Source organism: Mytilus californianus, unplaced genomic scaffold (genome assembly GCF_021869535.1).
Source record: "Mytilus californianus isolate M0D057914Y unplaced genomic scaffold, xbMytCali1.0.p SCAF_3, whole genome shotgun sequence".
Taxonomy (NCBI): domain Eukaryota; kingdom Metazoa; phylum Mollusca; class Bivalvia; order Mytilida; family Mytilidae; genus Mytilus; species Mytilus californianus.
In genome coordinates, this window is record NW_026262679.1 from 18,247,856 (window position 1) to 18,536,213 (window position 288,358).

The 288,358-nt window shown below is 32.3% G+C and overlaps 5 protein-coding genes and 1 long non-coding RNA gene across 56 annotated transcripts; 4 read left to right on the forward strand and 2 right to left on the reverse strand.

Moving 5' to 3' along the window:
* The first annotated feature begins 49,031 nt into the window (after positions 1-49,031).
* On the forward strand, positions 49,032-59,523 carry LOC127734050 (lachesin-like). Its single transcript, XM_052243599.1, has 7 exons — positions 49,032-49,182; positions 50,661-50,740; positions 53,031-53,101; positions 53,611-53,821; positions 54,503-54,634; positions 55,916-56,044; positions 57,107-59,523. Exons 2-7 carry the CDS (start codon positions 50,662-50,664, stop codon positions 57,502-57,504), a joined length of 1,020 nt encoding a protein of 339 aa, XP_052099559.1. The 5' UTR covers positions 49,032-49,182; position 50,661; the 3' UTR covers positions 57,505-59,523.
* A 4,173-nt stretch (positions 59,524-63,696) lies between these two features.
* Positions 63,697-175,384, reverse strand: LOC127734051 (sodium channel protein 1 brain-like). Of its 11 annotated transcripts, none has more exons than XM_052243603.1 (34): positions 175,320-175,384; positions 149,455-149,971; positions 148,047-148,070; positions 138,708-138,925; positions 137,195-137,323; positions 136,591-136,700; positions 133,271-133,486; positions 132,322-132,388; positions 128,856-129,000; positions 126,762-126,896; positions 118,183-118,197; positions 116,761-116,784; positions 114,637-115,074; positions 112,476-112,490; positions 110,112-110,138; positions 108,458-108,542; positions 101,783-102,030; positions 100,249-100,419; positions 99,516-99,706; positions 97,565-97,715; positions 94,327-94,543; positions 90,475-90,590; positions 87,443-87,783; positions 86,881-86,892; positions 85,558-85,705; positions 84,870-85,043; positions 83,860-83,982; positions 83,457-83,720; positions 82,612-82,665; positions 82,207-82,344; positions 81,791-81,901; positions 79,274-79,544; positions 78,043-78,063; positions 63,697-65,121 (listed from the first exon to the last, which is right to left on the reverse strand). In XM_052243603.1, the coding sequence occupies exons 2-34, from the start codon at positions 149,848-149,850 to the stop codon at positions 63,869-63,871; spliced, it is 6,048 nt and encodes a 2,015-aa protein (XP_052099563.1). In that variant the 5' UTR covers positions 149,851-149,971; positions 175,320-175,384; the 3' UTR covers positions 63,697-63,868. The 11 variants fall into 11 exon arrangements, with proteins under 11 accessions (XP_052099563.1, XP_052099562.1, XP_052099570.1 ...); XM_052243602.1 differs by lacking the exon at positions 175,320-175,384 and adding an exon at positions 161,375-161,461; XM_052243610.1 differs by lacking the exon at positions 175,320-175,384 and adding an exon at positions 150,986-151,578 and having other exon boundaries at positions 94,369-94,543.
* Positions 175,385-176,930: 1,546 nt separating this feature from the next.
* On the forward strand, positions 176,931-179,082 carry LOC127734054 (uncharacterized). Its single transcript, XM_052243623.1, has 2 exons — positions 176,931-177,688; positions 178,613-179,082. The coding sequence occupies exons 1-2, from the start codon at positions 177,499-177,501 to the stop codon at positions 178,834-178,836; spliced, it is 414 nt and encodes a 137-aa protein (XP_052099583.1). The 5' UTR covers positions 176,931-177,498; the 3' UTR covers positions 178,837-179,082.
* An 11,826-nt stretch (positions 179,083-190,908) lies between these two features.
* LOC127734053 (molybdopterin synthase catalytic subunit-like) lies at positions 190,909-210,124 on the forward strand. 10 transcript variants are annotated; one of them, XM_052243612.1, is made up of 5 exons: positions 190,909-191,042; positions 198,083-198,179; positions 200,687-200,837; positions 202,629-202,752; positions 206,427-210,124. In XM_052243612.1, exons 1-5 carry the CDS (start codon positions 191,040-191,042, stop codon positions 206,490-206,492), a joined length of 441 nt encoding a protein of 146 aa, XP_052099572.1. In that variant the 5' UTR covers positions 190,909-191,039; the 3' UTR covers positions 206,493-210,124. The 10 variants fall into 10 exon arrangements, with proteins under 10 accessions (XP_052099572.1, XP_052099579.1, XP_052099573.1 ...); XM_052243619.1 differs by lacking the exon at positions 190,909-191,042 and adding an exon at positions 192,475-192,496; XM_052243613.1 differs by lacking the exon at positions 190,909-191,042 and adding an exon at positions 193,066-193,094.
* Positions 191,213-194,155, reverse strand: LOC127734055 (uncharacterized). 7 transcript variants are annotated; one of them, XR_007997390.1, is made up of 7 exons: positions 194,095-194,155; positions 193,925-194,008; positions 193,667-193,838; positions 193,326-193,497; positions 192,814-193,069; positions 192,214-192,299; positions 191,213-192,127 (listed from the first exon to the last, which is right to left on the reverse strand). It is a non-coding gene; the product is annotated as an uncharacterized LOC127734055 (long non-coding RNA). The 7 variants fall into 7 exon arrangements; XR_007997389.1 differs by lacking the exons at positions 191,213-192,127; positions 192,814-193,069 and adding exons at positions 192,472-192,643; positions 193,155-193,240 and having other exon boundaries at positions 192,135-192,299; positions 193,412-193,497; XR_007997391.1 differs by lacking the exons at positions 191,213-192,127; positions 192,814-193,069 and adding exons at positions 192,472-192,643; positions 193,155-193,240 and having other exon boundaries at positions 192,135-192,385; positions 193,412-193,497.
* Positions 210,125-227,339: 17,215 nt separating the features above from the next.
* LOC127734056 (long-chain-fatty-acid--CoA ligase ACSBG2-like) lies at positions 227,340-275,755 on the forward strand. 26 transcript variants are annotated; one of them, XM_052243649.1, is made up of 18 exons: positions 227,340-227,449; positions 231,248-231,311; positions 232,799-233,433; positions 239,649-239,810; positions 240,425-240,510; positions 241,908-241,996; positions 243,179-243,350; positions 243,454-243,483; positions 248,780-248,881; positions 250,794-250,841; positions 254,051-254,218; positions 260,597-260,778; positions 263,641-263,828; positions 264,292-264,401; positions 265,374-265,524; positions 266,570-266,709; positions 268,031-268,277; positions 269,653-275,755. In XM_052243649.1, the coding sequence occupies exons 2-18, from the start codon at positions 231,256-231,258 to the stop codon at positions 269,739-269,741; spliced, it is 2,655 nt and encodes an 884-aa protein (XP_052099609.1). In that variant the 5' UTR covers positions 227,340-227,449; positions 231,248-231,255; the 3' UTR covers positions 269,742-275,755. The 26 variants fall into 26 exon arrangements, with proteins under 26 accessions (XP_052099609.1, XP_052099595.1, XP_052099607.1 ...); XM_052243635.1 differs by lacking the exon at positions 243,454-243,483 and adding an exon at positions 243,557-243,586; XM_052243647.1 differs by lacking the exon at positions 243,454-243,483 and adding an exon at positions 243,660-243,689.
* Positions 275,756-288,358: the final 12,603 nt, after the last annotated feature.

Here is a 288,358-nt window from a genome sequence, read left to right on the forward strand (position 1 = left end):
ATATTAAAAATGTTATCTAAGATAATAACAAAAAACTTCAAAATTTTTGTAAAAAATTACTAACTCAGGGGCAGCAACCCAACAACGAGTTGTCGGATTGGTCTGAAAATTTCAGGGCAAATAAATCTAAATCTGACGAACTTTTTTGCCCAAGTCAGATTTGCTCTAAATGCTTTAGTTTCAGAGATATAAACCAAAAACTGCATTTTACCCCTATGTTCTATTTTTAACCAAGTAGGCCATGATGGTTGGAAGGCGGGGTCATCGGACAAATTTTTTAAACTAGATACCCTAATAATGATTATGGCCAAGTATGGTTAAATTTGTCTCAGTAGTTTCAGAGTAGAAGATTTTTGTAAAGTAAAAAGATAACAAAAATTTACAAAAAAATGTTAAAAATTGACTATTAAGGGCAATAACTCCTAAAGGGGTCGACTGACAATTTTGGTCATGACAACTTATTTGTAAGATCTTACTTTGCTGAACATTATTGCTGTTTACAGTTTATCTCTATCTATAATAATATTCAAGATAATAACCAAAAACTGCAAAATTTCCTTAAAATTACCAATTCAGGGGTAGCAACCCAACAACAGGTTGTCAGATTTGTCTGAAAATTTCAGGGCAGATAGATCTTGACCTGATAATCAGTTTTACCCTTGTCAGATTTACTCTAAATGCTTTGGTTTCAGAGATATAAGCCAAAATCTACATTTTACCCCTATGTTCTATTTTTAGCCATGGCAGCCATCTTGGTTGGTTGGCGAGGTCATCGGACACATTTTTTAAACTAGATACCCTAGTGATGATTGTGGCCAAGTTTGGTTAAATTTGGCCCAGTGGTTTCAGAGGAGATTTTTGTAAAAAGCTAACGACGACGGACTACGACGACGGAAGACGGACGCCAAGTGATGAGAAAAGCTCACTTGGCGCGTCGGGCCAGGTGAGCTAATAATAAAACAGACGAGAACACAAAAACTTAACTTTGACCACTGAACCATGAAAATGAGGTCAAGGTCAGATAACACCTGCCAGTTGGACATGTACACCTAATAATCATTCCATACACCAAATATATTAGACCTATTGCTTATAGTATCTCTGATATGGACTTGACCATGAAAACTTAACCTTGTTCACTGATCCATGAAACGAGATTGCTGTCAAGTGAAAACTGTATGATGGGCATGACGACCTTGCAAGGTACGCACATACCAAATATAGTTATCCTATTACTCATAAGAGAGAAATTAAGAATAAAATCATAACATTTTTTTCAAGTAGTCACTGAACAATGAAAATGAGGTCAAGGACAATGGACATAGGACAGAAGGAAACTTCTGAACATAAGGCATCTATGCACTAAGTATGAAGGATCCAGGTCTTCTTCCTTCTGAAATATTACTGTTTTAAGAAGTTAGCTAACGCGCTGCCGCCAGATCACTATCCCTATGTCGAGCTTTCTGTGACAGAAGTCACAGGCTTGACAAAAAGTAACAGATGATGACCAAAAGACAAATTGAGGTTTTGTTTTATTGGTGCATGAAATTGTGTCCTCCATTTGGATATAAAAAAACTGGCAAAAAACATGGTTTTTAAAGCTCAAATACATTTATTTATATACAGTACATATCTATGTCGTGCAAATTTCTCTGAAACTCATTCAGCCCAAGTTTGTCTGAAATTGATTCAGCAATTTCAAATGAGACGATTTTTTTTAAAGTAAGCAAACTAGATGAACAAATTGTGAAAAATTGTTTTTGAAGGGCAATAACATCTCAAGAGGACAATTGACAATTTTGGTCATTAAACTTATTTGTAGATCTTACTTCACTGAACATTTTTGCTGTTTACAGTTAACTATCTTTATCATTAATAATATTCAAGATAATAACTGAAAACTGCAAAATTTCCTTAAAATCATCAATTCAGAGGCATGCAATAACCTAAAAATCAGATACCCGATTTGGCTGATTATTTCAGGACAGGTAGCTATATATATAGACCTTGATCTAATGAATACTTTAACTTCTTGTCTGATTTGCTCTAAATGCTTTAGTTTTTGAGATATCAGTCAATAAACTGTTAACACAGAGATATGTCTCGCCTTTTTGTTATTTTGATAATGGAAATGTTGAAATTAAAATAGCAGTACTTTAAAATGTAAGTTGTGCAAATATTCAAAGTCAATGAACCATGACTGAAGGTACAGGGCTAGAACAATCTCCATGGAAATGAGATGTGCCAATGCTAATACAACTGCAAACCAAATACCATTGACTTTTCGTAAGTCGTTCCCTTTAAACAAACCTAAACACAAACATTGACTTGTAAACTATGTAAAAGTTTCAAAGTCAATGAACCGTAATAAGGGGGTGGCCTGGGGTTATATAATCTCAATTGAAATGAAACTTGCAAATGCCAATACATTTGCATAAAGAATATCATTGACTTAACATTTGTGGTTCATCTTAAACTGAACTAATCACAAACTAATACATGTAAACTAAGCAAAAGTTTCAAAGTCAATAGACCATGACTGAGGGGTAGGGACCAAATATTCTCCATAGAAATGAGATGTGCTAATCTTTATACAACTGCATACCAATTATCATTGACATACCATTAACGGTTCCCCTTAAACTGACCTAATCACAAACTAATACATGAAAACTAAGCAAAAGTTTCAAAATCAATAGACCATGAATGAGGGGGTGGGGCCAAATAATCTCCATGAAAATGAGATATGTCAACGCTTATACAACTGCATACCAAATATCATTGACCTAACACTAGTGGTTCCCCATAAACTGACCTAATCACAAACTAATATATGTAAACTAAGCAAAGTTTCAAAGTCAATAGACCTTGACTGAAGGGGCAGGGCCAAATAATCTCCATGGTAATGAGATGTGCTAATGCTAATACAACTGCATACCAAATATCATTGACCTACCACTAGTGGATCACCATGAACTAGACCTAATCACAAACTAATACATTGTTGACGCTGCAGCCTCCATCGCCGGAAACAGCATATCTATGTCTTGCTTTTTGACTCAGTCAAGGCGAGACAAAAACTGCATTTTACCCTATGTTCTATTTTTAGCCATGGCGACCATGTTTTCTGAGGAAACTGAAAATAAATTTTTAGCCATGTCAGCCCTGTTTTCTGAGGAAACTGAAAATAAAACACAAACTTTAAGGAGTCAATTGACAATTTTGGTCATAATAAAACTTATTTGTAGATCTTACTTTGCTGAACATTTTTGCTGTTTATCTTCATCTATAATAGTATTCAAGATAATAATCAAAAACTGCAAAATTTCCTTAAAGCAAGAAATGATTGTAACAGGATGCTGTTATGAAGTCTCCCAAAAGAAGCTCCCATAATTCGTAATTCCCAGGGTCGCCTGACATTGGACAAAGTTCAGTAAAAATTGGTTTGGTCCAGTAAAGTTATATGCATTAGTGATGCCTGGGGACTAACCCTGTATATCATTCAAATCATCTTGGCATGACAAACAAGAATATATATGGTTTAGGGGTAGGGATCTCGACCATTTACAAGATACTAGAACATTGGGGGTGGGGGGAACCCCTGGGGACTGACCCTATACGTCATTCAAATGTTCGAGACATGACAAACAGGAATATATATGGTTTAGGGGTGGGGATTTCGACCATTTGCACAATATTAGAACATTGGGGGTTGGGGGGAACCCCTGGGGACTGACCGTTTACGTCATTCAAATGTTCGAGACATGATGAACAGGAATATATATGGCTTATGGGTGGGGATCTCGACCATTTACAAGAAATTAGAAATTTCTCAAATGGCAGGGGGTCGGGATGACCCCTGGGGACTAACCCTGTATATCATTCAAACCATCTTGGTATGACAAACCAGAATATATATGGTTTAGGGGTGGGGATCTTGACCACTTACAAGATATTAGAACTTTCTTAAATGGCAGGGGGTGGGTTTGACCCCTGGGGACTAACCCTGTATTTCATTTGATGTGCTTTATCATGACAAACCAGAATATATATGGTTTAGGGGTGGGGATCTCAACCGTTTACAAGATATTAGAACTTTCTTAAATGGCAGGGGGTCAGGATGACCCCTGGGGACTACCCTGTATATCATTCAAACCATCTTAGCATGACAAACCAAAATATATATGGTTTAGGGGTGAGGATCTAGACCATTTACAAGATATTAGAACTTTCTTAAATGGCAGGGGGTGGGGGTGACCCCTGGGGACTAACCCTGTATTTCATTTGATGTGCTTTATCATGACAAACCAGAATATATATGGTTTAGGGGTGGGGATCTCAACCGTTTACAAGATATTAGAACTTTCTTAAATGGCAGGGGGTCGGGATGACCCCTGGGGACTAACCCTGTATATCATTCAAACCATCTTAGCATGACAAACCAGAATATATATGGTTTAGGGGTTGGGATCTCGACCATTTACAAGATATTAGAACTTTCTTAAATGGCAGAGGGTGGGGGTGACCCCTGGGGACTAACCCTGTATTTCATTTAATGGGCTTTATCATTTAGAACATTTTCAATTAAAAAGATTGTGCCTATCACAAACGGTTTTCAATTTATAATAATTTGAAAATTAAAAAAAATAAAATCCCATAGGGTTCTATAGTAAAACCCTCCTTTCTTTTTGCCCCTCAAAGTACCCCTTAATAAACCCCATTGCACAAACAAAACCCTGATTGCACCACTAGACATGTTAGTCTAACATATTGTGAAACCCTAAGTTAATCTGACAAGCGGTTTTGGAGAACAGGTGCGGACAAGTTCAAATTTAAAAGCGGCGGAAGAAGAAGAAGAAGAATAATAATAATAATAATAACTGAGCAAAACCAATAAGTCTTCCCAAACTTCGTTTGGCAAACTTCGTTTGGGAGACTTAATTACCAATTTAGTGGCAGCAACCAAATAATGGGTTGTTAGATTCATCTAAAAATTTCAAGGCTGATAGAACTTGACCTAATCATTAATGAACATGTTTACCCCATGTCAGATTTGCTCTAAATACTTTATTTTTGAGATATAAGCCAAAAACTGCATTTTACCCCTATGTTCTGTTTTTAGCCATGGTCGCATTGACGAAACAGAAAATAAACCACAAACTTTATTCTAGATACCCTAAGGATCATTCAGCTTCAGTAGTTTCAGGAGATGTTCAAAAAAGTCCATACCGTATCGAGGACGACAATGGATGACATTGATGACGACGAACGCCAAGTGATGGCAAAAGCCTTGGAAAGGTGAGCTAAATATTGTGTATAATGGTTTGTTGGGGAATGATGGAATGACGGACAAGGGTAAAACTATATGACCAACAACTTTGTTGCAGGGCCATAAAAATGTTTTTAAATACTAGACATGTCTGAACAACATGAATAGCCCGGCTCACATAAAAATTTTCAATGTCCAAAGCCTGTTATTTCAGCACAAATCAGTGGAGCAGAACCAAAATATGTCTGCATAACTATTATTTAAAAAAATATTACTAGTCCAAAGCTTGTTGTTTCTGCAAATATCAGCGGAGCAGAACTAAACATAAATTTGATCTGTAACTCATCATAAGCAGACTCACATACTGAAAATCAGCTCAATATGTGATATCAATATGTGATAGTTAAGAAAAAAGTCTCTATACATGTTACCTTCACATAGTCCACTAAGCCCATAATTTCAGCAAAAATCAATGAAACTATATCAAACCTAACCTTGATCTGTTACTCTTTAAAGTAGACTCACATACTATAAATAAGCTCAAAATGAGAGAGTATTTAGAAACTAAACCTAGAATGACCTTCAAAAAAATTGGGCAGGGAAGCATTCACCCAATATAAGGATGCCGAAAGAGACAATATGATGATGGTTTCTAGAAAAGTTAATTAAAAATTCTGAAAATGGAAAATATCAAGCAGAAGTTATAACCCCCCAACCCCCCAAAATTGTACCGTCCCATGAAAAAAAAATCAGGTCATCCCATTGTAGACTAAGGCTCCATGTTGAGTCTTGGGCCGTACTTTGACCTATAATGGTTTACAAATTGTGACTTAGATGTGGTATGAGTATATATATAAGAAGATGTGGTATGAGTGCCAGTGAGACAACTCTCACTGGCACTCATACCACATCTTCTTATATATATACTCATACCACATCTTATATCTGTTTACAATAGTTAACTGAAGACCCCTTATTATTAAAATTAATTATATATAATTAGTTTTCAAATCGTGAAATTTTTATTTTTACAATTATCCTGTAGCCTTCTATCAGTCAGGGGTGCTACTTAAACAAGTGATTCCATCATCACTTATTTCAGTGATTTGATAAATTCAGTTATCACCTATTTAAGTGATTTTAGTGTTTTCTTTGACCTTCAAATGCTAATTTCATTGATTTTCCATATTTTCACAATCTTTTCTATAATTTTCCTAAATAAATCAATTATCCCTTTTTCTTTGTATATTAATTTCATCAGTGCCTTGGGCAGTAAGTTAGTGCATTAAAGCTTTTAAAAGTACCCTTGGGAATTTTTCTGTAATCAAAAATTCATTAACTACTCTTACTATTAGACAAAGATCAACAATATTAGGTAACCTGATTGTTTTTCTTTAGAGTTAGAATGATCTACTTCAAGGTTATGACCTGATCTACAAACTATTCCAGTTTTTGCATATTTTAAAAAAACTGTAAAAGTGTCAGGCTTATCAAGCAAAAGACAATTTCTGCATGTACATAGTTGTTTCTTCAATGGAATTGTTGTCTTTTTATCAATAAAAAAATCAAGCTTGTTGGAAAAATATCAAGAAAATGTTATAAACACTTATTAAAGTGATTACATTTTAACTTCTAAAATTACTTGTTTCAGTGATTTTAAAAAGTCTGTGAAAATTTTTAATATTTCACAGCCAAAATCACTCGAGGAAGTGATTCTGAAATCACTTGTTTAAGTAGTACCCCGACTGTCTATAAACAACTATGTTCTATTTTTAGCCATGTTGGCCATGTTGGTTGGATGGCAGGGTCATCGGATACATTTTTCAATCAAGAAGTTAAAATTCTGTTTGCACCAGTAGATTAAATGAAGAGGATTCTAGTAAAAGATTACAAAAATTTACAAAAAAATTGTTAAAAATTTACTATAAAAGGCAATAACTCCTTAAGGGGTCAATTGACAATTTTGGTAGTATGTTTGACTTATTTGTAGATCTTACTTTGCTGAACATTATTGCTGTTAACAGTTTATCTTTTTAATAATAATATTAAGGATAATAACCAAAAATTCCTCAAATTATCAATTCAACATGTTCAAGGGCAATGGTCAGATAGATCTTAACCTGATGAACATTTTTATTCCATCAGATTTGCTCGAAATGCTTTATTTTAGAGATAATAGTCAGAATCTGCATTTTTCCCCATTGTTCTATTTTTAGCCATGTTGGCCATGTTGGTTGGCAAGTGGGCAAGGTGAGCTAAAAAAAGTCTGTATAACTATTATTTTTGTCACAAAATGTTGTGCAAAGCCCATTGTAATGGCAAATTATCAGCAAAGTGAAAAAAAAACATCATTATATTTACCATGATCTGTAACTAATCCTATATAGTAGACTCACATGTATACTAAAAATCAGCAGAGTGGAAACAAATATTAACATGATCTGTAACTCATCATAATAAACTCACATACTATTATGATGAGTTACAGATCATGTTAGCACATACTTACAACTTCTTGTCCAATCAAATTGCTTGAATTTGCCTTCTAATTTTCTTAGTACATACTTTTTCTGTGTACCAAGTAACTACGCATGAATGACCACAAGGGTAAGATTTCATTGTATCATAATTAAGATATAAAAACAAAAATTGCCACCCTCTATTTTGAAATAAAATGCTGTGTTCCAAATTAAATTAAATAGTTTGTAATTAGTTTTCACATTGATTTTTAAATATCCTGCTATTAAAAAATGTTTTCGACAATTGTAAGTTTATTTCATTTAAATAAAGAGTAACAAATATGTTTTTTTATACCTTGATTAGATTTGATTTTTGATTTTTGGTGTTTTAACGCCACTTCAAGCACCGCTTTTGGGCTATTTCGTGGCGGCCAGTTTTTATTGGTGGAGGAAGCCGGATTGCCCGGAGAAAACCACTGACCTTCGATAGGAAAACTGACAATCCTAGTCAATTAAGATTGGAGTGCACCCGCACGAGCGGGGTTTGAACTCACAACCTCAGTGTTGACTGGCTAGTGATTACAGTAGTAACTACTTAGACGAGTGCACCCGCACGAGCGGGGTTCGAACTCACAACCTCAGTGTTGACTGGCTAGTGATTACAGTAGTAACTACTTAGACCACTCGGCCACCGAGGCCCCCTACCTTGATTAGAGTACAATACCATCTTAAAATTGTGATAATTTATCATCCATGCAATTACTTTGTACACAAAAAAGTGTGTACTATGAAACCTTGCGAAGGGAAATTAAGGCAACTTGATCTATTTCGTCATGAATTGATTGATTGATTATTGGTTGCTTAATGTCCAGTGGCAAATATGTCATGCATGTTCAGGACGATGTCATGAATTGAATCAAAGAGCTGATAGCTCTGAGGTGGAAGAAGATGCATAAAAGGTTACTTGAATTACCATGAAAGCAGCCCACACCAACCCAGCCTGCTCTGTCCCATTATTGCTTTAACTAGAGTATGCTTGCTCGGTTTGGAACCTTCATACTGCTGAACAATGCAATAAACTTGAGATGGTTCAGCGTCAGGCTGCTAGGTATGCCTGTAATCGTTATCATAACACCTGTAGTGTTACAGACATGCTCAATACTATAAACTGGCCTACCTCACAACAACACAGACTTAAAACTAGACTCATAATGTTCTATAAAATTGTTCACTATATTGTCGCAGTACCATCAGAATTACTTGTACCAACAGACAATAGAACCCGACAAATTCATCCACAAACTTACAGACACCTAGTTACATCTAAAGACTGTTACAAATATTCATATTTTCCTTTTACAATCAGACAATGGAATTTACTACCTCCAAATGTAATACTTTCCCCATCACTAAATATTTTTAGAGAACAGTTGACACCTACTGTTCTCTACAATATAGAACAGTAGACCTTAGAAGCTATGTAAGGCCAAAAAAAAATGTATGTCTGTTTACGGTTACCCGACTGACCCTATTTTTGAGCGCCTACCCTAAGTTATTTTATTTCTGTCGTAAAGTGAAAAATAAACTAAACTCGTGTCAAAAGCGAAGTTAGTGTTGCAAATAATATAAATCAATTGCCTGATACATCCCAATATTCACAATCGTGAGCTGTTTTAAGGAAATTCGCGACTCGTGTGAAGAAATAAACACTTTGCCGCCATTTTTTTCAAACCAATTACCAAGGGAAATAATCCAATCATTAAAAATACAGGTAAACTCGGCCCATGATCAACTCGGACCACAACAAGACGAAACCACATGACTCAAAATCATGTCACAAAAAATAAAATGAAAAAATGGAAAAAAATGGAAATACCGACCTACCTACCCTATTTTTTAAAAGTGTGTAACCTTAAACAGACATATATTTTTTTTGGCCTAAATAGTTATAACCACATGTCATGTTAGTATTCATTTCTGGCACTATTCTTTTGTAAATATTTATTTATAATTATCCTACGCATGCACAGCAGTTAGTAATCATAAAATATCTGATGGATAACTGGATACCATAAGAAGATGTATTTTTTTCTTCCAAAAATAATATTCTTAAATAATACTCATGTCTCAACCAAAACTGACTATACTAAACATAAAAATCTACAAATACTGTTGATTCAAATTAAATTTTTCTATAATTCCATACATTCGTCTCAGCATGGTAAACTTGATGCACACAATTATAGCAGTAATTGATTACGTTTCACTTGAAAGTTTTTCTGTCAAAGGTAGATATAAAAAAAGATGTGGTATGATTGCCAATGAGACGACCCTTCACAAGAGACCAAATGACACAGAAATTAACAACTATAGGTCACCGTACAGTCTTCAACAATGAGCAAAGCCCATACCGCATAGTCAGCTATAAAAGGCATATCCTTCCTATAAAAACAAGAGTGCACACGCTGAAATGTCTCGCCTTCTTTACTAATCATTGATATTATGTTGATAGTCCTAAATATAAAGCTTTATTACAACTGTCACATAAACTTAACATTAACCAAGTAAACTAAACATTGACCAATGAACCATGAAAATGATGTCAAGGTCAGATGAACCATGCTAGGCAGGCATGTACAGCTAACAATTCTTCCATACAACAAATATAGTTGACCTATTGCTTATAGTTTAAGAAAAACAGACGAAAACACAAAAACTTAACACTGAGCAATCAACCTTGAAAATGAGGTCAAGGTCAAATAAAACCTGCGTGACTGACATATAGATCATAAAATATTTCCATACACCAAATATAGTTGAACTATTGCATATAGTATTAGAAAAAAAGACCAAAACTCAAAAACTTAACTTTGACCACTGAACCATGAAAATGAGGTCAAGGTAAGATGACACCTGCCAGCTAGACATGTACACCTTACAATCATTCCATACACCAAATATAGTAGACCTATTGCATACAGTATAAGAAAAACAGACCAAAACACAAAAACTTAACTATAACCACTGAACCATGAAAATGAGGTCAAGGTCAGATGACACCTGCCAGTTGGACATGTACACCTTACAGTCCTTCCATACACCGAATATACTAGACCTATTGCTTATAGTATCTGAGATATGGACTTGACCACCAAAACTTAACCTTGTTCACTGATCCATGAAATGAGGTCGAGGTCAAGTGAAAACTGTCTGACGGGCATGAGGACCTTGCAAGGTACGCACATACCAAATATAGTTATCCTATTACTTATAATAAGAGAGAATTTAACATTACAAAAAATCTGAACTTTTTTTTCAAGTAGTCACTGAACCATGAAAATGAGGTCAAGGACATTGGACATGTGACTGACTGAAACTTCGTAACATGAGGCATCCATATACAAAGTATGAAGCATCCAGGTCTTCCATCTTCTAAAATATAAAGCTTTTAAGAAGTTAGCTAACGACGCCGCCGCCGCCGCCGCCGCCGCCGGATCGCTATCCCTATGTCGAGCTTTCTGCGACAAAAGTCGCAGGCTCGACAAAAACTGGCCACCATGTATGATGACTTTAGTCAAGTGTGCTTAAAGTAGGGTTTAACACCAACATCAATCAGTTAATCATGAATTGTTATAGTTGTTCACAGTTACTTGTTTTCTTCACTATAAACATATATTGAAAAATGCTAAATATATCCAATGTAGATTTGTCTCAGGTCTTTTGAGCACTTTTTAAATTTTAACCCGTTCATTTTCTGTATGTGCTTGACCCAAATCAAGAACCACTAATTTGCTGCTGTTAATCATATTTGTTTTTCATCTAAAAAATTTACACAAAAGTACGAGGGTAAGAATGCCCTTTTTCGTCAGGTGTCAAACAGTCATTTTCTGAGATGTTTCATGAAAAATACGATTGATAGCAACGAATTACTGGTTCCGTACTCTGGGTCGTAATGTGGTTACCTTCATGAAGAATAACAGTAAAAAGCTGGACTATTTATTTGTTAAAACCAGATTTTGATCACTTAAAACTTTGAAACTTAAGGCAATAAAGGTTATCATTGGGGAGATTCCTACAATGACTGCCCATGAAAACTACGTACTTTCGATATGGATTCTGTCAACTGACATTAGTTCGTACATTGATATTTCTGTGAACTGACGGTGCATCGTTTGAAGTGTAAAGCACCAGCAGATTTATGTGTGTGCTTGACTCTTCAATATCGAAATAACATGCTGAAATAATATAACTTTTGTTTTAAAAAACCCATGTTTTCTCAAACCAGAATATGACTTGATTGCCTTAAAGATCTAAACACAGACGGAACAACTAAATCCGTGTATTTTTGTCAAGCATCGTTGAGTTGAAGTAGTAATCTCATCGAAGATACTCGAAATTAACATAAAATGCTTTGTTAAATTAAGGAAAAATCTGTTTATCATTATTTTGAAACTTTCGGATTCACAGTTGAAGTGCACATGCGAAGATACGTAACCAACGTGGTTTGGATTAACCCGAATAATCCAGTTGTTTTATTACGATTACTCCAACGAGAAATGGCAGTGGATGGAGGGCGCTGAATCTTTTTATACTTTTAAAACTTTAGCACCCCATCACAATATGTAATTATCTGCTAAGTGTTAAACCTATATTCCAAGTGGGAGTGCTCCGGTATATAACGAAGAAAAATACCTAACAGACCATTATAGTTAGTTTTGGATTATAATTAAATTAACACATGCGTACTACCAAATCTACTTTAAAAACATCTGGTTACAAGTAAATAAATAACGTATATGTAAGATGAGATGAAATCTAATATCAATAAATCAACATAAATAAAAAACATTTAAGGTCAAGGATCAGTAAATGACCAGTCCATAGATTTTTTTAAAATTTAGAATTCAATTAGATATTGAAAATATACATCAGAAAATTAAAAAAAAAGTATATGTCACCGACTTCGTTTTCGAGAAAATGCCATTTTTAAAATGGTCCGAGAGGGTACTAAATTACATTGAATATATAGGGAAAATCCTTATTTTTCTTCTACTCTTTTCGGTTTCCTGTATAAATCACAAGATTCACTCCATAGAATTTTCTTTTAAAATGATGATTTCTTCATCTATGTCTAACAAATAAGATGATGTGAAAAAAATATATGGTCACCGACTTAGTTTTCCCTCTAGAAATGACGCAACCTCAACATTTTGAAAAAAAAAACATCAAAAATCGTGACGTCTTCATTTTTATTACATAACGTCAAGTTATCATGGTATGAATTTTCAAAGTTCTTGGTGTTGATTACGCATGATGATTATGTGTTTTGTATTGATAGGTTCTTTTTATCATAAGGGTCTGGATAGAGGGTCCTTCATTTATTATTTTTTTATTTTGTACTACCAGTATTGTATTCTTTATTCTTCATATTTAAGCACCTTATCATTCTCTATTCTTTTATTTTTTTTTGCCTGTTATTCTGCAGTTTTTGCCTTTTATTCTGTATTCCGTAAACCCCAGTCAGACCCTCTTTTATGGACACGTATTTCAAATTAAATTATAACTGTTACAGTTGTAAAAAATGTGATATGTTCATTATCAATAATAATTTTTAAAACAATTACTAATTCAGAAGAAAATACTTTGTAAGTACATGAACGCAAAAATAATAATGTAAAAATAGAAATCATCCCAATGTCTTGACCCAAAAAAAGATGTAATATAATTATTTTATCTTTTGTGACTCTGGCTTTTTCAAAACAAGAAGTTCCGATAGGAGATTGGCAACACCATCAGACCCCTCACGTTCGTAAGATTGTGAAACATATTCCACTGAGAATGAGTGTGGTGCCTGTGCCACTTTCTCAGTGGGAAGCGACACATGTTCTACTAGTTGTTGTAATGCTTGAACATCTCCAACGGCATTATGTGCTTCGTATTTGACACAAAGAATGTCAAATACTAGGCTCTCCTGGTTATAAACTTTACCCGTTTGTTTCCTCTCTGGTAGCACAGTTTTCAGCAAAGATAGCGAGTCAACAGAACCCTTACATTTTTGTTCAAAACTATCAAAGAAAGAATTATTCTCCATGGAATAAACTAAAACTCTCGAATAAAAAGCTTTGCATTGTGTCAGGCAACCAATTAATAAAATCTCTTAGACTATCTTGCAGGTCATCTGTTTGCATTATTTCTCCGTTCCGATATAAGATTTGGCCACTTTTTGAAAAACCGGTAACTTTACAAGCGGAACATTTGATAGCTTCTTTTGGTACTATATAACGACAGAAAGTGTTCTGCTCATATGCTGCTGCAATTTGTATTATGTCTGTACAGTCGTCTGTTTTACAAAGATTATACAATTGTTTAATAGAATTTTACATCGCATATATCGACAAATATTATCATCAATGAATTTTCTACAAATTATTGAAAGAGTGTCATGTGGTTATTAATACATCTGCAAGTTAACAAGTAAAACACGCATACAAACTGACATCTTTGATAATTTCTTTTCGTTCTGTATAAAATTTATTGTATAAATAAAAACGTTAAAGATTACTCCAAAAGTGAGCACGTATATGCTCGAAGTATATATAGAATCAGTACACGATACACAAAATGCAACAAAATATTGGCGGTATAGTATTAACATGAAACTATACTAAACTAAGGCTTTGATCAATGTGAACTTCAATAAAAATGGAAGATACATTAGGAACGGGAAGATAAGAACATAGTGCATCAAATACAACACCCTCTGCATAATTTGACTAGTGATTTTTTTGTTTATTACCAACAACACCGAGATAATACAAAGATTAACTTAAGGGTCTATATGAAGTGTGTCTCCTTAACTTCTGTATTCTTTAATTAATTTTAATGGCAAATTTCTTTAATTTTGAATATAACGCTTATTCTGTTTAATCCTCAATAAATGATTTTATTGTAAAATTCTTCTAATATTGCATGATTGCTTTATTCTGTACATGGTTCATGTCTTTAACCACTACACTTGTACATTAACTTATTATTTTATTTTCCATTGTTATTCTTTATACTTTTGCGAACCATTCTTCTCTATCCTTTATTTTATTTTTTGGCTCTTTTCTCTATTCAATTTTCAATTCGCCATTATCTTTTTTTCTGCAAACCCCCTTTTAAATCTTATTATATGTGACAATAAATTAATGTGCATCAGAGAGCAACTGTATTTGACACCAATAAATATAAAAACAAGGTGATGTTAAATTCCATCTGCACAAATGCACAACATGTACATCATCAGATGTCTTTTCCTTTTCTATTTTTTGTGGCCTGGTGTTATTGTCTGGTTGCTGTATTACTGAAGTACTTTTTTCATTTTACTTTGGGTACTGAAGGTGTGTGTGCATATTTTTTTAGTAGATACACACACATGTATATATTAGTAGTTTGATATCGACATGATCGATAGAATCTCGTTCTTAACCTTCAAGTTGTATGAGTGAAATAGAATTGAGAATAGATGCGAAACCGTAGCTCTTAGGTCCTTATGTTATTTTTTAGATAGATGGTCCCCAAAAAGTCAAAAAAATAACACAAGGACCTAAGAGCTACGGTTCCGCAGCTAAATTTAGAACAGTTCTATTCTATATTTGAGATGCAACTTTCAGGCTACAAATTTTTATTTGTTTCCAGTTATTTTTTTAACCATTGATATATCAATTACCTTGAGGAAATAACAATACTAATCAGTACTAAGAAAATTCTTTTAGGATCCACTGGATGTTCTTTTATTAGGAAAAATATACCATGTATAACTCATCAAACCATATACTATTTATACATGTATCTATTTAAGGATTTGTGTTCTATTTTTAGCTTCGAAAACTTTCCACAAAATTGTGGACATGAAAGAAAACACCATTACAAAAAATCGTTAGAAAACAAACTGTAGCGATGAATCTCTATAACGTTTTGTTTATCATCATGTGTTATATTAGTCTTAACAATTGTGATGTATAAATATTAAATGATTGTTGCAATCGTAAAGAGGTTAATGTTAATTTAAAATCGTTTTGTGTCATTTGTTTCAAGACTGACTGAAAAAGCTGAGAATTGTATGTGGTTCATTCCCTTTTCTGGAATTAGAAAATATTTTTACTTGTTCCGACTGGTGTGGTAATTTTCAAAATAGGGGATATCTTACCAAGACTAAAAGTTTAGTATTAATGTCCCAAACTTGCATCCCCTTCTTATTTTCTGCTGGACGATATCTTTTCCCAGTGAATATAGGGTTTCTGTAGGGACGTTTTCTAACATACTACATATAGAATACTTCCGAGATCACACTGTTTTTCCTCATCACAATTATGTAGAAATAGTGGTGAGCTACAGTTTTTACACTGTTTTAACTGGTCGGCGAGATATCCAAGCTCAAACGTTACCACCCTACCTCCCTGACACAAGTCAAGTTCCCTATTTTCATTTTGAAGATTGTCTTCTTGACTATATTCATATTAATTTTCAAAATTCTGTAGCATTTCTTCATCTTCAATTTTAGCAAACAATTTCATTCTCCTAGAAGTAACATACTTTCCATCAAATTTAACGTTGTCTCGTCAAAAAGTCGCCAGTTGCAACATTGCTAAATCTGGTCAATGGGACGTAACTCGTACAAAACGTCGCAACATTTCGCGGAATCCGCTAGATGGCGTTCATTTACTGTAACTTGACCTTAAACATGAGAAATTATAACACTAACGATAGTGATTATTTTTTCAGGCCTAGCTGTACATTTGTTTTATAAAATGATGCAGATCGATGCTCTTTTACAAACTTGAAACCAATCATGTGTAAACATCTGTGTCAAGATATAGCACGGAAGTTATGAAATTATAAAGCACAGAAAGGGATACAGCAACACTCCTGGTGACGGTTCAATGATTTTACAGCCGGCAGTATAGGATTTCAGAAGACTTCAAAGTCTTCTTCCACCAAAAACCGTGATAATGTCTGAAGAGAATGTGCCACATATATATATATGTATAAATACATGTTCTGATAAATCTTTTAGTTTTTACTTTGAAATAAAAAAAAAAAAACGTAAACCCTAGTATCTTCAGAGGCGGATTTAGGGGGGGGCCTGGGCCCCCCCTTTTTTGGGAAAAATTTAGTTGATTATATAGGGAATCACTGAAGCATGACTGGAGCGGGCCCCCTCTTAGGCAGTCAGTGGGCCCCCACTTATGAAAATTTCTGGATCCGCCACTGATCTTTGATCTATTGGTAGTTGCTTTTTAATGACTATCTGCTAGACTATCCATGGGGACATACCAGGGGCAGATCCAGTTATTTTTAAAAGGGGTTCCAACCCAGGATAAAGGGGGGGGGGGGGGGGGGGTGTTCTATCCAAATGTCCCATTTAAAAGCATTGATTGTCCAAAAAAGGGGTTTTCCAACCCCCAACCCCTGGATCCACCACTGCATACTATCTATATGCTTCAAATTTATTATAGCTTTAGTTTTGCTGTGAAATTGAAAAATGTTTTGTTTTCAAGACATGTAAATAAAAGCTTCCACTGCAATTTAATTATTGCCTGCTTTTGGTCAATTTGTTTTGTCATCTTACCATATAAAGTACATGATGTTAAAACACCGCTTTATATCAATAAACATACTTACATATGTACACCAGCAGCTACCATCTTTTCATTCTGGAGTCAAGGGCCTTTTAAAATCACATAATTTACAATGATACTAGTGAGTAGATTTACAAAACTTTGTCAATGAGCTCCGTTTTACAACACCTGTGATACAAGTAGTCAGCCAAAATAAAGTATCAATAGAGCAATTAAAAGATTACTCCAGTTGTAAATATGTGCTAAATTGGATAGAATATACCTTTTCATAGACTAATTATAACATAGACAAAGAGTGGAAACAAACATTAACATGATCTGTAACTCATAATAAACTCACATACTAAAAATCAACAGAGTGGAAACAAACATTTACATGATCTGTAACTCATAATAAACTCACATACTAAAAATCAGCAGAGTGGAAACAAACATTTACACGATCTGTAACTCACCATAGTAGAACTGAAAATCAGCTCATTATGTGAAGGCATTTAAAAAACAAAAAAAAAGTCTGCTTAACAGCTATTTTCATGAAATATTCGAAGTCCAAAGCACATAATTTCTGCACAAATCAGTGGTGCAGAATTTAATGTATATTCTGTAACTCTTCACTGTAGACTCACATACTAAACTTCAGCTAAATATGTGAAAGCGTTTAGAAACTAGAGGTTCTAAAGAGCCTGTGTCGCTCATCTAGGTCTAAATGCATATAATCAACAATGGACTCTATAAAACATTGTAGACAAGAATAAAATTCATGACAAAAAAATTGATCTTGTATAGCTGATCATTTTGTCTGTTTAGTTTCCCTCTGTCTTCTTCAGTTTTTGCTCAAAACACACAAGAGGGTTAAAAAAATCCTCATTTCAGAGCAATCATTCCCATGAAAAGTGACAGTCTACTCACTATATCGACAAAATTTGACTTGTTTGTGGATCTTGCCTGGCTGATCATTTTTGTTATTCAAAATTTCAAAGTCTCTATTTATCTATTATAATTTAATTAATCATATAAGGCAAATACAAAAAAACTGAGAAAAAAAATTGTCATTAAAAGGCAATAACTCCAATAAGAAAATGTGAGAAAAATTCCTCATATTGTATTAAATGAAGATCTTGTCTTTCCGATCATCTTTGCTTATTTAAGTTTCTATCTGTCTATAATAATTTTAAAGATATACAGCAAAATTGCAAAAAAAATGGTCAAAATTGTCATCAAAGGAAATGATAAAAAAAAATTAATTAAAGGGCAATAACTTCTATAAGAATTCACCTGACTGTTTTGACATGGAACAATTGGTAGAGCTCAATATTCTGAACATTTTTGCCCCCCCCCCCCTCCCCTACGTCAAAATTCCTCTATTAAGAACAGTTTTTGGCCAGGTAAGCTAAAAAGACTGTATAACCATCATCATTGTAGACTCACATACTTAACATCAGCTAAATATGTGAAGGCATTTAGAAAAAAAAAAGACTATCACCATTGTTTTCATGAATTTTTTAACTTAAGTTTCAATTTTTCTAAAACAGAAAATGTATTCGAATTTCAATTATCTAGTCCATGCTTTGTCAAAACTTTTCCAGATACACAGCTTTGACAGTTGTCAAAAGTAAATGTTTAGGTCAAAACACTAGCCATTTATTATACTTAAAATTCTAAACCAAAGGGTACATTTTTTGCATTACGTCCAGTGGCAAATATTTCATGCATATTCAGGACAAGAACAAATTAACAACAAATACAAAAAGTAAGTCCTGTAAGTGGCTGTTCTGAAAGGAGGTAAGGCCAAATAAAATAGTATGTGTGGTTCCATTTACATCTAAAAATAAGTAAGGGTAGGTAGGTAGGGATTTTTTTTTATTTTATGTTGGTTTTTTTTTTTACCTCAGGCCTATGGGAGCAACATTCTGACTTTCACATTGCTTAATGAAAAACAAGAGTGCACAGGCTGAAATGTCTCGCGTTCTTTACTAATCATTGATTTGATAGTCCTAATTATAAAGCTTTACTACAAGTATCATGATCCAAGTAAATGAGGTCAAGGTCAGATAAACCAAACGAGAAATACATGTACACCTAATAATCATTCAATACACTAAATATAGTTGACCTATTGCTTATAGTATCTCTAAGAAAAAACTTAACCATGAAAACTTAACATTGACCAATGAACCACCAAAATGAGGTCAAGGTCAGATGATACCTGCCAGACAGACATATACAGCTTACAATTCTTCTATACAACAAATATAGTTGACCAAATTGGCAATTGCTAATAGTTTAAGAACTAGAGGCTCTCAAGAGCCTGTGTCGCTCACCTGTATTTACTGATGCTTTGGAAATCATGTAAAATAAGGTTAAAATCATAATTAATAGTATGAGTTATTAGATAGTATAATGATATCTAAGATAATAACAAAAAACTGCTAAATTTTTGTAAAATTACTAACTCAGGGGCAGCAACCCAACCATTGGTTGTAGGATTCGTCTGAAAATTTCAGGGCAGATAAATCTAAATCTGATAAACATTTTTGCCACCAGTCAGATTTGCTCTAAATGCTTTAGTTTCAGAGATATAAACCAAAACTGCATTTTACCCCTATGTTCTATTTTTAACCAAGTCGGCCAGGATGGTTGGAAGGCGGGTTCATCAGACAAATTTTTTAAACTAGATACCCTAATAATGATTATGGCGAAGTATGGTTAAATTTGTCTCAGTAGTTTCAGAGAAGAAGATTTTTGTAAAAGATTACAAAAATTTACAAAAAATTGACTATTAAGGGCAATAACTCCTAAAGGGGACGACTGAAAATTTTGGTCATGACAACTTATTTGTAGATCTTACTTTGCTGAACATTATTGCTGTTTACAGTTTATCTCTATCTATAATAATATTCAAGATAATATCCAAAAACTGCAAAATTTCTTTAAATTTACCAATTCAGGGGCAGCAACCCAACAACAGGTTGTCAGATTTGTCTGAAAATTTCAGGGCAAATAGATCTTGACCTGATAATCAGTTTTACCCTATGTCAGATTTACTCTAAATGCTTTGGTTTCAGAGATATAAGCCAAAATCTACATTTTACCCCTATGTTCTATTTTTAGCCATGGCGGCCATCTTGGTTGGTTAGCGGGGTCATCGAACACATTTTTTAAACTAGATACCCTAATGATGATTGTGGCCAAGTTTGGTTTTTGGCCCAGTGGTTTCAGAGGAGAAGATTTTTGTAAAAAGCTGACGACGACGGGCGACGACGACGGACGACGGATGCCAAGTGATGAGAAAAGCTCACTTGGCCCTTCGGGCCAGGTGAGCTAAAAACAGACCAAAACACAAAAAATTAACACTTTAATAGCAATGAACCATGAAAATGAGGTTAAGGTCAAATAAATCCTGCAAGACTGATATCTACATCATAAAATATTTCCATACACCAAATATAGTTGACCTATTGCATAAAATCTTAGAAAAAAAGACCAAAACTCAAAAACTTAACTTTGACCACTGAACCATGAAAATGAGGTCAAGGTCAGATGACACCTGCCAGTTGGACATGTACACCTTACAATCATTCCATACACCAAATATAGTAGACCTATTGATTATAGTATATAATACATAGACTTGACCATGAAAACTTAACCTTGTCAACTGATCCATGAAATCAGGTCGAGGTCAAATCAAAACTGTCCGACAGACATGAGGACCTTGCAAGGTACGCACATACTAAATATAGTTATCTTATTACTCATAATAAGAAAGAAATTAACATTACAAAAACTCTGAACTTTTTTAAGTAGTCACTGAACCATGAAAATGAGGTCAAGGACAATGGACATATGACAGACGGAAACTTTGTAACATAAGGCATCTATATACAAAGTATGAAGCATACACCTTATCGCTATTTGTACGTCATTACTGGACATCACAAAAGTTCCCGTAAAATTTTGATGTCATAATAGAAAATATCTGACGCCACAATGGAAAAGTGATTGTTGTATGACGTCAAAAGTTCAAGCGGGACAGATTCTCAGGTCAAGCGGGAATAACGATAAGGTGTATTCAGCCTTCAGGTCTTCCATCTTCTAAAATAAAGCTTTTATGAAGTTAGCTAACACCGCCGCCAGATCATTATCCCTATGTCGAGCTTTCTGTGACAGAAGTCGCAGACTAGACAACAAAAAATATTTAGGGTAGGCTATTATTGAGACAAAAAGATAGGGTAACTGGAACCACACATATTTTTATTTGGCCTAAGGGAAATTTAGATTCCCACTGGAAAATGAGAGTATTTTGGCTAGTTATAGTTATAGATGCATGTTGAATGATGAAATCTTCTCTTCTTACCTTTATTCACAAATGTATTTTTCATAAAGTGATTACAAGAAGTTTTCGATAGTCACCAAACTAAACTTGACATTCCGATACTGTGCAACATTTAAAACTTGATATTCACACTGCGAACATAACTAAACCATATGTTATTTATAAAGAAAGAATAAAACCTACCTTATAGATGAAATTTTCAAAAAAAATGTAAAATGTGTGAACAGTCGTTCAGTGTAACGTGTTAGCTAGAACATCAAAATGGATTCACCAGCAAGAGTTGAAAAATTAGAACAATCGAAAATCCCGCCAATAGTAGCCAATAAAAAACAGAATGCATGTGGTGCAATGAACCGTAAAGGAAGGGGGTTAACCTTAATTTTATTAATTTATTTAATGGCAAAAAAAAATAACAAATAGAGAAAAATGGGCAAACATAATAAAGAATAGAGAATAGTGGAGTGCTAAAATATAAACTGAATAATTAGAAAAATTGGGAAAATTAAAGAAATGGATAAAAAATGTACCGATTACAGAAAAGAACATGAATACTGCAGTAACTGCAAAAATGAAAGAATTGGGTAAAAATATACTGATTACAGAAAAGAACAAAGTCCAGAATACAGTTATCAATTAATTATAGTTTTAAAAGATAAAGAATAATGAGCGAATGATTAAAAAAAATGACTACGAAGAATACAGAATGAAGAACCTGGCTTATTCAGTTGCGGATCAGGAAATTTTCATAAGGGGAGTCCACCGACTGCCTACGAGGGGGCCCGGTCCAGTCATGCTTCCGTGATTCCCTATACAGTCAACCAAATTTTTCCCACAAAAACGGGGTGGGGGGCGGACCCCCGCTCGGAGTCCTCCTCTAAAAGTCCGTCTCTGTCCTTGTAAAGGCTACTTTTTACAGTAAAACAAAAATTATCAAAAACACGAGATTAATATTGGAGAAGACTCCAGTGCTTCGAAATATCATAAATTTAAACCAGCTTTTGTTTACTAGAAAAGACTGAGTTTTTTTTTTCTTTCATTACCACTTTTTATTAGTTTTCGGTTAATTTTATTTGGGCTTCTGTCGGATTTACCGAGTAAATTGTGACCGTAAGTTATAATGAATCGAATTAAGCATGTATTTAGTTGCTCCATCCTGGGAATACTTCAAATAACCTATTATGAGCCAAGTGCAACTTCTGATAAAAAAAAATAGTTGAACTTTTTATAAGGCAAGGAGAAAGAATATATTTTGTCCGCAGCAACACCAAAAATATCACCAGAAAGAAGTTTCATAAAGATAAAACAGTTAGAGCCTGGGTGGCGCATATTCGCCTTGGACACATTTTCGCCGTTTTGCTATTTTTTCTGTAAAATTTGTGTGCCTTTACCCAATACTTGCCTAAATAGATGATAAAGGCTGTTTGTAATGTTACAACTGTTGATATTCTTCTTTACCCCATTTCCAAGGTTATTCGCACATATTGAGAAATACGCAGGTGTTTTCAAAATTATTTTGGCAATTATGTAAGATTTATATGGCAATCATGCGCAGTCTTAAAGTAAATATTTGTGAGAAAAATCGCATAGGAATGATCTCTCAAGCTAATTCATGTAATTGCAAACATTCGTTTTTATAATATACTAGGATAATGAGGATGGTCATATCATACATTTCGGCGAAAATGTGTCCCCCATGGTACACGAACTTGTAACCGTTAGATTTCCTCTTGAGTTTGCGTTCGTTTTTAGAACAATTAACCAATGTTTTCAAGATAATTTCTTTATCAAACATTTTTTTTCATCTAGTTAAATTTCGGAAACCTTCATAAAAAGTTCCAAATATTCGAATGTAGGTCGGATGTAAGTGGAAATGAACGAATTATGCGGCGAATATGGGTCTCTCACTCTATAGCGTTTGTTGAACTTTTATATTTCATCACAGGGTTGTCACAAAAGAAACAAATACTTAGTGTTCAAGTGTAAGAGATAAATTAGTCCTAATAAATGTGTCTGGGCAGACAAATATTACCATTATAAAATGTTCATAGGGTGATAGAGCAGATTGGTACTCCGAGAAAACATTGTCAACCGCGGTGAAGCCAAGGTTGACAATGCTTTTTCGAGGGGTACCAATCTGCTCTATCACCCTCTCAGCTATGTGTTATTTAATTTATTATACTGAATGTCCTATCATTATTGTCTTTACAGATGAATTTTATTCAAAAGTATTTTCTATGACGTCACGTACATAACAACGTTACGGGTATTGGAAAAATCAACAGAAGTGAAGCAAGATGTTTTATTTTTTTATTCTGACAGTCAAATTATAGAATCTGAGCGAAAGCGTAGAACTTAAGCATCGTCTGTAATAACTTGATGTAAATTCAATTCATTGTCCTTTAAATTATCGATTGTTGATTGGTCTGGACGAGAGGGTGACATTCAAAAAAATTGTCACCCGCTCAGCCATGTGATAGAGTAAATTAACACCCTCGTATTAGCCAATCAAAATATGGCATTTTAACGTGAAGTATAATAATAAATTTAGTCGTGAGTCCGATGTCAGTAATTTATGTCCCAGACAAATTTTCATAAGAATTCATGTTCAGGTCATCAATATTTCAAGGTAAAAACGTCCATGTCCTTTATTTTACTCAGAAAATGTGAAATTAAAGAAATCATTTACATGTTAACAATGGATTTTTTAATTCTTATATTTTTATGTTCTGTAACAGTTGTGCATTAATCTTTTAATCAGTCAGGATTCGACTTCGTCAAAAATATCTCCCAATTACGCCAGCCAATTTGTACAATCGTAAAAATGGAAGCCATTATAGGGATGACGCGCTGCCAATTTAGTTCTTGAAAACCGACAAATTTATCCACATGGCGCCATAACGACCCTTACATGCAAGTTGTATTTTAAAAGACATGTGTATCTCTATTAGCTTTTGAGCATCATTTAATGTACTGCATTTCGTCAAAAATTATTGTCTAATCGGTTGTCAGGTGTAATTTTCGAAAGTTCGAAAACATTTTAAAAAATTCTAATTAAATATTTCGAGGAAGGGCAGACTAAAAATTTTCAAAGTTTGAAGACAAATAACCCAAGATAACTCGCACATAAAATAAAGTTTTTTTGAAGTCATACATTTCAAAGACCCACTTGAAAAGTCTGTTGTCAAGTACTTTTAGTAAAAATTTGTTATTCGAACACACCTACTCTGCTTTTATGACTCATCGGAAAGGTATTTCACTTGACCCACATATTTCATTTTTTAGTACTGTGATTTTTTAATGATATTAAATCAACCTGTATCCTAAAATATAAAACTAATAGAAAATGATGCGAGATCATGTATCAAATATATTTGCTTTATACGTTTTCAAGACAGAACGGTAAACTCAAACACGCTTGAACATAGAAAGGTGCACTCGACTTTCTCTTTTTTGATGAAATTTTTGCTCCTTTTTAGGATTTTTTTCAAAAAAAAACTGTCGCCGGGAGCAGAGATGCAAATAAAGGATGTACTCTTCTGATGTATCAGTCACGTTGAAATCTCTTTCGGGATTTCTTTTCCAAAACATGTGATACAAGTGGAAAATATCAATGAATTTAAAAAAAATATTACAATCAAACTGAACTATGTGAAAAAATTGTGTACTAACAATAAGTAGTTTTTTAGATATATATATTTTTAATTTTAATAAGCAATCCGGTCAGTGTAATCATCCAAAATGTTGAGAAAATTGATGAATTGTACAACGAAGTGATTTTACCAAAAATATGTACATCCCATGTCACTTTTTTCTTTTCAATTTCTTAGATATGTATTTTTCAATCATTCATTGCAAAGAAGTTAATATAATATGCTTTTTTGGAAAAAAAAAATCCTAAATTTTAAAAATTTACAGCATGTTCAATTTGACACGAAAAAGCAACAACATTTTATAAACTTTCTTATATTAACACGATCTATAATTCGTTTTTTAAAGCTAGATTATTCAGATTGGTCCACTTAGTCTCTTATAGTCAAAGAATGAACAAGAGTTTAATTTTATAACTTTGATTTTTTTCACGATAATAGCCCAAAAATGGGTAAAAATTGATGACAAATGTCGAAATCATAAAAATGGGGTAATTCAAATGGCCGAAGCAAAATAAGAAGTGCACCACCATATGATCTTTTCCTTCATCAATTACTTTTTTACAGTAACATAAATAAAAAAATCAGGTAAAGAAAAAAGTTTAATTCTAGAAATGTTTGGCTCCTCAGACTGAGGTGTCCATCCTTATTACTTTAAAAAGATCAATTTATTCTCTTTCTGTGGATTTTTTTTCGGCGGAATTTCTGCTTATGCACAATCGACTGTTTTATGAAAATGTGTCTATAATTTAAAAGTTTACAAATATCTCGAAGCTTCAAACTATAATTGAAGTAAAAACACATCTATAAGATGCATAAAATTCATGTCCTTTAATTTTATAGGAAAATTTGTAATGAAAGAAATAATTTGTTTTTTAATTGTTATATGTTTTAAAATTGGTTAACAGACAAAAATATTTCACTATATATAAAAAAAAATATGGGTGTTCGTTTTTTTATATAGTTAAACGGACTTGTTTTCATAGGAAAATAAATATCACAGATTTTTATGATGTACATAATTATAATTGTTCCTTTCTAAATTTTAATATTAATTAATTTAAAGAATGTCTTAAAAATAAAATTTAACAGGGACTTTTTCATTGAAAAAAAAATGAGAATACGGATATATAAAAATTTTCATAGGAAAATAAGTGCCAGACATATTTTACTAGAAGTGGGCTTATTTCCAAAAAAGGGGGGTTCCTACATACTAGTATGCAATCTGTATTTTTGAAGGTTAAGCGCGTCCGGTCGTCGGGTTTCTAATCCAAACACACCTATCCCTCAGTATGTTCGAATATGAATGTTTATAATTAATGTTGAGAAAAGGGGGGGGATTTTTTTTTTATAAAACTGTAACATGTAAAATACATTTATGATTACCTTCGTTTAACTGATACATGTAAGTACTTTGGGTTATTAATATTGCGTTATCTTCAGTCTCTTCTGCCAAATCCAACGCCTGACTCATAATGTCGTCCGTCTTATACCCGTCCATATTGACAACTGATACAAGAATGCACGATACGGCCAAATTGACCTGCTGATGATACTAGTATTCAATGTAAACAAATATAGGGTTTAGCATCGGGTGTAAGTTAGTTATACACTTCGGGATACGGCGTGTCTGGATAAGAAACACCTATCCCTCAGTGTGTAACTATCACTGAAATGAAGATCGTTTTGTGACTGCTCTGTGTTATCTAAGATGCATCCATTAGAGCTATTTTCCTAATGCTTGTAGTTTAAGGGTTTGGTCGGCTTGCTTGCTTTTTTTTTAGTATAAATGTATGCTTAATCTTAATTACAATGCTTAAGCAACCATTTATACAAACAAAGCAAGCAAGCCAACCACACTTTTAAACTACAAGCATTAGGAAAATAGCTCTAATGACGTTTTTCGGTGACGTGGATTCGATTAGCTGTCCAAGATATATCTATTCAATGATGGCGTGTCATAGGAAAGGATAAATTTAATCCTACATATAGATCTGGATCTGGACAAATTATTAAAGAAAATAGAATTGACTATATAAGCAATAAATGCCTTTTTACGGAATTTATTGATATATTACCTCAGACTTTCACTCACTAAATATGCATATATAATCAATCCTTCTGACTTCATAAATTTTGTTAGAGAGTTGGCTGAATTAAGACTTTAAATAATAAAAATTAATTAATGTCCTTCTGTGAAAATGCATCGCATGTACAATAGAAATGAATCGCCCTAGAGTGAAAATGAAAGTCTAATATCATTATTCGACAGTAAACATGAATCGCACCACAAAAACAGCATAGTGGAATTTGATTCCGTATTAACAAGCTTAATAACAAAACCTGTTTTAAGTTATACAACATTAATAATTATGTTAAAAGGTATACATTTTTTGCAAATGAAGGGGCCTCGGTGGGCGAGTGGTCTAAGTAGTGACTACTGTAATCACTAGCCAGTCAACACTGAGGTTGTGAGTTCGAACCCCGCTCGTGCGGGTGCACTCGACTCCAATCTTAATTGACTAGGATTGTCAGTTTTCCTATCGAAGGTCGGTGGTTTTCACCGGGCACTCCGGCTTCCTCCACCAATAAAAACTGGCCGCCATGAAATAGCTCAAAAGCGGTGCTTAAAAGTGGCGGTAAAACACAAAAAAAAAACCAAAATTCTGCAAATGAAACTTAACTGCTACTTATAAATCTCGTGTGCGCTCTGTTCGTGAACTATTCTTAATATTTATCTATTTGTGTATCAATTTTACACCTGGATGGCTGTAGGCGCGATGAAAACCCGTCCGCATCTCATACCTATATCATGAATTTATAAAAACAATACATAATATATATAATTTCTTATTTTTTTCAAAAATCATGAATTTGTCGTCTGTTTATTTATCATTCGTCATCAGAAATTCATCACGGATACAGTAAAAATGGCATTTCAGGATTCGCACATTACAGACACTGGTGTTAATTGTTTACAGAAAGCCATAAACAACCTTTACAATCCAAAACTAAAGTCGAGTACACCCTATACTAGAAGGTGTAATTCAATAAGTCCATTTTTATATGCCCGTTTACGGGAAGTATTATGGTTTACCGTTGTCTGTCAGTCCGTCCGTCGTCAACATGTCGGACATTAATTCGAAAATGCTTTAACCAATTTGCATGAAACTTTGGTGAATTGTTTATATCTATTGACGTGAGCTCACTTTAGTTTTTTTTATTAATTTTAGATTTTACGTTTCCGAGTTATGGGTTTTTATTCATTAAAAAAAGAGGAATTTTCCAGTTTTCGGACAATAACTCAAAAACACTTTCACCAATTTGCAAGAAACTTTAGTGAATTGTTTACATCTATTGACGTAAGCTCCCTTTCGATTTTTATAAATTTCAGATTTTACGTTAACTAGTTATGGGGTTTTATTCATTAAAAAAAGGGGGATTTTCAAGTTTTCGGACAATAACTCAAAAATGCTTTCAGTAGTTTTCATGAAACTTTGGTAAATTGTTTATATATATTGTCATAAGCTCCCATTCGATTTTTATAAATTTTAGATTTTACTTTTCCGAGTTATGGGATTTTATTCATAAAAAAGGGGTGACTAGTTTTCAAGTTTTCGGACAATATCCTTAAAGTGCTTTGAGCAGTTTTCATCAACTTTGGTGACTGATTTATATCTATTAAGATAACCTCCCTTTAGTTTTTCATAAGTTTCTAATATGATATGGAAAAGTTATTCAACTTTATTCTTTGAAAAGGGGACGGGCGTATCATGCGCTCATGGCGCAGCTGTTTATTTATACTTGTTTTACCCAGGAACATATATATTGACAGATATACTATTCCCAGTTTTACCCAATATCTTTAAATATATATATTTGTTATAGGGGAATCATTGCTAGCGCTGCATGCAATAATACTCTATCTATTAAGCACCTAATTGTCAAATATAGGAGTACTAGGGGAAAGGCAGCGGATTTTTTAAAATAAAATCCCCATATGTTCAACATAGAAACACCAAAAGGACACATTATCCTTAATTGATGATTGCTTTTTAATAGACAGACAAACCTAGCTGGATTTCATCTGAAAATTAACTATTGATGGTACATCTTTGAAAATCTGTGTTAAATTTATTGACGTTTTTAGAATCTGTTTGAAGACCATATCGTAAAATGCCTTTCGTTTTTATTTGCTGTTTTATTGTTGTTTCATTGGCCAAACCCCAAAAATGTCCCTTTATTCCGATTTTATCTACTACAATTACTCAAATATAAGTCTTCCATTGTAGACGTGTGTCTCTTACATGGTACACTTTAATGCCACACAATATCACATTGAAATTTACCTTTTTGTCCACAAGAAACCTAAGGAATATATCAAGTTAAAATTCAAAAACATGTGTACAATGACTTCACGTTAAAGAGTCTGTTGTGAGTTTGATTCAGTCTTTTGTAGACAAATTTACAAATGTACTAAAAATTAAGATCATGTTGATTTAATCTTACCAGAGACATTATATGAGGATATGGATGGGGTTTATAGAATTGCGAATAATGGGAAAAAATATAAAGAATAGAGAAAATTTTAGCCCCCCTTTTTATAGCTTGCTGTTCGGTGTGAGCCAAGGCTCCGTGTTGAAGGCCGTACTTTGACCTATAATTGTTTACTGTCTACAAATTGTGACTTGGATGGGGAGTGGAGAGTTGTCTCATTGGCACTCATACCACATCTTCCGTTTATATCTACTCAATGTATCAAGAAAATTCACCTGAATCAATGATTGATCAAATGATTGTTTCTTACTTAATGTCCAGTGGCAAACATTTCGAGATATTCAATGCTAAGAAATTGGTCTAAGAACTAAACCATAGATTTATAATTGAATTATTAAAATGAAGTCAAGGGTGAGATGTCTCCTGTTGACCGGTAAAAGATATCCTAATCCAAGTACGAAATCATGAAGTATTTGAAGAAGTCAAGGTCAACTGAGACCTGCCAGACAACCAATGTACACCTTACAAACATATTATGTACCGATTATCCGGTTGTCTGCATATTGATATCGTTAAATATCAGCTGCGAGTCACAATATGAAGCTTTTTGTCGAGTGAGCGCAGCGAACGAGATAAAAAAGGCTTCATATTGTGTCGAGAAGCTGATATTTTACAATATCAATATGCAGACATCCAGATAAACGATTTATCGGGTTGTATTTACGTATTTTGCATGATAGAAACAAGTGTTTTTCTTTGTTTCACCAGCAAACCGGAAGATGACGTGATAAGTTCAGGTCAAACTTATCAACGTCGGTGATATGTCCCTTTATTCCGATAAATTTTAAACTAGATCTGTGTTTTGTGGTAATAAGCATTGTGTATAAGTTTCATAACATTTGGTTGAGGCAAACTTAAGTTAGAGAACGGAAACTAAAAATTTTGCAATTTTTCCATTTATAAAGGGCATAACTCTAGAACGGTTATAGTGACGCCACCAAAATTAAAACTTGATCTGTGTTTTGTGGTAATTAGCATTGTGTATAAGTTTCATAACATTTGGTTGAGGCAAACACAAGTTAGAGAACGGAAACCAATTTTGGGACGTACGGACGTACGTAAGTAACGATTTATGATTATTGCTTAAAATTTTACACACTTCTTAGTTATATTAATCTAAAGATCTGTATACTTTTTGGTTATGATTCAAAATTTTATTTTAGAGATATTGATTTTTTTTTAAAGGGGGTTTTCACATGTCGCGCCGTATCTCAAAAACGATTTATGATTATTGCTTAAAATTTTACACAATTCTTATTTATATTAATCTAAAGATCTGCATACTTTTTGGTTTTGATTCAAAATTTTATTTTAGAGATATTGAGTTTTTTTTTAAAAAAAGGGGGGTTTTCGCATGTCGACCCGTATGTCAGAAACTATTTATGCTTATTGCATAAAAATTCACAAACAAGACGACGGGCGTATCATGCGCTCATGGCGCAGCTGTTTATTATGATGTTTATTATGTTAGGGTGTGGCACTTTTTCAACCCCCACCTTTGCTTATTAAAGTCATTGTCATTTATGCAGTACTATTATAATTGTTAAGATGTAAGTTGCATTTTAAATTATTTTCTGAATAAATGACATTTTGCTCAACTTGTGTTTTATTAACAGCAAACATAGCTCAGACACTTTGATCTAGGTCATTTATACAAGGTTTTCTCGTTGTTTTCTTTGTCTAGGAACATTAGCTGACAAAAAAATCATTTTCTCGACAATATGCCTATAATGAATCTTTTTCACTAATTCCAGCGATATGTCTGCGAAAGCCCGAGCATGTTTTCTTGATTGTCATCATGTTGTAAGTATCAAATAGGACCAAAAGAAATAATTGCGGAACACCTCCAGGATTCAAAATTTCTAACGACATGAGAAAAACTTAAAAACGTTCGAAAAAGTCTAAATGATAATGGAGATATTGTATGACTTCTGATTCCATCACGGTCATCATCTTAAAAATCAGTACATGAAAGTTCTTTAGTTTATAAAAACGTTATGATAAATAAGAAAAAAATTAAAAATAAAACTACAATAAACTATATCGTTCCAAAGAATGTTTTTACCTACTGAAAGTAAGCTATACGCCCATGACTTATCATGCTTTGAAAAATGCCGTCTTATACTCTACTTTGAAAGCTGTACTTCAGAGAGGATGCCCAATGTCATAAACAATGCAGGAAAATGTTCTTGCACAATGCCAAGAACAACAACAAAGTGATGTCAATTGGTTGAAAATTGAGTAACATTGAATAATAACAATAACAGTACCAATTTTACTGCACAAGATGTCCATTTCGACAATTAATGTCTCTTCGGTGATGCTCAAAGCCAAAATATAAGAAAATCCCAAACCAAATACAAACGATCAAAACCAAAAAGGAAAAAAAAAGCCAAAACCGGATTGGAGAATTATCATCAGAAAAAAAATAATGTTTAACTAAGGTTGCAACTTGTAATATAAAAGAGAGGATAAAGATCGGCGCGAGACGTTTGCGCTTTTTGGTAGGACATAGGCTATACATATTAAGTTTAAAAATCATTTAATACAAAAAAAACCAGCACATTCATTTATTTATGTAACAGCTTAAAGTTATTCTTTTCTTTCGTTAGTTGTTTGGTTACTTTTCCACTGACCAATATCCCACATGATTCTCCTGTTTTTTGGGGGAAATTATTTTCAATAAGTCAATGAGAAATTTGAAAATTACACATTATTCAGTAAGTGAAAAGAAAAAAAAAGTAATATCACTTTTATCTGAAAAAAAATTAGGTAACTGTAATTATTTTAGAGATAAAGGCTTATGAAATTTCATATCCGACATCTAGAAAGCCCGAATTACTAAATATGTCTCCGTATAATAGCCATGAATCTTTCTTCAAAGTCATCCTGAACAGCATGTGGTAAAAATTTTCGGTCTTCACAAATTGAAACAATCTGAGAGAAACTATGATGGAAGAGTTCCTCGCACTTTCCAAACTATAGAATGAACATACGAGCGCAAATATCCAAATTGTTTAATCGCAAGTGTCCTCTTGTGTTACAGGTAAAAAAGCGAAAACGTCCTGCGCCCCTAAAGATAACAAAGGGATATTCAAACTCATAAGTTGGAAATAAACTGACAATGTCATGGCATAAAACGAATCACGACAAATAGACAAACACAAAACACAACATAGAAAACTATAGACTGAGCAACACAAACCCCACCAAAAACACGGGGTAATCTAAGGTGCTCCTGAATGGTAAGAATATCCTGCTCAACTCGTGGCACCGTCGTGTTGCTCATTTAACTACACACCTGGTTATAAGTCTAAGAACAGTCTTAGGTTCAATAAAACCACACGCACACCGTGAGAACTTTTTTGGGCGAAAACGTCGTTACACATTGTTGTTTTAACGACCAACTGGAAGACGTCTTCATTGTGACGTCGGCCCTTCCCATCAGTCTTTTATTTCCTTCACTACAACGGGAAAAGAAATTAACTCAGAGATTCAGCTACTTTCAGAAGAAAATTAATAAGATTATGGAACAGACAGATATCATCATGACCATATATATTCCAAGGATGTACGGAATAGATTATGTTTTAAAAGGAATGTAAGTATTTGAATAATTTAGAAACGAATATTTGTGGTATACCTTTACGATATTGTGGGGAGGGGCGGACATTTTGTATAACATGAATGTTTCAACCATAAAATATGCTGCTTTTTTAAACTTTTTAGTTAATTAAATTATAATAAGGACTGTTATCGACAGAATGGTTTATTTTTCTTTATACTGGTTTTGATATTTACATTGTTTTTTTCTTATCTTTTTCTTAGGGACTTTATCAAAAAGACCCCTAAATGGCTAAAGCAACATAAAGTAACTAGGTAAATTTGTTTCAAAGAAGCCAACTTAAAATTAAAAAGAAAATAATAAATGGTAAATCACCAATTGCAAATGCATTATATTTTTTTCCAGATGAGCATACATGTCATGTAATGTTGCTTCCTCTGACTTGCTTAGTAATTTTACACAATCTACGTAATGGTAAACCTTTTAATAGATAAAAAGAAAAAAGAAAGAAGAAAACAGTGATTTTTTAAATATAATGCAAAAATAGATATATTGTAGATTTGACAATAAGATTATCAAACAATGTGAGAAAAAGATCAGCGAAATGGAAAAAGAATTAAATTTGCACAGACAAATTTACATGCAATTGCAAAAGCAGCAAAAGGTAGGTGACTGAACTTTAAATTTGATTGGGGAAATGCGTCGGGGGAGGGGGCATCACTTATACCAGAAAAAGGTCCCAAAAAAATGACTGCAAAAAGTAGAAAGGCACATCAAATAAAAACGTAAGGAAAAATAGTTACCATCAAAATCAAGAAAAAACGGAAAAATTCATATTGCAAGAATGCACACGTAATTGTTCGAATATAAGAAAAATAGGTTATATTCCCAAAAAATTGTCCTTTAAAACTTGCAATTGATAGAACTTGGCAAAAATACTTTTCAAATAGTGTACAAATCGCATTCAGCTACCGATACTTGAATAATGGAACCAGTTTTATATAAACATTCAGTAGTTGTAATACATGTAGTATAATGAATAAATTCAGGTTTTCAACGGTTAGAGGATATTATTAAGATTCGTCCCAGGAAATTAATTAAAATTGTTAAAATATAAGAAAAAATGCATTTTTCTTACAGGGGCACCAACAAAATTTGACAACTTTATTAAATTTAAAACTTCCTCCTTTTACAAAAACTTTGCAACAATACAAATCAAAGATGGTTTAATTTGATTTCTGAATGCATTCAGTTGTTGACTTTATACAGTAGTTCTATAATTTTATCAATAAATTCACGTTTCAGGTGTGTTGGCTTGCCAACAGCAAAGTTGCCAAGTACCAAAATTGCTTAAATACCTCAAAGAAGATCTATGATCACATGGCGGGAAATTTAAGTAAACGTGGGGAAAGCGTAAAGCAAAGAGCCATGAATAAGATTCAGAACCATCTTCAAGGAAAATTAAAGCAAGCGAAAAAGGCAGAAAAGAAGTACAAAACTCTTCTCGAACTTGAATCCAAGACAAGGTTATTCATCAAAAAGGTAACTATAAAACATCATAAGCCAAGCAGACATATACATAAATTTAATCAACTAAACAGCTAACTACAGAATTATAATAAGATTAGCCACTTCACTGTAGAAACAATATTGCATGAAACACAGGCGACCGTTTCCAACACACGCAAGTCTGAAAAAATGACACACAAAAGGTTATACAACATAAAATATAAATTTTACATATCTGCTACTGAATTATAAATGACAAATTTTGGGTGAGAGGCGTACTTCGAGTCAACCAGCTACTTTTGATCATAATATCATGATTTCATATGTCATTATGTTAACCTTCTCATTGCAGGTTGCATGACAAGATGAATAGGTTTGCCATAAGGAGACATTATACAATTTCAAACACATTTTTTAAAATTTTTCAGCTTGAACAGGACACATTCAAACTGATTGAGTTCCTAGTGAACGACAGGACATCGACACCAACAGCGGTGTAAGTAAAATGTGGATGTACCTATATCAGTCCAATAATATAACTACTTATCATTGAAAACAGTATTATTGACATTTCAGTGTCTTTCTTGTTGGGTTCTTGTTCCCCATATATCTTTATCAATCAATTAATAAATCAATCGTAACAGCAGAAAAGGGACGACAAATAGAAGAGGAATAAAAATAACTTCATACATTAAATATGGATAAATGAAAACTGAACACACTTTTTGATCAATAATATGCTACAATTTTTTTTCTTCTTTTTATTTTAGTAACAGAAGGATACACACAACCATATCAGTACAAACTCTCGTGCAAAAAATGAGCAGCAGATACCATGTTACTCTACCTCAGGTTGGTTCATTAATTATCTTCATAAGCATCTATGTCATGTGACTGAAAATTACAGCAAAACTCATTCATGTATTAAGCAATATTGTCAACGATCAATAAAAAAGTGGAATTGTCACAAAACTTGTAAAACATGTTACTAGAATCAACTTGAGCTGTTTCAATTTTTTAAATGGGCAAATTTCCAAAAAAAAATCCTCTGTAATATAAAAAAAAGAGGATCAGGAGAGGATAGGGACTTCACTTCTGTAATACAAATTAATGTATTTAATTTTTAGGCTTATTCTTTGAACTATTATTCTCTTTTTTATTTTCTCTACTCTTTTTTGTTTTTGTGTCCATTATTAGATTGGCAAGCTGAAAACAAATTGGTCATCACTTTTACATGTTTTATCCTTGATTGTAAAAAAAAATCTAAAGACAATATAACTTAAATTCTGAGTAAATACCGTAACAAAGTTAAGTTTTTTTATACAATATAAGCGAAAACTCATTATACAGAAGATATTACTAGTAGTAAATCATTAAACTACACAATCCTTTTTTTTTATTGAAAGTTAGATATTTGAAATATTAAAGATATCTACTCAGTTTAAAACAGTATTTTGGGCCATTAATAATTACAAAATATAATATCTCTTAATTCAAATGAGAATAGGACTAGCGGTACACATTTCCAGGAAATAGATGAATCAAAAAATGAAAAAAAATATCTTTTTATTTGTTTAAATCTCTTTTTTCAGGAGTTCACTGAGAAGAATGGATTCCATACAAAGTTACCAGATGTTGAATTTGTCAAACGTGAATTCCTAAGATAAAGACTGTTGTGATAATGAGACACACATCATTTTTTGTAAATAACTTTTGTGTTTTTGTTTTATTTTTATGTTTTACTTAATAAATTGAATGGTTATGTGGTATTTATTTTACACATTTAGCTAAATAACAAGAAACGAAATTTAAAAAAAAAAGAACATCACTACAGATTTAGTTTTTAATTTCGTAAACTCTCGATCTGATTGATTGATTGTTGCTTTACGTTCAGTGGCTAATATTTCGCGCACGTTCAGGACGATATGTCATTGGCATATGTATATTTATGCGTCTTATTTTCTAAACTTTTTGGCCTTGATTACATACTGTAACAGAAATGTGTATTGTATTCAACGAAATTGGTACGTATTGAGAAGTCTCCTTATTTTCAAGTGCCATAGACAGGCAATGAAAAATAATATACTGGCCCTAAAAGAGTAAAGACCAATAAGACGGCAAGCAAAAATATGTTTAATCTAGAAGACAATGTCTAGTTCTTAAAAACACAGTCAACGATAGTTATATGATGATGAATTTTGTGGTTTTTATCTACAGTAAAGTCAACACAAAGTCTTTAAAAATGGTGTTCATTTCTTCTGTAAGTTTAAATCCTCACATTTAAGAAAAAAGATAAATTAAACTGTAGTCAAAATAATTTTTATCGATATTTTAAGATCTCAATCCTCTGCCTTTTTCATCTTGTCAATCAAAGGACTTACAACTCTCAAGGGGTACATAAAAATATACTTTTTTAGTATGTGTACTATACTAGATTACGTAAATAATGTCGCACTGTTTACTCAGATGATCCAAAGATCCGAATGTTGAGAAATTGATGACACGAGATTTCTATCTCAATATCGCCTTAGAACTGCTAGAACTAAATTACTGTAATAAATTAAGTGTTTGTCTGCATTCCGATCGGACCTGCCGAACAGACACCCCCTTACCGAAAAATAAGCTCTGCGGCAAACATTTGCCGCAAGTTTGCAGCAAACATTGCCGCAAGCTTGCAGCAAACATTTGCTGCAAACTTGCCGCAACCATTTTACCATGCAAATGAAGGTTGCGGCAAGCTTGCTGCAAACATAATTATGCAAATTAGATTTGCCGCAAGCTTGCGGCAATTGTTTGCTGCAAGCTTGCGGCAATCGTTTGTTGCAAACTTGCGGCAAACTTGCAGGAAATACACATTATACCAATGTCATGTGTGTAGACATATTCAATTTATCTCATTCAAATTACACAGCAACATTTTTAAAAAATCAATTCATGCCTGTATACAAACAGTCATTGAAAGAGTTCTTGCAAACTTACAAGATTTAAGGAAATACATACATGCATTTGAGTTTTGAAAAAGGGGGCAGGGGTCATTCTCAAATGACATCATATACCTGTATTAAGAAATGAAAAAGGATAAATCTCAAATGTGTATTGAGTATAAAGCTAGGTAACAATTGCATAACAGAATTGAACTTAGTTTTAATAAACATGGTACAGTACATGTACATCAGTTACAAAATTCAAACGTATAATAGCTAAAGTTTTTCATTACACACATACATGTATATATAGTTGCTTACTTTATTATGTATGATGATAACATGAATTATTTTATTAAAACATGCAGTTCTATGAATTATTTGTACTTACAAAATTACATACTGAATATCCTTATCTATTGAACCAAAATGCCTCCTTGATCTCTTATTTGTGAAATGCATTTTCCAAACACAACCAACATGACCTAGCCACAATTTCAAATTGATAACTTCCAGGAAGTGCCAACTAGGCATGCCCAGTCAATATTGTGTAATTCTTGCAATGTTCTGGCAAACATATAGAATGGTCAAAGTTTTCTGCAATCTTGCGGCAAACATATAGAATGGTCAAAGTTTTCTGCAATCTTGCGGCAAACATTCTTTATAATTTTAAACTTTCTGGCAATCTAACGGCAAACATTGATGTTTCTGCAAACTTGCCGCAAGCTTGCAGCAAAAAGCTGCAATGTTTGCCGGAAGTTTGCAGCTAGCGGCAAACATCTGCAAACACTATTTTCTGTGTTCCTGCAAACTTTTTGTTTGCCGCAAGCTTGCAGCAAGTCTGCTGCAAGTTTGCGGCAAACAATTCAGTTCCATAAGGGCCCCTTTCAACAACGATTTGCGATATCTTCCATTATAAACCAAACACTCACATGTGTCACCTGAAATAATTTCTTCTGTCAAATTTGATTTACATTGTATTCTGAAGCGTACTTAAAGATTAACAAGTTGCTTTAAAAAAAAAAAGACAATACGTGAACCTTAGATCTTTTTTATTCTAATTATTAATTCAACTGAATAAGAAATTATATATCAGTGTTTGCATGGTCATGTGTGTGGAAGATTAAATTTTCTTTTTATTGTAAATCATTACAATTTTGGCATGTTGAGAGAAGTCTTAAATATAAAGCAATGAGGGAAAAAAATAGATTCCCAGACGTATAATTTCTTAAAGAATAATAATGATTCAAAACATGGGGGACCTTCTTCTAAAAATTCATAAAATTAATCTAGAAATAAGTAATGAGGCATTGCGAACTGGTCAGCTAGCAGGACACATTAATGTTCGTTACCGACCAATCATCAATAAATGCAACTCTCCCGCGAGAGATACTTACTTGATCTAATTATAAAACCATTATTGAAGAGGCATAACTTTTACATTCAAGACAAAAAGATTCCGTTAATAAAATAGAGTCACACGAGGTCAAAAAATGCATTCTTATTGCCTATGATGTACGTCAAGGTACACAAATATAATCATTGATAATTAAGAAGAAACTGTTATCAATGCATTAGAATTAATTGACACACAGGAGAATATACTTTAAAGATTCTCAACAAAATAGATTTAACTGCATTTGTTAAATTAATTCTTAGAAACAAGGAATTTGAGTTTAATGGACTGTTATACAAACACCTTATAGGAGCGCCCATGGGTGGTATATTTTCACCAACATGCACATATCTGCATCTGTCTGTCCTATTCATTAAAATCTTAGATAAGTTCCAATGGAGAGAAAACATCAAGTTACACTGTCAATAGGGATCACGGTTTTATGGTCTTCACAGGCAAATTAGAGCAAGTTGAGGATTTCTTTGACCTAGCAAACGAAATTGACCATCTACTTTAATTCTAATATGAGGTGTCGACATCTAGTATGACCTATTTAGAGGGTGGTAAAAGGTTATTTTCATGCAACGTTTTCGGCCTTTTATTTCACGTGATTTCGTGTTTCGACGTTTTATTTCTCGTTTTCTCGTGTTTGGTTCGACGTGCGTGCTTTGTGTTTTCTCTTAATTATTTTCCGTGTTTCGTGTCGGTACTAAGCTTATTTTCTCGTGCTTGTCCCGCATTTGATTAAAAAGTATATTAAAAACACAGAAACGTATCAATATTTACCAATTACTAGTGCACATCCAAAACACACATAAATTTTAGAGTATTAATTTACAGTGTGTGAATAATATAAGAAATAAAAGTTACACCAATGAATCAAATAAACATTTAATTAGCTTACAAGATAACTTAATTAATTGATAGAGAATACTGTAAAAAGGAAACAGTAAAAGTTGTAACAATGTATATTAACGAATAGTCTTTTAATATTTTACTAGTTTTATTTTCATTTGAAACAGATTTTTTTTTATCTGATTTGTCAAAATGACAAGTATGCATAATGATTTTATTGTTACAAATCAAATCCCAAAGCCCACTATAACTCATTATGTAGAAGCCACAGCACTATTTTAAAATATCTCTCTGTGAATATCTAGACACAGATATTTGATACCATAGGCATAGATCGTTATAATTAAATCTTGACCAGATATCAAAGGGAACAACTGTCAACTTTGATCAAGTCAGTAAACCATTGCAATGCATAAAATGTAGCTTTACAATAAATATACATGTTTGAAAAGGATCTATAGTTTATTATCATATATCAGATAAGTGACTTAGCGATCTGTGAAAATTCTTTACTGTCATGATTTAAATATCTTAGATACCCCGTATGGAGGTACTCTTAATTGCAGGAACCTACCATACAGATAAGATGAATAGGTGTTCCGAATGAACAATAATTTAGCTTCCGAATAGTCCTCCATAGACTATATTTCTTACTAATTTATATGCGTGAACCCTCACCCTCAGGGGTTCACGCAAAAACATCTGATTTTAATGTTTGACACCGGAAGTGGTCTTGTGGCATCATGCTGTTTAGGTTCAAAAGACATTTTTCATGGAATCTATTTTTTTACCCAAAAAGAACTTTTACCGTAAGAGAAATAGATGTAACAACACGTCATTATTGAATTGATTGATATCAATCAATACCATATTATCTAATTTGAAAATTAATGACAAACTCGAAAACGACTCGTTTATTATTGTATTGAAATTAAATTAAGTTGTAATGATATCAATTGATATCTAATTCGACGAACTCTTTAAAAACCCGTCTTTAAAAAGCCTATAATTCTAACACAGATTTCATTCATCTTATTAATTAATTTTAATTATAAGTATTGTCTATTAAGACTAAGTGGTCTTTGAACTAGCTGTCAGTAACTGTGAGTACTCTCAGATCTGTACTTAGTGTCTTTTTGTTGTGGGGATGTATAAGTACCCTACCACGTCCACTCTGTGTTTTTGTTAGATGTATTTCTGCTTTGTATCTATCTGATGAGTTAAGCCCTTTTCAACTGATTTTTATAGTTTGTTCTTATGTTGTACTGTTACACCACTGTCCCAGGTTAGGGGGAGGGTTGGCGCGCCTTCAAACTAGTTTAACCCTTCAAATTATGTATGTGCATGTCCCAAGTCAGGAGCTTGCAATTCAGTGGTTGTCGTTTGTTGCTGTATATCATATTTGTTTTTCGTTCATTATTTTGTACATAAATCAGGCCGTTAGTTTTCTCGTTTGAATTGTTTTACATTTGTCATTTCGGGGCCTTTTATAGCTGACTATGCGGTATGGGTTTTACTCATTGTTGAAGGCCGTACGGTGACCTATAGTTGTTAATTTCTGTGTCATTTCGTCTCTTGTGGAGAGTTGTCTCATAGGCAATCATACCACATCTTCTCATTTTCATATCTATGAATTGTTTGGACTGAAGATGTAGCGGATCTGTTGAAAAGGGAAAAGGCGGTAGAATGTTGAAAAAAGGAATTTAAGCCTTCATTTTACCCAAGTGTACGGAATTAAAAATTACTATGAAGACTGGAGAGATCGAACCTTAAAGTTTGCATTTTTCTGTACTTAATCAGTGAAAAATCATATCCTTACAATGGGTTAGTCAACCCCTAAAATTGTCCGCATAAATGAACATTGATTTTTAAATATAACTTGCACCTTTGTCATTTTCTGTTTATGATGTCTGTATAGTGCTAGTCACAATTTGGTAGATATAAGGATATGTGGGGTTCAGTAATAATTTATTGGTAAGCAACCAAACTAACAGAAGTTAAAAAAATAAACGACATAGGTCACTTGCGACACTCAAAATTAAGAGATCATGTCAGAAATCCAAGTTCGTTTTATGGACTTATATGAGGGTCTGGATAGGGTTTACAGAATAGAGAATAATGGGCAAACAGAACAGAATAAATGGCAAAAAAAAAGAGAGAAATAGGTAAAAAAAATACAGAATAGAAAATAATGGGGTACTAAAATATAGAGAATAGAGAATACTTGGAAAAAAATAGAAAGAATAGAGAAAAATGACCTATAAAATTAAAGAATAAAGAAATGGAGGAACCCCCATCCAGACCCTCTTATATCATATTTGTTTTTCGTTTATTGTATCGTTTAAGGCTGTTAGTTTTCTAGTTTTAATTGTTAGTTTGCAATGCGGTGTGAGTTTTGTTCATTGTTGAAGGCCGTACGGTGACATATAAATGCAAAGTTCAACGTTATTTGGTATCTGATGGAAAATTGTCTCATTGGCAACCATACCATAATATTTTTTTTCAATTTAAAGTAGCAGTGTACCTATGAATAAAAGAAGATGTAAAATGTGACAGCAACCGAACGACACGAAAGACACCAATAAAAGACATCTAGAGTCTAATGGTAAATATACAATCGTTAACCATAGACAGGTGTATACTTAAATTGGTCAAGCACTTAATAGCCCCGCGTTAGCAAAAGTATTGAGAAAATTTGTTTGACCTATACTTTACTTAAAATAATCTTATGTATACATGTATTTATATACCACCGGAAAATTCTAAATATGGAAATACTGATGCATTTGAAGAAATTGAAAATTTGCTGATAAATTTAATTCGTTTGTCTCTCTTATTGGAGATTTTAATGCAAAAACGGGAACACTACATGATTTTATTGTTCCCGACGAGTCATTGATTGATATTTTTGAGTTGGAAAGTGATAATGAAATTTTGTCATATATGTTAGACTATGAACAATTGAAGCTTCAAAATATACCGTTATCTCGAACATCAGATTGTCATTGTAATATTAATAATTATGGTCATAAATTGTTAGATATGTGTAAAAAACTCAATATTTATATAGCTAACTCCAGACTTGGTTCTGATATAGGTATTGGACGTACTACATGTAAAAATGTTAGTGTTATTGATTATTTGCTTTTATCAGCAAAACTGTTCTCTTTAGTAGATGAATTTGAAATACTTGATTTTGTACCACGTTTTTCTGATGTTCACAATGCAATATACATTGTTTTGAAATCAGTATTGACACATAATGAAATTACACATGATACGTCACAAAACTCTACTTCAATCAAGTGGAACGACAATAAAAGAAACGAGTTTGTAAATACTTTTCACAATAGTCAAGAGAAACTGACCAATATTATGAATGACCTTGAAAACATATACACACGTGATACATGTACCCAACAAGACATAGACAACGTCACCGCAGAAATAAATGAGCTTTTCCACAATGATACTGCAAAGACAACACTTTCAAAACCGCACTACAAATCACGAAAGAAACCAAGCTCAAAACCCTGGTACACTAATAAATGTCTTTCGTCGAGAAAAAAAATTCATAAAGCCAGAAAACGTTATAACGTTTTTTAAAAATGAAGCAACACGCAAACAACTACTCGAGACAAGTAAATCATACAAGATGGTTACAAACCAAGCATACAAAAACTATCAATTTGACTTCGAACAAAAATTGAGAAATTATTTATTAAGAGTTTTTTTTACAAGGTACATACACAAATATTCGCTGACAATGTGTTTATCGTCGCTTTTGCTTTGTCATTGCTTGCCATGAAACTTTTGATATGCAATCAGATGAAACATGCGTAGCAGAAAATACACAAGAGTCCATTCAAAAATGTATATAATGATGCCTTAATCTTGATCAGTTATCATATTTAAACACGAGTATCACAAAATAGGTCATGCCTTGTGGATCAGGACCATTGACCATAGTTTTTGATGAGATTTGTGTAACTAAATCTGATGATAAATGTGAAAATTGTGTTTAACCATGTATAACCCTTGGATGTCCGATGGAGAATGTCTGTCGTAAAGTTTTCATATATTTAAACGTATGTTACAAAATCCTATTGATTTGACTGCATGGTTTATGTAATATCATCCATTATGATAAACAACAACAGCCGATCTGCAAGGTATCCAATCTACATGCCACTCTACATCATGTGATGTTTTACACACCTAGATTAAACCGACGAGGTAATTACTCGACCAATGAAAGTTCTATTTTATAAAGCCGATTTGGCCGAGTGACAAGTACAAGTGGTGCTACCATGACGTCACAGAAACATGGTTTAAGTCTGGCTGGAAAAATAATAAAATTTGCTACTGAAATTTGAAGGTGTCACATTGTCGGGCTCATCCTATGTCGAAATCCTGAAAATTATACTAACCAAACATCGTATGGATTGGGTAATAATATATCACATTAGCACGAAGCTTTATTCACTACTCCTTTCAAAACTTCATTCTCTGTACACAACTTATATTTGGAAAACACTGTCACTAACCCCATTCAAACAAATACAATGTTATATACAGCTATATCATCTCGGGTATTGCCAGTCACAGACTTTTTAGACAGGTTCTCATGGGAAAAGATGAAAAGTAGAAAAGATCCTTTCATCATAAATCAGTTCACTCGAAAATACCTCCCTACTCTAACGATCAGTTTGCGCCAGTTCCCTATTCATATACCGGTATAAAATTCGGCTGGCCACGTTATTTATGATGATCGGAACACGATTGTCAATAACACTTCTCTGCGAAATTTGTTATGCAAAGGCCCGAAATATCGTGAGCCTGAATCATTAAATTGGAAACACAACTTCAAAATATGGAAGAATTCAGTCGGGGATTATGTCAGGCAATGGATTTAACGCAAAAAAGAAGACTTAGATACTTTTTCCGAATGGATTACGGCTTTGAGGTCGTTGATACAAATTAAAAAAAAACAAAAACTTAATAGGTCTATGAATACACATGCTACATCGATCTTTAAAGACCCAAATGTTGCTAAGCACCTGTCCTACCTCCACGACAAAGATGTTATCGTCCCCGTAGATAAAGCCTCAAACAACATCGTTTTTGTGTGTAAATCACTTTAAACTGCCTTATAAACGAATTAGGTATTGGCAATTCACTTGGAAACTCAACATATAACATCACGACACTTACCAAGGAGGAAATCCTGAATAATCATAGGTCTCGTCTATGTTCTTTTGAAATTCCAACCAAAGTTGAAGAACTGGATCTTCTTCATTGTATTGGGGTCCTAAATTGCATGCAAACACCGTTATATAGGTGGGTCGTGCAAGTGCTCCACGAAACTTCTTTTATTAATTTATTAACATCATTTTTATCAGCAATCAAAACTAGGCTTCAAACTTATTGTGAAACTACCTACTCTAGGGGTGGCTTGAATCAGACGTGGATAAAAAAATCCAAAGATCTGTTTAAGTGCATACAATCTTAGCCTCTTTTCTCTTGCAATAGTATTACAACATTTTACTTTTCTAACCTTTACACAAGTATTCCCCTTCCAATCTATCAGAAAGGTAGATTTTTCTGAAAATAAAACTATACAGCTGCTATTAAATTTCCTGTACACTCTGTTCGTGAAATATTCTTAATATTTACATATTAAGTATCGATTTCAAACCCGAATGGCTGTAGGCGCGATAAAAACCCGTCAGCATCCCTTACCTGTATCATGAATCTATAAAAAAAAAAAAAAACAATTTGATATATTTCTGATCTCGAACTTTGTACACTGCTGACTCGCATGAATAAATACAATTTACTGATATATACAATATTCGTAAAGTGTAGGAAAATATAAAATTTACTTGAAGAGCTTTAGAAATAGAAAGAAAAGCGATACCCGCCGAGCTTTTTCTCCAGTTTTATAGCAAGAACAAATAAATTTTATATTTATTTTTAAACCATACGAATATTGTTCATATCCTGCAATTTAGCATTGAGCTTAAACGTATAGTTATTTTCCAATCCAAATTGTTGTGAATAAAATCGACATCACTTAAACGCGGACCGCAATGAGGACCCCAAATTGAACTGTTAAATCAAAAGTTCCGGTTTGCTGATGAAACAAAGAAAAACACTAGTTTCTATCATGCAAATAAACAAATACAATCCGACAAATCGATTATCAGGTTGTCTGCATATTGTAAAATATCAGCTGCTCGACACAATATGAAGCCTGTTTGAACTCGTTCGCTGCACTCACTCGACAAAAAAAAACTTCATACTTTTTTTTTTGCAATATCAATATGCAGACTACCTGATAATCGGTACGTGTTTTTCTTTGTTTCACCAGCAAACCGGAAGATGACTTGATAAGTTCGAGTCAGACTTATCAACGTCGGTTCATTCATTATGACGTCGTTGATAAGGCCTGTGTCCTATAGCCATTTTTCCCCCATGCCAATTTTTCCGGGGGGAAAACTGGATCGATCCAGTTCTTCCCCCCGGAAAAATTGGCATGATCCCTCTTTTTCCCCTCTGTCTAATTGGGGATTAAGCCGATTTTACCCCGAGAAGCAAGAGAAGCTAATTTTTCCTCCTTGTAGTATAACGTCGGCGACGTCAGTTAGAAAATTTATTCATTAAAGAATAGATACCATTTTTAATTAGTTAAGCGTTACCACACCAACATCGTATTATTATACATTTAATATCAGATGATTTATATATATGTATATATGAAGCACATTCTGATGTGGTGATCACATCCATTATCCTTGGTGAACCCTTGGTATGTGTTACGTGACTTTCTGTAGTAGCCCGTAAACCTATGTCCTAGTTGAAGCCCACATAAAGAAGGAATTTGGTCGGATGGTAACAATTGTTGTAGGATTGTTTGAAACAAATGATAGATCATAGCCTCTCTCTTTTTTATCACACTTTAATGTAAAATTCTTTCTCCTGTAGATATATATTAGTCCATTATTCTGTTTCAATCAAGTACTGTTGAACATGGAGACAGACAAGTGGACACATAGAGAGTAGACAGACTGGTGAACATGTAGAATGACTGATGGACACGCAAACAGACAAGTAGACACATAGACAGAAGACATACTGGTGAACGTATGGAATGACTGGTGGATACGTAGACAGATAAGTAGACACATAGACAGAAGACAGACTGGTGAACATGTGAAATGACTGATGGACACGTAGACAAATAAGTGGACACATAGATTGTAGACAGACTGGTGAACATGTGGAATGACTGATGGACACGTAGACAGACAAGTAGACACATAGACAGAAGACATACTGGTGAACATGTGACATGACTGATGGACACGTAGACAGACAAGTGGACACATAGACAGTAGACAGACTGGTGAACATGTGAAATGACTGATGGACACATAGACAGACAAGTGAACACATTGACAGTAGACATACCGGTGAACATGTGACATGACTGATGGACACGTTAACAGACTGGTGGACATGTAGAGAGACATGTGGACATGTTTACGGATGAAACATTTTAGCCTATCATATGTCAATGAGTTGCAATTTTATTCATATTTTTAACAATATATCAATGGGTTGAAATATCTTTATGAATATCAAATAAATTCATTCCTGCGGTGAAAGTGTTAATCTCCAACTTTTACAGTAGCATTTTATCATCCACAGTAATTATGAATAGGAACACATTTTCATGTCAGCCATACGAAGAGATTGGATTTTTGACAGACTCATTTTATGAATGGGGTATTTTTAAGAATTCAAACGGCATCCCTGTAACAAAATACAGGTGCTCCACCCCAACTCCCTGACCCTATGCCTATTTAAGTGACATGCGTGTCAACAAAATGAACACAATGTGTAACTAACATTTCTTGAAAAGCAGCCCAAGCCGAAAAACATATTATTTTAGCATTTCAGAGATCAATTATTTCTTCAAAAAAAGCGGAATATATATTACATAAATCGTGCAATTTTGATGTATATATTATATATAGTGAAATCTATACTGAGGGGGGAAATATTGGCATGGGGGAAAAGTTGCTATATATATACGTATTGTCAAATTTCCGCGGGGGAAGAATGGCAATGATCCAAAATTTCCCCGGGGGGAAAATAAGCTCATGCCAGTTTTTCCTCCGGGAGAAAAACTGGGATGGGGAAAGAATGGCTATATAACTCTGGTTCATGACGTCACAAAGCCGTGATATGCAATGTTATGAAGAGCTGAGCAGGGTGTTAAAGGCAAAGGAAAGGACGATGAAAGAATATATATATATATAACATGTACAAGCATGTGCCGTTACCCCTATATAACATTGTACAAGCATGTGCCGTTACCCCTATATAACATGTACAAGCATGTGCCGTTACCCCTATATAACATGTACAAGCATGTGCCGTTACCCCTATATAACATGTACAAGCATGTGCCGTTACCCCTATATAACATGTACAAGCATGTGCCGTTACCCCTATATAACATGTACAAGCATGTGCCGTTACCCCTATATAACATGTACAAGCATGTGCCGTTACCCCTATATAACATGTACAAGCATGTGCCGATACCCCTATATAACATGTACAAGCATGTGCCGTTACCCCTTATTTTTAATGTCGAGAAAACAATAATAATTAGTGCTGACATTACATTAGAAAAATAAACCGAATCTAATCTAGTACATTCAATATGAAAAAAAATAAAGTTTGGTTTTTGTTGATGTGGTTAATTGTAAATAACTAGATAAACAAAATAACAATCCGGAAGTATCATGTGCGAAGGTACATGTATAAATTGTATAACAATTAACTTGAATTGAACTCTGACATAAACTGAAATGTTTCCCCGAAGCCGGTGTAATGGTGTGTTAAGTAGAGTGAAGTGATCATTTCCAGGTGATTTCATTAATATCCGGCTTCGACAACCTTCCTTCTAAAAAAGTCAGTGTCACAGCGTGGATTCTGATGATTTAAACATTTTATAAAATTGAGAAGGTAAGAAACCCTTATTTTTTAGTATCAACATTACATGAATAGACAGATTCGATTTTTTAAATTACCATTCATATGCAAACATTTATTATTTCCGTCGAAAAATCTGGGAATGTTAAAACAAATAACTTCCTCGCATTCGGTTGTATCAACCGTAAGCGATACATTTCTTACTTTGTCAAGAAAAACTACTTCCATTCTAACAAAAAGTTCTTTGACACCAATACCATCAAGATGCTTGATTTTTTATCATTGACAACATATATTTGTTACGTTTGATGGTCCTTTTCAACAGACAATCGGCATTCCTTCGGGAACCAACTGCATCATCTTGCTGATTTTTTTCCTTTATTCCTATGAGACAGACTTCTTTAAGAAGTTTCTGAAGAAAAATGAAAAAAAATTAGCGTTAACCTATAACTTCATGTTGCGCTTTAAAGATGATGTCCAAATACTGAATGATTTAAAGCTATGGTGTTCGCATCTACATGAATCCCAATGAATTTGAGATAATGGATATCATATATATAGTTATGTCTGCTTTATATCTGGACTTGCACATAACAATATACAATAATGGTCGATTGAGAACTTTACTTTACGACGAAAAGGATGAATTCGGTGAAGCAACATTTCAGTAGATATAGATAATACAGAGTTTATATATCACAGTTGATACGATATGCTTGACCCAGTGTTTCCTATCATGACGTCTTTGATAGACAATTGATGTTACAAGAAATCTATTGAACCAAGTATGTCAGAGGGTAAAGTTCAAATCATCACTTTAAAGACTTTACGGTGGCCATCATAATTTGCATGGTCGACCGGTACATAATATCTGTGTCACAGATGACCATTGATGTAATTCGCTAATCTTAGCCAAAATTTCATGTTTTTTAATCGACTGGGACCTCCCCGAATGCGACTATCCTTCTAATCTTTTACAGTTGCTATGGTGGTATGGAGTTCACCCCCACGGTATATATATATATATATATATATAGCATCTAAAAGTAAACAGCCATTTTCTCTGAAGGGACTAGTTTAGTATAGCGAGCCTTTACATTCAAATTATATACATGTCTTGTTTCGTCAATAAAGGCAAACAAATACAACAAAACCAAACATATTGTTTAACTATTATAGTAAGTCATAATTGGGTTAATACGGAGTATTGCAAAGATTTCCGTACTTGGTACAGCTTCTAAGTATATAAGTTGTTCACTTTGTAATACTTCAAAAGTAAAGATGGTTATTTAATTAGTTATCTTTAAAATTATCTAAACATTTCGTTTTATTTTATCTCATGGTTTTAAACTATTCGCTGGAAAAAAATGGAGAAGGCAACTGCAACTGCCTCTAAATAATTATAAAAATATAACAACCATGAATATTTCACTTACGGTAGACGTGCTCTACTTTTGTAATGATAAATCATGTTAAAACACACTTGACAAATTAGATCATTTTCTTTTCAGGATGTTACTCTTCAAGAAATTGTTTAAGTATTACAATCTCGTGGTTACTCTTCATTGCATAAGATATATACTTTCTGCCGGTAAGTTTAAGTATTACAATTTCGTTGTTACTCTTCATTGCATAAGATATATACTTTCTGCCGGTAAGTTTAAGTAGTTATCTGTAAGCAAAACTACACTTGATAGTTGGTAAACGTTTTAAACAAGACAGCAACTAAACAACACATATTGAAACAAATTATAATAGAATTCATATCATGTGAAAATTGCCAAGCTTTTAAATGGTTCTATAATGATGACAAGTTATCAATAAGTTAGATTCTTGGCTTCGGCGATTTTAAACAAGTCTGTGTTTTTGTCTGTGAGGCATGATTTCAGCAAGTTGCAGTTGGCTCTAGGTTGGCTTTCAGTAACTTAGGGTGCTCTTGGATTAGTATTTTGTGTCTTCAACTGATGTGTTGATTTTTTTGTTGTTGTTGCTGTGTGTAGATGAGTGTTACTGGTATAAACAACATACTTTTGTTTTTGTTACGTGGACAACAAAATATAAAATAAATGGAGTTGTAGGGAATATATTAACGAGACAGCAAGTCTAACTGTCAAAAATAACCAAAAGACGTTTAAAGGACAAACCCCAGTAATTGGCAGATGTTTTTATAATATATAAATCTTTAAATCGTCTCGAGTATAAAAAGATGTGCATGAAGTAAACCAAAACAGTCCAAAGTAAGTCTAAAAAAACACCCACCAAACTGAATGTCTCCAAATAACCCACAAAAAAAAAACCATGAAGATATGACATATCCCAAGCAGTGACGAGATTGCTGAGTAACATTTTTTGATGAAGAAACTTAAGTGGTTCTTGTGGCCTGTATTAAAACGTTCATAAGTAATTTGAAGTGGCTAGAAATATATAACTACATAAATATGTCAAAGTTTACACATTGTTTTAATACGTTAGTAGGTTTTGGTTTCAAATCCGTAAATCCTTAATCGTGATATTTAGTATCGATTGAAATAGTACTACACTCGTGGGAACATATTTATACGATACAATACAAGTCTACTTAAAATAATTTTGAATCACACCTTATTGAACTTTAACAAACATGGAAATATATTACGTGGTAATTGGTTTAAAGTTAGTGCACCTTCTAATGTCGACGAAAGTGCATTAAACATTAAAACTAGAAGCATGCATAAACCTCTGGTGTATTAGACAAATTTACTGTCATATGGCAGTACTGTAAAATGTGGTAGTATCAGAGATATGAAGTAGTAATCCTTATTAGGATCATGCAAAATCCATATTTTGTGATTCACTTCTTGAAAGGCTGGAGAGGAAGTAGTAATATGTTCCACTTTTTATTGCCTTACCAGACATATAATTGGCATATACTTTACAATAGATTATATAGGATATTATTGGAGTTATCTCCCTCAACATGAGTTTTATAATGCATTCTCTAGAATGTGCATCTCACCTGATTAGGGTTCATATAAAAAAAAATGTACATGAATTTCAACATAATTTTATGTCTTTAATAAGATAATATAGATATAGGAAGATGTGGCATGAGTGCCAATGAGACAACTCTCCATCCAAGTAACAATTTATAAAAGTAAACCATTATAGGTCAAGGTACGGCCTTCAACACGGAGCATTGACTCACACCGAACAGCAAGCTACAAAGGGCCCCAAAAATTACTAGTGTAAAACCATTCAAACGTGAAAACCAACGGTCTAATCTATATAAAAACGAGAAACGAGAACCACGTATGAACTACATAAACAGACGACAACTACTGTACATCAGATTCCGGACTCAGAACAGGTGCAAACATTTGCAGCGAGATTAAACGTTGTTCTTTTTTATTTGTAAGCTTTCCACTCATGACTCATATTTGCATGATTCTTATATGGACAGGTAGTTAAAAGAATCATTAGGAACGCAAGAAGCAACATATTAATATTGCCGGCACTTAGAAGTGCTGGCTAAGACGGAGTGGACATTTTCCCACTTCAGCATATATGTCCTTTCCCAGGTTTGCATGTTTTTATTGAAATATAGAACACATGAAAATAATATTTCTTTTCTGGATCAAAACTGAAATTGTCAGATTTTGCAGATGACATATATACATGTAGGTATTTACATAAATAGGAGAAGATGTGGTATGAGTGCCAATGAGACAAGCCCCCCCCCCCCCTGACCCCCCTTTTGGGTCAGCCACTTCAAATTAGTAAACAGCCTGTTCATTGATAAGTTATTGAAAGCCCTGATTGCTAAAACAACTTTTTTATGTACAATGTATTGCAAAGCATCCATAATACTGCTGCCAATTAGATATATACTATTTCTCTTTTAGATGAACAACAAACAGTGTATGTTCTTATGAACATGACAGAAGTGTTCCTGAACTGTTCATCGAATAAAGAGGTATACTATCCATTCATTCTCGATTTGATATTGGGTTTTTACTACTTTTGTTGTATGTTCTTCAACAGACTAACTGCTTTAAACGTTTCATGTAAACCACAGTAATGTAAACGTTGGTTCAGCTGTGTTGTCGTAGAAATGTCAGTTTATAACTTAATGATAACAATATTTATCTTACCTCGTGAATACTTCTAGGAATATCATTGGTTAAAAGCGAACACATATTTACATTGTTCTGTTGTGTTTTATTTACAAAACTTACAACACTGAAACATGTGAAAACCACCAGCTTAAGTCAATTTCATTTTGTAGTGTGTTTCTTTTCATAATCATTTGAATGCGTGTTATTAGAATACAAACCAAGTATTTCGGTTTTGCTATATGAGGGGATATATTGTATAGACGAGTCAAATCATGGCAGTACTAATGTATCTTTAAACGAGGTCTTTCTCTGGTAAGCAATAAAGCATACATTTTTAATTGAGAAATCGTCCATGAATTTCTTTCAGGTAGCATGGGAACGAGGTGAAGAGATTTTAGTACAGGGAGGAATGAAAGTAACATCTGATCCAAGAATTCAGATGATCATAGATACACATGTAAAAAAGTTGCATATCAAAGATATAACAAGTAATTATACTGATATATATCGATGTGTAGATTATGTCTCGGGACAGATCACGAATGTTTCCATTGCAACGTACAATGTTATTGTAGTTGGTAAGTGTTGTCATTATTGTAGTTCATTTTAGTTTTATTATTGCCTTGTTTATGTCCATTGTTTTCAATTGGCTGTAGTTTTATTGTTGCCATAGAAACATTGTTGTAAGCATGCAGTAGCTTCGTCTTTCCAATAGCAACATACACATTTATTAATTTATTTGTATAACCCATATTGGCGTACTTTACTATTTCACATCAACGCTAACTATTCTTGTAGTGGTGCTGTTGCATTACAGTGTACTGCAATGTTGCAGCTTAACATTTGAAAAGGACGAGGTCTGAAGGTTAACATTCGCGGAAAGTAGGATTTCACGCCATTGTTCCTAAATGTTACATGAATATTCAAAAAATACAATTTCAACCTTTTAGAGAATACACTTTCAATGTAAATTTAACTGTGGAAGTGTATTGAGGTCATATCGTGTATCAATGTTGTTATAGTTGTAGCTATTAAACTAGTGAGTATAACCATGAAATATTTAGACTATATAGGTCTACATTGTCCAGTTATCTGATTAATTGTCAACGGGACTATATTGGTCGACATGGTCCAGCTTTCTTAGTAACTGCCAGTGTGGGTATAAGTGTTAGGTTCTTGTGGCATTATTATTTAAATACAGGAGATGTGAGAAAAACAATATAATCTTCTTATAAGAGATTTTATTTTAACCGTTGTAGAGGACATTTATATAATGGACAATACAACAAGCTTCACAGCAGTAGAAGGGACGACCGTTAATTTGACTTGTCCTGTTTACGGCAGACCCGAACCTAACATTAAATGGTACATCAGTAGTAATCCTTTACAAGGTAATCACATACATAAAGACACGCACACACACTCACATAGGGAAATTAAGGATGTTCGTCCTGTGTACGTCCTGCCAAAACTATTAAGTTAGATAACATTAGTAGGAATTTTCTACATTGTAATCACATATATACCGGAAGTGTACAGTATAGCGATAAATAGAGCGACAAAGAGAGCGAAAGGGAAATATTGTCTCGGCAAACACAAACCTGTGATTACATGGTACATCAGTAGCAATCCTCTCTTAATTAATCGAGGAAGTAAAAATACACACACTCAAACACGAACACACAAGGAGAAAAATAGAAAAGGAAGGTCGTCCTATGCGAGGGATAAATAAATGATACATTAGTAGAAATCGTGTAATAAATATATTGCAGTTCATACATACAGACAACACACCATAGCAGTCCATACATACAGACGACACACAGACAACACACAGACGAACAGACAACACATCAAATAACCTGTTGACATTAGACATTAGATATATTATAATTATGTACTTACAAATTGTTATAATATCATTCCGAAAAAAAATGATTGTAATACTATGCAAATGTATGATATAGTTCTTATTCATTTTACTTACTGTACAAACCAGATGACTGAATCACTGATATGAAGCAGTCCATACATACAGCGACACACCATAGCAGTCCATACATACATACAACACCATAGCAGTCCATACATACAGACAACACCATAGCAGCCCATACATACAGATAACACCATAGCAGTCCATACATACAGACAACACACCATAGCATTCCATACATACAGACAACACACCATAGCAGTCCATATATACAGACAGCACCATAGCAGTCCATACATACATGCAACACCATAGCAGTCTATACATACAGACAACACCATAGCAGTCCATACATACAGACAACACCATAGCAGTCCATACATACAGACAACACCATAGCAGTCTATACATACAGACAACACCATAGCAGTCTATACATACAGACAACACCATAGCAGTCCATACATACAGACAACAAATTGTTATAATATGATGTTGAAAAAAATTGATTGTAATACTATGCAAATGTATGATATAGTTCTTAATACATTTTAAACTTACTGTACGAACCATATGGCGGAATCACTGATATGAATACATGTATAGTCAAACGGAATCACTGATATGAATACATGTATAGTCAAACGGAATCACTGATATGAATACATGTATAGTCAAACTTATTTATGATTAATTTGAATTTTTAATTTGTATTAATTGATTTGTTTTGTTGTAGATATTGGTATATCTGGAAATGTGTTAGAAATACGAAATTTTACTAGGGATTGTGAGGTACCTTATATGTGCATAGCGAAGCATAATTTTACTAAATCTTTAAATCATACTTGGAAGCCTATAACAAAATGTAAGTTTATCTCATGTTACACCATTCTTTAAGTTTCCTGTGGTTTGTATCATTTTATTTTTGTTCGTTGTTTTTGTAAGAAAGGATAGAAAACTCATTGTTCATCATAGATTATAAATCAAAAGAGAGAGAAAAGTGACAATACTCGAACTTTGAAAAACGACAAAGGACAAGACCATGGCCATGTATGCACTCAGAAACAAATTAATAATTTGTTTACTAGTAACACTACCTTTATGTCAGTTCCGCTACTGCTGCACCGTCACTCCCTCATGGATGCAGTAAGCACATATGACATTTTTATTAAAGAAGCACCTGTCGTGTGTGTGTATCAACCGTTTTATTGCATAATGTAAATCGTGTTTCTACTCAGATACCAATATGTTTTTTTTTATATTATATGTATTTTCAATCTGTCATATCTTAAAAGCGAAAAATATTTACTTCAAATGTTTGGTAGGAATTCGTTGTCACCACCCAGTTAATTATTTTGGAGTTACGAAACCTCTTTACAACTCTCAACCAGGAACGAAATAGCGTATAAGTTAGCAACTATATGTTACCATACGGTCTTCAACAATGAGCATCACCCATAACGCATGGCAAACTATAAAAAGCCCCGACAGAAAAAATGTAAAACAATTCGGCTATTGGCCTGATTTATGTACAAAACAATAAACGAAAACAAATGCTTTACAGCAACAAACAAAATCCACTGAATTTCAGGCTGTTTACTGGAGACAGGCATATGAACAAAATCTATACCGCATTAGTAAGATATAAAAGGCCCCGAAATGACAAATGTAAAACAATTCAAACAAGAAAACTAACGGCCTGATATATGTACAAAACAATAAACAAAAAAAAAACAAATATGATATACAGCAACAAACAACAACTACTGAATTACAGGCTCCTGACTTGGGACAGGCACATACATAATGTGGAGGGGTTAAACATGTTTGCTGGCGCCATAGCCTCTATATACATACCTAGAATTTTAACTGTAGCAAACACATGTATTAAGTGAATATATTATGATGTTTTTTCTGTCTTTGTTAGTTCCACCAGATGTCACTGCGAATGTTGATCTCCATAAATTCAACAGAACGAGTGAAGGAATATACTTCTCAGCTAAATTTAGTGATAAATTCAAAATTTCATGTAAGATCACAGCAAACCCGTTTTATAATGTAACATGGACTAAAGGTGATACGTGGCTAGCAAATATTACTTATAAGGGTAAAAACATGGCAAGCATCAATACAAATACAAATTTAAGTATAAGTTATGATTGTACTTTTGATTTAAAACCTATCAATCTTAGTGAACACATTCATAACACTTCTATCTCGAGCCGTCTTATACACCCAGATGGGTTTGGTGAATATAGATGTATAGCCTCAAATGAATATGGTAATGATGAACAAATTATCAATATAATTCAGAAATTTGGATAAAATACTTCCTCGTGTTTACTAATTTTGTTTAATTGTTTTCTTTGCCAACTACTGCTTCATCTGAGCTTTGCCAAAAATGGTTATACGGTTGTGTTCAGTAGGGTGAGAACAATAACCAAATGTGTGTGTTTAATTTTGATGAGAATACCCAAATGTGTGTGTTCAGTAGGATGAGAACACCAATAAGATTGATGTGCTCCGTCGGATGAGATGGTAGATGGGAATTATAAATAAATGTGTGTGCTCAGTCTGATGAGAACAATAATTAAATATGCGTGCTCAAACGGATAAGAACAAAAATCAACGTTGTTGTGCCGCTCAGTCGAATGAGACCAATAACTAAATGTACTTGCTCCGTCGGATGAGAACAGTAACCAAAATGTGTGTGCTCAATAGAGGAGAATTATAGATAAATGCGTGTGCTCAGTAGGATGACCACAATAATAAAATGTGTAAGCTCAGTCAGATGAGAACAAAAACCGAATATGTGTGCTCAGTAGGATGAAAACAATAACCAATAACCAAAGGTGTGTACTCAGTTGGATGAACACATTGATCTAATGTGTGTACTCAGGAGGATGAGAACATAAATATTCAATGTATGGTTTATGGAACATTTGGAAATATTATAGTTTATGAGGAGATCAGTTATTTGAAAGAAAATATCAAATGTTCTCTGCTTCAAATGTAAAAACATGCTGAGAGCATACGAATGCACAATTGAGGTTGTAGTAGTAACAAATTGAAGCAGACCGAAAACTTAGCGTGTATATGTTGTAGTGAAAAAAATGCACTGTGTAATGGTTTTATAAAATCGCTGAAATTGTTATTTGTTCGCATTCATCATATAAGTGTGTGTGTGTGTGTGTGTGTGTGTGTGTGTGTGTGTGTGTGTGTGTGTGTGTGTGTGTGTGTGTGTGTGTGTGTGTGTGTGTGTGTGTGTGTGTGTGTGTGTGTGTGTGTGTGTGTGTGTGTGTGTGTGTGCCAAACACGTACTGCTATTGTTCTAAAATGTAAAACATAATAGAAAAGTAAGGGTAGGGTTTATCAATTAATAACACAAAATTACTACACGTACATAAAAAAAAAAAACAAATACAAAGAACACTGGTTGTTTTATTTTAACAAAACTGGTTATTATAGAGTGATAATGAATAAAAAAAAAAACACGTGTACAGACTCAAAGTACTTATTTTGTATAATAAAGTTTGGATGACGACTATATGATTACATAATTGTCTAATGATTTTGTTCAAAATTATTATTGTAGATCATTCATATTTCTTAAAAGGCCTTGACAAATCTGAATGGAAAGTACTAGTATTTGACATAAATATATCATGTGTTTGTTTGCTCTTTGCTAAACGTCCATTGGCAGATGGCAGACAATATTTAGGACGAGAACAAATCGACACTAAATTAAATCGGCAGGTTCTGCAAACTGGGTCATCTGAGGTAAAGGGTAGACAATTTAGACTGCCACTAGGAAAATAGGGGCAGACATTTTACATTACAACAGACCACCTACATCCCCATAAAATAGTTGTGTGCCAAGCCTTTATCATCCCCATTCTGACTGGTTGTGGCTCCGTATTTATACAACCCACACAAGAAAACGAAAACATCGCTTTTGATCAGCACCTAGTATAAATAATATAAAATCCAACATGCTCTCGGAAAACTATTGGCTGATTTTGGCTTAACGCCAATGCTTTTACAAACATTTTGACTTTTTGTGGAGTTCTAATGATTCTGATGACACATACTTATTGATTTCCGTCCTTGATCATTTTTAACTTCAGTATTACCTATTGAAGTTTTGTGATTTTCTATACTATGTTGTACGGTTTTCTATTACATTTCTATGAACTATATATATATATGTGATATCCTCCATGTAAATATAGATAATTTTAAAATATAACCGTTTCGAAGATATGGTTTTAACCAAGGTTTGTTTATACATGGAAAGATTGTCAAATAAAAAAAAGCAGACTAATAATAAATTATGTTGATGTTGATGAGTAGAATATATTTATTGTTTGTAAATCAATGAATTAAACCAGAGATCTCAAAAGTCGATGACAAACTAAAAACGCCATGGTAAAAAAAAACGAAAAACGGACAAAGGACAAACAACCGTATACAAAACACAACATAGAAACCTATAACGCCTTAGCAACACGAACCCCACCAAAATCCGGGGATGGTATCAGGTGGCCCGGAAGGGTAGGCAGATCCTGCTCTACATATGGTAACCGTCCTGTTGCTCATGTAAGTACAAACTCGGTGATAAGTCTGATCAAGATTTTACTCTTGGCGCGTAACTTGGCAAGATTGAAATACTCGGTTAGCCTCGCACATTCTGTCTGCTTTTTAGTCTTATTCAAATATGTTTAAATATTGAGACAATCTATTGTTATTCTATATGTACAGTTAAGTCTATGACTTAAGGATTCAAAGTTGGTTTAAACTAGAATGTGTTTATCCTGAATGGAGGGGGCCTCGGTGGCCGAGTGGTCTAAGTAGTCGAACTACTGTATCACTAGCCAATCAATCAATCAATCAATCAATCAATCAGTCCTGAATGGAGGCTGTTTTACTTGTGTAAAATTTTGTTTGTGTTCAAGATCCAAATTCATGTGTATAAGAGATAGCGACCGTTGAACACGTTGTGTTACGTTTTGCTGTGCCTTTATCTAGTCTTTCTCACAGTCGAATAAAGAAAGTGAAAGAATTTAAATGATTTGCATTTTTCTGTTTTGACCTTCTCGAACTGCTGTAAACTTCGTTTGGTTAGATGACATTATCTATATATGTATAATTCATGTAGATGACGTTTTGTTATCCGAACCATACCCAAGAGTGATTGTATTGTATAGTTAGGCCAAGAATAAAAATAGCGACAGTCTTCCCTTGTTATCTACGTATTTGGAGAAAAGTATAATGTTTCAAACATGATTGGGAAATTAAAGACTAGTTTCGTACATGTAGCAATGGGGGTCAGCTATTGCAGCACCTTCCGGAGCAGGCGAATGTACTCTAAAGTGATTTTTTTTTTAAATGGCAGATTAAAAAACTTTGAGATTCATACACAGTTTTGATAATCTGAAATGTGCATTCATCATGCTTTTAAAAATGGATATACACATCAACAGATTTGAAGTTTCTCACATTGGGACAGAGCAACGTTTTTGTTCCTTTCATAAAAAAAATATATATATACATGTATGCCTTTACTTAACACGTGTTAGATAAATGTTTATAGGTATATTTTTGTATACTGTAAATTCAGAAATTATTGAGAGGTTTTTATAAATGCGACTCCTTAAGTACCGCAATGCTAAAAAATATCTGGTACAAATATCTGTTTGTAGCTTTCCCTAAAATTGTAATAATTAAACTCGCAATTTTGTTCATTCTTACAAAATCTCAATAATAAATGCCCGCAATAATTTCTGTATTTACAGTATATAGAAAAAATGCATGTGATACAGTATATAATAAGGAGATTTGATATGATTGCCAGTGAGAGTTTTTGAGACACTATCCAACAGAGTCCAAATGAAGCGGATCTTTAAGCAACTATATGTCACCGTACGGCCTTCAACAATGAGCAACTGTTTCAACTGTTTGATTATTTCAATATAAGAATCTACTTCATTCTTTAAGTTATTTTATAAAGAAGAGAAAATTCTTTCTAGACAAAACCACCACTTAGCTGTCTCGTATGCACAGCCCCTCAAAATATGATGTCAATAAGAACTAGAGGATCAATCCTGCCTGAATCTTTCATCTGGGAAAAAAATATATCGTATTGATACTACCGTAAAAATCAGGATAACAAATATTGATAAAATCTTCCTAGCATCTCCTCCCCCACACAAACACTTGTAACAATTCGTAGTTGCTGTCTATTTATAATATATAATTATTTATCAATTATGGACTTTTGACGAGGTCAATACGTTATATATGGAATCTGAACAGGTCCATATATATAAAGTATTGACTGAGTGCTGAAAGTCCTTAATTTATATATTACATATGTAAATAGTGTAAGTTTGAAAATAATATTGACTCGATGTAACTAATTTTAGTAACATGGAGTCAATATCATTTTAAAAAAAGAGTAGCGTCGAGTCAATATGTCAAAATAGTAAAAAAATACAAAATATATAATGGAAAACACTTGACTGAATAAACCAATGAGAAACAAGAAAAATCAAACCATTATGTAATATGATAAATTATGAGATAATAGGCAGAATCTCAAACAATGTTTTAAACGCATGTCTATATCTATTTTGGCACTTTTTTTAAATGCATTTAATTTCACATATCCACTCATGCACTGCAGTTATAAAATCATCAATGTTGGTGGATAACTAGAAACCAAAAAAAAACAGGACCAATACCGGGTCTAAACCAGCGACGCTGCATGAAACTGAAGTTGGTTGCATGAAGAAGCCATTGAAGCCACGAAAAGTTTGACGAAAATTTTCCTTCTACAATGAGTGTTGTTAAATTTCAATTGCAAAGTATTGACAAACATGAACTGGCTGCACGGAGATGTAAAAATTTCTTACATGCTACAACTCATCACTATCAAGGTAAGGTGCAGACCAAAATATTAAGACAAATTCCTGCATTTTTCTCTTATGTTCAATTTTTAAGCCATGGCAGACATAATGGTCGACGAATTAAAGGTACTAACTTTAATCTAAATACCCTGAGAATCAGTCATATGAAGTCTTATTAAAGTATGTTCGAACCGCCTCGGTGGCGTCGTGCTAGCGTGTTCGCCTCTGGTGCGGGAGGTCGTGGGCTCGAACCCCGGCCGGGTGAAACCAAACACTCTAAAATTGATATTCTCCGCTAAGCACGCGGCAATAAGGAGTAAGAGCAAAGACTGGTTGGCTCGGAGTCAGAATAATGTGCCGGGTACAGTGACATGTCTTCCTGCGGACTGTTACCTTGTGAACTAGCACGTTAAAATCCGGCCCAGCGTGTCGTTCTAGTACAAAACAGAGTAAATATTTATTTTACATTAACATGTTCTCGTCCTGACTATGCATATTAATTTGCCGCTGGACGTTAAGCAGCCATTCACCCATCATCATCAAATATGTTCAGAGGAGAAAATCTTTGAATGAATTAAAAAGTTAACGAGAAAGTGAGCTAAATACTGTTGCATTAATAACTTTTTATGATATTCTAATATAAGCAAGTGATAGGTTCAAAGAAACGGACTGTTTACATACACACACATTGGAGTTGATGAGTCAAAATCAACGTTAACGTGTTTTGAACATGACTCAAACAGCGGACAGATAACTCAATTGGTAGCGCCGTTTTATACTGCTTTTACATGTTCTATACATACTCGGAAGTTTCTCCTGTCATCTATCTTGCAACTAAGGTTGAACTGTTTGATATAAGATATAGAGGACTTGTCTTGTTTGACTTATAACGTGTGCTTGTTACTATCATATTACTATTGATGGAGGACTTGTCTTGTTTGACTTATAACGTGTGATTGTTACTATCATATTACTATTGATGGAGGACTTGTCTTGTTTGACTTATAACGTGTGCTTGTTACTATCATATTACTATTGATGGAGGACTTGTCTTGTTTGACTTATAACGTGTGCTTGTTACTATCATATTACTATTGATGGAGGACTTGTCTTGTTTGACTTATAACGTGTGATTGTTACTATCATATTACTATTGATGGAGGACTTGTCTTGTTTGACTTACAACGTGTGATTGTTACTATCATATTACTATTGATGGAGGACTTATCTTGTTTGACTTATAACGTGTGATTGTTACTATCATATTACTATTGATGGAGGACTTGTCTTGTTTGACTTATAACGTGTGATTGTTACTATCATATTACTATTGATGGAGGACTTGTCTTGTTTGACTTATAACGTGTGATTGTTACTATCATATTTCTTTGTCTTAAACATGTACATGTTGTATGAGGGTAGGAATGTCCTTTAACGTTAAGCGTCAAACGTCTGTGTTTCGTTACCGTTACCGGTCAAATGAACGTTATTTTAACAAATATTTTACCGTCATTCGTCATGTAGAGTACCCCATTCCTACCCTCTTGTATGTTTAGATCGTTTAGAATATAATGCCGATCAATCTAGAATAATTAATCAGTGACTGATCTTAAAAGTTAATATTTAATATTTTCAAAAATTCAAAATTAGCAAGTATTATTTACAGACGTGTATGTACTACAAATAATGTTTTGGCTTACTTATCTATTCTGGAAAATATGTGTATCATTGCAAATTATTCAATATTACAAAAATGATACCACAGGATCCTATCATATGTTTCATAAATGTGTTTGAGATACAGCTCTAACATTTGGGTACAGAACCCGTACGTTCGGTACCTGTAACGTTTTAACTTTTGTCTTATCAGTAAATAAAGACAAATTTTTAATACTGCTTCGGCTTATAGCACTGGTCGGTCGTGAAGATCCGAAAAAGTGCCTGAGTGAATTTGTCAACCTACGTCCAAGACCCAGAACACCAGTGTTCTTTTGAGAGGACGATTGAGCCTCGTCTTGATTTTTCATCATTTTAGCAAGCTGTGTTATATTTCTAAGATTTTTCTGTGTTTTAAAACTTTTCCATGCACGTTGTAGAGTTTTGGCAGCAACATCTTCTTTTTTCTTTGTCATAGTACTTGATGTTTTTGTAGTTTTAACCCTTGTGGGAAAAGTTTCGGCGAATTTTATTTGAAGTTCCTCTCTAAGCTGTTTAAATTCTTCAGTTTCTTCCACATTCCCTAACACATGAATCACTAAATGCATAAGAATATCTAAGCAATGCATCTTGTCTCCTTGTACGATAGGAATATCAAATGCTACCAAAGCTATTTCATTAGGTGCCGGTATTCCTAAAGGTTCATCGAGCTCTCCCACAAACGGTGATAGTTTGTCAAACTTGATAAACTGTGTCGCTAGTGGATCATACTTCTCCCACACTATGTAGAAGGCATCAAAATCATCCTCAGTAATTCCGATTTCTTCCTGCTGATGGGCTTGATTAAAATTCTCTAGAATAACAGCGATATAAGTATTTATGATAACTAAGTATGTGATTAAAATATAGGAACACATGAACAAAATTGCCAACCATGGTTGTCCGCAATCACCAATGTCTTGTTTATACAGCGTGCCATCAGGGCGGGTTATGTAATCCGGATTACAATCTGGGGGTTGTATCAACAACGGTTCTAGGATGTCATTCCAACCAGCTGATGTTGAAATTCTTAACATCAACACAAAACTATTACCAAAAGTTTTAAAATTAATAACATCATCGTCCATAATTCCGCCTGCTATCTTTAAATTACCAAAACTCGACATTCCAATAATGGAATATATAAACATTATGAGAGCTAAAAGTGCTCCGATGTTAACTAAAGCTGGAAGAGAAATTACTAAAGCAAAGATTAATTTTCGGATTCCCTTGGCACCTTTGATCATTCGTAGTAACCGACCGATTCTGAAAACTCTTGCCACTCGGAATAATGTTGGTGATATGGATATGTTCTTTAAAGCTTCGTCAAATCCAGAAACTGAAAAAAAAAAAGTCGTGATTAATCTTTGTTACTTATATATCAGCAGCGGCTTCTGCTCGTGATGTTTAATTGTTATTTGTTCTTGTCACCGAGAAGATCAGAAAAATAGTTCACGTAAATAAGAAACGTAAAATTGTTAAGGAGATTTTTGAATTTTGAAAGATTGTTGCAGGTTGTCGGTTAGATAACGCCAAAAAAAAAAATCAAAACACGTGTTCTTTTTATTACCAAAAAGGAAGGTGGGTCATTAAAAGCTTCATGTGGTCCCAAAATGTTTTGAGAAAAAAAAAATCAAAGCCTTTCAGATTAATTTTTAGCTCAGCTGGTCCAATAGGTCATGCGAGCAATCATTTGTCCGTCTTTGCCGTTGTATGCGTCGTCACGTTGTTAAAAACCTTCTTTTGAAAGGACTGGATCTTTTTCAATCAAACTTGCCTTGAATGATTCTTAGGGTATGTGTGTATGTGTTTTGGAGTGTGTGTAATGGAAAGATGCATTGATCGAAATAAAAACCGTCACTAATCATTATGATTTCAAGCTTTAACTTCGTCGAGTCTAAACAAGTTGCGAATACGTTAAACAGACTACCAATGGTCTACCACCAACAACAATTAATCTAAGGACAAAAACACTGAGATGTAACTAACCACCGATAAGGTTCTTGTCTTGGAACAGACACATGCAAATGAGGCGGAGTTGCCTAGGGTATTTGTCTTGGAACAGACACATGCAAATGAGGCGGAGTTGCCTAGGGTTTTCAACAGTTTTTTTCTCCTTTTTAATTCAATGTGAGGAACTCGTGAAACCATTTCGGAGTTAATTAAATGTATATAGAGATATATTAATGACATATAATAGCATGCCATATAATATCATACAAAGATAAATAAGAGTTTGTCAAAAAGCTTTACACCACCATTATCAATTAAAAATCACTGAATTAGCGAATGAAGCTCTGATTCAAAATTGGTGTCATTGTCCTTACAAAATGCTTCTACGAGAACATTGAATACATGTAATAGGTCGAAAAACAGAAATTGTCCATTTTTTTTACTCATTAAACGAATGATTTCCTTAAGAAGCTAAACTGTAAGAATGTGTTCAAAATTCATCGTTGTGACATACTAAACATGATGTTATATTTCTTAGTTTTGGTAATTTGCGTTAGGTATTCCTTGTTTCAACATGATAGTATATCATCCGCTGATTAGCGATAAGGTTTTAGAATTTTGATGATAGGTTCAAAATTTATTTTAAAAAAGTGGACAAATTTGATAAACAGGCAAAGAAAAATTAACCTTTAATTTTTCTTAATAATACATCTGGCTTTATAATGAAATGGATGCCCAGCGGAGTTTTTTTATTTTCAAATATAAAATTTTTCAAGTAAATTCAAGGCCATTCATATTTTTCAGTACCAGGATCTTTTAAAAGAATTAGTTGCAAAATCTGTCTAGCCCTTTCCCCTCCTCTAAATCGAATGGTCCTCCTCTAAGCATACATTGATAATGAAATGATTTGTAGATCTCAATTTGCTTGTTTTTCCTGTTTGTACCTTCTTTCTGTCGTATTTCTAATTTCAAGATGATATGCAGAAAATATTAAAGTTTATAACAATAGTTCACATGTTGAAATATATCGCCTATTTTATTGGTCATGATCAAATTTATGTTCAATTCTTTAATATAAAATAAAGGTTAAGTACACGTAACACATAAACTCAACGTTATCAATGATGCATGTAAATGAGGTCAAGGTCGGATGAACCAGATGGACATGTACACATAGCAGTTCACACACCAAATATAGCTGACCTATGTCTTATATTATCTGAGAAAAGCACCTTACCACGAAAACTTAAAAGTCAACTTGACCAACGAACCATACAAATGAGATTTACTAATAGGTAAGATGAACCATCAGACGGACGTGTATGTTTCAATAATTCAAAACACCAAATCACATAGAGTGTATATATCTCTGGTTAAATATAGTTTACCATTGCCTGCAGTATCTGAGATAATGACTTTACCTTGATCACTTATCCATGAAAATGAGGTCAAAGTCAGGTGGACACTAAAGCTTGATACAAATAGTTTGCCCCGTCGAAACCACCACCACCGGATCATCATCCCGTATGTCTCGCCATCTGAAATTTTCGTTGCAGGCGAGACAAACATTTATTTTGAAAAGCAAAATTCGTCTTTGAAAATAAGGTAATACCTCCTATAAAATTCAATTGGTGGCTTAATTAATATTGGTATTTTCGTTAAGGCAAACACGTTAAAATTAATCATTTAAGTGCAGTTAACTCCATACTGAATTAATGGTTTCAATAATGTTGGCATTTTGTAGAACTTATATTGAGGATCATTTTTGTTTACAGTTTTCACTATGATAGACAATAATAATAAAATTCGGTCAAACATCCGGTCACTCGTGTAAAGAATCATTGGATGGTTTCAAGCCTATAGACATTTTATCTCATATCCTATAACAGCATGGTAAGATCTATAATTGAATATGCGTGTCCAGTTTGGCAGATAACATCAATGGAAAATATGAAAGAACTGGCAGCTATACAAAGAAAAGGATTATCAATTTGCCTTGGATTACCAGGAACAGCAGGTAGAGAAGCAATGGAAGTAGAGGCCAATATGCAACCAATCGACCTCCGAATGGAAGAAATCTCAGTCCGAGAAATAGCAAAAATCCAATCAAAAAAACATAGCCGAACCAATCAAACAACAGATGGAGGAGTATCTTACCAACAATGATACATATGTATGACAAGAATCTCCATTTGGTAAGGCTATAAATCAAGCCATCGACATGCAAAAAACAACAAAAGTAGATATCAAAATCATAGAGCCAGAGTTTACCTACAAGGCAGGAGCATATTTTATGCTAATGAGAGCACCAAGCTACTGGAGCCGATTAGGAAGCTCGAAAAACAGAACCGCAGAACAAACTGTCCAAAGCAACAAATTGTACAAGAACTGATAGGAGAAAGCTCAGATTCAACAGTTATTGCATTCATAGATAGCTCTTGTCAGGGAAATCCAGGACCATATGGAGCAGGAGCAGTAATATATACTGAGAACCACCAAGGAACCAGCTTAACAAGACCAGTAGCTAGCAGAGGCTCAATACTCTTAGCTGAACTAGTAGCTATCCTTATGGTTTTGGAACACTGCATTTACACACTTAGAGAACAGATCACTGAAGTAAAGATTCTATCAGATAGCCAGACAGCTGTTGGCATCTTGACTCTCAACTGGAAGTCAACTAACTACATTGACACTATCACAGACATTAAAGACAGCATTGGGACACTCCTGAGAGGCGGCATACAAACTATCCTATCTAGGATCCCAAGCCATGCTAATATAGCCCGGAACGAGATAGCGGACCAGTTAGCAAAAGATGCAGCACAGGTGGCCTCAAGTCTAAATGACCAGTACAACGTCATAACAATGTCAGATGTGAGAAGTGGAGTTAGGATGTCAACAAAACTTAAATGGCAAAATAGATGGACTAGAAGTGAAACTGGAAGGCAACTACACGAATTGGTTCCTATTGTTGGTAAGGCCCATCTACCTTGATTATCCAAATCCAGTTATAGGAAGAATCATGTCGGAATTTAGAACAGGCTACAATAGACTAAATAAATAATACCGCCATCAGATAGCCCAATCCCTCACGCCATACTGCGAAAGAAGAAAGCACTGGACCCTTCCTACTTAATTGTATGAGATACCATCAGGAAAGAGAAGAAATGAAGACAGTTGGAGATACAAAACATCATAATAGATCTTCATATCCTACTAGCACCAGCAAAGAAAGAGACATACGAGAGAACAGCGGATATTATAGGAGACTGAAGAATCCCGATCCTGCGCATAAAAAATTTACCTAAGTACAGTGTGACATTACTCGGATAAACTATAGTACTAAGATGAAACAAGCAAACACAAAGAGACTAGTTGTGTCAACATATATATTGACCCTAGGATCAGGATCAGGATGCCATGTTGGTTGGATGGTGGGGATAAACACAGGGATTTTATACTAGATACTCTAATAATCATTCAACGGAAGCAGGGGCGGATCCAGGATTTTGGAAAGGGGGGGGGGCGTAGCATGTAAAAATCGCCGAGCGGAGCGAGGTGAAAATTTTTTTGGACCTTTTTTGGGCTACAAAACAAAAAATATGTGTAAAATGCACATTTTTAGTGACGGTTCCTAACGTGGGGTATGTATATTTTATAGTTAAAGTGTAAGCTTGGGTTGGACATTTTTGATGCCGCATTCTCCCCATTAGTTGTCTATTATAAAATGATTGAATGGATCTAAAGCTATGTACTAATATATTTGATGTGGGATTTGTCAGTAAAAAATGGACATGGAAAATTCTCGTTTGTTGTATGGTTAGTTAGCATAACCTCACAGATTACTTGTTGTAAACATGATATACGGCTATTCAATGAAGTTTATAATACGACCGACACGAACAAAGACAAACAAGCAATTTTTATCCAAATGTTTGGTTGAAATGTTTCACTCAACAAGGGAAGTGAGGGGTTCCGAATCAACCAACGGCTACGAATGAGTCTGAAAATCAAATTACAACGAAGTTGTGAATGACGGTCGACAAATGGAGACATAAAGGCCACACCCAGCAGGCAGGTTGCAGTTGGGCCTTGAAAAAAGTAATCAGTATATCAGTTCGGCGAAACAGACATTCCGGTCAGATATGGGATTTACATGCAAACCCCTCAAAAAAAATTACGCATGTTTTTTATTCACAATGTTCATTTAATGCTGAATAATTCTGTTGGATTTTTTTTCTTATAGCAAAAAGGGGACACGATAATTGTTTTCATTACAGATACGGCCAGAATTTTTGTTTAAGGCAAAAATCAGGGTCAGAATTTTTTCTCTAAAATATCTCAGACTGCCCTATCAAATCAAATGGTCCGTACCTAAGACTTTAAACATATCTAGAGCTTACTGACTGGGGATCATTATTCAGCAATGTTATTAATTGGCTGGGGCGTGTGGGGTTAAACATATTTTCGTAGGTAAATAATATTGCCGTGGAACTTTTTTTTTTCATGAGAGTGTAATAGAGTATTACTTTCTGTTGAGTGGAAATATGAAATAGAAGTCAATACGTTCTTGCTCAATCCTTTGTCGCTTTGAAGGTGTCATACTTGTCATCCTCCGCCTAAGCAATGTGTTGCTGTTATTTGAATTTCAAAATGACTGAGTGACGTTTCAAACGTACTGATCAACTCCACCGTAGCGAAACATATGACTGACATAATCAATAATATATTACAGTAAATACGAGCGAAAAATATCTTTATAAGTAAAGAATTGTCGCTTAAAAATTAAATACACGACCGGGAAATGGCAAAGTTCACGAAGTCAAGTCTGATTCATCATTTTACAAAAAAAAAAAAAAAAAAAGTTCAAGCAAAGGGGGGGGGGGCGTACGCCCTCTACGCCCCCCTCTGGATCCGCCACTGGGAAGTTTGATTGAAAAATAGTCCTTTCTAAAGAAGATTTTTAACAACGTGAAGACGCATACAACGGCAACGACGGACAAGTGATGAGTCATGTCTTACATGACCCATTGGGCCAGGTGAGCCTAAAATTAATCTGAAGGGCTTTACAGTTTTACATTTTCAATCGGAATCAAAGTGTCGCACATATGATAGAAAAATATACAAATTTGGTTTATATTTGTGACAATAACGTCGTTTCCTTGTATTTTATTAATGATAGCATTATCATGTCATTTATAGACGTATAACAAAATTGTTTTCTAATCGAAATGAGACATTAATTTCTACGCTTAAAGTTTTTTTTCGAGATAAACCACCAAGTGTGATTCAGAAGTAAAAGTATAGAAAGCAAAACTTTATAAATACGTATGGCCATGATATTTGTACATAAATCAGGCCGTTAGTTTTCTCGTTTAAATTTTTTCACATTCGTCATTTCGGGGCCTTTTATAGCTGACTATGCGGTATGGGTTTTACTCATTGTTGAAGGTCGTACGGTGACCTATAGTTGTTAATGTCTGTGTCATTTGGTCTCTTGTGGAGAGTTGTCTCATTGGCAATCATACTACATCTTCTTATTTTATATGGTAAGTAAAATGAACTTTAAAATAGTCAAATCAGTCTAGGAGTCAATTTTGACTAATAATTTTTTCCTTACATGATAACCATAATGAATATAAAATAGTATCTTAGTATGAAATAATATCCATAAATTAAAATCTGGTATGAAGTTTAACAACAATGCATTGTTTTGGTTAATAGTAATACTATACTATATACATAAGCTATATATACTACTGAAGTTCTACAAAATAAGAATACATAAACATTGGAAAGACTTACCTGGTCTGGAACATTAAAATCTTTGTTACCGACAAGGAATTGTATAAATCATTTCATCAACCAAAAGTTTCAACCGTTTGTTATAAAAAGTAAATCACAACTTTAAAAAATTGACATTTGATGTATGTTGACAATTATTCTACTTAAAGGATACCAGACCAGCAACATACAATATTCTGCTAAAACCATGCTCACCTGTGGGAATACTTGATTTGTTAATTGTTAAACCAGGCTATCCTGTATGCATGTTTCAAATACTACTTAGGAATATAAAATTCAGCCAGCCCTTGAACCATTATAATGCATGCTACATGTAAAGTTCTGCTCATCCTTTAATCATGTTTAGTCTATATGAATACCTAAATTACGTAAGCCCTTGAACATAGTTCTTTTACTCTCTAACCAATAATCATGTATGGGAATTTTTGAAATTCTGCTAGTCCCAAGAACTTTTGAAATTCAGCTAACTCTGAACAGTCCTCATCTGTAGAAACACTATATTTCTTACTCTTAGCCATTGAACCATGCCTACCTGTACTAATAACCATGAAAATTTTGCTAATACTTAAGCCATGCTTAACTACATGTAAACTAGAAATAATGTCAGATTCCCCAACCTCAATCTTCATAAATACAGATTCCACTTAACTCTACAATGACATAATTCCATCTTTACTAAAATACCAAACTTACATCAAACCATATGATTGAGTGAAACCTACATATGGGATCTTAACTAAACAACTTTTTAAGCATAATCTTGCTTAATTCAAACAATTGATGATGCTTAGCATCCACTGGCAAATATCATAGCATGTCAGGACAAGAACATGTTCATGAGATATGATTTTGAACCCTGCTTTGTACTAGACAGGACTAACTACACAAATATTGCAGAAATGTTTAGTAAATCCAACTGATGAACAAAAATGGCAGAGCAATTCAACTGCAGTTGTCTCAAAGTATTCTTGGTTTTCACCACAATATTTTTTCTATTAAAATGATAACTAAAAAGGCAGTGGAATGAAAATATTGACTTACCCATTCATAAAAGAAAACCTATAAACTGACTGCAAACTATCAACAAAAATAGTTTCAATATCTTAGACAAGTTATAACTTTAATTTTTGGATCACTTTTAAAATAATTTCCAAAAAATTATGTTAGTTGCCATTCAAGAATATTTGCAGAATAAATACCCAAATTCTTTTTCAAAACAGTTTATTTGGAAAAAGTATGTATGAAATGAATTGAGAGTTAATATGACGAAAAATACACATGTAAACAAAATACATTTCTGGTTGTAATAGCTCAATCATCATTATAGTGATAATGAAATCAAAACTTCAACAAAGAATTTCAAGCAGTAAATTACAGGTATTGTTACTTTTACATACTTCTGTATAGATATATATCTTTAAAAAATCAACAGAATTAATAATAAAACAATTAATCTTATTTACAATTACTTAGAATATACAACATATGAGAAGGAATTGCAATATTAGAATATTTCACTCGAAACCCTTATTAGTTACAATTAAATATAAACTGTTTTACATCATGATGCATACACTAAAACATGAACAACTTGAATGTCAAGATTTTGTAAATTTGATAAAGTATCAAAGCATGTTTTATTGATTCAAACTTGGGTAATTAAGGGGCATAAATGTTTGTGTATAAATTTAATTTCCATTTAATAATATAAAATGTTAACAGAAAGATTTGTCTCCCCTGCATGCAATGCAACTGAACAAATATCCTACTGACTTCTTATAAGAAATTACCATTAAACAGATCTAAAGCTCAAAGTCTTGTATTATCCACAATTTTTTACTCCAAAATTCAACTTGCCAGGCAGGGATGTGTGCTAATACAATGCCACAAGCAATAAGTAAGAGAAATGTCAATTCCACAATGTCCTTTTTTTTTTACATCTGCTGCCATGGTTTTTCTTGACCAGGTAGAAGGCAACCCGATTTCTTTAATTATTTTAGTTATTTGCATAATTTATATTATTATGCAATTTTAAAAGAAAATCAAGAATTTCCTGATAAGTATCAAATTGTAATGCTTCAGTACATATTTCTTTCTTCATAGCATTCAAATCATGATTGAAACTGCCTAATGATATATAAAGTCAGGAAAGTAATCGGTTATTTGTTTAGATTTGGTGTTTAAGACAGCATGCAGTTTGTCTTTTCTTTTAACTGTAAGTATTTCAAATGTTAATAAATAAATTGAATAAATTAAACAATGTTTTTACATAATGATAGCACTATTGTACATTTAAAGTAGTATGTATAGACCAAACTTGTTTGCTTTTCAATTTCCAGTTAATGATAAACACAAATTCTGTATTTGTTTTGGATGCTTTTGGTTCTCGTAAAGTGTTCAAAAATCGTTTATTAACATATTCCATCATATTTTTGATAAAGGAAAGCAGAGGACCATATATGACTTCAAACTTATCAGATTTTCACCAAGTAATGAAAAAGTTTTTGTCCTGAATTCCAATGGCCAAATAGGGTGTGCAGATTAAACATAAATGCAGATTAACCACAACTTTTTACGGTAATTTTGAACCTATATGACAGAGGAAAGGCAACACTCATGTTAAGCCTTGAGTGAGTCACAGCAAAAATTGCAGCTACCATTGGTTCTATTTTTATTATTAGATTTCATTTAGGTAAATTTTTATTCCCACCCTTCCTTCATTATGTCAAAAAATGAATTATTCATATTACTAAACCTTTCAAAATAAGCACTTTTGACTGCATATTAAAATGACAACATTCAAACTTTGAAATTGAAAGAAAAAACAAAACACTAAAAACATAAAAAAAAAATCATATTCGCAGGTTTGCTTTTTCAACATTCAAATTATTCCAATGCAAAATGGCTTACTGATGAATTTTTCATTCTTTCAAACACAAATGCATAAATTTAACAGAAAATTACATCACATAAAACTTATTATTAAAAAATAAATCTTAGTTGAAATTAAAAAAAAACAATATAAAAACAAGAAGATGTGGTATGATTTCCAATGAGACAACTATCAAAAAAGTTCATTCAGTATTCAGTGAAAGAAAAATATTTGTAAAAATTAATCCTAATATTTCAGACAATACTTTCATATCAGGTATTGGGTTTCTTTAATATCTCATTGGTTACCTTTAAAATATCATATCACAAAACTTTTCTGAGTAAGAACTAAGTAAAATCAAATAAACATATCAATTCTGATAAAAATAAAAATCTGTTAAAAAGGAATACCCTCTTTAGTTGTATCATAATATGATAATATCACATGGAAATTAAATACGACAGGACTACATGTTTAAAACAACTGAGTATATAAACAGAACCATAAACAAAATCAAAATTAAATGTAAATGTAAATTGGTTAAATGCTTCATGGTACAAATTAAAACTGGAATGTGCATATATAAATATAATTTGAGCAAAGGGTGAAGGACGTTGAATATAATGAAGCGAATATTTTGATTTTTGTTAAAAAAAAAAACACAATATTTTTTTAGTCTAATTCAACTTTTTTTAATACTGTAATAGAATTATTTATAATGTGTATTTATCTTACACAAATGTCATTGAATTTCTTCATGGTGACCTGGCATAAGTAATCAAGTCATTTTATTTTATTTTAACAAATTTATCATTATTTCCTTGGTTTTGCTTTTGCAAACACCAGAATAAGAAGGCAAATTTACCATTGATTACCAATCTCTTTCTCAAGTACCCAAAACAGTTCCATCAAATTTAGACAAAATTTGAAGGACAATACTTATTGATACAAAACTTGGAAAACATTTAATAAATGAACTGACTTTAAAAATCCTATCTAAATAAAGTTTGATATTTATAGGATCTTGTATGAGTTTTCAAAGGACTGGAACCCTGTTAATGTGTGACACATCAAGGAACAGTCAAATAAACAGTGACTAGGAATTGTGGGTAGGAATATAAATGCACATCCAAACTTATGAGTGATATCAATGTGCAATACAAATTTTGGCATATATTTTGACAAATCAACAACAATGAATTTTTGCATCAGTTGTATAAAATATCACAGAATACATATTCAAAATGCTAGAGTGTCTTCTAATTTATAACAACAGTTATTCGTTCAGATTTTTGGTTACAAAATACTGCTGGCCTTATGTTAGAACATCTGACCAAGGAAGAACTTTGTGTCGTACATAAATACTATGTAGGCTTCATGCATAATAATATTAATTCTGCAAATGTTGTAAGATATACCTCAATGAAAGAATTTCTAATTTTCAAATGCTGATATATGTCAACTAGGAGGCATTAATTTGTTTTGAGAATCATTTGTGAATGGTTTTACAATAGATGATAATAAGGGTTAGATATGGAAAGGAAATGCCATTTTATTTCATTGTAGGTATACCACAACATCTTCAACATACAAATAAAACTCATTATGTCATTTTAGGCCATTCAACAATCTTTAATTTGAAACATTTGCAGAATCTTTTCTACTTTCCTTATTTTATGAAGTCATCATTATCATAAATCAATGTCTGACTTGTGTTGATTTGGTGAGTAGAGCGAGCCTACACTTGGAACTTGTAATGTGTTTTTCTTTGTAGGTTTTCTAGTTAATGCAGTACTACTTTTAACACTAGCGCGACTTGTTGCACTTGTAGGTCTTGACGAGCTGAAAAACTGACTCAAAGCACTACTGAGTCTACGACCCAAGCTTATAATACTGTTGCCTTTTTGTGAGGTTAAAGCAGCTTCTTCTTCTTGAGATTTTTGTAATTTTGCTAGCTGTGTGATGTTACGTAAACTCTTTTGAGTTTTCCAACTTTTCCAAGCACGCTGTAATGTCTTTGCAGCCACATCTTCTTTTTTCTTCATCATAGTACTTGATGTCTTAGTTGTTTTTACTCTAGTTGGGAACGTTTCAGAGAATTTAAGTTCAAGTTCTTTTTTCAATTGCCTAAATTCTTCTGTTTCTTCAACACGCCCTAGCACATGTTTTACAAGGTTCATTAAAATATCTAAACAATGTATTTTATCACCTTCCACAATTGGAAGATCAAAGGCAACTAAAGCTATTTCATTTGGTTTTGGTATCCCTAAAGGTTCTTCAAGATCGGCAACAAAACTAGTTAAATGCTCATATTTTAAAAACTGTGATGCAAGTGGGTCATATTTTTCCCATACAACGTAGAACATATCAAAATCATCTTCAGTAATTCCCACCTCTTCCTGTTGGTGAGCTTGATTGAAATTCTCCAAAATAACAGCAATGTATGTGTTGATTATAATTAAGAAAATAATTAATATATATGAACACATGAAAAAATAAGCTAGCCATGGCGTACCACAATCACCGTTATCTTGTTTGTACAAGGTTCCATCCGGACGAGTAATGTATTGATCATTACAATCTGGAGGTTGTATTAAAAGAGGTTCTAAAATATCATTCCAACCAGCAGAAGTAGACAGTCTCAATAGTAACACAAAGCTACTGGCAAACGTCTTAAAATTCACCACATCCTCATCCAAAATTCCACCAACAATTTTCAAGTTACCAAAACTTGACATGCCAATAATAGCATATATAAACATAATTAAACACAGGAGAGCTCCGATATTTATTAAAGCTGGTAATGAAATTATCAAAGCAAACAAAAGTTTTCTTATTCCCTTAGCTGCTTTAATTAGTCTAAGCACACGTCCAATCCTAAAAACTCTCACGACACGAAGAAGTGTTGGTGAAACGGACAGACTCTCTAATATATCTTCTAGAATGATTGCTGAAATACAAAGGTTTGGATAGATTGTAAGTTAATGGTACAGCTGCATAGAGGAAATAATGCATTACTAGCAGGACTCTGTTCTGCCTGCTGCATTCAAACTAAGAGTTTCTAGGCCAGACAACCTGTGAGATTTAAGTCATTAAACAAATTCCCCTCATGTAGTACCAACAACCTTAAATACAATTCTCATCATCAGTTCATGAGATGGGAAATTTTACTACGGTATTTAGAGGAACTGGAGGACCTATTTATTAAATCAGCAATTGGCTGGGATGGGATTTAAAAGTAGTTTAGAGGATAATAACAATATTCACACTACTTCTCTCTTATTTATCTCTGAATTAACTACATCTAAATTCACATTTCACTTCATACTTCTAACACAAAACTAATAGAGAATCAATTACTTTTCAATCATAAATTTCAAGGACAGGAATTAACATGTACTAGACTTTGTTTATATTCTATGATATTTGTAAGTATATTATCAAACACAAAGGATATACTAATATCAAAAACAGCATTTGTGAAGCTAGCAAACATTACACTTCTAGAAAGTGAAAACAATATATTATTATCTACTTAAAACATCCTACTGTGACAAAAGTGCATGTCTCATCAAAATTAACTGACTTTAAAGTCAAATTGTGACTTAGTCAGAATCTACAATATATTACCTGACTCCTGTAGTATTAAAACTGAGAGAAAACTTACAGTATTAGAATATTATTTCCCTTGGTTCAAAAATTAATTCTTTGTCAAAACACTTACTGATGTTAATATCTAACATTTTCGTAAATTTTCTTAATAAGTAAGACAATATCTTTTAATGAATTTCAGTAATTTCCCAAAAGATTTCAATGTTAAAATATCAAACTAGATCAACACATTTTATTTAAGAAATTAATTTCATCAAATAATATGCAAATGAGGAGAATGTATTTCTTGGCTTTCATCCCAGTTGTCTGCCCTTATATCATGAATATATGTCTGATAAAATATTCACAAAATTACAATTGTAAATATCTAACTTTAAAGACAATTTCTATACATATCACAGTGAAACCTGTATAAACTATTGAATATTGTTCTCTTAAATTGTTTTCATCCAAACACCTGTTTTATTTGACAAATGTCTTCACATTCCCAAAAGGATTCAGTTTAGAGAGATTTCACTGTAATGTGTAATTTGAATTTTTCATTTCAATGTGTAACAACTGATATTTAAAATGTGTGTCAAGTAATATTTCCTTTTTCATGGTATATTCAATGAAATTATATCAAATGCAGTTACCTACAAAACCTACACCAAATATTGACCATATCAATAGTATCATACAATTATTTTAATTTTTTAAGTCCACTTTTCATGAATTCACAGAGCCAAAATTGTACCTTCTCCTTTGCATTATAAAGAGTACTTTTTTTCCATTATAATTATGAAATATTACTATAATAAATATTTTTGCATGAAATCAATAAATCTGAGAATGAAGAACATCAATCAAAGGACTTTTCCTTTGTCATTAATATCAGATGGAATGTCTCAGGACTTTTCCTTTGTCATTAGTATCAGATGGAATGTCTCAGGACTTTTCCTTTGTCATTAGCATTAGATGGAATGTCTCAGGATTTTCCTTTGTCATTAGCATCAGATGGAATGTCTCAGGACTTTTCCTTTGTCATTAGCATCAGATGGAATGTCTCAGGACTTTTCCTTTGTCAATAGCATCAGATGGAATGTCTCAGGACTTTTCCTTTGTCAATAGCATCAGATGGAATGTCTCAGGACTTTTCCTTTGTCATTAGCATCAGATGGAATGTCTCAGTCACATCTACCCCACATTTCATATTTCTAATTTTATAAGAAATCCTATATCAATTCTAATCTATAATCTAAATTTATACCTAGTATAGACAGCACAACAACAATAAAATCAAACACATTCCAGGGCTGTCTAAAATAATGAAGCCGCAATCCTATTATCTTGATGGCTGCTTCCAGAGTAAATACTGTTGTGAATATAATATTCATAATTTGTAAGATATCTACTACCATTTCTGACTGTTTGTAATGCTCTATGCCCATCACTATCATGTTCATGAATATTACAACCACTATACATAGATCAAACTTGGTGCTCACTGCTACATCATAAAATACACCTTGTATTGTGTTCTGAAAATAAAACAAAATGCATCTTATAAAATATGAATACAAAACAATAATTCTAAACTTGTTCACAATTCACCTACCATTTAATGTCTTTAAGTTTTTTTAGTTTTCAAGTTTTTCCTGAAAAAAAGGTTCAATTGACATAAAAAAAATACTGTGAATTAATTTATTTTCTTGGGTATCAATTTTCGTGGATTGAGGAAAACTTTAGACTTCGTTGATATTTGATTTCTTGGATTTGCATTATCTGCATACAATGCCTATATAAAATTTGTAATTTGTTGAACATTTGAATTCGTGGTTCACCTGTACCAACGAAACACACGAAAATTGGTATACAAAGAATAATAATGAATCCACAGTAGGTATACAACTTGAGTAGAAATCTTTGAATTTTCTAAATAACTTTATTGATAACAATAGGGAGATGTGGTATGATTGCCAATATGTAGGTAGTTATAAATTGAGTCAAATCCACGCTGTTAGAATTTACTGTAAGGGCTACAAAGACTTACCGGTATTAAAGATATATTACTTTTTCAATAGTTTTGTATACATAATTGTTTTAGACAAACAATAAATTCAATTCAACACACATAACCTGTTCCTTTTGTAACAGCAAATAATAAAACCATGATATACATAATTGTAATAATCAGTCAAAAATAAGGTGTAAAATATATTATTAAATTGGTTGCAATGAAATCATGTGATTTCCCAGTAAAACAAAAACCAACATATGTGAAATAAATACAATAATTTCACTCTGACATTACACAACAATGGATGTTGTCAAAACCTTGTTGATGATGATGCATCAAAACAAATTGAAAATGTGTAGAAAAAGATTTAGTTCCTTGCATTTTCTACTTTATTTCCATTAAAAAAAGTTTATGGTCAATGTAATAAAAAAATAACTAATACAATAATTCAAATATTGAAAAATATCCAACAAAAATGTGAACATAAATGTATAAAACTATATAAATATGTAAACATGCAAAATTTAGAAAAAAAAATTCTCTAGAATAACTATAAAAATGTAGAAAAGAACTTTCCAGCTTTCATCTTAAACATTTCTCCTCGGGCTGTTATAAAATAGCAAGCACTTTCTTCTGTAAGATTTGATTTTTTGGTGAAGGACAGATTTCAGCATTTCATATTCTACTGCTACTAAAGTATTGATCTCTCATGACATCTATATTACTAATATTACCGGTAATAAAACATGCTCAGCACGTCTAATTTGAACAGAAGACAAAAATCCAAAATCTTAGAATAATATTTCATTTATACATTAATCATATTACAGATGACAAGCTAAAACAACACATTTGACATCAGACATGATGACTATCTAAGTGTGGTCTAATACTCTATCTGGACTCCATACTTACCAGTAGACCAGGACCCTGTAAAGTGTATTTGGATCCAGATTTACACACACATTTCATTTTCTAAACATTTTACATGCCCTTTCAAATACTAAGTCTAATAACAAAAGCCCAATTATCAAACTGCAGCTGAACTAAAAATTTACATCGTGAAAAAATTAACATCTAGAAATAAACTTTACTGACATAAATGTCAAACTAATTACAATAAAAAATAACGTCTTTATACATTATCTGACTGACAAACTTAAAACCACTCAAACAGCAGCTGAAAATCTGACCTTCAACATAGGCTTTTAAAAAAATTGATGTTGCAAAAAACATTTTCCTCTTGATTTTTTAAAACTTTTGTCACTTAAGGACTTTAATGCAAATATTGGGAGACATAGAATAAATAGTTTTATCACAAAATGAAAAACTCGTTGTGGATAGTGTTTCTGTTAAATGACAACGAGATTCACACCTATGCTTTTACAGTACTAATGTGTCTTCAACCCATTTTTAGACCAGAAAAGTGTTTCTGTGTTCAGGAAAATTTTCTAATCAAAAGACTAAATTAATCAAGAATTTTTTTTTGGGTTGAAATAAAGCAAATTCATATTATATGTCCACATCAGTCTTGTTGCGATATAGCCTTTTATGCAGATATGGCATAAAACAAACACCAATCAATCACTCCAAATCAGTCTAGCTGCGATAAAGCCTTTTTGCACTGATACTGCGTAAAGCAAACACCAATCAATCAATCCAAATCTGTCAAATTTTGAGCAGACTTTTACACACAAAAAGTTTGGATAACATCAGAAATATCTTTAAATTAAGGTCAATTAAATAACTTGTTTTAATTTTCCCTACCTTTGGTCTTTTAATGGTTTTCTGTGGTTTTTTGTTTCCCAGTTTCTTTAATGTGTTCATATAATTACGCTGTGTTGTTGTCAGAAACATATCCAACACATGTCCTTCATACTGAAATGTTCAATATTTGAAATACCATTAGGGTTCACACATGTTTATTTTTAAAAATTCTTCTAGTAAAACAACATACTAATTCTTCATGTTGTTAATAGTTTAGTATTAGTATTTTCTAAATATTGAATATCTATTAGGTATGATAAATTGAATTAACAATATTCTTAAAATTATACTAATGGACTTTTGTTTTTCCCCGCATGAAATAATAAGGCGTATGATGCCTGGAAATCTGGTGTTGCTGCCTCTTGTATGGTAATGTTTGTACTAATGGAATAAATAACGGTTAGAATAAAGTTTACCTGTTTCTTGAGTTCATTAAAGTTGTCAATGATAACACTTATAATCAGGTTTAATGTGAAGAAAGATCCAAACACAATAAATGCCACAAAGAAAAGATAGTACCATATGTTGGACTCAAACGAAGGCTGTATATCAACCTGAAATAAAAAGTCATACAATCAACAACCAGTAAAATATTCTCCAACCAAACCAAGAGTTGGTAAGTAAGTGTTAGTTGTAACCCTGTTTTTTATTAGAAATAACCTTAACTGTGAGTTGTATGCCAAGATCAAATTAACAGTCAAAATAAACTTGTATATTAAAGCTACTTAACTTTACACTTAAACTAATATTCTGACAGACAGTTACTTAATCTTTCCTGATTTTCTTTTCTTTTAATTTACAAAAAAAACCGGTATAATTACCTGAGTAGCATCTACTGCATCTTCCATCAACTCCATCCAACCTTCAAATGTGGCCTAGAAATAAAATTGTAATTGTTCAATAAATTATTTTTTTTATATATTATGCTATTGTCTCTGTTAAAAGCTACTTAAAACATGACTTCAACACTAGAAATCAACATCAAGCTCTCAAATTATAATTTTTTTATTTTAGGGTTCATCAACAGAGTTTTAACATAACAAATTTGTGTAACAAGAGTCTTTCAAAATGACAGCAAACCAAGGTTTCATTACACTTAATAGTGTCATTGATAAATCAGTTCTTAAGGTAATTCACACAGAATCCTCATAAAGTGCCATTTTCAACTTCTGAACGGCAGTTTTGAAAATCGGCTATATGGAACTTGTCATCAGTGACAACAAATTTAAATTTGAAAGACAATAAGATGAAAAAATCAAGGCCCTATCCTGGTGACAAGAATTAATAGGGATATATTTACTGCCCCTCACCTGAAAAGGTGCTCCCCCATTTCAGATTTTATAGACTATAGAACTCATCTGAGGTTTTGATATGAGTGGAAACCTTCATACGAATTTGAAAAGGAGGATCAGGAGAAAAATGAAATAATAGTGCATTTGTAGTCCCTTCCCCCCAAAAACTAATAGTTCCCCCATTTAAGGTGTTTATGATTATAAAACTCATCCATGGTTCTGAAAAGTGAACAAGTTTTGGAGAGGATACAACAAAAAATGAAGGCCCCCATAATGGCTACAAGATTGAGCATAATTTAAAAATTCCCTTTTATTATATTTTCATTACACAATTGATATTGTATAAAACTATATATGTATAATATGATACTTACCACTTGGAATAAGGATAAGAATCCCTGTCCTACATGGTCAAAGTTTATTTTTGAATTAGTCCAATTATAGCCACTAGAAATACAGTGGGATTTATTAGCTATTACAGATGGATCAAATTTCTCTCCATCATTATCCACACATTTGAAAAACTTTCCAGCAAAGAACTGCACTCCCATAATACTGAAAATGAGCCAGAATACCAGACAGACAATTATCACGTTTATAATGGAGGGGATTGACAGCATCAGAGCATTGACAACAATCTGAAAAATAAAAAACAAGTCTTTTAAACATTTTATAAAAAAAAGATAAAAAAAACTCAAACAAAGTAAAGTTTCAGTTTTAAACAATCAATAAGTATTTAACATAAATGTGCATGGTTAAAAACAAAATTAAACATACCTTCATTCCTTGCCATCTTGAAATGGCTCTGAGTGGACGTAAAGCACGAAGTGTTCTCAGAGATCGGAAAGCAGAAATGTCAGCAGCACCTGCTGCAGCTGCAGCAAAACTGGCCCAAGATATCTGTAAAAACATTAAATGTCATTCACAATACAAAATATCAAAAGTTATATAAATAAAAACTTTTCAAAAGTCAGAATATTTTTTTTCAACAGTTTTATTATGACTGATAATTGTTTTATTCATGTACAGTAATTTGACATGAAACTTATTTTGCTTTTACAATTCAGCATCTAATCTTTCACTTGCACACATCATAACATGGGTATTGCTTAGTAAATAAATGCACATACACAACTTTTTTCTATGGATCATCATACAATACCCAATGGCAAGTTTATTACAAGAAAAGCTTGGAAATCAGGTTATGGAAAAAAGATTACCAACTAGATGTGTCAACACGACATGAATGGCCCCACTCGCAAAAAAAAGATTTAAACCATTTTTTGGAGTGGAAATTTAAGAATGAAAGTGTATATAACTGTTATTTTCATGAAATTTTCGAGGTCCAAAGCCTGAATTTAGGCAGTGGAGCATAACCAAACATAATCTTGATTTGTAACTCATCATAGTAGACTCACATACTAAAAATCAGCTCAATATGTAAAAGCATTTAGAAAATAACTCTGTATAACTGTTTGTTGTGGAATGACAGAATGAAGGAATGATGGAATGATGGATAAGGGCAAAACTATATGGCCCTGACCACTTTGTGACTGGGCCATAACAGTTGCAATTTCTGACACAAGAGCTTAATTGAAAATATTTGATTTTGACAGTCAAGACTGGCAAATATAACAGTTTCAGGACCCTTGCTGTTAAAGTTTTCACTTTTTTTCTTGCATTTTTTACCATTCGTCTGTGTGAATGTAGGCTCAAGGGAGAATGTTAAGTGTACAATTAAATCTTCTCTAAGGTGTTTCAACTGAGTGAAAATAAATCATACTTACAACAACAATGATAAAATCAAGAATTGTCCAAAAACTGCTGAAATATGTCTTCATCCCAAGAGCAAGCCATTTCATCAACATTTCAATGGTGAACAGGACAACAAATATAATATTGATGATATACAGAGCTTGCTCCAGTTCAGGTTTCTGGTACAAATAAATATCTTCAAAAGCCTGCAAAAAATGAAATATAATCTTAATTTTCTGTATATATACACACCCACTACAGTTGACCTATTACTAACAACTGAAAGACTGATCAAATCACTATAATGTAGCATTGACTACAAAACTCTCTAACTGACATGTATACTTTGCAATGATTTTATGAACCAAATACAGTAAGCATATAACTTAAAATAACTGATTACACACTTTTTCATGCCGTCATTGAACCATGACAACAATCTCAATGACAATACACTAAAGTCAAGAAGGAGGCTTTAGACCACAATGCATCTGAATACAACATTTGGATTACCCAGCATTACAACCTTCTGAATTATAAAGCATTATACAAATAGTTTATGCTAGACCCCAGTGTCTGAATAATATCCAAATGTCTCACCACATTCATTGCAAGAACTTAGACAAAAATGTACTTTATCTATATTTCTTTCCCCTTTTTTGTAAATAGACTCTTTCGTTTTACAATTTTACACAAAAAATACTGAAGTAAAGTACCTACCAATGACATACTACTCAAGCCAATACAAATCAAAACAATAGCTTCAAATACTTTGCTTTCTACAATCATGGTCATCACACGACGAAATTTGTACCATCTTATCCCACATGTAGTTTGGTCAAAATGTTCCCAGCCATTACTACAAAACCTATAATATAGGAGTTCAAATAATTAGCATACTAAAATATCAGAAAGTGTAATAATATGTTCATTTTTACTCGTTAATGAAAATTAAGGCCATCACTGTTTCCTTTTTCTTCTCTATTGTCCCATGTACAGATACCGAAGTACAAATTCAAATTCAAATACAGACCTCACAATGGTTAAGGCCTTGCTATATTGTTCCAACACATTGCCATTATCTCAATAATGTTTATCCCACATCTTTAATTCACAATTTGTTGATTCAAGAGTCCTAAATAGTAAACACCTCCTTGAAATTGCATAAAAGCAAATCAAAACACCAATTAATTACACTTGGAAATGTATGAAAATTGGTAAAAAAAGGATAGAAGCTTTTAAACTTGTTGGAAACAATGGCTAGTGTTTGGGGAGGCGGATAAAAATGAGAGGATGATTAGAGAAATAAGATGATTTCTGTAGCAAAAATGTGAGAATGAATAATACATAAGAACATTGTAGAATATATATCCCTAAATCAGTCAGTTATTCATGTTCAGTTAGATATAAGTAGAATCCATAGCACCCAGAAGGTAAACCTTTCCTGATAAAGTTCAAGTCATAAAGGACTTTTGTTACAAATGATATTATGTGTATGTTTTTTTACTTAAACGTGAAAACTATTCAAACAATCTTACAAAAATCAAACAAATACTGAAATCAAAATTGTTTCACACAAAATAAAAGGTGATATAAAAAATCTATTTTGTAAGTGTTGAAGCATGCATGCTGTTATATTGACAAAAATAATTTGATAAAATAGTGTTTTATATATTGAACAGTGATACATTTAAAACATAAAAAATATGATTATTTTCTTGTCAAAATTCCCTAACTTTTCATCCACTATATATTATAAATTTTTCCCCTTCAACCATCTGATGAGAGACTATTATAAAAAGATTTGTATAAAGTTTATAATAGTATCCTGCATATACAAAGAAATGTTAAGGTATTCTTAATAATTGTTAATATTTCTATAAATTAATTTACTATTGAAAATAGTTTTCCTTATCAAATAAAATTTATCTACAAATAAAAAATAATGTGTTGCTTTTTCATAGATTAAGTTGTGGTTAATAAAGAAATGAAAAGGTTTTCAGTTTCCATTTTAATAAAAGACTAAAAAGATGCAGATCTTACCTTAGTTCAATACTATATAAGTGAAAATACAGAGAAATTGTCACATGATAGAAAACAAGGTACACAATGTCATAAAAAATCATTTAGTTTTTATATGTACTAAACAAACTATTTTGTGTAAAGGCTATGCAAAATGCAGAAGTCTGTCATAAGGAAACAATCTGATAATTGAGGTACACAGTTATCTCACTAAACCAAGGAATACATAAAAGAAAACGATATCTCCCATATAACATGTACAAAGCAAGTAAACTTAATTATCTCCCCTTAAAAAAGTCTCTATGAAGAGCACATTTAGTCTTTTGCTGTTAAACTATTTGACATATCTGGTGGAAATAAAATGAGATGGGTTTTTTTTCTGATTTCAAATTAATTTGATTCTAAGAATTTTCTATCTGTCTTGACATTTCTAAATGTTTAATTTATGACTTGGAGTCCATCACGAAAAAAATCATTTTATGTTTTTGACATTTTTATTAAGACTGCCAATTTAAAAAAAATAAGGAAGGTTGTCAGAAGGAAAATAAAACTAATAGAGTTATTTCACCAACAACTTTCTTACCTTTTTGAACACATGAGAGGAAAACAATCATTAACAACAACTTCTTTCTTCTCTTCCTCTTTATCTTTCTTTGAATGAGTTGAAGCTTCTTCTCCAAGAGACAAATCGTCTTCATTTTCTGATTTTGAATCTTTATTTTTGTTATCTTTGTCATCTTTGCTCTTTTCCTTGTCTTCCTTTTTAGCAGAGGCATTTTTTGCGTCATTAAAGCTGGAATAAGTGTCCCTCTTTGTTTTAAAGGCATCATCTATGTCTTTTCCTTTGGCAGCATCTTTGTCTTTTCCAGTAGCTGCATCTTTGTCTTTTCCAGTTGCTGCATCTTTGTCTTTTCCTTTAGCATCCTTAAAGTACATTTATTTTTTGGCAAAATTGAAAATTGGCCGAGATAAAATGGTAAGAACAATTAAAGCTCCATGCGTATGAAACATATAAAAAATAAAAGACGCTCAATACCTTCTAAAACCAGAAAAAAATCTCTCTAATGTCTTAAAAAATTTTCAATATGAAAGTTCTCAGTCTGATCTCACACACCAGTCACATGACAACATCAGAAAGTTAGGCATATCTCGGATGAACAACACTTCGTCAGCATGAAATATCAACTTATGGGTAATGTCACCTGACCATAGGTTTCTAGCATTGTGAGGGGTCAAAACAAAAAATGTGGTAAAAACTTATCATTTCATTTGCTAAATTCCTAAATGAGAAAGACTAGACAGATGCATAAATATTTTCAACCTTTATACTCTTTAAACAGCTATCCCTGAACTCTCCTATATCTGGTTAAAAAAAAAACGTTTCATGTTGATTTAAAAAGAAATGTACATGTATATCAAATGTGAGTCTTTTCAAATGAAATGTGATCAAAATGTTAATATGACTGTTGTATCTTGACGATTGCTGTACATCAATATAAACATCTGTGTGTAAGAGGGTTCATGATTGGCATACATCAATATATACATGTGTGTCAGTGTGTTCATGATTGTCGTACATTAGTACATACATGTGTCAGAGAGTTCACGATTACTGTACATCAATATATACATGTGTGTCAGAGAGTTCACGATTACTGTACATCAATATATACATGTGTGTCAGAGAGTTCACGATTACTGTACATCAATATATACATATGTGTCAGAGAGTTCACGATTACTGTACATCAATATATACATGTGTGTCAGAGAGTTCATGATTGTCGTACATCAATATATACATGTGTGTCAGTGTGTTCTTGATTGTCGTACATCAGTACATACATGTGTGTCAGAGAGTTCACGATTACTGTACATCAATATATACATGTGTGTCAGAGAGTTCACCATTACTGTACATCAATATATACATGTGTGTCAGAGAGTTCATGATTACTGTACATCAATATATACATGTGTGTCAGAGAGTTCATGATTGTCGTACATCAATATATACATGTGTGTCAGTGTGTTCTTGATTGTCGTACATCAGTACATACATGTGTGTCAGAGAGTTCACGATTACTGTACATCAATATATACATGTGTGTCAGAGAGTTCACCATTACTGTACATCAATATATACATGTGTGTCAGAGAGTTCATGATTGGCATACATCAATATATACATGTGTGTCAGTGTGTTCATGATTGTCGTTCATCAGTACATACATGTGTGTCAGAGAGTTCACGATTACTGTACATCAATATATACATGTGTGTTAGAGAGTTCACGATTACTGTACATCAATATATACATGTGTGTCAGAGAGTTCATGATTGTTGTACATCAATATATATACATGTGTGTCAGTGTGTTCATGATTGTATATCAGTACATACATGTGTCAGAGAGTTCATGATTGTCATACATCAATATATACATGTGTGTCAGAGAGTTCACAATTACTGTACATCAATATATACATGTGTGTCAGAGAGTTCATGATTGTCGTACATCAATATATACATGTGTGTCAGAGAGTTCACGATTACTGTACATCAATATATACATGTGTGTCAGAGAGTTCATGATTGGTGTACATCAATATATACATGTGTGTCAGAGAGTTCATGATTGTCATACATAAATATATACATGTGTGTCAGAGAGTTCACGACTTCTGTACATCAATATATAAATATGTGTGTGTGTGTCAGAGAGTTCCTGATTGCCATACATCAATATATACATATATGTGTGTGTCAGGGAGTTCCTGATTGCCATACATCAATATATACATGTGTGTCAAAGAGTTCATGATTGCCGTTCATCAATATATACATATGTGTGTGTGTCAGAGAGTTCATGATTGCTGTACATCAATACATGTATGTACGTATGAATGTATGTGTGTCCGAGACATACCTTGTTATTATTGTCTTTATTCTGTACAGCTCCATTAGACTGTGATATTGGGTGTGTGTGTGTATGTGTGTGTGTCAGTGACATACCTTGTTATTATTGTCTTTATTCTGTACAGCTCCATTAGACTGTGATATTGGGTGTGTGTATGTGTGTGTGTCAGTGACATACCTTGTTATTATTGTCTTTATTCTGTACAGCTCCATTAGACTGTGATATTGGGTGTGTGTGTATGTGTGTGTGTCAGTGACATACCTTGTTATTATTGTCTTTATTCTGTACAGCTCCATTAGACTGTGATATTGGGTGTGTGTGTGTGTGTGTGTGTGTGTGTCAGACATACCTTGTTATTATTGTCTTTATTCTGTACAGCTCCATTAGACTGTGATATTGGGTGTGTGTGTATGTGTGTGTGTGTGTCAGGCATACCTTGTTATTATTGTCTTTATTCTGTACAGCTCCATTAGACTGTGATATTGGGTGTGTGTATGTATGTGTGTGTGTCAGACATACCTTGTTATTATTGTCTTTATTCTGTACAGCTCCATTAGACTGTGATATTGGGTGTGTGTGTGTGTGTGTGTGTGTGTGTCAGACATACCTTGTTATTATTGTCTTTATTCTGTACAGCTCCATTAGACTGTGATATTGGGTAAGTGTATGTGTGTGTGTGTGTGTGTCAGACATACCTTGTTATTGTTGTCTTTATTCTGTACAGCTCCATTAGACTGTGATATTGGGGGTAGTTTTAATTTCTCAGAACCTTTCTTATCCTTTCCATCTACTTTTGGATTACCATTTTTGTCTATATATAAAACAAATCCTAAATTTAAATTATTTTTCTTTTTAATGTCAATATTCTTTTCTGTATCTATCAAACTGTACAATTGATATGATACAGAAGATCAAACTTGTTTTTACTTATCTAATCCGAACATCCAGTCTGCAACTGGAAAATAAATCATATTCATTATATTATTCTGTATAGCTGTCAACTTTTTAAACCACCCTTCATAGATCTCCATTGGATGAAATTGTTTAGTTCCGTGCTGCTTTAGAACCTATTTCACATTGTTTTTTTTTTTATTGTATCAGATTTATTTTTGTAGTTAAACAATTAATATTAAGAAAATTCTAAATCAACATTCAAATGAGCCAATAACTTTAGCTGAACAACATGTTAAGAATCTTGGACACTCTGTATTGTGTAAACAATTTTTTGACAATAATTTATCTATCTTAAAGAATAAACAAAAACTTATAGCGAAATAAAAATCAAAGAGGGAAAAAACAGGGATTTTTTTCTAAAAGCAGGAAACTTGACCATCTGTCAAGAGAGACTGGTTTCAATAGGAACATCCACATTTTGGTAAAAAAAATATGAGGGGTTGAGTTTTTTATGCATGTCCCTGAAATATGCAGAAAGTAAATAAAAACAAGTAGTGTGAAAATGATTCTCCATCAAAGACACTGTCTAAAAGCTGAAGCTCTATAAGCACTATGTAAGAAAGAACAAAGAAAATATAATTTGTATTGATAATAACCATGTATATATTGAGTATTTTCACACCATACTTATCATTTTTCAAATCTTAAATCAAAACGTAAACTCATTTTCAACTGAAATCTACACAGATGAAATTATCATGCATAACATTTAAATTTACCTCCTTACCATTTTTTTTCTATGCACACAAATGTTTAAATATGTGAATTTGTGAATTAGTTATTAAGGAGAACACATCTAAAACAAAGAGTGGAGACACACAGACTACATAGTAGTCACAGTCATGAATATGTTTTTTTCAGTCAAAGAAGAAGGTATGATATAAAGGATACTTTTTGGTCCCTCAAATTTAAAAATCAAAAATATAATAAATTTATGGTCCCTTGAATTCAAAAAGCAAAATTATAATATATGTATGATTCCTAAGACAAATTGAATTAAATAATCAAAAGTATATAATATCTATTAAATAACATCCTTTAAATGTTCACAAAATATCAGTATTCATATTTTACAATGGGTCTAATATATTTGATTTAGGGCTTCAATTTAGGTATGTTATTTCATATACAAGAGGCTGTCAAAATGACAGCTAACTGGGTTGTTTTTAAATTCATTAATGTCATTATTACAGCAATATCAAACTTAACCTCCATTTTTTCATCAGTAACACCATATTTAAATTTGAAAGTATTGTAAGTTATGGCACTGAAACAACATAAAATGTCATTTCCAATCATTCAATGAACATAACTCATGAACAGAAAAAGTGGAAATCATCAATATCAAACTAGGCCTCCATTTTATCATCAGTAACATCATATTAACATTTGAAAAGCATTGGTTGAACAGTTCATAAGCTATTGCATGGAAACTACATAAAGTGTAATTTTCCAATTAATCAAGGATCATAGCTACTGAATGACAAAAGTGAAAAAAATAAATATTGAACTTGACCTCAATTTTGTCATTAGCAACATCATTTCAAAATTTGATAAGCATTGGTATAACAGTTCATAAGTTATCTCAGGTAAACAATTGGAGCCGCCAACCCGCCCTAAAAACCCAAATCAATAACCAGATTTCTGCTGGAAAACCAGATTAAAAACTGCTCAAAATCCCAAAATAACCTAATTTTGAGATCTTGTCATTAATATTTAAATAGGAGCCAAGGCCTTACCCTAAAAGACTTTTGGTACAAGTTCTCTTAAACATAGACGCTTATGTGTGCCATTCAAGGTCAAATATGTCATTTTAAGGATGTTTATGATATCAAAGTGACATTTTAAATGACGTTTCTGTTCTAAAATGTCCAAATTTTATCATCTTAATCGTTTATCAATAGAACTAACATTATTTTGAAAGCATTGAATAATTTTACAATATTTGTAATTTCAGGGACTTGTAAATTGCTCTTATCTCCAACTTTAAAAACAAAACTTGTCTGGAACCCCTTTAACATCATATTACTTTCTCATTTTTGCCACAAAAAGGAAAATAAATATACTGATTGATAAATAAAAATAATAATTACCATGTGTGCCAAAGGAACACAAGTGAAAATAATAATGAATCGATCAGACTCTCTTCACAGGTCATAACAAAACATTTTACCTTCTAAATTTTCAGAATTAAAAATTAAATTTATTTGACTTATGCGAATAACATGATAAAATACTCAAAGATGAAAAACACCGAAATTAATATCACTACAAGAACACAACACACTAAGTTACAGTATTATAAGAAGAAGTGTTAAAGCTTTCAATACATTTATAAACTGGTGGTCCTACAAACTACTATAGCAAGTATTAGTGTTTATATAGATTTAATGGTCAGACTGAGTAAATTCACAAATTTCATCATTTTTACGGGGGAAAAAAACTGATTTTATTCTATGTAATGTCACATTACATTAAAAAACAACACATTATAATTTTTTTCATTATGGTCAAGTGAAAGTAATTAAATGTCACCTGGAGATATTTTGTTCTTCAGACGTCTTTACTTCTGTTCTGTGACATTCCATAGAAATTTGTATAAAAATAAGTACAGATAACTCCTATTATCTTTATATTTCTTGTATACTGTGTACAAGTTTTCTAGAAAACTGTGGGACATATAAATACTTTTGAAAACATTTTCTACACTGTATACTCTAATGCATTTAAAAAAAATCATCAATTAAAGCTGCAATTCAGTCTCTTCCAGAATGTTAACAAATATGGGTTAATTACCAAAGGAATTTGCTTTATCTTTTAAATCTATCAGCATATCCAAATGAGATATTTGTATGACACTTTAAACTACTTTAACTCAACAAATAAATTACCATTTTTTAATGGGTAAAACAATGAAATTAACTGGATTTATATATTAAACTATATACATATTATTTTATCTTAACAGTTCTGCATTCATCATATGACTTTAACTTCATCCCAAAGCTAAAAAAATTTCACACATTTCAAATGGGCAAAAGTCATACTTTTCTGCTTAATGCAAAAATTACAGATTGTCAAAAGCTTCTGATGCATAAAACATAATACAGAAGTTATTATTCAATTATCTCCATTAGTAGAAATATCTATTCTTTCCATGGGATTTAATGATTTGTTAATTGAGAAAATTTTAAGATTAAATTTCTTCCAGGGGAATTAAAATCAAATAATAATGGAAATGTTGAGGAGACTGATTTTTCAAGTTTATCAAGAGAAATGTAATTCAATATTAATCAAAACAAAACTAAAATTATTATATTAAATAAAATAGAGAAAATACTAAAAATGTTTGACCTATCTATTGTTACATATCTAAGTTTACCTATTTCAAAATGCTATGTTTGTCTCTCTATATGGTAAATTTACTATTTTGCATCAATTATATATAACAAAAAGTATTTATTCTAATTTTTTAAAATAGCCAGTCTGTTTTTAATTTGATATATTTATAAAACCAATGAGAGAAACAATCATGGCTGTCCACCAGTTTATAAATGCATAGGTTAGTAGAGCTAGTACTGCAGTGTGCTTACCATTGCTATTAATACTCTCAATATCAGAAGAGAGTTCCATACCTTCCTCAATCTCTGCCTCATTAGGTGCTACTTTCTTACTTAAACAACAACAACAAATCTCTTTGATTCTTCTAACAGCCGCCAACATTTTGTTGTCTTCTTCTTTATCTCCATTGGCTTTCAAATTATCACTAGCGAAAGCATTAATTAACAAGGCGAGGAAGAGATTCAGTACCTGAAATATTATTAGCAACAGGTTATCATTAAGATTGTTATTAAAAAAAAAAAGTCAAACACAATTATAGAAAATCAAAGAGGTTTAAACCTGCATTAGAATTAGATCTAAAAACATTTGATCCACATTTTTTTGGAAAATTCAAAAATATAACAATCTTTCTTTGTATACTCAAACAGAAATAAACATTTATAAAAGTACCTTTCATATTCGCCAGTAGTAAATATTAATTAGCCTTAATGTCATAATATGTCACAATAATTATCAAACACTATTTTTTTGTTTATTTCATGCCAATCTTTATGTTTTCTTTGGGGAAAATATGTCGTCAGCAAAAACACTGATTATATTGTCAACACTTGTGGAAGGTTTTAAAGTTTTGTTCTTCATTTTGAGTTAACAATTTGAACTGTCAGCTATTGGTGACATCTGCTCACTAATGATACCATTGCTATAAGTATACAGTTAATTGATAAGTGATAGATGTGAAAATGCATCAGACAGTAAAGCATGTTCTCATTCAGTTTGATTCCAAATTTCAGAAAGTCTTGATGTGTCCTTCCTGATAAAAAAGCGACAGAAATTTCATACATAGCTATTACGTGTATGAAAATATAAGTATTTGGTTAACAGGAAGTTGATGAACAATGAATCTTATAATGCACCACACAGTATAGTATGCTCACATGAAGCTTGATACCATATTTCAGGAAGATCTGATTTGTAGTTCATGAGAAAAATGTGACCGAAATTGTATTGGACAGACAGACATAATCCAGTACCCCCCTCCTTCTGAGCAGTGGGTATAAATATAAAATTAACTTAAATGCAGCCACAAAGTTAAAATTTACTCTACATTAAAAATCAAGTTTATATCTTGAACAATACTATGGATTCATTTATTTTTGTGGATATCAATTTTTGTGGATTGAGGAAAAAATGTATGTTCTGGGATATTTGATTTTGTTGTTTTGCTAAAATCTGCATACAAGCCTTTACAAAATGTGTTCTTCATTGAACATTAAAATTTGTGTTTTACATAGACCCATAAAATACACGAAAGTTAATATCCATCAAAAATAAAGGAATCTACAGTAAGTTATTGTTTCCATCTAAACCTTTTTAGTTTGTTGAGTCTTTCAAGTTTGACAATGATCACTACTTGAAACCCAAGAAACCAGGAAGAAAAACTAAGCTAAGGAATTATATATTCCTTCAAACAACCACATGATATATATATATTTACAGTTGTCGCTACACATATGCAGACATATCTCATTATAAATTCATAGTGTTTGTATGCTTCTAAAAATAGAATAGCATCCTGTAATTATACTGGAGAGATGAGTAGATAATCATTCCTAGACACTTAAAAATACTTCATGTATTGTGATAAGATGTCATTGTTTAACACCTACGAGAAGGTAACACCTCCCGAAACGAAAGCTGATTATTATCAGCTATAGTTAGAGGAGGGATATAAGGCGTCTGCACAGTGCTAGGCGGTGTTGTCGTAGAAGTGAGAAGTGAAAAGTACAGGTTCCAGCTCCGCTTGGGGAGGAAGTAAAGAATCAGATCTTCTCTAACATTGTTAGGTTGATTTTCTAGGTACATGTACTTTATAATATATATATATATAGATATATATATATATTTTTATATTTATAAAAGGATAGTGAATGTTATAGTTAAAATTGTGAAAATTTAGGATAATGGACGTTACCGTTAAAATTTGTGAAAATTTATTATGTAATTCAAAATATTAAATATCTGCATTTTTCAAATTTGAATTTTATCTATATATATATCTATGTATAACATTATTAGAAGTTGAAGCTTGAGAACCTTCAGAGTGTTATAAAGGATGAACTGAACCCATTCATCAATTTCTAATTTTAATTGCAAGGTAATCTAATCAAGTATCTACAAAACAAATTTCAACATTTTCTTTGTAAGTATAGTTAAACATTATTTATATGGTTGTCATATAGAAAAAAATCATGTTCTCAACATGAGATCTGAATAGATTTAAATGGAACATGTACATAATTAATTATCAAGAAATATTTAATGTTTTGGACTAGCTCCAACAGGAATGACATCCTTTATGTACCCGACAATAAAGTTCATAGGTACCCTGAATATTGAAGTCTAGGTAAAACTTCAGTTTGATTGTATGTAAAAATGGTTAAAAAACTTCTTTCTACTATGAGAAATGTGTAAACTGTAAATATTTATCTAAAGTCTCTATGTTACCTCAACATTCATACCCTGAAGTGACAAATGAATATTAGAATTCCCACAAATACTTCCTCTTATTAATACCAGTAATATGGTAGACATTACAAGGTAACAGACATGTTTCCTATCGTCGCTCTGTTAACACCAGTAATATGGTAGACATTACAAGGTAACAGACATGTTTCCTATCGTCGCTCTGTTAACACCAGTAATATGGTAGACATTACAAGGTAACAGACATGTTTCCTATCGTCGCTCTGTTAACACCAGTAATATGGTAGACATTACAAGGTAACAGACATGTTTCCTATCGTCGCTCTGTTAACACCAGTAATATGGTAGACATTACAAGGTAACAGACATGTTTCCTATCGTCGCTCTGTTAACACCAGTAATATGGTAGACATTACAAGGTAACAGACATGTTTCCTATCGGTGCTCTGTTAACACCAGTAATATGGTAGACATTACAAGGTAACAGACATGTTTCCTATAGTCGCTCTGTTAACACCAGTAATATGGTAGACATTACAAGGTAACAGACATGTTTCCTATCGGTGCTCTGTTAACACCAGTAATATGGTAGACATTACAAGGTAACAGACATGCTTCCTATCTTTGCTGTAAGAAATAGTCCAATGCCTATAGTAGTAACAAATTTATTTACACCTTAGACCATCCTATAATTCAAGGGACACATACAGATAAATTTATCTGAAGGTTTTTGGTTGATGTGTGTATTTCATACACTTGTTCTCAAAAGGTCCCATATGTACTTACAATAAAGTTTCCCAATACCAGTGTGGGTAGGAAAACCACCATACAGAGTTCTCCTTCTGCTCTCATACAGTCCCACAATGGTTCTATCCACTCCCCACATAGAACTCGAAACACCATCATCATAGCGTGGAAAAAGTCTTTGAAATGCCACCTAAAATCAATCAACACAATCTTCATTTTATATCAAATTTTTAAAATTTCATTTTATTAAAATCTTTACGTAACCATTAGTTTTTACAACTATGAAACTGTGCAATATCACAGAAATCAAAACTTTTACAGATGTATACAAAGGTGCAAAGAATGTAAACTGAGCCAGCAATTAAAAAGACAGAAGTTTAAAAAAATACTTCCATGGGTCAACTTATGACTTTCAATGTTCAACAAGCACCCAAACCATAAGGCAAGCCTAAGCATTACACTGTACCAGTTTTTTTATAAACTAGATGTGACAATGATGTTTCTTCATTGTCTCATGTGCATGTATCTCATAACCTAATAATTACATTACATGTATGTTTCATGAGAATCCCTTAGTTTGATTGGCTAACAACAATAGTATATCATTAAAAAATTAACCTTTATATCAAAATGAAATGTTACATTCGTGATGACATGTGCTTCCACAAAAATTCGTAAGGGTTCCGTGGAACCCAGTGTCTCGCCTACTTTTGCTGTTAATTGCAGGCTCAACAAAAATGAGGAAAAAAATCAATAAAAATATTCCTTTAGATACTATCTTTTGATTGTAAGAAGCTTCTGTCAAAGTTTGTTATAAATCCTGGATAGTTTATGAATCTAATAAATGTTTTAAAAACTTTAACTGCAGACTGTATTTTATGTTAACTGGAAGAAAAACTAAGTCCATTTATAAGTAAAATACGGATAAACAGGTACAAATTTTAACAAAATTTCCTTCTAGATACTAGCTTTTGATCATAAACATGCTTCTGTCCTAATTTGGTACAAATCCAGGATAGTTTAAGAAAGTTTTTAAAATTTTAAAAACTTTAACCACAGAGTGAATGTATTGTTTCCTGGCAGAAAAACTAAGTCCATTTATAAGTAAAATACGGAAAAACTGAAATTTTTTTTTTACAAATTTACTTCTGGATACTATCTTATGATCATCTGTCCAAGTTTGGTACAAATCCAGGATAGTTTAAGAAAGTTATTAAAATCTTAAAAACTTTAACCACAGAGTGAATGTAATGTTTCCTGGTAGAAAAACTAAGTCCATTTACAAGTAAAATACGGAAAAACAGGAATTTTATTTTTACAAAATTTACTTCTGGATACTATCTTATGATCATAAACAAGCTTCTGTCCAAGTTTGGTAGAAATCCAGGATAGTTTAAGAAAGTTATTAAAATTTCAAAAACTTTAACCACAGAGTAAATATTTGTGGCCGCCGCCGCCGACGGAATGTAGGATCGCTATGTCTCGCTTTTTCGACTTAAGTCGAAGGCTCGACAAAAATAGCACAGGTAAATTAAAGAAAAACTTGATAAAACGTTTTTTTCAAGGTCTTATTAGTGTAAAAATGTAATTATAAGAAATGAATGCTTCTTTTTGTAATTTTATTGGGGTGTAAAAGTGTTGATCGTGCACACATTTTAAGAACAAAGCGCTTCCACAATTCATACAAAATGTGCACGATCAACACTTTTACACCCAAATAAAATTACAAAAAGAAGCATTCATTTCTTAAATGTTATTTTTCATTTCCATTTTTTTTTTTTTTTTTTTTTCATTTTCCACTAAATGTATTACACTCATAAATACAGATCAACACAAAGTAATGAGATAACAATGTGTTTTATGTTTTCCCGCCATTAGATATTGTCTCATATACATTAATTTTTTATCCATTCTTACATTTAATACCTATTAGTAAAGGATCAGTAAAAAAGTTTTCATATCCATAAACCAAAAGAAGCCATAAACACACCTTGGAATGTCATCTCCAAATACAGAAGATGTGTAACTTTTACTGAATAATTGTAGTCCTATAACAGCAAAGATGTAGATTACAATTATCAGAATAAGGGTTAAAGGTCCAAGAGATCCTAATGTACTCAAAATAATCTGTAGTAGTAGTCTCATTGTTTTCCAGGACTGGGCCAACTTCAGAACTCTCAACTGAAATAGACAAATGTATAAACATGACTTTTAATGACTGGTCTAGTTCAGAACTAAATATCAAAATAGATAGAATATTTACTCTAGTGTTCTGCAATGATTTAACAAGCTTCAGAACTCTCAAATGAAACAGGTAAAAATATAAAGTCTTTCTTTTTCGGAATTTTTATGAGATTTATGAAGAAGCACATCTGCCGTAATAAATTATAAACCTGGTATATTTGATGAGTTTCCAGGATCTTCATTGGCTGGTCTAGCTACAGGGCAGATCAAATACATGTATATACTGCTTATTAACTGTAGTCTGTTGTACAAGTGTCTAGTTTTTATTGTTATAAAATCAGAGAAAAGAATTATATTTGCAAAAGTATGGAAAATAGTGTTTGCATGTATGAAGTCAGCATGATTTGTATACATGTAAAAAGTATTAACCAATCTATACATTTTAGGTATGCTGGAGATGTGTTGACCATATACTATAGTTAAAAGAAAAAAAATATAGTCAGTCACAACATTGAGGTTTAACCTGCATCAGTACTTACCAATCTGAAGGATCTAAAGACAGAAAAACTTGGAATATCTGATAGACTGATATCTATAATACTGGCTATAACAATAACAAAGTCAAAAAGATTCCATCCAGACTTAAAGTAAAACTTGCTCCATGACATTATCTTCAGGACAGCTTCAAGTATGAAAACTGAGGTAAAAATCTGGAAAAAAAACATATACAAATTCATTATATCATAAACTTTTATTAACTCCAGTTCTGCAGGTTTATGATATTTCATTGCCCTGTTGGTAACTTCTTATTTTTTCATTATATATTTAAATGCTCTCTCAATGATCTTCCACAGCTTCTATGAAATATTTATCTATTCAAGCATTGTTTCTTTGTGTGTACACTGTAATAAATTTTTTAAGGTATAATAATTTAATTTTATAAACCAAGTTTCACATACCTGTCAACCTATGACAATGAAATGCAGGTGATGACCTGCATAGAAGAATGAAATCTCAGGTCATAACGCGTACGAACTTTTTCGAGCTGAATTTCAGTATTTAGAGGACATTTTTCTTATAATTTATATCAAAGTTTCCAAAACATGTCCACATGGTTAAGTAATTTAAAATTGTACCTGGAGGCCATTGATAGATTTGTGTTACATTGCCTTAATTCCTATTCATATTCATTCTATGACATACAATGTGCCAATTTGTGTTCTCTTTACATACATTTGTGCAGCTGTTAATCATTAGAACATAGCAGATGTTGACTAGAGTATAATAATAATAAAATAAAGGAGGTATAGATGAAAAAAGTAATTTTCAAAATTTTTATTTTTTAATTGTTCTAAGGTAATAAGTAAAAGTATTATTCTGATATGTTTGTGCATTCAATTCATTTTAGATTTAATCTTTTTACAAAAAAAAACATAAGTTTAAGGAGTATATTATGAATTGACAAAAAAGGGGAAGTAACTCAAATTGTTTTTAAAACAACTTTGAAATACACAAATTATTTACGACCTAAAGCTAAGGTAATAATTGGTGTTAATTAACAGCGTGTTTGACACCAAAGCTGTCAAGTGAAGCCATGCACTGAAATGGGTCAATTGAGCTGAGTTTACACAGCTAGTTGAACTTCTTGTCCAGGAAGAATTACGAATTTGCCAGTATTTCATTGAAATCACTTTATATCTAATCAGTCTGAAGGCTAAGGAATCCGGGTGAAAAAGGGTTATTTTCCGAATTCCCGGGTTACCCCTCAGAATTGTGAAAATCTCGGGTCACACCCGCAGGATCCGGGTCAGTTGACAGGTATGGTTTCATCACTGGAATTTTTTATCTTTGCATTCATAAGTGTCAATGTGTTTATATTGATTGCTCTATTTATTTGCATTATGATATAGATATGTCAACTCCTTGATATGGTTTGCCTAAATTGTTCGCACTCAGGCACTGAATTTACAAGTGTAAGCTCTTTGATATCAATTGCTTTAAATGTCTATTTTTAGATAGGTGTCATACATTTGATATTGATATTTTCTCAGAAATAAAACTGTCTAAACTTACATAGTTTGAAACCTCCAAAGTTGTTGTAAGTTCTTGTGGTTGGCCATGATGTTCCAACATCATAAACAGTGTATTCAAAACAATACATATTGTGACAAACAGGTCAAAAAGTGGGTCACTGACAAAGATGTTAAGACCATTCTGGAACTTGAGCCAACAAACAAACATTTTTGTGTTGGAACAACATGCACAATTTCTGTCCACCAGTTCATCTTTTCCTCTAACAGAAACATTGCCATCTTCATCAGCTGTAAAATAGTAATAAGTATGATTAAATTACAAAAAATCCATATCATACATCGGTACATTGTACTGCTTTGATTGGCAAGAAAAGAATTGCCTAGTCTAATTAATGAAATGGAAAAATTATGTACCAAAACTTTTACTCGATTTATTTGCATTATTGCCCCTTTTTGTCACATTATGACTTCATTTTTGGTACATTTATTCTCTCCATTACAGTACCTTATTCTCCACACTAAGCCAAAATTTTAAACTTGCTGACTCACATGGTAAATGTCCATCTACCCATACATATCATTCTGACTCGGAGCTGAAGTTTATTTGCTTTCACTTCTTCAAGGTGTGTGCTTAGTATAAAAGCAAAATATACCTATTCTAAAGTTTTGGGGTTAGGAAATAGAACAAATGACATTTTGCAATCATTAGCAACCACAGTACCTCAACACCTAAACATCAAAAGACTAATAAAATTACACTTTCACTAAAATGAATGAGAAGCACAAACTGATTAGCATTAAAATTTCCAACCAAAAGGAGTATAAAGCATTTAAAACTGGTTAAAAGGGATAATTTCACTTCAAAGAGTGATAAGTGTCCACTTATTTACATTAAGGCAATCTGTTTCAACTGTATTTGAATGAATGATTGGATGCAAGTGTACCCCTATAACTATAGATAAAAGAGGGGGTATACACAAAATGCACAGGGAATAGATTGATTAACGTTTAACACCACTTTCAGCACCATTGCTTTTTTCATGGCGGTCAGTTTCCATTGGTGGAGAAAGCGGTAGTGACCGGAGAGAACCACGAACTTCAGCATATTTTGGAAGAAGAAAATCTTAAATGTTTTAGTGTAACATAAAATAAAAGTCTGTTCATTTCAAACAATTAGCATTGATTTCATCAACATATCAAAACATTTTATATTAAAATCTACTTCCAAATCAATAGCGCTAAAATCTAAAACGACATCTACCCAATATAAAGTTGATTTCCTGTGAAGTAATTCCGGTAATTATGCTGCAGTTATTATTAGACTTGAACACTAACTTTGTATTCAATTGTTACTTATCGTTAGTTAATGGAAAACAAAATAATAAAACAATTCTTTATGGCCAAATGTCCTTAATTACATTGGTATATTCAAGTTTTACAAAGCATGTCACTTTTCTCTTAGGAGGTATAAATGTTTAGCTTTCAGGCATTCAATGTCATTATCAGTTTTATACATATATACATGTATATATATTTGCAATATACATGGAAGCAAGATATATGATTAGCCTAAACTTAGATCAATGCATAATTAATAATACATGTACTTCCCACATGGTTCTATGTATGCATGTCCACAGTGGGACAGCCATCTTGGTCTTCAAAGTTACAAGTTTTGTGAAAGACCATGACTGGTCAGTGGTCAAATATTATTTAATGGGCAATATCAACAGATTCAAAGATTCTGGCCAATGTTTTCATTTAAGCAGCCTAAAAAAATATCTTCTTTCACAGTAAGAGTAGTTCATGATATTTCTTTGTTATTCAACCCCTCACAAAAAGCTACTACTGTAAAGCTTAATCATACGTTTCCAAAAGTGGCCTTGAAAGAATTGAACTCCTGCACATTTGTTTAAAATGTAATACCCATTTCATATCAAAATAATGTATGAGACAAGACACAAATTTCAAGTAAGAATGCAAATTAGGTGGTAAAATAAATTTAAAAAAACACTTTCTTTCAGATAACTTAAAAGATAAAGTTGATTCTACATTGTTTGCACTTTTATTTAAATGTCAATTCTTTAAACTACATGTATTATTAATTAAAATCTTATTTTCTGCCTGGTTAAACTCTATTAAATAAAGTATTTTAATGAAATAATACACTTAAAATTTGAGCCGAGCTTAATGTTATAGTTCTAAAACTTCACCTGTATTAAATAATAAAAGTAAATGCAGTGGTTTTGTTTCCATTTTAGATGTACTATTATAAAACTTTAATAATGCAACAGTTTGGCGTCCACTCAATAAAATTTTCAGCTAACCTTGAAGAAATGACAAGGTTTCAATACATATAGATTTAACTCTCATATTACACTTTAAGTAAAATGAATTTAAGCGTTAAGATGAATCAATAAATTAGAGATTTCTATAGACGGTCATTGTCAGCACTACAAAGATTTTACAAGCCAGGTTTATTGTGTCCCAGCTAGTAGGTGTGCATCAGCTTAGACGCTCTATTCATAAACTCCTCATCCAGGTGAAAATATTTACTTACATGAAATGTACATTTTTCATGTAGAGAAATAGCCTTTTATAGAAACGTCAATTTCAAACATAACTCTTTTTACTTTGTTGTATGTCATTATGCATACTTAGTTTATAACAGTACATATTCAATAGAAATATTGGTCTGATTTATTCCAAGGAATTTATAACAATGATAATATTATAAATCAATTTATGTAAGGCTAATCCAGTACATATAACAACTTAATGTGGTATGGACTAATTTCATTGACTTGCAACTCTTTTCATATTTCGAACAAAGTTTATTCTTGTGACGCATTTACAGTATTCGTTTTTACAATTTTAGAAGACGATATTAAGTATTTAAGTAATTATCATTATAAACTGAATCAGAAAAATGCATTAATTTGTGGTAGATTTCGTGCAGTTCTTAACTTGCAAAATTAATATTTCTTTACTAATGGTTTGTGTATTGCTCAATGAGGGGTAAACATCAATAAAACATAAAATCAAAGAATCAAGTTGTTTGTTTTCCCCACATTTTTCATGGAATTGTCTGCCCTTCTTTAACTTATCATTTTTTAATTAGTATTTTGATAAAAAAAATTATGACAGACACATTGATAGCACCATGAAACATTATGACAGACACATTGATAGTTCCATGAAACATTATGACAGACACATTGATAGTACCATGAAACATTATGACAGACACATTGATAGTACCATGAAACATTATGACAGACACATTGATAGTACCATGAAACATTATGACAGACACATTGATAGCACCATGAAACATTATGACAGACACATTTATAGCACAATGAAACAAACGTCAATATCCCATGTATTGCTTAAACTCACATTGTCAAAATCTTAAATCTAAAATTACAGGGTCTTATAATATCACATACATGAAATAGGTTTTAACAATTTTACATAATTTTGATACACGCGCGTATAATCAAAATGCTATTCAGTACTACATGTTGCTGTTGAAGACATTTTGAAAACAAAAATTGAAAATTTTGCATTGAAGGACATTGCTTACCAAGATGAATTAATTTGTACCTGAAAGACATACAAAGCTTTACATTCAAGGTTAACACTGCTCTTCTTTTACATTGTTGGGATAAATACTCAGAATTTGCCAAAAAAATTAATTTTGCAGATTTCGGCTATCTTTTAGCATTTATAATTCGGAAATCTGTTCAGTAATAAGTCATAATATTGTGATACTTTGATTTTAAGTAATGATTACCAGACTTTTAGATAATAGTGTGAAATACCTTAAGGGGAAATAATCCCTACCTCCAATAAATCCTACACGTCAGATCAGTCTAAGATCTTCCTACACGTCAGATCAGTCTAAGATCTTCCTACACGTCATCATTTATTTATGCTGATATTCAATTCTAATAGCAGTAAAAGGAAAACAAGAGATTCTTCGACAAAAATATCAAATTTTAATTAATTTGATACAAAGGGTCACAATAAACTATTGATAGTGTTTGAAAATACACATTTCTGATATTTTAGTCTTGTTCAAGGATTTATAACTAACATACATCCTTGGTCTCGTTGAAGGAGTGTTGAGATAAAGAATAGTTCAGTTAATTATCTTTGGGATAGGGGATATTTCTATTTTCAGGAATGGGGATATTTCTATTTTAGGATTGGGAATATTTCTATTTTTAGGATAGGGGATATTTCTATTTTCAGGAATGGGGATGGGAATATTTCTATTTTTAGGATAGGGGATATTTCTATTTTTAGGATAGGGGACATTTCTAATTGTGAAAGTTTCTATTCATTTAATTGTCTTTATGATAGGGGATATTTCCATTTTAAGGATATTGTGTTTTTCAGGGATATTAAATATTTTTAAAGACTTTTATGGATATTCAATGTTGAATTTTAGAGAGATATAAGATATAAAGTATCTGTTACACATGACCTTTTACACCATCATTTCAACCAGGAAAATTGTCCATTCCTCACTCAAGCATAAGGCTGTCTTCACAGATATCTAATTGACAATCATTAAAATTGACCCCCCCCCCCCCCCCCCACCCCTCCCATCTCCTTTCTCCCCAATAAAAACATATTTATCTACTACAAATTGTGAATTACCAATGTAAAATATAACCAATCTATTCTTTCTACAAATCTGAGGTTTTATTGATACCTATTACTAGATACGGAACAGAAGAATCAATTATTCATATGTGAAACACTAATAAGTAGTACTGATAACTTGATTTTTATAATTACTATTTGTCATAACTAGCACTGAGGGAATAATTAGTTCTTATCAAGGTATTAACTGAATAATCTATTACCAAATAACTACTGACATAAAAATAAGGAGATGTGGTATAATTGCCAATGAGACAACTATCCACCAGAGTTGAAATGAATTAGATGTAAGCAATTATTGGCTTATATGGGTATATTTTGGAATCAATACTAGGAAGCTAGGTAAATTTTACATCTAATTATAATCTTCATCTGAATTATTTTGAAAAGTCAATTCTAATATCAACTATTTCAGATATATGTTCCATATTCAAATTATTAACTACTTAGGATATATGTGCCATATTCAAATCATCAACTACTTAAGATATATGTTCCATATTCAAATTATCAACTACTTAGGATATATGTTCCATATTCAAATTATCAACTACTTAGGATATATGTTCCATATTCAAATTATCAACTACTTAAGATATATGTTCCTTATTCAAATTAACAATTACGTAGGATATAATTGTTCCATAATCAAATTAGCAACTGTTCCTTATTCAAATTATCAACTACTTCGGATATATGTTCCATAATCAAATTATCAACTACTTAAGATATATGTTCCTTATTCAAATTATCAACTACTCAGGATATATGTTCCATATTCAAATTATCAACTACTTAAGATATATGTTCCTTATTCAAATTATCAACTAAACTTTTAAAACTTGCAGTACATGGCAAAACATTATCATACTTATAGATGACTTTCAAATTCATGCATTTTCCTGTACATTTCCTATGTCACAATGATTATGTTATGACATTACAGAAATAACTCATTGTTCAATTACGTTATTTATGCTGATTGACCTTGGGTCAATGGGTGTAACTCATTCATAAAAAAACAAATCGAGGTTGGTCTATACAAGTAGGCCTCACTTTTTTTGTCTTTTTATTGCTTACATTTATACTATATGGATATATACATTTCAATTTAAACAAAGTCCAGAGATTTGATGACACCTAAAAATAGATCTCTTTGAGTATAATTAAAAAAGGGTTTGTTTTTATGACCTTAACAACCTTTTAATAAGTAACAAATACTGCATAAAAACTTATAAAATAATCCTAAAAACATTATTTAAATGAGATCAATTTTCATTGTTATAAATCCAAAATACAATCAGTTTAAAACTGTTGATATATATCAGCAATACAGAATTAATTTCAGGATCTGAAATTGAAACGAGGATATCTATTAATCGAGGACTGACGTCACATGTACGTCAGTGCTCTATTTTGAACAAGAATTGCTATTGAATTGAGTTTCATTAGACAAACATTATTTATCAAACTTGTTGAAATCCTTGATAATTAAGTTATTTGTGACAATTAGAATTTAAAATTCAAAATGCATTATAACAATCAATATTTGTTTAAAAATATCCTTGGAAGAATAAATGTTTTGACTGGTAGGGCCTTAAGATCACAGGATTGAGTATCAAAATGACTAAATATAGAAAATCTGAAGCAAAGCTGGGAAGAGATTTGTTAAGACATTATACTACTGTTTCATTTAAAAAGATTTTATTGCATGTCATAAGGCAAAAGGTATATGTCTCATTAAACCAAACTACCGGTTAACCAGATCATGATATACATATACTAGTATACATTTTATGCAAAACGATTCTTAATCCATATAACACTACACAGAGTTTCGTATGAAAATTAATAACAGCTAATGGTACATTGCAAGTCTGCATAGTCCCATTCCACATACTATTGTAATTTAATTTGGCTTGTAAAGAATTATTTTATTAAATAGTGGAATCAGCCTAAAATATATGTTATTTTAACGTATTCTATTGTCTTATGGAAAAAGTGAAAACCTGTGGTGTTATATAGATTTATTACTTACGTTTGATAATGACTACAGTTTCCTCCCTTGACAAACTACTGAATCTTCCTGCACTTTTCATAATTTGGACATCTGACGAAGATATCTGTAAAAAATAACATCCCAAACTGCACTGGTTTTAAGAATTATAGCTCATTTTTAAAAACCTCTTTACATATAATACGTATTCTGCAGAAGATATGAGAGCTCCAGTTAGCTGAGAAGTTTGTACTTTTCTTACAGATGGGACAGAAAGAACAAGAAATATTCAAATCATTCAATGTAAGTCTACAGAATGGGGGCAAATAAGAGCATGAATGGTCCTTTATAAGTGAGTTTATTGAAACAGAAAACACAACAGAAGGGATAAGATTGTTTGGCCATTGAAGATCCAAAAGTACAACAAATCTATCAAATAACATCCTTTCTGATGTTTACAAGGCACCATATAGTCTGTCTGAGATCAGTATTTATATTTTTGAATTTTGTCTGACAGATTTGTGATATGGCGTCCAACTTCTTACATTTAATGCAAAACTGCAAAATCAGCCAAAAACAGCCATATTTCTAAGATCTTCCACTAATATTTAAATATATGTTGCTAGGCTTTATCCAAAAAGATATGTCTTTCTTATCCTTAGATGTTTATGTGGGTAAAATATCTTTTTGGGTAAGGCCTCTCCTCATTACTTATTTTTAAACCAAACTGTGTGCAAAATGGCCATGTTAGGAGGGAAAAAATCAACTTTACCATGTTTATGATTTCATAGTGACATCGCATCATAACTGACCTGTCCAGAGTATACCATCTTTTATTATTTATGAGCTGAAACATATTTTGAAAGTGTTGAAGAATCTTATACTTTTTAAAAATTTAGGGACTGAGTAATGACTCTTATCATTTCTTCCTTTTCTCCTTAAAAAATATTAGTATAAATGAGGCTATAGGGGTCTTTTAACACTAAATCAGAAAACAAAATAACTTAAAGAAAACAGATCCTGTTACTGCAGCTATTGCACTTTGAAGTTAATTCTAGATTCAAATTCTTAGGACTCAAACACATAAATTTCCTTTGTTATTAGAACAATGTGCACATTCTTTTCTGGTAAACGACTGTGCATAGTTATTAATACAAATCACTTGATTTAATCCTCCACAAAACAGATAGGATAAAAATGTTAATTCTGGTGACAATGCAGGTCTACCATAAAAATACTCACAACAGTGATTCGTCGCTATAAACAGGTATAAAATATATGTAGAACAAATAACTTATGCCGTATATAATCTCAAGTGTTGGATTCTCCAAACTTGAAAATTCAGTAGGAGCATGTATTGCAGTGTAATTAAACTTCTACATATTATTAAGTTGTACAAATAAATTATGCAAGGACAAATAATCAGAGTAACAACTTTTTCAATATGTCCAATACAGCACGTTATTGAGTCATCACAGTAAAAAATGCATTTATGCTCACTATCAGTAGTTATGCTCACTAATCTAGGACAAAATTATGGACAAGGGGAAATTTCAATGTGAAATAAACATAGACTAAGAACACCAATAGGTACCTGAAGTGCAACTGTTGTCCCCACATGATAAATTTAGTGAAACAATACATAAACAACTTATTTTCAAAGACTTTGTTCAAACAATTAGCACATCAAGCTTACTATACTTTGATCCAGAAATGAACGTGGCTGAAATAGATAATAATCAATGAGATAAAACAGTTGTTGAATGCTGTAATTTAGTATACGCTTTCCAAAAAAGCATGGCTGACCTCAGAATTTGTCCTTTTTCTTTACCAAATTATATCTAATATCTTGAAAACTTCAAATATTTACTGATCAAGTTTTAGTATAGTTAAGGAAAGAAATTCAATGAACTATTACACAAAAATAAATTTCTATGGTTTGGCAAAGCTTTTTTTTCATTTTTATTATGTTAGTTTAAGTTTGAAGGAAGCTGGTAATTGGATCCTGGAATAAATCAATTATTTTCATGGAAATGTGTAAGATCAAAGAAGTGTTTGTAAATAAAAGAATTTAAGTTATTATCCAAGACTTGCTAAATCTATACTAGTCCTATCCAAAGAGGCAACAAAGGTGTGAACTGTGAAGTGCAGTTTTCAATTCTGTCTGCACTTTGAATATCTAAAGCTACTCATAGTCTAAGACACATTATTAGTGCAATATTAATTTGTTCTGATGTCCAAAATTTGAAAGATTACAAAGCACCCTAGCAGAGGGAAATTATGGTATTATAAATTATTTCAACCATAAAAGAAACCCCAGCATTTAAAATGTTATCCTTCTTACGGTATTTTTTATCTGAAATAGTAATATTCATAAATCATCTTTAAATTTCAAAGTTTTAAGTGTTGACATAAAATAATTAAAAAATTGTGACTGTCTGTATATAAGTAAATTTGTCAAACAGCAAGCATGTAAATATCTTCAAAACAAGTAACGGTTTATTTAACGTTGTCTACTTAATCTGATGGTAAATATTTATCTACAACAGGCTGGAAGATCACTTGGCACTTGTGATTCACATTAACATATAAAGGTGGTTACAACACACTACAGTAACAGAGAGGTGAAGACTCATTTATTCAATGTTGACAAAACTAAATACTGTGGACTTATTATTATTCGTTGGATACCAATTTTCGTGGATTTCATGGGTACAGGGAAACCACGAATTTGAATGTTCAACGAATTACAAATGTTCCATAGAAATATATGTTGCCTAAAGCAAAACCCTGAATTCAAATATGCACGAAAATGGAAGTTTTCCTCAATCCACAAAAATTGGTACCCACGAAACTAAATGACCCGCAGTAGAATCATCTTGAATAAAACAAGGATTATAATAGTAAAAAAACTATATAAAGTCTTATAAGCTCTGTAGAACATTCTTATGTTACCATCATTAACAGGTAGAATACAACAAACCAACTATTTCTATGTCATTTGGTCTCTTGTGGAGAGTTGTCTCATTGGCAATCTTACCACATCTTCTTATTTTTATATATCCAAAAGGGAAACCCAATAATGAAATCCACAATGTGACAATACAGAGACAAGACATGATAAAAGGCAGGTATACAAGACAATACAGAAACAAGACATACTAAGTATATAAGACAAGGTTTATATGAACAGGAAACACTTTAAATTTTAACAAAATTAATCCAAATCCAAGCCAGGAATAATGAATAAAAGGAGAAGTTGGCAAATGTCAATGAGAGAGGAAACCCAACAAGAAATTAACCAAAAAAACATCTAGAGGTCAATAACAGGGATTACTCATTAACCTGTAGCACTTATTACATTTGTTTAGAAATAAACTGTTTACACAGAGATGTATGTCTCGCCTGTGTGTTGTTTCTATTGTATAATGCAAACATTGAAATTTAAATGGCAACACTTTAATATATACATATAACAAAAGTTTCAAATTAAATTGATCCTGACTAAGTGGGTGTGGTCAAATGGACTCAATGGAAATGAGATGTGCCAATGATAATACAACTGCATACTAAATATCATCAAATATCACTAAACCCCTAAATTGACATAAATTGTTGATGCAGCAGACTTTTCCAGAAACACTGCAACTAAGTCTTGCCGTAACCCAACTTCTTTTAGGTGAGACAACAATACCATATCTAAGGATTTATATATGATTTTGATTCCCTTTTTATTCTCATTTCTTAACCTATGGAGCTATAATTAGTCAAATGATTACTGGTAACTGGAAGTCATCAAGGAGCAGCAAACCAAATATTCCTATATATAATAAGCTTGTACCAAAAGTTACAGCTTCACAGCAATATTTGTCTTTATCTTTGTGAAGAGGACAATCATACAACTGAGTTTTAGTAGGAAGACAGCATGGATGTTAAAACATAGATAAAGGATGTGCTATAATATGTACATTTACAGGGTGCTCAGCTAAGATGTAACATACATGACATTACAGCATTTCAGCAAGAAATGTAACATTTACACACTATTTCAGTAACTTACATGTGTCAATCCACCCTGTGTATTGTAAAGTTAAAATGTATAATGCATTTCATGATATTACATACAAGAAACATTACTTGTGTCTTAATCTTTAATGGTGGCTCTATAGCCAGGCTTGAGAGAGTATGGACACCTGTTTTTAAACGACTACCGGTATATGTTGTCCTCTACTTTTATAAACTTTAGATGTTGTTTGGTTCTTTTTGTCATTGGGTTGCTGTCTCATTGACATTTAATCAATATCAAAAGTGATTTATTTTTGAACTCTTATTTTATCATATGTATTTGTTAGGTAATATTTTTCTTCATTATATGTTGGGTGTGCATGTGTATGGCTTTTCTATGTTATTGTCAAGAGCTTTAATAAATCTAGTTATGTACAGGAAGAACATTTGCAAGCATTTTTTTTGTGAAAATACATAGTTTTAGTTGATTGTTTAACGACTTTCCTATTATGGACTAAAATTACAAGAATCAACTACATAATTTTACCACAGTCTCTGTCTACATGAACTATTCTCTCTTGAAATATTTGTAAGGTTCTTGCATGCACTAGATCATTTGTGTTAAAAATTTTTTTATCTCAAAACTGAGAAGAAATGTTTGTTTTTTAGATAAAAAATAAATTGATGCTTTTATTTAGCGTACTATCATGTATTCATATTAATTGAAAGACATCCAAGTTAAGATTCAACATACAACTATTTTCAAATATTTCATAAAGCCCTTAACAGACATCCAGACTGGAAGTTCTTGTTCCTTATATAATCAAATGATTTTGTGGGTCTACTTCGCAGCAGGATGATTATTTCCTAACAACGAATAAAAATTTAGTAAAATGTAGATTTAAGTTACATAAATGGCCTTATATACAATTTAATTATACTGTTTTTATTGCATTAAATGCATGACAAAATGTTCGTCTATCATCCAAATTTATCAAAATGTGACAACTACAGATTTTATCGAAAACAAATTAGCTCTTTTTCAATCCAAACTTAATCTGTTTTGGATCAGTAACTATGTTGGAATTATTTAATACAAGGATCATATTATTAAATAAATCCTTCGTGTTTTATTGTGTAGTAATAAAAATCCCTAATTAGACTTTAATTTGCTGGTAACAATAGCAAGTCACACATAAAAATCAATGGATAACCCAAGGTATCTTGTTAAACATTTCCACATTATTGCCATATTTCCGCCATTTGACATTTATGTATTGCCAATTGGTAGAATCATGAGATTAAATAAATTGGGACAATTTCACCCAGTAAATTTTAATGAATTATTCAGTTATAAGGAGACTCGCAGCAATTAAGATAAAAATGGGCTTAAAAATGCAAAATATTTAATTTTATAATGATATTTTTGTAAAATTCAGGATGCCATGTTTAAATGACCTAAATTCTTACATAGTTGTATAATAAGGAACATACAGTACCAGGTGTGGTTCACCTCTGACCCTATTACAGGACACCTGGGACAACAGCCTTTTGTGTCCATTAAATACTTATCAATTATGATTATGAATTATCTTGATCAAAGAGTGGCCAATTCTGAGTAGTAACAGACATATTTACCAGTGTACCAATGAAATATATTTTCTATTTGAATGTAAACATAAGTATGTACAAATGTATATATATATTATGTGCACTTGTCAATTATCAAACACTATTTTTAATGGTTATGCTGTTGGGTTACTGTCTCACTGAGGCTTACCCACTATCTTTTTTCATTCACATTTTTTCAATAAAGCACAATAATTTAATTGATGAAGCATTTTTTCTCTTTAAAAAATGCGACAAAAAAACAAGATTGTAATATCTTTTTCTCCTAAAAATCTATGACTTTTCAATCCAAACGAATTAAATCAAGATAAATAAAAATTTGAGACAGCTGGAAAAAAAAGAAAGAAAAAAAAATAGTTTGATTGAAAAAATGAAAAGCAAGTTCACATGTCAAACGAAAATGAAAAGCAAGTTCACATGTCAAACGAAAATGAAAAGCAAGTTCCCATGTCAAACGAAATTAAATCTTAATCCATTTATTAATCTAGGAGTAAAGAAGTCTGGTTAAAAGTAAGGAAACACAGCAAACACTTTAGAACTCCCAGACTTTGTTATGAATAAAACATTTGAACCTTAGTATCACTTACATTTAATTCTTTGGATTTAGATGTCTTCTTTTCATAGACTGGTTCCTGGCTGAGAGATCCTGTTCCTGAGTCTGCTTTGCGTGGATTAGAGTCACTATCCCAACTGACGTTGTCCCCTTCATCTCTAGGTGTATCTTTTCCATTTGATTGGGAGCTACCTTTGCTTTCCACAGAATAACCACTGTCCTTACTGGGCATTTTAACCATAGGATTCCTACCTTTTCCATATTTGATAAGCGGTTCACCATTTGTTGTATCAGATTTTTTGTCATTTTTATCATTTTTTGTACCAGAATCTTTTTGGTCTTTATTAAGGATCCCTGTTTTATTTTTTCGATGTCCTGGATTCCATTTTTGAGCAGCTTTTGTGGCACTTGTTAGTTCCTTTAGCTTTTGTTTTTCTCTTTCTTTCTGTTTCTTTTCATTGTCTGCTTTTTCCTATAAGAAATAACAAATGATATTTAAGAAATTCCCTTCATCTCTCCTATGACTGCTGTTGTTAATGTAAAGGTGTCATGACTGCCAAAAGAAGCCTATGCTTGTTAATCAGTTAAATTCAGAAAATAAATAATAAAAAATATAAATTTTGCTCAGTGTTACCACTTGATCATGAAAAAACTTCTGTGAAGGTTGGGTAGTGAAATTTTGAAAATTAAAATAAAAAAAAGCTTATCATAATGATCTGAAGAATAGCTTCTGTAAAAGTTCCTTAAATTCCAGGATTGTATGAAAAAGGTTAATGACGTTTTAAAAACTATAACCTTAGACTGTATCTGAATGGGTTAACTAAAACAAGTCCAGTTAAACAGTAAAATATAGGGGGAAAATTAGAAATAAAAGTTTTCTTCTGATTCTTTATCTCAAACATTATAAGAAGTTTCTGTTCAAACTTTTCTCTTTCTTTCCTTTTCTTCTTAAATTAAAGTTTAAAGGACAAACGGTTTCTAAGTTGAGAAGCAAATTAAATAAAAGTTGTAATGATTGATGTTATTTAATAAAGTTTAGCCAGAAAGAATCAAACAAAAACATTTACTCAATAATCGTTTAGCACAAATATTATTTCAAGGGATTACACCTAAAAAGAAAACTTTGTTAATCTGACACATCAAAAAGACCTGAAAGTCCAATGGATATTCTATTCTTATAATTTAGTTTGTAATCTATATATTCAATACAAAGAATTATATTATGCAAAAGATTCGTTCAATGACATAGTATTTCAGACAGTATACATAACAATATCTGGTTAATGATCCTGTCTCATGTGAACTTTATTCATGAGATTCTGTAAAATTTATTACATCAAACTGATAATCAATATGAAAAAAAGCAACATTAATTATCTTTCTCATTAATGTTTCAAATCTATATGAAGTTTAATTTTGATATTTAAACGGTTGGAGACAATTCGTTCAACATTGATTTACAATTATGTTCTACACAACACCGGGAACACAGATACGTAATTATTTAATTTCCTTCTTGGTAATGCAATGCCATTCACAAATTGCATTTTTTTACTTCTGTAATTATTCCAGACATCAATCAATATACAAAACAATAATTACTAAATTGTCCTAAAAATATTATGTTTATTTCTGTCCAAATGAATCTCAGACGAGAGGTTTTAATTTCACATACAAACAATTGACCTTATTTCCAACCATCACACTCCAATATAGCACAAAATAATTGTAATCACACAATATTCCATATTCCAGTATTATTAAATCATAAAAGCTGCAGAAACATAAAACACTAGGTCTAAAGAAAATACATGCAAAATATCTGAATAAGGAAATGTAGAGAAGGCATTTTTGAAATATATATATACCTTGGCAAATTTTTTGTTAAATTCAAAGGGAGACAATTTTCATGCAAAGTTACTTCCATTCAAAACATGTTAGGTAAATCTCAAGCTGGTGATGGAAAGTTTCCCAAAATAGGAAAATAAATTCTGAAACAGTCATATTATCATACAAAAATATGCTGTCAAAGAATAGCTAGTTATTTTTTTCACGAAAGGGTATCCCAGAAAACATGCTACAATTTGGACCATCACCAAAGAGACAAAAAAAATAATTATTTTGTAATTTCATTCATATAGCTATTAATTCATAATACCTTTTTCTCGTCCTCATGCTTTTGCTGCATTGACAAAAATAAAATTTACAAATATATTTATTCATCATGAAGATTTTTTTCTTTATATAATATTTCGTTATTTTATTTTACCACCAATGAATTAAGGAACAACCTTCCATGTTTAAGAAAGAAGCAATGTTTTCTATTCTTTATTTTTTATTTCATTCTATCCAAAATAAAACTAATATGAAATAAATTACAATACTTGAAAAGTTACAAACATGTAGAAATTATTCCATTTTTTTCAGAAACAAATTGATTCAAACTTTTAAAAAAATTCCTGTTATTGTATAAAAATATCAAAAAGTTTTATTTGATTTATAAATTCTGGTTAAAACATTTTTTATTGCCTCAACATTAAGTAGTTGCTTCCTTAATTAAAATATAGTTACATATCCGTATAAGCATCAGTAATGTCCTAAAAACTTCATTTTTGTGATTTTTTAAATATATTGTAGAGCAAGACAAAATTTTAGCCAATTTCATTATTGTTTATAAGATGTCGCAATTTGATTTTTTTATTACTTGAAAAATAAAAGGTTTTTTTTGTTATTCAATATACATTTGTATATATATGAAAATTATGAATTTCAAAAATTTCATTTTATGCATAACCTCAATAGTTATGCACAGGTTAACATTCAATTTACATTATGCCTTGTTTAGTTGCATATCTGCACAGCTATGTGTAAATAAAATTCTATAATCATTTCAACAAATACTAGTTATTTTTTAAAACTGTTCACATAAATGTTACTGACTCAACAGAACTAAAATATTTCAAATAACACCAAACTAGCTTCTAGAACTGAATCAACATTGTGGGGGAAACATTCTATAGTTCAGCCATTTTCAAATTGTTTTATCTACAGAATAGGTTTGTAATATTGGATACAGTGAATAGAATTATTGTGTACAACATGTTTCATTATCAGTTACATCTTCTCTAATGTTTGAAAAAGAAAGAATTATGTCTGAAATTTTGATATTAAAAATAAACAGCAAGGAAATATCGATACTATAATGTTCTTGTCACAATGGGAAAATTTGGGCATGAAATTGCAAAAAAAATTGTTTTGAATGTGCAACCAAATGGTGAATCTAAAAAAATAGATGTGAAACAGTTCCAGCTTTATTAAACAATAACAAAACTTTGTTGCAACCAACAAATTTGTATTTTTAATAAACATAAACCAATATCCAGACTGCATAATGATTAAAAAGCTAAAAACAATGTTTTATTGTGGATGACGATTTCTTGTAAATAAAAGGCACTGCAATATTGTAAATGAATTAACCATGCCAAATGATCTGATGATGAGACTGAACACAATCATGACAATTAACCCACAACAAAGACATTGTTTGTTCCAACATATAATCAGTCTGCATTAGACTTACCAACTCCTGTTCTTCCTATAGGTTACAAAAGGAAATGTTTTATCATTGTAAACCTTTTATGAATACTCAAACTTTTAGAAATTGAGACCGCATATGTGGCATGCAACCGTTCACTCTGTGTGCACAATGTCAATTCTGTAAAGTACTAAAGTTGCCAATATCGGCTACAAGTTATATCATATAGAGGGACAAATTAATGTTCCCTTTCATTGTTATGGCAAAGATGATGAAGGATAATGCATTTCAAACATACATTGTTCTTAATTTTGGAGATACATATTGGCTCCTTATATTATTAACAGTTAACCTTTTTACCTTTTTGTTACTGAAACATGACTGACAGACTTTATCATTTTATTAGTAAAGCATGAAAATGTTGTGGTGTTAAATGAGTTTTCAGTCTTCTTACATGTATATCTTTATGGAAAATATCCTTTAAGATATTAGGCTGCACGTCAATTATATTCTAATCTATCAGGACAACAGGAGGCAATTTTGGTCTATTTTTTTGGCAGTTTAACCATTAAGTGTTTTATGTTTGAGTGTATATTAGGCTAACACATATATATAAAACATTGACATTAAGATACTAATGACAGTCTACCTTTCTATTCATTTGATAGATATAGAATACTTTCTGATTGTAAAATTCAGGGGTAAAAAAAATTCTTATCATATCTTTTCTTTTACCATTTTTGATATAAAGTTAACAACAAAAAAACAACCCAAAAACAATGAAGACATTGATTTTTCTGTTCCTTGTGTTTTATTTGCATTTAGTTAAACACCCCCACCCCATCCCCCTCCCACAGCATTTCTATCATAACTGTGGGAAAGGTAATTTCAAAGATCATAACTAATAATAAAATTATCTACATAATGAAGGATATAAAGGAATGCAACTGAGAATTTGATTTTTTCAAAGAATATCTTTTATTGATTTAATTTTTTAAGGGCTTTGAATCTCCAGTAATGAAGCAAATATTCATTATTTATTCATTTCAAAATGTTTGCTAATCAATATAAGTTACTAATCTCTTTGTATATATCATCTGGATCTACGTCAGCGTTTCTATTTATCATTTATTAGTTAAAATTTTGTATTCTTTCACATAACAATACAATGTATATGCTAATTCAGTGTAATGGGTGAAATGAGGTGCTCTCATAAACTGAAAAAATACAATGCAAAAAAGAAAGGCCATGTTTATAAGGGTAATTTTCTTTTTTGCACCAGAGATATCACACTTACAGTATATATTTTGAAGTTTAAACAACATTATCATAACACGTTCAATAAGCATATAAAGAAACAAAAAGTAACAAAAAGTAACAAACTTTTGTGATTTTGTATCTATCTACTCAAGAGTTGACACACTGAAATGTCTCACTTGCTAAAATATAGGATTCTATTAAGGGCAATGAACTCTCAAACTGAGTTGTAACTCACAGGTCAAATGAAATCTGTTAGGGTCACAGGTTACAGGTTCATGTAATTGTAATTAATTCACATACAAAATATTTCTAACCCTTACACTTTATTGAAAAACTGGGTCAAGTAGGATGAATGGTACTGTAGTTCCATCGGAAGAACAGAGAAGTATATGATAACTAACAAAAGAAGTCAAAGCCATATGCCATGTCAGACATTTATTCCAACCAATCCATGAATGAATATAAATGACCCATCAGGTATAGTTACAGACAACATAGCTCACTGTGAAAACCTAATAATCGCTGAAGCATGAAATGAGGTCAAGGTCAGGTGACAATGTTTGACTGAAATGGTGTTATGAACCACCTTCAATCAAACTTAATCCTATATGAAGATGGGAATAAGATATTTAAGTTATTTGCAAATGATTTAAGACATTGTCCATATTACCTACCGCTGCTGACAACAGAAAAGTAGTACCAAAGTTTAATTTGACTTTCATCTCAGGCAAAACAAAAATGATTATAAAGGGCACTAATAAGCATAGTTTGGAAATTTAACACCAGTATATGGCACATCTCTTTGTTACAAGGAAAGTATCAAAATCTTGAAAAAATCTAAAATTTTAACAAGTTCATATCTTTCAAAAATTAACATTTTTTTATTTGATAATACATGTGTTACTAGTGTGTATCTCATATATTGACATGTACATACATGTATTAAAATTCCAATTACAACAGTAAGAATTTGAAAGACTATCTGTTTTATAATACATTTTTCATATTGATAAAATGTGAGAACCAATTGTCATTCCTTTATGGGGTTTAAAGCATTCAACATTGTCTTGTCTTAACCAGACATAACATACATGACATACTGGTTGGTATATTCAATTCATCAGTCAAATGAACATTATAAGAAACAGAAAAAAATATCTCCCAATTTGATATTTTTGTTTACTAAATGAGATTAAAATCAATCTCTCCCATAAAGTTTGGTGACTGATATTATTACTGAATTTTATCACTTAAATGATATAACAAAATAAAATCCTTCACATTTTAATATACTTTGGAACTTCATATCAGATTTAATTTCACCTGAATAGCACATATCGTAATTCTATTATAAATTTAAACTAAATTAATTTACTAGAATTTTTAAACACATTTTCACACCATAAATTCTTAAAAAGGTAGAAAAAAAAAATTGTGTCAATCTTAATACATGTAGCTATATAAATTTATGGGGTTTGCAACTTATTAACGTTTTACTGCATATAACAAAAGACTTTGATATATCGATAATTTACTTTCAATGTACCTAGTCACTGATCGTATCATGGCACATGTGTTTTCCAATATACTTCATCAAAGAAAACACACCTTAAAAATAAAGTTTGATATGATTTTAAGGAAATTTTTAATAATAGCTACATTTTCTATGGGCACAGCTAATTAATTTTTAAGAAACTACAAATTGATAAGTTGTACACTGTACAGTACTGAATAACTCTATCCAGGAATGTTTCAAATTAACTTTGTAGTCTAAGATGAAGAGCAAATGTAAAAGTTAATCGTTGACATCAACAGGTGATGGCAATAACTCAAACTGGCTCTATATGCCAGGTGAGCTAAAAACAAAAACAAAAGAATAAATTATTAAAAAAAATAAATAAAACTTGACATTTTCTGTAAGCAATGACTGATTGAACAAACAATAACAGTACAACATGCTACACTGATCTACGTTACATAACAACTTGTCAGAACTAACCTTTTTCTTCTGATTGCCATAAGCAGCAGAAATTGGAAGAGAGTAATGTTATTGTGGATGGTATTTAAGAAGAAATACTAAATGTTCCCTACATTTATATGAAATAACAGTTGATTGACAAGTCATATCATTTCAGTAATTCCATATACAGAAGTCTGTCCATTACATTACCTTATATTATGTCTCTAAGAGAAGTAAAAGTACTATAGTATTGATTGATTGGTGATTGCTTTACCCCACATCAGCACAAAAAAGCTATATTGCGGCTAAAGTACTATAGTACTATTAATATCTCAATAACATGTTCGTTATAGTCAGTATGTGTTGCCCAAATAGGGATAAAAAAGATTTTAATAAAGAGAATTTTATAGATATTTAAATCAAACTCAGGTTCCATGCCCTATTTTAAACTTAATATACACTGATAAATTTAATAGATAAACACAATTTATATTGGATAAGACAAACAATATGAGATAATTTTACTAAGTTGACCGACATTGAAAAATTGCATAGAGATATTGATGATCCTAATAAAAGCATGATAGCAGTGTGATCCTTTTTCATGTTGTCAACTAAAAAGCAAACTCAGCAGAAACTCACAAAACAATGAAATGAGCATAGATCAATCAAACTTAAATTTATCCTCATTTTCCTTTCATTCAATATGCAATCACCACAATAAAAGGCAAGGAACATAAAATTCCAATCAATTTTTAGCATATTGTTTAGCTTGTGAAGGTATAGAGATCAATCAGAGACAAATCACATTTAATAATTGATGAAATCAAAGCATAAAGCAAATCAATTAAATTGTATAGAACTCACTTAACATAAGCATTAGTATTCAGTCTACAGTAAAGATAACAATTAGCATTTAGTCTGAAATTTATGTAAAACATTAGCCAGTACCATTTCACTTGCGTAATAAAATGTTGGCCATGTAGTGTAAAAACTACTTTTAACTTTGTTGATGAGAAATATATACTGAAAGGACATTTGTACAATATCTTCGTTGATGCAATTTAATATTAATATAGTCTCAGTAAGTATAATCAAATTCAGGATATTTTTTAATCTGACTCTAAGACTCTCCTATTAAAGGATCATCAATTATCTTACAAAGAATTGCAAAAACTTAAATATATCCTTCAAAACTTAATGTAACCAAAGATATGAAAAAAGACATGATAATTTAATGAAATTACCATCATTTTTTCATTAGATGTAGATTTTTACTAATAAGTCTGATTAGCTGAAGAAATGGTGTCGACAGATATAAAACAAGAAAATTGTCCATATGACACCATGCCAGCTCACATTATTAGATGTTAATGTTCAGTGACGAGACAAAACCCTAATTTGGCATATATCTTAAAAAGTTCAATCATGATGAACATGTGTAATAAAAAATTGAAAACAAGACGTTTAATAATTTCATGCGTCAGAAGCACTTTTCTGGATTTACCTTCATCAGGAACGCTCAAAGCCAAACATTTGAAATCTGAGGGATGTATAAGTACCGAAACAGTTGAAGAGCTATATGACAAAAATACCTAAAACAAATAGCCAAATTCATCTAAGGTCAACTTTGCCTGAGGGAGTTGAAACCTTAGTTTCTTTATAATTTCAAAATTTATAAACAGACAATTTTAGAAAGGTTTGTTATAAATCATGTCAGTACCGAAGTAATAAGTTTCAAGTTGATGTGACCACATCTTCATGGTAACTCTACTTAAAACTTAAACCTGATAAGGGACAGACCAATGACAGACAGTTAGAACAGAAAATATAATGCCTCCTACTGTTAGACAAGGCCAAAAAAGTATTCCTAAAATTGTCTTGAAATATGAATATTTTCATAAGTATTCATAAAGTTGCTTGAAATATGAGTATTTTCATAATTCTGCTTTCTTGGACCCCTGTTCCTTGCTCTCTATAAAACTCTAAACTTTAAAGAGCTTCTACACTTGGTTGTTAGAAGCCAATACAGAACTCTTTTTCGTTTATTGCTTTATATTGATTTGGTTCCTGGTCCAGAAACATTCAAATTGATTTTCATAACCAATTAAAAGGTAATGTGTTGAATTTTCTTTATTACACTTATAACTAAGTAACTATAAGAATTAAATTAATATAAGCATTCACTTTTAATGTATTTTGCAAGTCATAGCATTAGCTCATGCAGTAACTGTAAAAGGCCACCTGTCTTTTTCTCTTCTGCCCCTTCTAGAATAAGTCAGAATTAAAAAGTTAGCTGGTTAGGGATATGTACTGCCACTATTTCAAGAATATCAATAAATTGGAATGCTTTGCATTTTAAAATTTCCTAGACAAAACAAGAAAGACTTATATTTCTCAGTAAAGAATAAATAAAAAATAAATACTGGGACACAAAACCTCCCCCTTTTTTTACCTCATTATTTCAAAGCTATCACAACGCATATATGTATGTATGAAGAAAGATGTTATAGTCTATATGAATTTTTGAGGGTCACATGACAGTCCCGATACAAATGAACAGACTATATACTATCAAAGCGACTGACTTGTATGAAAGTTTAATTATTATGAGAGAATCAACCATAGCACACAAGATGGCAAAATAACATTCACAAAAGCAATATCTAACAGCCAAATCTAACAGCCAAATCTAACATATAGCTTTTTTATAGTCCTATAAAAACAAGGGGAAAATTTAAGAATCCTGAACTTAAACAGATGTTAAGACTGTTTTGTTTATGAAGGTTCTTCCGGGTGGGGAAAATAATCTTCTATGAGTAAGCTGTTTATATTGCCATCAAACACTAAGAAGATGGCAGGTCTTTCAAATGTTAACCCTTATTTCTACAAAACATGATAATTGTATGAAATCAATAGTACAGTGTATTGCCAAAAGCATAAGTAGTTAAGTGTGGAAATTTTCAAGCCAGGGTTAAAGTATCAGTATTGGTGTGAATGGCTAACTTAATGTAGCGCAAATATAACTAATGTGCAAAAAAGTTTATTCATTGAAATTGCGAAAAATGAACAACCAAAGAAATATGCAGTACAGTGTTTACAGTACAAACATGTAATACATTGTATTCCAAATTTCACCAAATCTTACTTCCATTTTCAAGAAAATTTCTCCCGATTTAGAATTACTTGTAGTTTTATATGATTTTATCATCAATCTATACAATTTTTATATGAGAAATTATTTGAGTAAAGCACAAAACTAATATTTTGTTTTCATGGTAACCTTGACCTCAGATTTAAAGTTATGGCAGTTTTTCTGTTAATATATGTTAGGATACTGCTTATATACCAAATTTAAGTGAAACATTCATGAAAAAAACCCAAAAGGTTTTGGATGCAGATTTTTTTATCTATCTGAAAAAAAAAATGAATTGAAATGAAGTATAGTGAACAAATGTATTAGGTTTGCCAAATGGCAACAAACTGTGAAAGTTAGAATTTTAAGGAAGGATTTTATTTGTGCTGGTATTTCATGGTGCATGGTGAACAACAGTTTTAATGGTGACTACCTGCTCTTCCTTAAGTATTGATTAGCATGAAAAACATATCAGATTTATAATAATCAGGCTAACTTTATAAAGTTAAGACATCTTCTTGATTAAAACTCTATGATTATCAAATATGATGCTACAAAGGCAAAGTCCATATGTCTAGATTATTAATTCTTGAGTACATACTGTAAGGTTCCATATATAAAAACTGCTCTACCAAAGAGTATGTCTTATAAAATGATGCCTAGGCTGTCTACAGAATTTTTTCATTCATAAAATATGCATAGCTTTCTAAAGAAATTATGCCACATTACTATGTAAGCAGATTTAAGTCACTATAAAATAACATTTCTCGCTAAAAAGCACAATCTCAGAAAAATGAAGCTGAAGTAACTTATTTTTGCCACAGTCACAAAATGACTGATGTCATATGATGTACTAAATAAATATACTTCTTTATCATTGATCTCCATGCTTTTTTCTAATAAATTATGTTTTCAATTAAATTTTTTATCATTCTTCTGATCAACTTTACATTTTAGTTATACATTAAAAAACAAGTTGCACAGAGAATCAAAAGAAATGATCTTGTTCCACTATAAATATCTTTTTTTTTTATCAAAAGAAAAACATATGAGATTTGTAAATGCAATTTAAGAACATTTTGAAAATAAAAAAAAAAAACGCTTTCATAATTTGAAATATTATTTCCCATTAATGCAATATTTATCTGATTACAACATTCTTAATCATACAAAGCATGTTAAAATTTCTGAAATTACAGTATGGAGACATTTAAAAAATATTTAAAGCTTATAAAGTTAACAGTCAACTCCACTCATTTTGATGAGGTAAAGTCAATCAATAATAGAAAAGTTGCATTCTCATTTTTAGAGATTGTGAAATAAACATGCATAATACCTCATGCTTCCCTGGAAGTGATACTTAAGTAATCTAACAGTGCATTATTTAACACTGAAGCAAAATATATCTAAAGTCAACTTGAAATAAAATGTTAATGTGAGAATTCCTAAAATTTTTAACCTCTAGTGATTTCTATTTGAAACAGACTCAATACATAAATAGAATAATAAAACATGTAAATAGTCCATGTAACAACAGGAATTTTCTCAAAGAATTACATTATTTTAAGTTAGATTATACATGTATAATCCAAAGTATCTAAATTAAATAACAGATTAAAAAAAATATTTATTTTATAACAAAAACCTGCTAAAACAACCAAATAAGGCATCTAAATTGTTTCTTTCAGCAGATTTTCTAATAAATGAGTCTGTTACTGAAATCATGTAAAATTAAACAAATAAAGTTTATTTTCTTCCACAATCTAATAATGCACTGTTTCTGCAGAGAGTCAATTTAGATACTATAGTTAAACATTGACATAATAAAAAGTATGGAAGAGGAAATACCAGGGGCAAGGATCTTTTTCCAAAACGCCACATCTGAAAATTTACATGAATATCTAATAAAATAAACGTGAGTAAATGAAAATAGTGAAATAATTCAACATAAAATATAATGCACAAACTGTTATTGATGAAGTGAATAATATAACAATATGAACAAAACTCAAGTGCAAGGAAATGATGACTGTTTAAACTTTACAGGAGAACTTGATTAATCTAATATATATATATATAAAGCCGACATTATTATTAATATACAAATCTGAAATTAATGTTAGTTCAGTATAAATATATATATATATCTTAAAATGGAAAATAAGCAACAACAAAAAATAATGTGGAAATCTACAGTAAAAGTAAATTCAAAGCAAATAAATTCTACATTAAAACATTAAGTTTATATTATGATTATTTTATTCTTACCTTCCCTGCACTGACAGCCTCTTCTTGATAGGACATAGCCACAACAGCTAACATCAAGTTTATCAGGTAAAAAGATCCAAAGAATACAACAATAACGAAGAACAACACGTTCCATGGACCAGAGGCACGGATGATCTGAAAAATAGGAAAATTAGATATATAGATCAGTTCACAGACCAAGCACTTGGAATCTGAAAAATCGTAACATTAGATAGATCAGTCCATACTGGCTAGAGACTCAGGTCAATTAAACTTAATACATTAAATAGGTCAGTTCTTGGACCCAAGGTTTCCAGTGATCTTCAAACTTTAATATCATTAAATAAGTACAGTTGCATATTCCTACAACAAGATACATTCACCTTAAATTTGTTGTCTAGTTGATGTACCCCATACTTCCTGTTATTTGAATTGAAGAAAACAAATTATAACTGAGATAACTTATAGTACTGCAGAAATGTATTTAACTAGTTAAGGTAAACAAAAACAAGTGAAACAGTCAATTCCTTCTATATAACCATTTATATAAACAAGAAAACAACTGACATGTCAGCAAGGTCCCCGCTCGTAAATTTGTGAGAGGCACAGACACAAATAACTATACTGATGCAAACAAAGCAAGTCACCACTCTCTTTCAACCTTTTGCTGCTATGTGATAAGAATGGAAAATATGCTACATAGCATATGTCTTCCAGCAAAAGATTGGCATAGCCAAGTTATAGTGCATAGTTAAAATCACAAACACCATTTATAATGGTCCAGATACCTTTAACCAACTATGCAGGCAAGAGTCACCACACATTTTCAACCTTGTCCTATTTACAAGAATGGATGGAAAGCAAAAGATTTGCAAAGCTTAGTTACAGTGCATAGTAAAAAAATTGATTAAAAAAATAATTAGCTTGAAATATCAAAACCTAGAATTTATATACTTTTGCACCAATTTGAAAAAGATGCCCGACAGATAAGAATTTCAATTTTGACCCAAAACAAGTTTTGAATGCAAAGTTTACACATGGAATCAATTTGGAATAGTATATCATACCTATATATAAATTTATATTGTAATCCTAACAAAGAAAGAAGTATCACAAAATTAATGATAAAATTTGTTATTTTTAAACAAAATCTAAGTTTATTTTTCAAAACCAATGAGCCGAATTTCACCAAAATATAACATGCACTTCTACATATCATACACAACAGTGCAAAATTTCTTACATACAATTTTGGAGCTTTTGTGTTAACAAAAATTGTTGACGAACAGATGGACAGACAGACAAAGTGAAAACTAATAGGACTCCTGCATCCTTGATGAGGGGCCCTAACTTGATCCAGGAGCCCTAATTATAAAGCCTAGGTCCAAATATGAATTATTCTTAAATAGCTCTCAATATTCACTTGCACTTCTAAAAAGTAGTTCTCATTTGCTTTGTAACTAGCTGCTCTATTGTAAAATAAGCCTTTATAAGCTGCTAACACTGGCATGAACATATACATTTACCTACTGTTACATATTCAGGTATGAAAATAAAATATATAAATAATATTGCAAGGAAAAATGCATAAATATCAACTGCTCCCCAACATGATTTTTTTGATTTGTTGAATTTTCTTTTAATTTAAATTCCTATTGTAAGATAATTATAGACGTATTTCTATTAGGGGGATACAGTAACTAGCTGGCAGATTCTGTTAAAACATGTATAACATGAAGGAAATATGGATTAGTAAATTATGTCGAAAAACAATTGTCAATGAAACAAGACTAACAGCTTTCTTTTCATGGCTGTTGCTGAAAAGCCATTGGAATGTTTCTAATTTCAAATAACAACATGATTTTTCACCATATAAAGTATTTTTGTTGATGGCAAAACTTTAATAATCTCAAAATTTATTCACATCTTATTTTAACTTGAAATGGTCGACTTATGGTGCAAACACTTGTCTTTTATTGAAGACCATATTGAATCTTTTTCTTTTTAAATTTTTAGTTTCTTGGATTGCTTTCCTTTTGAAATCTTTTTACTTAACACATGCAATAGTGATTTTATAAACAGGTACATTTGTATTAATATCAAACAGTCTCTTACCTTGTTATATGAGTCTTCCCAGAAGTCCAGAGTAATGAGCTGAAATGATGTTAACATGGCCCAACCAAAATGGTCAAAACTAGTGTAACCAAAATTGGGATTCTCTCCGATGTCTGGTAAACATGTATAGCCACTATTACATTGCCTGAAGAAAAGCAAAATTTACCACACTAGAGTAAAGTCCTCTTCGGTAAAAAACTAAATTTACAAGCTTCAAAGGAATTGTGTATTTACTGTATAGGGCTACATAGGTTACTTATTTAACATCTGGTTACAACAAACTTGAATCATTGAAGTCAGATCCAGATGGAGAGGGTCAAAATAGCAAAATGTCGAAAATCCATGGGAAAATGTAAAACCTAGACACTCTAAAGACAACATAGTGTAGAACACAATCAAACAGGTTATATCATAAAACTTATTAAGGTATTGAATATCTTATAAAAATAGGAGTGATCAGATTGTCAGAATAGTTCAAAATGTGTGGACTGTACACAGTTCAAAATGCTGTACTGCCCAGACTCTGTCATGTATTCATTAAGGCAAGCCTTTACAGTCAGTATAAAAAATCTAGTGTAAGAGTGATGCTCATTAGAGAAATATGTGTCCAAATACTGAGTAATGGTCAAACACCTTTAAAAGACAGTCTAAAGCTTCATCAATGGTGAATATTAACCTAATCTAAATAGAAGAGTTAATGGGGTATAAGAAAGCAGTATTACTACCACCTTGGTATCTTGTTTCTTCTTTGCTCAATGAAGGGAAGCAACTCTACTTTGTGTAAGTGTGACATGTGAAAACCATTAAAGAAGACCTCAGTTTATTACTTAAAAAGAAATTCACTTTTGGAAAACTGAAAACGTTTTTCATATACTAATAGGTATATATATAGGTATATGTCAAGGTATAAAGAAAACTTGTGTCAATTACTTTTTTCTTTCTTTTATTTTTACTTAAGAGTATTTTAAAACCTTAGAACCACTAAAAACTTAACATATACAAGGAATAGATGTGAACAAAGTTCATAGGTACTATATTGCATATGCACTTTTTATATTCTACAGACAACTATATGGTACAAGGTTAAGTGTTTTGTTAAATAATAAATGAGCAACAAGGTCATGGAGAGTTAACATAGTCTTGGTCGACAATGGTAAAATGAATGTTATCATAAAAATTATACCCACTGGAATTCACCATATCATGTCTTCCTGGTTGAATATAGTTTATACTAAACTCACTTATATGAAGATGCAAGATCGTACAAAAACAATGACTTTTCCACTATAAACAAATGATGTGGTACATTTAACACTTCAAACTAAAAAAATATATACTGCTGTCCAAATATTTATACAAATATTGAGAAGAGAAATACACCTAATCCCTCTGTATGTATGGGCAGAATAGGACTTTTAAATCATATTATCAAATCTGCCCATCATTTTAGTGTTATCCTATACAATCAGACCAATCAGACTTGTGTAACTTGTCCAAAAAAATCAGATTTAGTTTCAAAACTTGTCCAAAACTATCAGACTTGGGTAACTTGTCCAAACCAATCAGACTTGGGGACTTGTCCAAACCAATCAGACTTGATTAACTTGTCCAAACCAATCAGACTTGGGTAACTTGTCCAAACCAATCAGACTTGGGGACTTGTCCAAACCAATCACAATTGGGTAACTTGTCCAAACCAATCAGACTTGGGTAACTTGTCCAAAACAATCAGACTTGGGGACTTGTCCAAACCAATCAGACTTGGGTAACTTGTCCAAACCAATCAGACTTGGGGACTTGTCCAAACCAATCACAATTGGGTAACTTGTCCAAACCAATCAGACTTGATTAACTTGTCCAAACCAATCAGACTTGAGGACTTGTCCAAACCAATCAGACTTTGGGACTTGTCCAAACCAATCAGACTTTGGGACTTGTCCAAACCAATCAGACTTGGGGACTTGTCCAAACCAATCAGACTTGGGTAACTTGTCCAAACCAATCAGACTTGGGGACTTGTCCAAACCAATCAGACTTGGGTAACTTGTCCAAAACAATCAGATTTGGGGACTTATCCAAACCAATCAGACTTGGGGACTTGTCCAAACCAATCAGACTTGATTAACTTGTCCAAACCAATCAGACTTGGGTAACTTGTCCAAACCAATCAGACTTGGGGACTTTTCCAAACCAATCAGACTTGGGTAACTTGTCCAAACCAATCAGACTTGGGGACTTGTCCAAACCAATCAGACTTGGGTAACTTGTCCAAACCAATCAGACTTGGGGACTTGTCCAAACCAATCACAATTGGGTAACTTTCCAAACCAATCAGACTTGGTTAACTTGTCCAAACCAATCAGACTTGAGGACTTGTCCAAACCAATCAGACTTTGGGACTTGTCCAAACCAATCAGACTTTGGGACTTGTCCAAACCAATCAGACTTGGGGACTTGTCCAAACCAATCAGACTTGGGTAACTTGTCCAAACCAATCAGACTTGGGGACTTGTCCAAACCAATCAGACTTGATTAACTTGTCCAAACCAATCAGACTTGGGTAACTTGTCCAAACCAATCAGACTTGGGGACTTTTCCAAACCAATCAGACTTGGGTAACTTGTCCAAACCAATCAGACTTGGGGACTTGTCCAAACCAATCAGACTTGGGTAACTTGTCCAAACCAATCAGACTTGGGGACTTGTCCAAACCAATCACAATTGGGTAACTTTCCAAACCAATCAGACTTGGTTAACTTGTCCAAACCAATCAGATTTGGGTAACTTGTCAAAACCAATCAGACTTGGGGACTTGTCCAAACCAATCAGACTTGGATAACTTGTCCAAAACAATCAGATTTGGGTGTATTGTCCAAAACAATCAGATTTGGGTGTATTGTCCAAAACAATCAGACTTGGGGACTTGTCCAAACCAATCAGACTTGGGTAACTTTGAAGTTATTTCAAATATAATTTGACATGTATATGTATTTACTTTTATAAATTTTGACTTGGATGGAGAGTTGTCTCATTGGCACTCATACCACATCTTCTTATATCTATGTAAGAGAAATTCATTTTTATTGATCAGGGAATTTGTTTCATATGAAGGAACAAAGTAATTTTACATAAATAAATTAATCAAGGTTTGCTAGTTTGGGATGGTATGGAATTTTAACCCTGTTGGTAAAGTAATGGACACAGAGTAAAGAAATCCTATCTAGTCCAATGCAACCTGATTTAGTTAACTCCTCCAGCACAATCATACTTGGTTAACTTGCTCAACACAATCAGACTTGTTCTAACTATCTAATAAACCTTCCATTTTGAACATAAATAAAATTAAAAGTTTGCTTGTATTACTTGAGTATCCTCAACTTTATACACATGATCTCTTAGTGATCAAACAAAGCACTAATATCATGAGAGCACATTTACTTTGCTAGCTACCATTATATACACTCACCCTGAACCACTGGCATTACCACAAATAACATAAGTACCAGAATTATCTGGATCTTCATACCAGTTAGCTGCAACAGAGAGTAAAGTCATTACTGCTTGCATGACAACAGCAGTAGGCAGATATCAACACTAATTCTGATTTCTAAACTATACGTAATATGATAAAATGAATAAACTTTCATACTGTTGTATATTAGTATATGTATGTAATACACAAGTGGAAATATGTTTTATACAGGTCACAAAATGATATTCAAATGATCTGACTTTTACAGAACATTTGGTATATCATTTAATCATACTGTCAGATTACTGCTATACAAAACCTTCATGTTTGTTGATTATGGGCATATCATTAAATTAGAAGGATTCACTGTTTACTGAAAACTTCTATACCACATCTTTTTGCATGCACGAAAGCAGATTTACAAATTAAAATTTGATAACTCAAATATATTCAAACCACAACTGTTTGATCTGCAGTAAGTCACTAATTGTATTTTAAATGATTTTCTAAAATAACAGTCCTTCTTTATTCTATAAAGTGTTTTTTTTTTAAACAAAGGTTGCTATTTCTGGCAATGTCAAATATGAATAATTTGAACTGTAGCAAAAAAAAAATAGCATTGATGACCATCCTCTGAGTATTGGTACCATGTAACAATTTCATAGGCTGTACAGTTTCTAACAAGAGAGCTTTTCCAAAATTCAGGCAATAAGAACACATTATTGACCCTCAGGAGCCATGTTGAATTTCAAATCCCAAATCTCTACACCATCTCTGTTGCAGATTATTGAGGGATCATTCTTTGGTACTTTTGTTTCTTTTCAACCAGTAAATTTTAAGAAAAAGCCGTTACAAAATGTCAAAAAAATTATGACAATTAAAAGATAAAGTGATGAAAAAGATTACCAGGACCATAGAAGCTGATATAAAATTGTAAACTTACATGTATTTTTGATCCAATCGTTGTAATAAGCTAAATAATTCAATGAACTAGTCGCATTATAACTTGGAACATCTACAACACACTTTTGTCTTAATACTCCCATATAAACTTGTAATCCAAATAAAGCAAACACAGCTAAACAGAACGTTATCAGGATAATCACTTCAAATAATAACTTGAAAGCCCTAAGTAATGCACCAACTAACGTCTTTAGACCTGAAAACAAACAGACAATGTTAATATATCATACAAAAATATCTCATTGGGAAGATAGATAGCTTGAAGTATTGTTCTAAACACTACTAAAATTTTCAAACTGATTACAACTAAAAATATTCAATATATTTCAAATCCTAGACACAATTTATGTATCTAATATCCTCCAATAAAAAGTGTTCCATTACCATATGGCAGTTGTTTTTCACTTGTTCCGCTGATTGACTGATGATGTTTGATTTTGTCAGTTTTTGTGGACTTCCCCTTTGGGAATTTGTCTTTGAGTTTCTGTATTTTTGTGATACTTTTTTTACTGTAACAATAATTCTACGTTTATCTAGAGACACATTTACCAGAAAGCTCTCCCTTCTAAAGGTTCAGAATTGAATATTTTCTTGTGCTCCGTCTTTTTTAATGTTTTCTTGTGCCCTGTCTTTTTTTATGTTTTCTTGTGCCCTGTCTTTTTTTGTGTTTTCCTGTGCCCTGTCTTTTTTATGTTTTCTTGTGCCCTGTCTTTTTTTGTGTTTTCTTGTGCCCTGTCTTTTTTTATGTTTTCTTGTGCCCTGTCTTTTTTTATGTTTTCTTGTGCCCTGTCTTTTTTATGTTTTCTTGTGCCCTGTCTTTTTTTGTGTTTTCTTGTGCCCTGTCTTTTTTTATGTTTTCTTGTGCCCTGTCTTTTTTTATGTTTTCTTGTGCCCTGTCTTTTTTTGTGTTTTCTTGTGCCCTGTCTTTTTTTATGTTTTCTTGTGCCCTGTCTTTTTTTTATGTTTTCTTGTGATCTGTCTTTTTTATGTTTTCTTGTGATCTGTCTTTTTTTATGTTTTCTTGTGCCCTGTCTTTTTTTATGTTTTCTTGTACCCTGTCTTTTTTTATGTTTTCTTGTGCCCTGTCTTTTTTATGGTTTCTTGTGCTCTGTCTTTTTTTTATGTTTTCCTGTGCCCTGTCTTTTTTTATGTTTTCTTGTGCCCTGTCTTTTTTATGTTTTCTTGTGCCCTGTCTTTTTTTGTGTTTTCTTGTGCCCTGTCTTTTTTTATGTTTTCTTGTGCTCTGTCTTTTTTTGTGTTTTCCTGTGCCCTGTCTTTTTTTATGTTTTCTTGTGCCCTGTCTTTTTTTATGTTTTCTTGTGCCCTGTCTTTTTTATGTTTTCTTGTGCCCTGTTTTTTTTTGTGTTTTCTTGTGCCCTGTCTTTTTTTATGTTTTCTTGTGCTCTGTCTTTTTTTGTGTTTTCTTGTGCCCTGTCTTTTTTTGTGTTTTCTTGTGCTCTGTCTTTTTTTGTGTTTTCCTGTGCCCTGTCTTTTTTTATGTTTTCTTGTGCCCTGTCTTTTTTTATGTTTTCTTGTGCCCTGTCTTTTTTATGTTTTCTTGTGCCCTGTCTTTTTTTGTGTTTTCTTGTGCCCTGTCTTTTTTATGTTTTCTTGTGCCCTGTCTTTTTTTATGTTTTCTTGTGCTCTGTCTTTTTTTATGTTTTCTTGTGCCCTGTCTTTTTTTATGTTTTCTTGTGCCCTGTCTTTTTTTTATGTTTTCTTGTGCCCTGTCTTTTTTTTTATGTTTTCTTGTGCCCTGTCTTTTTTTATGTTTTCTTGTGCCCTGTCTTTTTTTAATGTTTTCTTGTGCTCTGTCTTTTTTATGTTTTCTTGTGCCCTGTCTTTTTTTATGTTTTCTTGTGCCCTGTCTTTTTTTTTATGTATTCTTGTGCCCTGTCTTTTTTTTATGTTTTCTTGTGCTCTGTCTTTTTTATGTTTTCTTGTGCCCTGTCTTTTTTTATGTTTTCTTGTGCCCTGTCTTTTTTTTATGTTTTCTTGTGCTCTGTCTTTTTTATGTTTTCTTGTGCCCTGTCTTTTTTTATGTTTTCTTGTGCCCTGTCTTTTTTTATGTTTTCCTGTGCCCTGTCTTTTTTTAATGTTTTCTTGTGCCCTGTCTTTCATTGTCATGCTTGGGCAGTTAAGCTGCCCTATGCTAGCACACGATATTTGCTTTTTTCTCAGGAATACTGAAATAGGTGCTATTGTCATTATCTATTTTATGTTTTCTTGCACCCTGTCTGTCAATTTTTATGTACTCTTGCCCTGTCTGGCAATTTTTAATAGTATCCCTTTGAAAAAGCCATAAGTTTATTTTACCTCTTTCATAAAATGATTTATAATTTGATTATATTTAATATTTCACAGCTTTAAATATATCAAATTGTTCTATCACTATGCTGTCAAAGCTCTGTCACAGTGTTAATGATTTTCTTTATCTATTTGACCTGTTGTCCACCAGTGCATTGTTCCGATTCATATCCTACACTTTTCTACTTATTTCCCTATTGATTAATGACAAGAAATCTACCTTTTATTCATCTGAATCTCTACCTAATGCTATACCAAAACAACTTGTTTGCTAACTTAAATCAAATTTTCCAATCTGTTGAGTTTTATTGTAGATCTACATTGATTCACTGATTTCATTAAAGCAGTATAAAATGATTTAAGAAATTTGTAATTACGAATTAGACCATGAATTGCTAAGCATTACTTCTATGGACCAATTACAGATGATTATAAAGAACTATCTGATAAAACTACACAGAAATTATCATAGCACTTAAAAAATTTGAATTTTGAAGTGGTCTTGTTTTCATCGGTTACACACTTAGGTCAAAGGTCTAAACTGGAGAAATTAAGTACTGCAAGTATAAATTCTTTATGAAACTAGAGCAAAGAATGAAACAAAATATCAAGACGTTCAAATGATTTAATGTATTTGTCTGTGAAACTAGGGGATTTTTTTCCAAAATAAAGCTTAAGCTAACAGACTAATTAGTACTAAAAAATTTCCATTAAACTGTAATAAACTTCAGCCTAATGTTGTCGTCTGTTGTAGGAATAGAGATCAAGGTTGCACATTGTTGCTTTGTAACTTTGGCTTTGTGTTGAACTCAGTAGTTTTAAGTGAATTTTGATTGTATGGACCAATATCATCCAGTAGTTCTTTGCACACTATATCTTTTTCAAATTGTTTTGATTAAGAAAAATCTTAAACCTGATGAAATTATATGTATAAGTTGGTGCATATTTTATCTTCTTTAGATGAGAATGGTAAAATCTTAAATCAATATTTACCTGGAACGATAGAAATTGTTTTCAATGCTCTGAAAACCCTGAATGTCCTAAGAGCCTGTAGATTTGTCCCAGAGCTACCACTGACTTCAGAAATTATTGTTGTAATATACCTGAAATATCAATAAAACATCTTTTTATCATCTCTTTTTATTGACATTAGAATACTTTTTATCCTTATTAAAATTATTTCTTTGTTTGCGTGAAGATATATCATTTTCTTTACTGAAACATTGACGACAATCAACAAAATAAAGTTGTTTTATACAGCTGTACTTAGCAAATGATTTCTATTGATAGAAATAGGTGTATGGTACTTCTTTTGTTTGATTCTAATACCCCCCTAAACCTGCACCAAAATAAAATAGAAAATATAAATAGGCCAAAAAAAAATCTCTAATTTTTCAAAGATAATTTTTTAAATACCTCATTAGCAATAACAGAGGACATATGTGTGTTCGTTTATTCATCTGTCAATCCAAACTTATTATTCCACAATTTCCTCCGTAACTAACTTACAGATTACAGTAAAACTTGTATGTAAATAAGGAGATGTGGAATGATCGCCATCCAACTTTTAACAATACTACATCTATAACAAACTTACGCTGAAACTATGACAGCAAAATCTAACCAATTCCACGGATCTCTCAGATATGTAAATTTGTGGAGAATAAAACCTCTTGCTAATATTTTGATAATTGATTCTAATGTATATATGGCGAGAAAGGCATATCTGAAATTATAAATACATACAAATAATTGGACTTTTTCAAACATGGCAGTGCATCAAAATGTAAACAGGTAGATTTCAATAATCAAAATAAATGTTCTCTAATTTTGTCAAGAAAGAGAAAAAAAATTAATAATATTATCATATTTTAGAAAGATGATTACCTGTAGTTATATTAACTTTCCCACATGGAGAATGTGTCCATGGGACACAGATGAAACCCACGCTTGCATATAACGTTATAAAGGGGCTTAACTCGAGAACAGTAAAAGTGATGCCACCCAAATTCCATTTTGATCTGTGTTTTGTGGTAATAAGCATTGTGTATAAGTTTCATAACATTTGGTTGAGGCAAACTAAAGTTAGAGAACAGAAACCAATTTTGGGATGTTTGTGGTACAAGGTTAAGTGTTTTGTTAAATAATAAATGATCAACAAGGTCATGGAGAGTTAACATAGTCTTGGTCGACACTGAATGTTATCATAAAAATTATAACCACTGGAATTCCCCATATCATGTCTTCCTGGTTGAATATAGTTTATACTACACTCACTTATATGAAGATGCAAGATGGTACAAAAACAATGACTTTTCCTCTATAAACCTTGTACAAAGATTGATAACATCAGCCCTGTCTGCTCTGTACAATATAATTATGCACATCTAATATCACTACTATTTCACAAATTAATAATATAATAAAAATGATCCAGTTTGTGCTTAATAACCTAACAGTCATTAATGCAAAAGAAAAATAATTTCATCACCACATATCCTTGGGCAGATGTATCAATATAATTATGCACATCTAGTACTACTCCTGTTTCATAAATTGATAATTAAGTAATCAATATATTGAATTACACTTATAGTAAAACTTTCAGATTTTTGACTTGAAAGTTCCTGGGAACTAAAATATACTGTCCATGATCAGTTTACAATAGACCTTCTAACACTAATTAATACATGACAACTTACTCTGCAGTTCGGTATAATCAATACATGACAACTTACTCTGCAGATCGACATAATCAATACATGACAACTTACTTTGTAGTTTGGTATAATCAATACATGACAACTTACTCTGCAGGCAGTTCGGTATAATCAATACATGACAACTTACTCTGCAGGCAGTTCGGTATAATCAATACATGACAACTTACTCTGCAGGCAGTTCTGTTTTATCAATACATGACAACTTACTCCGCAGTTCGATATAATTAATACATGACAACTTACTCTGTAGTTTGGTATAATCAATACATGACAACTTACTCTGCAGTTTGGTATAATCAATACATGACAACTTACTCTGTAGTTTGGTATAATCAATACATGACAACTTACTCTGCAGTTTGGTATAATCAATACATGACAACTTACTCTGCAGTTTCTGCAGCTTTTGAATCTGGTCCCAGGGACATAAAAACACAGTTCGTTAAAATCGTCAATATCACAACATAATCAAAGAACTGATTCGTTGCAATGTAAACTGCCAATTTTCTAACAGGATTCCATGGAGTTAGTAAAAACAAAGCTTTTTCGGAAGTAAATCTGTAGATGAATTTTCTTTTAAATCTAGGTGCTACTGCAATAAATGTCTGAAAAAGAGAAAGAAACATATTTAAATAACTTCAGCTTTTCCATCTAATTAGAAATTTAATATCATTGAGTATTTATTATACATAATACTGCTATAAAACACAGTTTGCCATGAATAATACAAAATCATAATCTTTTAGCTTCATAACCAGAAACACATCATATCTTTGTCTTGGCCTAATGTGTATGCTTCTTGGCCTTAAGTGTATGATTTAATATTGATTTTGCTACATTCTTTTCAAAGTTAAAACCAAGTAAATAAAGGATTCAATCATCTAATTAGCCATGAAAACTCAACTTTGACCAATGAAACCAATTATAGTTGACCTAGTACTCATATGCAGGCTTCTGCTAATAATATCTGAGAAACGTACCTAAGTTCACTTAACTACGAAAACTTAACCTTGATCACTGATTCATGAAGATCAAGGTCAGGTCAACCCTGCCTGACAGACATGTAGACCTTGCAATATTTCTGTAATTCAAATAAAGCATATCTCTAATGATATGCGAGAAAAACATTAAAAATTTCTTTTTTTAAGTAGTTGTGAAACCATGAAATAGAGGTCAAGGACAATGGACATATACCAGATAAAGTTGATTTTAGATGGATATTTATCTTTTAGGTCCTTTTTTATCCCACAGCTCTTCATGTGTTTAGGTAGTTACATATCCTTGGCTTTCCGTTTGCCATTAACTAGAAACATGTCAGCAATCAATAATAATCAATTCATAATATCATAATAATATTCTATCTATGTGGATGCATTCATCAAGGCATATGAATTTTGTGTGAACTTTGGCCAGCATTTGTGAATGGCGGCCGACAGATAATTTTGAACTCCGGGATTCAATAACATATTAAACCTTTATATAAATTTCATTGGTATCCTTAATTGTTCACAAAAAGTAGTTCTTAAAATTTGTGATTTTTTTTTAAAAGAAAACTAACTTTTTGACAAAATGAATTTCAGGAAAAATAATATGCATATCTATCTACATAATTTCATAAGTATTCCAACTATACTTTTGAAGATTTTGTGTTCACAAAATTTGTTGCCAGACAGAAGGACAAAGAGAAAACTGTGGGGCTCCCACCTAAGAATGTCAGGATACTATTCCACATTGACCTACATTTGTAAGAATATATATATATATGTGTGAAGTTTTATTTATCCTTTCACATATTTAATTCAGAACAACCATATTGTGGTGTGAAATATAAGCTTTTTATTATCTGTGCACAATTTGTATATATCCGTAGACAGAAATATAATACACATTTCAAATAGTGGTTACTGGACATTTAAAGAAAACAACAAATTATTATTAATAATAAATTAGAATATTTCTTCATGTATTACAGGTCATTAAAACTATGCTATATAATTATATATGATAGGTATACAATTACTTTCAAGTATCAATTTCATAACTGACATTCAATAGTGTCATGCATTGACATCCATAGTTGAAATCAAAATTGTTGAAGTGGAAATCGTGTAAATCTAAGGTAGAGCTGGGCAATATTGATTCATATACGTTATGATCTCTCTCCTCAGCTCTTAGCAAATTTAAACTTTGACCTATTGTGCATGCAGTTGTAATAAAATTGGTTAACACATGTACAGCTTCTGCGGTATCAAAAAATGAATTGAAACATTTAAAAAACAATGGATTCTAAAAGCAATGATAAATGTCTTATTAAACTTGTAACAATGGCAATCATGATGAACTGTTTAAATGTTCAATCATTCAATCTATAAATTAGGATTATAGGATCCGCTTGAGTGCCAAGTCGATACAGGACTATTTAAATATGTTTTGCTTGACTGAATCGTCAAAGTTTTTGTAACATTATCCATTGGAGAAGATATTGATCAGTCATTATCCGTGAAACAATAAATTGTCAGTGTTAATCGGGTATCAGATCACACATCAATAAGACATATTATACACTTATTACACTAATAGGTCACTGTGCAAACCCTGTCAAACATTGCTGAAAAAAAGCTTTTAAAATTACAATATTTATGTTAACTGTTGTGGTGATAAGAAATTATTAAAGTTCTTTTATCCAACAGGACAAAAATTATTTGCTTTCAACTCTGATCATTATGAAGATCTACAAAAAGACCTTGGTTTAAATTTGAGGGGGTTTATAAAGTTTGAACTTTAAATGGATTTATTTGATTTTCATCTTTAATATTAAATTAAACATTGATAATTGAGATTTATTCTAGCTTTGTAAATATTCCAAACATTGAAACAGAAACAACTGGAAATATAAATAACTTCTTAAAAATCATTTTAAGAAAATTATGTGAAATGAAAAAATACGTCAATGAAAACCACTATATTTATATATGAAAACTTTCAATATAGGATATAATACAGTACAGACCTAGTGCGCTTCAATTGTAAAAACTTGATTAGGGTGTTTCATCTGTACACATTTGATTTTATCTTGTTAAAGTTAGACTTAATCTTCATCCAACTGAACAAAACTTTCAAAAAGTTCATATTAATCAATTTTTGTAGTGTTTTGCGGTCTGTATGTTTGTATTTATTTGGCCATCAGGTGATATCTGTATTTATTTGGCCATGGTGATATCTGTATTTATTTGGCCATCAGGTGATATCTGTATTTATTTGGCCATGGTGATATCTGTATTTATTTGGCCATCAGGTGATATCTGTATTTATTTGGCCATCAGGTGATATCTGTATTTATTTGGCCATGGTGATATCTGTATTTATTTGGCCATGGTGATATCTGTATTTCTTTGGCCATGGTGATATCTGTATTTCTTTGGCCATGGTGATATCTGTATTTATTTGGCCATGGTGATATCTGTATTTCTTTCACCTAAGTATTGGTTTTTGACAGTCCCCTTTGTGCATGATGTCTTACTTTTTCCCCACATTTTATGTTTGATTATTAAAGTGAACAAAAATAAAAGTCAAAGAACCAGTGAAGATATTTGATCTGCACACAAAACCTATCACCTAACTAGAAGTAAATATTTTATTATGAGTTGTAGTTGTGCAGGGTGTAATCTGTTCACCACAAAGAATGCTATGTATCATCATTCAACATTTTATTATCATTTACAAAGGATACATATAAGTAATACATTGTCAAACTTACTTCTTATAGGTCTATGTTTAGAGAGATATATGGCATAAAGGTTCTAATCGTGTCAATGTCAGAACTGTCACTTAATGCCAATTTGTGTACAAAAAACTTCATACACCTCTTTTTTGGTACAGACAATTACTTCTTGATATTTGATTTGGTGAGTTCAGAAAATTGGGGCTCTTTTCACAAATAATCTTAGACTAAAATTGATTGTAAGCTATACTGAAATGTTCATGACTTACAAGTATTTTTTCTCATAGATTTTTTGTGAAATGTTGTCACAGGACTCAAACCCCATTAAGTGTATGTTGTGGTAGTATAAGTCCTAGCTGCAGGGTTGACTTAGATGAGGGGATGGACACAAAAATGTTAAGCTGTTGTTGTGTCTATTCAATTTAACAGTAGTTGGAAAAGTTTATTGATTTATACATAAAAAAATATTACTCAGTAAGACAGTCGACTTAATTTTATGAGGTTTCTAAAAACGTACACAAATTTCTAGGTAGAAATTATATATATAAAAAAATAAACTGCTTCCTATAAGAAGAAAGTAATATTGATTTTTTTATTAAGACATTGTTTTTATCACATTTTGATCAAAAGTAAACAAAACTAGAGGCTCTAAAGAGCCTGTGTCGCTCACCTTGGTCTATGTGCATATTAAACAAAGGACACAGATGGATTCATGACAAAATTGTGTTTTGGTGATGGTGATGTGTTTGTAGATCTTACTTTACTGAACATTCTTGCTCCTTACTACTATCTCTATCTATAATGAACTTGGCCCAGTAATTACAGTGGAAAATACTTTGTAAAAATTTACAAAAAATTACAAAATTTATGAAAATTGTAAAAAATTGACTATAAAGGGCAATAACTCCTTAAGGGGTCAATTGACAATTTTGGTCATTTTGCCTTATTTGTAGATCTAACTTTGCTGTACATTATTGCTGTTTACAGTTTATCTCTATCTATAATAATATTCAAGATAATAACCAAAAGCTGCAAAATTTTCTTAAAATTACCAATTCAGGGGCAGCAACCCAACAACGTGTTGCCTGATTGGTCTGAAAATTTCAGGGCAGATAGATCTTGACCTAATGAACAATTTTATTCTTATCAGATTTGCCCTTAATGCTTTGGTTTCAGAGATATGAGCCAAAAAATGCATTTTACCCTATGTACTATTTTTTAGCCATGTCAGCCATCTTGGTTCGCGAGCAGGGTCATCGGACACATTTTTTAAACTAGATACCCTAATGATGATTGTGGACAAGTTTGGTTAAATTTGTCTTAGTAGTTTCAGAGGAGAAGATTTTTGTAAAAAATTACAAAAATTTACGAAAAATGGTTAAAAATTGACTATAAAGGGCAATAACTCCTTAAGGGGTCAACTGACCATTTTGGTCATGTTGACTTATTTGTAGATCTTACTTTGCTGAACATTATTGCTGTTTACAGTTTATCTCTATCTATAATAATATTCAAGATAATAACCAAAAACGGCAAAATTTCCTTAAAATTACCAATTCAGGGGCAGCAACCCAACAACAGGTTGCCTGATTGGTCTGAAAATTTCAGGGCAGATAGATCTTGACCTAATGATCAATTTAATCCTCATCAGATTTGCTCTAAATGCTTTGGTTTCAGAGATATGAGCCAAAAACTGCATTTTACCCTATGTACTATTTTTTAGCCATGTCGGCCATCTTGGTTTGCGGGCAGGGTCATCGGACACATTTTTTAAACTAGATACTCTAATGATGATTGTGGACAAGTTTGGTTAAATTTGTCTTAGTAGTTTCAGAGGAGAAGATTTTTGTAAAAGATTACAAAAATTTACGAAAAATGGTTAAAAATTGACTATAAAGGGCAATAACTCCTTAAGGGGTCAACTGACCATTTTGGTCATGTTGACTTATTTGTAGATCTTACTTTGCTGAACATTATTGCTGTTTACAGTTTATCTCTATCTATAATAATATTCAAGATAATAACCAAAAAGGCAAAATTTCCTTAAAATTACCAATTCAGGGGCAGCAACCCAACAACGGGTTGTCCGATTCATCTGAAAATTTCAGGGCAGATAGATCTTGACCTGATAAACAATTTTACCCCATGTCAGATTTGCTCTAAATGCTTTGGTTTCAGAGATATATGCCAAAATCTACATTTGACCCCTATGTTCTATTTTTAGCCATGGCGGCCATCTTGGTTGGTTGGCCGGGTCACCGGACACATTTTTTAAACTAGATACCCCAATGATGATTGTGGCCAAGTTTGGTCAAATTTGGCCCAGTAGTTTCAGAGGAGAAGATTTTTGTAAAAGTTTACGGACGACGGACGACGGACGCAAAGTGATGAGAAAAGCTCACTTGACCTTTCAGGTCAGGTGTGCTAAAAAAGCAATAAGAGTTGAGAAAATGGCTTGCTTTAGGGGAAAATTTCCCTAAAATGTCATTGTGATAAATAGATTGGTTTAAACTTTACCTATTAAATTCTTTAACTGCTATGATTAAACTAAAAGCTATTGGATAATTACTATTAATCCAGTTTTATATTCAATATCTATTGTTTAATTTTTAAGCCAAGAAATATTAAAGCCCTGAAAAATGTCATGTACCACCTTGTGCATATTTTGAAAGCAATATAAAATAAGGAGATGTCTACATTTCACAAATTCCACTTTTCCCATATGTTGCTGGTGATACCATGACAAATCAGAAATGTCCAAACTCCAAACCCATGATATTCATATATAACCCGACACCATTCCAAAATTGTAAATCAGTAAATTTATTTTTGTATATTATAATGGAAAGATTTACAGAAATCTTTTTGCATTTAATAAGCAAATTAACTTCCATTACGATTTGTTTTGTGAGAGTCCCTGAATTGTCTGTGGTACGAAAATTGGCCAAACCGATGCAACTTACACAGGAAAGTATACATGGTATAGAACAAAACACAATTACAGATGTGTTCTCTGTTGTCAAATTCTTTAAAGGATACAATGAAGAACCGAAGCCTTGAATGAACAATAGTGTGGGATTGTGGTTCCATTGACAGTTTTGGAAGGTTAGCATTCAATGAAGTACAATACTGTATTGGCTAATAACTTTGCAATCAAATTTTGATTTGGTATTAAAAAATGCCTGGCAACTTTGATTAAAAATCTACTGAATGATGTAAAAAAAAAAACCTGAACCAAGGTTTTTGTACACATGTGATCAGTCACGCAATGCCTTAACTCAAAACAAATTTTATACTTTAAAATTTCAAGTACATTAAACTAATTGAAATTTTTTTTTTATTAAATTATGTTTATTCTAATTTAAATGAAAGTTGAATTTAAATGCAGAAATGTCTTATTTTTATCTATTTAATGTGTAACTCGATCATTAGATATTTTCAAATTGTCAAGGACCATTGTGCCTCACCATTATAAAATAATTTTTTTGAATATTTAAATGTATTTATGTGTAAAACATTAACAAAGAATATGAAAAATGACTTTTCAAAAGCTACTGAAACTTCAAACTTCATAATATTGCATGGTAAAAGAAATTACATAAAAGTTTTTGAATATGACTAATTATTGTTATAATGTCCTTAAATGGTCGTGTGTTACAGGGTTAATCCAATTACTATCTCCAAGAAAAATCAAAACAGAAGTTGAAGCTCTCTTGTTTTTTATTGCACACATATTTTGTGCAGCAAGATCCCCCCCTCCCTCAGAATTCCATACCACCAATGAGGAGAAAAAAAAGGTCATTTGGGCAGTAAATATTACCTATTGATGCATGCTCTTGACCGTTTGATTGTATTAACAGCAATTCAATTTAAAGAAAACTTGCAATTGCTGCCTTAAATTGGTCATTTTTAAACATCTTATTTCTACCACAAATGTGTTTAGAAGATTTGTTTATTTATTTACAGAATGATAAATTCATCACAGCTAGATTTACAATAATGCTGAGTGTAAAACTAATTAATATGACTTAATAATTTTAAAAACAAATCAGCTATAATAAATAAATTTTACTTTAGAAAGTCATTTAATCAACTTGTTCTCAAACAAATGTAAAAAAAAAAAACACTGCACTTTTATTCTATGGTCTGAAATGTCTAAATATGTATATTTCATAGAAGCATTAATAGTTAATAAGTTTCTACAGAAACTTGACTAGAAACTTGACTCTAAATCATTTTACTCTTTTATTAATCAAATGGCAAAGTTCCAGAACATTGACACTGTTGTGTGGAGCAAATGTATGCATAAATTTAATGGATTATAAATTATTAAAAAAGCCCATGGAAAAAATCATTAGACAAAACATTAAATTGTTATAGATCTGCTTCTAGTCTAAGGTACTGATGGAATAATCTATACTATATCTCAATCATACTCCAATCAGTTCATACTCATGAAGAATAAAAAAGGTAAATGTAAATTTTTCCCTTGAAATAAGATGAGTTATAGCTTTTGTAACCTTCACATATGTATATATACAGTCTATACAACACAGCAATCAGTAAAATCTTCTGATTGGTTTCATGCATGGGTCAATTAAAATTGTACCTAGTATAAAGAATTATGGATGATACAATGGTCCCTTAGTATCCTCTAGAATATGTCCTTTGTTTTGTCATGTCACAGATCTCTTCATTAATGTACATGTATGGTCACAAAAACATATTTTGAACTGGGTTTAGCTGGCCCCCAATACTCAAAACAATTGCCTATCTATAACTAGATATAGGAAGATGTGGTATGAGTGCCAATGAGACAACTCTCCATCCAAGTAGCAATTTATAAAAGTAAACCATTATAGGTCAAGGTACGGCCTTCAACACAGAGCAATACTTTCGCAACCAACTACTTAAAAATTGAACATTTGTTTAATAGAGAAATGATGAGTTCCCCAGATATAGGATTTTAAAGGTTGCAAAATTTCTGTTGACTGAACGCGTCTTACAGAAAATTTTGGTTTTGTCATACAGGCTTTTTTTTTCAAGGTGTTTTATCAAAACAAGATAAAAGACCGGCAGAAATAATTCCTAAAACTGCCAATATTATTTAGTCAGGTATTTGGGCAGATTGTCTATTAGACCTGCAGTTATTCTTAAAGGCAGTCTGAACCAATGCCTGTCAGATTATCTGGGAATTTCAAAATGTCTGGGATTGCCAATAGATGTTGGTTACCTTAACAACTGAGAGGAATATTCACAGACAGAAAATATCCTTTAGCCTGGGATCCTGGCTCACTGTACAGTTGACAGTACGTTTCATTTAGAATTTAGTACTCTACATAAAAATGGAAATATTAAACATAACATCCCATGGGACAAATGTCCTTTCATAAGCAAAGGTTCAAGGTTGGAAAATAAAATCTAGCTTATCCTGATTACTTTCATAAAAAGCATTAGCCATGGGTTGCATCTACATAGGTAAATGTACTTCAGGATTAAAAACAAGCATTATAGAATTTGCAGAAAAGATTTGAGATAAAGATAAATTATATCTTATCTAAAAAGAATTTTTCAACATCTAACAAATTGAAGGGAGAAAGGAATTGAAGGAGAAATCACATGCATAATTCATAAAATCCTCATCATTTTATATTTGAAAAAAGAAGTTCACCTCTCAAAATGCAAAATTTTATATACAAATTTAAATTATATTGAAATTCTGTAAAACTGCTTACTTGTGGCATAACTATAAGTTTATGGACTAATATATAAGGACGTGATTACAAATTTTTTTTAATTATTAACATATTTTTCAACTAACTTGAAAATCTTAAAACTCCAAATATTGGTATATATAATGCCACAAGCATTAGTTTTACATTAAATGATATTTCAGAACAATGGATATCTTGGTTATATCTACTAAGCATGCAGTACTGCCTTGGCTCCCAGAAGCAGGACTATTCACTACTAACATGTATATATATATATATATTATATCATACCATACTATATGGAGAAACTAAACTCTGTATAACAAAACAAACTATGATTATATAACATGTAATAGGGTGGCAATTAGTGATACAGTTTTTACAATAGTTTTGCAAACATACCGTGATGTTAAAATGCATGAATGCCTATAGATATCAAAACATGCAGTGGTTTTATTTTAATTCAACTTATATATGACAATTTCTGTCATTGGTAGAGCTTTCTCCAGTGCCAGCATCTAAGATGATTCCCACTTTGAGAATAAGAGTTATAATACTGTGGATTCGATGCCAACGTCATAGATTTTGTGAGTAAAGCAGAACCCAGAATTTAAATGATCAACGAAGTACACATTGTAAGGCGACTTTGGTAAAACTATGAAATGAAATATCAAAGAAAACACAATTTTTCCACAACCCACTAAAATTGGTACCCACAAAAATAAATGAATCTTCAGTATAGCAAGGGCTTTAATTTAACAGACAATGAAAAATATATCTACAAAATGTATATTTATATGTTGACATACTTTTATAATTTTTTAGTTTTCTTTTCATTTACTTTTATCATATTTTTTATTTAGTTATACTTTTTTAATAACTGCATCTTGATTTTATTGTAAGGAGAAGGGTAGTAGGACATATTTTTCAATTTTATTAATACTGCACTTTATTACTTTTTTAATCAAAATTAACTGTAATGATATTTCCTTTTGATTTTCATCTTTTTTCATAAAGCAAAAAGCAGTGCTCACAGTGATGTTGGCATTAACAATGATTGGATTTTTTGGGCTGTTTTTTGTTGTTGTATTTGTCCATCTCTTTAGATCTCTTTACTTTTTCCTATTTAATCTCTGGATAAATGGTCAGAACTGTGATAAAATCTACAGATAACTGAACAGTACACACCAAAATGTGACAATATGAATTATGTATCTATCCCAATCGAAAACCTGTAAATAGTGGACACTTTCAAAAGAACTTGAAAAATTGATGAATAAAGATGAAATTATGTCAGCGTGTTCAGTACATTAACTCTGCATACATGCACATGGCAAATAGATATACTTAAAATTTATACATCAGATCACATTAAAATAAACATAAGCAAAATGTGACTTGGTCTTAAAATATAAACATATATGCAAAAAGTGACTTAGTTTTAAAAAATAAACATAAGCAAAAAGTGGTTTGGTCTTAAAATAAACTGTTTGTGTAAAGTTGCTATGTGTGTGTTTTCTGAGGATTATTTTAATCATATCATACGTACTAATAATCCTGAAAAGATTTAATTTATGTTTAATTCCGAGCAATCTCAATCTACTTACCTGTTTATAATTAAACCTTGATTAAAGATCTTTGTCACGATAATCTACACTTTTATATAATCCATAAAATAATTTCTTTACTTTATTCATACCTTGTCTTTCATATATTTGTCTATTTCTTCTATAGGTTTTCCTAGTAATTTATCATCGAAAACATCTGAATATTCCACGGGGAGCAGATTTCCTTCCACCAAATTCGGATCTCGGTCCTTTTTAGCTTCCTCTTCGTCATCGTCAAATTTTAATTCCCCGTCTACGAGATGAGCTTCAGCAACACCTCCTGTTTTCTCGAACTTTTTCTGAGCTGCTGCCGCCTGTTCCACTTGGTTTTTCCATGATTCTTCTGTATACAATTTAATTCGCGATTCAGGGCGTTCATCTGGTTCTTTAGGGGGCTCAGGCTTACCAGCTAAAGCAAAAGCTGCAGTTGCAAGATTAGCACCAAAAGGGTCTTTTTTCTTGACTCCATCATTTCCACTGGCAGCCATATCAAGAAATCCACAGTATTATTGACTTCACTTCACGATTTTACGTTGTTAAAATCCCAAACATTTTATTTTAGATGGAAACTTATAAGGCTGCATTGCTGCATTTCGTATTTACTGGAGCCTGAAGAAAAAAACAAATAAGAAAATAATATCGAAAGTAATCTGTGAACGGTTTCAGTGTTGTCATAATGTTAACAGCTTTTAGATTCCGACATGTCGACGACACTGCCAAGGCTAGGTCACGTTGTTTGTCCGAAATCTTGAAGATGTTCACGATGAAGAATTACAATAAAAAAAACTCTGTAAAATGTATCTTTATATAAATAGCGATTCGAAATAAATTTGTACATTTTCATTACTCAACAACCTACCACCACATGTTCACCCTAAACAGTCCTCAAATGGACGAGCACCGAACACCGTTTTATAAATCATTTCTTGTCTAGAGAAGTTGCGTTGGACTTGTGTCTGTGCTTTAGGCATCGGAATCGTACGACGCGTTTTGAGATGCATCAGAGACCCTGACTTTGGACATTAATAAAACGTGGCGGCGTTTAACTAGGTTTGTAAATACTCAACCCTATCCCCTTTGTTGAAACAGATGGTTAGTCTATAATTTGTATACCCAACAACCAAAATCTATTGCCTTTCATACAAACCATTTTACCTAATTCAAATAGACAAGACTTAAGTACATTTTGTATTTAATGGTAACTATGTGGTAAGCATTTCAATAATTTTATGACAGTATTGCATACGGCAAAACACGGAGGGGACAAGGGGATAACTTGCTCACCCTAAATGGCTTGGACACCCGTCAAATTGTCAGTAAATAAATACATTAAGTAATTGTAATCATTAAATATTCTAAAAATAACTAATTTCATCATTTTATAGTTATTTTATGTTTATTTACTTGCACTGCCATGTTGTTTTGTTGTTTTATGGTTCTATATGTTTGCCTCTTAACACACAAACAAACATTCACACTCACTCAAAAGTTTATACACTCCGCCGTTACTGTACTATCAGGCAATATGAATACTTTTGAAATACTAAAATTCGATTCCGACTACACATTATACAATTATTCTTTTATAAATGAATATAAATATAAGTTTACACTTTGTCTTACCTTAGTTATTTGTAAAGAGTATTTAGTTTACTATAAAAGTAATTCCAAGTTCATTTAACATATATGAATTGGCAGTTATCTCGACGTTTCTTTAATTTATTATCCAAATCCGAATTACGTAAATTATGGAAAAAAATATATATTTCTGGTAAATATGTTGTAATATCCTTTAATATCTCTTTTGTTAGGAATGTCACTGCTTAAAAAAATAATGATTTTTAATGGATTCCAGCACTCAATTCTTATCCCTGGATATCCAGGCTATAGAAACTTTTTAACTTTGCCAAATGATGACGTCAGTTCAATATATGTATTCCATTGTGTAAGAATAATACCATCCGTTATAAATTGATTTCACGGGTGACTGATGATTAAAGACAATTAATAGATAAACTAGTAAGATTGTGTAAAAGAAGACATGGACTTCTGCGAAAATTACATATATATTCCACCGCGACTGTCTCCCGTTTCACTCCTTTTAATCCGACTTTAATAATGGAACGTTTGTTGTTGAGAAAATTAAACTCGACAAATAAATGAAGCTTAAGTATTTTAAATCTGAAAAGATATATTATAGTATATAAAAGTAGTCCCACAATAGTATACGGTCGAATAGTTTTGTTCTGTAGGATTTATATGGAATTGAGAGTATTTACCCAATGTTTTGGACACGCCATTTAAAATTGATCACAACTTGTACAAATACCTACATTGGAAGTATAACTAAACAGTCACAAACAAAAATCGTTAAGCTACTATTTAATTTGAAAAAGCAGAACTAATTAAATCGTTATTGAAGTTAAAACTGTCCTATTTAAACATATGAAGGCCCTCGAATTCCATAACTCTTATCGACGCAATTTTATTTTGACGACGTTCTAAAGTCGCCATCGAGAAAGATCTCTATGCAGCATAAACATACATAAGCAATTAGATGTCGGTGCATATTCAAAATATACAAACAATGCAGAGGAATAATCACCTGTTAATGAAATTGATTTATTAAAAATTGGAATAAATATTGTATTTTTTCTTAAGGTTTCCCTTTTTACTTCCCCGAAAAGAAAAAAAATGAAGCATCAAGTGAAAGCTGGCAATGTTGTCAATCATATTCTGATTCTGATCAATTCTGATCATGCTGCTTGGATTGGTGGGGTCTTCATTTTTCTATTCTATATTTGTCTTGCCCCATTAATTTCTATGCTATAGGTATATTGTAGCATCCCATTCATTTTCTATCCTGTACTGTTTTGGGGCCCCATCATTCTCTATTCTGTAGACCACACCCAGACTCTCGCAAATGAGTACAGTTCGTCAAAATATAAATACATTAAATTTTGGTATTGTAGTCTTTTTATGAACAAGAGTGAACACGCTGAAATGTCTCCCCAGCTTTACTGACGGACATGTAAACCTTACAATCATTCCATAAAAAATATAGTTGACCTATTGCTTATAATACTTGAAAAACAGACCAAAGCACAAAAACCTGAAACTGACCAATACGCCTTTAATAATGAGGTCAAGGTCAGATGAAACCTGCCAGACTGACATGTACCCTTTACAATCATTCCATATACCACTTATAGTTGACCTACTGTTTATAGTACATTTTGTATCTCAGGTTCGGACCTAATCACGTGACTTTAACTTTGATGATGATCACTGATCCATGAAATGACGTCGAGGTCAGAAGAACCCTGTCTGACGGACATGCACTCGTTGCAAGGAACCCATACACCAAATATTATAATCCTATAAGTGAGAAATTCACACGACAAAAAAAAAATTTCAAGCAGTCACTGAACAATGAAAACGAGGCCAAAGATAATGCACATATGACAGACGGAAACTTCGGAACATAAGGTATCTGCATACAAGGTATGAAGCATTCAGATCTGCTACCTTCTGAAATATAAAGCTTTATTCAAATAGTTTACATTGCCGCCGCCGCCGGATAGTAATCCCTATGTCGCGCATACAGCGATTTTCGTCGCAGGGGCGACAAAAATGGAAGACTAACGTGCTCCAATTAACAAAGCAACTAAAATCTTTCAAAACAAGATGTTTGCAGTCATTCATGAAGTATGTGCTCTAGGTCATTTATGAATCATTTCAATTTTGAAAGTAATTGCACGTAGCTGAAACATATTTGAATTTGTAAAAACTGTGCTGAACACATTAACGCATGAACGAACCGGAGTTGCTATACCATAAAGAGGAAGGACATATTTCCCCTGTAGGTTATTGAACTAAAGGATCATAAAAGTACGTCTTTACTAAAATGCATAGTAGTACATTGCTTTGTAGTACCAATGCTTCGTCTGTTTAATTTTAGAATTTAGCAAGGTATATATTGGTGTATTTTTCGAACACGTAGAATAACCGTCTCTGTTACTTTAAAATAAGTATTTGCTGCTTCTCCGATAAGAGAGCGGCATTAATATACTCAGAAGAATGTGTCCGGGTAGGCTGACATGACTTCTTGCAAACTGTTACCTTGTGAACTATCACGTTAAAAATAAAAATTCGGCTCAACGTGACGGTCTAGTACATATAGCAGGGTTTAATACTCCTGTTCTCGTCCTGAATATGCATTCAATTTGCCACTGGACGTTAAACAGCTATCCATTATCATCGAACTTTTGACCATATAATAAATCTCTAAAGTTGGAAAAGGACTGCTGTTTTGATAAATTTTCGCAAATAATGAGTATTTATCCAAAAAAATGAATTAGATTAGTTGAAAATTTTGCTTCAAGTCCAAAAAAACATTCCTATCAAAACGACCATTCTATCAAATTCCTAGGCTATGGATATGAATAGTAAACTGCACATTGCTAGTAAACATACAAATCTTGATGCCAAGGTAAAAAAATACAATGATTTAAAACATGTCATGCCAGCAAAGCGAGATCCTGTGATTTCTCATACACGAAAAAGTACTAACCCTCAAACAATTTTTTTATGACTAAATTTATATATTTCTTTCCAAATACTTTCGCTTAAGATAAAAAAAAATCAAATATTTTTACAAATGATTATGGAATACATTTTACAACTCCAAATGTAAATAACTGTTTGCCTTGTCGCGAATTCCGATCTAAATAATTTTCAAATGTAAATGTAGGTTAAATCATAGGGACTCGGATAGCGGAAATGTTTTTTTTTTTTCAATCGTTGTAATTTCAATTTGTTTTTTTTCCTTCAAATTCCTGTCTTAGTTGTAATAAATTATTAGCGTAAGCACCTATATTTGTATATTTTCTAGCAAACTGCAGTAAACTATTTATGAATGTATACTGAAAAATTTCAGTTTATTTGGGCATTGAAAAACAATTTCTTTATTAAAAAAAAACATTTCTTCATTTTGGTAAAAAAAAAACTACATTCGATGCAAAATTTTACAAAAACATGTAAAATATGCAGCAGTATATCATAATTGACATCAACAGCAATGTTTATGCTGCAGAACATTTTAATTTATACTAATATGTATAAAATTTTTGATTTTTTTTAATTATATATATAATTAAAAACACCTTGACATTTGTGTTTCGCTAGGTTTTATCAAATTTGGAATCTAGACCTAGTGACGAAACGCAAGCAAAAGAACTTTGCATTACCCTTATCAGGCAATACCTTTCCAATTTCCACCCTCTGAATGAAACTAATACAAAGGGAATGTCAATTCCCCTTTCCTAAGTATCACATGAATAAAGGTTCAATTGATCAAATTCGGGGATATAGAGCTGGTTGGATAAGAGTCTACTCATCTCCGATTTCCTGATAGTGACCTCTAAATATTTCATTTCTGATGACGTTAATATTATTGGTTGTCTCCTCGTTTCTTGCGCAGTCAGCGCAGTCGCTTTATATACATATTTATGATTAACAACACAATATACAAATATATATATACTTCGTGTATTGTGACAAGATGTCCTTGTTTAATGCATACGAGAAGGTAACACCTCCCGAAACGAAAACTGATTTTTATCAGCTATAGTTAGAGGAGGGGATAAGGAGTCTGCGCAATGCTAGGCGGTGTTGTCGTATAAGTGATAAGTGAAAAGTACAGGTTCAAGCCCCGCTATGGGAGGAAGTAAGGAATCAGATCTACTCTAACACATCTTCGCTAGCCAAGGGTTACGATCCACTTCCCTCCTCTTCACGTGAAGAGGAGGGAAGTGGATCGTAACCCTTGGCTAGCGAAGTGAAGAGGAGGGAAGTGGATCGTAACTCTTGGCTAGCGAAGATGACTCTAACATTGTTTTGTTGATTTTCTAGGCACTTATATGAAAATTTGTTCAGTATATGTATTATATTACTCATCTTATTTGAAAATGCTATAATATACAATTGACTGAACAAATTTTAAAATGCTATATTTTTTATATAACTGGTACATTATTAAGTCAGGGATTTCATTACCACAAAATAGTTTATTTTTTTTGACTTATTTCTTTCATAGATCTAAAGATTTTGTTTTTAAATTCTTATAAACAAACGTGGTATCACATCTTAATTTCCACGATGATGCACAGTTGTATATAAGGCCTGTAAATTTAGATACAATCCATGTTAACTCATGAAACATTTTGATAAACTTATTCTTAAAGGTTATCAATTTAAAATCGTATAGAAGTTCTTTGAATTTTGTTTTTAACGGTACTAAAATTGATTAAGTTTTTGAAAACTTAAATATAACTAATATAAAAATAAGAAGATGCGGTGTGACAACTCTCCACCAGAAAATAAATGACGTAAATATAAACATTTGTATTTCTATACAAGTATGGACATTTTTGGTCCTACATCCTGTCGATACTATGTACTTATATTTTGGCAATTGCACACAGTCATACTTTTCTCGGACTACTTGTGACGTCTTTACACTAAATCCTTCTGGTGTGTACTGATTCATACTTTCGTATGTTAGAAAATGGATTATTTGTTTGCTATTATTGGCTATGAACTAGCTTAACCAATGGCTGCGAGTACTCTCAGTTCGGTACTTTGTCTCTTTTGTCTATGTGTTAGTTAGTTTTTGTGCTTCTTGCGTGTCTGGTAAATCAGACCATTTCCAATTGAGTTACACTTTATGTTGTGCTGTAACACCCCTGTCGAAGGTTAGGGGGAGGGTTGGGCACTCAAAAAGATATTCTTTATGTACCTGTCCAAAGTCTGGACCCTATATAATTCAGTTGTTGTTGGTTGCAGTGCGACACGTTTGATTTTATTTATTGTTTTGTCATAAATCAGGCCCTTGTTTTCTTGTTTGAAGTGTTTCACATGTTGTTATGTCGAGCGGTTTATATAGCTGACTATACTATATGCTCATTGTTGATGGTCGTACTGTGACCTATAATAAGTAGTTGCTTACTTCCACGTTATTCGGTTCTCTTATCCACATTTCTTTTTTTTTATTTAGATATGCAAAAAACTGGATTGGAACAGCAACCCAACAATAAAAGACATTTCCATAAAAAATTCAATTGGTCTTCAACAATCAAAACAGATTTCAAACTAAACTTCGAATCCAACCGAAAATTGAGAATCTCTTAAGAAATTGTCATTACAGTTGCATTTATGCCAATTACAGACATGATATATCAGTAAGGTTTCAGGTATACTGTTTGTGCTGATAAAATGTCTGCTAATGCCAGTTTACTAAAATTTTAATCTTAGATTCATTGTTTACAAAGTGGTAAAAAAGGAAATCGATTGCAAAATTTGAATCAAACAGAAACTGTAAGGATAACAATGGTGAGATTGAAAATACCTTTATACAATTAAAAGAAAATAGCCTTGCAACATCTAGTAATCTTAACACAAATACATTTGAATATAAGACCTAGAAAGATTCTTATTAAATGTACACCCACACATGTCCCTTCTTTTATAATTCAAACATTACGCTTTTCAACTTCTTCAGAATTTTTTTCAATTAAATCAATTTCAAAATATGAATATTTTATTAGTTTCAGTGAAATTTAAGATAACGATCAATGTCAATTATAGAATGACCAATTTTTTTTTTAAATATGACACATTACAGGTTGATTCTTACCATAAAATCAGTGTCTGAAGTAAAAAAAAAAAAAAACTTTTCAGAAACAGCACTAGCCCGGGGAGCAGGACCAACAGAAATTATAAAACCAAGAGACATGTCTGAGAAATAAGATAAGATGTCACCTTACCTGGCCATGATAAATTCCAATACATCCAAAAGCTGCAATATTATAAGCTGCATTTTTCTAATTGCATATATATATACACTCCAGAAAGAAATAAGTTGTAATCGATTGGTATATTATCAGGTGAACTTTCTTTTGTATATACCTACAGGAATCGATACCTGTCCGATCAATCATGAGGTATTGTTTCAGTTTCAATATAGATTGTCGAGTGTCAACTTCAAACTAACTTGTTTAAAAAGCACAAAACGTCCAATTTCAAAGCACACATGGTTAAACTCGTCATAGATTTTTTCTCGGTTTGGCATTTTCTGTCAGTATATGTTTGAAATGCGGTTTTTTCTTCTTTATATATGTCGGGTTTTTATAGTTAATGAGATTTTCTTTTTTAAAAAATATTATAGCAACTATACTTAACAAAACATTTGAAGACCTGCAAATAACTGACCAGAAAATTACTGACCAACAGTTTTATCATTGACTGATTTCTGGTAACAGAGATGTATATTTGAAAAACGAAAAACAAAAGCAGCATAAGAAAGAAAATGTAGAAATAGAATGAATTTTCGATTCTATGGCATTGGAGAAAAGGTGATTAATCTGTATATAACCATGATAACCCGAGATATTTCAAAGTTTTTCGGCGCAATTTTTATTTGTATTTTTAGTTGCAATTTGTTACAGATTCCTGATGTTCACCCATAAACAGGATAATATTATCTGATTAATAGAAAGGATTGATTTAATCTTTGTTCTCTGACGAGACATGCGAATACGAGTATGTATAATACTAGAATCATGTCTGTGTAAGATCGTTATGACGGTGTTTTCCGATTTGGATTTTTTTACGTACAAAACGCTCAAATGTCTAACATGACACGAACACTCGTATACCTAAATAGTTTGCAGAAATAGCTTTTTACTCACATAAAAAAACACATATGGGTCCAAATATTCACAGTGACGGATCAAGAATTTTCATAAAGGGGCACACTGACTGCCATAAGAGGGGGCCCGCTCAGTCATGCTTCAGTGATTCCCTAAATAATCAACCAAATTTTTCCCACAATGGGGGGGGGGGCTGATTCATACATGGACATGTCTACACGAACTGCTTTTGACGGTGTCAGATAAACGTTTGGATCTACCGAGTACCCTTCAATGTATATTTGTTTACAAATAGATTATGTTTGTAAAATTAATGGCAACTTATTATTGTATACATTCACCTCGCTATATTCAATCACTTAAGATAGAAAAATTTTAAAACCTTCAAGTGGAAAATAAAGGTACTCATGAAATTATTTAAATTGTGAAATAATCTTGATGTTTCTGTATGTTGTCGCCAAAATGGCAATAGATATCAACTATTTTATTCCTAGGGGATATATTTGTCTTTTAATCATGCGTGATCACCAAAAGTCGAAATAAAATAGAATAAAATTAATATTTCATTCATTTTAAACATATTTCCAATCAAATAAGACAGTCTTAAAAATAATTAATACACCAAATTGAATATAAAAATAAGGATATTTGGAATGATTGCCAATGAGACAACTATCCACCAAAGGTCAAAGATGTATAAAGACCTACACAGGTCACCGAAAAGTCTTGAACACTGAGCAAAACGCAAATAATACTTTCTATATATTGTCTGCTAAATAAAAGACAACGCCATAACACAATGTGAAATAATTCAAGAGAAAACAAACGAACTAATAAAATCTACTATCATTCAGTGAGTAACCGTTATGACCGACTTATTAATTTTTCGGTTATACATCCATTACGTAACGTCGTTCATTGAAATCCAAGACGTCCGACATACATGGAGATATCGAACGAGTTGGGAAATATATACTCGAAAGGAACATCATCGTTCTAAAAATAAAATATTACAAAGGGAATGAAATAATCCTAATTTGTCCTTGTGGAACAGAAGTATGAAAAAGAAAAGGACAATAATTGCTATTCATATAGATGTCCAAGGTCTTTTTGACAGGACAGAAGAAAAAACAAGATCATTAAACATTCTGTAAATATCACTGGAAGAAAGACAAAATATAAAGAACCGTTTCATTTCTAATGTCTGTCAACAAACAGATGTTAAAACTAAGTTAATGTAACGTTTGGGTCGTATTTCTATTACAGAAGAGATGGTATAATATTCCTTTTAGAATTTCCAACAATTTTAAGAAGATGACGGTTTTTTTTACCGTGATCAGATGCCCGTGAGGGCATTCCGGTATACTGTTGCCACAGACATTTCTACCCACGTGACTTTCGTTTTTGACTGATAACCGAACGCAAAATAACATTCCTTATCGCTTGTTAGATATCAATTTCATCAATAAATATTCATGAAAATGTTTTGTCGTGAGAAATATATATCAATAACAAATCAAGAATACCGAAAATTTGTGTTAACGCATGCGGAAGAATATCTCAAGAACGTTTTGCAGGAAAATATGAATGCCTACTCAAATCCAATATTTTAGAAAAACCGAATAATTACAGAAGAGTGTCCACCATGCACTTGCACTGCACTATTATTAGAAACGTAAAATAGAATGATATACAAATGGATGAAAATTATATATACATGTAACTGTTATATACAAATATTAATATAATATAAAACAACAAACCAGAGTATACTGATTTGTATCACTACAATATAATAGTTACTACGGTGAGGTTGAATTCCCTGTCATTATCCATCATCCACGCACGAACTAGTCTCAGAAAAAAATATATCTATGTACCTTAACCTCACTTTCAGGTATAGAGATGTGATATTTTTTTTCTGAGACAAGTGCTTGTGACCATCCACAAGAACTTGCGGTCAGCCGATGTTCAGTACTTCAGTACTTTGATTTATATTTGAATAGTTTGCTATATCTCATTCTATATTGTTAAGACTGTAAAAGTGTTTACAAATACTCCTACCACTGACTTTCAAAATACCCCCAAAAAATGAAAAAAATCACATACATGTACATGATATTAAACGTCTCTGCATGCATGTGCCATGTATACACGATATCAGACAAAACCTGGACAGAGTTTTTGTCTATCCATTATAGCCGGTTTTCAAGATAATCAATCTGATTGAAATACAAATCATTTGTCCACGCTTAGCTCACACGAATCACTAGTAAGGAAAACGTGAACACGTGATCTGTTTTTAATCAGATTGCAAGATAATAGACGAAAATATAAAAAGATTAAAACTGCAATTTAAGTGCAACAACTCCTGCAAGGAGTCGATGGACAATGGTCTATTATATTGACCTTGATCCTTTTTGTTAATCCTTTTAGTTGTTTACAGAATTCCTTTATCAACTATATTTCTACCCAAAAAAAAAAGGGAAACATCGACATTAAAGAGCATTAACTCCTACAAGCAATCTAAGTTAACTTCTATAGTTTACAGTTTCTCTCTATCGTCTTTTCTCTCCTTCAAAAACATATTAAACTTCGTAAAGGATTCTGCTGAACCCTGTGTTTCGCCTGATATTGCTGAGTGTAATGTTAACTTCAAGAAAAAAAATCTAGATAAAATTGGATACAGTGTATGTTATCCCCAATATTCTGTTAGTACAGTTAATAGTCTGTAGTGAGTTCGATTCCACATATTTATATTTTTTTTATTTGTAAAAGTGAAAATGAACTTGTCAACCAATCCTAATAAAACTGTCATATTGTAATGTTTATGTTATTATCTTCACAATAAAATATTGTTTACACAAAATTGTACATAGCTCTTACTTGGGTCTTTTCACAAGTTTTCGTTTTTTAACGTTTTTTTGTGAACTATACCTTTCACACACCTTACACATTTTTTTTTGCTATCACAAATATGTATGGTTTTGTATAGCTGTTCGCTTTACAATTTTTAAACAGTTAATATTAACCGAAACATTTCATAGCAAATGATTGAGAAAAATGGTGATTTTACAGTGTACCAGAGTTCCTTTCTTGTGCCTTGCTGATAAGTAGTTCTAAATAGTGACCACAGTGAAGGTGAATAATTAAATGTCCACTCATAAACCAAATGTACCGTCCAAGTAAGTGATTACGAAATTAGAAGGAAGAGTACTAGAATCAAATATAATTATATGATCTCTTTAATATTGGGCAATTTGGTGTTGGAAAAAAAAGATGATAAAAGGTAGAACCTTACCTTGTTGAATTATTCCGACAATAAGTTAAGCAATGGGACAAAATATTTTTCTGCTGGGTTTAATCATGTGTCATAGATCTTTAAATCTCTTCCAAAAGGAATATTAAATACTATATTCAATTGCAACCATGCGGCTAAGGTGTTATTTGTTAATGAACCTTTTCAGATCAACGAGCAAAGGTACATATTAAATCAAGACGTCACTTGAAATAAAGAAAAGTGACGAAAAGTTATTGTGAGGTGCAAGTGTAAAAAGATTATTGTAACATATTGACTGCTTGTCAAGACATTTCAGAGTACACAATCAGTGGCATATAGCGTCTTGCACAAATTATATAGGATTCACATAGGGTTAGAGTTAGCAACTTAAAGAGAGGGTTCTGTGTAAAAATTATATTTTTGGGTGTTTTTTTTAGTAAGGGAGTTTAAGGGTACACGATACAGTAACAGTGCTCAGGGGGAGGTGGTAACGATGTCGCTAAAGTAAAATGTTACTTTTCGCGATGTCCAATTGTGAAATATTGGGAAAAGGTTCATTTTCCGACTGATTTTAATCATTAGCTTAAAACGAGTACATGGACCCCTATTTTCAAATTGACATTTATCTTGATTACGTATATAGATTATGTGTGCCAATTTGTTATGAAAAGAATTAAAAAAATTGCCGATTTTGTTCTAAAATCATGAACATTGAATAAAATTAATTAATTTTAAAGAATTGGTACAAAAAATGTTTTTTGGGTCTAAAATCTTTCAAAATGCGGTTTTGGGCTTTCTTTATTTAATTACTGCATCGGTTTAGAAATAACCCACATTATTGTTAGAATATCGAAGAATACACGGTGAGCTGAGATACTATGAATTTAAGCAAAAATCATATTAAAACTTTTTTAAATGGCCTTGGTATGACATAAATTCAGGGGAACCTTCTTCTGAACAATGAATCTTATCAGCAAGATCTGCAGTGGATTGGCATGGAGCAACAAGAAAAAAATTTGACTGCCACAGGACAGAATGTTTGCCTTTCAATTACCAACCTATATATGGACGCCTATACGAGTTGTTTTACATGTTTCTTTCACGTTCAGAGAGCAAACTTTTCCTACACGATGCAACGTCTCAATTGCGACTGTATACATATTTATCATATACTTAGCATTAATATGATAGCTTTTGCATATGTGTAATGAACGGAAGTACACAAGCCATAATTTCCCACCCGGGCTGATAACCCATATCAGAGGCGTCTCGTGCAAAAAACACATAACAGTGCCTCTCGTGCAAGTTACTTCCGGTATTTCCGGTATCGTATGTTTACTTTTCCATTGTGGCGTCAGATATTTTTTATTATGACGTCAAAATTTTACGGGAACTTTTGGGATGTCCAGTAATGGCGGACAAATAGCGATAAAGGTTATTGGATCCAGTGGTAAATCTGTTTGTACAGAACCAGCTGTTATTGAAAAAAAGATGTTAACATGGCTAAATCCGATGATATTATAGATTTTCAAAATGATGCTAGTTTACAATTAGTACTTGCTAATAAATGCCATTGACAATTATGAATCATCTCATATAGTACAGCATGTAGTAATAATATATTAATTAATGATCATAAAACTGTAAATACTTCCTCAAAACTTCCAGCTTCCAAATTTTTAATGTTTTTTTTTTCTCAAAATGCCTCTATAGGAAATGGTACCATAATATATATGGAGGTAGTGATGCTATTGTTGGACAATTAAAGTGTATTTGTTGGATTCATGATTTAACTTCTTTAAAAAGTTTTTGACTGTTTCAGTTATTTCATTTGTTATTTGCCTTACATAAAACAATTGTCGGAAGTATATGATAAAGAGATTAATACATGGCCTTTTCCATATCGGCCCGGGTATCATCCCTCGACCCATATCAGCACCTCGACTACGTCTCGGGCTGATATGGGGGTCTCGGGATGATACCCGGGCCGATATGGAAAAGGCCATGTATTAATCTCTATTTAGGGAGCTACCATTTGATTTTTATGGGGGGGTTTGAAAAAAATAGGCAGGACAGGAGTTATGAGTAAAAAAAAAGGCAGGATGACAATTTATGTAAAAAAAGTCAGGATAAACTAAAAAAAAAAGGAAGGACCGAATAGAGTGAAAAATAAAAAGGCAGGACAGAGATTACAACTAAAAAAAAAATGCAGGTCAACATTTTTCATCCTAAATGCCACTGAGGTGGCTCCTCGGATAAAGGAAAATGGGCCCAATTTCTATATCCGTGGTACCTTTGGGGTGATACCGGTTTTATTCTATGGTACATAAACACATATCAGATGTCACATGAGGCCAATGTTGTTAGACAAGGTTACATATACATACAATGCAAAAGACAGCAAATGTTAATTAATCTAAAATCAGATAACAAGTAATGTATACTGAACTCCTATTTGACACATAGGCTTTTGCTCATAATTATTACATTCGATGATCGATGAAAATGGTACGCTGGATGCCATCGCCTGTTGAGCATTCATATATAGTAGGACATTTGTAGGAGACAAATATTTGTCAAAATAAATCAGAAACCTAACAGTTACACTTAAAGGAATTTTAATTTTGACAACATGATATATTGTTGTCAGAACCATAAAGTACATCTATGAAGATGGAAGAACGTGAATTCGAGTAAAGAAGTGATAACCGTTTGGCAATGGCCCTGCTAGAGAAATAAATACAGGGAAATTGGCCCTGTCCATCTTCCATCACGAACAAAAACAAAACGCTCACACATTAACGACATCTTAATCCACTTAATCAGTGGTTACCACTAGAGCCACATAGGCATTTTGATACAGCTATCAAACCTATGATAGTCTGACTACCGGAGATTTTAAATTTGGTGCATCGTCTGGGTAAGGTCATTCATCAACAAGCATTGTCGGAGAGTATATGTCTACAAGTACGATCTTTAGCCCAAATACGTTTGGTAATTCTACTTTCGTTTTTACCGTCAAATATTCAAGAGATAGTCAGCTTTTAATAATTAAATGTTCGACGATTATGAAAACTGCTACTCGCTCAGTTCTGTTTAATAAGTAATATGAAAAGAGGAGTCACCTTTTGACATAGGCGGAGTTATCCATTTAAGTTGAGGGGAAAAGCAAACAACAAACAGTCTGAGAAGAAGATTAAACATTTGTAATAAGAGATAGGTGTAAACCTATGACTGCAAGAGCATAGGATGTGCTTAAGCTTCCATTTCGTAAATTGAGTTCTTTAATCTTTATATTATTACACAATGGTTTAATTTTCTTGATTCTAGTTTCTATACAAGCCCGTTCTTTATCCATTCAGGCATCCTCATTTTATCTATCTATGTTATTGTCAATATCAGTATCTAAGCTGTTTTAAACGGGGAAAAATGATAAGGTACTTGGTTGTTTTGAATGGATGGGTAAATGGTAACGGTAAATGTTGACCTGTTAACTTCTATGTCATTTGGTCTCTGGTGGAGAGTTGTCTCATTGGCAATCATTATAACCACATCTACTTTTTATATCTACACCATTAACATATTAAGTGAGTCTTTCAAGTATTGCTTTACTTTCTATTACAATTTCGAAAAATATGAAAAAGGGATAAGTATCAAATAAGTATATGTCTAAAACATGATGACCTGAAATTATCCCCTTTGTATATTATTGTAGAACACTATGACCTAAGGTCATCCACTTTGTATAGCATGTTAACAACTAGTTTAACCTTGCCTAGGATATGTATATGTATGAAACACAATGATTGACCTGAGATCATCCCCTGTGTATATTAATGTACAACACATCATCCAGAGATCATCTCCTTTTGTTTGGCATGTACATGTATAATGAGTTTTACCAAATATCCAGAGGTAATATCCTTTTGTTGTATAGAATGAGTATGACACAATAACCTGTGTTCACCCCCTTTTATATTAAAGTAGAACACTAATGACACTGCCTTTGTATAGTAGAACACTAATGAACCTAGGTCATCCCCTTTGTATAGTAGAACACTAATGAACTTAGGTCATCCCCTTTGTAGAGTAGAACACTAACGAACCTAGGTCATCCCCTTTGTATAGTAGAACACTAATGAACCTAGGTCATCCCATTGTAGAGTAGAACACTAATGAACTTAGGTCGTCCCCTTTGTACAGTAGAACACAAATGAACCTAGGTCATCCCCTTTGTACAGTAGAACACTAACGAACCTAGGTCATCCCCTTTGTATAGTAGAACACTAATGAACCTAGGTCATCCCCTTTGTAGATTAGAACACTAATGAACCTAGGTCATCCCCTTTGTATAGTGAACACTAATGAACCTAGCTATATAGGTCATCCCCTTTGTATAGTAGAACACTAATGAACCTAGGTCATCCCCTTTGTATAGTAGAACACTAACGAACCTAGGTCATCCCCTTTGTATAGAAGAACACTAAAGAACCTAGGTCATTCCCTTTGTATAGTAGAACACTATGAACCTAGGTCATCCCCTTTGTATAGTAGAACACAAATGAACCTAGGTCATCCCCTTTGTAAAGTAGAACACTAATGAACCTAGGTCATCCCCTTTGTATAGTAGAACACAAATGACCCTTAGTCACCTCCTTTATTTAGCATGTATGAGTTTAACAAAATGACCTGATATTATTTCCATTTGTATAATATGATAAGTAAAACACAATGAACTTGAGGTCAATATTCTCTTTTGTCTTTGATAATTCCATGTAGAATATCCATATTATTGTAGATCATAATGACCTGAGGTTATGCTCTTTTGTCTTTGATAATTCCATGTAGAAAACCCATATTATTGTAGATTACAATATGACCTGAGGTTATGCTCTTTTGTCTTTGATAATTCCATATAGAAAACCCATATTATTGTAGATTATAATGACCTGAGGTTATGCTCTTTTGTCTTTGATTATTCCATGTAGAAAACCCATATTATTGTAGAATATAATGACCTGAGGTTAATATGCTCTTTTGTCTTTGTTAATTCCATGTAGAAAACCCATATTATTATAGATTATAATGACCTGAGGTTAATATGCTCTTTTGTCTTTGATAATTCCATGTAGAAAACCCATATTATTGTAGATTACAATGACCTGAGGTTATGCTCTTTTGTCTTTGATAATTCCATGTAGAAAACCCATATTATTTATAGATTATAACAACCTGGGGTTATGCTCTTTTGTCTTTGATAATTCCATATAGAAAACCCATATTATTGTAGATTATAATGACCTGAGGTTATGCTCTTTTGTCTTTGATAATTCCATATAGAAAACCCATATTATTGTTGATTGCATTATGACTTGAGGTTATGCTTTTTTGTTTTTGATAATTCCATATAGAAAACCAAAAGTATTGTAGATTATAATGACCTGATCATGAGGTTATGCTCTTTTGTCTTTGATAATTCCATATAGAAAACCCATATTATTGTAGATTACATTATGAACTGAGGTTATGCTCTTTTGTCTTTGATAATTCCATGTAGAAAACCCATATCATTGTAGATTACATTATGACCTGAGGTTATGCTCTTTTGTCTTTGATAATTCCCTGTAGAAAACCCATATTATTGTAAATTACATTATGACCTGAGGTTATGCTCTTTTGTCTTTGATAATTCCATGTAGAAAACCCATATTATTGTAGATTACATTATGACTTGAGGTTATGCTCTTTTGTCTTTGATAATTCCATATAGAAAATCCATATTATTGTAGATTACATTATGACCTGAGGTTATGCTCTTTTGTGTTTGATAATTCCGTATAGAAAACCCATATTATTGTAGATTACAATGACCTGAGGTAAATTGTGTTCTACTTATATATTTGAGGGGGTTTATACAAATTATCCCAAACAAAAGGACCTTCATGTAGGATCATTGGGTTATTATTTTCCTATACAATTGGGATGACCTCAGGTCATTGTGTTATATATTAATATAAAAAGGGGGTTTATACATGTCCTTATTCTAGGCATGCCAAGATGACCTCTGGTCATTGGTTTATTCTCTTCTTATACAACATTGAGGAATGCCTATATATACATGCTATAGGAAGGAGGATGACATTTGGCTATTGTTTTACATGCTATAGGAAGGAGGATGACATTTCATTTGGTTATTGTTATACATGCTATAGGAAGGAGGATGACATTTGGATATTGTTATACATGCTATAGGAAGGAGGATGACATTTGGTTATTGTTATACATGTATACTCATCCTAAACAACAAAGGGAATGACCAGAAGTAATTTTGTAAAAAGTTGTCCTGCACATGCTAAACAAAGGGGATAAATCGAGCTCTGGTCAAATTGTTCCACATCAATATACAAAGGTGGATGACCTCAGGTCATTGTGTTTTATACATGTATTTATCTGAGACCAAGGGGGGATAAACATTACCATTAGTAATCCTTTTATGTTGGATAACAATTACCTTTTCCTAAGTCAATGTAAGTTCAAATTTGTAACAGTAATTATAGCAAAACATGCATGGCTGGAACCAATTAAATGGTTTTATTGGGTATACAAGTCAATTTGTACATTATGACCAAATGGTTACTCATTTAAAACCAATAAATACCTAACCATTTGTGTTTCTTATTTTCACAAATTTTAAAAAATTGCATAATAATTGATAATACGGTTATTTTTCCATGTTTATAAATATATATAAATTATAATTATAAAAATATCTTATTTTAAGTTTTGAACTGAATACCCATACATTTCCCTTTTGCAATCATAAAGAAGGTTTGAATGTGACAATTAAACTGATAATACTATAGAAAAATAATCCAATGGTAGAATGTGCAATTTTCAAGACTAAAATTGAGGCAGTTATGTTTAGGATATGAAGTCTTTTTAAAGATGGACCCCTTGATGACAGTAATACACCAGAAAATACCTGTGATAATTGACATGAATGATGTTTCCCAAGTCTCTGTATGCTTTATGAATAAAATGACAATAGACAGGGAATTACAATGATTTTGGTCAAGAATAAATGCTAAAAAAAAAAAAATCTTTTCAATATATTCAATCTCCAGGGTTCAGTCTATGGGTTAAACATGAAAACAAAGATTTTAAAATTAAAATGGTAATTAGACTGAAATTGCTACATTTTAAAAGACTGTACTAATCCCTTTACAGTCAGGATTCTACTTCGTCAAAATTATCTCCCCATTACGCCGCCTAAATTTTACAATTGTAAAAATGGAAGCCATTGTAAGGATGACGCACTGTGAATTTAACTCTTGAAAACCAATAAATTTATCCACATAGCATCATTACGATCCTTATATATATGCCAGTTGTATTTTAAAAGACAAATATATCTTCTAGCTATTGAGCATCATTAAATGTAATTGTATGCCTTTAGCTAGTCAACTTAAAACTATTGTCTGATCGGTTGTCAGGGGAAATTTTCAAAGGATCAAAAACATTTAAAAAAATTCTAATTTAATGTTTCGTGGAAGAGCAGACTAAAAAATTTCAGAGGTCGAAGACAAACAACCCTAGAAAACACACACAAAAAATGAAGTTTTTTTGAAGTTATGCATTTTCAAGATCCACTTGTAAAGTCTGTTGTCAAGCGCTTTTATTGAAAATTTGTTATTTACAATGTAAACATTCCTACTATTTTGTAATGACTAATTAGAAAAGTATTTCACTTGACCCATATATTTCATTTTTTTAGTAGTGAATTTTTAATCTTATTATATTAACCTGTAGCCTAAATGCATAAAAATAATAGAATCTGAAGCGAGATAATGTATCATTTTTTTTTGCTTTATACGTTTTCAAGAAAAAATAGTCAACTCACACATGCCTGAACATAAAAAGGTGTACTCAACTTTTTTCTTTTCCATGAAATCATTGCCCATTTTTAGTAAAAACATGTATATAAGATGCATACAATCCTAAATTTTGCGCCTTTATTAAGCTTTTAAAGCCCATAGAAACAGATGTAAACAATTCAAATATACCAACTTGGCCTTTTTGACCTTCTCTAATAAAGAGTTCCATTTTTTTGGTTTAATTTCAACAACAAATGGAAGTTTTTAACGACCTTGACTGGCTATACAGCCCTTGCACGGTCGGCCCTGGCTTGCGCCTTTTTGGGCATTAAATAATTTAATTTTTACCATATGGTAATTGATATAATTTAGAATGACAAAAAAAAAAAATTATTAAAAAATAATATAGAGTAAAAATTTAAATAACTAAATGAATAAATAAATTGATGAATTAGTTAATAAAAAAAATAAAAAAAAGTAAAGAATATAAAAATAAATAAAATAAACCAAGGATTTGTATAGTATCACTATACAAATCCTTGAATAAACTAATATAAAAATGAAATTTTTATATGAACATGATGAAACATAAAATAAAATAAAAATAAATAAAAAAATTTAATTTCAACTGGGTATCCTCCTGTTTATATACTACATGTACACCCAATCTCTGGGCATAAATATACTAATTGACCTTATTTGTTCTTGAACTAAGAATTTAAAGAAACACACACTTTGTTAACAACTAAGTAGTTAAAATGGTTCTTCAGGACTGTAATTAAAACGGTACAATAGCATACATGATATCAAATTTAACAGGTCAGGTACATTGTAAAAGATAATGACTTTAATAGTATAATAAGTTGTTTTAATGATATTGTAACATTTGATTAAAAACAAATATTTTTTTTCTGGCAGACATATGTACTTTTTTGTGTATAAACTCATTTTTTTTTCTTTAACTATGCATAGTTTAATTGCAATGAAAAACTTTATTAGGCAGAGAGGATCATTAAAGCTCAAATTCTACCCCAAAACCCATTTTCAATTATTCAGTGTCCAGATTTAGTACATGTACATGTATTACAATGTATGATATTGGTTACACATAAAAAAAAAATAGTTTAAAAATAGCAATATAACTTCTAAGTGACTTTCTCTTTTTATTATGTTAACATATATATTTTTGGGGCTAGTACTTCATATAAATTTATAAAGACTATAACAAAAAATGTTTTTTGCTAAAAAAAATCCACTTTCTGACCAGCTTTCAAGGTCAAATACAATGTACATGTATATTTGTAATTAGAAAGACTACTAATTATTGTTAACAAGAGTGCATAGTCTGCACAGTTGTGTCTCACCTGCTTTACTGATTATTGATTTTGTGTTGAGAAAGTTTTAAAGATAAAGGTTTTACTACAAGCATCACATAAACTTAACATATTTAAAGATCCATAATGAGGTCAAGGTCAGATCAATCCTGTCAGACAGACATGTACACCTTACAATTATTCCATACACCAAATATAGTTGACCTTTTGATTATGGTAATTAAAAACAGACCAAAACACAACAAGAGTGCACACGCTGAAATGTCTCGCCTTCTTTACTAATCATTGATATTATGTTGATAGTCCTAAATATAAAGCTTTATTACAACTGTCACATAAACTTAACATTAACCAAGTAAACTAAACATTGACCAATGAACCATGAAAATGAGGTCAAGGTCAGATGAACCATGCTAGGCAGGCATGTACAGCTAACAATTCTTCCATACAGCAAATATAGTTGACCTATTGCTTATAGTTTAAGAAAAACAGACCAAAACACAAAAACTTAACACTGAGCAATGAACCTTGAAAATGAGGTCAAGGTCAAATAAAACCTGCGTGACTGACAAATAGATCATAAAATATTTCCATACACCAAATATAGTTGAACTATTGCATATTGTATTAGAAAAAAAGACCAAAACTCAAAAACTTAACTTTGACCACTGAACCATGAAAATGAGGTCAAGGTCAGATGACACCTGCCCGCTAGACATGTACACCTTACAATCATTCCATACACCAAATATAGTAGACCTATTGCATACAGTATAAGAAAAACAGACCAAAACACAAAAACTTAACTATAACCACTGAACCATGAAAATGAGGTCAAGGTCAGATTACACCTGCCAGTTGGACATGTACACCTTACAGTCCTTCCATACACCGAATATACTAGACCTATTGCTTATAGTATCTGAGATATGGACTTGACCACCAAAACTTAACCTTGTTCACTGATCCATGAAATGAGGTTGAGGTCAAGTGAAAACTGTCTGACGGGCAAGAGGACCTTGCAAGGTACGCACATACCAAATATAGTTATCCTATTACTTATAATAAGAAAGAATTTAACATTACAAAAAATCTGAACTTTTTTTTCAAGTAGTCACTGAACCATGAAAATGAGGTCAAGGACATTGGACATGTGACTGACGGAAACTTCGTAACATGAGGCATCCATATACAAAGTATGAAGCATCCAGACCTTCCACCTTCTAAAATATAAAGCTTTTAATAACGCCGCCGCCGCCGTAGGATCACTTTCCCTATGTCAAGCTTTCTGCGACAAAAGTCGCAGGCTCGACAAAAAATAGATTGACCAATGAACCATGAAAATGAGGTCAAGGTCAGATGAAACCAGCCAGGTTGACATGTACCCTACAAACCATTCCATACACCACATATAGTTGACCTACTTATAGTATCTGAGAAACTGACCTAAACACGTAACTTTAACCTTGATCACTCATCCATGAAAAGAGGTGGAAGTGAGTTGAACCCTGTCTGACAGACATGAAGACGTTGACAGGAACCCATATAACAAATACAGTTATATCCTATTTCTCATAATAAGTGATAAATTCACATCACAAAACTTTATTTTTTTTCAAGTGGTTGCTTGGTCAAGGAAAATGAATATATGACAGACGGAAACTTTGAAACATAAGGTATCCACAAACAAGGTATGAAGCATCCACCTCTACCTTCTAGAATATAAAGCATTATACAAATATCTCACACCGCCACCCCCAGATATATTGTCTCACATATTGTGACTTTCTTCGAAGGCAAGAAAAAAACATACACATAAAATTTGAATTTAGAATGATAGAGTTTGAATATAGGATAGTTAATGAACAACATGCACATATATATGTTGTTCATTTACATTTTACATTTGATATAAAAATGCATTTGTCATGTTGCCTTTTACCTTTCTTTTGTGATAATAACAAACTGTACATTACAATGTATATATACATGTATATTTCAATTCTTAGAGCATTCAATGTCTATTCCAGTGGCCAGTTTCACACATTCATTAAGCATGCATGATATTTTGTCACTTAATGAAAATAACACTATAACATTGAATTTAAGAGGATCTGGAGGGGTTTTCATTCCTGTTTTTTTTTTAGACCATTTCCTCTAGTCCTCATAATTATATTTTTTTACCCCATTATTTGAATTCTGTATTCTTTTTTTTTAAACCCATTTTTCTCTTAATTTGTTTTGCTCAACAGATCGTTATCCTCTACTCTGTAAACCTTTTTCAGACTCTCATTTATATTTTTCTACCTCATAAGAAAAAAAAGGTTTAGAAAATATAACTGATATCATGGATATGAGTTCTGTTGTGTCTCATTTTCTCCAAGGAGATCATACAAGTAACCAATTCCAGGTCTTGAAAGAGTTTTAAAATTACTGTATATAAATGAAGAAAGCACTTTTTTTTTTCAACATATCATGTTGATTTAATTTAACTTACATGTATTACATGCATTCTATTTCTGTTTTGTAAGCTATAGATCAATCTTATATTTGATTATTTCTTTGTGATTTACTGATAATTCGTCCTTTTATTGCTTCTATTTTTTTTTCTTGCTTGGGTAACATGTTTACTTTTTGTGCTCACTGTGCTTCATAGTACAGTTTTATACATGTATATATATATATATATAATTCGTCTAAACAACAGCCCAACAATGTTAGATCTGTAAATTTGCGGGAGAAAATTTTTTGTTCTTCCTTGGCCGGGATTCGAATTGATGCTACTGAGATATCGTGGCACCAAATCACCTTGCACTATGCCCGACGCGCTAGACCACTTGACCACCTAGGCTCTATAATTATAAAGCTTTCAGTGGCCGGGTGTTACCTTTCTTCTGCAGTTTTTATCTAGGGTCGTAACACAGTACATGATATATAAGGCATGAAGATGGAATTGTTACAGATCAACTGAATTATCTATTGTAAAGGATCCTACAAATTAATGTAAGATGCAGTAACAGAAATAATTATATTATACTTATATATATATATATATATATATATATACACATTTGGTGGTTGTGGCTTTTTAGAACAAGACACAGGAATCTCTAAATCCTTTTTAGAATGGCCAAAATGAATGAACACATTTAGGCCTTTAAATTCAGGCTCCTGTACTTCTTGCAAATTGTCCTTAAAAATTTTTAAACAGTGAAAATGTAGTTTCATACAAGTGTTTGATTGAGTTTGTGCAATATTGACCAAGGCTTTAATTTCCCATATAAATCAGTGTCCCAAAATGATAATTTATACCTCGTTTGCTTAAATTTTTTAAACTTTTCAGAATTTTTCCAAATAGGATTTAACAATGTTTAAAAGGTTGGAAAATGTATCTTTAATAATTAAGATTTTATGGAGGAAGAAATCAAAAATGGATATCAAGATATTGAAAGTATTATTGGAATAGTTGATACTAATGTTTTTTGTTTGTTATGGTACTGTGAATGAAGATGCAATACATTGAGAATATCATATGGCTTTTTGATATCACACTCATATCAACCCTTGACACCAATATAATCTGTTGACATGGATTCCTGCTCACAACCTCCATGACCTGTTCATGCAGACTGAACTCATTTACATTATGTGAGAGAGTTTAAATCCATTGAAACATAAAAATGACATGAAATCTGTTTGAAATGCTTAATTTTGAAAAACAAAAGACTTTATTGGTGTGAATGTTCTTTTCCAGTCTCACTAATTAGCGACAAGAAAAAGAAAATGAGCGACTAGAAGACAAATTTGGTGACAAGAAATTAAATTATACTATTAAAACAATAAATTTATAGAAAAAGTCAATGGATTAGTCAATTGATTATGTGTTGTTTCATAAAGTTTGAAATTTTGTTGTATTTTGTAGCACTTTATATTTTATTTATTTAGTCATACATTACAGTTTTGTAGCTAAGTACAAATGTAGCTAAGATAATTTTTAGCAGAGACATGTATACATGGTACAATTTATATATATAAATAAGAAGATGTGGTACATGTATGATTGCTAATGAGACAACTCTCCACAAGAGACCAAATGACATAGAAATTGTATAGTACATATGTCTCTAATTTTTAGTGTTTTTTTTTTATTTCAAAGTATGTTTCATTCTTTAATCATCTGATTATACTAATTGTCCATAAAACTGAGAAAAAAATGACATTAAAAATTAAAGAATGAAAATGACCCCCTCCAAACATACACACAAACATAAACAAAACACTCTACATAAATATTGATTCATTCATTTATACACTATGCTGTAAACATATTCTTTATAAAAAAAAATCTTTTTCTTGAACAAATGATTATTTTCTTCTATTTATGTATAATAAAATACATGTATATTAAAAAAAAACACTTTACCATGTTTACTGTTTCTATATTTTATTTATGTATCTACATATTTATTTTAAAGAATTTATTATCAGATTTCTTGTCGCTAAATAAGTTTTCTTGTCGCTAAATTATTCTTTTGGTCGCTTAATTATTTCTTTTTGTCGCTTCTTGACGCTTTTTTTGTTTTATTTATTAGTGAGACACTTCTTTTTCCTGTTTTGAATTTGCCGCCTCACGGAAATAAATATCGCAAGAAGCTATTTGAAGCAAGTGGAAAACGATAATGTTGTCATTAAACAGGAATAAACATCTCAAGGGTATTTTTTAACATGCGAAAATCATTTATAAACGAAATATCTTACCATATGATTCTAAAAATGAAGTTGGAAGAGAATTATTTTGCGTCAGGGTACCAGCTGCTTCTAAGGAAGTCGATTTTGAGCACTTGCGCAATGTAGAACTTTTTTTTTGTTCAGCAAAACGCTTTTAACGACCGAAGTTTTATTTGCAGTGGAAAGCATTTTCAGGATTTTATTTGTCCACATGGCTGAGCAAAACAGTGACTTTGTAAATGTAAAAACATCTAAATTATTGCAAATTTAGGCAATGTCACATCAAAAGAAAGGCTTGTATTCTGTACAAATTGTACAAAAATCCACACAAAACTACTTTCTTTACTATAGTATTTTCTCAAAACATACAAGTTATAAATTATTGTGAATATAGTTTGTCCTAGAAAATGACCTTTGCTGGGATAGATAACGTATTAGTTGTATGGCATAGATAGATATAAGAAGATGTGGTATGAGTGCCAATGAGACAACTCTCCATCCAAGTCAAAATTTATTAAAGTAAACCATTATAGGTCACAGTACGGTCTTCAACACGGAGCCTTGGCTCACACCGAACAGTAAGCTATAAAGCTACATGTATGTGTATAACGTGGGGGTACCCAAATTGCACCTATTTTGACAGTTTTTTCATCTACGATTTTTTATGATCCAGACAAAAGTTTCCATTTTATGTTTATTTTGTAGATGTATCCTTATTTACTATATAGTCCCACCAATTTAATTTTTAATCCATATTGAATCATAGAAAAATTGGTTTGAACTGACCTCCAAACGACACATGATTCTGTAATGAGAAGTACCCAAATTGCATTCATGCTTAAATTCACGTCCGTAAAAATCTAATAACTGATGTTTTGTACTATTTCTTTGAATATTTAGAACAATTTGACAATAGTCCATGCTTTCTATTCATTTTTTAAGAAATGGATGCCTGTAACATATTGTATTTGCTCATTTTTAAAAGATTACTCTTTATGGACGTCGCATGGCGAGGTTTTCATAGATTTTACTTTTTCCAAATTCCAGTAATATATACTGTTAACGTTCTGTGAATATTTAAATATATTTACCTATTTATAAGTCATGCATAATGTCAAATGATAAAAAAACATAAATTGTTTAGTCCCTTAGAAAACTTGTAAGATTTTCACTGCTATTTTTTCTAAATAGGTGCAATTTGGGTACTGTGACGTTACGTCTGTTACACAGCTACATTGTACCCAACAAAAATACCAAGAACAAGTCACGCCGGATTTATGTAGAAAATGACTACCTTTATATGCTGTATAATTTATCCAGCAGTCCACAGGCATAGAAAGTTCCCAAAACTAGTCACTGGTTTGCTGTTTCATTCATGACTGTCATATTTTATTTATTTGCAATTATTTTTCCTTTTAGGCATATAAAGGTATATGTTAGTGAGCATCAATCCAAACTACATTTACATAAAAATTCAAAAGACTCTTCATATAGGGTCTTCAAGAAGAGTGTCTTTAAATTGTGTCAAGCTACAAATTATCTTAAACCTAATCTGTAGGCCTAAAAAAGTTGTGAAAAGACAAAGACTCAAAATGATCTGTCATTATCTCCAATACTAACATGACCAAAAGGGGAGAAAACTTTTAAAAAAATAGGGCCTAAAATAAAATATTGTTTGTTTCCCCAATCCCGACCGACCTGGAAAAATCGCCGCGACCGGAATAATTTTATTGCCGATTTTGTGTAGAAATTTTTTTTATCGAAATTCATGTGGTGGTGCGGTGCTCCTATGAAATGGAGGAGTCAAATACATAAGACATAAGAAGGAGACGCTGTTCTTCAAAGCGCCTTTCTAATCGGCAAAGTTGAAAACGCCTTGATGACGCGACTTGGCTTTCTTCTTCCACGTGGTCTCGGGTCTTTACGATATTCTCTAGATTGTTCATACATTTAAATGTCAGAACATGGACGCTGTTCTGTCGGTTTCTGTTGCCGTTTATTCGGCTGGAAACTTTAAGAAAGACTTGGTAACAAATGTGTTGCGCAGATTTTCGAAGAAGGAAATATTTGAAGACATATGTGAGGACGTGATAGCCGATTTAGAATTGACTGAAGAGGAGGAGGATGCTCTTGACAAAAACACATCCGTGTATCCATTTCTGAAAAAAGTGGTTCTACAGAAATATTTAGTCCACACTACGGTGATGACATGAAACTGGCACTAGACTTTAATAAAGACTTTAAGTTTTTGAAATTTTGCATTGACATTGATGGGACCTCAACAGAAAAAGAAGCCTCCTCCTCAAATATTGTCAATACCTTTGACAAAATGATGGGAGCCAGTCAAGCTGTCAACAAACTTCCTAAGCGAAAAGAAGAAGCTATTAACAAGTTTACAGGTATGCATAATAAGTGACCGTCCCAACATCTATTTCTTGCAAGCAAAGGTAGACTTTTTTAAGATAAGGAGAGTCTCCCCACCTTTGTTTGCATTCTTTTTCTTGTTTTCTTGCAAATTTTCAAACCCTTAACCTAAATTCCCTAATGATTTCCTTATGCCCTTACTAATTTGACCCGAGGCCTGATAGCAATTGATTTAAATTAATCATTTGGTCCCTAATAAAAGCAGACCACTCCACACTAGTCTCGTAAAAGCAGACAGCCCATACTTCTCTAAAAAGAAGGCTGCCACAATGGTAGCGTGCTCGCCTCGAGTACGGTGGCTTCGATTCCCTACGGAGTCACTTAACCAAAGGCTTTAAAATTGGTATTTGCTGCTTTTCTGCAAAAAAGTCTCTAACTGTTCGAGAATCCAGAGCATTCGACAGACTGCTAACCAAGTACGACTACTGTTGGGATCTGTTATCACACCTGAAGGTTTGCTTTTATAGTATTCCCAAAAGATTTTCTTATCACTTTTAATATATAATAACATGGTCTTGCATAGCATGATTTTGTGAACCAACATTGAATGAAAGTTCCACATTTAACATACAATAAAATGTTCATACACTCTCAGTTGATTGTATTTTATATGCATGTTCCATTGAGTTATTCAGTGTTTGATATGGTTTCAATGTTTAAATCCTTCTTTCAGTGGAAAATTGCATACTTCAATGAACGGTATAATCCTCATTCTAGTAGTACACTCTCTGACATTGAACTTGGACAGATTTCTGACAGATTATACTGCTTAAGATAATAAACAGAAGGCTCAGTATTTTAGACATTTTATTCTTTGAAAATTCCCAATATATATATACAAAGTACTCTAGGATATTATTTTTTATTTATTAAAGATCCCTGTTGTTCTTTTATTTCAGGTGATGCTCTTGAAGGCGTGGTGAATGTGTGCCTACAGATAGACTGTAATACACATGTGGAATTTATGTATTATGCCTCTACCCTGGCACAGCCCGATATCTGTGCAGCTGTGGGGGCAACAAAGGACCAAGATGCCATTAAAACACATCGTATTGTTCTACCAGTTTGCAGAGACTGTGTCATTATTGGAAAATTACCACCCAAGAGAAACCCAATTAAATAAATTATTTCAAATTATACATAGAGTTTTATTTAATATATCTCACATGAAGAAACTGATAGCTTGATACACCCTAGAATTTAAAATACTGCCCTATAATGATGGTTTGTAATTTCCTATTTACAAGTACCAAAAAAAACAAATTTACCAAAAAAATAAAATAATTTACCTACCTACCTACCCACACCTGACTTGATAGGGTCGGGTTTGGGGAAACAAACAATTATTTATTTTTGGCCTAGCTTAAAGAAAGTTCCTAGCTGATTTGGGACTGGCACATTGTGGTGCATTGAAACTAGTATTTATTGCACACATTAAACAATTTCTGACAGACGCATGAACATATGGTGTGGATAAAGTACATTTTGTACACATATAGTTGTTTCATGCATATTATATACACCACCTCAGTGGTCTCATGGTAGCATGTTCGCCTGTAGTGCTGGAGGTCCTGGGTTCAAAGCCCAGCTAGATCAAACAGAAGACTTTAAAACTGGTATTTGCTGCTTCTTTGCTTTAGAAGCAGGCAGCATTAAGGAGTAAGAGTAAAGACTGGTCGCCTCTGAGTCCGAATAGTATGTCTTGGTAGGGTGGCAAGTCTTCCTACACACTGTGACCTAAATGTTAACTAGCATTTTAAAAACCTGGATCTGTGTTTCAGTCTAGTACAACAATGTACAAAGCAGGGTAAATTTTCAAAAAGACATTAACATGTTCTTGTCCTGAATATGCAATTAATTTGCCACTGGAGGTTAAACAGCTATCCATCATCATATTTATACCCCATGCAACGAGTTGCGGAGGGTATAATGTGTTTGACCCGTCAGTCCGTCAGTTCTGTTTCTTGTCATCGCAACTCCTCTCAAACCACACAACAGAATTTCATGAAACCTTTTTAGATAATAAGGACATACTATGTAGTTGTGCATATCGACAGGAAATTACGATTCAATTCGTTTTCTAGGAATTAAGCCCCTTTGAACTTATTTACTTTAATGTACTACTGCAACAGTTTGTCATCGCAACTCCTCTCAAACCACACAACAGAATTTCATGAAACCTTTTCAGATAATAAGGACATACTACGTAGATGTGCATATCGACAGGAAATTACGATTCAATTTTTTTTCCAGGAGTTACGCCCCTTTGAACTTATTTGCCCAATATACTACTGCAACCTTATGTCATCGCAACTCCTCTCAAAGCACACAACAGAATTTCATGAAACCTTTTCAGATAATAAGGACATACTACATAGATGTGCATATCAACAGGAAATTACGATTCAATTTTTTTTCCAGGAGTTATGCCCCTTTGAACTCATTTGCCCAATATACTACTGCAACCTTTTGTCATCGCAACTCCTCTCAAAGCACACAACAGAATTTCATGAAACCTTTTCAGATAATAAGGACACTACGTAGATGTGCATATCGACAGGAAATTACGATTCAATTTTTTTTCCAGGAGTTACGCCCCTTTGAACTTATTTGCCCAATATACTACTGCAACCTTTTGTCATCGCAACTCCTCTCAAAGCACACAACAGAATTTCATGAAACCTTTTCAGATAATATGGACATACTACGTAGATGTGCATATCAACAGGAAATTACGATTCAATTTTTTTTCCAGGAGTTACGCCCCTTTGAACTTATTTGCCCAATATACTACTGCAACCTTTTGTCATCGCAACTCCTCTCAAACCACACAACAGAATTTCATGAAACTGTGTAGATAATAAGGACATACTTTGTAGATGTGCATATTGACAGGAAATAATGATTCAATTTTTTTTTCTGATACAATTTCTTTTTCTTACACTTATTTTATTTCTCCAATGACTGTGGGGACGTGGGGTATGTGAGCGGGCTCACTAAGGTTCTTTCATTTATACATGTTATAAATATTACTGTAGCTACAAATGTATTATCACCAAAAGAAAATCTTCTGAGAAAAATATTATTTCTAGGTCCTGAAAAATCAGCATGTACAATTGCCAGTCAAGCCAGTAGGACATAATCAAATTCAACAAATAAGTCAACATAACCAATATTAATATTGTCAGAAGATTATAAGTAGGAATTATTGCTCTTGAATGACAGTGAATATATACATTTTTTGTGGGTTTTTTGCAGAAATTGTAGAAGATAGAGAAAAACTGCAACAAAACAAAACAATCAGCAAAATAAGTTCTACAAATAAGTTAACATGACAGAAATCATCACTACAGCTCCTTACAGGAGTTGTAGCCGTTGAATGATGGTACATGTATTTACCCATGTTTTGCTATTTTTGCCAGAAACTTGGAATCTTCTAATTGCATTGTATTAAGTTTATGCAAAAATGCCAAGTAAGCAATACAGGCTTCTTGTAGTCTCTAGTAATTTTATATTAATGGGGTAATTGGTTTTTGTTTTAGGGGCCAGCTTAAGCCGCCTCTGGTTGTGGATTTTTCTCGCTGTGCATGCTGTGTTGAAGACCCATTGGTGGCCTTGGGCTGTTTTCTGCTCTTTGGTCGGGTTGTTGTCTCTTTGACACATTCTCCATTTCCATTCTCAATTTTATGAATTGTGAAATACTTGCATTTTCCTGGAAATTTGATTTCATGGTTTTGCCAAAGTCTGCATATATTCATATAGCAGATTTATAATTCATTGAACTTTTAAATTCATGCCCCCTGCCCCTGGCCTGAACCCATGCAATCCACAATAATTGATATTCAACAAATAAATCCACATTATAAACATCCTGCAGTGTCTTTCTAATTTTTTTGAATTTTCTAATGCCTTATACAATGTAATAATAGATTTTGACATGCCTATCTTGAATTTTGATGTAAAATTCATTTTCATTTATTATAGACTACACAAAGCCCTTTATAATCATGATAATGCAGTTCCTCATTTCTGAAATAGATATGAATCTAACTTAAGTATGTTAAGTATCACAATAAATCATATACTTGAGCAAGTCTCCTTGAGCTGAAATGATAAACGCATTAACCATCTAAAAAAGGTGTAACAAACATGGTATTCAACACTTACAGTCATGACAGTGTTTAATTATAAAGTCTCCTCACACAACTGAATTGTTTTTCTGTTAATTATTTACAAAATAAATCAAAGTCTTCACAGTTTTGCAATGTCTGACAGCAGATTGTAAAAACTGGCCGTTTGATAAAATCCATATTTTACTATAATGTGTTTCTTAATTTAGAGCTACATTGAACATTTTTAGGAATGCAATTTGAAAATGAAAGAATTCAATAAAAGTTGGAACAAATTTATTATAAAACATATATATCTACATGAAAAATGTTATTTACCAATCATTTATAAAAGATGTTTACTTATTATTATTTTTTTAAACGCTGGAAAAACAATTAATAGTTTTAGAATAGCATCATAACTCTCTGTGCCTTCCTATCCTTTTAGACAGGAAAAAGACTAATGACCATTATTGATTTTTGTTTTAAAATTGGTGATTGTTTACAAAACTGTTTTAATAGTTTTACACCCACTAGAAAATAACCCTAATTATAATAAGTTCCATTCAAACATATCCTATTTCTAATTTTTAAACCTGGTAATAAAGTTTGAATTAGTTCAACACAAATCAGATCCAATAAGGCTGGTAAACAGAATAAATATTAAAGAGGATTTCTATCAAAATTCCAGTCCCTTTTCTGTTGATTATTATAGTCATGATTGTGTCCTTTCGGATCATTTTTGTGGTTTCAAACTTTGAAAGATTTTCATGTTAGCAAGTGATATTTGATCCCTTTCCACTTTATCAGTCTGCCACTATTTTATGCCTTTGATTTGGTGTTTGCAACAATGTCAAATTAAAAAACCCCAAAACAAATCATTTTTTTGCAGGTACTGTCTGTTTTGATTATGGTTACCCAATTCAGCAAACTTATATTTAACGTAAGAATAATGTGATATGAAAATCATCTGTTACTTGTTAGAGGGTTCATTTCTTGAAGATGGTCAAACTAAGACATAGAAGTGAATGTTTTGAGAAAAGAACAAGAAAGACATTTTTCAGTATTCGAGTGATGTGAAACAGAGTTAAATAAATTCCAAATATATTCTGTGATATTGAAAAAAAAAGTATATACCGGTACATATATATAATGGCATTCTTTAATCAATATTTGATAATACATAGAAGAATATAGATATTGACGTGAATGGTATTGAAATGAATAGAAATCAGTTGTTTGATAATTAAGGTATAAAGCTAACTTGGCTTGGAATTAACATTCACCCCATACTCAATTTGTTCATATAAGAATTTCATTTAAGAAAAATATACTAAAAAATGTTGTAAAGACTGGGAGCAATAAAGCATGGTAACACCATTTGTTGGTTTATAAACAGCTGTATGTTTGAATTTTTCTGTTTTTGTGTTTTTTTATTGCTCCCACATTGACTTGATCATTGATTTTTGGTGTTTAATGCCACTTTCAGCACTATTGGCTATTCCATGGAGGTCATTTTTTTATTATTGGAGGAAGCTGGAGAGCCCAGAGAGAACCACTGACATTCATCAGAAAATTGACAATCCTAGTCAAATTAGATTGGAGTCAAATGCACCTGTTACATGGTTTGAGCTAACAACCTCAGTGTTGACATACTAGTGATACAGTAGATTAACTGCTGAGACCACATGGCCACACTCACATTGACACATATACCCCACTCCATATTAGCATGATATAAAGCTTTAAGGAAGGCGTCTTATCAGTATTTAAACACATGTTTTAATAAAAAATATATACATATAGAAATTTTCTTTTATTTCCAGGTGAATATATTGTTTTTTGCCAAGAGTAGAGAATTAAGTGGTGTAAACAGTGCCCAGATTACAGTCCTAAGTCAGTGTACATTTACACATTTGTTGGAGAATATTCTACAGCAATATCCTAGGTAATGTAATGATGGAAGATTGTGTATAAGGTCCTTAAAAGGTAGATAGACCCGTGTTTCCACTAATATGCTGAAAAAAAATTAGGCAGGTAGGCAAATAAATTTATTTTTCTTAAAGTTTTTGACTGGTTTAGACAGGGGAAACCTTCTGACTTTAATAGTACATGTACTTGTACAAAAATATTTAGGGTAGGCACTAAAACATAGGGTGGGTAATGTTAGTGGAAACAAAGGTATTTGATAAGCATGAACAGACATTCAGCCACATATGTGTGCTACAGTATTTGAAATATTAAATTTGAACAGACTTTCAGGCATACCTGTGTGCCACATTTTGTGAGGGTTTGAACAGACTTTCAGATATACCTGTGTGCCACATTTTGTGAGGGTTTGAACAGACTCAGACATACCTGTGTGCCACATTTTGTGAGGGTTTGAACAGACTTTCAGACATACCTGTGTGCAACATTTTGTGAGGGTTTGAACAGACTTCCAGACATACCTGTGTGCCACATTTTGTAATGTATTGAAAGGCATTCAGACATACCTGTATGCCACATTTAAGTAATGGTTTTGGACAGCTGTGAAATGCTTGTTTTCTAAAAACGGAAAAATTCCTGTTTGTAGTATTATTAATGTTGCCTGCCAAAATAGGTGTTAAGATAATAAATAAATTATTTTCACAATAATGACACAACTGAGTTTTAAAATCTCCCTGAGAAAACAAAGTATGATGACTTTCCGGTATTACAGGGTTTAATTTTTTAAAGTTGTTGGATTGGAGTTTCCACTCTTTGCTTAATTGATTGACATTTTCAGGATAAAATACATACATTTTCCGAATGATTTCTACAGTTTAGTAAATGTTACAGATTTTATACAATTTATGACAGTTTAACATGACAGTTTTGTTATTTATATTCCTTCTCATCTCAGCTGATTACAAAAAGTAGGTATTTTGAAGTTGATATTTAAACTTGAGCAGATTTTGTACATTAAATTGAAATGGTGATATATGGCTATTTAATTAATTTAATTGACCTATTAATAATCAGTGACCTGTTTTTGTTTGTGTATTGAATTGTAAACATGGAATGTTAAATCAAAGGTAGATTTTTTTAAGAGATAATTCACAGGGGGTATAATTAATGATACACAGACTGTTAGGAATGATTGTCTGTGTATTGTATGAAGGACCTGTTACTCTGACATCAATTCTACATTACTATAACATCTGTCTTTGGTTTTTAAAAGGCCGCCCAATGATATAGATATTTTTTATAAAGTTGGATGCAGTTTAAACTGGATAGGCATACCAGATTTGTAATAATCAAGAAGAGGTTGCTATTTCATGGATATTTATTTTTGTAGTGCTTTTGAAAATTTGGAAAAAAAAAAATGATGTCATAAATTCAATATAACAATTTTTTTTCCTGGTGGCAATGAAATCCATGAACGTTTTCAGTTACTTGATATAAAGATAAGAAGATGTGGTATGATTGCCAATGAGACAAATCTCCACCAGAGACCAAATGACATAAAAGTTAAAAACTGAACTATAAGTCACTGTACCACCTTTAACAATTAGTAAAACCCATACCGTATAGTCAGCTATAAAAGGCCCCAAAATGACAAATGCAAAACAATTCAAACGAGAAAACCAACGCCCTGATTTTGTGTCGATGAACGAAAAAAAAAAAATGATATACCGCAACAAACGACAACCACTGAATTACAGGCTCCTGACTTGGGACAGGCACATACAGAATGTGTGGGGTTAAACATGTTTGTGGGCACCCAACTCTCTCCTAACCTGGGACAGTGGTGTAACAGCACATATGAACAAACTATAAAAATCTGTTGACAAGGGTATTTGGTTGACACATTCAACAATACCTACTGTTATCTTGATGATATGTTTTCGTTAAATAATCCAGAGTTCTCTAAATATACTACCCAAATTTACTCAAAGGAACTTACTTTATATAAATCTAACATAAACAGCAGTAGTTGTCCTTTTCTAGATTTAGACATTTCAATTTCTAAATGGAAACTCCATACTAAAATTTATGACAAAAGAGACGATTTTTCATTTCCTATTGTTAATTTTCCTTTTTTAGACGGCGATGTTCCTTTGACTCCATCATACGGTGTTTATATCCCAACTCATTTGTTATGCCTGTTATTTTATTTTATTCCATTTTGTCCAAGGTTATAGTTGTCTTTTTTACATTGTTTTACATCTCCCACTTTTTTATTTAATATAGTATTTATATTGTGTCATAGATCAAATTTATTCGTTCAGTTTTTGTTAATATGTCTTTTTGATTGAGTTAAGCCATTTCAATTGATATTTTATAGTGTGTCTTTCTATGGATGGAGAGTTGTCTCATTGGTACTCATACCACATCTTCTTATTTCTATTAACTCATCAGATTGATACAAAGCAGAAAAACAAGTAACAAAAACACAAGACTGGACGTGGCAGATATTTATACATCCCTACAACAAAAAAGAACTTGTGTTTTAGTTGATTTTAGTCTCTGATGCATAATTTTTTATTATTAATTGTTTTTGGCTTTTAACTAGCTTTCAGTAACTGCGAGTACTCTCAAATCTTACTTTTGTGTTAATTTGACCTGTTGATACAATTTGTAATGTACTTTGTTATTTAATGTTTACTTATTCAGTGTTATATCTAGTCTCACTATTTTTAATATATACCACCTTTGATAAGTGTTTAGTATGACGATAAATTTTCACTTTTGTTCTCGTACTAGGAACAACAAAATTATTTATTTTGTAAAAATTATTTTTGTATTCCATGTATACCTTACAACAAAATTATTTTTATCTACCTGTGTACGTTATTTTATTTGGCGGCATTTTGTCTTTGGTTATGGTTGTCTTTCTGATATTGTTTTACATCTAACCCCCTTGTTTTATTATTTTGTATTTACATTGTGTCATAGATCTAATTTATTCGTTCAGTGCATGTTTACTTGTTTTGTTAATATGTCTTTTAATGAGTTAAGACATTTCAATTGATATTTTATAATGTGTCTTTCTATGTTGTGATGTTACACTATTGTTTCAGGTTAGGGTGAAGGTTGGCGCCTATTAAAACGTTTAAACCCGCTGCATTTGTTTGCACCTGTCCTAAGTCAAGAACCTGATGTTCAGTGGTTGTCGTTTGTTGATGTGGTTCATAAGTGTTTGTCGTTTCTCGTTTTTTATATAGATTAGACTGTTGGTTTTCCTATTTGAATGGTTTTACATTAGTCATTTTTGGGGCCCTTTATAGCTTGCTGTTCGGTGTGAGCCAAGGCTCTGTGTTGAAGGCCGCACTTTGACCTATAATGGTTTACTTTTACAAATTGTGACTTGGATGGAGAGTTGTCTCATTGGCACTCATACCACATCTTCTTATATCTACTTAAGTACAGATCTGATAAGCCAATAACAACTAATAAAAAAATCATGTAGCTAAGACTAAATTTGAAAAGTTGAGTTTGTAAATGGACAATACCAACAAATATTTTTATCTGTAAACCAATTTTCTTTAAAATGGTTGCTTAGAATCCTGAAAAATATCGTTACATATTTAAATTATTTACCTTGATTCAGGATACTTTAAATCTGCTTCTGTTAAATATAATATTAAAAAAGCTCTTGTAATAATCAGAATTAAATTGACCATTTGGAAGAGAATGGGTACTGGGTAGAGCAATGAATTGTTTTAAAAGCCCCTTTAATATCTTAACATTTGTTTATGAATGAGATATGATTCTTTTAAAAAAAAACAAGTTAATTTCATGTGTAGAAAACTCAGTAGTTAATGTATAAATTACAGCAATATCTTTTAAGAAAGACAAATAGTTCTGATCTGGTTTCCTGCCAAAAGATTGCCTTGTAGATATTATTCAATCAGCTTATATCAAGGTTAATTCTACCAGAGGTAGAACAATTATATCAAGATGATTTTTAATCAGAGCCGTATCAATAAAGGAGTAGGTCCAGTAAGACCCTTTTTTGGCCCCAAAATATAGCAGTTTTCCAAAATTGTTAAAATGTAAACTTTTAGCTATTTATTGGAAAGTAGAATACTTCTGCTATACAAATATGGGCTGTTTTTGACAATACAATGCACATATATCGGGTACTAGCATCATTCAGTCATGCTAAATTACTGAAATCTTCACAATTTTAGCATTTGAGTTAAATTTTAGACGGTTTTCGTCTTAAATGGAAGTGGCCGCATTTGTGTTCATTCTTAATATTTAAATGCAAGTTGTATTTGATGATAATACAAAACATATATAAAGGGTGAGAGTGAACACGGATGCGGCCACTTCCATTTTTTACAAAAACCATCTAAAAAGTGACATATTATGGCATATTTGATAGATCTTTCATATTTAAGCTTGAATTTGAGCGTATTTAATGACTAAATCAGTTAATATCTTTCACATAAACTAATTGAATCGACTGAAGTAGACACTTAAGTGTTTAAAAAGTGTCCAAAATCTTTCATCAGATGAATCTGAAATTTGAGGCCAAAATCGGCCCTTACCGGACCTACTCCTTTATAGAGAAAATTCAGAATATTCTACAAATGCATTTTTATGATTTGTTTCATGTTATGCTTGGTTGGAAGTATATTAAAACCATCTTATAGCAAGGTGTCGGTCGGGTAGGGAAAAGTTGGTATCTAATTTGTGAAATCAACTCCTCCAACAGTTTTCAACCCAGATTCCTGAAACTTCATAGGAAGATTGCACATATATTAAAGTTATACACATGCTATTATGATTATTGTTTTAGGATTTTTTTTCTCATTTTTACAGACTTGGTAATTAAGTCATTTTTCAGCAAAAATCAATGAGGGCTATTCCATCAAAATGTATGTGGGAGGGTAGGAAGGGAGGTTTAATTATTGAATGTGGGTCATGGGTCTTTTTTCAGTATGCATCTATTACCATTATGCAAAATTATCTAAAAAATGGTTCTTGGTTGTAGAGATATTTTGAAAGTCCCTTCCTACCCTCCCACATACATTTTAATGGAATAGCCCTGAAAGAGGGTTCAAGCTTTGCATTACCCAGATCCCTAAAACTTCACAGGAAGATTGTACCTATTTTAAAGTTGTACACCTGCTATTATGGAATTGTTTTAGGATTTTTTTCTCATTTTTCCAGACTTGGGAACTTAGTAATTTTTCAGAAAATTTATGAAAGAGGGTACAAGTTTTCAAAATCTTCTTCCCCCTGTACATTGTAAACATTCTACATTGATTAGTCCAAATATTTCAACATGGCCATTTGAGATTTTGATCCATTTTTAATTTTAAGTGATATCACAATCAAATAAAAATGTTTCTGAATCTAATGATGTCTTGTTTCATTTGCACAGTTTACAGCCTATGATGGCCAATCAGCTAGAAAACACATGAAATAAAATCATCAAAACTATCAATATGTTGAACTGATATTATCCTTTACGATCCTCTGTAAACTGATTGTATTTGTAAGTTCTAAGTCATTATGCTGGTATTTGTAAGTTCTAAGTCATTATGCTGTATTTGTAAGTTCTAAGTCATTATGCTGTATTTGTAAGTTCTAAGTCATTATGTGATTTCTAAACAAAGACGAAATATATGGATGAGGAAAAATAGAAAAAGTAGACTTTTGTGAGTTGGTGAAGAAATATCTACAAAGATATAATGAATTTTCAAAAAAAGCTATACAAACTGTTAAAAAGTGAAAACAATGTTGGTTGATTATATTTCATTTGTACAGGTTGATATTTTAGACTTTGCCAAATGTGTTGACTATAACAGTTGGGAAGAAGTTTAAAGGAAAGGAGAAGGTCAATAGATGTGTATCATCATGATCATAAATTGTTCAACCCAACAGAAATGAATGATTTCAAGAATTTTAATTTCAACTTTGTATGTTATATTTTACAGTCTCAGTTTCCTGGTAAATTAAGTTTGTGCCTAATCAGTGCTGTTCAGGCAAATAATTCACACAACTGGGTCAAGATGCCCCTAACTCATTCCATATGATCCTGGGTATGACTGGTGCTTTGTGATGACCTCAAGACCTTAATTAAAATTTTGGAGGTCTTTTTATGTGGTAGTGTCTATTATGTGTAGTCTCTTTAAACATGGAACGACTGGTGCCAAATGATAGCTCAACATATATAAAAAAAATGGGCTCATTTCAAGCTATTGAACATCCACCACTACAAGTCTCTCTGTTGTGTCTACAAGATGAAATACCACAATTATGGACCTTATATAAGCCAGAATCGGACAAACTAACTAGACCTGACCATCAAATTTAATATCTACAACAATTTGATAAGGCTGTTAATAACAAAGACTGGATACAGTTTAACTTTTATTATAATATATAAGTTTGCCCTTTGGGAGTAAGAATCTCAGCTTGGAAAATTTTGCTCCAGGCCCTGTCGACGACACATTGTATAGTGGGTAGCAAAGCCCCGTGGACTCCATGAACACAGAGGGTTCAAAAAGGGGATGAAGCGATGCTTCATTGACGGTGGAGAGATGAAAAGTAGTTATTACTTGGTGATAAGAAGAGAAATTAACCAGTGGTGAATTTCATAATGGTCCAAAGCTCAGATGAGAAACAGCTGAGTGACCCCCAAGGAATTAAATTTTTCAAAAATTGGGTAACCCAGAAAGGCCCATGTCATGCCGCTTCAGCAAGTCCTTATTTTCACATAGTTAAATTCTCTGGAAATTCAGTTCTGTACAAACATTTCATATCTCCAAAGTTTTTACATCTTTATAATATTGTACAGTCTTCTGCTCTTCAAAAAAGCCCAAATGGTTAAGCTCAGTCAATTACTAAAAATAGGATCATGTCCAATTTCATTGCATACAGGCTTTTTTATTTCTATTTATAGTTTGAGTACATCACTTTGAGGCGCATTTAAGGGATATTGACCCAACTATTTGATAATCAGTACATTTCCCATATCATGCTCCTATCCAGAGAGGATGAACTAGAAATAGAAGTAAGAATATGTGATCATGTACATAATATTCTATAACTAGAACTCAAATATTCGAATTTAATCTGATATTAAATATTTAATTCTTTTTTACAGTTTAGCTGTTATTTCCGAGAATATTATCTTAGCTCTGAATGAAGACTACTTATCAAAAGACAGTAATGTAAATTTACAAGATGGCGATGAAATAGCAGTAATACCACCTATCAGTGGAGGGTAATTGAAATGGTGAGTATCTATCTAGAGACAGTAGATGTGTAAAAGGGGGAGGAAATAGCAGTGATACCACCTATAGATCAGTGGAGGGTAATTAGGGCCCCGCCGAATGGCAGATGCCCTATAGTGATCAGTCTGTCTGTCCATCTGTCCATCCATCTGTCCATCCGTCTGTCAGTCCGTCCGTCCGTAACAAATTGTGTCCGCTCTATATCTAAAGAACCTTTATGATTTCAAAGTTTATACTTGACATGTATATTAACCAACACCAGAGGGTGTGTCATAATGTTTGAACAACTTCCTAGGTCAAAGGTCAAGGTCAAAAACTTTGGTTTTAGTTGACAACCCAATGTCCTATGGTAAAGATCGTGTCCGCTCTATATCTTGAGAACCGTTATGATTTCAAAGTTTTTACTTGACATGTATATAAACCAACACCAGAGGGTGTGTCATAATTTATGTACAACTCCCTAGGTCAAAGGTCAAGGTCAAAAACTTTGGTTTTAGTTGACAACCCAATGTCCTATGGTAAAGATCGTGTCCGCTCTATATCTTGAGAACCTTTATGATTTCAAAGTTTATACTTGACATGTATATAAACCAACACCAGAGGGTGTGTCATAATTTATGTACAACTTCCTAGGTCAAAGGTCAAGGTCAAAAACTTTGGTTTTAGTTGACAACCCCATGTCCTATGGTAAAGATCGTGTCCGCTCTATATCTTGAGAACCGTTATGATTTCGAAGTTTATACTTGACATGTTTATAAACCAACACCAGAGAGTTTGTCATAATTTATGTACAACTTCCTAGGTCAAAGGTCAAGGTCAAAAACTTTGGTTTCAGTTGACAACCCCATGTCCAATAATAAAGATACAAATTTTTTACCACACATTATTCAGAGCGGGACCCACAGAGATGGCTCCCATCTCAATGATATCTAGTTGAAATGGTGAGTATTTGTTCAGAGACAACAGATGTGTAAGTGGGAAAGGAAATAGCAGTGATACCACCTATCAGTGTATGGTAATTAAATTGGTGAGTATCTGTCCAGAGACAGCAGATGTGTAAGATGGGAGGAAATAGCAGTGATACCACCTATCAGTGTATGGTAATTAAAATGGTGAGTATCTGTCCAGAGACAGCAGATGTGTAAAAGGGGGAGGAAATAGCAGTGATATCACCTATCAGTGTAGGGTAATTAAAATGGTGAGTATCTGTCCAGAGACAGCAGATGTGTAAAAGGGGGAGGAAATAGCAGTGATACCACCTATCATTGTAGGGTAATTTAAATGGTGAGTATCTATCCAGAGACAGCAGATGTGTAAAAGGGGGAGGAAATGGCAGTGATACCACCTATCAGTGGAGGGTAATTAGAATGATGAGTCTCTGTCCAGAGACAGCAGATGTGTAAAAGGGGGAGGAAATAGCAGTGATATCACCTATCAGTGGAGGGTAATTAAAATGGTGAGTATCTGTCCAGAGACAGCATATGTGTCAGAGGGGAAGGAAAAAGCAGTGATACCACCGATCAGTAGAAGGTAATTAAAATGGTGAGTATCTGTCCAGAGACAGCAGATATGTAAAAGGGGGAGGAAATAGCAGTGATATCACCTATCAGTGGAGGGTAATGAAAATGGTGAGTATCTGTCCAGAGCCAGCAGATTTGTAAGAGGGGAGGACATAGTAGTGATACCACCTATCAGTGTAGGGTAAATAAAATGGTGAGTATCTGTCCAGAGACAGCAGATTTGTAAGAAGGGAGGAAATAGCAGTGATATCACCTATCAGTGGAGGGTAATTATAATGGTGAGTATCTGTCCAGAGACATCAGATGTGTTATAGGGGGAGGAAATAGCAGTGGTACCACTCATCAGTGGAGAGTAATTGAAATGGTGAGTATCTATCCAGAGACAGTAGATGTGTAAGAGGGGAGGTAACAGAAGTGATACACCCTATCAGTTGAGGATAATAGAATGGTGAGTATCTGTCCAGAGACAGTTGATATATAAAAGGGGGAGGAAATAACAGTGATACCACCTATCAGTGGAGGGTAATTGAAATGGTGACTATCTGTCCAGAGACAGCAGATTTGTAAGAGGGGAGGACATAGCAGTGATACCACCTATCAGTGTAGGGTAATTAAAATGGTGAGTATCTGTCCAGAGACAGTAGATGTGTAAGAGGGGGAGGAAATAGCAGTAATACCACCTATCAGTGGAGGGTAATTAAAATGGTGAGTATCTGTCAAGAGACCGCAGATGTGTAATAGGGGAGGAAACAGCAGTGATATCACCTATCAGTGTAGGGTAATTGAAATGGTGAGTATCTGTCCAGAGACAGTAGATGTATAAAAGGGGGAGGAAATAGCAGTGATACCACCTATCAGTGGAGGGTAATTAAAATGGTGAGTATCTGTCCAGAGACAGCAGATGTGTAAAAGGGGGAGGAAATAGCAGTGATACCACCTATCAGTGGAGGGTAATTAAAACGGTGAGTATCTGTCCAGACAGTAGATCTGAAGAGGGAAGGAAACAGCAGTGATACCACCTATCAGTGTGGGGTAATTAAAATGGTGAGTATCTGTCCAGAGACAGCAGATGTGTAAACGGGGGAAGAAAAAAGCAGTGATACCACCTATCAGTGTAGGGGAATTGAAATGGTGAGTATCTGTCCAGAGACAGTAGATGTGTAAAAGGGGGAGGAAATAGCAGTGATACCACCTATCAGTGGAGGGTAATTAAAATGGTGAGTATCTGTCCAGAGACAGCAGATGTGTAAAAGGGGGAGGAAACAGCAGTGATACCACCTTTCAGTGTAGGGTAATTGAAATGGTGAGTATCTGTCTAGAGACAATAGATGTGTAAAAGGGGGAGAAAATAGCAGTGATACCACCTATCAGTGGAGGGTAATTAAAATGGTGAGTATCTGTCCAGAGACAGCAGATGTGAAGAGGGAAGGAAATAGCAGTGATACCACCTATCAATGTAGGGTAATAATAATGGTGAGGATCTGTCCAGAGACAGCAGATGTGTAAAAGGTGGAGGAAATAGCAGCGATATCACCTATCAGTGTAGGGTAATTAGAATGGTGAGTATCTGTCCAGAGACAGCAGATGTGTAAAAGGGGGAGGAAATGGCAGTGATACCACCTATCATTGGAGGGTAATTAAAATGGTGAGTATCAGTAGATATATAAAAGGGGATGAAATAGCAGTGATACAATTTATCAGAAACTACTTGGCCAGTTAAACACACACTTAACCACCTCATGTCTCCTTTAAGAATTAGGGCTAATCAGCCAAAATGTAATGAACTGTTTACTGAAATCAGAATACATTGGACTGCAAAATAATCTTTAATGGCTGTTCCTGTAAATATAAACTGAATTTTTTTTTTTGATAAGTTTTGCAACAGCTAGTTAGAGATTGCAATTTTGTTTGATGGTCAGTTGACTTACTTTTGACCTAATTACATCCCTTATAAGTGTTTATTGGTCTTCAAATATGTTTACCACAAAAGCCCTTAAACTTGACTAGTTTTACTGGATATACGAGGTAGATGTCTCAGGTCAAAAACAACAAATTAGGACCTCAAATATCTGGTCTATTGCTGAATACTGTATGTTTATTAGTAGATGATTTTTAGCCAGATTGGACAAAGCCACCTAAAATGAAATCTTACAGTTTTCAACCCAGAACCCTGAAACATCACAGAAACATTACACATATGTTGTGCACCTGCTATAGTGAAACTGTTTAAGGAATTTTAACATTTCATATTTCAAATACTTAAATGTTAAATGTAGATTGATTGATTGATTGGTGTTTATAGGTTGCACTTTGTAAATACAGCTGTTTCTCAAACCACGCCTCTTTTGGGGAGATATAGAATATTCATAGATAATTAATTTTGTTTACATACTGGTTCCCAGTTATGATCTCTGTGTTTCATCTCATAGAGACATAACTTGGGAATATTACCAGTAAATATACATATGCATATTGTTTATATTGAAATCTGTGGTAATCCTACAGTTAAGGTAGGGGTAGTTAAGAAATTTAGTGTTAGTTTAAACTCTTAGAAGTTCGGGGCATATAAACGTTGAAAATATGCCGCACAGCCCTATATTTTGACCTTTAAAAATAGTAGTGCATATGAAATTTCCATTCTAGGATATGATTTTTTTCAAAACTTCATAGTAAAAGTGGTACAGTTTTAGCTGTAAAAGGAGTTCCTATGGGAAATTGCATTGTCAATATTTACAGAAATGCAACCTATATTGGGTGAAAAAAGAGAACATACAGAATTTAACCAAATTTGGTTTATCTCACAGACTTTAATGAAATCAACTCAAATATGAAGTTTTATAAATATTTCGTGAAGATTGAGAAAATCCTGGGCCTTAACTATGATGACTCAGCATAAATTCACAGTTTACAGTATGCATAGTTTACTTAAAGCCCTGAATGCAAAATAAATTAATAATATATGCATATTTGTAAATTAAATTGTTTAGAAGTGCTTATATTTACTCTTCGCAGTCATTGAAACTCATAGATCCTTCCTGAATATTATTGGTGGGGTGTTTTTGTCCTGTTGATAACCCAAAAGTAAGCTGTAACACCTAAATCTGCTTTTTTGTCACCGCACAATAAAAAATACAAGCTAGAAATACAACACAATCTCAACAAAACTTACAATGGTGTGTGCAATCCTGAATATGTACTAAATATTCCATATAGCTAGAAACAGCAGAATAATTTAGGAAATTTGAGGCCCCAGGGGGCAAAAAAACAGAGAAAATTGCCTACCCCCTGGGTCATAAAACAAATAATATAACTTGTAAATGCTATGATTTTATGATTTTAAAGGTCTTTATATAGAAAACAATAACTGTGCTTGGAAGTTATGCCAAAATCAGATGTTAGCAGTCATTTCTATAAAATTTTAAGTGAATTTGTACATCAGACTGGTATCTGCATACATACAACTATTGCAAATATGGCTTTGTTTTAACACTTCTAGTTCATATATTAGCTAATTTATGTCAGATATATGGTTAGAGATGAAACTGTTGTGACAAAAAATCTAAACTGACCATTTGAGGCAGAAATTGTGAACTTTCATTGACAAATAGGCATACAGTAAGATGTGGACTGGAGACAGAGGCAGGATTGGATACTTTATATAATCTTGAATGTTGGAATGATTGACTGCTCATCATTACATTTACAGTATTCTGAAATGCTTTCAATTTGTTATCAGAACAGTTTTAAATAGGTTCTAGGCATTTCATGTCAGAAAACATGCAAATAGGGTAAGCTGGCAATAATTAAAGTATTGTTTACAAATTCTTTAAAAAACTGAAACAGGGGAGGGGTATAAAATGTACAGTAAAAGAAAACTTAGAGTATATGCAGCGATTTCTTTAAGACTATAATTCTGATTAATAAGTATTAATGTGAGAAAAAGTGTTTTTAGAGAGTTTTCTATTTGAATAAATGTCTTTATAGGTTGCACTTAGTAAATACAGCTGTTTCTCAAACCACGCCTCTTTTGGGGAGATATAGAATATTCATAGATAATTAATTTTGTTTACATACTGGTTCCCAGTTATGATCTCTATGTTTCATCTCATAGAGACATAACTTGGAAATATTACCAGTAAATATACATATATGTATTTTGTTTATATTGAAATCTGTGGTAATCCTACAGTTAAGGTAGGGGTAGTTAAGAAATTTAGTGTTAGTTTAAACTCTTAGAAGTTAGGGGCATATAAACGTTGAAAATATGCCGCACAGTCCTATATTTTGACCTTTAAAAAAAATAGTAGTGCATATGAACTTTCCATTCTAGGATATGATTTTTTTTCAAAACTTCATAGTAAAAGTGGTACAGTTTTAGCCGTAAAAGAAGTTCCTATGGGAAATTGCATTGTCAATATTTACAGAAATGCAACCTTAAAGCCACTTTCACACTATTGTGCTATTTCAGGGAGTCAGTTTTTATTGGTGGAGGAAGCTGGAGTGCTTGAAGAGCACCAGAACCTTCGGTAGGAAAACTGACAATCCTAGTCAATTAAGATTGAGTCCAGCACACCTGCCACATGCGGGATTCGAACTCACAACCTCAGTGTTGACAGGCTAGTGGTACAGTAGTTTGACTACTTAGACCACTCAGCCATCAAAGCCCCTTGTTCAAGATAGAGCATTTTTCTTTGTTTAACCCTGCCATTTGATTCTGATCTATTGTTATGTTTTGCTGTATTATTATGTATAATCACATTTTTTTTATACCACAAGTAACATAGTTATGTAGGGTATAATGGTTTTGACATGTCCATCTGTCTGTCCGTCTGTCTGTCAGTCCTGTTCTTGTCATCTCTACTCCTCTGAAACCACACGACAGACTTTCACAAAACTTAGATAATAAGGGCATACTATGTGCATATCAACAGGAAATTATGATTCAATTTTTTTTCTAGGAGTTATGCCCCTTTGAACTTAGAATTTTGGCCTAAATATACTACTGCAGCAGTTTGTAATTGCAACTCCTCTGAAACCACACAACAGACTTTCATAAAACTTTGAAGATAATAAGGGCATACTATGTGCATATCAACAGGAAATTATGATTCAATTTTTTTTCTAGGAGTTATGCCCTTTGAACTTAGAATTTTGGCCTAAATATACTACTGCAATTAGTTTGTCATCGCAACTACTCTGAAACACACAACAGAATTGCATGAAACTCTTAGGTGAATGGGGACATAGTATGTAGATGCGCATATTCACAAGAATTTTTTATCAGTTGACATTTGTAGGATTTATGAGTCTTTGAACTTAGGAATCTAGAGAGATTTTATTTGCCCATTGCCAATGTGGGGGCATGGGGTATGTGAGTGCGCTCACAAAGGTTCTTGAATTTTTTATATTCATAATATTTTGATTTGGTAAGGGATTCTTGGAAGGAAATTTTGTCTTAAATAGAAATCTATAGATAGTTAATATAATTAATCAATAAGGATTATGTAATTCATTTATTTCAGGCAAATCATGTAGAAATAAGAGAGAACAAACTAGATCTTGAAAAAATAACTAGTACTGTGACATCACCCAGCTGTGGAGCTGTGTCTGTGTTTATAGGTAAGCAAATAAATATTCACCATGAGATGAAAAAAAACCCAGGAAAGACAGTCATTGGTCACAAAATGCAAAATGTTTTGAATGACTTCTAACATTTTGGTAGCAAACTTTTAAAAGGGACCTTTTAATTCCCATTATTTGTCTTTGATGAGGCCACACAAATACTCTTGTTCTATGAATTTTAGAGACATGAAAAGGTGGGAGAAAGGGAAGTTTAATTTAAATCTTTTGTAGGATTTTTTGGCAATGGAATTTATTTAGTTTTTTAGAAAACTACTATTCTATTATATTAAAACTAAATTTCAACTGAAATATAGGAGTGGTCAATAGATAGTTTTTATTTTCAAATATATAAAACATGCTAAATGTAGGCATTTTGACTGTGGAGACTATAAAATCTTTCAATTTTTTTTTTCAACAAATGAAATTGATCATCACCAAAGAACTCCAAATCAAATTTGTTGTGACTTAACACATCATTGGTCACGATAGACATATTGACAAAATGTGTACACATTTGTCTTTGATATTAATTGAGAAAATTGAAATATGTAATGACTGATTGATTCGTTAGTGAAATTTATAATTATGTTATTGATGAAATCATTGGTAAAGACACGTTTAATGACTCAGGGTCAATATTGTTTTCTTCTGAAAATTTGATTTATAAGTTTGTCTTAATGGTGGATGTTTGTTGCATGTGTTTCTAAAGTAAAACATCTTTTGTCAGAGAAGTAATTACTAGAAATAATTGATGAAAGCCAGTGACATGACAAAATTTTAATAAGATACTGTTTTAGGAACCAATTCTTTGATTGATTCATTTAATATTTAATTGGAAGTCATATTTCTTTCTATGAAGTAAATTAGTTCACTGAAATAATACTTGGGAAATCCATGAATCAAAGAAGAATTAAAACGGTACAGTCCAGTGAGCCTATTACACAAAAATCAAAACATTCAATATTGAACCGTGCACGTTTTGGTGCAACAGAAGTGCATTTGTATTAAAAAAATCTGATCTTTTATGCTCAAGACCAAAATAGTAAAAAGTCATAAGTACTTGGCTACTAGCTGGAAATATCCTCAATAACCAACAATCCAGTCAGAAAAACATTGAAAATATCAGATTGTGCATGGTTTTCACAGAATTTTATATTCTTATATCTTATATATACAATAGAATTACCATTCAAACATATAGGAAAGGGTTTGATGTTTTGAATTAATATTACTGTAGCCAATATATTCTTTTAGCCGATAACTGATTAGATGGAGTCTACTGTATCTACTAAAGGGTTTTTATATTTGAATTGTGCTGAATTTTATAAACCAGATGTGTCTTGTTATAATTGATGTCCTCCAGTGATGTATATGGCTAAAATATATGGGAATCTGAAACCAACACTAAAATCTTAATATCATTGGAGATTGTATGGTGACCTTCAGATATTTATTTTGATTAATTTATGCTGTTCAGTTACTGTCTCATTGACATTTACTCCATGTCTTTTTTTGTAATAAAGTTATTGCAATTTAACAATAGAACAGGGGAAAAAAGGAGACGAACAAGTCTAAGGAGTCAAAGCTATGAATGGGGAAGAGAACAAGTCTATGGAGTCAAAGCTATGAATGGGGAAGATGAGTTTCAATTTCCTATATATTTCTCAATGTGTCACTATAAATTTAAAGCAGCATAAACAAGATACAATGAAAACAAAGTGAGATCTTATAATTTGACTTGGTTTTTTTCTTCTCCATTGTTTCACATTTTGTCATCCTAGGGCTTATTTGTGGCTTGGTGTGTGATGTGGGTTTTGATGGTTGTTTGGGGCCATGCAGTTTCCTGTTGTTCTTCTTGTCTTTGTCCTATGATCTATGATGGATAGATAACTCATTGGGTGATATATGATGGATAGATAACTCATTGGGTGATCTATGATGGATATATAACTCATTGGGTGATATATGATGGATAGATAACTCATTGGGTGATATATGATGGATAGATAACTCATTGGATGATATATGATGGATAGATAACTCATTGGGTGATCTATAATGGATAGATAACTCATTGGGTGATCTATGATGGATAGATAACTCATTGGGTGATCTATGATGGATAGATAACTCATTGGGTGATATATGATGGATAGATAACTCATTGGGTGATATATGATGGATAGATAACTCATTGGGTGATATATGATGGATAGATAACTCATTGGGTGATATATGATGGATAGATAACTCATTGGGTGATATATGATGGATAGATAACTCATTGGGTGATATATGATGGATAAATAACTCATTGGGTGATATATGATGGATAGATAATTCATTGGGTATCTCCCATCTACCTCTATTTTTGTATTAGATAATTCTCAGTCATGGAATTTATTTGTTTTTGAGAGTCTCAATGTTTGAAAAAAAGTTTAAGAAAGTTTATATATTAGCTTAGCCATTGTAATGGTTCATACTATTTTTGTTTTAATTTTCAGGAACTACAAGAGATAATTTTGATGGCAAGAGAGTGAAAACATTAGAATATGAAGCTTACATTCCTATGGCAAAAAAGAAAATGTCTGAAGTTTGTCAGCAGATAAGAGAAAAATGGGAAGTGGAAAAAATTGTTATGGAACATAGAATAGGGTAAGGGAGACAACCATTGTGACAAATGCATAGCTATTAAAACACTATTTGTAGATTAAAGAACTACTTGCAACAACTCTCTGTGTGGTCAGTGTAAACAAGGACATCATTTTTCAACTGTAGATTGATTGTTGCTTGCTTAATGTCCTGTTGGAAAATATTTCATGCATATTCAGGATGAGTACAAATTTACAATAAATACAATTGGTATGTTCTGCATAGTTGGTTGATTGGGATGAAGGGCGAAAAATGTGGACTGCCTGTGGAAAATGAGGATATGTTAGATAGGGGCAGACAGTTGGCCTTGTAACAGTCCACCTATTGATGTCTATGTTTTAATTGTAACAGTACTGGTATACTGTATATGGTAAAATTGAGAATGGAAATGGGGAATGTGTCAAAGAGACAACAACCCGACCATAGAGCAGACAACAGCCAAAGGCCACCAATGGGTCTTCAATGGAGCGAGAAACTCCCGCACCCAGAGGCTTCCTTCAGCTGGCCCCTAAACAAATATGTATACTAGTTCAGTGATAATGGACGTCATACTAAACTCCAAATTATACACAAGAAACTAAAATTAAAAACGATACAAGACTAACAAAGGCCAGAGGCTCCTGACTTGGGACAGGCGCAAAAATGTGGCGGGGTTAAACATGTTTTTTGAGATCTCAACCCTCCCCCTATACCTCTAGCCAATGTAGAAAAAACAAACGTACAACAGTACGCACAGTAAAACTCAGTTTAAGAGAAGTCAGAGTCCGATGTCAGAATAGGAAACAAAAGAAAATAAACAAAATGACAATAATACATAAATAACAACAGACTACTAGCAGTTACTGACATGCCAGCTCCAGACCTCAATTAAACTGATTGAAAGATAATGTTTTCATCATATGAATATCAGGCACAATCCCTCCTGTTAGGGGTTTAGTATTATACCGTCATAAAATATATGAGAAGAACATAACCCGTGTCATGCCAACAACTGATTTTAGAATAAATATGTTTAATTCCGATGCAAAGACCCTATAAGTGAATCAATATTAAAGCCAAAATATGCAATCTTTAATGACCTGACAACAGTATCGTAACTATATCCCTTCTTAATAAGTCTGTTTAAAGGTTTTGTTAGCTTTTGAGGTGAATACTGACATTTTTGTGCTTTGTAAAGAATATTACCATAAAAGATTGGATGTGAAATACCCTAACGTATAAGATGTTTGCATGTTGAGTTATATTTACGAATGATGTCCTTATACTGATGATAAAATTTAGTAAATGTTTTGACTAGTTTATGATATCGAAACCCTGGTGTAATAATTTTTCAGTAATATATAAATTTCTCTCGCTAAAATCTAATACGTTGTTACATACACGAGCGAATCGTACAAGTTGAGATATATAAACACCATAAGATGGTGACAAGGGAACGTCACCATCTAAAAATGGATAATTAACGATAGGAAATGAAAAATCATCTCTTTTATCATAAATTTTTGTATTAAGCTTCCCGTTAATGATATAGATATCAAGATCGAGGAAAGGACAGTGGTCATTGTTAGTATTAGCTTTATTTAAAGTAAGTTCAACAGGATAAATTTCTTTAGTATACATACTGAAGTTGTCATTATTGAGAGCCAATATATCATCCAAATATCTAAAAGTATTGTTAAATTTGTGTATCAGATGTTGTTTCGATGGGTCTTTGCTGATGACCATATCTGGACCCTTGATAAGCAAAGAACCAGTTGACCATTCTCACTTTATATATTTTTTTTTCTTTTTCAGACTTGTCCCAGTAACAGAGGCTAGCATCATTATAGCTATATCATCACCACATAGAAAGGAAAGTTTAGACGCTGTTCAATATGCTATAGATACTGTTAAGGCTATTGTTCCAGTATGGAAAAAGGTATAGTGAGTTATGAAGTATGAACATTCTTTTTAAGTTACTGTGTTTTTGGAATAATGTGGATTCATTTTTATTCATGGTATACCATTTTTGTTGGGTTTCGTGGGTCAGAGCAAATCACGAATTTAATAATTGAACGAAGAATAACCCCAAGAAATGTGTATCTGGTTAGATGTTTATTTCAGGTTATGTTGTACAATTCTAGATAAGTGATGACATGCGATAAACATGATAACATAAAACGTGTTTATGGAATAAAAAATAAAAGTATTTTGATTAAATAAATAATGATATCCTTAGAATATCAGTGAGAATTTAATTGTTTAAATGGATGAAAATTGTTCTTAGAAATAACTACCAGTTGTTAATTACCTTGAACATAATTTGGTTAATCGGTTATTAAAAATCAATAGGATTAAGACATTGCCAGCGGTGCTTTGCTTTTGCCCCAATTGGCATTTCATTTGCGCCACAAACCATATTTCATTTGCGCCAAAATAAAACATTTCATTTGGGCCAATAATACAGGTATATACAGGTAAATAGTGTAAAAAAATAAGTTTTATTCAAAAGAGACTTTTAATAATAATTTTAAAACAAATTTTTTTTTATTGCATAATAAAACATATTCATCAGAAATCAGTCATTATAAAAATAATAAAAGCACCATACACTGATACGTTCTTAAAAAGAGACTTTTCATAATAATGTTAAAACACAGTTCTGTTATAAATTAACGTGATCATAAAACCTAAAAGAAAGCACTATACACTGGAGTAAAACCAAAAGTTTGTTCTAACACAAAACTTGTAAGCAACGGTCCGGGTGTACTCATGTATCATTTGATAACCTATATGTGTGGTCATAAAAATTACAGACTTATTTCCTCTATATAAAAAGAAAGAAGATGGGGGCATGATTCCCAATGAGACAACTATCCACCAAAGTTCAAATGAAGAGGACGAAAGCAATTATAGGCAACCATATGGCCTTCAAAAATGAGGAAAACCCATTCCCTATAGTTGGCTATAAATTGTCCGACATGAAAATTATGAAACAATTCATTTGAGAAAACTAACGACCAGTTTGTCCATCAGAATTGACACCTCAAACATGTGAAGACTGTATAATTTTAAACCTAAGTGACTCTCAGTTTTATATTAGAAATGAGTATGTGCTCACTTAGTTACCCAGATGATGATGATGGGAGTTTTTAACGACCTTGACTGGCTATACAGCCCTCGCACGGTCGGTACCAGTTATCCAGGGGGAATAGTCTAACAAAAATCTTATTCACGATATAGCAATGAATATTTAATCTTTTCTGTTAGTTACCTGTGAAATGGTGCAAATGTAGTTTTTATTTTTTGGCGCTAATGAAAGATTGGATTTTGTAAAAATTGGCGCAAATGCAATGCACCCGCCAGTAGGTTATAATATTTATGACAGAAACATAACATTTCAACTTTGACTTAAACAAAAATTATTTAAAGACTTTTAATAAGATAGCTCAAGCTTTTTCAAATGAAATTTCGGTAAATTGCTGTTTAAGCATTTTTGTTTACTAAATTCTGGATGAAACAACAATTTTTCTTAATAAAATTTTAAAGGGAGAATGTAGGACACAAATTGCATTTCAAATAATATTCCGTCAAATTGTTGTTTAAGCAAGTATATTTTCTGAACAAAAACTTTTATTTTTTTCAAAATAAAATTTACTCAACAAAATGTTTAACCAATCATAAGCGTGTTTCTTACTTTTATCATTTTCTAATGACTGCTTATTATGTCGTGATTAGGGAAAATAGCTTTCAATCAGTTGTATATCAAAGGGCTTTGAATACCTTATAAAATTTTGACAAGAAATTATAAATTGTAAAACAAACAAATAATTAATTGCCTTTGTCCACAATTGTAACAAAGTTTTAAATGAACACTTTAACCTAGAATGACCAAAAATTTCTAATTTTTGTTTCATTATTAAACAAACAGAGATCCACCAATTTATGTATCTGAAACAATTTTTATGCCCCCCCCCCCCCCTCTAACTTTAGTTTGCCTCAACCAAATGTTATGAAACTTATACACAATGCTTATTACCACAAAACATAGATCAAGTTGGAATTTGGGTGGCGTCACTTTTACTGCTCATGAGTTATGCCCCTTTATAAACATAAAAATTGCTGAATTTTTCGTTTCCATTCTCTAACTTTAGTTTGCCTAAACCAAATGTTATAAAACTTATACACAATGCTTATTACCACAAAACACAGATCAATTTCGAAATAAGGTGGCGTCACTTTTACTGTTCATGAATTATGCCCCTTTATAAACATAAAAATTGCTGAATTTTTCGTTTCCATTCTCTAACTTTAGTTTGCCTAAACCAAATGTTATAAAACTTATACACAATGCTTATTACCACAAAACACAGATCATTTTCGAAATAAGGTGGCGTCACTTTTACTGTTCATGAATTATGCCCCTTTATAAACATAAAAATTGCTGAATTTTTCGTTTCCATTCTCTAACTTTAGTTTGCTTCAACCAAATGTTATGAAACTTATACACAATGCTTATTACCACAAAACATAGTTCAAGTTTGAAATATGGTGGCGTTACTTTTACCGCTCATGAGTTATGCCCCTTTATAAACATAAAAATGGTTGAATTTTTTGTTTCCATTCTCTAACTTTAGGTAGCCTCAACCAAATGTTATGAAACTTATACACAATGCTTATTACCACAAAACATAGATCAAGTTTGAAATTGGGAGGTGTCACTTTTACTGCTCTTGAGTTATACCTTTTATAAATGGAAAAATTGCTAAATCTGACGTTTCGTTTTTCTTACTTTAGTTTGCCTCAACCAAATGTTATGAAACTTATACACAATGCTTATAATCACAGAAAACAGTCTTAACTACATGAATGCTGCATCTGTATGTGAAAGTTGACTTGTGCATATTTACAAGCAGGGGCATCTGTGGCCCATAGACACATTCTCCATTTATTTCATTTTTGAAACAGCAATCCAAGAATTTACGTATCCCGCTAAATGTCTTTTTTTCCTCTATCCACGAAAAATGATACCCACAAAAATAAATAAATGCACAGTATGCTTATTTGAATTTAGAAAATGTTCAGTATGCCATGTAATGTCACGGATGTTGTCCCTATTTAGAAAAAAAGTATGGTACCGTGGGTGTGAAATATTCAGGACATGCTGTGATTTCATTTTATTAATAAAAGGGAGTTACTTAATATATGATAAGAAAACAGCCTAGTACAAATAAAAACTAGAATAGAGATTTAATGATCAGCATACAATCAACATACAGTCTTCTACAATATTCAAGTGCCTTTTCTATATGTCAAAAAAAAGACTGACTGTAGCACAAACTAAATGTATAAAGCTTACAATTAAATAGGATTTAAAATTCCAGGCATAAATAATATACATGTACCCCCAATCTAAGAGTTGGGGCTATATTGCATTCACCCTGTCCCTCTGTTTGTCTGTCTGTTCTTCTGACCATCGGTTTGTCTGATACAAAGCATGGTTTCCTGTCTTTTCATATAATTAGCCCTTTTTTAATGAATTTTAAAGGAGTTTTTTAAGGATTAGAAATTAAAAAAAATGACCAATAATTGATTTATATAATTTCTCAACAGGAAATATATGAAGATGAATCATCCCAGTGGAAAGAGAATAAAGAATGTTACTGGAAGTCTTCCTGACAAGGTGTCTTAAGACAATTGTGTTAATAACTTGTCTCTAAGTTCAAAGAATAATTAAACTGACAGTAAAGTAATGTTTGTTATATTTCTTAAGAGTTTGTACACATGAAAGTGTGTTTTGGTCATAAATAGGTCACTTTATGTTTTTGGTCTTGAACATATTGGTGTGATCTCCCCAGATCTATCTGTCTTGAAAACTTGCTAGATAATGGTCAAACAATTCATAAATCATCAAAACATCAAAACTTCTCTACGAATCTTTCCAAGTTTTATTTTATTACAGTTAATACATGAACTTACCTGTTTGTGTTATATGTTTTAATTGAAAAAAAAATGAGAAGGGAGACAATTCATTGAATATTTTAAAACTTTTTTGAAATTTTGTTTTATGTGAATTTAATATCAAGAAAAATGTATTTTCTGTATAAATTTCCATTAAATTACCATAGTCAACTTAGTCATTGCAAATCATACCACATCTCCTAATTTTGATATTAGCTGAAAATTATCTTGAATATGCCAGATTTATAACCAAGGTGAACTTTAGAAAAAATTATCTGGAATATATCAAATTCTGTAGGAAGCAGGTCTTGTACTTTATTATGGTGAGTTGAACAATATATTACCGGTAAGTGATTTTCATTTCTGCTGGGCAGTCACTTCCTGTTTGATGGTACTTTTCAATTTAAATTTTACCCACAGTGCATGGAGTTTTGGCGACATGTTACTCAGCTTTTGTATTATTGAATACTATATCTGAAGCATTATACTGTTGATTTGTACAGTATAAGTGATTTTTGTATTAACTGGGTAGTCATTTCCTGTTCTTGATAGTTTGAACTTTTATGATACTCACTTCTTGTCTAACAATGAGTGAGGGTTTGCACAACATTATTTGCACTTTCTTGATCACAATTTCATGCCAGAGTGAAACCAAGTCAGCATGATATTTAGTATTGAATGAATTATAAATTGGACAGTCTATGTGTTTAACTGTCCCTTCAGCTGAATTTTTCAAAAAAAAGTTTGCTTTAATAATAGCATTGGAGTCTTTTGCTTTCTGTTGAATTTACTTGTAGAAATGTTTATATTGTTATTATTACAAAATAATTAAAAGGAAAAATTCATCATTAATTATATTTTATATTGTAAATGTATATCTTTTGTTTTATTAGATATGAGTTTTTTTGAATGTGTAGTGATATACGTGCAGTTGGTTGCTACAAATTATGTATATTGTCATATCAGATCAAATCTATATCTTAATCTTAATTTATTCTTCTAGCTTGTGTTTTCTTTCAAAAAAAAACACTCAATCTTTAATTTAAAATGCAGAGATAAAAATTCTAGAAGAGTTACATATTTTGCAATAAAACTATATATTCATCAACTATGTGCAAATAGAAATAATCATTGTATGAATCTTGTGTATGTATCTTGTACAAAGTATATTAAGGTGTAAACCATACAATATATAAGTATATGTACAGCTGATAAATCAAATGAAAAAAAAGGCGAAAGATACCAAAGATATATTCAAACTCATAAGTTAGTGACAAACCGACAACGCCACAGCAAAAAATGAAAAATGACACAAGACAGACAACCATCTACAAAGCACAACATAGAAAACTAAAGACTGAGCAACACAAACCCTATATATAACCTGGGGTGATCTCAGGTGCTCTGGATGGGAAAGCAGATCCTGCATCTACACATGGCACCCATTGTGTTGCTCATGCATGTACACATTCTGTAAGAAGTCTAAACCGGTGATGTCACATTTAAGGAAAAGAGGATGGGTTTGTGATTATGACAATTGGAACATATCCGTCCTCATGTGTGAAATCTGCAATAAGAATTTATGACATCACAGTTACACACATTGCATCCCATCAAAGCATGGTCCATGGTGGAAGGTTTTGTTTCCCAATAAAGCAAGATCCATAATGTAAGGTTTAACTTAAAGAGCAAATTAAATATTTTTTAAGTATAGATATGATAGCTGTCTGAAAAAGATTAAACATGGGAAAATGTTTAGTACAATATTAGCTAAAAATCAGGGGGAAATTTCTTAAATTATTTTCATAACTTGAACATTTAAAAAAAATGTATTATATCTATTCAATAGTTATACATTTAGCCTTCTCATTCTAGGAGAAAGAAATTGTCATATTTTTTCACCATAAGTTAAATTTTGAAATGCAGATTTCTTTCAAGATAAGGTTACCTCTGATTTTAATAGACAAGTGAGATGTAGAAAGTGAGTAATATTGTTATTGTTCTAATTTTATTATTCCAGACTTCTAGTTTATTGCTGGTGCTGGTTAGATTATTCCAGAAAATTATTTTAGATGGCCTTTAACGTAATTGTGATGGTTGTAAATCAGAAATATGATTGGTGCATTTTGGTGTATGATAATTAATAAAGAACAATTAAATACCTAAAACATATGTCTTGTATAATTATGAACATATTTGTGTTGCCTACTGATATTTGAATTTATAGTTTCTCCAGTTTGGTTGTAAATTATATACCAATTATACTGTAAAATTTTCTTATCTCCTTGTGTAGGATGTATTTATAGATTATCGTTGGTCATGTCAACGAGATTGATTTTCTCGCTTGAGCCGGCACGGCAAAAGTGAGAAAAGCAATCGAGTTGAGATGACCAATGATAATCTGTTTATCGCTATTTTACTTATGACGACGTTGTTAATTTCATTGACAACGGCACGTGCGCCCTTAGTTTCTAGCGATAATTTTTCATATCACTCTACTGTGCTGAGAAAGGTAATTATCAGTCAGTAAGATCAAAGGAAAATTTCGTAAAATAGCGATAAATATAGATTCTACCACTACATCGAGTGTGAAACGATATTTATCCACTGGAGACAGTTAAATTTTCAAATTTAAAACGGGAGGCGAGCCTCACGTTTTAAATATTTAAAATTTAACTGTCTCATGTGGATAAATATCGTATTGCAGGAGATTTGGTGGTGGAATCTGTTTCTCTAATGATTTTTAGACGATATGCAGACCATCTTAATCCTTCTTTACGAACAACCTGCAAACCACACATTGATTAAATAAAAATAATCAACAGGCAAGGAAAAGGATAAATCGAGTAAGAATTAGAGAAATAGATTTACCTCGGCTAATCTATAACATTTATTTTTTGCTTTTCTCTTGTTTTTATTTTTTTATGGTTTTTTATATTAAGTACTCATCTTTATTAAAATAGACCTTACAAAGTGAAGTGTAATCTGGTTTTTGGCTTTTTCACCTCATGTTTGACAATGTCAGTCCTTTTTTTTAAAATATGTAATGTTCATATATCAAAATTTGTTCACACTTTTTGTCAGAATATGCAAATCAGAGCGTATTAAAATCTATGGAAGTTCCACTGTTGAAAAGGTTTTCAGCTCCTATGTCTTTTTACTCCTCTTTTCTGAATACATACATGGCCGTTTATTATAAAAGATATTTCCCAGCATTTGCACACCAAAGGTTCTGGACATGTTAAATGTAGTGCCAAGCTTCGGCATTGTAAGATATATTTTTCACTTGTTCACGTCCTACACAAACTGTTTTACTATCTGTTTAATGAATAAATACCAATAATTCTGTTTGTCTGTCTGTATATTTTAAATACACCATAGGTTACAGGACCCCATCTGGATACCCTTCATTTATGTTCTGGCCTGTGGCGATTTTACTTTGCCTGATTGCTATTACATGTATGTTCTTTATACGATATGTACAAATATCATCAAATGGTTCTCAGCAATTGGAAATCAAAGCTTTTCGTAATTTCGTACCAAAATCATCTTGATTAACCATGGCAAATGAAACCTATGTCCATTTACTTAGGTTTGTTTAATACATGTCTGTCATTTATATGTACTTTACCATGTGGATGTTTTACGCACTAGTCTCAGTTACAACAAATAGAGTCTTCTTGACATTATGTTGAATATTCATCTAACTTGGTAATACCATATGACACATTTAGATTTGTTGTGAGTCTATATCCTGTTGGACAAATACACCTATAGCCAACATGCACAAATAATAACATTTTGCTTTCAATTAATTTTGGAAGCAGATGTATCCCATGTCATCTTTGTCTCACTTGGCCGAAAGTCACAGAATGTGAGACATGGGGATTACAATGCGGCTGCTTCAACGTTGGGGTAAACTTTTTGTATAAAGCTTTATATTTCAGAAGATAGAAGACCTGGATGCTTCATACCTTGTATACAGATGTCCTTTGTACTTGACCTCATTTTCATGGTTAAGTGACTGCTTGAAAAAAAATTAGCTTTTTTGTCATGTGAAATACTCACTCATTATGAGTAATAGGATAACTTTATGTGGTATATGGGTTCCTTGCATGGTCTACATGTCTGTCAGACAGGGTTCACCTGTCATCGACCTCATTTCATGGATCAGTGATCCAGGTAAAGTTTTCATGGTCAAGTCTGTATTGCAGATACTATAACCAATAGGTCAACTATATTTGGTGTATGGCATGAGTTTACATTGTACATGTGTGACTGGCAGGTTTCATTTAACCTTGACCTCATTTTCATGGTTCATCGGACTATGGATATTTATTTTTTGTTTGGTCTATAAGCAATATGGCCACTATATTTTGTGTAAGGGATGATTGTAAGGTGTACATGTCTGTCTGTCAGGTTTCATATGACCTTGACCTCATTTTTATGGTTCATTGGTCAATATTAAGTTTTTTCATGGTTTTGTCATTTTATCAGATACTATAAGCAATAGATCAATTATATTTTTTGCATGGAATGATTGTAAGATTTTCATGTCTGTCTGGCAGGGTTCATATGACCTTGAACTCATGTTCATGGTTCATGTCAATGTGAAGTTTTTATGGTTTTGTCTGTTTATCATGTGGAACTGATTCATGATAGTGGTATGCCGGAGGGCAGAACGATCATGATAATTTTGTGTGTAATTTTTCAAAACAAACTAAAAAGTTTCTGACTTTTTATGATGATAACAAGTGAGACGGTTACAGGCTTTCAGTGAACTTTATCAAATGGAAAAGAATATTCGTTATTTGTCCGCAAACACCCGTTTGGCTTCAAATTACCACCTGTGTGTTTTTCATTGTTTTAGCCCGGGCTGTAAAAAGTCACTCAAAAATACCAGATCAACACTGGGTTGGTGATACCATTGTGGATGAAACGTTCGACCACAAGAAGTGACAGCAACCCAGTGGTTGTAACAACTCATCTTAGATTCCAGACTTATCATTTGGTACGCCATGCTCGCGTTTCGTCTACATAAGACACGTCAGTGGAATCATAGATATAATCATGTATATCTATGGAGGAATCAAAACAGATAGGTCAAATATAAATGATATTTCATGTCAACACTAAAGTGATGACTACTTGGTTAATGAAACCCTCGGGGACGAGATCATGGTCCACCAGCATTAACATAGAAAGATTGGTTGTAAAAATGGGTAGGCAAGGTCGTCCCCCCAAAAAAAAATCATCAAAGATACCAGGCTAAGACATATAATTCCATACAGAAGTAGTATGTAGACAAGAGTTTCAACTGGTTGCCAGGTTCGCTACATTTACGTGGTGAACAAATCACAACGGCTAAATCAACTGCCTCTGCTATTCAAGTTGTATGACCAGACACTCGAAACCGCTTACGAGAGGCTAGAATTAGAACCAAACATGTTGTCATAGTCGTTGCTTTAAGGAGGACATATCGCCACAGCAGATTTCAATGGGCTAAAGCACATAGTAAAAGACAGTACTGGAGAACTACTAGTATTTGGTTCACCGATGAGTCGATAGTAGAACAAAGGTTTCATAACAAGAGTGTATAGACGCCGTGAAAGCGAACGTTTCACTACCAATGGTGATTGGATCGAAATGGTGACATCGCATAATGCAAAGCATGATAGATTTGATACACGTTCTAGATAGTTTGACTGAGAGTCTACTCAATGTTACCGTGATAAAATTCTGCAGACCAACAACATTCCTATAATGCAACAGAACAATGTATGATAGCCTTCACCATCCATGACTGGCATCGTCATTCTTCCAAGCAAACGACGTTCCATTCCTCCCTAAGGCTTGACCTTCCAAATCACCAGATGTAAATGTTTGGGCTCATCTATAGGAAGGCAGGTTTGACAAGTAAACTTCCTTCTCAGAGCTAACAAATACGTGCCCAAGCTGTTCATTTAGAGTGAACAACAGTTACACAGTTTATTCGAAACGTGATTTCAATGAAGAATGTTGTCGCTCGTTGTGCACATACAAGCGATGCTGATTTGTGACAACCTGAAACTATGTAAATGCAAATTTTAGAACTTCTGTTGGAAATAAAACAAAATATATATGTGTTATGATATCCTATTAACCAGTTAATACATTTACAATTAAGATAGTTAAATTATTAAAACTTATTTTTATTATTTGCAAAATTTTACTACAGTTCTTGTTTTAGAAGGGTGTATACAACCACAGGCACTTGTCTCAGAAATAAAATTTCCTATATTTATTTTATAATATGAACTCTGCCATTGTGTGGTGTTCAGTACATCTGGGGGAAACTTGGCGGGTCCGCTGGTTTGTACACACACACACAGGAACATTTGCATTGAACCGCTACGGCTAAAATGTTTGAATTTTAAGTGTATTAACATCTTGATAAACAACATAATGAATGCACCATATATCGTATGTTCAACCTTCGGGTAGTCTTTCTGTGAACAACATTTTCACTTAGAACGTTAAAAACCCGACAGCGAGTCGTTCTAGTACATCGAATGGTCCGTATTCGTATACCATTAAATTTTCTCGTCTTGATATGCATTTGATATTTCAAGGCCACTATAATGCCACTTTACCTTAAACACCAATCCACCCGCCCGTTCGTCCATTCGTTTTGGAACTGAGTATAAAATTCTGTGACAAAGCCTCAAGTTATTTCAATAGCGGTACTTACTATTTCTAAAGAGTGAAAAACCCTTTGGAAGTCTTGGGTTAGATACGATCCTTTGAAGATCAGTTTGCCTTCGTTGACAGTAGTGGTCTCTCTACTTTTTATACTACACAGCCACATAATCTTGTTACAGAAGTAATACACTTTTCTTTAGATAATTAAAATATAAGTGTAAATACTAGTATATCTGAGGGGGTGGACAGATTTTGAGGGAGAAGGGAGGAGGGGGAGGTGGGAGACAAAAAATAGGTAGGAGAGAAAAAAAGCTTCTAAAAGTGTGAGGTGGGAGATAGGGGAGCGGGATGTGGGAGAAGGGTACCCCCTGTCCACCCCCTCATATCTGTTGCAGTCGTTACTATTCTTTTTTCAATAACAAAAACTACAAAAACCCACAAACACGAATTCACACACGAATTGAACATGCAATTTACTGTTAGGAATCCCAATGTACATGTATGGAGCATAAAGACCAAACTCTTTATAGATATTTTAACAATACAAGCAGATTTTTAGATGATATATATTCTCTGCAAACAATCCTCATTTTCTGCGTCTATATATACAAATGGAATGTATCCTTCTGAACTCATTCTTACCAAATCAAACAGTAGAATGTAACCAAAAACCATTGTTAGACCTTGATATTAGACTGACTTCACGTCGTAATATTCATATCAAGATTTTCTGATAAACGAGACGACTTTATTTCCGTTTCTAATGTTTAGTTTTCTTTCCTTGATCAATGGTGATGTTCCATTGGTTCTTCTTGTGGAATGTTCAGTTGATTCCGATGCGTGCGTTTGCAGTGGCGTTCTGACGTGATCTGGTTTCAAATAACGTAATGTTTTCCATGCTAAAAAAATTTACAACAGGGAAATAGATGCCATAAATTGGACAAAACTTGTGCTTAATTTGATTGAACATGTAAAAATGTATTATGGAAGATTCGGGAATATTGAACTACCTGATAACAAAAAACGTATTTTGCATCCAGCTTATTTACCAGTTTACGCCGGGACTTTTACACTAACCAAGGATTTGTATAGCCAGAGACATATATACACATATTTCTCTGGTATAGCCGTATACAAATCCTTGTACTAACAATATATTATGTCCCAGATTTACGGTAATATAATTTATCATATCTGTATACAAAACATTAATTGAATAATATTATCTGGTTTTGAGGTCATACTCATCAGGGACAGTCTATACTAACACCTTAGTATAGAAAGTCCCTGTACACATACTATTCTTTCACAGTACACGGGATCAATACACTTAATTTATGTTGTATTTATTCGGCAGGGATCGCAGTGACACTTTTAAAAATTATTATGGCGGGAAATATATAGAAAACCAGTCGTAGATCTATCAAGTTATTCTGAATGTTCAATATCACAGATATATGTCTGCCTTATATAGACTAAAACTAAACTACACTTAACTAGTAATTACTCTAAAAATTCGCAATCGTCTAACTAGTTCATCAGACATCACTATTCACTAATCAAGGACTTTAATGTTTCATTTTTGTACATAACTTCATGACATAAGCTCATAACTGTATTTCCTACATTTTGTGTTGCAGAATATTCATTTTCATCCTGTCTTGAGGCAATTTATTTATTTTCATCTCTTCTCTTTTCAAAATCCTACACCCCCTGCTCCCACACCCCACTGTCAATGACTGTGTATAGCGGTATGTTAAGGTTCATCATAACAAATGAATAAAAATGGCTGCATTTACACCTCAAAAACTACCCTGAGTACAGACTAAACTCTGCAGTTTGAAAAGTCTTAAGGCCTGGCATCCACTAGATATATAAAAGTTAAATGCATTTTGCGTTTCAGAAAGATAAAATCTTATTTGGATTTTGATGGGCATTTTTTTTCGTTCCTGCTGTTGCTGTAAAAATAAACAAACACCTAAATTACATTTGATACTGTCCACTCTGTTACACCCTTTAACTCACCTATTGTTGTGTAAATATCTATTGTCCCTGTCATCAAGGACAATCAATACAATACAATTTAGTTGTTACCTGAGAAGGAGCATCTCAAAGATTTACCCAACTTAGTTTATTTTTACACCTTCTGCAGGAACAGAAAAAAATGCCCATCAAAATCCCAAAAAGATTTTATCTTTCTGAAATACAAAATACATTTAACTTTTATATATCTAGTGGATGCCAGGCCTTAAAACTTTCCAAATTGCACAGGTTAGTCTGTACACAGAGTAGTTTTTGGGGTGTGAATACAACCATATTTGTCAATTTATTAGGATGAACCTTAAACCTAAGTACACTCTTAAATTGGTCATAACATCCCATAAGGGTGTAAAGTCTGAAGCCCAAATGGAATATAAATGTTCAGTGCTAAAACTCAATTTTTGAATGTAGCAAAAATATTTTAAAGTGCATTTGTTTAGGTCAATTTTAGTCCATTCCAGAAAAAAAGTCATTTACAATGTAGACAACTTCCTTTTTGGGTCAAATATCGCAAAAGCAAAGGTCATCAGCAATAAGCTGAGGGAGGAAAAAGTTTGAGAAGTGAACATTTTAAAATTTTGATAGTTATTTTACACTAAGTCATTTCGGGGCCCTGTATAGCTTGCTGTTCGGTGTGAGCCAAGGCTCCGTGTTGAAGGCCGTACTTTGACCTATAATGGTTTTACTTTTTACACATTGTGACTTGGATGGATAGTTGTCTCATTGGCACTCATACCACATCATCTTATTTCTATGAAGCAATTTTAAAAAGACCAATTAAAGTAATTTAAAATGCTTTGTTTGATGTGTTTATGATGTACGTTTAAACATGGCTTTATGAAAAGTTTTATGCACAATATATTGTTTGAACAAGGCCCTAGATAGCTTCAACTGGTTTGAAAAAGTTGTGTAATTTCAGAACTTATCCAGATTGGCATAAATAGCGATAAGGTGTATAGTAGCAACTTGTGAGAAGTTAGCAACTTTTCAAGAAAATGAATAAATTGCTAGATTGATCCCTGTGAAAAACAGCATTTCCCAAGGGATCAGAATATACAACCAGGTACTCAGAAAAAGTTGTTCTCTTTTATGTAATTATTAGTACTTTGTAATATTTTCCCTTGGATAAAAAAAGGCGAATCTCTAAACATTTTACATAAATTTCCAAGAGGTATCACTCCCGCAAAAACAACTGATCAGTACAAATTTTTGAACTTGTCCATGACAATGCTCATTTGAGCCTTTGATATAAACGTAATATACCAGTAAGTCTTACAAGAAAAGCAAGGGCTTTGTTAGGATTAAGTTATGTAATAGTTTTTGTTCACCTGTTTTTATAATTTTGATTTTGGTGGAAAATGAGTATTGTTTGGCATGTTGCACTGCTTCAGTGCTTGACAAATACTGTTTGAGAGATGTTGGTTGCCAGTGTAAATACTGACTGAAATTGTTACATTTTGTAAGTGCACCAGCTTTTTGAAGTGGATCAGATAGTTTACCGGTAATTTCAGTAATACTATTATTATTCAGTTTTTTTTATGTTAACTGCAAGTCCAAAATTTTTTCAAAGTGGCAAAATTTGTTTCATCTACTTGTTCTTGTAAAATGAAGCTTTAAATGTATTGACCATGTTGACTGGATTTTATGATCATAGAAATGATTCTTTTTTTATGTTACTTTTCAGTATCTTACTGATGAATTCAGGACAAAAATGCAGGAGGTTGGGGACAATCACAAAAATGGGTTATAATATCCTGTTTGAGATATAATACCCTGAATCAGAGGCATGTACTAAAAGAACAAAAATAAATTATTAGAGTTATCGCCCTTAGACCAAAAACATATTTGCAATGGCCTGGAAACATTGAATTGTGTTCGTTTATATTTTTAACCAGAGATATGAGAACCTTAATATGTCAAAAGGGATATCTTTCTAAAGAATCTAAAAAAATCCTTTAAGGTTTTGCCTTGTAGACATAACTAGCTATGTCATTGTGAACATTTTTTATTTCTTCCTGAAGCTTTTCAGATTTTTATTCAGTGTTCCATGATAATCATGTTTACGATGATTCAATTTTGATGATTTTTTAATGCTAGGCAAAAGTTCAGTCTTTTTTTTTTAAATTATGTAGGATAAGCATTTTATCATTTTACCACTCTTGTTTAATTGATAGATGTAAAATATAATTACATGCATATATATATAAAGATATACATGTATGTGAGACTGATACTTATAATGACATGCTTGTCTGATCTTCAACCTCATAGAAATTGCAGGTCAGGAGGAAGGTAGCCTTTCAATAGCCTCTAATTTAACCAAGTGAAAGAAAGGTTTCAGTTAAAACACTTAACAGCTTTAAAAATAAGTAAGAAAATAACATACTATAGTTTCTATGTACTGATTAACATACCTTTGGAATGTTTACACCTGTTTAAAGGTATGGAGGTTGCACACCTTGAGATAAAATAACAACTTTATCTTTTCTTAGACACTAATGTACTCTTAAACTATTTGTGTGGTATAACACTGATCATTAGGGTAAAGTCCAGATATTTACGTCAGACAGTGACTTAACTTTTGATTCTTGTGCTAGTTATATTTTTGTTGATAAGGGGAACAGACCATTTTATAATATATGAGTAAGTACTGTCATTTATATGTTAAATTTTATCTTTGTTATCTCCCCTTTATCATCCAAAAGTTGGAATAAATAACTTTTACAGTTTTGAGTGCAGAAAATTCACAAACTTTTCTTCAGTGGTCAATCTGAAGGGGACTATTTTTTTCCAAATTGACCTAAATTTGTTATGTAAGTACCATATTTCATAGAGAGTGACAGTTTTTACATTTTTATACCCCAACCCCTCAATGGTAGGGGCATATAATTTTATCCATGTTGTCCCATCTTTCTGTTATTTTGAAATTCAACAGATGTCTTGACAGTAGATTAAAGTAGTGCATAATGTTGAGTTACATATCAATTTATACCTGTCTTTTTTTCTCAGAAACTACTGAACAGAATGACTTCATATTTGGTCAACAGTTTGACAGTGATGAATTGTAACAAGTAGGCACTTTGCAGGTATGTCGGATACCTACTCCCTGTTTGCCAATATTTTAAAATTTGAATATATGCTTAATAAACTGAAACTTTTTGCCACATTTTTCGGAGGAACTATTCAACAGAATTACTTTATATTTGGTCTGCAACTTGACTGTGATGTGTGTGCACTGTTCAGATTTGTCAGACACCTTCTTCCTGTTTTCTAATACTTTGAATTACAAGACGGGTATACCTATAAGCTTTATTACTTCTGGTTTGAAATAAACTAAACATGTACATATGTATACTGATAGCTTTAATATATATTCAAGTTTGCCATTTTGGTCCTATAATTTTTCACAGGCATGCATGCCATGGTTTGAAATTAGAATTGGAAGTTAAAGGTTTTCCAGGCTTACTTTTCAAACCAGCTTCAGTTAGTGTGTCATGGGGTATAGAACTCACAGCAATCTATCATGACATTTTAATTAGGCCAAAATTAAAATTAAGTTTGTTTCCCCTTACCCGACCGACCCTCTAAAAATCCGCCGACTGAAATAATTTTTTTCGAAAATCACGTTGTTTTTTTTTCTTTCGTTTCGCTCAAAAGTTTGTTTTTTAATTTCGTTTCCTTGAATGGTCCGTATTTTCAACATTCCGCTAAATCATTGTCGCCCGTGTGTTTGCAGCAAAGGGTAAACAACGTATGCAAGGATACTGAAATAGGAATGGAATAATGTTTTAAATAAATGCATCCGAGCAATCGTAACTACTCTTCCATTCTAGCTACGCCTCCAATAACAAAATGCGTAGCGAGAATAGCCGAGTAGTTACGATTGCGCATCCGAGCTCACCCTTGAGCTTAATTGTTAGGCTCGGTGTTTCTGCCTTGTTTGTGGTAAATCCCTGAGTTCGCCTTCATCAGTGGTCGACTCAATAAGTTGTATATTGGCGTGCTATTTATGCTATTTTGTTTCATTTCGTATGTGATATTGGACCATACACCAGTTGTCTTTGGATAAAATAGTAGTTGATTTTTTTCGAGCTCAGTATCATATTGTGTTGTGAAAAGTCGAGATGACTATACCAGCTAATGCTTTGATAAAAGTTCTTGTAAGTTCTTATGTCTTTTATAAGCTATAATGGGCTGATGATTAAATATGGTCACACATTCAGGGTTTTGTGAAATAAGATGCCAGTGTTTCGTTATTATATTTTTAGTTTCTGTATAGATGGGTTGAATTTTGTTAACATTACTAGCGGTTGCTCCCGTTTCGCTGGGCGATGTGTTAGCAAGTTTTCCCTTTCTGTATTTTGTGCTTGATAAAAAAAATCGTTGATTTCAGATATTTGATATCCTCGTTTGTGCGTTTTTTTAAGATCAGTTTTGCTGCTTGTGTTTCTGAGATACCTCAATACTTCACCCTTGATAAATCCTTTCAATGAACACACTATTTGGGTGTGAGCTGTGTCTGTGCCGATATTGATATGCTTCAGTTGGTTTGATATTGGTTTTAATGTCTTGTATCATACTATGCCTTCGTTAAAGAATCTTTCTCCTTTGTATAATTATGACAGTGTCTTAAGAATATTGTTTCATTACAGGAAAATTCGTACGTGAACTTCAACTATCATTATTATTTTGTTTCTCTGTGTTGAAAGTGTTGTAAAATGTGTTCAAGAATTAACAAACATTGTAAGGTCTGCTAACTCAGCGAATGCTGATATTCTGCTGATAGGCACGCCCAAGGTTTCATGATAAAGTTTATTGTTAAAAATAAATTCATAGTTTTCTAGAATAAGCCTTAATAGGCGTAGTCATACTCGCTTGGATCACGGTTTGTGGCTTCTAGTATTTCCTTAAATAAAAAACAAGTGTACATATTTTTTGCATCGAATGTTACTAGGTAGCAGTCTCGTTGGGGTTTTATATTTTCAATTGAATTAATAAAACTATATATAAGAAAAATGTAGAACCGTGTCTCAATTTATATGTGGTCTACTCTAAGTCACAAAGACATTGATATTTACAAACATTTTCTAGTCTGAAATTGTAAGGTGTTCTAGTCATGCATAATACGTTATACAGTATGTTGTTTTAGTATCAATAAAGTTCAATTTGTTGTTTTTCTGTGTTTTCCTGTGTGTTAGATATATTTCAGGGATTTTCTCTAAAAAAAAACAAAAAAAAACCTACCTACCTACCCACTTCCAAAATGGTGGGTAGGGTAAGGGGAAACAAAGATATTTTTAATTGCGGCCTTATTTTCCACAAAATTATGATCTTATCAAATTTTTACAATTTTACCGTCAATTGACTGGTTGACACAGGTTAAAGCAAATTAGGAACACAGGTTTAAAAAACCTTATAATAGTCCAAAATCTGGTAAATTGTTCCTAAACAGGTTTTACAAAACATCATATATATATATAGACTTCAGGAGTCTACTGTAGCATTTAATATATATTATTAAATCCACAAAATGCCCAGTTGGAATCCATTTTTTGACATTCTGTTTTGACATGAGACATGAAGAAGCCTTGAAGAGACAATAATTTTATCTAACTTTATTGCATCAAAATTTATAACAAATGCATACATGTATTCTAATGATTTTTAAATGTAATGTTGTGATCAGAATGAATGACCAATGGGAGACAACTCTATCTTTCAAACTTTTATTTGAATTCATCTAAAATGGACCATGAACTACCAGTCTACAAATAAAGGTTCTTTAATATAAAATTTAATGGCATTAAATTTTGTAAAAAGAGATGAGACATCCTTTTTATCTGTCACTGGGATTAAAGTTTTGGAAGTGAGTCTGTTTTTTCTTTAAATTGAGCTTTAAGTTTACTGAGGCTAGCCCAACCACTTCCCATTAGTCATTTAATTTCAATATTTTACTGTAATAGTAAGAGCAATTCAAGATGTCTAAATATCCATACCAAGAACAAGATAAAGACTGGTTTCATTTCCAAATCTAAGAACTTGACCAGAGGAGTATGAAAATAAAGTCATTTTGATCAGCTGATGCTAAAGGCCACTTTGACAATTGTTTTAATTTAAAACATAAAGCCACTAACTATCTTATATTGTTTGATCATATGTCAAAATTAAAGCAATGAAACCCGCCCAGTCAAATTTGAACACATTACTGTCAGAGTGTTTCCTCATATATATATTAATTGCCTGTTTTGTAACCTAAGATACTCACTTGAAATGAATTAAATGTGACTATATCAGGTCCAAAGTTTTGTTTATATGCTTATTAAAAATCTTGGTGATGCAAAACAAAACCACTACAAACTAGTTTATTTGAGTTAAGGATTAAAAAAAGACATCAGGTAAAAAATATATTTAAGTCTGCTTTGGAAAGATTGATTGATTGCTTTGGAAAGAACATCTGTTTTAATTGGAAGGTTCTGTTCAGAATATCAGAAATAAGACTAATGCAAGTTAGAACATGGTACATATACAGTCTTGGGTCAAAACAATTTCACCATTCAGAAATTCCCTTGTTATTTCATATAAAAAGTCATTTTTTTAAAACAGTGTCAAAATTTAATTTTGGGTCTGATTTTGATGAAATTTTTAATGTTAAACTCATAACTGTCTACTGTTTTTTTTTCTGTGTATAATGAATTATTTACATAACGTCATTAATGAGAAAGCATTATTTGAATGCAAATATTGAAATTAGGTGTCATTTTTGTCGAGCCTGCTACTTCTGTTGCAGAAAGCTAGACCTAGGGATAGTGATCCGGCGGCGGTGGCCTTAACAAACTTTATAAAAGCGTAATATTTCAGAGGGTAGAAGACGTTTCCAAATTATGGGGTTTTATTCATTAAAAAAGGGGGATTTTCCAGTTTTCAGACAATAACTCAAAAATGCTTTGAGCAGTTTTCATAAAACTTTGGTGAAATGTTTATATCTATTGACCTGAGCTGCCTTTCATACGTTTCCAAGTTATGGGGTTTTATTCATTAAAAAAGGGGGATTTTCCAGTTTTCGGACAATAACTCAAAAATGCTTTGAGCAGTTTTCATGAAACTTTGGTGAATTGTTTATATCTATGGACTTGAGCTCCCTTTCAATTTTTATAAATTTTGGATTTTACGTTTCAAGTTATGGGGTTTTATTCATTTTAAAAAGGATGATTTTCCAGTTTTTTAATGAAACTTTGGTGAATTGTTTATATCTCTGGACATGAGGTCCCTTTCAATTTTTATAAATTTTGAATTTTATGTTTCCAAGTTATGGGTTTATTTTCATTAAAAAAGGGTGATTTTCCAGTTTCGGACAATAACTCATAAATGCTTTGAGCAGTTTTCATGAAACTTTGGTGAATTGTTTATATCTATTGACGTGAGCTCCCTTTCGATTTTTATAAATTTTAGATTTTACTTTTCTGAGTTATGGGTTTTATTCATTAAAAAAGGGTGATTTTCCAGTTTTCGGACAATAAATCAAAAGGTCTTTGAGCAGTTCATGAAACTTTGGTGACTGGTTTGTATCTATTAAAATGACCTCCCTTTAGTTTTTGTCGAGCCTGCGACTTTTGTCGCAGAAAGCTCGACATAGGGATAGTGATCCGGCGGCGGCGGCGGCGGCGTTAGCTAACTTCTTAAAAGCTTTATATTTTAGAAGGTGGAAGACCTTGATGCTTCATACTTTGTATATAGATGCCTCATGTTACGAAGTTTCCGTCAGTCACATGTCCAATGTCCTTGACCTCATTTTCATGGTTCAGTGACTACTTGAAAAAAAAGTTCAGATTTTTTGGAATGTTAAATTCTCTCTTATTATAAGTAACAGGATAACTATATTTGGTATGTGCGTACCTTGCAAAGTCCTCATGCCCGTCAGATAGTTTTCACTTGACCTCGACCTCATTTCATGGATCAGTGAACAAGGTTAAGTTTTCGTGGTCAAGTCCATATCTGAGATACTATAAGCAATAGGTCTACTATATTTGGTGTATGTAATGATAGTAAGGGGTACATGTCAAACTGGCAGGTGTCATCTGACCTTGACCTCATTTTCATGGTTCAGTGGTCATAGTTTAGTTTTTGTGTTTTGGTCTGTTTTTCTAATACTGTTTGCAATAGGTCAACTGTATTTGGTGTATGGAAATATTGTACGATGTTCATGTCTGTCTGGCAAGTTTTATTTGACCTTGACCTCATTTTTACGGTTCATTGCTCAATGTTAAGTTTTTGTGTTTTGGTTTGTTTTTCTAATACTGTATGCAGTAGGTCAACTATATTTGGTGTATGGAAATATTTTACGATGTACATGTCAGTCTGGCATGTTTTATTTGACCTTGACCTCATTTTCAAGGTTCATTGCTAAATGTTAAATTTTTGTGTTTTGGTCTGTTTTCCTAATACTGTATGCAGTAGGTCAACTATATTTGGTGTATGGAAATATTTAATGATGTACATGTCAGTCTGGCAGGTTTTATTTGACCTTGACCTCATTTTCATGGTTCATTACTTATGTTAAGTTTTTGTGTTTTGGTCTGTTTTTCTTACACTTTAAGCAACAGGTCAACTATATTTGGTGTATGGAATGATTGTAAGGTGTACATGTCTAGCTGGCAGGTGTCATTTGACCTTGGCCTCATTTTCATGGTTCAGTGGTCAAAGTTAAGATTTTGAGTTTTGGTCTTTTTTTCTAATACTATATGCAATAGGTCAACTATATTTGGTGTATGGAAATATTTTATGATCTTTATGTCAGTCACACAGTTTTTATTTGACCTTGACCTCATTTTCACAGTTCATTGCTCAGTGTTTAGTTTTTGTGTTTTGGTCTGTTTTTCTTAAACTATAAGCAATAGGTCAACTATATTTGTTGTATGGAAGAATTGTTAGCTGTACATGCCTGCCTGGCATGGTTCATCTGACCTTGACCTCATTTTCATGGTTCATTGGTCAATGTTTAGTTTTCTTGGTTAATGTTAAGTTTATGTGACAGTTGTAAGAAAGCTTTATATTTAGGACTATCAACATAATATCAATGATTAGAAAAGAAGGCGAGACATTTCAGCGTGTGCACTCTTGTTTATAAATTTCTGATATGACATTGAGGAGTTATGGAACTTTATTCTTGTTAAAGGGATGAGCGTATCATGCGCTCATGGCGCAGCTCTTTATTGTTTTTTGGTCTGTTTTTCTAATACTATAAGCAATAGGTCGACTATATTTGGTGTATGGAATGGTTGTAAGATGAACATGTCTGTCTGGCAGGGTTCATCTGACCTTGACCACATTTTCATGGTTCATTGATCAATGTTAAGTTTTCCTGGTTAAGTTTGTTTCTTAGATATACTATGTGCAATAGGTCAACTATATTTAAAGCATATTTGGTGTATGGAATGATTGTAAGGTGCACATGTATTTCCAGTTTGGTTTATCTGACCTTGACCTCATTTTCTTGGATCATGTTAAGTTTATGTGATAGTTGTAGTAAAGCTTTATATTCAGGACTATCAACATAAAATCAATGGTCAGTAAAGAAGGTGAGACATTTCAGTTTGTGCACTCTTGTTTCCTATATACATGATATAGCCATATGATTGTTTTGTTCAGAAGTTTGTATTTGTCTTTCAACAGTGATTTTCCTAAAAATATAAATCATACATATTTCATAATTATTAGTCCCCTACCGACGAAGTCGAAGGGGACTTTAGGTTTGCACTCCGTCCGTCTGTCTGTCCATCCGTCAGTCCGGCAAATCAGTTTTCCACACTTTTTTTCTTCATGCTTAAAATATTGATTTGAAATTTAGTATATATTTTGATCATGACAAGTTACAGATCAAGGTCGAATTATGTTCAGGTCTGATGATTTTGTGCAGAGTTATGGTCCTTGGACTTAGAAAATTCACTCAAATAATCAGTTTTCCACATTTTTTTGTTCATGCTTCACAATGAGGAAATTGACTTCAAGAAATTTGTTATATAGTTTACACCATGACAAGTTATAGATCAAGTTAGCATTTTGTTCCAGTACAATGAATTCTTAACCGGTAGGGGACTATGTATTGCCATGCAATACTCTCAGAATGCTTTTTGCAAGAAACTGCACACATTTCTGTATTTGATGAAAAAAAAAAATCATTCAATTTGGACGAGAAATAGGTTCAATAGAATTTTTATTAATATATGAAATAATAGGGGAGTTTTCGAAAGGTGGAACACTTTTGTATATTTGTTGCTTTATTCTTGTTTACCCAGATACCTAGCACATTGCCTTATTCTGGGTAACCTAGACACATGTTTTGTCCTGTCACATGTTTTTTTCCAGTTATATTTTGACAATAGTTTCAGATTTACATGTATTTAAAAAAAATATTAACTCAGGAATAAATGTTGTGTATAGGTAGTTTTTTTTTGTATATAAAACTATGAACTCGGATGACAGATTCTGTGAAGACTTAACTACACAGGAAATGACATCAGTAATGTCAACAATATTTAGAAACTATGACGGAAATGAAATATAATCCCTAATGAGAGAGACACTCACTTATCACAGGACAAGAAAGTAAATATTTAAGGTCATTGATATGAATGAGTGAAAAAAATTATCACTGTTAAATCTGCATAACACCCCCCCCCCCCCCCCCCCCCCCAAAAAAAAAAAAAAACAAAACAAAAAAACACCAAACACAAAATAACCTCGAAAACCAAAAACCAAATTAGTCTTAATAAAAGATAAAAAAAAATTAAAAAAAACATAAAAACATAGGATGATCTAAAGACATTATAGCTTTATCAGTGACCACCATTTAATCCTTAATTGTTAGCTCTGCAAGGTCTATAGGGGGGAAATAATGTTTTATCAAGTTAGATGTTAGAACTACAATGTACTTGTTTAAACCAACCTTCCTGCCTTCTGCAATGAGTACTATCTCATGTAGTATTATAAGCTCTGAAAGGCCTGAAATCCATTTGAATATTTGAAAAAGAAAAGATTGTTAGTCTTTATTGTGAAGTAGCCTTTATGAAGATTAGAAATGTTTTGCAAAATTCTAATACTAACTAAGTATGTATAAGTAGATGATTAAAAATAAGGATGTATTAAAAGAGGAAGTAAACAATTAAAATTTTATAAAAATAGCAAGTTTCCAGTATTTTACATTTGTAAGGTAAGAACCATGTTCACTGAAATTTACATAAAAATTATACTGTTTGAATAAAAACTTTATAAGAACCAATTTCCTCAGACATTGAAGTTTAAGACATTTTGTTATTTTTTAATTTTTTGTATTCACACTCCCTGTTAATAACAAGGTAAATTGATTGATTGTTGGTTGCTTTACCATGTTTACGTCCAGTGGCAATAATCATGGTAAAGGTAAATATAGAAGCCACAAGTATGCTTTGGTTTTATTGTCCTGGATATGCATGAAATAATTGTCCGTGGACTTTAAGCAATTAAGTAACAATCAATCAGTCAATGTTTTTGGTTTTGTATTTAGATTAAAAAAAAAACATTTTGATTGTGTTTATAATTGAAATTTTTCACTTTAAACCAAATCCTTATGTCTTTATATAAATTTTTCATTTGTTTATATTGTCATACTTAAAAAAATAGGTGACATTTTTTTATGCAAAAATTGTTACATTTTTATAAGACTTTCACCTAAAACAGTTATTACATAGTACTGTGATTGGTAGGAATTTGTAGAATTTGACATAACAACTACGATACACATGACATGATTATTAGATACTTCCATGGTTGGTTGGGTCCTTTCCGTGGTTGGTTGGGTCATGTTTTTATTTGATATGGTAGGAGTAATAGATACCTAAAATCATTGTTAATTCTGTCATAGGTGTGGTCGTTTTCACCTGAGATTCCCTCATACTCAGGTGTGTTTAGCAAAAACAAGGGTAAGTCATTAATTCTGTTTAACATGTTTATGTGTGATGTTGCATTTCATTTAAGGCAAAAATCATTTAATTAGTTATCATGGTTATTGCACTTTCAAATACATAGGTATTCATCTGATAACATACTTTAATTGATAGGTGTTCACAAGGTAGAATAGTCACCTTAGTTTACCTTTATACAGGTAAACAATGACCAGTTTAGATGTTTTGTTATAATACCATTGTTTTGTAGTTTTGTTGCTTGAACAATGCATAAAAAGTAGTCCTTTTCTTTAAATTCAGTGTAAAAAATTCTGTTTTCTAAATTTCTTAAGTAAAATTAGTAGTCCCTTTTCACACTGAGTTTATCCACTCCAGGGAAGGACCAACCCTTATTTCAACAGTAAGTAGATACATAGATTTTTTATAAAATGTAATTTTGAAGAAACCCAGACAAACCTGATGAACTTGTGAATGAAGGGAGGATCTTGTAGTAAATGATAAGGTCCATGAATTGTAACACCTTTAAAAATATATATATATATATATACAGGTGAAAAATTAGCAATTATAATACATTTTTATTTTGTCCCGCCAAGCATTTTAGTATTTTAAACCCTTGAATACAAGACATATCATACATGTATATGTACATGGATGGCATTTATTTTCATTATGCCCAGCCTTCAAGAGGGACATTATATTTTCTTATCTGTGCTTGTATCCATTCGTATGTCCCTTATCAAGTAACGATGGTTTACCATGAAGTTGTGGTCACATAGTCTTCAAACTTAGTACACATGTTTCATGTGTTTATTTTGATATGATTTTTTTAAATTCTGAGGTTTTAACCCCATTTCACTGTTCACTGAACATAGAAATGTGATAGTGTGAAATCAGTACAACAGTTTTGATATTTTTTGGTAGGTTCAAGGTAGTTTACCATGACGTTTAGTTGATCATATTTTGTCTTCATGACTGCTGGTTGAAGCCTTATGCTGTATTAGCTATGATTTTGACACAATTATGTGATGATATTTAAGTATGTTTTATTTGGTTTCAAACATAAGGACGAAATATTGATTAATTTGCTAAATGAGCAGTCAGTATGGTTCAATTTTGTCAAAATAAGCTCATGCAAAACCTTTACTGATATGTTATTATCTGTATACATGCAATCTATGATGTGACTTCAACTGGAGATCGATTGAACATGTGCCCAGCATGTCAAGTTATTGAAAAGAGTTTCACCTGAAAAAGTGAAACTAGAAAAGCCAGCAAGAAGACCATTTCATTGATTGATTCTGCATGCTTATACCTGAAAACCAAGGATTTACATTTTTTTTTTATGTATGATATGAAAACAAATGAGAAGTAAGAAAATTGCTATTATGCTATTGTACATGCTTACCTTTGGTTTCTATATCATGTTGGGTTATTTTTTAAAGATTTTATATGTATATTTATATCAGGGTCACATATGATCTCCATATGCAATATTGGGAGGTCATCTGGATGGATAATAAGATTGTGTCCAGTGGCAGAATACACAATTTCATTATACTTTTTAACAATTTCAACCATTGTTTCCTATGGAACTTTTGTAATTCTGCTATATAGATATATTTTTGTAGGTTATAAATAAATTTGTGAGTTTGAATCAATGTTGTAGGTATTTTTTTGTCTCTTCTGCAACAAAAGTCTCAGTATGCAAGACATAGGGATTACAATCCGGCAGCAGCGACATAAACTATTTGTATTAAGCTTCATATTTTACAGGGTAGAAAACCTGGAGGCTTCATACTTTGTATACAGATGCCTTATTTTACGAAGTTTGTGTCTGTCATATGTCCATTGTCCTTGACCTCATTTTCATGGTTCAGCAACTGCTTGAATTTTTTTTTTTTTTTTTTGGTCATGTTAATTTCTCACTCATTATGAGTAATAGGATAACTATATTTGGTATATGGGTTTCTTGCAAGGCCTACATGTCCGTCGGACAGGTTTCCCCTGACCTTTACCTCATTTCATGGATCAGTGATCAAGGTTAAAGTTATGTGATTAGGTCTTTTTCTCAGATACTGTAAGCAGTAGGTCACAACTTGGTGTATGGAATGATTTTAAGGTGTACATGTCAGTCTGGCAGGTTTCATTTGACCTTGACCTCATTTTTGGCACTTCATTGGTCAATGTTAAGATTTTGTGTTTTGGTCTATTTTTCTTATATTATAAGCAATAGCTCAACTTTATTTGTTGCATGGAATTATTGTAAGGTGTATATGTCTGTTTGGCCATTTTTAATTGACCATCACCTTATTTTTATGGTACATTGGTCAATGTTAAGGTTGCCTTGTTAAGTCTGTTTCTTAAACACTATTTCAGGTGATGCATGGCATGATTGTAAGGTGTACATGTCTGTCTGGCAGGGTTCATCTGACCTTGACCTCATTTACATGGTTCATTGGTCAATATTAGGTTTTCATGGTTTGGTCTGTTTCTTGTATACTATTAGCAATAGGTCAATTATATATGGTGTATGGAATGATTGTAAGGTGTACATGTCTGTCTGGCTTGGTTAATCTTACCGTGACCTCATTTTCATGGATCATTGATAATGTTAATCTTATGTGATCCTTGTACAGTAAGACTTTACCTTTAGGACCATCAACATAAAATCAATCATGGTTAATAAATCAGGTGCGACATTTCAGTGTTTGCTCTCTTGTTTTGTTTAACTATTATCATTGTTTTCTTTTCAAATAATCTTGTTTAGTTGGCCATTCCTCTCATACTCTACAGATATTTAGAGGTATTAGTTTATACAATTCCTTTGGTTCACTCATCTTGTCGTGAAAGTACATTTACTTTTTCAGCAGCACTTTATTCTGTTTTGCTGCATAGGATAAAATTATATTCTTATGATGTTGTCTATTACAGAAAATGTATGTGAAACTGTAAACCAACTTATTTTCGTGTACATATATACATGTAGTCTTTTTCTCAATTAGTCTTTTCTTATCCGCATTTTCTAACTTTGATGGAGTATTCATATATTATAAAATCCTAGTAAGACATATTTGTGACAAGTTATATTTGCATTATTTTTGTACTTCCAAAAGTTGTGAAAATAAACTGCTTGCAAAAATTAATTGGTTTTCAGTAAGTTTAGAGTAAAAGGAGTACATTTTAAAGATAAGATATGTCTATCTTTGTTACAGAAACAAGAAGGTCCATTTCATAAAATTCTTTGTCTTAACAGACCCAGGATATAGTGTTAAGTTATGTACAGAATGCTACTCTATTAATGTAACTTAAAAATTTACAAATAGCTGAGGCTTAACCATATAAACCATACCCTTGATATAGAAACATGCAATAATTCATGACTGAAAATTAAATCAATTTTACCAAATGACTTTTAGCAGACTAAACATTGTTATAGCATAACTTCCTTGATAGAAATTACTTCATCCCTAACAAGTATATTACATTATGTTATATAAATTGAAACGGATTTATAATATTTTTTCTTGAAACTTGATCTAATTTTTGGCCTGATATTTTCCTTCTGATTAAGATCTATCTTTTAAATGTATTCTGTTCAAATAACAACATCAATTTAAATTCTTCATAAACTCAGTCCTTGAATATGTGAGAATTATATTAAGTTAACTTTTTCTAAAGAATTATTTTAAATCCTGTCTATGGAAATGATTGAACAAATTAAAACTAGCTACACAAATATAAGTTAAAAGTATTGCATTTAAAGTAAACAATTTTAGGAGATATTTTATCTTAAAGATTTATTACACTTTTCAGGAATTACAATGTCGGAGACAGACAGTGGTGGTGTACCAAAGGAGGCAGGGGATTCTTCTGATTTGTATGTATCTGAAAACAACATGATCATGATGATATCGTATTTATAAGTAATTTAGTGTTTTGAATTTCAGAAGTTCTTTTTTTTAATTTTCAGTCAAATTTTAAAAATTGTAAATTTTCTCCTTCAGTGTACAATTCTAAATTTACTTTCATCAGTAATGGTAAGAGTCAGTAGATATGCTTGATGAACTTTCCACAGGTGAATGAAGTCATTTGATTGATCATGCCAAAGACTTTAAAATTAGTATCTCCTTCTTCTCTGCCAAGTACAGGGCATTAAGGAGTAAAAGTCAAGGCTGTTCTGTTTAGAGTCAGAACAATGTGTTGGAGTAGGATGAATAACCTTCTTGTGGCGGCCTGTTAGAAATCCAACTTCACCTGTTGGCGTAGTACAACACAGGGTACTTTTCTTGTCATATTGTCATTGTCCTGTTTACATGGCTCACTAGGCTCATTGATATTGTTAGTATTCTGGATTGAGCATATGAGATGTTGTTGCTAAGGTTCTATATGTATGACGTCGCAGATGTTGTGACGTTACTTACTTTTCAGTTGTTATACAAGTATCATTACAATATAACGTTTTTATTACTCAGCCTGAGTTTGTGTCCAATACAACCACTCTACGATAGTTATGTTTCAACTACACCTGTAGTAAAACATTGATTTTAAAGATCTTCAACATAAAATTCAGTCATAACCAGTAAAGCAAGTGAAACTTTTCAGCATGTGCACACTTGTAATACTTAGATATAAGTCTTTACACTCTTAAAAAAGATATAATTTAGACACCATGATAACATAAACGTGATGTTACACTATTGTTTCAGGTAGGGTGAAGGTTGGCGCCTATTAAAACGTTTAAACCCACTGCATTTGTTTGCACATGTCCTAAGTCAGGAACCTGATGTTCAGTGGTTGTCGTTTGTTGATGTGGTTCATAAGTGTTTCTTGTTTCTCGTTTTTAGACCGTTGGATTTCCTGTTTGAATGGTTTTACACTAGACTAAGTCATTTTTGAGGCCCTTTATAGCTTGCTGTTCGGTGTGAGCCAAGGCTACGTGTTGAAGGCCGTACTTTGACCTATAATGGTTTACTTTTACAGATTGTGACTTGGATGGAGAGTTGTCTCATTGGCACTCATACCGCATCTTCTTATATCTATATGATAATTATGATGACTCTATTCAAATATTGTGGATTCATTTATTTATGTTGGCACCAATTTTTGTGGATATTTGATTTTGTTTTGCCAAAGTCTGCACAAAAGCCTATAATAGAAAATATGTAATTCGTTGAACAATTTAATTAGTGGCTCAATTGTACCCACCAAATTAGAGAATATTGGTATCCAACAAATAATAATGAATCGACAGTAAGAGATATTTTGTAAAAGTTACCAAAAATCAGACTGACTGACTTAATATCCATTTCAAGGTACATATTTTTTCTTGACCTAGTTAATAGATGATGACATATTTTCTTCTAGAAGCTCATCATTTGTAACAAAGATCAATGTCACTTCTGAAGGAGCTGCAAATGGTCATGTGACAGGAAAGGTCAACGGTGAGGTCATTGTAAATGGACACTCTGACTCCTCTAATGAAGCTAATGATAATAAAGAGGTACCTTCTACAGAAAATGTAAAAGTAGAGGAAATTACTCAAAATGGAAGTGTATTGACCGAAGAAGTTGAATCTGTTTCCATGGAAACTGATGAAATTAATACCAGTAAAAATGGAACTGATGAAGAAATCAGAACAAAAGGAGATGTGACCACTGAAGAACCAAAAACTAATGAAAATGTGACCACCGAAGAACCAAAAAATAATGACAATGAGACCTGTGAAAAAACTGCTGCAGAAACTAAAAGCAATGACAATCAGACCTCTGAAAAAATAAACACAAATGAAAATTTGGTAACGGAAGAAAATAGAACAAACACGCTGCAAGAAATAGATCTGGAAAATAAAAATGAGAACAAAAATGTTGAAGAAATAGTATCAGAGACAAAAACTGTTGAAATAACAAAAACAGTACAGGAAGAGAAGGAACAAGTAGAAAATGATGTTGTTATGCAGAAAGAGATATATGCACCAAAGCCTACTATTTTGTCAGTTGAAGGTAAATTTTTAAAGAATAATTATTCCTTGATATCTTATTATACCCACCACCATAACATTGCTAAAGGTCAATGTTATTTGTTGGACACATTTTAGTGAAGTCTATTTCAATAGCATCACTGTGACCTAATTTGATAGATTTATGAACAACACATCAGTTTTCTATTTTATTTTAGAAATTAATTTTCTTTAAGAAAAAAAGCAGACTACTTAAAGTTGTAAAATGTTTTTGATATCTATGTTGATAGTAAGTTTGGTTCCATTTAGTACAATCAGTATGTTAATGTTTCAGACCCGATTGAGCAAAACATAAAAGGGCATGAGTAATGGAAGCCTTGAAAATAGGTGTAAGCAGAATTGTGTCATTTATCCAAATTGTGCACACACAAAATGATTTGAAATCAAATTTTTAAATTTGAAAGATGAGAATACTCTGTAGTCTCATTTGTTTGTTTGAGGATTAAGACCATTTTCCATACATATGTACAATAACATTGTGGTAAGTTTGTTATGCCTCACGTAAAGTACTCCCCTATATTGACCCTCAAGAACAACATTCTTTTATGTTTTTTAATTTTAGTTCATTTATATGTTTTGGAGTTTAGTGTGACGTCCATTTTCACTGAACTAGTACACAATTTTATTTGGGGGCCAGCTGAGGACTACCTCTGGGTGCGGGATTTTACCGCTGCGTTGAAGACCCATTGGTGGCCTTCGGTTGTTGTCTGCTCTTTAGTCGGGTTGTTGTCTCTTTGACGTATTCCCCATTTCCATTCTCAATTTTATTCTACATAATTAAACATGTTAAAGTGTTTTGACTTTTTGTAAAATCAAATTTTATGGTTTCAATTTCTTTGTAAGTAAAATTAAACTTAAAATGTAAAACAGATACATTAAAGTAAAAGTATAAGTAATTGTTATTGTTAGATTATAATCCAGATTCATACAGTTAATACTGATATGTTAATAATACCATAGACATCTTAGAGTTGTATCCCCTTTGTTGTCATGTGCAACAGAACAGAGGCTGTCTTTTGAATGATAAAAATATCTTTATATTTCCCTGATTTATTTACTTGATGTGAAGATGCAGTTGGAAAATGAAACTAACAATTGTTGTAATCTGTTGAAATTAAATAGACAAATCATGTTAACACTAAAATATAAATCAGTATAAATTATTACAACACAGATTTATTTTATATGTACAGGAAAACAAGTGTTTACGTTTCCTTGTTAGATAACATAAGATATGACAAGACATTGTATTACATTCATTGATCTGTACACCCCCCAATGGGTCTGATAGAAAAGTGTATTATTATTGTAATCAATCAACCAAATCAACCAAGTCCACCTATATCACCTGTGTCTACCTGTACGTTTTATCACCTTTATAAGATATCATTTGTTAAACATATTCCCACCAAGATCCTCACAGTTCAGATGATAATCTGCAAAAGATATATTTCTTCAAACTTTGTCAACTAGATCTGATGTGTTTGTTTACGAGGCTATTTTATTCATAGTTATTTGTTTTATGAACAAAGGTTTAATGTGGACTCCATTACTTCATTAACAGTGTGTAATTAAATATTTACATGAATGTGACCCCAGTGTTTTTGTAACAAGATTATAATGTTTTGAATGCAATAGTGACTTTTTGTTACAGGATTTATTTTGAATTTTGCACTAGAATAAAATTGTGAGATTAATATTCAAAATTTAACAAAAAAAATTATAGAGAGATATAAGCATTGAATTTCTATAACTGGATGCATTTAGATATTGCACTACATTTGGATGATAGAATTATTTTGTTCAGTACTGGACTGTAGGAACAATGATATCTACATCAGGTGAGAATGCATTGTACATTAAGAAGTCAAAATCTGTTTTTATTTGTTTCATGTTTTGGTCCAGTTTATAAGATTTTACTACAATTTAGTTGTTATGACATAAGGAAAACAAACACAGCAAAGAAAAAAAGATAGAAGTAGTTCAGTAAAATCATAATAAATTGGGGTTCTTTTCTAAATGAGTCGTCATATTTAACATCTTCATTAGGACTGGATATTTCTGCTTATTTATACATCCAACACAGCCAAATAGATGGCACTTGCAAGGGAGTTGTAACTCTTAGGAGTGATGACATTTGAAAGAAGGCTCCTGAGTAATTTTATTTGATAATGGATGATTAAATTCATTTCAGCAAAAGGTTTTAAGATCAGATGAAGTCTTTGTTGTTATAAATGATTCATAATAGAAATAATAAAATAAAAATATTAAAATATTTAAGATTGTTTGGTTATGAAAAGTTATCCACTTTATAACATATTACATAAGTTTAAAATCCTTAGCTACCTTTGATCAACCAAGAATAAAAAAAATTGAATGTATTCAAAGCCTCTGGAAATATTGCATATATGCAGCAATTTTCGATGCCATTGATTAGCACTTAATTTAATCTCAAAATTTTTATAATTATATATTGTTGCAAGTTTAAAGTCCACTGGACTGTCAGGCGGTAATGTCAAATACAGTGTAGAAAAAAATCAGACAGGAATTTAATCATGATCACGCAAAATAGCAAAAAATTTCACGAGTGCAAAGTCCAAAGTATACATCATGTACATGTTTTACATGACAAAATCCAAGTAAAGCCTGTCTCATACCTTTGTAGTATAGATATTTAAATGACAGAGCAGATTTAAAATACTAGACCTGTGACAATTCAAAATCAGCTCACAGTATGTCTAACTAATTATATATAGTTAATGTGAGATATGTAATCTTCCTAATCTTATGACAAATGATGCTACATGTATGACTTAGATTTTTTTTTTAACCTGGTGTTTTGTTTCAATAAAAGAAACTTATATATGAAGTAAAAATGTCCAATGATCTATCAGATGCTATCCCATGATCTATTAGATCCTATCCCATGATCTATTAGATGCTATCTTATGATCTATTAGATGCTATCCCATGATCTAATAGATGCTATCCCATGATCTATTAGATGCTATCCCATGCTCTATTAGATGCTATATCATGATATATTAGATGCTATCCCATGCTCTATTAGATGCTGTCCCATGATCTATTAGATGCTATCCCATGATCTAATAGATGCTATCCCATGATCTATTAGATGCTATCCCATGCTCTATTAGATGCTATATCATGATATATTAGATGCTATCCCATAATCTATTAGATGCTGTCCCATGATCTATTAGATGCTATCCCATGATCTAATAGATGCTATCCCATGATCTATTAGATGCTATCCCATGCTCTATTAGATGCTATATCATGATATATTAGATGCTATCCCATGATCTATTAGATGCTGTCCCATGATCTATCAGATGCTATCCCATGATCTATCAGATGCTATCCCATGATCTATTAGATGCTATCCCATGATCTATTAGATGCTATATCATGTTTTATTTATGCTATCTTATGATCTATTAGATGCTATCCCATGATCTATTAGATGCTATCCCATGATCTATCCGATGCTGTCCCATGATCTATTAGATTCTATCCTATGATCTATTAGATGCCATCCCATGGTCTATTAGATGCTATCCCATGATCAATCTATTAGATGCTATCCCATGATCTATTAGATCCTATCCCATGATCTATCAGATGCTATCCCATGATTTTTAAGATGCTATCCCATGATCTATTAGATGCAAACAATATACATTTGTATGTTGATTTTTTCCCTTTGTATGTATCGTCTGTATACAACCCTCAGCTAAATCTATCTTTCTTTTAACAAATGTTTGCCAGCTTTTATCATCCTTTATGTTAGTTAAGTTTTATGATAATACTTTTACTTTTTTTAAATTTGTTGTGGAAAAAACTTATGAATGAGAAACAACCTTGTGTACTCAGAAAAATATAACCTGATGATGAAATATTGATTCAAATAACTTCTTTTATCATATGGTATCAAAATATGAGCCCTTTAAAAAAGAAACTTGATCGAAATAGACTTAAATGAATTGACTACATCTTAACAATTAGATATGATTGACATTTATTCATATAAAAATGTAGGACATTTAATTTTGATTCAGCTGACTGACTTTCTGTTTATATTTTTTAACAAGAGACCTACTAAATGTAGTTAATATAAGTATAAGATAGCCTGACGATAAACAGTTAGAAGCAATCTTAAACATAGCTCCTATAAAATATTGATTTGTGTGGAAACTGGGAGGTTATATTACTTTATTTTTTTATTATCCCCTGCCATAGGCGACAGGGGCATTAAGTGTTACCCTTGACCATCCGTCCTTCCGTCTTTCCATCTTTCCATCCTTTCGTCATTCAGTCCGTCCCATTTTCGTTTATTTGAAACTTGAACGGGGCATTCCTGTCCTCAGACACATTCTTCTTTTATTCAATTTGATTTTAACAATAGGGTTCTTAACCTTGAATGGTATGGTTGAAGAGGCTACCTATAATGTTATACCCTCTCAAATGATATAGTTTTAAACTTTTGTTTATTGACAGAAGATAGGCCAAAGTAAACATATATTTTCACACCAATGTAAAGTTGATATAATATAATGTTCTAATCAGGGCTTCTGTTTATCAAAACAAATTCAAGGTCAAAATTTTAATCAATTTTTAACTGTAAGATACAAATGTATCAAGAAGTTTCTCTGTAAAATATCCCAACCTATGCATACATTTTCGTTTGAAACAGGGGTTATCATTTAGGAAAAAACAGCACGCTCAAGTGGCTGGCTTATTTGTTTTTTCAGGTAAAAATGTTTATCTACTTGGAAGCAGTACCTTCTTCATAACCAAGCTGGTTTAAATTATATGGAATAACGAGTGCGAGTGCCTGGTGTATTGTCTTGCATATTTGCTCAAGGCCTTCAAGCTTCTTGCAAAAGGGAAAAACTGAACAGTCGGGCAGCCTTTTTTGGCTATTTTGTCCACCTTATCAAAAATTGATCTGCAACAAGATACCTTATACATTGAAGTTAGTGGGAATAACATTTGGGTGGAAAGGGAGGCGTTAATGCTATCATATTAACCAGTTTTTTTCAAACCTCCACATGTTCTGTCCGATGACTTGTGATATCGATAAGCGGTTATTGATTTTTGTGCATAGTAACTTGCACCCGGTTACATAGGGACAAAAAGTTCTGAGAGCCAAAAATCATTGAGCATAAAACCACCTGAAAAAAACAAGCCAAAAACAACTGCAGAACAATCAAAATGATAAAAGGTCAAACTTTGATTGAAATGCAACCTTTGTAAATAATACAGTTACATCATTGATGACAGATTGAAAGTATTATTAGAGCTAATTTCCTAATGCTTGTGGATTAAGACTTTGACATCTGCAAACAATATGAATAGGCGGAGTCAAACCTGTATACATTATGTTTAGATTTGATTGGACATTATCAAATAATCAAATTTAACTTTATACAGGTTTAACACTTGCCTGCTTATACTGTTTGCAGATGTTAATCTTAATTACAATGCTTGAGCAAATGTTTATACAAAGCAAACAAGCAAGCCAACCAAAGTCTTAATCTACAAGCATTAGTAAATTAGCTCTAAAGTCATGCCAGTGCAGAAGCATGCATGGGTGGATGGTACACTCAAGGACTTCAGCCACAGTAACTCAGAGGCAGTAGAAAATACCCATGATCCTGATTTATCATGTGTATGCCACATGTTGTTACAACCTTCCTTGGATACACTTGAAACCAAACGTTTGGAAAGTGAAAAAAAATGTATTAAAAAGTATGAAGGTAGTTTACTCAATTTACTCCAAATCGTTTAACTTATGCACAGACGCATGGAAACTTAAAAATTTTCCAACTGGAGGTTATCTGCTATATAATGTATCACTAGCTGTTGTGGTATATTCACAAACTCATGTCCACTGGTAAATGTCGGGAAAAGAAACATAACAAAACTGGAAGAAAAACCTCATTGTTAGTAGATTAATAAAGTTAACAGTAATCTAATTAAATCTAGGTATAATAATGAGAAAATTTTAACATGAGAAACTGTCAGTTTTTTTTTACCTTATTACATATCATTATAACCATTGTTTCTTTTCTCATTGATATAAATGATATAAGTAGGTGATGAAACCTGCTGCTGTTGAATTGACATTGGATAACAAGGTGATAATTGAAACTAATCATTGTATAATTACAGGAATAGATGAAGTAGTCCTTGCTGACTCTTGGTCTACAACAAAACGTGATGGCACTGTCAAAATACGCATGGGAACTAAAGGGAACCAGGCCGATCAACCAGTTACATTAATAACTGTGTTTAAAAAGACTTCCGAGAGAGCTCCAAATCACTTAGCATTAGGTAATATATATATATCTGTGTAGACAGACAAAAGAGAACCAGACAGACTAACCTGTTACATAGGTCACTGTGTTTAAATAGATCATACTAACTTGACTGTAGGGACTGGTCACAATGGTAAGAAAAGAAGTTAGTGACACAATTCATTTATTATTTGAATGTTGTGTTTCCAAAATAATAGAAAAGATTTGATAAAAGTAGTACAAAGAAAAAAATATAAATAATTACATGTTGAATGATGAAGACAAATGACTGACGGGTAATGGCAACAGATCGTTAACATTTTGGTAACTTTCTTGTGCAATTTATTTACAAACATAGATGCATTTAGCTATCGTCAACATTATTAGTAGAATTAATACTGTTCTTTTCTTGTTATTTCTTGAAAAATCTTGTATCAATTACCCCAATTGTATCATTTCACTACTTTTTCACTTTGAACTGCATGTATATATATGAATGCTCTTCAAGGAGCTGCATGTATATATATGAATGCTCTTCAAGGAACTGCATGTATATATATGAATGCTCTTCAAGGAACTGCGTGTATATATATGAATGCTCTTCCGCTGAAGATTGGATGAATTTATAATCATTCTTATTATTCATTACAGCTGTAAAAAGAGATAGTACTTGGAAGAAATGGACCTACCAACAATACTATGCTGATGTGTGTGCTGCAGCCAAGTCGTTCATTAAAGTAGGTTCTAAATAACAAAAATTGAAATAGAAAGACTATGGATTAAAACTTCTTCTTGTTTGAGAAAACATTTTCTCTCAAAATTACCTAAATTAGTAAGTTAAACATTTATTCTTTTCAATACAATGGTAAAATATTTTATGGATTTATTTGCATTTATATGATATTTTAATGGGTTGCTCCTATCTGCAAAATTCCGCAAATATTAATGAATCCACAGAATCTGATCCCTTTTGACTTATTTAGACTGTACTTGTCAAAAATGTGCATTTAGCATAATAGTTAATACCAATACATGTAGATTATAATTTTTGGTATGGGTCTTAAAATTGAGAATGGAAATGGGGAATGTGTCAAAGAGACAACAACCCGACCATAGAGCAGACAACAGCCGAAGGTCACCAATGGGTCTTCAATGCAGCAAGATGGCGCACCCGGAGGCGTCCTTCAGCTGGCCCCTAAACAAATATGTATACTAGTTCAGTGATAATGGACTTCATACTAAACTCCAAACTATACACAAGAAACTAAAAATAAAAATGATACAAGACTAACAAAAGCCAGAGGCTCCTGACTTGGGACAGGCGCAAAAATGCGGCGGGGTTAAACATGTTTTTTGAGATCTCAACCCTCCCCCTATACCTCTAGCCAATGTAGGAAAAACAAACGCACAACAGTACGCACAGTAAAACTCAGTTTAAGAGAAGTCCGAGTCCGATGTCAGAATAGGAAACAAAAGAAAATAAACAAATTGACAATAATACATAAATAACAACAGACTACTAGCAGTTACTGACATGCCAGCTCCAGGCCTCAATTAAACTGATTGAAAGATATGAATATCAGGCACAATCCCTCCTGTTAGGGGTTTAGTATTATACCATCATAAAATATATGAGAAGAACATAACCCGTGTCATGCCAACAACTGGTTTTAGAATAAATATGTTTAATTCCGATGCAAAGACCCTATAAGTGAATCAATATTAAAGCCAAAATATGCAATCTTTAATGACCTGACAACAGTATTGTAACTATATCCCTTCTGAATAAGTCTGTTTAAAGGTTTTGTTAGCTTTTGAGGTGAATACTGACATTTTTGTGCTTTTGTGATTTTAAAATCTTTATTGCAACTAGTGGCCATCATGCAATCTGGTGTATTAAAACATTTAGTTTATTGTAAGAAAGCATATAACCATATGTCTATGACATTAACAATCCTGTTCACTAGGATTTGTGCAAAGGAATTGCAGCATATAAAAGTTGCATTTATACAGGCAAAAAGATTTATTTTGTAGGTTTTTGTGGTCTCATAGATATTTAAAAAATTTCAGCATGAATCTTTTCATGAAAGTCTGCAAAATATTTAATAATTTACATTGTAATAATGGTTTTCAGCTTGGTCTTGAACCATATCATGGTGTTGGAATATTGGGATTTAACTCTCCAGAGTGGTTGATTTCAGACTTGGGATGTATATTTGCTGGGTAGGTATTGAGTAGTGAATTTATTTGAAATATGCTATTATGATTTGTTTATGCATGAAGTTTGAGCGAATAAAGACCTGGTTAAAGCACACTAAGTTTGTGCCTGTAACAAGTCAGGCTGTGACTTTCCTTGATGTTTGTCTGTTTTTTTTCGTAGGAGTTGGTGGTTCGTATGATCTCTTGTGCTATCCAATATTATTTTAAATTCCTGTTGTCCTTTTTATGTATTGTTGTGCTTGTTTAATTTTATTTAGCTGTCTTGGGTTATTGGTATCTGGTTCAAGTTGTATTTGGCTTTTAATTAGAGAAAATTTACACCCATAAATCATGGTCTCTGAATAGAATTGTATCTAGAAGTTTTACGTCTTAACGTATAAATCAGCAAATGAGGAATTGTGGAATAGTTGAATAGACTATTTGCCAGTGTGACAGCTTGCACAGAAATTTGACTGAATATTCTGGTACCCTTAGCATAAAAAGAAGCCAAGGAACTTACACTAGAACTTTGCCTTTTTGTAAAGTACTTCAGAATTTCTCATGCATTAAGGAACAGAGCAAGTTATTTTTAAAAATATGTGCCAAGCTTATTGTATGGGTAGGGTTTTAGTCACAAAACTGTCATATGGTTTAATGCCAAACTTTCAAGATGTTCCTCAATGGAACTAAATTAAGCTGAAACTTTAAACTGTTCCACAGAGTTCATATTATAATATAGTTTGAGTTATTTCCCTTTACAAGTGAAAATCAACAATTTTGAACTGGCGACATATGTATATATCTGAAGACATTTCTAACTGCTATTTAAAAAAGATTTAAATGTATACACTGAAGAAAGAAATATAAGCATTTCACATTATCATAATTAAAAGTAGTCAAATCCAGTTGTAAGTTTGAAGTATTAAGTACCTGTAATGTAATGAGCAACCTGACAATAAGAGTTTACCAATAATAATATATAAATGAGAAGATGTAGATTATTGAGAATATGAATTACTTTTGTATATGTATCAAATTGTTTTTATACACATATTGCTATAACTATTGTGTTTTTATTGACATTTCACAAAAATTAGACTTGTAACATAAATATGCTTGTAGCTGTAAATTATATCATTCTATGCTGATATGCCACTGTAATAACATACTAAAGTCTATGGATTTTGTAATTGCTGTATATTTCAGAGGGTTTGCCACAGGAATCTATGCCACAAACACACCAGAGGCTGTAGAATATGTGGCAATGCACAGTGAGGCAAATGTATTAGTAGTAGAAAACAATCAACAGTTACAGAAAATACTGAAAGTGTGGCCAAATCTGCCTTGTCTAAAGGCTGTAGTACAATACACAGGAGAGGTGGCTGAGAGAAAGGATAATGTATATAGTGTAAGTATATTGTCAGAGGTCAGTGTGGCCAAATCTGCCATGTCTAAAGGCTGTAGTACAATACACAGGAGAGGTGGCAGAGAGAAAGGATAATGTATATAGTGTAGGTATATTGTCAGAGGTCAGTGTGGCCAAATCTGCCATGTCTAAAGGCTGTAGTACAATACACAGGAGAGGTGGCCGAGAGAAAGGATAATGTATATAGTGTAGGTATATTGTCAGAGGTCAGTGTGGCCAAATCTGTCATGTCTAAAGGCTGTAGTACAATACACAGGAGAGGTGGCAGAGAGAAAGGATAATGTATATAGTGTAGGTATATTGTCAGAGGTCAGTGTGGCCAAATCTGTCATGTCTAAAGGCTGTAGTACAATACACAGGAGAGGTGGCCGAGAGAAAGGATAATGTATATAGTGTAGGTATATTGTCAGAGGTCAGTGTGGCCAAATCTGTCATGTCTAAAGGCTGTAGTACAATACATAGGAGAGGTGGCAGAGAGAAAGGATAATGTATATAGTGTAGGTATATTGTCAGAGGTCAGTGTGGCCAAATCTGCCATGTCTAAAGGCTGTAGTACAATACACAGGAGAGGTGGCAGAGAGAAAGGATAATGTATATAGTGTAAGAATATTGTCAGAGGTCAGTGTGGCCAAATCTGCCATGTCTAAAGGCTGTAGTACAATACACAGGAGAGGTGGCCGAGAGAAAGGATAATGTATATAGTGTAGGTATATTGTCAGAGGTCAATGTGGCCAAATCTACCATGTCTAAAGGCTGTAGTACAATACACAGGAGAGGTGGCCGAGAGAAAGGATAATGTATATAGTGTAGGTATATTGTCAGAGGTCAGTGTGGCCAAATCTGTCATGTCTAAAGGCTGTAGTACAATACACAGGAGAGGTGGCCGAGAGAAAGGATAATGTATATAGTGTAATTACATTGTCAGAGGTCAGTGTGGCCAAATCTGCCATGTCTAAAGGCTGTAGTACAATACACAGGAGAGGTGGCCGAGAGAAAGGATAATGTATATAGTGTAGGTATATTGTCAGAGGTCAATGTGGCCAAATCTGTCATGTCTAAAGGCTGTAGTACAATACACAGGAGAGGTGGCCGAGAGAAAGGATAATGTATATAGTGTAGGTATATTGTCAGAGGTCAATGTGGCCAAATCTGTCATGTCTAAAGGCTGTAGTACAATACACAGGAGAGGTGGCCGAGAGAAAGGATAATGTATATAGTGTAGGTATATTGTCAGAGGTCAGTGTGGCCAAATCTGCCATGTCTAAAGGCTGTAGTACAATACACAGGAGAGGTGGCAGAGAGAAAGGATAATGTATATAGTGTAAGTATATTGTCAGAGGTCAGTGTGGCCAAATCTGCCATGTCTAAAGGCTGTAGTACAATACACAGGAGAGGTGGCCAAGAGAAAGAATAATGTATATAGTGTAGGTATATTGTCAGAGGTCAGTGTGGCCAAATCTACCATGTCTAAAGGCTGTAGTACAATGCACAGGAGAGGTGGCAGAGAGAAAGGATAATGTATATAGTGTAGGTATATTGTCAGAGGTCAGTGTGGCCAAATCTGCCATGTCTAAAGGCTGTAGTACAATGCACAGGAGAGGTGGCAGAGAGAAAGGATAATGTATATAGTGTAGGTATATTGTCAGAGGTTAGTGTGGCCAAATCTGCCATGTCTAAAGGCTGTAGTACAATACACAGGAGAGGTGGCCAAGAGAAAGAATAATGTATATAGTGTAGGTATATTGTCAGAGGTCAGTGTGGCCAAATCTGCCATGTCTAAAGGCTGTAGTACAATACACAGGAGAGGTGGCAGAGAGAAAGGATAATGTATATAGTGTAGGTATATTGTCAGAGGTCAGTGTGGCCAAATCTGCCATGTCTAAAGGCTGTAGTACAATACACAGGAGAGGTGGCCAAGAGAAAGGATAATGTATATAGTGTAGGTATATTGTCAGAGGTCAGTGTGGCCAAATCTGCCATGTCTAAAGGCTGTAGTACAATACACAGGAGAGGTGGCAGAGAGAAAGGATAATGTATATAGTGTAAGTATATTGTCAGAGGTCAGTGTGGCCAAATCTGCCATGTCTAAAGGCTGTAGTACAATACACAGGAGAGGTGGCTGAGAGAAAGGATAATGTATATAGTGTAGGTATATTGTCAGAGGTCAGTGTGGCCAAATCTGCCATGTCTAAAGGCTGTAGTACAATACACAGGAGAGGTGGCCAAGAGAAAGAATAATATATATAGTGTAGGTATATTGTCAGAGGTCAGTGTGGCCAAATCTACCATGTCTAAAGGCTGTAGTACAATGCACAGGAGAGGTGGCAGAGAGAAAGGATAATGTATATAGTGTAGGTATATTGTCAGAGGTCAGTGTGGCCAAATCTGCCATGTCTAAAGGCTGTAGTACAATACACAGGAGAGGTGGCTGAGAGAAAGGATAATGTATATAGTGTAGGTATATTGTCAGAGGTCAGTGTGGCCAAATCTGCCATGTCTAAAGGCTGTAGTACAATACACAGGAGAGGTGGCAGAGAGAAAGGATAATGTATATAGTGTAGGTATATTGTCAGAGGTCAGTGTGGCCAAATCTGCCATGTCTAAAGGCTGTAGTACAATACACAGGAGAGGTGGCAGAGAGAAAGGATAATGTATATAGTGTAGGTATATTGTCAGAGGTCAGTGTGGCCAAATCTGCCATGTCTAAAGGCTGTAGTACAATACACAGGAGAGGTGGCAGAGAGAAAGGATAATGTATATAGTGTAGGTATATTGTCAGAGGTCAGTGTGGCCAAATCTCCCATGTCTAAAGGCTGTAGTACAATACACAGGAGAGGTGGCAGAGAGAAAGGATAATGTATATAGTGTAGGTATATTGTCAGAGGTCAGTGTGGCCAAATCTGCCATGTCTAAAGGCTGTAGTACAATACACAGGAGACGTGGCTGAGAGAAAGGATAATGTATATAGTGTAGGTATATTGTCAGAGGTCAGTGTGGCCAAATCTACCATGTCTAAAGGCTGTAGTACAATACACAGGAGAGGTGGCCGAGAGAAAGAATAATGTATATAGTGTAGGTATATTGTCAGAGGTCAGTGTGGCCAAATCTGCCATGTCTAAAGGCTGTAGTACAATACACAGGAGAGGTGGCAGAGAGAAAGGATAATGTATATAGTGTAGGTATATTGTCAGAGGTCAGTGTGGCCAAATCTGCCATGTCTAAAGGCTGTAGTACAATACACAGGAGAGATGGCAGAGAGAAAGGATAATGTATATAGTGTAGGTATATTGTCAGAGGTCAGTGTGGCCAAATCTGCCATGTCTAAAGGCTGTAGTACAATACACAGGAGAGGTGGCAGAGAGAAAGGATAATGTATATAGTGTAGGTATATTGTCAGAGGTCAGTGTGGCCAAATCTGCCATGTCTAAAGGCTGTAGTACAATACACAGGAGAGGTGGCCGAGAGAAAGGATAATGTAAATAGTGTAGGTATATTGTCAGAGGTCAGTGTGGCCAAATCTGCCATGTCTAAAGGCTGTAGTACAATACACAGGAGAGGTGGCCGAGAGAAAGGAAAATTTATAATGTATATAGTGTAAGTATATTGTTATATCAAACAAAAAGTAGAAGGAACTTTTGAACTATTAAAGATACTAGTAGAGAAGGACATGCCTTAACCGACATAACATTTACTGTGGATTCATGAATATTAATTGTGGGATACCAATTTTCTTGGATTACCTGTCTATAGGTAAACAACAAATTTAAATGTTCAACATAGTACCATTTTTCTATAGGCCGGTTTGCAGACTTTGACAAGACCATGAAATCAAACATCAACCAAAACATAATTTTTCCTTAATTCATAAAAATTGGTTTCCACGAAAAAGAATGAATCCACAGTTCTTCAGAGAATTATTTGGTGTTATAGAATGCCTTGTAGTTCCACAGTTCATCAGAGAATTATTTGGTGTTATAGAATGCCTTGTACTTCCACAGTTCATCAAAGAATTATTTGGTGTCATAGAATGCCTTTTATTTCCACAGTTCATCAGAGAATTATTTGGTGTCATAGAATGCCTTGTCCTTCCACAGTTCATCAGAAAATTATTCGGTGTCATAGAATGCCTTGTCCTTCCACAGTTCATCAGAGAATTATTCGGTGTCATAGAATGCCTTGTCCTTCCACAGTTCATCAGAGAATTATTCGGTGTCATAGAATGCCTTGTCCTTCCACAGTTCATCAGAGAATTATTTGGTGTCATAGAATGCCTTGTACTTCCACAGTTCATCAGAGAATTATTTAGTGTCATAGAATGCCTTGTCCTTCCACAGTTCATCAGAGAATTATTTGGTGTCATAGAATGCCTTGTCCTTCCACAGTTCATCAGAGAATTATTTGGTGTCATAGAATGCCTTTTATTTCCACAGTTCATCAGAGAATTATTTGGTGTCATAGAATGCCTTGTCCTTCCACAGTTCATCAGAAAATTATTCGGTGTCATAGAATGCCTTGTCCTTCCACAGTTCATCAGAGAATTATTCGGTGTCATAGAATGCCTTGTCCTTCCACAGTTCATCAGAGAATTATTCGGTGTCATAGAATGCCTTGTCCTTCCACAGTTCATCAGAGAATTATTTGGTGTCATAGAATGCCTTGTACTTCCACAGTTCATCAGAGAATTATTTAGTGTCATAGAATGCCTTGTCCTTCCACAGTTCATCAGAGAATTATTTGGTGTCATAGAATGCCTTGTCCTTCCACAGTTCATCAGAGAATTAGTTGATATCATAGAATGCCTTGTACTTCCACAGTTCATCAGAGAATTATTTGGTGTCATAGAATGCCAGAATGCCTGTCCTTCCACAGTTCAACAGAGAATTATTTGGTGTCATAGAATGCCTTGTCCTTCCACAGTTCATCAGAGAATTAGTTGATATCATAGAATGCCTTTTTGTTTTGACAGCTATACTCATCTTTCAATATACTACTCATTACTAGTAAAGTTATTTTATGGACTGTCTCCTTGACATTTTCATATGACGTTTGTTTGTCTTAAAGGTTTTCTGGTTATTCTCCTTATATTACATTGCTCTTACGAACAGCAAATGTTTATTTTTTTGGCAATATATCTGTGGCCCTGAAGTCCTGTCCTTCCCTCCAACATCCATTTTAATGGAATAGTTCTAACATAATTGTTAACTTTAAATTTACATTCGAATCTACTGACCATGCAAAACCCCCATAGTACAACATTCCAATGTACTGTAAACAAAAATCAAGTATGAGTTATCTCTCTTAGGACATGCAATGCAAGAGGAGGACTGTTGTATCTCAATATTAAAACCAATGAATGTTTTTTTTTTTTTTGTTATTTACAGTGGGATGAGTTTATGAAAGTTGGACAGGATGTTACAGATGAACAATTACAGGAAAGAATTAATTTAGCCAAACCAAATAAATGTTGTACATTGATATATACTGTAAGTCAATGTCATTGGTTTATTCTTTATAATGGACAAAAAATATTTGGAAAAGGAAAAATAAATAAAATTCTGAGATGTCGAGTAGTATATGTAGTCTGAATAAAAGCATTTAGATCTTTTAAAACAGTAAAAATGTTAGAAAAAAGGACAATGTAAAGATTTCCTTCTTGAAAAGGTCATTATAATTTTCAGACTAAGTAATGAAATAAAGAGGCAGTATAATATACACTTTTAAGTAAGAAGACAGTGGATGAAAAAAGTCAAAAACATAAAGATGTAATATAGCTTGTTTTTTGGAATACATGAGATATTAAGGGACGGCACTTGGGTCAATATGTGCAATTCTTTTCAGGAAGGCAGTAATAATAGCATTTCTTCTTAATTCCTCTTTTCATATTGTAAACTAGGATATGTATAAAATATAATTGAGAATGGAAACTGGGAAGGTGTCAAAGAGAGAACAACCTGACCAAAGAGCAGAAAACAGCCCAAGGCCATCAATGGGTCTTCAACACCGCGAGAAAATCCTAGACCCAGAGGAGGGCTTCAGCTGGCCCCTAAACAATATCGTATACTAGTTAAGCGAAAATGGACGTCACACTTAACTCCCAAACATATAAATGAACCAAAATTAAAAAAACATACAAGATTAACAAAGGCTAGAGGTTCCTGACTTGGGACAGGCGCAAAAATGCGGTGGGGTTAAACGTGTTTTTTGAGATCTCAACCCTCCCCCTATACCTCTAGCCAATGTGGAATAAACAAACACACAACAATACGCACAGCAATATTCAGTTTAAAAGCAATCTGAGTTCGATGTTAGAATAGGTAACAGAAGAAACGGAGCAAAATGACAATAATCAACATGAATAAACAAAGGACTACTAGCAATTACTGACATGCCAGCTCCAGACCTCAATTAAACTGATTGAAAGATTATGTCTTCATCATATGAAAATCAAGCATAATCCCTTCCGTTAGGGGTTTAGTATAATACTATCATAAAATATACGATATAAGAACATAACCAGTTTCATGGCAACAACTGGTTTTAGAATAAATGCGTTTATTTCCATTCCAAAGACCCTACAAGTGAATCAATATAATTTCCAAAAAATGTCATCTTTATTGACCTGACAACAGTATTGTAACTATATCCCTTCTGAATAAGTCTGTTTAAAGGTTTGGTTAACTTTTGAGGTGAATGACGACATTTTTGTGCTTTGTACAGAATATTACCATAAAAGATTGGAAGTAAAATACCTGAAAGTATAAGATGTCTGCACTTTGATTTATATTTACGAATGATGTCCTTGTACCAATGATAAAATTTAGTAAATGTTTTGACAAGTTTGTGATATTGAAAACCCTGGTGTAATAATTTTTCAGTAATACAAAGATTTCTTTCGTTGAAATCAAATACATTACATACACGAGCGAGTCGAACAAGTTGAGATATATAAACACCATAAGATGGTGACAAGGGAACGTCACCATCTGAAAATGGATAATTAACAATAGGAAATGAAAAATCATCTCTCTTATTGTAAATTTTAGTATTAAGCTTTCCGTTAAAGATATAGATATCAAGATCCAGGAAAGGGCAGTGTTCATTGTTAGTATTAGCTTTATTTAAAGTCAGCTCAGCAGGATAAATCTGATTTGATTGCTTGTTATGAAGTTGAAACATTTTCACATTTTTTATGTGCATTTGTTATTTAATTTAGGGCTGCCATGTGAGATTCAGTTTTTCTGCAATTTAGGAAACCTTGTAGGCCTTGTGTGGTGTGGCTTCAACAAGTAAAAGATTCCAATTTTCATACAATTAAATTTTCTTAGAAATTCATAGATCGTGAGAGCAGGGTATGGTGTTTTCATTGCATTAATATTTCATGATTTATCATTTCAGTCTGGAACTACAGGAGATCCAAAAGGAGTGATGTTAAGTCATGATAATGTAAGTTTATCTCGAGCTGGTTGTTAAAAAAAATGGCTGGTTGCACTTGATTTGTATGTACTTAAACATGGGTGTAATATGATGTGCTGCTTTCACTTTGTAAACAACAAAGTGATAAAATTCTTGAAATATCTACATGTATATTTAGTACAGACTCACGGATGTACATATTTATGGTGGTTAAAGTTTATCCTCTTTAAAATCCATACCTTTTGAGACCTATGTAAACACTGTTGCTTTTGCATTGTGAAAATTGGAGATTGAAAGGATAACTACCGAACTGTTATTGTCTCGCCTTGACGAAGTCAAAAAGCGAGACATAGTTATGCTGTTTCCGGTGTCGACGGAGGCGGCGTCAACAATGTATTTGTTTGTGATTAGGTCAAATTTAAGGTGAACCACTAGTGGTTGGTCAATGATATTTGGTATGCAGTTGTATTAGCACAGGCACATCTCATTTCTATGGAGATTATTTGGCCCTGCCCCCTCAGTCATGGTCTATTGACTTTAAAACTTTTGCTTAGTTTACATGTATCAGTTTGTGATTAGGTCAGTTCAAGGGGAACCACTAGTGGTAAGTCAATGATATTTTGTATGCAATTGTATAAGCATTGGCATATCTCATTTCCATGGAGCATATTTGGTCCCGCCCCCGCAGTTACGGTATGGTCTATTGACTTTGAAACTTTTGCTTAGTTTACATGTGTTAGTTTGTGATTAGGTCAGTTCAAGGGGAACCATTAGTGGTAGGCCAATGTTAATTGGTATGCAATTGTATAAGCATTAGCACATCTCATTTCCATGGAGAATATTGGTGCCACCCCCTCAGTCATGGTTTATTGACTTTTTAAACTTTTGCTTAGTTTACATGTATTAGTTTGTGATTCAAGATCAGTTTAAGGTGAACCGCTAATGTTAAGTCAATGATATTTGGTATGCAGATTTATTGGCATTTGCAAGTTTCGTTTCCATGGAGATTATATAGCCCCACCCCCTCATCATGGTTCATTGACTTTGAAACTTTTACATAGTTTACAAGTCAATGTTTGTGTTTAGGTTTGTTGAAAGGGAACGACTTATGATAAGTCTATGGTATTTGGTATGCAGTTGTATTACCATTGGCACATCTCATTTCCATGGAGATTGTTTTGCCATGTACCTTCAGTCATGGTTCATTGACTTTGAATATTTGCATAACTTACATGTTAAAGTATTGCTATTTTAATTTCAACATTTGCATTATCAAAAGTTCAAAAAGGCGAGACATATCTCTGTGTTAACAGTTTATTTTTATTCTATGATTTGTTGTCATATTAGATTATTTTATCACTCAGTAACGCTTGAGATGGTTGTGGGTTGTCATGTGTTAACTTGGTGGGCCTATCCTGCAGTGTGTTGTGACATTTTCATTGGCTAATTGTGAGGTCAATTATAACTTTCAAAGATCACAAAGGACTTCTTTCTTCAATAATTTACAAACATTATTCAACGGAAAATATGCTTATTGTCAAGTTTGATTCCAATGGGAAGCTTACAAAGAGCTTAGAAAAGTATAATGATAATGTTTGACATTGCAAAAGACAAGAACAATGTTTCACAGAATTTTCTTTTATATACAAAAAAAAAAATTATCATAAAAGAAACAGGTTTTAGAACTCATGATAATTGAAAGTTATATGATATCAACTCTAGTTATTTAAATTTGAAATAATAATAAACTTGGAAGAGTCTTGTTTATTATTATTGTATTAAAGTTGATATCAACAGATATCCAATACTCAACTCGTTTTGAAATCTATAATGACTTGCACTAAACCGCCGTAAGCAAAATTTTAAATGACTAATTATACAAGTTTGTGTTTGTTTTCATAGAAACTTCATCAACTGTTAGCACCATGTGTCGCATAGGGTACAAGTGGTATACACTATATATGTATTAATAGTATTAATAGTATGAATAGGGTATACCTATATATCCTCTTGATAGCTGTTTGAAAAAAAAGATGGAAGTTGGGATAGATGCTTTTGAGAGGACAGGATAAACAAATATATAAGGGAAAATTTTAATGAACAGAAGTAAAAGGATTTTTTTTAATTGTCCATTTCACAGTAAACAGAACAAATTGAGCAAGTTTTATAACATATAATTAAGTAAAAACAAAGTGAGTTATCTACCAAACCTATTGTGTACTCTGTAAAATTACTGGTTCAATGAGATTTAGTTCTCAAGGACAAGTATTTTCATATACAGTTATATGCTTGTGAAATTCACATTAATGTTTGCATGGAAAGAGAGACAGAATTTCATATTAAAAAAAAAACAATAAATTTTTGAATTTTAAAAAAAAGGTAAACTTACCTTTTGTCACCATGTTGGAGATCTGACTGCACAAATTACCTCAAAAATCAGCCAAATTCAACTTGTTATACTGATCGATATACTGTAGATAAAGGGTTTTTCAGAAGAATTTTTATTTCCTTTAGCCTTGCTTTATTCATCCAGTAAGGATCTCTTATCAGACTTGTTTATTTTGCATGTTTTTAATTTAATTTAATTTAATTCAAATTAGAAATCAATCCTTATCCCTCCAAAATGTTGGCCAAGGAAAATAACTTAAACTTAAATTAAGTCATTTGAAACCTATTTATTAGAATTAGATTGAGCGTTAGCCTTTTATTAAATTGAAATTTTACCAAACCTACATATGGCAAAGGTTGTGTAAACAGATTTACATTGATTGTTGTGCAACTTTTATATAACTAATACTATACAGATGGTATGGACAGCTAGTGCTTTTGCCAAAACATTTGGTTTACATTACGAGGAGGAAGTCATCGTTAGCTATCTCCCTTTAAGTCATGTTGCTGCTCAGATGGTTGACTTAACTTTTCCTGTTTCCTACGGTGCATCTGTATACTTTGCACGACCAGATGCTTTAAAGGTTTGTTCTATTAAGTGATGAAGAGGACACTGTGTATTTTTGTGGAATCAGTTGTTTTTAACAAAAGTCAAAAATAAGTTTTTGATTATTATGCTACATATTGAACTTCAACATGTCTAAAAGAAAGATAATAAAAGATGCATATTTTAATGTTCTTTAGAAAATGTACTTGACTTTTAAATAAAATGACTGGTTCTCAATAGTCCATATAACTTTAAAAAAACATCATTAAAGGTAAAACTAATAATATTTTTGATTTCTCCATAGGTAACCTGGACAGCAGCAGCCATCACTAAATTGTTTGAAATTAATTTTGGATCAGAAGTTCTCATTAGTTACCTCCCTTTAAGCCATATTGCAGCTCAGTTAAATGACATATTAATACCAGTTACAATGGCATCAGCTGTTTACTTTGCACTACCAGACGCCCTCAAGGTTTGCTGCGTGCATTAACCAATATGCACTAACATAGATAACTTTTTAACCTGCTTGATACTTTTATCATTAAATAGATTTATTTTTTAACAGGCTACATGGGTTGCTGTTGCAATTGCAAAATTGTTCAAGTTTGTTTTTGGATCTGAAGTAATTATAAGTTATCTCCCTTTGAGCCACATAGCGGCTCAGATGATGGATATACTTATACCTGTTACTATGGCGTCGGCAGTTTATTTTGCACAACCAGATGCCCTGAAGGTTTGTCGGATTCTTTGTTGCTACTTGGTTAATTGATATATACATGTCCAGTGCACAATGTTTAATCAATATTGTCGACATCGCAATATTTACAATGTTAATTCAATATCGTGTCAACATCATTTACACTGTCTGAACTCTTACATATTGTTAACATGGTTGACATTGTTAACATCGCGGTATATACAATTTTGAAAAGATATGGTGTTTAAATCCCTATATTTACAATGTTAACACAATATTGTGTCAACATCGTTTACATTGTCTGAACTCTTATACATTGTTTACATCGTTTACATCGTTCACATCGTGATGTAAACATTGTTAACATGATATCGTGTCAACATCTTTTATATTGTCTGAACTTTTACATATTGTTTACATCGTTGACATTGTTAACATCGCGGTATATACAATTTTGAAAAGATATCGTGTTTACATCCCTATATTTACAATGTTAACACAATATCGTGTCGACATCGTTTATATTTTCTGAACTCTAACATATTGTTTACATCGTTGACATCATTAACGTCGCGATGTATACAATGTTGTAAAGATATCGTGTGTACATCGTTTACATTGCCATATTAACCATGTTTAGGATGTTCGCTACTCTGTTTCAGAATAACAAAGTTTTTTAAGGTTGCATTTCTGTAAATATAAACAATGCAATTTCCCACAGGAACTCCTTTCACGGCTAAAACTGTACTACTTTTACTATGAAGTTTTGAAAAAAATTATATCCTTGAATGGAAAGTTCATATGCACTACTATTTTTTTCAAAGGTCAAAATATAGGGCTGTTTGGCATATTATTAACGTTTATATGCCCTGAACTTCTATGAGTTTAAACTTACATTAAAATTCAATGGTACCCCTACCTTGATTTAAGGATTTCCACAGATTTTAACTTGATCACTTTGAATATGTATATTTACTGGTAACATTCCCAAGTTATGTCTCTACGAGATGAAACATAGAGATAATATCCGGGAACCAGTACATACACAAAATTAATTATCTATGAATATTATATATCTCCCCAAAAGAGGCGTGGTTTGAGAAACAGCTGTATTTACAAAGTGCAACCATAAAGACTGTTATAAATTGATAGTATATAAATAAAGTAACTAAAAAAGCAGAAAAAATGGAGGGTCCGTGTGCTTGTTTTCGAGATATAAGCCATTGAAAATTTGGCGGGAAATAATTCTCTATAGATTTTCATACAATTAACATTTACACCTTTTTAGTCCCCTGTCCATCCGTCAGTCCAGCAAATCAGTTTTCCACACTTTTTTTCTTCATGCTTGAAGATATTGATTTGATATTTGGTATATTGTTTTATCATGACAAGTTACAGATCAATTTCGAATTTTGTTCTGGTCTGATGATTTTGAGTTGAGTTATGGTTCTTGGACTTAGAAAATTCACTCAATCAGTTTTCCGCAAATTTTTTTGTCATGATTGAAGATGTTGACTTGAATATTGGCAATACATTTATCATGACAAGTTACAGATCAAGTTAGGATTTTGTTCCGGTCTGATGATTTTGTGTAGAGTTATGGTCTTTGGACTTACAAAATTCACTTCGTTTTCAACACTTTATTTCGTCATGCTTTAAGATTTTGACTTGATATTTGTTATATAGTTTACACCGTGACAAGTAATAGAGCAATTTCGAATTTTGTTCCAATACAATGAATTTTTAATCGGTAGGGGACTATGTATTGCCATGCAATACTCACAGAAAGCTTTTTTTTTTATCTTTTATTTGTTTTTCAATAGTCAGGATTTAATATACATGTACCCCTACACTACCACCTGACAAGGGTATCAAGGGGTTACATATAAAAAATAATTCAGTATACAATATATATCACTGACAAGTTGATTTTTATAATTATACATGTAGTATTTAAGGTTACATATAAATTTTATTTGATTATATTCTCTCGCTCTCTGACTTTCTCTCATACAATACAAATACTCTTCACTCATTTGCTTTGCTACAATATGTACATGATGTATCTTGACTTACATTTTAAAAACAAAATATTTTAAAGAAAAAACAAAAAAACAAAAAAAACTCAAGGCTAAATATTTGCTCATGATATATAGATATTTTATTCTCTCACTTATATGAAACAATAATTAATTAAATATTACATGTAAAGGAGACCAAAATTTTTCACACACTTGGACTCTATTATTTTTCTTTGCAATATAATATTCAAGAAATTGGTATTTCTTTATTCTATTCTTTAACCCAACCATATTTGGTTTTGTTTCATTTAATTTACATTTGTATATATAGTTTTTTGTAATTATGACTAACAGATTCAGTAATAAACTTTCATGTTTGCAACCAAGAAACACATTTTCTTTGTTAAGAACAAAGTTTACAAAAAAAAGTTTTACTGCATTTGAAAAAGACTGCCACAATTGAAAAGTTATTGGGCATTCAAAAAAAAGGTGTTCAATGGTTTCTTCACCAAGTTTACAAAAAGTACACATCTTGGTGTCTTTTAATTTAATTTTGTATAAAAAGGTATTAGTTGCTATGATTCTATGCAAAAATTTGTATTGAAAAAGCTTGTTTCTTTCAAAAATGATGAAAAAATAACAAGGATTTTATAAGATTTTCAAAGATAACATTTTTAACTATATGTTATCGAATTCTGGAAAGAAAAGAAGGGGTTAATGGGGAAAAAATTTTAATGGCATTACATTGATAAAAACAGACGCTTCTGAATATTCAACAAAAATTCTAACACAAGAGGAGCCAACATCCTTAACACTTTATTGTGTCAACATCTTTTAAAATGTCTTTTCACATGCGTCTGTGTTGATATTCTTGAATTGTTCATCTTTGTACGGATTGACATTACGTAGACAACATTATGATTTGTAAATTGCATTTTGTCCACAACTATTCTCAATGCTGCTAGAATTTTTTAAACGTTTATTATCAAGCAATATAAACGCTATGCTGAACACTATATTGTTAAGAGCATTGCAATGTTGCCTAAGCCAGTGATGTAAACACATAAGAAATAACAGGATATGACAATATAAATGTAAGACTATACTTATAACAATAAAAGCAACGTTTTTTATTCAATGTTATTGATATTGACACTATATTGTTAACATTGCAATGTATACGATGTGAACGATGTAAACACAAAGGTATAGACTTGTTACACACGTTAATACGATGTAAACAATTTAAACACGATATTGTCAACATCACCATGTATACTATGTGAACGATGTAAACAGAAAAGGTGTAAACTCTATACAATTTCAACACGATGTTGACATGATATTGACAGCATCACGGTGTATACGATGTAAGCACAAAAGTATAGACTTGGTACACAACATTAATATGATGTAGACGATGTGAACAATGTTAACACGCTATTGTCAACATTACGATGTATACGATGAGAACGATGTAAACATAAAGGTAAAGACTCAATATACAATATAAACTCGATGTTGACCCGATATTGTTAACATTGCAATGTATACAATGTGAACGATGTAAACACAATGGTATAGACTTGATACACTACTTTTGTACGATGTTAACGATGTGAACGATGTAAACACGATATTGTCAACATCATGATGTATACGATGTGAACGATGTAAACACAAAGGTATAGACTAGATATACAATATAAAAACGATGTTGAAACGATATTGTTAACATTGCGATGTATACAATGAAGGATGTAAACAGAAAGGAATAGACTCTATATACAACATAAACATGTTGCTGACACGATATTGTGAACATCACGATGTATACGATGTGAACGATGTAAACAGAAAGGTACAGACTCTATATACAACATAAACACGTTGCTGACACGATATTGTGAACATCACGATGTATACGATGTGAACGATGTAAACAGAAAGGTATAGACTCTATATACAACATAAACACGTTGCTGACACGATATTGTGAACATCACGATGTATACGATGTGAACGATGTAAACACAAAAGTACAGAACAAATATATAGATAGGATACAATGTTAACACAATAATAACACGATAAAGTAGACATTGCGATGTTGACAATATCAACAAAAAGGATACAATGTTAACACAATAATAACACGATAAAGTAGACATTGCGATGTTGACAATATCGACAAAAAGGATACAATGTTAACACAATAATAACACGATAAAGTAGACATTGCGATGTGGACAATATCGACAAAAAAGATACAATGTTAACACGATAAAGTAAACATTGCGATGTTGACAATATCGACAAAAAGGATACAATGTTAACACAATAATAACACGATAAAGTAGACATTGCGATGTTGACAATATCGACAAAAAGGATACAATGTTAACACAATAATAACACGATAAAGTAGACATTGCGATGTTGACAATATCGACAAAAAGGATACAATGTTAACACAATAATAACACGATAAAGTAGACATTGCGATGTGGACAATATCGACAAAAAGGATACAATGTTAACACAATAATAACACGATAAAGTAGACATTGCAATGTTGACAATATCGACAAAACATCCTGCACTGGACATACTTCGAAACTTTGTTCCTTTGTGGCATGTTACCTTATACTCCAATTTTGTGCATGATTTTTCCCTAATCAATAAGCTAATTTTGTATTTGCCTTTTTACTTCTAGATAGTACACTAATTTTGTTCATATTTTTATTTTCTAGCTAACTATTTATATTCATGTTATTTTTCTAGCTAACACACTAATTTTGATTTTATGTTTTTATTCTTAGATGGTGAAATGTGTATACACTAACATCAACATTATATACATTTAACAACAATACTAATATTGTGGCATGTTTGATTACTAACAGTAATTTTAGTTTTATATTATGCTTCATATATTTTGTTTACTTACCAAAACATGAATGACATTATCAGCAATTTGTACATTTTCTCTTTGATCTTACTGTCTTAATTTTTTAAGATCGCAGATAGAATATGATACTCGTAAATATAAGGCAAAAATGTCTCTTAAACATGTTTATGCATTGTATGTCAATTAATTAATTGCATGCTGCATCATCCATACAGTCAAACAGCTATCAAAACAGTTTGTACTCACAAGAAGAGTTTTATGTAAACTTCTTAATTCAAGTTCCTATTATATCTAAAGTAACTAATTATTTAAAGACAAATTGCTGATAAAAAGAATAATGACATTTTATTTTTTGATACAGACTTCATTAGATCTAACATCAGCTAGTCCTAGCTGGCTCACTTGATATTCTTACTGATAGTCAGTGTCAAAATAAAAATTCCATTATTCAAAAATATTCATTTTTTAATTTGTTATACTGTGGGTTTATTTATTTTCGTGGGTATCAATTTTCGTGGTTTGAGGGAAAAATGTATTTTTTAGTGGATAATTGAATTGATGGTTTTACCAATGTCTGCATACAAACCTATATACAATTCATATTGTGTTGAACTGGTTCTTCTATACCAACAAAATCCATGATAGTTGGTATCTCACGAATCTTAATGAACCCACAGTTTATTAACATTGGAAATCATGCATTTTCCTTAGAGCAATTATATTGAGACATAACCCTCTATACCTTTTTTAGTTAGATAACTAACATGGATGGATGGCTGTGTAACTTTTTCATGAAAGTCTGTATTGTGGTACTGTTAATTTCTTCTATTGCTTTGTTCAGAAAAAAATTGTTCGTCTTTCATTGGTAAAATAAAGAACAGCCCAAAGCGCAGTACACTTAATATAGGTGGTACATACTAGCATGATTATGCAAATATTTTGGTCATTAATTTTTGGACAATGCAAGAACTTTTAAAAATCCATAAAATTTGGAATAAGATGTGACAAAGCTAACATTAATTTTAATTGAAATTGCAACATTATGATCTCTGATTTGATGTTTAGCCATGTAAGACAGCATTACATAACCAAATCATCTAATGAATTTTGACCTTCAAAATTTTAAACCTCTATGCCTTTCTTATTTTATAAAATCTTAAAGATGATAGCCTTACATTATTGTATACTAAAATTATATATATATACATATACTTTATATAGGGAAGTCTGTTAGGAACACTGCAGGAGGTTAGACCAACAGGATTTTTTGGAGTTCCACGTGTTTGGGAAAAATTTTATGAAGGCATAAAGGCCAAGGCTCGTAGCTCTGGTGCTTTAAAGAAAAAAATTGGCATGTGGGCTAAAGGTGTTGGATTAAAAGGATCTCTTGCATTGATGAACAAGTGAGTAAAATTTTGTAAAATCTTCTCCAACCTGTTCAAACAGAATTTATATATCAGCTTTTTCTAAAGGGGAGTTCAAACTGGTTTAATATAAGTCCTATTTTTATTAGTATTAACAGAGACATATAATACAAGAGATTCGCAACTCGGCGAAATCCCGTAATAACACGCGGCCACTAGTTAAACCTAGCGAGATCTCCTTAGGTAATAAAGTCATTAATAAAAGTATTAAAAGTACTCGAAGTAAGGACGAATGTTTAAGCATAACATAAACTGTTTCAGTGTTAAATTTATCATAATTAATTAAATAATTTGAGTACATATATAATTATTTATTTTAATGTAATTTTGATTTTAGATTTGTATTATTGAAAAAGAGACATAATTTGATATTGTATTAAAAAAACTGATATTAAATAATTAACACTTGATAAATTGTGTTAGAGTTCATTTTATTTGATAGTTTCATAATGGGTTTCTATTGAATATACACTTGTCTCGGAGACATAATTTCACAGTGTGACATGTATATTAGGTTTGAATTATTCGATGACCAGGTAAATCACGAACATGTTATAAATAATGAGTTTTAATTGACACCTTGTAAACAAGAAGTTGTTACACCACAGGTGTCCACACTCTTTCCAAAAATTCAATTCACAAAATGTAAAATTAATTAATGTGGAAAAAAACTTAATTTATTTGTTAATTAGTTGTTAATCATGATAGGCTTTGTTTTTTATTCTTGATATTTATAAATTATTAAAATTTTATTTATTTTTATATTCATCATTTATTGGGCTTGCATTGAGTTTTTTCTGTAGGATTGTCGGTAAATGTTTGATTTCTAAGTGTTGTTTGACAGTTTCATCATAGGCTTGCATTGAGTTGTTTTTTAAATGATTGGCGGTAAATTTATGGTTTCGTCATGTTCGAAGTGTGTATTGAGAATTAATATTTAAGAAAATTACAATCAATTTCTCACTTAAGTAAAGCTTCATTCATGTGCACGCAATATGGAAAATTCCGATTTTATTTCGTGGGATGACAATCTTAATAGTTACGACTTAGATATACTCCTAGTTGAATAAACTGATAACGAACTCTTTGTTGATACAATCATTTGTAGTGGTTTCTGTCTTTTAATCATTTGTAGTGGTTTTTGTCTTTTTATTCTGGGGCAAAGAGATGGCAGTTTAAAAGTAAGATTGTTTATGTGTATACATATACAAATCCTTGGTGTAAATAAAATCTTTTATTATCAATATATATATATATATATATATATATATATATATATATCTTTTGCAGTCACCATTGAAATGTCCTCAATAAGATTTTAGTTTAAAAATGAATTAGGTTCATGTTTTGAATGAGAAGCGTAGTCTGAAACGACAACAGATGCATGAAGCTCATTCATAATATTACGGCCAGCAGAAGGTTTCCTTTACTAGGAAAATTTTACTCCTTTTGTAAATTTACTCCATTTGTTCATCTTTGGCACCCTAAAAAGAAGAAAAAAACAATGACTTCAGAATAGGAGAAAATAAACAACTTTGCCATAAACAGAATGAAAAATGAATAAATTGTCTAACAAAATGCAGGCTATAAATTTCATAGTGCACAAAAATGAAGGACTGATTTAAGGAATTTTGTCCATGAAAAATTTCAATATTTAGCCAGTTTAATAAAAAAAAAAACAATTGGGAGTAATATATATTCCCATAATATTTCTAGTTTTGACGAAACAGATTGATAAAATTAGCATAGCTGGCTTTGTGTATAAATAACAAAATAATAGTCACCTTTGTTGATATTTTTAGAAATAACTGTTGGATCAAATTTTAGGAAACTGGTCTTATTTTCACGACATAACATCTGAGAGTAATATAGCCCCATATAATTGAATATTTATTCGCACATTTCCAAGTTTTACGAGATAAAATGATAGTACCAGCACAGCTGGCTTCAGGTATCAATAAGAAAAAATCGCCACATTTGTTGATAATTTTGAAGAAAAAAAAAACACTATTGGATCAAATTTTACAAAAAGTCTTATTTTCACGAAACAACATTTGGGAGTATTATTGCCCCATAAAATTATATATTTATTAGCATATTTCCAAGTTTTAAGAAAAAAGTTGGGAGATCAAATGGTTTCTACGGCAATAGGTGAAGTAAAATGGGCCGAGTTTTAACTTTGTTTGTATTTGATTAATCTCATCATTAGAACACATTTTATCAATAACAAATTATTAGAATTAGTTTTTTGTAACTTTTAAATATACTTGCATGCTTTAGCTGTGAAAGGTATCGGCATTATCCATTAGAAAAATCGTGAGGCGTAGAACCTTTTTCACAACAATAGCGAGTTTTTACCCATAAATCCATCGGATTAATCGGCTTTCCGGTGGCCAGGTCATTTTATTGGCTGTTATATAGACTCTACTAGAGTTGCGAATCTCTTGTATTATATGTCTCTGGTATTAAACACCTCAATAAATTTGAGAATCAATACTGGTGGTTCATTTTGTTGGATTAATTGCCATTTGCAACTTTGAAAAGTGGAAAATTATACCTTGTAGACAGCATTGAACATTTACAGACTGTTCTTTTATCATCAATTTCCATTTTTATATACATTGAGGTAAAATTAGAATAATACATTTCATTTATAAATGTTAGCTGTTTAGAAAATCTATACAGGTCAACAAGTCATATTCTGGTTTGTATATTTAACAGATGTCAGTTTGATGTCTGTATGTTTAAAATTTAAACACTAGTGGTCTAAAGTGTTTTACTCGTCTAAAACAGGGGATTGTTAACTCAAATTCCTTTGAACTTTTGATTGATATCTTACAGACAGTCTATGCCCTTTGGATGGGGACTTGCCAACACTTTAGTCTTCAAGAAAGCTAGAACAGCCCTTGGATTAGATAGGTGTCGGTTCTTCATGTCAGGAGCAGCCCCCATCATGAAGGAAACATTGGAGTTTTTCTACAGTTTGAACATGCAGCTTCATGAAGTTTATGGAATGAGTGAAAGTACAGGTAAATTATTGTTAATTGGAATGAATGAAAGTACAGGTAAATAAATGAGTGAAGGTACAGGTTAGTCCCAAATAAAACTTCTTGGTCTATATTTTAGTTGGTCATGTTTTCCAACTTTTCCATTGGAAGGAGATCTGTAATCATACACTGGAAACATTTCCCATATATTAGCACCAGATTATACATTAGTATTGCTTGTACACTGAACTACATTAATTGAATACAATGATAAAAAAATTGAAAATTAAAAATCATGAAATATTATGTAAGTTTTGACTTAGTGGTATATGAATTAATGGAAATCTGTAGTACCTGTATAAAAATAAGGAAATGTGGTATGCTTGCCAATGAGACAACTTTCTTTCTAAGAACATATTTTAGGGTGGTCAGTGGAATTTTCCAGGATATTTAGAGGTTGGGCAATCAAAGTTTGAATTTTGACCTGATATATTTTACTCCACAGGACCACACACAGTAGGATGTAATGAAGACTTCAAAATCTGTAGTGTAGGACATAATTTTCCTGGATCTGAAACAAAGTTAGCTAACCCTGATGAAGATGGAAATGGAGAAGTAAGTCTTGTCTTTTAGAATCTTTGATAAGCTCTTAAAGATAGCAATTAATACATTGTAGCATTAATTATAAAGATATTAGTTACACTCCCTCTTCAAAATAGGTGGTTTAGAGGTTAACGTCTTTTCGTGTGACTCATAAAATGTTGGAATCACTTATCTAGGGGTCTACAAATCAGAGCTTCCTGAAATTTGGTAAAAAAGTTTAATGTAAATATGCTATACTGTAAAGCATTTTTAGATATCTTATTACTTATATATTCTAACGTATAATGGCCATGTATGAAATTTCCATTGTATTTATATTCATCTTTTGAAGGCTTACAAATTGCATCTGATTGCAGTCACCTGATCTTGACATTATTTTCAAGGTTCATTGTTAAATGTAGGGAGTTGATGATTTAGTCAATTACTAAATTACTCTTTAGTAAAAAAAAAAATGGGGTTTAAAATAAATTATTTTTTAAAATACATACATGTGCGTCTGACAGGATTCAGCTAACCTTGAAATCATTATCATGACTGATTGATCTGTGATTAGGTCATTTTTTTTTACTCAGTAGTAAGGTCTAGTTTAACAATCATCTAGTGTATTAAAGATTTCAATTTCAATTCCACTGTGTAAGTTTGACATATGTATTTTGACCTTTATCTTGACTTTCAATATTGTTATTTGGCAAGAAATTTCAGCATACTATCATTTTAGATCTGTATAAATGGGATATATTTTTCTTTTTATTAATATACATAAAATATTTGCCACTGAATGTTAAGTTATGTTGGAAAGACATGTATTTATGGAGTATTTTTCTATATTTAGAACTGTATGCGGGGAGGACATGTATTTATGGAGTATTTTTTCTATATTTAGATATGTATGTTGGAAAGACATGTATTTATGGAGTATTTTTCTATATTTAGATCTGTATGTGGGGAAGACATGTATTTATGGAGTTATTTTTCTATATTTAGATCTGTATGTGGGGAAGACATGTATTTATGGGATATTTAAATGCACCAGAAAAAAATAAGGAAGTTTTTGATGAAGAACATTGGTTAAAAACAGGTGATCTAGGAAAACATGATGAACAAGGATTCCTTTTCATTACTGGAAGAATTAAAGGTAAAAATTGTCACATGTTGAAAAGTTTAAGCTCACCTGGCCAAATGCAATGTGACATTTTACTATCACTTGTCTTCAGCTGTTCAGTTGTAAACTGATTAGACATTTGGGTTTAACATTGAACCAACCATATGGCCTGGAGAAAACCATAATCGTAGCTTCTTCATGGAAGCTATTATCCTGAACTGCTAAAGTAAGTCATTGTAATTATTTTGAAAGATTTATCCAAGGTTTATGGTCACCTTAGTCTTCATCCGAACGACAGTAAACCTTTGCTAAAGTGGGGCCTACCTTTAGCTGTGCAGGATGTATGAATTCATAGCCATGTACAGTCATAATGTGGACTTTAACTCTGAAGTCGTGCGTAGAGAGGGGATAATACTCTCTGATAATAAAAAAACCCTTGCAGCTACTTATTGAGGGTTTGTAGGTGGCCTGTTGCAAGGCAAAATTTCTGCTTTTATTCAATGCACCATTGTTTTCCAGTGGCATTCCAAATTTCTGCCCTTTCATCCCTGTGCACCACCTTGCAGAACCTAACTATTGTATTAATTTATTGATAGTTTTTCATCCTGAAAATGCATGAATATTGCCACTGGACGTTATGCAAACAACAATCAATCAACAAATTTAAAACCAAATATTTTCTTGTTTTTATTATAGGGTAATCATGTCAATCAAAAAGATGACATCAAACTGATTTGATCTCAACAGATAAAAATGTAGGTTTTTGGGTGCATGTCCATGAAATTTTTAATTGGAAAACATTCATACAACTGCAGAGCATCATAATAACAGATATGTCATATTGTTTATCTTATAAAAGTGTGAAGTGTGATATATATGTATCAATTAAAAGAGATATTTAGTATATGTCAATGAGACAGCAACCCAACAATGCACAAAAAGAGATATAGGCTTTAGAAGACATTTTCCTTGTCAAATTTATTCATGAAGTCGATACAGGTTTTTTTTTAAATTATCCTGAATAGACGTGATCAGTGGCTTATATTTTTACTTAACATTGGGTGTTTGATATTTGTAGAACTAATCATAACAGCTGGAGGGGAGAATATTGCTCCTGTACCAATGGAGGATGCCGTGAAAGAAGCTTTACCCTGTATCAATAACTGTATGTTAATAGGAGATAAAAGAAAGTTCCTGTCCATGATTTTATGTCTGAAGGTGAGTGTCCCCCTGTGGTACCTCTCCTTAACTTGTATCAATAACTGGGCTTCCAAAAAATATTTGAACTAGTTGGACATTTTTTGTCTTATCCCGATTTTAATCCCTTCAGACTTAGTAACAAAAAGCAACCATGGTAATCAGTTGGGCATCATATAAAAAATGATTGACACAGAAACGATATTAGACTTGACTTTTGTTAGAAATTCGATGTTCTGAGTTAAACTGTCAAATTGACAGTGCATCATTCGAAGTGTACAACATCAGCGTACTAATATCTGCCTTAGACTCTTTATTTGAGCAAAATTACGCTGTCATCTTCACTTTTGTTTTTAAAAGCATATTTTCCTAATACCTGATGTTGACTTGACAGTGGTAAAACATGGACCAGAGACTGATGTGTAAAATCTGTTTATGTTTACAAAGCACGATTGAGTTGAAGTAGCTCTTTCCACGTTATTTCTTTAGGAAAATGCTCGAAATGAACGTTAAGATAAAGGTATCAATGATAAAATTTGGATGCATGATTAAATCTCACACCTGTGCACATGCGCACGCGTGTACTAGTTCAAACAACATGGTTCTGACAATTGTTTGCAAAAAACTTTATTACTACCTTTTTAAATTTTTCATCAAATCATATTTTTATACATTTTTCTGATAATCTAAATCTTTTTGGCTAAATTAATTAGATGCAAACCGCTGAAATTTAAGAAAATAACTATAAATAGACCGATCAATGTCCGGTAAATAGTTTTACCTGTCGCCTGAACAGGTAAGTTCAGCTGTCAGAGAACTAATTAACCTTGATTGTAATGAGAGGGTATTAGAGTAGGGTTTGTATTGATAGTTATTATTCATCATGTCACTGGAAATATGTGGCTGTTAAGGCAAAAGGTCGGGTCAAGAAGATTGCATATACTTCAATTTTTTTTCTGAATTTTTTTAAATGGCAAACCCAGTTATATGGCCGTTACATGCTCGGCACAACAAGTCTTAATCATAATTTACCGTCCAAGTCCAGACAGTACGACCGTTTTGGAAGCCCTGATCAATAACAGTATGTTAATTGGAATCCTCGTATGATTTTTATGTCTGAAGGTGGGTGTTCCCCCTTCTTTAGCCCTCCTTACCCAGCATCAATAACTGTAAGTTGACAGGTTTTATTTCAGTCAGGAGCAGTAAATCAAACAAAACATCATTACATTTTAACTCTTATTAAATTTTTCTCTTTCTTCTCGTTTTCTTTCTTTGGAAAATCAAATTGATACTGCAAGTATTCATTTAGACATTTTGTTGATGCTATTTTATAATTAAACAGGTGGATATAAATCCAGATACAGCTGAGCCCAGTAACAATCTTACCACAGACTGTAAGGATTGGTGTAAAAGTATTGGAAGTGAGGCTACAACCGTGGAGGATATAATAGACAAGAAAGATGCTGTGGTGCTGAAGGCAATCCAAGATGGTATTGACAGAGCTAATGCAAAATCAGTGTCCAGAGCAGCAAAAGTACAAAAATGGTCAATCATTCCTAGAGACTTCTCTATTCCTGGTGGTGAATTAGGTAAGACTTTTATACTCTTGGTGGTGAATCAGGCTATTGTCTCCCCTGCTATGAGGTTTTCAAAACAGGTGAGACAATAGCTATGAGGTTTCCAAAGCAGGGGAGACAATAGCTATGAGGTTTCCAAAGCAGGGGAGACTATAGCTATGAGGTTCCAAAGCAGGGGAGACAATAGCTGTGAGGTTTCCAAAGCAGGGGAGACAATAGCTATGAGGTTTCCAAAGCCTAAGGAGTGCTATTGCTGGAGTTAGGTGTGTTAATTATCTGTTAAAGATTGTGATTAGGTCAGTTAAAACCAAACCACTGATTATAAGACTATGACATTTGGTATGCAGTTGTATTAATATTGGCACATCTTATTCCCATGGAAATTATTTGGCTCCACCTCTCAGTCATAGTCTATTGAATTTGACATTTTGCATAGTTTACATGCTTAAGTGTTGCCATTTAAATTTCATCATTTGCGAAATTGCCTTATGCTATTAAGAAGTTGCAGAGGAAATAATATTTTGTCCTGTCCTGACATCACCATTGTTTCATTGCAACACCTTCTCTACTTGTCATATCCTCTTCAAATTTAAATAAAAGTTGTCAATTATCAAAAACTTTGATGAGTTAGATAATCAGAAAAATCTAAATGAATGATTTTTTTAGGAGAGGGACTTATAAATATATCCCATATTTATACCTGTCTCATGGATAGCACCTGTGTTTTTGTCATATTCTCTCCAAATTTGTATGACAGTTTCCACTCATCAAAACCTTGAACGTATTTGATAATCAGAAACATTTAAAATGGGAAATCATTTTTTGGGAAGGGACTTCTATTTTAAGTTAATTCTTGTCACTAGGATAGGCTCTTCGTTTTTATCAGATCCTTTTTCGAATTTGTATGAAGTCTTCCACTCAAAAAAAAACTTTGATGAGTTTGATCATCAGAAAAGGGGGACTTGTAAAAGTAATCCATATTTATTATATGGGGGTGTTTGAAATGTAAGATCATTTAAGGTTCTTTAAATTTCAACATTCCTATGCTGTGCCTGTTATTTGAAATACTTTTGTGCAGTTGATTTTCCTCCTGACTTAGAAGGATACATACACATTCTTTTTATAACAGTTAGAAGGATACATACACATTCTTTTTATAACAGTTAGAAGGATACATACACATTCTTTTTACAACAGTTAGAAGGATACATACACATTCTTTTTATAATAGTTAGAAGGATACATACACATTCTTTTTATATCAGTTTAATATATATAATCTGATGGTAAATGATTTTTTTTGTAATTTGTAAAATGACTTTAGAGATTATAGATGTCATTTTTTCTTCATTAATTTTATTTGCTCTTCTTTTATTGAACTATTCAGGTCCTACATTGAAATTGAGACGTCCAGTGGTAACAAAGATGTATAAAAAGACAATTGATGCTTTCTACACTGAGGCAGAGGACAAATAGATGACACCATAGAAACCAATGGTTGTGATTACAGTCGGAAGAGGAGAAGAATTAGGATCAAATTGTTGGTACAAAATCAGGGTACACAATCAACTGATCTCAGGAGGTGTGATCTTCTTACTCAGGCTAAAATAAAAACATGTGGGATTTTCTTTTGAGCCTTTGTACTGCTTAAAGTTCTCCAGCAGGTCAAACTCAGCCTTGTTAGTATATATTTTAGTTATAAAATTTTTTAGTCTGCCAAAAAATATGTGTAAAATAAAGCTAGATTTAAAAAAAAGGAGTAGTTTTGTTAAAAACCTTTTTTGTTGGCCCTGGGAGTTTGAAAACTACAAAGTACTTTAAATCTATAAAATCTGTAGATATTAGCTATAATAGATTTTTAATTTTGCATTTTATATATTCACTGTAAGCCTTCAAATTTCTTGTAATTATACAAATATATATATATATATATATTGCTACAGTTACCTCTTTTTGAGATTGTCACTAATATTATGTTGATATGAACAACAGCCTTACACAAACCATGATTAGAATTTGGTAAAACTACCTGCAAGGTATTTGCTATGTATAACTACCTGCAAGGTATTTACTATGTATAACTACCTGCAAGGTATTTACTATGTATAACTACCTGCAAGGTATTTACTATGTATAACTACCTGCAAGGTATTTGCTATGTATAACTACCTGCAAGGTATTTACTATGTATAACTACCTGCAAGGTACTTACTATATATAACTACCTGCAAGGTATTTACTATGTATAACTACCTGCAAGGTATTTGCTACTTTTTCTCACTGAACAGATACCAATAACTTTAAACTTTTTTTTCTTTTTTTTCTTTTTTTGTTCTTTACCTTTTATTGCTAAGCTACCAGCAAACATTTCACCTTTTATTTGCTAAGCTACCAGCAAACATTTCACCTTTTATTTGCTAAGCTACCACCAATTATTTTACCTTTATTCCCTTAGTTACCACCATTCAATTGATTGAAAATTGTCAAAACCCTGGTATCAAGAAAACCACCATATAAAGGGTTAAATATGAGATGTGATATATATCGGCAAATACTCCCTTTTTTTTAAATTTGCTGGAGAGGCTGTTTTGAATATTGAACAGTGTTGTTATTGACAATCTGATCTTTGTTGTATTATAAACTCTTTGGGCATTATATTGTGGAGCTAATGGAAAATGGTATTCTTTTAAATATCAGAAACTATATAAAGCTTTGCACAGTTTTGTACTACATGTTTGCATCTTTCAAATTCATATATCATTTTTGTCGAGCCTGCGACTTTTGTCGCAGAAAGCTCGACATAGGGATAGTGATCCGGCGGCGGCGGCGGCGGCGTTAGCTAACTTCTTAAAAGCTTTATATTTTAGAAGGTGGAAGGTCTGGATGCTTCATACTTTGTATATGGATGCCTCATGTTACGAAGTTTCCGTCAGTCACATGTCCAATGTCCTTGACCTCATTTTCATGGTTCAGTGACTACTTGAAAAAAAAGTTCAGATTTTTTGTAATGTTAGATTCTCTCTTATTATAAGTAATAGGATAACTATATTTGGTATGTGCGTACCTTGCAAGGTCCTCATGCCCGTCAGACAGTTTTCACTTGACCTCGACCTCATTTTATGGATCAGTGAACAAGGTTAAGTTTTGGTGGTCAAGTCCATATCTCAGATACTATAAGCAATAGGTCTTGTATATTCGGTGTATGGAAGGACTGTAAGGTGTACATGTCCAACTGGCAGGTGTCATCTGACCTTGACCTCATTTCATGGTTCAGTGGTTATAGTTAAGTTTTTGTGTTTTGGTCTGTTTTTCTTATACTGTATGCCATAGGTCTACTTTATTTGGTGTATGGAATGATTGTAAGGTGAACATGTCTAGTGGGCAGGTGTCATCTGACCTTGACCTCATTTTCATGGTTCAGTGGTCAAAGTTAAGTTTTTGAGTTTTGGTCTTTTTTTCTAATACTATATGCAATAGTTCAACTATATTTGGTATGTGCGTACCTTGCAAGGTCCTCATGCCCGTCAGACAGTTTTCACTTGACCTCGACCTCATTTTATGGATCAGTGAACAAGGTTAAGTTTTGGTGGTCAAGTCCATATCTCAGATACTATAAGCAATAGGTCTTGTATATTCGGTGTATGGAAGGACTGTAAGGTGTACATGTCCAACTGGCAGGTGTCATCTGACCTTGACCTCATTTTCATGGTTCAGTGGTTATAGTTAAGTTTTTGTGTTTTGGTCTGTTTTTCTTATACTGTATGCAATAGGTCTACTATATTTGGTGTATGGCATGATTGTAAGGTGTACATGTCTAGCGGGCAGGTGTCATCTGACCATGACCTCATTTTCATGGTTCAGTGGTCAAAGTTAAGTTTTTTGAGTTTTGGTCTTTTTTTCTAATACTATATGCAATAGTTCAACTATATTTGGTGTATGGAAATATTTTATGATCTATTTGGCAGTCACGCAGGTTTTATTTGACCTTGACCTCATTTTCAAGGTTCATTGCTCAGTGTTAAGTTTTTGTGTTTTGGTCTGTTTTTCTTAAACTATAAGCAATAGGTCAACTATATTTGTTGTATGGAAGAATTGTTAGCTGTACATGCCTGCCTAGCATGGTTCATCTGACCTTGACCTTATTTTCATGGTTCATTGGTCAATGTTTAGTTTACTTGGTTAATGTTAAGTTTATGTGACAGTTGTAATAAAGCTTTATATTTAGGACTATCAACATAATATCAATGATTAGTAAAGAAGGCGAGACATTTCAGCGTGTGCACTCTTGTTTGTAATATATTTACTGATACAATATCATGTAACTTTATATTAATTATAAACTATTACATTCCAGGTAAAAAAAAATAAGGGTTATTTTACAAAAGCTGACACAATCAAATGGACTTTTTAATAATAACTTATAGACAATCTGAGAAAATATCCTCCTGAACTCGTTACATCATAAATTGGCAAAGGAGAGGTTTGACAATTGGGTATAGTGATAGTAAAAAATCTTAAATAATACCCTACAGGGTTTCCTATGTATGATGAGGTGGATTTACCTCCCCTATTTAGAATCAGTTGTCAAAGAACATTTATTACATTAAAATAAATGTTAAAGTTATCAAATATAGAAAAAAGTGGCAGTTAGAATAACCTAAAGTATTTTTGTGTTGTAACACTTATCAAATATACTATCGATATTGGGAAGACTTTGACTCTCCATATTTTATTTCACAAAAATCATGAATCCCAAAAAAATGAGAGAAAAATTGTTGTAGTTTTCTATACATTTTGTAGTGCTTTGAAGTTGATGAATATGAACATGTTTATTTTTTTTTATGTAAATGAGATGTAAACATATCAATCAGTTTATTTTTGTTAATATTTATATGAAACAAGATTTGTATATTTTGTAGTCTGCTTTATGATCATTGAATATAAATTTATATTTTTAATATGTTGTATATTGTATATAATTAACAAAAATTCATTGAATACACACCTCATTAAATATATTTTCGTCTTTGATAAACAAAAAAATGTGTAGAATTTGAAATTAAGGCCAAAGATTTCACTTCAAAAAGAGCATTTATTTTAACTAAATTTTTAAGATTTTCTGATATTTGCTAATTAAAAGAAAGAAGTGGGATGATGGGGAAGAAGTATTACATGAGTTGTTTAACAGATACAATCATTAAAAAACTGCTGATATTTTAATAAACATTTGAAATAAGCATTGAACATTTAATTGATATGAAAACCTGTATATCCCATATCAAAGTGAGTTTTTAAAATTAAAGGAGAGAATATACAATACAGGTATAGTTTGATATTACAGCAATAAATATTATGCAATATTAGAAATATTTAAAATGATCAATAATAGCAATAAAAAGTAGACGATTTTGTGAAAATAGAGTGTCTATTTACCGGGTATACAATTATATTTTTTAACTGTACTTTGAATCAGCCATTATATTCTGGTTTTTTTTCACAATTTTAGATTATAAATTTGAGAGGTTTCTTATTTCTGGAATGATGGGTAAAAATATAAATATGCTAAACAGGAAATATTCCATCACTCTTGACTGAAAATAACATAGCATTAACATATTTGTTAAACTGATTTCTCTTTGATGTTGTTATTCTTGAAAGAATACTTGATTAATAGATTAATACCTGTAAGATGTTTTTGTGAATAGATTGACACTATAGTGTCTCGTATTCTGTATCATGTTTAACTCCATTCCAGCTTACTAGAAGAAATATCTAATGTGAGGGTACCCAAATTGCACCTATTTTGACAGTTTTTTCACCTACGTTTATTTATGATCCAGACAAAAGTTTCCATTCTGTGTTTATTTTTGTAGATGTTTCCTTATTTACTATATAGTTCCACCAATTTAATTTTGAATCCATATTGAATCATAGAAAAATGGGTTTGAACCGACCTCCAAACGATCCATGATTCTGTATAAATGAGGAGTACCCAAATTGCATCCATGCTTCAATTCGCATCCTTAAAAACCGAATAACAGATGTTTTGTTATGTTTCTTCAAATATTTAGAACAATTTGACATTAGTCTATGCTTACTATTCATTTTTGTCGAGCCTTCGACTTTAGTCGAAAAAGCGAGACATAGCGATCCTACATTCCGTCGGCGGCGTCCACAAATATTCACTCTGTGGTTAAAGTTTTTGAAATTTTAATAACTTTCTTAAACTATCCTGGATTTCTACCAAACTTGGACAGAAGCTTGTTTATGATCATAAGATCCTACCCAGAAGTAAATTTTGTAAAAATAAAATTCCTGTTTTTCCGTATTTTACTTGTAAATGGACTTAGTTTTCTGCCGAGAAACATTACATTCACTCTGTGGTTAAAGTTTTTAAAATTTTAATAACTTTCTTAAACTATCCTGGATTTGTACCAAACTTGGACAGAAGCTTGTTTATGATCATAAGATAGTATCCAGAAGTAAATTTGTTCAAAAAAAATTTATTTTTTCCGTATTTTACTTATAAATGGACTTAGTTTTTCCGCCAGGAAACAATACATTCACTCTGTGGTTAAAGTTTTTAAAATTTTAATAACTTTCTTAAACTATCCTGGATTTGTACCAAACTTGGACTGAAGCTTGTTAATGATCAAAAGCTAATATCAAGAAGGAAATTTTGTTAAAATTTTGTACCTGTTTATCCGTATTTTACTTATAAATGGACTTAGTTTTTCTTCGAGTTAACATTAAATACAGTCTGCAGTTAAAGTTTTTAAAACATTTATTAGATTCATAAACTATCTTCTTACAATCAAAAGATTACATAGACAACAGCAAAAGTAGGCGAGACACTGGGTTCCGTGGAACCCTTATGAATTTTTTAAGAAATGGATGCTCGTAACATATTTTATTTGCTCATTTTGTGGACCATGCATGGCAACGTTTCCGTAGGTTTACTTTTTCGAGTGAGTACTTCATCTGTTGATGTATACTGTGAACGTTATGTGAATATTTAAATATATTTACCTATTTGAAAGACGAGCATAATGTCAAATAATAAAAAAATACAAATTGTTTAGTCCCTAAGGAAACTTGTTGAATTTTCGCTGCTATTTTTTCTAAAAAGGTGCAATTTGGGTACTCGGTGCAATCTGGGTACTGTGACGTTATATTATTTGTATACAATATTAAGAGAACTGAATTATGATTATTATATAATAATATTGTGGCAGCATATACTTAACAATAGTCATCACTTTTTCTCTTGTGTTAGTATTTTTCTATTTTTGTTTACAACATCAATCATATTTGTAAACCTATTGAAAAGTTAATACATTTTATTGCTCTTTCACAACAATTTTTATTTGATAACTTTACAGACTTTCAAAACAGATTTTTAGAAACTAAAAGTATATTTATAAGCTGAACTGATTTCCAAAAGGCCAAATTGTTTGAATACTTAGATTAATAAATAATTATAAAAAATATCCTGTGGATTATTTTTTTTAATGAATTGCCGGGTTTCTCGCTAGGATATGTTTAGGGTGAGTCCTGGGATTTAACACTTTTTGAAGTGGTGAGTCACAGCTGATTCTGATGAGTCTATAGTATAGTTCATCCTTTTATTTTATTCGGAACTGTCTTATGTGGCTAATTGCACTACCCCTGTAACTTGTATGGACTGATCTTTTTTTAACACTATATAATATTTGGGTTTTTTCTCATTGTTGAAGTCTGTATGCATCTTTGTCCTTAGGTATTCTGTGGATAGCTCTTATTTACAATCACATCACAATCCAGTATATTTTTGCTATAGTTTTATAGATATAAGAAGATGTGGTATGAGTGCCAATGAGACAACTCTCTATCCAAGTCACAATTTTTAAAAGTAAACCATTATAGGTCAAAGTAAACCATTATATTTAAAACTCATCAACGATACAATGCTAAGAATTTGATATTGACGTGCATTTTGTCTACATAAAACTCATCAGTGAAGCTTGAATTAAAACAGTAAAATTGTTAGTGCAACTTGAAAGTGCACTTTAGATTAATCAAATTCTAAAGTTTTACTAAAATGAGAAATACCCAGAATGCAAACAACCCAGAATGCAAACAATGGAAATGTTCAAATTCACTTTTAAAAATATCTAATGTATAGCAACTTTTTTTTAAACTTCATAATTTTTTTCAAGTTAGGCCAAATTTTTTCAACATTTTCTCCTGTCGAATGCATCAAACAACAGTTATTGTTCTATACTAGAGTCAAATGTTCACTGAGAAAGACACGAATGGGAGTACAGATATGGTGAGTCCCTATGAATATTTAGTTTGAAATGTTATTGTGGCAGAAAACATACTGCCTAAAACAGGAAACAAACTGAGATAGTGTGATGGTCTGTATTTTACCCTCAGCACATACATGTATTGAAGGCTACTTCGGATACTAAGAAACCCATTACTTGAAGTATGAAGGCCATTTGGGGAGCTTAACTGGCTGCCACCAAAAGTTTGTTCTTTTGATGTGAAATACTGTAGTTTAATTTTTATAGGGTGTTGTGATTGATTATATTTTAATCTGGGGATGTTAATTTAAACATAAGTTTGTTTTGCTTGCTTGTTGAATGTATAATCAAGTTTATATTGTCTGCACAGCCTTTATAAATTCTGTGTATGTGTCGCTAGGTTTGGTACCTGTTTTATAATGACATCAGAAGGTATTTCCATTCAGTGTATGTATCGCTAGGTTTGGTACCTGTTTTATAATGACATCAGAAGGTATTTCCATTCAGTGTATGTATCGCTATGTTTGATACATGTTTTATAATGACATCAGAAGGTATTTCCATTCTGTGTATGTATCGCTAGGTTTGGTACCTGTTTTATAATGACATCAGAAGGTATTTCCATTCTGTGTATGTATCGCTAGGTTTGGTACCTGTTTTATAATGACATCAGAAGGTATTTCCATTCAGTGTATGTATCGCTATGTTTGATACATGTTTTATAATGACATCAGAAGGTATTTCCATTCTGTGTATGTATCGCTAGGTTTGGTACCTGTTTTATAATGACATCAGAAGGTATTTCCATTCAGTGTATGTATCACTAGGTTTGATACATGTTTTATAATGACATCAGAAGGTATTTCCATTCAGTGTATGTATCGCTAGGTTTGGTACCTGTTTTATAATGACATCAGAAGGTATTTCCATTCAGTGTATGTATCGCTAGGTTTGATACATGTTTTATAATGACATCAGAAGGTATTTCCATTCTGTGTATGTATCCCTATGTTTGATACATGTTTTATAATGACATTAGAAGGTATTTCCATTCTGTGTATGTATCGCTAGGTTTGATACATGTTTTATATTGACATCTGAAGGTATTTCCATTCTGTGTATGTTCTGAAGGTATTTCCATTCTGTGTATGTATCCCTATGTTTGATACATGTTTTATATTGACATCTGAAGGTATTTCCATTCAGTGTATGTATCGCTATGTTTGATACATGTTTTATATTGACATCAGAAGGTATTTCCATTCAGTGTATGTATTCAGTGTATGTATCGCTAGGTTTGATACCTGTTTTATAATTACATCAGAAGGTATTTCCATTCTGTGTATGTATCGCTAGGTTTGATACATGTTTTATATTGACATCTGAAGGTATTTCCATTCTGTGTATGTATCCCTATGTTTGATACATGTTTTATATTGACATCTGAAGGTATTTCCATTCAGTGTATGTATCCCTATGTTTGATACATGTTTTATATTGACATCTGAAGGTATTTCCATTCAGTGTATGTATCACTAGGTTTGATACATGTTTTATAATGACGTCAGAAGGTATTTCCATTCAGTGTATGTATCGCTAGGTTTGATACCTGTTTTATATTGACATCTGAAGGTATTTCCATTCAGTGTATGTATTGCTATGTTTGATACATGTTTTATAATGACATCAGAAGGTATTTCCATTCTGTGTATGTATCGCTAGGTTTGATACCTGTTTTATAATGACATCAGAAGGTATTTCCATTCAGTGTATGTATCCCTATGTTTGGTACATGTTTTATATTGACATCAGAAGGTATTTCCATTCAGTGTATGTATCACTAGGTTTGATACATGTTTTATAATGACATCAGAAGGTATTTCCATTCTGTGTATGTATCGCTAGGTTTGATACATGTTTTATAATGACATCAGAAGGTATTTCCATTCTGTGTATGTATCGCTAGGTTTGATACATGTTTTATTATGACATCAGAAGGTATTTCCATTCAGTGTATGTATCGCTAGGTTTGATACATGTTTTATAATGACATCAGAAGGTATTTCCATTCAGTGTATGTATCACTAGGTTTGATACATGTTTTATAATGACATCAGAAGGTATTTCCATTCAGTGTATGTATCGCTAGGTTTGATACATGTTTTATAATGACATCAGAAGGTATTTCCATTCAGTGTATGTATCACTAGGTTTGATACATGTTTTATAATGACATCAGAAGGTATTTCCATTCTGTGTATGTATCGCTAGGTTTGATACATGTTTTATAATGACATCAGAAGGTATTTCCATTCAGTGTATGTATCGCTATGTTTGATACATGTTTTATAATGACATCAGAAGGTATTTCCATTCCTGATGACAGCTACTGATTCATAATTCTAGGGTGGATCTTACAAGTCAAGTGGAGATCAGATTCAGAAAAATCGAGGCTTTTGGATTGAAAAGGGGTTGAGAGCATTTATTCTTGAAAAGACTGATGTGAAGCCTAGTAGGCAAACAATTCAATATATGTCACCTAAACTTCCTCACCGCTGGACTACTGTTATAAAAGAAACGATTATTTAATACATAGAAAGTAAAAAATAGTCCCAGATATACTATACCAAGGTGTAAGTATTGACTACGTGTAATGAAACTACATGTGATTGACAAGAAAATGTTGGAATTGTCACAGAGAAAAATACTTTCACAAATACAAGGTCTAAATATTTTCTTTTTTGGTGTTTTATTGAAAGCGAAACCAATATCATGGAGAAGTGGGTATCTGTATAATGTTATAGTTTTTTACCCAAATTCTTTAAACCTTACGGTTAAAGCTTTGGATGGTCTTCTTGAGATGCATTACAATAAAATAATGAAATATTTAAATATTCACATATATCAATATGGTCCTATTCAAATTCTTTATCAATTACTTATATGACAGATCTGTCATCATCATGTGTTAAACTGCCACTATTATATTTTGATCTACTAAGCATTTCTCCAACAAAACATATGTACTATGTTTGTAACAATTAATTCATCCTTAAAATCTTGTCGACGTTTTAAGTCAAACTGCAATAAATACATGCAGTCTTACATTTTATTTTATGTATATTTAGTATTTGTCGAGCCTGCTACTTCTGTCGCAGAAAGCTCGACATAGGGATAGTGATCCGGTGGCAGCGGCCATGGCAGCGTTAAAAAACGTCTTAAAATCTTAATATTTCAGAAGGTAGAAGACCTGGATCCTTCATAATTTGTATATAGATGCCTTATGTTATGAAGTTTCAGTCGGTCATATGTCCATTGCCCTTGACCTCATTTTCATGGTTCAGTGACTACTGGAAAAAAAAGTTAGGATTTTTAGTATTCTTATTTTCTCTCTTATGAGTAATAGGATAACTATATTTGGTATGTGCCTACCTTGCAAGGTCCTCGTGTCTGTCAGACAGTTTTCTCTTGATTGTAAGATGTACATGTCCAACTGGCAGATGTCATTTGACCTTGACCTCATTTTCATGGTTCAGTGGTTAAAGTAAGTTTTTGCGTTTTGATCTTTTTTTCTAATACTATATGCAATAGGTCAACTATATTTGGTGTATGGAAATAGGTACATGTCAGTCTTGCAGGTTTTATTTGGCCTTGACCTCATTTTCACTGTTCATTGCTTAGTGTTAAGTTTTTGTGTTTTGGTCTGGTTTTCTTAAACTATAAGCAATAGGTCAACTATATTTGGTTATGGAATGATTGTTAGGTGTACATGTCTGTCTGGCAGGTATCATCTGACCTTGACCTCATTTTCATGGTTCATTGGTCAATGTTAAATTTTCCTGGTTAAGTTTGTTTCTTTAAAAAGAACTGTAGGCAAAAGGTCAACTATATTTTGTGTATGGAATGATTGTAAGATGTGCATGTATTTCCTGTTTGGTTTATCTGACCTTGGTCTCATTTTCTTGGATCATGTTAAGTTTATATGATTCTTGTAATAAAGCTTTATATTTAGGACTATCAACATAAAATCAATGATCAGTAAAGCAGGTGAGACATTTCAGCATGTGCACTCTTGTTTAAGTAAAAGGAATATGTTTCCTTTGAATTCTTTGTTGAAAAATACAGTACGTTTGATTGATAAATTATCTCTAAAAATATCATCTGTTTCGGTGTTATAACAAACCCTATCTAATTTAATTGAAATTAGTTAGATGTTGTGTATTAATTTGTTATGGTAACTTTTTTATATAGATATTTTATCTCGGCCACATTGTACCACCTTTTATCAATCCCCGGAAGACATGATGAGAGTGACAGCTATTCCGATGCAGATAAATGTATTTCAAGGCCTAGAATGCCATAGGTAACATTTAAGAACGATATTTTATCGTTTGTGATTTCATAAGCAAACTTTAGTTATCTGCTATACGAAAACAAATCTTTATTTCATCCTATTTTTAATTATATATGATGAATCCATCTTCCCTGTATTTGCGATTGAAATTTCGTAGGTGTACTTCAGTAATCTCATTCTTTCGTTTTCTATGTCGTATTTTGTTGACTTGTTTATCTTGTTGTTTTGTATTCGTTTTCGCGTGACGGTGGCAATTTCTCTTCTACTTATCAGTTGTTTTAAATGTCCTCTTGGTATCATTCGACTCTTTTTTTCAGTAAGGGGTCATAACTATTTGCCTAATGAAAAATAAACTTTTATACCATTCCTATGTTCCATTGCATGTTATTAATCTATCGTCCCTGTATCTGCCATGATAAGATATTTTATCTTTATGTTGGCCACAAACCACAATTAAATTCCCCTATTAGTTCTTTATAACGTTTTGTTTCATTAAAAAAATTGCACCTTGCATTTTTGTCAAATCTTTTGTGTGTGTAATGTATAGTACTAGTCCAAAAATATATCCAAAATCAGGGGCGGATCCAGGATTTTGGAAAGGGGGGGCGTAGTATGTAATATTTGCCGAGCGGAGCGTGGCGAAAATTTTTTTGGACCTTTTTTTTTGGCTACAAAACATAAGATAAGTGTAAAATGCACATTTTTAGTGACGGTTCCTAACGTGGGGTATGTATATTTTATAGTTAAAGTGCCGGTAAGCTTGGGTTGGACATTTTTGATGCCGCATTCTCCCCATTAGTTGTCTATTATAAAATGATTGAATGGATCTAAAGCTATGTACTAATATATTTGATGTGGGATTTGTCAGTAAAAAATGGACATGGAAAATTCTCGTTTGTTGTATGGTTAGTTAGCATAACCTCATAGATTACTTGTTGTAAACATGATATACGGCTATTCAATGAAGTTTATAATACGACCGACACGAACAAAGACAAACAAGCAATTTTTATCCAAATGTTTGGGTGAAATGTTTCACTCAACAAGGGAAGTGAGGGGTTCCAAATCAACCAACGGCTACGAATGAGTCTGAAAATCAAATGACAACGAAAATTACGCCCATTTTTTATTCACCATGTTCATTTAATGCTAAATAATTCTGTTGGATTTTTTTTTCTTATAGCAAAAAAGGGGACACGATAATTGTTTTCATTACAGATACGGATAGAATTTTTGTTTAAGGCAAAAATCAGGGTAAGAATTTTTTCTCTAAAATATCTCAGACTGCCCTATCAAATCAAATGGTCCGTACCTTAGACTTTAAATATATCTAGAGCTTACTGACTGGGGATCATTATTCAGCAATGTTATTAATTGGCTGGGGCGTGTGGGGTTAAACATATTTTCGTAGGTAAATAATTTTGCCGTGGAACATTTTTTTTCACGAGAGTGTAATAGAGTATTACTTTCTGTTGAGTGGAAATATGAAATAGAAGCCACGGTCAATACGTTCTTGCTCAATCCTTTGTCGCTTTGAAGGCGTCATGCTTGTCATCCTCCGCCTAAGCAATGTGTTACTGTAATTTTAATTCCAAAATGACTGAGTGACGTTTCAAAAGTACAGATCAACTCCACCGTAGCGAAACATATGACTGACATAATCAATAATATATTACAGTAAATACGAGCGAAAAATATCTTTATAAGTAAAGAATTGTCGCATAAAAATTAAATACACGACCGGGAAATGGCAAAGTTCACGAAGTCTAGTCTGATTCATCATTTTACAAAAAAAAAAAAAAAAAAAAGTTCAAGCAACGGGGGGGCGTACGCCCTCTACGCCCCCCTCTGGATCCGCCACTGAAAATTCAGAAAGATTGAACCAATGACTCTTACAAATTTAGCCAATACACATCCATACCCCTATGGACAAGTCAAGAGATGTTCCGAAAACTGTAAATATCACCTTTTTGCACCTGGCCTAATCACTCTTTCCATATCAAAATCAGTTAAAATACAACATCCAAAAGTTTATTTCACCTCTCTTCTTTTATTTCCACCCGAAAAAAAACTAAGAAATGAGTGAGGAAGGGAAAGAAAAAAAATTAAGAAAAACTACACTCTAATTAAAAGGAACTATATTCGTTGAAATGCAGTGATTTTTTTGAGTCCCTATTTCACAGTTTATCTGAGACGTCTGTAGGAGGAACTACACCAAACGCCATTTCTGTTATTTGTTCATTTAGCTTCCTTCAAATTCAAATAATTGTTTTTATAATGAGTTTCAGCAGATTTATTACAACATTGCCTAGCGGTACATCCACTTTGAAGTTTGATTTGTCAAAACTGTCATATGCTAGTTCAACTGCACTTTAAAGAACAGCATGAGGAAGAATTCTAATTGCTTTATCATTCTTCAATTTCCGTAATGCTGTTCTTCCGTCCTAAGAAAGATTCTTTCTTGATTTTATTTCTCTATTGGCAGCAAAAATGATTCAAGATCTCTTAAATGATGTGATTTTCCAACGTATGGCAAGAGGAAAGGAATCATGTTTTTAACCTGTATTGCTACGAAATTGATGTAGGTTAGTTTCTTGACTGAAAGTATATCGACATCGTAGTGTTTAATCTCAGCTGGCCTATAAGGCCTTGGCGTTCGTCGTCCGTCGTCGTCTGTTAACTTTTACAAAAATCTTCTCCTCTGAAACTACTGGGCCAGATCTAACCAAACTTAGCCACAATCATTATTGGGGTATCTAGTTTTAAAAATGTGTCCGATGACCCCACCTGCCAACCAAGATGGCCGACATGGCTAAAAATAGAACATAGGGGTAAAATGCAAATTTTGCCTATTATTTTGAAACCCGCTATAAAAAGAGAAATTCTTACAAGAGCAAAAATGTTCAGAATATTGAGCTCTACTTATTGTCTATTTGCATCAAAACTGTCAGACGACTTCTAGTAGGAGTTATTGCCCTTAAATAATGAATTTTACCACGTTTTTAATTTTTTCCCCTATTATCTCGAAAATTATAATAGATAGACATAAACTTTAAAAAGCAAAAATGATCAGTAAGACAAATCCTACAAACGAGTCAAACTTGATCAAAACTCCTTATTAGAGTTATTGCCTTTTAATGACTATTGTTACCATTTTTTTACGTTTTTGGCTAATATCTTAAAAACTATAATAGATAGATAGAATCAATACCAAGCAAAAATGATCAACAAGACAAGATCTTCAAATAAGTCAACATGACCAAAATCGTTAGTCGACACCTTATTGAAGTTATTTTAATGATGATTTTTCCCATTGTTACCTATTGTATTGAAAACTGGATAAGATCTACAAATATGTCAACATTACTGAAATTGTCAGTCAACTCATTTACAGTTGTTCCCCTTTAATGCTGATTTGTACTAAAATGGCCATTTTTGAAGATGCAGGTGAGCGACACAGTCTCTAGTTTTATACGTCACAGCCTTATGTGACATTTTCGCAAACTATATCATGCAATAAAAACGTGTGTAAATCAATTAATAAGCACTGCGATCCCATAAAACATGACATGCGAATAGTTCTCAATGCAGTAAACGAAGGCAACCATCCTTGCATACATTTTGCTATTATAGAATACAAATAAAGGTATGGCAACCGGTTCAGTCCCTTTACCGGAAATCTGTGATAAAGATACATTTGAAATAATGAATAAAATAATTTTTGCATTTAAACATAAAGATTACTATCGTATCATGACCGACTGATAAAGGGACGATGAGATCATAATATGCAAGGGGACATATATAGAACTCGCACATGGCAAAGCACAAAAAAACATCGAAATGATAATCAAGTCAACAAAACATTACATAGACATTGAGAGTGTGAACTCACTGAAGTTTAACCTAAGAACTTTCAAACGATAACATATCGTTTTTAAATATTGACGTAGTTAAAGATACAAAACGTATAACCTAAGGCATTCTGAGTAGCGGTCACTAGGGGAATAAATAAAAAATGAAGCAATAAGGCGAATAAGAAATAAGCAATACATGACCCTAACTTTTATGCTTTATCAATATGGACCGTATCGAATTACTGCAGCACTGAAATTCGAAGGAAAATGAAATGATTTCTTTGTCGAATGACTAAATATTACGTAAAATTAAACAGTGTATTATGAAACACTGGTATTCATTGCAGTCTGATGAAGAATGCTAACCTGTATAGCTGTATTCTTTCATAGACTGGACACAACTTTTGACACTTTTGTAAGGATATTTTTTTATGTTTCATATTCATAAATTCTCAATCTTGACATAAACATATTCCTGGACACAAAAGACGCCGACATTCAATATAGATAAAGTATAGAAAGCGTATAGCAAATTCTATATTTAAACATTTTTGCAACACGAATAACAACGTAGAACAAACAGTAAGACCAGGAGTAACAATAGAGAAAGGAATAACAAGTAAGATCAAGGAGTAACAAATAAGAACATTGATAGAATAAAATAGGGAAAATCTTCACTACCTCGAAGTTCATCATTAATAATCTGCACGAATTTAAATATAAAAAAAAAGACATTACCATGGTGACATACATTGAATTTATGGCCACATGAGCAATGCCTTCCTTGTGGTAGCATGGAATTTAGTTTGCTTGTCTATTTCACATCGTTCAGTATCACTTTGAAATGAGCAAACTGGGAATCATGATTTCAACCATCAGACATAGAGTGTTGAAACTAGACACTATTTTCCAATAGAAATAAATCGTTTCTGTACGAAACACTCTCTAAGGACCATTCCTATGCATGGTTAACTAATTATATACGTTATCTACCGATAGTTACTGCTTTAATTTATTTGCTTGACTCTGCGTCCATATCTTTTGCAGTAATTGAAATAGTAGAGATCGAGAAACTAAATATTTATCTAATGGGCAGAGATATACAGTTGAAGGCCAGACTTTACACGAAAACTGTCGTCTGGGATTTATTTACGTGGATATATGAAACTTGAAGATATGAATTACCACAATATGTTTGATTAAAATGAAATGCTTGGTCTGAGAATACGTAGGCTTTGCATCTATATTTACAAGAAAGTGCAATAGAGACATATTTGAACGACTGAAGGCAAAACTTTAAAAGAAAATTGTAGCATTGGCTTATATATATATAGAATATCAGTTTTCTTCAAGGAATGCTGTTCATCTGAATTTCAATAGATCACAACAAAGGAGTAAATATGATGAAAGCCTTGTTGATTCGGCTGTCAAACTGAAACAAAATTTATATATATTGTATCTTTACTATAATGACATCGCTGTGTGAAATCTTATATGATGTCCATTTACTGATATTAGAGTAAGACTGCATGATTCCATATGATTAGGTTGGGTACCTTTCGGTTGATGCGATCATTACTTCACGTGTCTTTGTTATCAATTATACCGTGTTTTAGAGTTAAATGCCGATTTTAAAAATTTTATTGTATGTTGTTTCACGTACCGTTTGTTTGTTCCCTAAGAATATTTAAAAAGGCAGGTTTGATATCTAGAAAAAAAACAGTCTTATCCAGTCCCATTATCACATGCCAGACTCATTTCTGGATCTTAATGGTTTTTTTACATTTTTCGTTTGCTGCTGAATCAAATCACCATTTATTTAGACACAGTGCAATTCAATATTTGAATACGGATTTGACTAATCCTTTAGGTCCTTTTTGTCCCTATAGCTCCTCAGATTTTCATGTATTTAGGCATCACTAGCTTTCTTTTCTTTTCGATTTGAGTGTAAAAGAGACAAGCTGTGCGCTATAATCCATATCTTTTGGAATATTCAAATCAAGAATTTCGGTTATAAAGTTATTATTAGCATTGTATGCTATCGTATCTTCCTGCACTATTACTGGTGTTGCTGTATGAAATCTACTCCGATAATTCGCCACATACATCAAAGCAATACACAACGTAATTTAACAGTAACAGAATATGTAATTTGAGTTTTTTTTTCAGCAACCTCGGACATTTCTTTGTCAATGTATTTATAATTGTTTGTCTTGTTTTTATTTGTATTACAGATATATTGACGATTCATTTATTTTCGTGGGTACGAATTTCGTGGTTTGAGGACAAATTGTATTTTCGTGGATATTTGATTTCGTAGTTTTGGCAAAGTTTGTATATAAGCCTATTGAAAATTTGTACTTTGTTGAACATTTGAATTAGTGTTTCACCTTTACCACAAAATCCACCAAATTTGGTAGACCACGAATAATAATGGTTCCACAGTAAGTAGTTTTCTACACTAAATTGTATATTAATATATGTGTTATTTTACAAGTCGAGATGGAAAGAGGAATGGTACAAATATGAAAAAAAAAACTAATTTACGATGAGCATCTTAGAGAATTGTAAGCCGAAGGCCATACACATCGAGTTCATCAGCCCATCAACTGGAAAAAGAATGTCAGGTTACTGATGGATGCAGTTGATGATTTTGCCAGAAAATGGATAAAGCGCGTGACAGATGATTCAAAACTGGACACTTTGAATGGATCAACGCTGTTCGGTCATGCATTTAGAAGCACATTCACAACTTACGATGTACAATGAGCTCACGGGTTTCTGAACTATCAAGAAGCCCGATGATGTGGATGCTTTTTCCTCTCTTCACAACAAATATTGTTTTGCTCCAGCAGACAAAGCCTCATACAATATTGTTTTATATGCAAAAACATTATTTGGAATTTCATACTAAAGAACTGGGAATTCACAACAAAACTGGGAAGTCCACATATACCCTACATCATTCACGAAGGAGGAGATATTAGAAAATCACAAATCCGTTCTTCTCTCCTCCTTTGTCATTTACATAAAAAATGATGATAAAAATAATACATCTTTGAACTGAATACTAAGTTACCTAAACAATATATAGCAAGGTCGCCCAGATGTTCGACTAAATATCTTTATAAAGTTCGTACCATCATTCTTTCTACAATAAAAGATAGTTTTCAGAATTATTATGATGAGGTATATTCAACAAGCGGCGTAAATCAGATGTGGATTCGTAAAAATTCCAAAGATCTACTCCAAAATATTCAATCACAATCTTTACAATTTTGCAGTTATATCAAAATTTTTGATTTTTCTACACTTAACACAAGTATTCCCCATGCTCAATTGAAAGATCGACTGTATGCTCAACGTCTCATTAAACAGAGATTTTTCTACAAAAATGGGAAAGGCAGATACAAGTTCCTTGTTTGAGGTCATTCAAAATCTTGATTCCCACCGAAGATGATATCATTAAAATGCTGGACTTTTTGATCGACAACATATGTGTTGAGTTTATTGAATTGATATTTCAGTCGGCATTCCAAAGGGTTCTTATTATGCATCACTACTGACCGATTTGTTTTTGTAACAAATAACCCG

What these genes read in the sequence shown, in the direction of transcription:
- LOC127734050 (XM_052243599.1), top strand. Translation starts at nt 50,662, where the DNA reads ATGTTACTCTTCAAGAAATTGTTTAAGTATTACAATCTCGTGGTTACT. An exon ending in GTACAATGTTATTGTAGTTG is followed by an intron (nt 53,822 to 54,502) that starts GTAAGTGTTGTC and finishes TAACCGTTGTAG; the next exon opens with AGGACATTTATATAATGGAC. An exon ending in CAGTAGTAATCCTTTACAAG is followed by an intron (nt 54,635 to 55,915) that starts GTAATCACATAC and finishes GTTTTGTTGTAG; the next exon opens with ATATTGGTATATCTGGAAAT.
- LOC127734054 (XM_052243623.1), top strand. Translation starts at nt 177,499, where the DNA reads ATGAAACTGGCACTAGACTTTAATAAAGACTTTAAGTTTTTGAAATTT. An exon ending in AGCTATTAACAAGTTTACAG is followed by an intron (nt 177,689 to 178,612) that starts GTATGCATAATA and finishes CTTTTATTTCAG; the next exon opens with GTGATGCTCTTGAAGGCGTG.
- LOC127734053 (XM_052243612.1), top strand. An exon ending in AGCTGTGTCTGTGTTTATAG is followed by an intron (nt 198,180 to 200,686) that starts GTAAGCAAATAA and finishes TTTAATTTTCAG; the next exon opens with GAACTACAAGAGATAATTTT. An exon ending in TTGTTCCAGTATGGAAAAAG is followed by an intron (nt 202,753 to 206,426) that starts GTATAGTGAGTT and finishes ATTTCTCAACAG; the next exon opens with GAAATATATGAAGATGAATC.
- LOC127734056 (XM_052243627.1), top strand. Translation starts at nt 231,256, where the DNA reads ATGTCGGAGACAGACAGTGGTGGTGTACCAAAGGAGGCAGGGGATTCT. An exon ending in GAAAGGATAATGTATATAGT is followed by an intron (nt 243,381 to 248,779) that starts GTAAGTATATTG and finishes TGTTATTTACAG; the next exon opens with TGGGATGAGTTTATGAAAGT. An exon ending in TCTCTTGCATTGATGAACAA is followed by an intron (nt 260,779 to 263,640) that starts GTGAGTAAAATT and finishes GATATCTTACAG; the next exon opens with ACAGTCTATGCCCTTTGGAT.
- LOC127734051 (XM_052243603.1), bottom strand. Translation starts at nt 149,850, where the DNA reads ATGGCTGCCAGTGGAAATGATGGAGTCAAGAAAAAAGACCCTTTTGGT. An exon ending in AACTGTAGTCATTATCAAAC is followed by an intron (nt 102,031 to 108,457) that starts GTAAGTAATAAA and finishes ACTATTTTACAG; the next exon opens with CTGATGAAGATGGCAATGTT. An exon ending in TTTAATACTACAGGAGTCAG is followed by an intron (nt 65,122 to 78,042) that starts GTAATATATTGT and finishes TTTTTTTTTCAG; the next exon opens with TTTCTGGATTTGACGAAGCT.